The sequence below is a fragment of the Artemia sp. Qi Xiang Cuo genome, chromosome 6, assembly GCF_049724085.1.
Source record: "Artemia sp. Qi Xiang Cuo chromosome 6, ASM4972408v1, whole genome shotgun sequence".
Taxonomy (NCBI): Eukaryota; Metazoa; Arthropoda; class Branchiopoda; order Anostraca; family Artemiidae; genus Artemia; species Artemia sp. Qi Xiang Cuo.
Genome location: NC_142799.1, coordinates 50,421,670 through 50,664,509, shown reverse-complemented (window position 1 = coordinate 50,664,509; position 242,840 = coordinate 50,421,670). Strand labels below are relative to the sequence as shown.

At 36.1% G+C, this 242,840-nt stretch overlaps 2 protein-coding genes and 1 non-coding gene across 4 annotated transcripts in view; all 3 read right to left on the bottom strand.

The window, feature by feature from the left end:
* Positions 1–42,928: 42,928 nt before the first annotated feature.
* Positions 42,929–185,380, bottom strand: Oga (O-GlcNAcase). 2 transcript variants are annotated; one of them, XM_089090807.1, is made up of 17 exons: positions 185,362–185,380; positions 174,827–174,957; positions 169,195–169,246; positions 167,352–167,580; positions 163,805–163,909; positions 158,848–159,013; positions 146,825–147,103; positions 144,403–144,608; positions 138,784–138,873; positions 136,180–136,457; positions 133,146–133,434; positions 130,998–131,244; positions 123,631–123,716; positions 101,824–102,017; positions 96,412–96,607; positions 49,784–49,943; positions 42,929–46,033 (listed from the first exon to the last, which is right to left on the bottom strand). In XM_089090807.1, the coding sequence occupies exons 2-17, from the start codon at positions 174,891–174,893 to the stop codon at positions 45,903–45,905; spliced, it is 2,775 nt and encodes a 924-aa protein (XP_088946933.1). In that variant the 5' UTR covers positions 174,894–174,957; positions 185,362–185,380; the 3' UTR covers positions 42,929–45,902. The 2 variants fall into 2 exon arrangements, with proteins under 2 accessions (XP_088946933.1, XP_088946934.1); XM_089090808.1 differs by having other exon boundaries at positions 131,070–131,244.
* On the bottom strand, positions 148,477–148,548 carry TRNAW-CCA (transfer RNA tryptophan (anticodon CCA)). The gene has a single exon. It is a non-coding gene; the product is annotated as a tRNA-Trp (tRNA).
* A 6,165-nt stretch (positions 185,381–191,545) lies between the features above and the next one.
* The window catches only part of Zw10 (Zeste-white 10 kinetochore protein), a 199,753-nt gene continuing 148,458 nt past the window's right edge, over positions 191,546–242,840 (bottom strand). Inside the window, exons 4-11 of the mRNA XM_089090240.1 lie at positions 229,783–230,023; positions 223,930–224,078; positions 214,610–214,728; positions 210,782–211,143; positions 201,074–201,202; positions 199,043–199,185; positions 192,229–192,393; positions 191,546–191,698 (exon numbers count right to left, since the gene is read on the bottom strand). Of these exons, the coding sequence (XP_088946366.1) occupies positions 191,627–191,698; positions 192,229–192,393; positions 199,043–199,185; positions 201,074–201,202; positions 210,782–211,143; positions 214,610–214,728; positions 223,930–224,078; positions 229,783–230,023 (1,380 nt within the window). The 3' untranslated portion in view covers positions 191,546–191,626. The remainder of the gene's footprint in view (positions 191,699–192,228; positions 192,394–199,042; positions 199,186–201,073; positions 201,203–210,781; positions 211,144–214,609; positions 214,729–223,929; positions 224,079–229,782; positions 230,024–242,840) is intronic.

Sequence of the window (242,840 nt, the reverse complement as noted above, 5' to 3'; positions counted from 1 at the left end):
TTGGTGTTTGTAGGACTTTAATTTCGTAGCTTATTAAGGAGGACTGGAGGAGGAATTTGCAGGAGGTGTTCTTGCAAACCTTCAGTTAAGGGTTTTGGACCGTAATTATTACAATGATACCGTTTTACATTTCCAAGATTTTCCACTTAAGAAGTGGCACGAAAAATGTTGTTTTCCGTGCTATATCTCACTTACGAATGGCAGAATTGATAAAAAGCACGCATATATGAGCAAAAGTTTTCAAATGAGCTATTAGACATCACTCTCAAAAGTTATGGTAGCTCACTAGCCCTAGCTTTTCCACTTGAGACATGGCACCAAAAGTGCCGTTTTAGTGCTATTTGAAACGTGCAGATGGTGGAGTTTATTAGGAAAATTCTAACTTGCAGATTAGGAAGAACGTAAATATGAGCCATATTTTTTATATGATCTATCAAAAATCTATCTAAGACGTTCTGGTAGCCCGCTAGCCGCACCCCTCGAGAAACGGCATAAAAAGTGCCTTTTTTCGTGCCCTGTGGCACTTGCACATGGCGAAATTTATATAAACCGTGTACATATGAGAAATAGATTTTGAATAAGCTCTTAAGCATCTCTCTATAGTGTTCTAGTAACTCGCTAGGCCTGGAAAAAATAAGAAAAAACGACAGTTTTTATATTTTTTAACTTTTAGTTACCATGCGCTGTGGTTCGTTCTTTACTTAGGTTGCAGCTAATGCTTCAACCATAACAAAGAGTTCATTGCAAATTCTCCTCAGAAACTAGTTAACATAACACCTGTGAAATCTAATAGATGGTAGAATTTTTAAAAACCTAGTAAATATAAACAATAGCTTTTAATTGAGCCACTAAACGTCTATCTACGACGGTGTGGTAGCCTGCTAATGTTTCAGTAGCTTACTGATGAGCAGACAATTTATGAAACTTGCTAAGGGAACTGGGAGGGAGTGTACGGGAGGGGCTCTTGTGAACCCTCAGTTAATGGTTCTGGAACATAACTATCACAGTAGTACCTGTTTGTACTTCAAACCTTTACTAATTAAGAAGTGACACCAACACTGCTATTTTCAGGGCTATGTTGCACTTATGGCGAGTGGATTTGGTAAAAAAAAAGCACGTATAAAAGAGCAATAGTTTTAAATTGAGTAATTAAATGTCACTCCCTGATGTTTTGCTCACACAACAGCCACATCTCTTCCACTAGAGAAATGACGCCAGAAGTGCCGTTTCTAGTGTCATTTGGGACTTACTGCTGGTGGAATTTATATGAAAGACGTAGATACGAGCAATAGCTTTTATGTGAGCTATAAAAGATCTGTCTATGATGTTCTGGTAGCCTGCTAGTGCCATCCCTTCAGAAATTGTACAAGTGCCATTTTAGTGCCATATGGCACTTGCAAATGGCGAAAATTTATAAAAAGCACGTAAACATGAGAAATAGCTTTTGAATGAGACATTAAGCATCTCTCTATGATGTTCTGGTAGCCCGCTAGGCCTGTTCAAAAAAAAAGAAGAAAAAAAAAAAAAAAAAAAAAAACTGGAGACAGATCAGTGCTACCAATGCAAAAAAGTGATTTTCCTTGTTTTTCAGGGAGGGGGACTGTAATTTCCCTGTACAAGGTTTTTGACCATGCTGATTCCAATGGTATGCTTTTCATCTTGATCCGACGCCATATATATATATATATATATATATATATATATATATATATATATATATATATATATATATATATATATATATATATATATATATATATATATATATATATATATATATATATATATATATATATATATATATATATATATATATATATATATATATATATATATATATATATATATATTTATAAAATAATAGCTGCATCATATATATATATATATATATATATATATATATATATATATATATATATATATATATATATATATATATATATATATATATATATATATATATATATATATCTCTATCTCTATCTATCATCTATCATCATCATCATCATCATACATACATACATACATACATACATATATATATATATATATATCATATTGCTGCAGCTATCTATACATTATATATATATATATATATATATATATATATATATATATATATATATATATATATATATATATATATATATATATATATATATATATATGTATATATGTATGTATATATATATATATATATATATATATATATATATATATATATATATATATATATATATATATATATATATATATATATATATATATATATATATATATATATATATATATATATATATATATATATATATCATATTGCTGCAGCTATTGTTTACTACATTAATTGCGAAACAAAATCATTATGATGTATTTTTATGTATAATAGCTGCGTAACGAGTAACCGCATGGAAACAAATTTTTAACAAAGAAAATGTAAACAAATTATTTGTCTTAGCCTAAAATTCATTTCAGGAATCAATAATAGATACATCAACTAGGAAAAGTTCCGAGCCCCTCATCGACAAAAATGACCACGATTTAACAGCCAAGTGATACTTTCAAGTCTCTAAATTGCTTCAGACTTGTAATCCGAATTCTTTTTTTCTATTAATTAAAAAAACTTTCTGAAAAAGCAGTTTTTCGAAGGAAATAAATCGCCTGATTAAAACTTAAGACAAGCAAAAATAAAGTCCTGTGATAATTCAAACTTAGAATGACCAGAAATCACTATAAAAAAATAAATGAAACACAAAAACGAACAGAAATTGAAATACATAATCACATCAAACAAAAATATGAAAAGATTTATTCATCATGAAATTCACCTCCCATATTACATTTTAATATTCACCAAAATAAAGGTAACAGATACTGATATAAGTTAATAAATAAATTCTAAAACGAGTTGGGATTAAAATGAAGGCTCAGGTCAAGCCTAAAAAAACAAAACAAAAATTACTGCAAATAGGAGTTTGGCTTCTACCTCTCCCCCACCTAACCACAAACCTTCTAAAGTCTAATGTGTCATTTGCCTTTATCAAAAACCAAATTTGTTTTAAGCATTTTTTTTATAATCATAGCGTTGGAAAACAAGAAAAAATACTGTTAAATAAAATCTTGAGTTCTGAATTGCTGAGATTTGCCGGAATTAATATTATTATATATCAGAAATTCAGTTTATTTTTATTGTTTTTTTTCCAGTCATGTTGATTATTATAGTGATTTTATTTATTTCTTATTTATCGTCGGGGTTTCTAAAAATTAAAGCGAACTGTTCAAAATAAAAATAGTTTACAATAAAAAAATATTTAATATACAATTTAATATGCTATAATTTTAGAAAATTCTGGAAATTATACGCAGCTTCCAAAATAGAATGTCATATTCATCAATCTGGCATGAGGTCCACACTTTCTGTAAAACCCGTAGAGGCTAGACCAGTAGTAACCTAGGTGCTGATCCGACGAGTGATTGCGTAATATGACTTACCAGGGTCAGTCACCTATTACTACGAATGGTATATGCTTTAACACACAGGTTTCTAAGGTAACACCCATTTTTTTGGGGGTCAATCGGAGAGAGAGCGATGGTTACTCCATATACAGTAACTTTATTAGTAGGTTTTTTTTAAAACTTGGTAACGTATAATGTACTCAAGCATGTTTTGAGAGTTTGATTACATGCCTTACCAGACAGGTTTCTAAGGTAACACCCATTTTTTTGGGGTCAATCAGAGAGAGAACGGTGGTTACTCCATATACAGTAACTTGATTAGTAGGTTTTTTTTAAAACTTAGCAACGTATAATGTACTCAAGCAAAAACCCTATAAAATGTTCATACACTACATTCCAATTTTCATTATGTTTTAACACATTGATTATAGTACACTACATATTATTAACTTTGAAAACAATGGATTCGTCAATTTCCAATGTGAGTACACTTTTATTCTTTATTTCCAAAAAAAAAAAAAAAAAGACACGAAAAAAATTTTAACCTGTAAAAATAAACCCGTAAAGTGAGTCGAAAGCTAGAGAAAGATAAGCAATAATGCAGAAATTATCAATTTGAATATCATAAAAGCAAATGAAAAGCACACATATAAATTTCTTAATCCAAAGCGCACATCAGGAAGCAATAATAAGTGAACCAACTTAAACGAATTGCAAGCCCCATATTGACAGACTTGACCAGCCGCGAGAATAAATAAATAACTTCACCATGGATACGAAGAGGAAAACACCCATGTTTATGAAACTTCCTATAATAAGAGTTCTAGAAAATACGTCCATTCATGTTTCATGGCTTGATAACCAGACTGTATCTCAGGTAACAATTTTTAAACAATCAAGAATGATAACGAAACTTGTGGGAACAAAAAAGTTTGTTTTTTGAACTTTCACTTAATTTCACTACAAAAGAATAATTTGCATCAAAGAGATGAAAATTGAGAACCGGGTACGCAAGCATCTGGAAGCATTACAGCCAGAAAGAAGATTCTCCTGATTGGCTAGTCGCGAAGAGGCAAGCAAATTTAGCCTTAGCTAGTTAAAACTGTGCATAAATTCTTCATTTTTTGTCGTGTTAATTAGGTAATAAAGGAACATTTGGTATTCTTTCCTAATTTCGAGTTTTTTCTTAAGAAAATGGCCCATCTTTAACAAATTTAGCCTTAGCTAGTTAAAACTGAACATAGACTATAGATTTTTTGTCGAGTTACTCAGATAATAAAGGAACATTGGATTTTCTTTCCTAATTTAGTGTGTTTTCTTAAGCAAATGATCCATCGTTAACAAATTTAGCCTTAGCTAGTTAAAACTGTGCATAAATTCTTGATTTTTTGTCGGGTTACTTAGGTAATAAAGGAATATTTTGTATATTTTTTAAATTTATTTTTGTTTAAGAAAATGGCCCATCTGTAACAAATTTTGCTCTAACTAGTTAAAACTGTGCATAAATTCTTCAATTTTAGTTGTGTTAGTTTGTTAATACAGGAATATTTGGTTTTCTTTCCTTATTAATGTGTTTTCTTAAGAAAATGGCCCATCTTTAACAAATTGAGCCTTAGCTAGCTAAAACTGCACATAAACTCTTGATTTTTTGTCGTGTTACTTAGATAATAAAGGAACATTTGGTTTTCTTTCCTAATTTAGTGTGTTTTCTTAAGAAAATGGCCCATCTTTAACAATTTTAGCCTTAGCTAGTTAAAACTGCACCGAAACTCTTGATGTTTTGTCGTGTTACTTAGATAATAAAGGAACATTTGGTTTTCTTTCCTAATTTAGTGTGTTTTCTTAAGAAAATGACCCATCGTTAACAAATTTTGCCTTAACTAGTTAGAACTGTGCATAAATTCTTCAATTTTAGTTGTGTTACTTAGGTAATAAAGGAATATTTTGTTTTCTTTCCTTATTTATGTGTTTTCTTAAGAAAATGGCCCATCTTTAACAAATTTAGCCTTAGCTAGTTAAAACTGCACATAAACTCTAGATTTTTTGTCGAGTTACTTAGATAATAAAGGAACATTTGGTTTTCTATCATAATTGAGTTTTATGTATATATAATTATATTAATTTTTACAATTTTTATCCGGCTCGATATAAAACCGCTCTTACTAGAGCAATTTTTTGTCATTCCTATGATGTGATACTCTAACAGACTGGTAGCTAACACAAGTTAGTTGTTTTTATTTAGAAGATGATACTTCTTTAAAAAATTTAGCCTTATCTAGTTAAAACTGCACATAAATTCTTGATTTTTTGTCGTGCTACTTAGATAATAAAGGAACATTTGGTTTTCTTTCATAATTTAGTGTGTTTTCTTAGGAAAATGATCAATTGTTAACAAATTTAGCCTTATCTAGTTAAAACTGCACATAAAATCTTGATTTTGTGTCGTGTTACTTAGATAATAAAGGAACATTTGGGTTTATTTCCTAATTTAGTGTGTTTTCTTAAGAAAATGATCCATCGCTAACGCATTTAGCCTTAGCTACTTGTAACTATGCATAAATTCTTGATTTTTTGTCGCGTTGATTAGGTAATAAAGGAACTTTTAGTATATTTTTTTAATTTATTTTTGTTTAAGAAAATGCCCCATCTTTAACAAATTTTGCCTTAGCTAGTTAAAACTGTGCATAAATTCTTCATTTTTTTCGTTTTACTTAGATAATAAAGGAACATTTTGTTTTCTTTCCTAATTTAGTGGGTTTTCTAAAGAATATGATTCATTGTTAACAAATTTAGCCTTAGCTAGTTAAAACTGCACATAAATTCTTCATTTTTTGTCGTGTTAATTAGGTAATAAAGGAACATTTGGTATTCTTTCCTAATTTTGAGCTTTTTCTTAAGAAAATGGCCCATCTTTAACAAATTTAGCCTTAGCTAGTTAAAACTGCACATAAACTGTTAATTTTTTGTCGTGTTACTTAGATAATAAAAAAACATTTGGTTTTCTTTCCTAATTTAGTGTGTTTTCTTAAGAAAATGATCCATCGTTAACAAATTTAGCCTTAGCTAGATAAACTGTGCATAAATTCTTGATTTTTTTGTCGTGTTACTTAGGTAATAAAGGAACATTTAGTATATTTTTTAATTTTTCTTTTGTTTAAGAAAATGCCCCATCTTTAACAAATTTTGCCTTAACTAGTTAAAACTGTGCATAAATTCTTCAATTTTAGTTGTGTTACTTAGGTAATAAAGGAACATTTGGTTTTCTTTCCTTATTTATGTGTTTTCTTAAGAAAATGGCCCATCTTGAACAAATTTAGTCTTAGCTAGTTAAAACTGCATTTAAACTCTAGATTTTTTGTCGTGTTACTTAGATAATAAAGGAACATTTGTTTTTCTTTCCTAATTTAGTGTGTTTTCTTAAGAAAATGATCCATCGTTAACAAATTTAGCCTTAGCTAGTTAAAACTGCAAATAAACTCTTGATTTTTTTTCGTGTTACTTAGATAATAAAGGAACATTTGGTTTTCTTTCCTAATTTAGTGTGTTTTCTTAAGAAAATGATCCATTGTTAACAAATTTACCCTTAGCTAGTTAAAACTGTGCATAAATTCTTGATTTTTTTTCTTGCTACTTATATAATAAAGGAACATTTTGTTTTTTTTCCTAATTTAGTGTGTTTTATTAATAAAATGATCAATCTTTAACAAATTTAGCCTTAGCTATTTAAAACTGAACATAAACTCTTGATTTTTTGTCTTGTTACTTAGATAATAAAGGAACATTTGGTTTTCTTTCCTAATTTAGAGTGTTTTCTTAAGAAAATGATCCATCGTTAACAAATTTAGCCTTAGCTAGTTAAAACTCTGCATAAATTCTTGATTTTTTGTCGTTTTACTTAGATAATAAAAGAACATTTAGTATATTTTTTAAATTTATTTTTGTTTAAGAAAATGCCCCATCTTTAACAAATTTTTGCCTTAACTAGTTAAAACTGTGCATAAATTCTTCAATTTTAGTTGTGTTACTTAGGTAATAAAGGAACATTTGGTTTTCTTTCCTTATTTATGTGTTTTCTTAAGAAAAAGACCCATCTTTAACAAATTTAGCCTTAGCTAGTTAAAACTGCACATAAACTCTTGATTTTTGTCATGTTAGGCCTACTTAGGTAATAAACGAACATTTTGTTTTCTTTCCTAATGTAGTGTGTTTTCTTAAGAAAATCATCCATCTTTAACAAATTTATCGTTAGCTAGTTAAAACTGAACATAAACTCTTGATTTTTTGTCGTGTTACTTAGATGATAAAGGAACATTTGGTTTTCTTTCCTAGTTTAGTGTGTTTTCTTAAGAAAATGATCCATCGTTAAAAAATTTAGCCTTAGCTAGTTAAAACTGCACATAAACTCTTGATTTTTTGTCGTGTTACTTAGGTAATAATGGAACATTTGGTTTTCTTTCCTAATTTGGAGTGTTTTCTTAAGAAAATGATCCATCGTTAACAAATTTAGCCTTAGCTAGTTAAAACTGTGCATAAATTCTTGATTTTTTCTCGTGTTACTTAGATAATAAAGGAACATTTGGTTTTCTTTCCTAATTTAGTGTTTTTTCTTAAGAAAATGATCCATCGTTAACAAATTTAGCCTTAGCTAGTTAAAACTGCACATAAACTCTTGATTTTTTTGTCGTGTTACTTTGATAATAAGGGAACATTTGGTTTTCTTTCCTAATTTAGTGTATTTTCTTAAGAAAACGATCCATCGTTAACAAATTTAGCCTTAGCAAACTCATTATTGTTTTCACGACTTAGATACACGATGTAGAAATTTAATTCAAGAAATTATGAAAAAATTATCAGTAAGTAACAATTTCTTTCTTGAATTCATCTCTTGTATACACAATACGGAAATTTCATTAAAGAAATTATTAAAATATTTGTAAGTAATTAACAAACTCTTTATTGATTTCACCTCTTGTATATAGGGTACAGATACTTCATTTAATAAATTATGAAAAAATCGCCAGTAAGTAACAAACTCCTTATTGTTTTCACCTCTTGGATATACAATCCGGAAATTTTATTCAATAAATTATGAAAATTTGTAAGCAAGTAACAAACTCTTTCCTGAAGTCACCTCTTGGATAAACAATGCAGAAACTTCATTTAAGAAAGTATGAAAAAATTGCAAGTAAGTAAGTAGTTAACAAATTCTTTCTTGAATTCGCCTCTTGGATAAACAAAAAAAAGTCATTTCATTCAAGATATTATGACAAACTCTAAATAAGTAGCAAGCCCTTTCTTGAATTCGCCATTGGGTTGCACAATACAAAAATTTAATTCAGGAAACTATGAAAAACATTGCAAACAAAATCTTTCTCGAACTCGCTTCCTGGACAGACAATACAGCAATTTCACTCAAGAAATTATGAAAAAATTGTAAGTAAGTAGCAAACTGTTTCTTGAATTCTCCTCCTGGATGCACAATACAGATATTTCATTCAATAAATTATAAAAAAAATTGTAAGTAAGTAACAAACTCTTTCTTGAATACACCTCTTGGATACCCAATACGGAAATTTCATTCAAGAAATTATGATAAAATTCTAAGTAAGTAACAATCTCTTTCTTGAAGTCCCCTCTTGGATACGCAATACGATATTGAAATTTCATTCAAGAAATTTTGAGAAAATTCCAGGTAAGTAACAATCTCTTTCTTGAAGTCCCCTCTTGTATGCACAACATTTATGTTTTATTCAATGAATTATAAAAAAAGAAAAGTAGATAACAAACCCTGTATTGGTTGGACATCTTGTATGTAAAAAAAAGACATTTTATTCAAGAAATTATGACAAAATTCTATTTAAGTAAAAAAAACTCATTTTTGTATTTTCCATTTGCTTGCAAAATACAGAAATTTTATTCTATGGGACCTCTACACAATGGTTCTTACACATTGCAAAAAAGTGAGCAGTACGAAAACTCCACGTTTTCAACCAGGCTGGTTTCTTAGACAACACCCCATTTTTTTTAGGCGTCAATCAGAGACAGTGGAGATTGCTCAATATACGATAACTTGATTGGTGATTGGTTACACACCGCAACCGCACATACATAGTCAGAGAGACACGCACAGTCGACATAGCTTTATTTCATTTTTTAAGGTTAATTTAGACGAGGTTACGTGCGCGCACGTAACCTCGTTTAAATTAACCTTAAAAAATTAAATAAAGCTAAAATGAAAAAAAAAGAAATATTGCGTGTTAAACAAAAATAAATTTAAAAAATATACTAAATGTTCCTTTATTACCTAATCAACACGACAAAAAATCAAGAATTTATGCACAGTTTTAACTAGCTAAGGCTAAATTTGTTAACGATGGATCATTTTCTTAAGAAAACACACTAAATTAGGAAATAAAACCAAACGTTCCTTTATTATCTAAGTAACACGACAAAAAATTAAGAGTTTATGTGCAGTTTTTACTAGCTAAGGCTAAAATTGTTAAAGATGGGACACTTTCATAAGAAAAAACACGAAATGATGAAAGAATACCAAATGTTACTTTATTGTCTAAGTAACACTACGAAAAATCAAGAATTTATGCAATTTTAACTAGCTGATGTTAAATATTTTAGAGATGGATGATATTCTTAATAAAACCCACTAAATTAGGAAAGAAAACCAAATGTTCCTTTATTATCTAAGTAACACGACAAAAAAATTGAAGAATTTATGCACAGTTTTAACTAGTTAAGGCAAAATTTGTTAAAGAACGGGCATTTTCTTAAACAAAAATAAATTTAAAAATATACTAAATGTTCCTTTATTACCTAAGTAGCACGACAAAAAATCAAGAGTTTATGCACAGTTTTAACTAGCTAAGGCTAAATTTGTTAACGATGGATCATTTGCTTAAGAAAACACACTAAATTAGGAAAGAAAACCAAATGTTCCTTTATTATCTAAGTAGCATGACAAAAAATCAAGAGTTTATGTGCGGTTTTAACTAGCTAAGGCTAAATTTGTTAACGATGGATCATTTTCTTAAGAAAACACACTAAATTAGGAAAGAAAACCAAATGTTCCTTTATTATCTAAGTAACACGACAAAAAATTAAGAATTTATGCACAGTTTTAACTAGCTAAGGCTAAATTTGTTAACGATGGATCATTTTCTTAAGAAAACACACTAAATTAGGAAAGAAAACCAAATGTTCCTTTATTATCTAAGTAACACGACAAAAAATCAAGAGTTTATGTGTAGTTTTAACTAGCTAAGGCTAAATTTGTTAACGATGGATCTTTTTCTTAAGAAAACACACTAAATTAGGAAAGAAAACCAAATGTTCCTTTATTATCTAAGTAGCACGACAAAAAATCAAGAGTTTATGTGCAATTTTAACTAGCTAAGGCTAAATTTGTTAACGATGGATCATTTTCTTAAGAAAACACACTAAATTAGGAAAGAAAACCAAATGTTCCTTTATTATCTAAGTAACACGACAAAAAATCAAGAATTTATGCAGTTTGCACTAGCTAAGGCTAAATTTGTTACCGATGGATCATTTTCTTAAGAAAACACACTAAATTAGGAAAGAAAACCAAATGTTCCTTTATTATCTAAGTAACACGACAAAAAATCAAGAGTGTATGTGCAGTTTTAACTAGCTAAGGCTAAATTTGTTAACGATGGATCATTTTCATAAGAAAACACACTAAATTAGGAAAGAAAACCAAATGTTCCTTTATTATCTAAGTAGCACGACAAAAAATCAAGAGTTTATGTGCGGTTTTAGCTAGCTAAGGCTAAATTTGTTAACAATGGATCATTTTCTTAAGAAAACACACTAAATTAGGAAAGAAAACCGAATGTTCCTTTATTATCTAAGTAACACGACAAAAAATCAAGAGTTTATGTGCAGTTTTAACTAGCTAAGGCTAAATTTGTTAACGATGGATCATTTTCTTAAGAAAACACACTAAATTAGGAAAGAAAACCAAATGTTCCCTTATTATCTAAGTAGCTCGACAAAAAATCTATAGTTTATATGCAGTTTTAACTAGCTAAGGCTAAATTTGTTAAAGATGGGCCATTTTCTTAAGAAAACACATAAATAAACCAAATGTTCCTTTATTACCTAAGTAACACAACTAAAATTGAAGAATTTATGCGCAGTTTTAACTAGTTAAGGCAAAATTTGTTAACGATGGATCATTTTCTTAAGAAAACGCACTAAATTAGTAAACAAAACAAAATGTTTCATTATTATCTAAGAAGCACTACAATAAATAAACAGATTCTGTGCGTTTTTAACTAGCTAAGGCTAAATTTGTTAAAGCTGGGGCATTTTCTTAAGAAAACACAATTACGGAAAGAATAACAAATGTTCCATTATTATCTAAGTAACACGACAAAAAATCAAGAGTTTATGTGCAGTTTTAACTAGCTAAGGCTCAATTTGTTAAAGATTGGGCATTTTCTTAAGAAAACACATTAATAAGGAAAGAAAACCAAATTTTCCTGTTTTAGCTAACTAATATAACTAAAATTGAAGAATTTATGCACAGTTTTAACTAGTTAAGGCAAAATTTGTTAAAGATGGGGCATTTTCTTAAACAAAAATAAATTTAAAAAATATACTAAATGTTCCTTTATTACCTAAGTAACACGACAAAAAATCAAGAATTTATGCACAGTTTTAACTAGCTAAGGCTAAATTTGTTAGCGATGGATCATTTTCTTAAGAAAACACACTAAATTAGGAAAGAAAACCAAATGTTCCTGTATTATCTAAGTAGCTCGACAAAAAATCTAGAGTTTAAATGCAGTTTTAACTATCTAAGGCTCAATTTGTTAAAGATTGGCCATTTTCTTAAGAAAACACATAAATAAAAAAAATGTTCCTTTATTACCTAACAAATATAACTAAAATTGAAGAATTTATGCACAGTTTTAACTAGTTAAAGGCAAAATTTGTTAAAGATGGGGCATTTTCTTAAACAAAAATAAATTTAAAAAATATACTAAATATTCCTTTATTACCTAAGTAACACGACAAAAAATCAAGAATTTATGCACAGTTTCAACTAGCTAAGGCTAAATTTGTTAGCGATGGATCATTTTCTTAAGAAAACACACTAAATTAGGAAAGAAAACCAAATGTTCCTTTATTATCTAAGTAGCACGACAAAAAATCAAGAGTTTATGTGCAGTTTTAACTAGCTAAGGCTAAATTTGTTAAAGATGGGCCATTTTCTTAAGAAAAAACTCGAAATTAGGAAAGAATACCAAATGTTCCTTTATTACCTAATTAACACGACAAAAAATGAAGAATTTATGCACAGTTTTAACTAGCTGAGGCTAAATTTGCTTGCCTCTTCGCGACTAGCCAATCAGGAGAATCTTCCTTCTGGCTGTAATGCTCCCAGATGCTTGTATACCCGGTTCTCAATTTTCCTCTCTTTGATGCAAATTATTCTTTTGTGGTGAAATTGAGTTAAAGTTCAAAAAACAGACTTTTTCGCTCCCACAATTTTAACTATGATTCTTGTATTTTTGAAAATTGTTACTTGAGATACAGTCTGTTTATCAAGTCACGAGACAAGACTTGACATCTTTTCTAGAACTCTTGTTATAGGAATTTTCATAAACAGGGGTGTTTTCCTCTTCTTACACATGGTGAAGTTATTTATTTATTCTCGCGGCTGGTCAACTCTGTCAATATGGGGCTTGCAATTCGTTTAAATTGGTTCACCTATTATTGGTCCCTTATATGCGCTTTGGATTAAGATATTTATATGTGTACTTTTCATTTGCTTTTAGGATATTCAAATTGATAATTTCTGCATTATTCCTTATCTTTCTCTAGCTTTCGACTCACTTTACGGGTTTATTTTTACAGGTTAAAATTTATCTCGCGTCTGTTTTTTTTTTTTTTTTTTTTTGGAAATAAAGAATGAAAGTGTACTCATATTGAAAATTGACGAATCCATTGTTTTCAAAGTTAATAATATGTAGTGTACTATAATCAATGTGTTAAAACATAATGAAAATTGGAATGTAGCGTATGAACATTTTATAGGGTTTTTGTTAGAGTACATTATACGTTGCCAAGTTTTTAAAAAAACCTACTAATCAAGTTACTGTATATGGAGTAACCACCGCTCTCTCTCCGATTGATCCCCAAAAAAATGGGTGTTACCTTAGAAACCCGTCTGTTAAGGCATGTACCGTTCGTAGTTATAGGTGACTGACCCTGGTAAGTCATATTATGCAATCACTCGTCGGATAAGCACCTAGGTTACTACTTAGACCCTTACCATTTTCTAGCAATAAGCTGAAATCGACAAACTAAGGAAAAAGAAGAAGAAGAAAAAAGACAAAATCGAATTGTTGCTCCTGCAACACAAAAAAAGATCTGTTTTTAAGTCAGTGTTGACATCGAAACTTTTTGCACTAGACAATTTCCTTGAAAACGTGATTTTCCAATTTCAGTCACTATGGAGTATGGTTCGGCCTCACTACAAAGCCTTTGAACAATTTTAATATTCTTTCACTAGGAGCATAACGTTTTTGAGTTCCGAATATTTTTTTATTGTGCTTAGCATCAAAATTTGAACTAGGTTGCGAGGTATCAAGATAGAGCCAAATTAAGGACCAACCGATAAAATATCATGCTGGATAGATGCCAAATTAAGGGCCAACCGATAAAATATCATGCAGGATAGATGCCAAATTAAGGGCCTACCGATAAAATATCATGCTGGACCCTTTATCATATATAGTTCCAGGAATTTTGGTGACCTCCTCTTAAATGGCCCCAAGTCCCAACGTTAAGAATTCAGACCTCAATTTGCGTATATTTAAAAAAAATATTCGGGCATATGCCCATATAAAATATGATGAAGATTCGAAAATTTTAGGCGGGGAACTCTACTTCTGTTAGAATAAATTCAACTTGGCACTTTCCGAGTTTTAACAGCACTTGCGAAAGTTTTTTGAATCCAGCTTTAATACTGATTTGGAAAGTCTTTCGTGAAAATTCTGGAACAATTTATCAAATAAGAATATCCAAATAAGTGATTATTACTTGGAAAACATTTTTGGAAAAAAATGATGGCAATAATGGAGGTAAGGGAGAAAAAAAAGAAACTAAATAAAAGACCAAATAAATGCATTTCATTTACTTATAATCCATGGGATACTTTTAGACATTAGACTAGTTAATTTAACATAAATATCACCTGCTCGCAAGTAAAGCCAGTAGGTAGAATTTAGGGCTATGAGATAGCCCTAAAGTTAGTGTCATTTGTGCTTTACTGAAAACTAAATATAGATTGCTAAAAATTGCCAATTGATGTTCTAAATGTTTCATTTTGCTACCAATTTTCATATGTCAGAATGAAATGGGATTGCATTGGAAAACGGACGAATTTAAATGTACCCTAAAATAGAAAAACTTTTTTATTGTTACAAAAGTATTTACTTTGAGGGAGTTCAAAATATGCGCCGTTTCTGGTAAAGAACAAATGATAGTCTAGCATTTAGGGGGATTGAAGGAGTGCTACTCCAACTTTTATTTATGGTAATTCCTGTTCAATTTAAGATTCACTTCATTATCAATTTCAATTCTGGTTTGTTTTATGTTTAATTGTTTTTTTTATGGAAGTTTCTGTGCCGTTCGGACTTTAGTGTCGCTCTTTATTATTCTTTAAAAAGTTCTTTTAAATTTTTAAAATTTAACACTGCGAGATTGTTTTATTACCAGCGGTTGTAGCTGGAAGAATCATAATAATTTGTACATTTGTATCACTTCAGAGCATGTGCAGAGAAAAACAAAATAGTTTGTCGTGTAACTTGAAAAACATTATCAGTTAACGGCGAAGAATAGCAGTTTGGTTGTGCTCATAAAACATAGTGATTTTGGATCAAGGGCTGATATTATTGACGAGATTCGCAAATTTTTTTTAACATTTTCTGTTAAGTTCTACTAGAATCCTATAAAGCATTTCAAAGTATCCCTTTCTTAGCGTTTTCTCTAAGGTTAGAATTTGTGCACAGGACTCGGCAGGCTTCTCTCGTGCACAGGAATCTTCTCATTTGTGCACAGGAATCTCTCAAGAACGTAGTGATTCGGAGACGGCGCATTGACAGGATGCTGCTACTGTCAGCATCTCTCTCTGCTTGGAATTCCAGATGTGTTGACGATTCGTAAGTTATTGACTGGGGAAATAATCTCCAGATACATCGAATTGGGGACCAAGGGAAAAATTAAATTGGTCAGCATAAAACAAGATATAGTGAGTGAGTGAATGAATGAGGGAGAGATTAGAGATCAAGAAACAGAGAGAGAGAGAGAGAAGGACAAATAAATGAGCAGCTGGGAGATAAAATTTGTCGAAAGGAAAAAAGTTACAAGTGCTTGATTATTACGGGATTCACATTTTCCAAAAACAATATATATTAAGAATGAGTTATCAGAACATAAGAAACAAGTGTAAGAAAAAATGGCTAACATATCCTCCCTCTGCATTAAGGATTGGCTAAAAAGGCATATTTGGTTAGTAACTAAAGAGCCGTTCAAAAATAATCAATGAAAAACTATGGCCGTTACGTGGCTCAGAGTATCATTTTCACTTTGAATATTTTACATCTATGACTTCCAGAAAGCAGGTTTGACTTGATCTGCTTGAATACATCTTTTTGAATCTCAGTTCTATCTTTTCAAGTGATAGATCGAGAAAGTTTAAAACCAGACAAACAACTCAGTATTTTTCCCACAGCTGCGGCTTCACAATAAAGGCGATTTTTATCTCTGATTTTATTTACTTTTTTGGGTCAGTCACGTATGATGTTTCAGCTTGTTATCTTACTTACTAACAGCGACAGCTGATACCGCTACCGGTCTAAAAGAGGATTTCCATCTTGCTCTACTCAAAAAGGTCAAGTTCAATTGCTGGGAACATTATCACTTTTGGTCAAAATAACAAAAAAGAAAGAAAGAAAAGAGTCCTGCTTCATCTGCAGCACAGCAAGGACTGATTAATCTGCACACAACAAAGTTACAGCGAAACCTGCTTTCTTACATAAACTCATAAGCCCGTGACATGTCAGTTTGGTTAAGCTCTAAGAAATAACCTCTTGATTTTAGTGGACTGCGTGAAACAAAGGAAAACTGAAGGACTTATCATACACATGTCAGCCATTAAAAACCAAAAGGCATTTTCTCCAATACATTGGAATCGCAAAGACTGAGTTAAAATTTTGGACGGCCTCCTTGCCTAAGGATTTAAACGTGTATTGTCGAATCCTTCCTCTGAATACGCTTCTCTTTGATTATAATTCCTCTCTGAGGCCTAAGCCTAACTCAAAGTATAAACACATACTGAGCAAGTACTGACAAAACCTATCCTCTCCACACAAAAAAAGTGACCCTTTGTCCGCGTCTCCGGAGACGATTCCATACCTATGCGAACCTGGCGAATAAATCGCAAGGTCCGTTGGTGATTATACTTGTTCCGTAAAAGCTGTATTAAATTTAATTTATTGGCTCGGAGCGATTAAGTAGTACAACATTTACCCTCTAGAGGCGCTGAGGTACGCGGGGTCACTTTTGGAGAGTTTTGACTGTACTTGTTCATAAGGTTGCCACCGTCAGTAGGATTTTACTAGATCTAGTAAAAAAAAAATCTAGTAATTTAGACGATCTAGTAACTTTCCCGACATCTAGTAAAATCTAGTAAAAAGTCATGATTTATAGTAAACGAGACTTTTTTTTATTTTCCTTGAATTTAGGGAAAAAAAATTGTCGTAAATATATGACAAGTTACAATTTTTGCTTGTCTGTTTTACAATTTACAATTGTGCTTGTCTGTCTCAGAGACAGACAAGCAGTCACCTATTTTCATAAACAGACAATTCATTTCTGGCGTCTAAAGGTCGACAAAATCAGCTTTCTTCGTATCAAATGTTACCAACTAAAAATGAAGCTATAATGACACTTGGATTAGGGATTATGGGGAATCTATTGAAATCAAAACAAAAGCCAACCATCCAAGGTGATAAAGTGAATCTCCCCAGTTAAAATATTTTTATTGAGAAAAAAGGAGCCTGCTGAGAGAAATTAAAAGTAAGTAGAAATGTAACATTATATATATATATATATATATATATATATATATATATATATATATATATATATATATATATATATATATATATATATATATATATATATATATATATATATATATATATATATATATATATATATATATATATATATATATATATATATATATATATATATGAACTTGTAAGTTTCCGGAATTTTCAATTACATTTTGAAAGCAAAAGAAAAGAGGGAAAGAGAAAAAAAGAAGAAAAAAGGAAAAAAGATTACGGAAATCGCACGGTTTATCCATCTATAATAAAACTTAATGGCTGATGGTGAGCGTGTGGGTACACCGCCCGTGCAAATTTTTTTTTTTAGCATTTTTTAAAAACAGATGCGATCTAGTAAATTTTTCCCCCCGATTTAGTAAATTCTTCCAGGTCAGGGTGGCAACCCTGCTTGTTCAGTAGATGATTATACTTTGGCCTAACTGGATCTTTTAGATTCGAGAAAATGTAAAATCAAGATTGCTCATATTGCCCGTCAGATCAAGCAAACACAGATGAATGAGATGCAGGGGATTTTGAAAAATATCAAGCATAGGCGAATGAAACAAAAAAGTATAGTAGGATGTTATAATATAAATAGTGAATATACTAAGACTTTTTGGGGTGGCAGCAAGAGACCTAAGGTCCCCTTATGCGTACTTGCCTACACCAGAGCCACCCTATACATCGAATTATCTTTCACTTAATGTTTTTGCTGAGATTTATGATGACAAAAAGGAGACAGTATGCGATTACAATAAGAGGGCAGCGTATGGCAATAAGCATTCAACCATGGGTACAGTCAGCACAAAGTTTTAGAGCTATCAGTAATTTTGTTGTTTACATAGACAGTATCTTGGTATTGTTAAATATCTAAAAAGCTGCATTTATTTAAGATCATTCTAAAGAAGGTATACACTGGGCTTTAGAGGATAGGGAGCACGAGTTGAAAGTCCCAAAAATTGTTAACGTAGACTCTAACATAACGTAACGTAGTCCCAAAAAACCCAAAAATTGTTAACGTAGACTCTAACGTAACGTAACGTAGTCCCAAAAAAAACAAAAATTGTTAACGTAGACTCTAACGTAACGTAGTCCCAAAAAAAACAAAAATTGTTAACGTAGACTCTAACGTAACGTAACGTAGTTCCAAGAAACCCAAAAATTGTTAACGTAGACTCTAACGTAACGTAACGTAGTCCCAAAAAAAACAAAAATTGTTAACGTAGACTCTAACGTAACGCAGTCCCAAAAAAAACAAAAATTGTTAACGTAGACTCTAACGTAATGTAACGTAGTCCCAAAAAACTCAAAATTTTTAACGTAGATTCTCGTAAAATGCAAAATATGTGGCAAAAAACAAAAAAGAAACATAAATTTTATCTTTAGAATGCTTCAATAAAAGCTCGAAAGTGTCTGAAGTTTTTATTGTCCTTGTTTTTACAGCCTTTCAAATGCTTTTAAATTTCAAATACAGCGTTTTGAAAAATAAATTCTAAGACAAGCCACTCTTATTCTTTAAAGAAAATTCAAGCATGAATTTTTTTATAGTGATGCCCATTCGGGATTTCCTACTGGAAATCCCAAAGGGAATTCCTACAGGGTAAATTCTACAGAAATGTCTGGAATAACCTGTATAGAATATTTTAGAGTTTGCGGGGCAATTTGAAAAAATATTGTTTATAAGGAGAGAAATCACTAGTTCTTTCTATATACGCGCTATAAAAAAAAACACGGTTTTATGCTGCACCAATTTCAAAATATTTTCTGAAAAACATGTTTTCCAAAGAAAAGTAAAGAGTCATATTGAAGCCTAAGACGACAATAAATAAATTACCATAATAAGTCAAAATTAAAACGAACAGAAATTGTTCTGAATAAATTTGAATAAATTAAACCTAAAACGAACCAAAAAAGCTAAAGTCAAAGAGAGAGAAGAAAGCAGAGATGTAAGGTAAGAAATAGAAAAAAGTGTATTAGGACATTAGGAGCGAAAGCACCGGATAAATTCAGAAAACCTGAATAGCTCTTGCTTTGCATTTTTATATGAGAAACAAACTAGTAAGTCCCTTGTTCCGTCTTGAATGCTCTTTTTAAGCTTCGTATATACCCGGATGTACAGGCGGTTCCAACCAAACTTAATATGTCGTGGTAAGGTAGGAAATAAAAAAATGTATAAGGACAGTAGGAGCGAAAGCCCTGGATAAATTTGGAAAACGAGAAGAGCTCTTGCTTTGCATTTTATATGAAAAGTAAGCTAGTAAGTCCCTTGTTCCGTCTTGAATGCCCTTTCTAATCTTCATGTGTGCCCGGATGGACAGGCGGTCCCAATCAAACCTGACATGTCCTGACTCCTGTCGCTGCATCAGCATTAATTTGCTAAAATGAGCTGATTGTGGAAAATATGGTCATAAGGTGGTGCATTGGCTCTCACTTTGAACCTCTGTATATAAATAATATAACAGTAAAATCAAAAAGGCTCACTGATTTTTAACTACTATATTCTCGGCGCGTACAAATGACAGCTCCTCCCATTTAATCTGCCATCAGCGGTCCATTGTATATTACCCTGTAATACGTATTTTCGCAGAAACTTTCTCAAAATGCCTTTGAAACCAATTTGAGACTTCGAAACCTACTTGAGTTCCTAAAAACACATCTAATAATAACATTGCACTACTAATTACAAATTTGTATATATCTATTGGAATAAATTAATTTAAAATTAGATTCTTTAAAATTTAGTGTTACTAAGCCGAAGCCAAGTTTCGCGTTCAAGAGAAATCTGGCTTGTCTGCCCGTGAAAAAACCGAATGTCGCTTATTTTTATACTTGTTTAAATATTCTCTGGAGTACTTGCATCTCGGTCCGGCTTTGTATAATGGTTCAGATAGGGATTGATCATACTGAATTATATTTATATACAGTGCTTTGAACGAAGCAATGATAGAGAGAGGTCAGAAGTAAACCATAGCTTTACCAGAGTGGACTTTTGAGTCAATTGTTTTCTCGATGATTTACGGCATGCTTCAGAAAACCAACAAAACTCTAGGCGTCACCCAAAGAGTAAGGGTAAAAGTAACTATTAGTTACCTATACTCTTTGGCGTAACCCAAGAAGTGATCTATATTCTTTGGCATGGTGTTTATGACGGGGTACTTGAAATATCCACGGCTTCGATTGGCTGTCCCAACCGAGTATCTCGTAATTGAAACTTTTGAAATTATGTCGAGGGATCACTGTATTACCTTCAGGGCCAAGTTCTTATGACCAATATCCAGAAAGCACAGGCAAGCTAATAGGCGCTAGAAGTAGAACCACTGACTGCGGCCTTTAAAAAAGCTTACTTGCTGCATTCAAAGGGAGAAACTGTTTAATATACGAGCAGATGATCCCATTTTATAGACTTTACTCATCGAAGGAGCATATGGCTAACGATCCTAGCCCTGTTGGTCTTAAGAACTTTAAGCTTGTCAGGTTGTTCAGGTTGATGCTAGATTTCGAGATATACCAGGGACAAAAACCTACAGTACCAAACTAAGAAAACTTGGGCCTATTGCTGGAAGTATCCTTAATCTCACTAAGACGCTGCCACGAGGATTAAATATTTGCTTCGATGAATTTTTCACATCGTTTACTTTGCTTGATTTGTTGACTGAGAAAGAGCTATAGGCCCTGTGGTACGATAACGAAGACTATTCTGTTCATAAAAGAACTCTCATATGGTTCCAAGAAGAAGAATTTTAAACACATGGCAGTGGCACTGTGATATAAAAAAAGGACTTACGAGAACAAAATAGCAGCCACAAAATAAACAATTACTGTTTGATTCTAATAGTAAAGGGGTAGACGAAGGAACACAAGAACCTGGGTTCTGGGATAAGAACCAACAGACTTGCTTAGAAATCCAGTGTCCCCGAATAGTACCCGACTACAATCACTTAATGAGCGGGGTTGATATAATTGATCAATTGGTCTTATACTATGGTTATACAGCCAGGCAAAAAAAAAGATTAGGCATTCACTTATGTGAGTACGAGATTCTGGAAATTCCTGCCAGGTGCTCAAATCCGGGTTGCGATAGAGAACCCAGTGATACCTTGCACAATTCAAAGTGCTTCCATATCTTGTTTGTTGGCAGAAACAGCATTGAGCCTTTTCATATGTAAACTTTGTTTGACTCATTGTTTTTATAAGTTCCAAAAAATGAAATCCACATTCTTTCCTAATTAAGTTAGGTTTACCCAGTGATTGATACCTGATACTCTCCCCCTCCCCCTGTATCTTCGTTACGGGGAGGGGGAAGGGAGGGCAGTTTTGGACACTAGATTTGAAATCCAAGAATTTTCCCAATAAAAATCGGATTTTGATATTTCTGAGTCCAATGATCAAATATCGGATCTTAGCAGGATAAATAAAATTTTCAATAAGAAAATAAGGGAAATAAAGCTTCAATAATTGTTTTCATGTCGAAAATATTCAAGCTCCTCGAAAGGGAGTCATCAGGTTAATATTTGTCCTATAGGAGGCCCTACTCTTTCCATCTCAGTGTAGGTAAGCAAGTGAACCTATATTTCACACTCAAAGTAAACAGTGATTTATACTGGTTGCACAGAATATGACTTCGCGGAGATTTTTGTAAAATACCTACTTTTTCCCTAATTTATTTGATAGCAGAAAACTTTCAGAGCTTTTGCTCTATTCTATCGTTGTAGTTTCTAATGTTTATGAATTCTTTAGCAACGCAAGCGATATCCTTCATACAATATTTTGAATTTACCGAAGTTAAGGATATATTTAGTTTTTCGCCAAGATGATATTGCAAAATTTAAGTCATTAACTTCAAATAAAATTTAAAAACAATGCTGTAAAAATCATCATTAATAAATTGTAAAAACCAATACTAATGACGATGTCTGCGAGGTCCTGTTTGTGGGAGACTGTCCGAGACGGGAGCCTGTGCGAGGTCCTTTTTGTGGGAGACTCGTGACTTCAGAACTAGAATTTCACTATTTGCCTTACACTAGAACTTGATTTCTTGGGAAGTTTTGGAATATTTTAACTATTTAACGTGTTTCGTTCAAATTAAAACATTTTGTACCCAGGTGATGTCTGAAAATTTTAACTAAGTTCAAAGCTAAGTAAGCCTGTGATTTGCAAAATTTCCTCATCCCGTTATGATCAACAATATTACACGACACTCCAATGCTATTATTAACTATACAACATTGTGTTCTATACTTGCTTGAGTTTATTGCACATCTAGCTGACATTGGTTTCATTGTGGCGTTCAAAATTGTCCAGCATGCAGCTTTCAAAATTTCAACTTCCTTCCTTCAAATTACAGCACTGTGCCTCAGTTTTCCCACTCTCTGGGCTCTTCTGCTTATGCTTGCAGTAAGATTCTCAATTTTTTCTTTCAGCTGGTGTTCTGATGTGATTGGACTCCGTCGAGAGAATTAAATTGATTATTCATTATGCAAGTAGTTGCAGGCTAAAAATACCAATGGATTATTTAATTGATGAGTCGGAAAGTATTAAGCCTCTTTTTTCGTTTTTGCTGACGTCATACAGCAAGGGAGCTTATATTGTGTTATTCCGTTGAATGCATACAATAGCAACTTTAATAGTTGTCTTTTCATTGTCAGCTTCTATATAGCTACTTCTTTATGCTTCTGCTTGGTCATGATTGTTCAGTTAGGTGAAAAAAAAAATTCTTCATCTCCTTACATGGCGCACAGAACGGAAATTAGCAATAAAAACAAGGCATTCACGTGTTCCTTTTTAAACAGGACGCTCAAAAAGTATGACATATTATCAAAAACGTCGAGAGAAAAATACTAACACAAAAAGACATTCGTTACTACTAGGTTCAGTGGTAGTACGTGTTCATGGTTCCATTGTAACTGAACCCCCGTGTAACTGAACCCCTGTAGCTGAACCCCCGTATAACCGAACCCCCGTGAAACTGAACCTCCGTGCAACAGAACCCCCGTATAACCGAACACCCGTGCAACTGAACCCCCGTGCAACTGAACCCCTGTGCTACTGAACCCTCATGCAACTGAACCCTCTTTAACTGAACCCCCGTGTAACTGAACCCCCCTGTCACTGAACCCCCGTGCAACTGAACCCTCGTATAACTGAACCCCCGTGCAACTGAACCCCCGTGCAACTGAACCCCCGCGCAACTGAACCCTCGTGCTACTGAGCCCTCATGCAACTGAGCCCCCTTTAACTGAACCCTCGTGCAAGTCAACCCCCGTGCAACTCAACCCCATTTAACTAAACCCCCGTGTAACTGAACCCCCATGTAACTGTAACTGTGTGTAGCCTTGTAACTGTGTGTTAACAGAACACAACTGATGAGCAAAAAGTGATGAAAGAGAGGGGTAATACCGAACTCTCAGCTACCATGCTTGGGAGACATCTGACAGTTTAAAAGTGATCATGGAATTCCTGTGTTGTATTAAAGTCACTTTTCTGTGAATAGGCAGCGTGGCGGCAGAGTGCACCTGGCGACGATAAATCACATCAGTCTAGTTTTTGTCAGGAAAAAGATTACTCAGTTCAAGTTCAAGTTCTTTATTAATCAATAATCAGTGATAATTTATTGCTCCCGCAACCATTATGCGCTTCTAGGTTTGGGCCTAGGGACCTAGTGGTAAATCCAGGCCTGAGCGTGCACATATTTCCTTTTGGTGAATTGTCTTTCCCTTTAAGCATTCTCTAAAAGTTCCAACTTAATACACAAATCCGTTTTTGAGATATGCCATTTTGAACATCTGCATGCACATAGTGTCTTTTGATTTAGTTCAAGTTCCACCTCAAATACCTCATTCTGTCAAATTTTCAACTTGATATGTGTAGCCTTAATAATGCTAGTTTAACAGTAGCAAAGGTTGTAGTAGGAGCAGTAGAAGAAGTAATAATAGTGTTGAATGAGTAGTAGTGGGAGCAGTATTAATGGTGGTAGTAGCAGGTGGATGCCCTACAAGTTTCATATTAATGCGCCAAGCTCCTCCCAAAAAGATTACTGATACACCTGTATCAGCAATCTGTATGTTATTGCAAGTTACCAATTATTAAAATTTAAGGTTTCAAACAGTTCGCGCTAAAGAACTACCCGTCAAAAGTTACGCGCCTGAGAAAATTTGGCTGATTTTAGAAAAAAGGGGGAAAGGCCCCCTAAAAGTTATAGAACCCTAATGAAAATCACACCATTAAATTCAGCGTATAAGAGAACCCTACTGTAGAGGTTTCAAGCACCTATCTACAAAAATGTGGAACTTTGCATTTTTTGCCAGAATAAATATCACGGTTGGGTTTTTATTTATTTTTTTTTTTTTTTTTTTTCAGGGGTGATCGCATCGACCCAGGGGTCCTAGAATATCGTGGGAGGGCTCATTCGGACGGAAATTAAAAGTTCTAGTGCCCTTTTTAAGTGACCAAAAAAAAATGGAGGGCAACTAGGCCCCCTCCCACGCTCTTTTTTCCCAAAGTCACCCGATCAAAATTTTGAGATAGCCATTTTGTTCAGCATAGTCGAAAATATGATAACTATGTCTTTTATGATGGTTGAATTCCCCAAAGTCCTCGGGGGGAGGGCTGAAAGTTATGAACTTTACCCAATGTTAACATATAGTATTTGATTATTGGGAAGTAAATAGACGTTTTCAGGGGGGATTTCTTCTGGTAGGTGGTAGGGGGGGGTCGGGGGTTATATGGGAGGATCTTTCCACGAAGAAAGTTTTCATGGGGGAAGGGACATTGCTATGAAGGGGGCGCCGGATTTCCCATTATTATTAAAGAAAAAGATCACAAATTAAATATAAAAAAAGAAGAAGTTTTTCAATTGAAAGTAAGGAGCAAAATCAAAACTTAAACGAACAGAAAATATTACGTATATGATTGGGTTCACCCCCTGGTCAATACCTCGCTCTTTAAGCCAAAGATTTTTTAGTACTTTCATAAGAGATATTTATTCTAATTAACGGCCTTGGTGATTAAGGGGTCATTTTTAAATAATTGGAACAAAATTCAAACTTTAGCTTAAAGAGCAAGGTATTGACTAGGGGGCGAACTCACTAATATACGTATTAAAAATCTATGAATATAGAATTTCGTTACGTAAATTAATTCGTGAGTTACGTATATTCATTATTAATAAAAACGTTCGTAAATAAAATTAAACAACTTTCGAGAAAGTCATTTAACCAAATAAAAGTAAAATTAATATACAAATTTTGTTTTAATTATTCATGTACGTTGAGCCAAAATCAAAACCTGCATGAATTCAAAAACGTTCAAAAATTAAATAAAAAAAAAACAGGTTGTTTTAATTGAAAGTAAGGAACGACGTTAAAACTTAAAACGAACAGGAATTATTCCGTATATGAAAGGGGCTGTCCCCTCCTCAACGCCTCGCTCTTTACGCTAAAGTTTGACTTTCTCACAATTCTATTTTTTTTTCAACAATAAAAACTTTAGCGTAAAGAGCGAGGCGTTGAGGAGTCTGGGTTGACACTAGCCTGGGTTGGAAACATTTGTTGTGAGGGGTACTGAGTTTGTCTAATTTTTTTTTGTGGTTTGGTTTCAAATATATATTTGGAATTTGGTTTAATCTATTGGATTGTCCTACATCTTTTTTTTGTTTGTTTGTTTGTTTGGGGGGGGGGTCTCATAAAATTACTTTTTGTTTGGGTCTTTTAATTATTTTTTTTTCTCTTCTTTTGTTTTGTGTGTGTGTGTGTTGAGTCTTTGAAAGGTTAAAATGCAATGCATTATATTGAAAATACTTTTTTTTTTCTTTTTTTTTATAGTATTTATGCCATTTTTATTTTCCCCCTGTTTTTTTCCTGGCCATAGAACCTTACGTGGGGTTCTATATTGAAGTGTTTTTGTCGTAAATTTATTGGTTGATTAAATTGGCTGATTGATTGATCATAGGGTAGTCCACGCGGAATAAATTGATTGCTTGGTAGGCCCCTGCTTAGTTTTTGATTTTTTTTGCTTCTTTTTTTTTATGTGGATCATTGTATTTTATGATTTTTTTTTCTTTTTTTTTCTTTTTTTTTGTATTTTTTTTCTTGTGTTGAGTCTATTAAAGGTGTGAATGTATGATGTTGAAAATGTTTTTGTTTTTTATGTATTTGTTTCATTTTTGTTTCTCCCCTGTTTTTTTCCTGGCCATAGAGCCTTACGGGGGAGTTCATATTGAAGCATATTTTGTTGAGTTTATTGATTGATTGATTGAGGGGACATCCCCTTTCATATACGGAATAATTCCTGTTCGTTTTAAGTTTTAACGGCGTTCCTTACTTTCAGTTAGAAAAACTTGTTTTTTTTATTTAATTTATAGAAGGGATGATCGTAAAAACTTTGAAGGAGGCTCATTCGATTGGAAATTGAAAGTTCAATTTCAATTTCAAATAATCAAAGTTAATCCAAGTACAATCCGCCTTTCCCAATGAACTACCACCCCCCCCCCCACAACTCACAACTATCAAACTAAAAATAAACATTTTTTTCAAAATATTCTAAAAGAAAAAAAACCAGACCTTTTGGGCTAATAACCCCCCCAGTAGCATCTGGGACATGGGCTGTAAGTTAAGCCAGTTGCTCATTGCTAAGACGTAAGGTTTTTGTAGGAAAAAAATTTGTATTAACTTTGAGGGGGGGGGGGCTCATTCGATTGGAAATCAAAATTTCCCGTGCACTTTTCAGAGTTAAAAGTGATCGCAGGGCTTCCACCCCACCCTATTTTTCCCCCAAATACATCCGATCTAAATTTTGTGACGGCCATTTTATTTAAAAGTTTAAAGGTTAAATAACTATACCATAGTTAAATAACTATGGTTCATAACCCTATTGTGTTTTTCCCAATGTAAGTACGGTGGTTGAGTTGCGCGAGAGTTCAGTTGCACGGGGGTTCGGTTATACGGGGGTTCAGTTGCACGGGGGTTCAGTTACATGGTGGTTCAGTTACACGGGGGTTTAGCTTAAATGGGCTTGAGTTGCACGGGGGTTGAGTTGTACGAGGGTTCAGTTAAAGGGGGTTCAGTTGCACGATGGTTCAGCAGCACGAGGGTTCAGTTGCACGGTGGTTCAGTTGCACGGGGGTTCAGTTAGCCGGGGGTTCAGTTGCACGGTGGTTCGGTTATACGGGGGTTCAGTTACACGGTGGTTCAGTTACAGGAGTTCAGTTACACGGGGGTTCAGTTACACGCACACCCGTGTTCATAAATCCAACTGATTAGATTTGCAAAAAAGGGGCATTCTTCTATTGACTGTACTTGCATAACTACCATATTCTTACATATAGCTGTTCGGGAGGGAGGGGTATACCTTTCATCTAGGAACTTGGTCATAGGAATAGGGGGGGGGGGTTGAAGGTGTTTCGGGTCAAATTCAAGGAAAAATCAAATAAAAATAGTAACTAATTTTAAATGTAGAATGAAACAAAACTCAGAAAAATTTTAAACGGTGAGGATACCTGACAAAATGATCAATCCATTTAATTTATTATATAATTAATTATTATGTAGGTATTTAATCTTGATCCGTTATGTCCAAAACTTAGAGTAAAAAAAAAATCAGACTCAAACCAAAATTACGGAAATATTTTTATTTCTCAACACTAAAGCAGGTGTAGACTTGTCTTTAAGTAATTTCCTAAGCTCTAGAATATGCTGCAGAAAATGTAGGGATAGGAACTTAAAAAAACAGCTTCCAAGGGGATATTCTAGGCTTCATTCCCTTTATTTCATTCCCGGAAGCTTCATTTTCCTGTCTTAAATCAACAGCTTTCCAAGTCCTCAAAAACTCCTAAAGTGGGGTTTTACCAAGATCCTTACATTTCTAAGGGTCCACACTCAAAACTCCCCCTCCTTGCATAGATACCATTTTGATTTTATAATGGTTATGTAAAATATACCTTTATTATAGCAGGAAAAATTCTCCAATGATTATGCTACGGGTTGATATCTCCCTTCTTATTGATTCTAGGCGTTTGCTCCCACAGGAAACACCCCTCCCCTGAAGAACCCCCCCCGTCGAAAATACACCCCGTGGAAAATACCCCCCCCCCTCCTTGGCTGGTTGGTCTCCAACCACTTTCGATTTATAAGAAAAAAATGACTAGAACTCTCTTCTGATCGAATTAGCATACTCCGAAGTTCCTACGATCATGAGGTGAAGGTGGGGATGAGGAAGGGGATGTCCCCTCCTATATGGACCGAATTCCACTCATTTTTGGGTTATTTTGATAATAACAGCTTAGACCAGAAATATTCCCAGAAATCAAGAGGGATTAAAAATCAATTTCACATTTTTGAGGTTTTTAAATTTTTTTTGCACCTTTTGTACCCCCCCCCCCTAAAAATATCCCCCCAAAACGCCACCTCCCCTTTTTATTACAGAAAAATGTTACTGACACTTATTTCAAAGTTCCGTTTAGATAAACTAATGTGCTTCCTATCTCAAAAATTATATACAGGGATTTGTAAGTGTAAATCGGCTATTATGAAGGAGGGTCGGTGTATCATTTTGTGCCTAGTGTAGTGAGGGGGCCAGATGCTTCAAGCAGTGCATTATAATGCCAAATATCCTAACTCTCATTAAGCCTCTAGATAGATCAGTTCATTTTTAAGATTTAAAGTTGCTCATTACTTTCAGTTGAAAAAAAAACTTTTTTTATTTAATTGCATTTCATGAAACGGCTTAGTTTTATGAGCAAGACACTTTTTCTAAAGCAGAAAAAACGGTGTATATTTAAACGCTCTCTGTCTGGTTTTTGATGGGTAACAAAGCATTGAGACAAATCTTTTTTAAAAGGTAATGAAAAATGCATGTCAACTAAAGTAAAAGTATGTAAAAATGAAAAAGTAAAGTAATTAAAAAAATACACAACAACTAGCCTGCTTATGAACTCCAAGAGTTCAGTTTCATTGAGTAATTCTGTTGTGTAAGACGGACACTATTAAAAAATATTGATATTTATGAGCTAACGATATATTTAACGTCTTCACACTCTTTGATTATAAAAAGTAAAGCATTTTCAAAACAGTTTGTTCCAAGGAAAACATTGAAACAAGATTAAGAAAATCAAATAAGAATCTCTAGTGCTGGGCGTTATTTAGAAAAGCTGTGCGTCATGAACGTTACTGAGTAATTCTGATATTCTTAATTTAGTTTGGAATACCAAAACCGCTGTATTTGATGGCTTTGATTTTAAGAACGGTAAGAAATTGAAGCTTTTTTGGAGTAAACTACTAGATCAATACAATCCTTCCTAGTAAAATAATAATAATGAACACAAAAAAGCACGCATCCGTTCAGGAGAAAATACAAAATTAAATATTTCTTTTTATGGGCCTTCAGACATCGACTCGTGGGTACTCAGACATGCTGGATTTGATGGCCTATTTTAGTCAGAATTCCCAGGTTGTTTTCCTTCTTCATCTGTACTTATGCGAACTTCTTCATGTACTAATACCTTTTGAGATTTAACTTCAAACTCGAAAAGAAAATATATTTGAAATCGCCATAAAAAGCTAAGTCTTTGATTTAATGTCATCAAAATTTAAGTTCTAATTCTTTCGTTCTTGATAAGGATCGCTCTTTACTTACAATTCACTATCATGAATAATTTTTTTTTACTCCGACCAAATAAAACAGAATAAGAGTTTGTGGAAAACTGGAAAAGCGTCATTCAGTCACAAAATAGAACTTATATTGCCCCTATTAAAGGTCAAAACTTAATGGTAGGCAGCCAACCATGGGCCCGCACACATTTTCCTTTTTCAATTTACTGTTATGCTTCCATAGAAAATGATGACTCATCCAACAAAGAAAGTGTTGAAACAGCAATCTGAATTTCAAATCCTTTTAATAGACCTTAGGTCACTTTTCAAAATTTTACCCGAGGCCGTTCTACTCAAGGCCATTCCAAGGTTGAAATTTTTGGAAGTGAGAGAGTTTAATTAGGTGATTTTCCAAAAACTTGATGGACTCGGCTGGTGAGCAACAAGCAGATGCAGTGTATGAGGTTCAGATGGAGCAATATTTACACATTGTTCTTTGCTTTAAGAGGCTCATATTGCCATTTTAACCTACTATTTGTAATTCATGACCTAAAAAAATTTTATTTGCGAAACATGAACTGTGTTTTACTTGAGGTCAGTCTTACCCTGAGATCTCAAAACAGTGAATATTGACTTAGTTGCTAATTGTATGATTTTTACAGATGGAAAATTGTGTTTGTGGTGTTAAGCGAGAACCTTTTTATCTACCGTAATTCACTGATAAAAGTTATATTAGCTTATATTACTCTTTCCCAAAGAGCCTCTACGGACCTTTATTCTAATCTCTAGGGTTCCGCAGGGCACCAGTTCAGAAACTTATAATGAAGGAATTCGATTAGAGTTCCTCGTCGGAGGAACCTCTTTATTAGTCTAGTCGCTTAGTTCACAAAACAGCATGGTTCGTGCAAATTCGGAAACAAGTATGAAACTTGGTCCACATTTGCAGTTTGATGTGGTCTTTCGACTGAGACTGGGGCACAATCGGTCCGCCCACACTAAGGGGGGGGGGGCAGGGGGTAAAAGTCACCCAACGGGGGAAAATGCGAAAAAGTATCTTTTTGCTTATTTCTGCTTGATATTTGGAGAGTATATTCGTTATTAGATAGAAACTGAAGGGAAGTCATGGGAAAGTGCTTGGATTTTTCCACCACCCTGCGGGGGGGGGGGTGAAATTCAACCAGCAGGGGGAAATGGGAAATGTGTGTTTTTGCCATTTTTAACTCGACATTCGGTTTTCATTCTCGGGTGTTAGGACGAGTTTTTTAAGCATGAGAACCAGCCCACTCCCCCTGCACTGTCCGACAGCGGATCCCTTAGGAAGACTGCAAAATCTGACCTTACAACTTGTTTAGAAGCATTGCTGGACATACCAACTACTATTCCTCGAGTCAGTGCAAATGTATTCGATGGTTCAGCCTTGGTTTATATGCTGGCACCCGGCTCCTGCAAATTTTTCAAAGATTACGCAGACACAGTTTTTCTACCATACATTCATAGCCAACTAGAGGTGGTCAGTCACATCGACGTTATATGGGACAGGTACATCAAAAGCAGCTTGAAGAAAGGAGAAAGAGAAAGGAGAGGTTTCGGACAGCGAGTCAGCCTAAGAGAATCAACTCCTATCCCTCGGAACTGGGCTGCTTTCCTCCGTACCGAAGAAAACAAAGAAAAACTGTTCTTCCTGTTAACAGATCACTTGGCAAGCATGAATTTGGTTGGAATTGGAGTTTATAGCACAAAGGATTCAAAAGTTATGCCTTCGGTGTCAGCTGCTCGAGATGATTTGGTCCCTTGCGATCATGAAGAGGCAGATACATGAATTATCCTCCACGTTCGTCACTGCTACCTGTCTGGTCACCAACAAGTTATGATACGAACCGTAGGTACAGATGTGCTCATGCTAGTTGTGGCCATTTGCTCATACGTCCCACTTATTGAGCTCTGGGTGGACTTTGGTGTGAAGCAGCAGCGCAGATTCATCCCAGCTCACGAAATTCATACGCTTGGCCCTCAAAATTCAAAAGCTTTGCCTGGTTTCCACGCGTTTACAGGCTGCGATACAGTATCTTCCTTTTCTTGCATTGGGAAGAAGAAAGCCTTTGATGTCTGGAGAAGTTATCCCGATGCAACTGACGCGTTCTTGGATTTGTCGTCTGCGTCGACTGCTACGAGACCGCGAACGCAGCAGCTACGGGAGAGATTTTTAGTTTTATGCTATGAGCGGACAAGCGAAGTCCAGGGTGTTGACGAAGCGAGAAAAGTGCTTTTTGCCTAGGGAAGGCAGATTGACCGTATCCCACCAGCATCCGACGCCCTTCTTCAGCACACCAGAAGTTCACAGTTTCAGGCTGGCTGAATCTGGGGAAGAGCAGCCGACCCCATTCAGAATCCTCATTCCCCCTCTGAATTTGGATGGAAGCTCGTAAATGATGAGTGGCATCCTGTCTGGACGACGCTACCCGAGGGTTCTAATGCGTGCAAAAAACTGGCCAAATGTGGCTGCAAGAAAGCCTGCAAGCCACCATGCAAGTGCATGAATTCTTCACTACCGTGCACTGATCTGTGTGCCTGTAATGGAGCCTGCTACAGAACTGATGCCAGCAACGAATAGGCTGCTGAGCCAGGGCACCGCGTACCGCTTTTCTTTTTTTTCTTATTTTTACCTCTTTTTATTTCTTCCTTCAGTGATTAAAGTCATATATTCAAACGAAAGTTATAGTAGTGCATTTGACTCTTAAAGGAGGGGAAGCGAGGGGGAGGCAGTCGTAGTTTTGCGCGTCACAGCTGTCATCCCCGGTTTCGTTTGTCCAGTGTTTGCCACCTACTCCCAGTAGAGTCATCATAACTGCCGCAGCCAAAATTGAAAAGAAACTCAGTTTGGCATTTTCCCCTGCCCCCCCCCCGTTTCCCCTCTTCTCTTTCCCCTATCCAGGATTTAGAATGTAATGCTGTACCACTCGATCTTGAGAATGCCTCCTGAAATGGCGAGAACAAACTTAGAGACATCAGATCAAAAATTTTCCCATCTGTAGCATTTCCCCCGGGGGAAATATTTACCCCTGTTTCACCCCTCCCAGGACATCCTCTGTACTTTCGCCATGGCATTAAATCAGTGACTATATAATACTGAATAAACAATTTGACCAATTTGAAATAGGCAAAAACAAATATTTCCCGTTTCCCCCCTGTTAGGTGAGTTTCACCCCCACCCCTCCTTTTGATGGTGGGACACTCCAAGCTCTTTTCCCATCACTTTGCTTCAATTTCTGTTTAATACCGAGTATACACACCGAATATTAAGCTAAAATAGGGAAAAATAACTTTTTTTTGCTTTTCCCGCTTTTGGGTGACTTTTACCCCCTGTTTCCCACTCTTAAGGTGGTCGGATCGCTTGTGTCCACGTCTCATTCGAAAGAGCACATCAAACAGCCACTGTGGACCAATTTTCACACTTTTTTCCAAATTTGCACGAATCTTTGACTGAGCGACTAGACTATATATAGTAAAGCAAGAACAACCAATAATTTAAAATAATTTAGTAGTTGATAGTTATGAACAGAAAAGCATTGCAAAATAGCTGAGGTAATAAACAAGACTAAACATGCTAGACATGTTTTTGTCGGAGTTACGAGTTATTTACCTTACCCAGAATTATTGAAACTACTGGATTTACTGACTGACATTATGCCGTAAAATCAGCAAACGAATACAAGATTCAATAACAGGCGAGTAAAATTAACCTATTTACTCACATAGTAAGAGGGAGAGAAGTCGCTACTTTCAGCCCAAGTACTCGCTTTTTTTACACATTAAAATCCAAACGTAATCGTTCATCGTATAGTATATGTAGTATACCCAATGGGGCCCACAGTCCTTTTTTTTTGGGGGGGGGTATTATAAAATTGTACTAAAAGATTGTATTTTGGGCAACCATTTTTCAATTTTCAGAGAAGAGAAAGATCCTTTGCGCCACTTTCGGGTAGTTCCCATATTCATTTTGTGTGCTAGTAAGTTTTAACTCGCTAACACTTGCATAACTCCACATTCTAAAAAAAGTATTCAATTCAAAATTAGGACACTTCCTGAATTTACTTTTCTCATAGACTTTCTTCTATTCCTTTTTTCCTATATATGTTTTGCAGATTGCAATTATTTGATGCGTAAATCGATGAAGCAACTAATTCGATTCTCGTTTATTCTCCTTGAAAAACCCGGGCTCATTGAAAAATCAACGGTCAGTGCACTTAGCCAAGGTTCACATGAAAGAATCCGTTTGTGCTCTTCTTAGCCAACAACCCATTCCTGTCTGTGCAATTTATGCTCTAGTTTATTGGCCTATATCAAGCTAGCAAAACCAACAAGTTGCTCTACAACTTAGTTCAGCCTATGGTCAACTTTCATTAATTGATCAGTATAGACTGAATGATCATTTCCCCCCTTTTTCAATATTTTACACGCCTACTTATCCTTGGGGAAATTCCTAATTTTAAGGATTTCTCAGAAAAATCTGAACTGAAAAAGCTTTTAATTGGCGCCTGGCCCTCCTCCATCTACCCCGGAAAAATTTCACGATCCCTTCTAGAGGTCAGACCCATGTGTAGGCCTACCTAAGGTACTAAAATATGTTGCCTCTTTCTTTTCTACTGCTCTGTAAAACCTAGCAGTAGAAAACTTTTAAAGCCATTCCAAGTCCACTTGCCATGTTTTTAAAGGATTTTTGCGTCAAAGTACTTTATTGACACTTAACCGTATATAGTTACAAGGATATCAGATCAGCGTTGAATAAGTAAGGGGTAGTATGTCCGCTACGTACTTTTTTATTTCTTTTCTCCCAGCCATTTCGTATGGATGAGGGCTCATAGCAATGTGGAAGGGGATCACTCAGAAGCTGAAAGTGCTAATGCCCTTTTAAAGGATCAAAAGTAATTCTGTGGCCCCTCTCCGGTGCCCTTCCCTACCCATGTAGCCTCCCAGGGTACTGGATCAAAATATTTAGATATCCATGTCACTCAAACTGATCAAAAGGACAAAAAATATGTATCCAGGGAGTATGATACACGAAGCCCCAAGGACAAGGGTCCTAGATTATAAGAATTTGCTCATTCTTCCCAGATACATTTTAGTAGAAATAGTGGGATGTTTAACCTTGTTAAGACCTCAATCTTGCAAGGAGTTTAAAAATGTTATACTTGAGTTTCAAATTGGGCTTGCGACCCCCCCTCCCCCCAACAAAAAAAACACCAATTTTTAGTAGAAAAGTTACACTTCATTATAAAAGAAGGAAAAAAAAAGAAAATACACACACACACAAGGGTTCTCTGGCTCAATGGGAAATGATTTAACAACAATTCACTGACTGCCCGGGTTAATATTTTCCCAGTTTTTCCTGCTTAAAAACTCAAATGGAGGATTAGCACTTAAGTTTAGGCAAAATTTGTATACTCAGACAAACTGTTCGAACAGCCGTAGTTTTGCGCAGTAACTTTGTAATTACATTTTCTGCTGGTAAAAAAGAATTCACCATAGAGGGGGGGGGGGTTTCCCGTGGTCTTTTCTGGGATTGACGACATCCTGTAAGCGCCATTGACTGTAGATGTATAATTATCTACGAATTAAGATTCGCAATCCACCAGAATGGCAAATATGGCTCTGAAAAATGGGTCCTTTGAAAGACTGCGGAAAATTTATTAAATATTTACCAGAGGAATTGTCTAACTAAGACTCCGGTGCCACGCCGGCGCACCGACCGAACGATGCCAACGAGAGGCCCAGTTGACCGTCACCGAAGTGTTGCAACGCCACCAGTGCGCCACACGCGATGCCGCCGGCAGAGGCGGCGGCTTTCGGTTGACTTTAAATTAATTTTGCGGCAATTCTTTATTGCGTCAACAGCAAAGTCGGAGCTTTTTTTTTCTCGTGTGGTTAAATATTTGATTTTCCTGATAAGGAATCAAGCAGGGCTTGCACTATCCCCGATTTTTTGGGGTTTTCCCCGAATTTTCGGAGATTCCTCCTAAAATCCATGTATCACCCCGAAAAACATTTGGTTCTCCGAATCCCCGAAAATCACCCAATAACGGTGCCACCCCTATTGATTTATCACTAGTGACTATCCCTGCCAAATATTACTTCGTATACCATAATTCTTCACTACTCTCTTGTTCGTTAATTTTCATCTCTTGTGTTACTTTGCATACAAACCAGACTGATACAATTGCAGTAAACACGGTTTTCATATGTTGACAAAAGTATCGTCTTTATGAAATTAAATAAAAAAAAAGATTTTTAACAGAAAGTAAGGAGCGATATTAAAACTTATAACGAACAGCAATTATTCTGTATATGCAAGGGAATATGAAATATGAAAGGAGAATAAAAGGAGGCTGTTCCCTCCTCAACCCCTCGCTCTTTATGCTAAAGTTTTTTTTATTGTTTTAAAAAGTAGAGTGGTGAAAAAGAGTCAAACTTTAGCATAAACTTTAACAAACTTAGAGTCAAACTTTAGCATAAAGAGCGAGGCGTTGAGGAGGGGACAGCCCCCTTTATATACGGAATAATTGCTGTTAGTTCAAAGTTTTAATGTCGCTCCTTACTTTCAGTAAAAAAAACAACTTGTTTTTAATTTAATTTCTGAACGTTTTTCAACTAATGCAGGTTCGATTTTGGCTCACTGTGCATGAAAATTAAAACCCTGTTTGCACATTAATTTTAGCAGATTTAATCCGAATATGAAGGGTCGCCCCCTATTCAATACCTTGCTTTTTACTCTAGAGCTATTAGCACTTTTAAAGAAGCTTCACATTCTAATTAAACAGCCCCTGTGTTTAAATTTTAGTAAACAGTCAAACTTTATCATAAAGAATAGGGTATTGAGGAGGGGGCAACCCTTCATATATGGCATAATTTCTGTTCGTTTTTCAAATATTGCCGGTAAATCTGGCTCACCTTCTATGAAATATACCCCTCCCCCGCTAGGAACTCCACCGTGGGAATTTCATCCAACTTAAAGTGCACTCCCCCCGTCAAATTCCCTCCAGACTGTTCCTTCCTTTGCTGAGAATCCCCCCCCCCTCTGTAAAACTGTTTGTGGACGATTCACCCTGAAAAATTCTACTTACTATTTTTTCATTGGAATAAGACTTAAATCTATAATCGGTTTCTCGGTCACTCCAGAAATGTCCCCTTCCGTGGAAATTATTTCCCAGAAAATAAAACGCGCGAAAAAAGCCCCCGGATAATCCCCCCGTAACATCTCCATATAAAAAATTTGACAAAAAAGAATGTGAGATAATTAAAAAGAATTTCGTATGGTAATTCTGTCAAAACCCCAAGTGTAACGTTTCCCCTAGAATATTCACTCATCAGAAATTACTCTCGCAAAAGAAGATTCTATCCTTAGAAATCCATCCCAAGCCCCCCCCCCCCCAAAAAAAGGGTTGTATACTCCCCAATTATAAATACTATGTGTAAACAATGTGCAAAGTTCACAACTTGCAGCCCTTCCCCCGGGGACTGTGGCGGGTCCTTTTACACCTGAATACATAGCTATTAGATTTTTCGACTATGCTGAACAAAATGGCTATATCCAAGTTTTTATCCGGTGACTTTGGGAAGAAATAAGCGTGGAAGGGGACCTAGTTATCCTCAAATTTTTTTGATCACTTAACAAGGGCACTAGAGCTTTTGATTTCCGTTCGAATGAGCCTTCTCGCAATTTTTTACGACGACTGGGTCCATATGATCACCCCTGGGAAGAAGAAAAAAACAAACAAATAAAAACGCATCTGTGATCTTTCTTCTAGCAGAAAAAAATTCCACATTTTTGCATATAGGAGCTTTAAATCTTTAAAATAGGGTTATCTGATACGCTGAATTTGATGGTATCATTTTCATTAAGATTTTATGACTTTAGGGAGTGTTTTTCTCCTTTTTCGAAAATAAGGCAAAAATTCTCAGTCTCGTAACTTTTAATGGGTAACACTAAACTTGATGAAATTTATATATTTGAAATCACCATAAAAATCCGATCCGATTTGTGTGTGCCCCCTTTTAACTAGATTCCTTGGATTTATTGAATTGCCACGTTGAATCTATTATCTGTTATTTCAACTATTATGCAATGGATCTGAAACGACACAGCCATTTCGTTTCTACCAGATTTCTACTTCTCTTGATGAATAATGAAGAAGACCAGCGTCCAGCCAGTGACTTGCGAAGTTTTTAACTCATGAATAGGCCCGAATCTTTTGAAAATTCAAGCTGGGATTTGAGAAAGACTGATGAAAACATTAATGTTTGCGGTCAACATTGATCGTGCCGGCGGCGCAAAAAAAATCATCGGTGGCGCGCCACCACTACTATTTTTGGCCCCGCCGCCGCCGGTCTTCCGTTATCGGCGCGGCGCCAGGGTCTAGTCCAATTCAAGCCTTGAACACTCGTTTGACTGACCATATATCAACAACAAGCTGAACAAAAAATGTAGTTTGGTCACATTTTCTAGGGCTATAATTAAAGAAAAGCTAAGATGGCCAGGCCACATTCTACAGATAAATGATGACAAATTGCGGAATATTGTGCTCGTTGGCCATCCATCTGGGGCCTAGCAAGAGTTAGGATGTCAGCGAATGTGGTGGGAAGAGTTCATAAGGAAAATTTAAAGAAACCTATATTAATAACATACAATTGTCGCAACTGATCCACATAGGTTGCTCATCGAAGCAACTCAATTAACTTGTGTGACCTATGTGGATCAGTTGCGACAATTGTAATGCACACAATGCCTTTTGATTGAATCCGACATAAGTGTAAAAATCCCCTGAAACTTCAAACTTAATACCCTAGCCATTCTTGAGATATTTCACACACGCCCTTTTGACAACCAATATGCACATAATGTATTTTGATTTATTTCAACATCCCCATTAACATTCCCTGAAGATCTCGACTTAATACTCAAACCGTTACTGAGATATTGCACGCACCTTTCCTGATATACTGCAGAAAGTCCCCTTGACAACTGGGATACAATCACTGTCTTTCGATTAAGTCCAACATCCCTCTCAAAATTCTCTGAAATTCCCAGCTCTATGGTAAAAAAATCAGGGAAAAAATTCCCTGATATATTGCAGATATACAACTTTTGCAGAATGGATGCGATTAGTGTCTTTTGATTTAATACAACATCCCATTGACATTTCCTAAAAGCTTAAACTGAATAATTATAGCCGTTCCTGAGATATTACAGATTCACACTTTTGGCAACCGGAATGCACATGGTATCTGTAAGTTTAACATCCTCCTCAATATTCACTGAACGTTTAAACTTGAAACCCTTGACTATTCTTGAGATACTGCAGATATGCTGTTTTGACAACCTGGACGCATATAGTGCCTTTTGATTTGGTATAGCACCCCCTTTGGCATTGCCTAAAAGTTTCAGCTTTCAACTCGGCCATTTCTGAGATCAATAAAGATACGGCCTCAACATTCTCTGAAAGTTCCAAATTAATACCATTAGCAGTTTCTGAGATTTTGAAGATTGCAGACACATCCAATTGAGCTCCTGGATCAAAATAGGGTCTTATGATTTAGTTCAACATCCCACCTCAACATTTCCTGAAGTTTTCAAATTAATTCCTAGCCATTCTTGAGATATTGCAGATAAGCCCTTTGATATCCTGGATGCACTTAAACTCTTTGGTTTAGTTCAATAGTAGTAGTATTAGTAGCCGTCAGAGTCGCAATCAGAACATTAGTAGTCGCAGTCACAAGTAGTTCCAACCGCGGTTAGTCGCAGTAGCAGTAGCAAGTTGCAGTAATTGTAGTGACCCTGGATATTTCCAGTTTTTAGCCTTTGCAGTTCCTAAGGTATTGCCGATACGCCCTTTTGTTAACTTGGATCCGTATAGTGTCTTTTGATTTAGATCAACATCACCCTAAACATTTCCCGAAAGTTTAACCTTAATACCCTAAGCTTTTATGGAGACCCAAGATCAAACATACCTCCCCCCCCGCCTTGCCAAATAACAAACCCTATATGTAAACAGTGGGCAGATTGCATAACTTACAGCTCTTGCCCCAGAGGTTGTGGGGGGGGGGTCTTGTCATCCCCGGAGAAATAGTGACTAGACCTTTAGACTATTTTGAACAAAATGGCAATCTCAAAATTTCGAGATTATATATATATATATATATATATATATATATATATATATATAGACTGTCAATTTTCAATCGAATGAGCTCCCTCCGAAGATTCTAGGACCATCCTTTCCATATGAAGTGCTTTTGGGAAAAAATAAATAATACATCGATGCTTTCTGGCTCTTTACTGCACTAGCGTTGCCTCTGAAAGGCCTACGTGTAAATGCGGCATAAGGTTACATTTAAAATTTTTATGATGAGGGTTAGATCCCCCAGCTCCATATTTATTTGTAAGAAGGCATATTAAAAGTTTGAAATATTGGGCAATACATTTTTTGTTGCTACTTTTTGCACATAAGAAAAATATATACTCATATTTTTGCCTCCCCATATACTCATGCATGAAACATGAGTACAAAACTTGAAAAATACTTGAGCTAGCATCTTACTTATTTTGGTCTTGTGTACTAAGAATGTTCAGATCCCTGTCTCAAGTTCAAAATATAAGTAGAACAATACGGAAAATTTATTTAGCAAAATCTGCTGCACCTATTATTAAAACAGCATCTCCCTAAAACAGAATGACTTGGCAAAACAAAATGCCACAATTTCGGTCACCACCTTCACTGTTTAGTCAGAAGGTCGAGAGGATCGTCTTGACAAATGAATCCAACAAAAACCAAACTAACGCCCTGTTTTACCGCACAATTATTCTAATAAGAAATGCAAAATTCATAAAATTGCATTGTCTCAAAGTATTGATCTTGACATTGCTAAAATATGCAAATGTCAGTCAAATGTCAGTAAATGTCAGAAACTGAAAAATCTCTAGGTTCGAGCGTGAGTAAGAATATACTTTAATGCACTGAAACATGTTGGGTTTATTCTCAACCAAACATGTTGGGTGAGGCCCAGGTAAAATGAAAAGGACCAACAACAAATGACTGACGAAAAACGAGAAGGACTTGAACTGATACTGAACCTTCCTTACCTAGCTTTTTTTTTTTTTTGAAATACCTATATTTATTAATAGATATCAACTTTCCAACGAGATTTCTTTACACTGTGTAACGTACTTGGTAAATACAATTTTTAGACTAAGAAATCATCTCTAAGTTCAATCAGGGCTAGAAGAAACTCCATGTCTTGGAAAAGTCATGTGTAGGCTATGATTTCGAACAACATGACTGGCGTTGTGATTAATAATGAGCTTCAATTCAGGAATAATGAGCTTCAATTACAACCGTTGGAGTAACCGCGGAAATCCCACTAATTTGGGACCAAAGAGGGATCTTCCCCCTCCAGTAAGTGGCATAGCAACCTTTTTGCGCCATTTCTGCATCAATAAGTGGCGACACCCGTACTTAAACCTCCAATAAGTGGTGGCAGCGAGTTAAGGTCCTATCAATAAATCTGATAATAAAAGAACTCCGCGCTTTCGAAGAGACAGGGTAATTTAGCCTATAAAAGTAGCCTATTGTGGTTACAGAGGCTATATGTAAAAATCGTAAAGAGAAAATTTTCATCTGAGCTGTGCCTAGTCGGAATAATAGGTAATAAAATTTAATAATCAATAAATCACGCGAATAATTAACTTGTAAGACAAGAGAGGCTGCGCCACCCAAAGATAATCGACAAATTAAAAGAAAATAATTTTGCACGAAAGGAAAAAAAGAAACATTGATAAAAGGATTTTCAAACAATAAAATAATGGCGGACAAACGAAGAATGCAGACAAGATCTACCGCGGTAAAACAAAAATCGGATTCAGACACAATTATGTGCGACTCCCGCTAGAAATACCCTAAGAAAAACACCATCAGATAGAACCATATATCACTCAACAGATGAAATAGACATTTCTGAGACATGTGAAGAGGATATCTTCAAACCAAAATCAGTAATAGAGAGATCCGAAAAAAAATCCTGGGTATTGGTTTAGATACCAAACTCCCAAAGTGGACTCCACCGTCTCCAAGGAGATTTCCAAATTTCAGCGGGAAAAAGGGACTTAGTCTCAAAAGGATGATGAATATTTCGCTCTCCCCATCTCACAGATTTGGAGAATTGGTGTTTATAAGAGCGTAACTTTGCACAAGAAACTAAAAAGCTTGAGAATATTTGGTACTAATTGTAGACGTGCCAGGCAAGGAAAATATTAAAAAATTGTCCTTCGGAGAAGAGTGCAAGGAGGGGAGTAGATTGTTCAAGTTAGGAGACCACTGCTTTAAGCTATATTTTGAGATCTAGAGACAAGAGTCACGGAAGCGACCAGTTTTTTCGGGCATAAAAAAAAAACAAAAACAGAATTGAACTAAAGGCTAGCTAACGCGAATGCTCTTAAAGCTAGAGACGATGGCAGTTGATTGTCGCTTAATCTGAACAGAGCTTCAATGCGCAAGTTTTCAATATTTTTGTTAAAACACCTTTTTGTAGATTTAACACAACTTAACACTTTTAATCCTTCATAAAGAACTGTCAGATTAAGCAATTATCACTTAAATTTTCTAGGAAGATATTAGAACTAGAATACAAATTGTTTCTAAGCCCAAAGCTCATGAGTTGTTCATAGGAATTGAATAACAAAAGTCTAATTTAAAATTTAATCAACACCAAGAATAAAATTTCAAGTAAGAATCTAAATTATCTAAAAACAACAAAAATAAAAGTCAAAAGAGTATCCTAGTCGATTAGTAATTGAAGATTTAAACAAATATAAATAGTAAATTCAACGAATTTGTAAACGATTCCTTGATAAAAAAAAGCAGCTCCTATGCTAGTAGCACTCTTAATAATAAGAGCCTGCAAGAAGCATTGACAACAAGATTGCTGCAATAATATTTAGAGGCAATACAATATTGAGAGGTCACTTTAAGAATGTACAAAATTTTCAAATACAGAATTGAATATTTAAGTCAAAGGCATTGCTATGGACTTTTATAAGGCAGAGAAGTTGGACAACTACAAATAGGACATTGCGGGTTGGTAAATATGACTAAAGCATTGGGAAAAGACAATAGCGTTACCATGTACAGGGATTTTAAAATCAGGATTTCTAGTCAATTAGGGACTGAATGGGATTCTTAAAAAAATTGGATAATTTTTAGGGTACCGTCTTTGGGTGTGGGAACCATGACAGAGTGGCTGTCAAGCGTGATTGGGAGTGAATGTTGATACTGTTAGACAGTTGTGAAGATTCCTCAGGGCAAGTATAGGGTAAGCACACAGCAGTATCAATTTCCCATAATTTAGAAGGGGGGATAAATTCTTCAAAATCCAAGGGGGAGGGGAAGAAAATTTGTCTTTTTTCCAATGTAAATACAAAAAAAGACACTTCCAATGAATCCCTCTCCCAAAGGGTATTTTTCAAATCTAGGGGGATATATGCCCCCCACCCCTATTCACACTGATGTATACAGAGTAAATATATTTCTCCGGCACGTTGACAATCACAGGATTATCTTTGTAGGTTATAGGGTTATTTTTGTGTATTTATGTTAATAAAACTTTCATTTATTTATTGTTTGTCATAATTTTGTTTGTTGCCATATCCTAGTGACTTCCTTTTTTTTACAAGAAATATCACACCACAATAGCCATTGCAACTTGTTGCGCCAATTCACAAGAATGTTGGGGAGGGGCAAGGGGGAGGGCAAAACGCAGTTTTCCAAATCTTAAGGGGACAATTAAGTTTTTCGATTGTTTTAAAATAAAATGCCAAAAAAGGGAATTTTTTAATAAAAATGCCAAAAAGGGCACCACTGACTGCAGTAGACTACAACATGGTTCAGCCAACTGGCATGGAGTGTGCCTTTCAGGTTAGCTTACCGCGTTTGATCCAAAAATTCAGAGAGGCTAGTAATTTGAAAGGCAAAAGACTGCTCTATCATTTGAGAATAAATTTACTATGAATAAACATCTTTACGGTGTATAGAAATTTCAACCTATAAACGCTATTTCAACATCAGAAAACTGCACAATTATACTGTGGCTAGTGAAAGGCCCACTTTAAGATGAAACACTAACAATGACAAGTACAATTAATATGCAAAGTTTATACCATGAATCCAAAAGGAGGTAAACAAAATCAAGGAGGTAATCATTGCACCCTGTGGCACTTTAAATTATGACACTTTATACACACTTAAAACCCTCAATTTGGAAGAAATATCTATATTATAACAATCCTTGGAAATGAGTCTTTTCAACCGCACAATTTTTCACCGTTTTGTACAAGGCCTCGAAGTGCAACCACATGTTGTATGGCTTGCACTTCCATCGTGTTTTGTCCATGAGTCTAGAAACGTAGAAGAGGGGGGAGGGAGAGGAAAAGATACTTCATGAAAGTAAATAAAAAAACTGGCAAGTTCTATTTACAGGCTCTGTGGCAGAGAACCTATCCAGGAAGGTGGGTGTGGGGTGTTGGGGGATACCAGATTTGAACCCTCCCCCCCTCAAAATGTGTGTGCAATTCGTAGAAAAATTCATAATGGAATTATTTTTATGTGTTTTATAAAGTTTTTTTTTTGTGCCTCCTCCCCACCCGCAAACAGATTCTGAGATGTGCACGTTTTATTCAAATTGTCGCTACTTTTTGCAGCCACATATTAATGTTAACACCAGGCCTGCATTTACATGCTCTTTTAATAACATAAAATTTTCCCAGTTACTTGATTGATTTGACCAAGAACAGAAAGGAACATAAACAATAATAAAAGAAAGCGACCTCATTTTTGCAGGACAATGTCGATCCACCCTTGCTTAAATTGAACGAGAATCTCGATATGGCAACAACTTTATACAGAACCGCGCATTATTCTATAAAAACTAATAGGATTCATTAGACCCCATCAAGAGTTGATGACATAAAGAAACTCGGAAGTTGTACCCATAAAGGATTTGCCTTCTTTACCAACCAGGGATGAACTCGTAAATAAGATTCTAAATAATATACCATTTGATGTATCGTTTGATAATGTACCGTAGATTATAAGTGGTATACACAAAGACAACCAAAATCCCACACAGAATCCTTGATATATCCCGATGGTACACATACAACCTTTAGTCAAATTCATTTTGGGGAGCTGAGGCAATAGGCTTCTGAGGCCTAAGCCACGACTGCGATGTTTTTATGGGTCCATCCTGAAACAAAGGGCATTGATTCATTTTGTTAGGAACGAAAATGACTCAACTTCAACCAGTTTCCCATATCCATTGGTTTCAACCACAAATAGAGAGTCACTTTCGATTAAAACTATTTTTCCAAACTTCTCAGCCTTGTATCAATTCCAGGGTATTTCACTGTAACTAGGGAATATTCCACCAACTACAATTTCATTCTTCTTATAAGCTGTAATACTTCTGCTTAAAGAGTTGATATACTAAACACAAAAAGTTACTTGCAGTTCTTTATCGATGGAATCTAGTTCCCATCATATTGCAGCCTTTCAGTAAAAATTAAGTTCGGTTGATATTTTCTTGCAGGAATCCTTGAGAGCTTCGAAATAGGAAAGGGGGACATTGTGTCAACTAACACTAAAAGAGTTAGACAAGAGTCTCCTTAAAAATGCCTTCCAAAATATGTAGTATTCTCTGTATCTAGGCCAGATATTTCATTAAAACCAAGACGACAATAAAACTCTATGGCCGGTAAGTCACTTTTTTTAAGCTCAACGTAACATCCAGAGGAGCCTGCAAATACAAAACATTGTATTACAATATGCTACATGATAACTCATAAACAATCACAGAGATGACAAAAAATACTCTAGACTCTTATAATCTCATAACGTAAATAAAAGAAGTGAATAGCGTTTACAATTGAAAGTGCCCATTTTTGGCTAAAGAAATCAAATATAAATAATTCGGCCAATTAGCAGAAAACTATTTATATTGGCTCTGTACTGTTTATATAGACAACTAATTAGCAGCTCTGTGCTGCAAAAATTTTTACTTTTTCTTTGCAGGATCAAATCGAAATTACAATCGAAAGCTGCAAAAAACATTAGCACTGAGCCCTGAAACATGATTTCTTCAAATTTATTATTTTTCGGGGAAGGAAGCATTAATTTGATTGGTTATGCTAAAGCTCAATTAGTTTCCAAAATCTCAAAAGGGAACAGTATATCTTGAGCTGTACTTAAACTGGTTAAGCTATACTGGGGTTCACAAACTCTTCAGTGCACGTTACATAAACCTATAAGACACTATTTACCAACGCGGTAAAATGGCTAAAGGTATACATAAAAAGCGGTAAAATCACAATTCCATGATGAAATAATGATGATGATGGTGTGAAACCAGAATTGGTAAGAAACGTGTACCTTGAAAACAGGGGTGTATCTAAGGTGTACTTTGGGGAGTTGAATCCTATAAATTTTGAGCGGGGAGGTATTTTATACATATTCAGCCTTCCATTTTTAAATTATACAAGTTGAAGTCACGAGGTCGACTAGTAATGATTTAACGTTTCAATGAATGGCACTGACCGAACCCATGATACGGTTTCTCATGATACGGATCTATTCTGAAGCTTCTTTTTTTCTGCCTTGTCCAGTCATATGTTTCGCAATGACCCATAGTATGGATGTCTACTTTTCCTTCTACAATGCGGCCACTTTATGTCATGCATAATAAAGCACGGCGTGAACTCCTCTGTTTATTTCTTATTCAGCTCCATATAGCCTTCGTTCTTCACATAATAAATGCATTCCTCCTACCACTACTATGCGGTCAGATTTCAATCCCCTCATTGCATGTCAACAGGTGAGGAATTCCCTACCTTCTTCAGTACAGAGATGTCACTCGTTTGGGACTTTTAAAAGGATTCTTAAGGACCATTTAGCTAAGAATCCATCAGAATAGCATTTTGTTTTAATTATTTATTTTATTTTTTTTCCTCTGAGGAGTTGATGTCCCCCGAGTGTTTATTTCATGATGTATGGTTGTCTTCTCTGCGTCTTGACTCCCATGCCTCAGATATGTTCTCTTTTGAATCGTATATGTTATTTGGCTATTGTTGTTTTTTTTAAGTTGTTGCTTATATTGATTTTTTTTTTGGTTGTTGTATCTCCCTTATATCCCCCTGGCCATGGAGCCTTTCGAGGACTAATAAGAGTATTGTATTTCAAATTTGTATTAATTGGTGAATAAATCTGTATCTGTATAAATTTGCTTCTAAACAATTTTTAGAGCAATATTTTCTAAACCTTACAGTGCAGTAAAATTATATGAAAGAATTAAATCTTCTTCCTCAGCGGGTAACAGCTAGTAACTTCTATTCAGTGACGTCCATTCCCCAAAAAACTTGGGGGATGGGGGGAGGAGGGAGAGGCAGTTTAGCAAACTGTGTTTTCAGAATCTGCGGGAGGGGGTGGAATTTGACGTTTTTTTTAATTGTTCAACGACAATACTAAAAAAGGCATTTTTCAATGAAAATATTAAAAAAAGGTACATTTCAAATTTAGGGGGGGAGGGGGCAAAAAATTCAGGGGGTGAGCATATTCAACCTTTCGAGTTGACGCTACTGCTTCTATTTTCTATAGCATACAATGCTTTCTCTTATTCCACACTGAAACTCGGAAGTGCATATACGTGTATCCTCACGCAAGTCAGTTTCCAACTAAAGTAAAAGGTATTTTTTTTTTACAAATTGGCTGTTCATCTTGACTACTGACGCCGAAATTGGCAATTGATTAGTAAAGGCAAACATTTTTGTTTTTCGTTTTTGTGTTACACAAAACGTAAGATAAAAACGAAGATAAAACGAAGATAAAAACGAATATAGAACACAGATGATGTTTTATGCTTCAACTACATCCCTTTAATATCAATAAAAAAAGAAATTACCAACTGAATATATTTACTTTATACACTGGTTCGTATATTATTTTGTTGTACAAGGCCGTATTCCGGAGGGGATGGTTACGGGGTTTACCCCCCCCCCAAAAAAAAATCTCTCACTCATAAAAAGGTGACAAAAATGCATATAAACACATTTTTGATGTATTTTTGAAGGTTTTTTTTTGTACCCCCCCCCCCCAACACACACACGAAATTCTGGATGCAGCTTAGTTGTGGTCCCTATTTTTCTTAAACTCAGGTAGCATTTGTTTACACTATAACTTTTGATAGATGTACAATACTAAGGTTTAAAATTTGTGCTTTCTTTGGTCACTTTCACTAAGTAGAAAACTAATTATTTAATACACATGAACCGTGAACTAAGAAAATTAGATATAACATAGCAATTAAAGAAATCAAATGTAGAATAAAAATCAGTTTCCGGACCAATTTTCCCTAATACAATATTTTAAATTAAGTAGTAGAGCCAGGTAAACAGAACTTTCAGGAATCAGTTTAGATATCAATTCCTGAGAATCTCTGAAAGAAATGACAACTTGGTGGGTGTAGAGAGGGAGGCTTTTGATTGATTGGGACGGAGGAGGAGCGTGCGTAGGCAGGCTGGCCTCAGACGGCTTGGTGCTGCAGTGAGTTTGTAGTAGTAGTAGTAGTAGTAACCTGAAAGTTTTATTCGCCCAGCTAACCACTTATATTTTAAATATTGAAAAAAGCTTGTCCGGGAAGCGACTGTTCACTCTACGTTAATCTTGAGTTAAGATAGACTTTAAGAGTCTTCTACAGAATTTAAGGTTAGTAAACGAAAGAAAATAAAGTATTGGCTATTTATTAAACACGTCTGATAACACGAAGGCTGATCAGAAAATAACAAGTTTTGGAAATAAAACAAAAACTACTTGAATGAAGCGTTTTCCATTGTATATACATGACAGCATTGGTCTTAATCTGCAGTGCATAATAGTCCCTGACAGCGTTACACCAAGTACGTGACACCTACTTCATAGTCTTCTTTTTAACACCTGAGACTTGAATCACTTTGTTCTGGCATGGAGGCGGGGTGCCTAGGATTCTCTCTGCGTTTTTGTGTTAGGTATTCCCTCTCCATGGGCATCCAGTTGGGGTAGTGACATTTTCGTTTTGTTCCTCATTTATATAAGAACACAAAACAGTCTATCAAATGGTGGAATAAAATACTACCTAAAATTTAGTTTTGCATAACTTGGTTGTTTTACAATTTTTTTTTGGATGAAATTACGTTTTTCGAGGAAATTCTTAAAAATCACAAGGCAAGAGTTCGGATGAACTAGATTTTCCTCGTATTTCTTCCTGGCTTCCTGGTTTGAAATTGACTGACTCAAATTCTTATGAGTTGAGTTGATGTGAAATAATTTTTTTTTTTTACTTTGGGCTGCGAACTAGGCAAAATACTCACTCTCACACTATCTACTTACAATTACATATTTATCTCTAAAACTATTTGTCACGTTGTCAGATATACATTTATTTCTTAATTTTTACTCAAATAGTATTGCCCGTTGATCACAAAAACTATGAAAATAAAAAAAAATATATTGGACATACCGTGACCTCTAAGGGCTGCTATTACACACGTAACAAGTCTTTTGGGCACAGATTGATCACAAACGCTATTTAATAAGCCAACGTGAATTGGGGAAGAAAAAGAACCTCTCATCTCAACGGGACTTGTTTGTTGTGGTTGGTGCATTTCCTTGACAATATCCTAAAATAAAAAAAGTGTTTTATCAAGGTATTAACAATCTCCCCAAACATTCAAAATCATAACATATTCACAGGAAAAAACAGTTTTTGAGTGATTATTTGTTTCAGGCTGCTAGATTATATAAAAAACGTTGTTTGTACCAAAATAAACAGAAATGAAACAAGGGTGGATCTAGAGTAAAATCTTGGGGGAGTCCCAATGTGACAAAGGTGCCAATAATTGACCATATTGACAAATTTATTTAAAAAAAAAGGGTGAAAAAAAAAACAGGGAAAGAGGGCACCAGAAAAAATCTTGGGGGGAGCCAGGGTCCCCCCCTGGATCCGCCAGTGAAAGGGAAACATGTAATTGCTCCTACGACATACTCAATTGATGCAGAAGGACCAGTAGCCATATATTGTGGACACAAGCAGAAATTATGAAGTCTAAACATACTGTCTTTGAGTTCGAATATATATTCATGGACTAGATTACGAAAGAAACGAAAGCTCGTTTCAGGATCGATAACATCTTTAAGGAGAAAAATACAAGCTAAATCAACACGCATTTCCTAAAATTGTTTGTGCTTTAGATAAAAAGTATTGCATGCACATATAATGCTGTTAAATGTCGGATACTGTGGGTAGAAATTCTCAAAACCAACAATACTTCCTGGGAAAATACGCACAGAAATGCGTGCGATAGATAAACTACGATTACGAAGAACAACACTCCATGATTCTTGCATCACACTTCTTTTTTTTAACAAGTGCCGTGTCTTCCATGACACAGACAAATGCTTGGTGTTCTTAGTAGTTATTAATATTTTAAACAAATAAAGAACAGACACACATTTTTGAACTGTTCAGAGACCAAATTCATTAAGTACATAAAAAAAAAAAAAAAAAAAAAAAAAAAAAAAACGGACACATTTGAAATATAAGAGACATTCCCGTTATAGAACATATAGGCCGTTATAGAACAGATTAACAATTTTAATGCAAGGCTGTCGCACGAGTGGCCGTCCCTCCTGCGGCAGTAGTGTCGCTTTTAAGTAGTGCTTTAAAGTATTTGTTCTGTATTGTTTTGTTGTTTGTTTTTTTCTCTATTTTCTTTTTTTGTGTATTATGTTGTACTCCGTCTTCTTGCTTTTTCTGTAGTGGCGGATTAGAAAATAATAAATAAATAAATAAATAGAAAGCGGTATAGAAAGTCGATAAGAGAGAAAAAACAATGCGAAGCAGCGAAGAAAGAAAAATAACTTATTAAACGATTCAGGGAACAAGATACACATCAATTCCGGAAGGAAGTATATAGGTCGCTAAAAAGAGAGGCACTCAAGACTTATTCTTTGGAACCTGTACAATGGGAACAGCACCACAGGGTCTAATCGGTAAACTGTAACCAAATGGAAGATCTTCAAAACATTTTACCCCAAATTATAGCTTTTGGACCCCTGATAGAAGGAGACACGAAATTGATAGCACCAATTTCGGAACAGGAGATATGGGAGGCTATGAAATCAGCTAAAGAAAAAGCTCCAGGTAGAGACGGAGTTCCACTACGAGTATGAAAAAGGCAAAAGAAGTATGCATACCCGTTTTAACTGTCGTTTCAGCCACATATTTTTATTGTGCAGCTGGCCAATAGAACGGACAATATCTATAGCTGTACCGCTGTAAGTAAAAAGTAAGTAAGTATGACGGTAATAGACCCTTAAGGTCCAAACCGGCGGTGCTGATCTCCGTTTCGTGGCCCTTCAGCCAGGAAGGCCCTTCTGTACCGCTGTACCATTATATAAAAGAGGAAACAGCAAAGAATTCTCGAATTACCGACTGATCCAGATTTCTCCCATAGTTAGCAATTTTTTTTTTTTAAGATAGTACATAGTCGGCTAAGAAAATGGCTAGAAGAGTTAGGGAAATTAATAGAGGAGCATGGCGGGTATAGGAAAGAAGGTCGGTTTAGAGCAGGTTTTTATTTTGTATAGTATAGTTAGAAAAGGAATCATGAAAAGAGCGGGTAGGATTTACGTAGTGTTCCTGGACGTAAGAGGGGATTTTGATAATGTGATCAGAGCTATGCTAGTTAAGCGACTTTTGGAGATCGGATTGCTTGTAAATTTTGCTAGATTAATTGTAGGAATATATAGTTCAGTAGGCCTAGTTGTTAGAATACTAGGTAAGGTATCCGGGAGAATTTTTACGCGAATAGGTTTAAAACAGGGATGCCCACTGTTACCGATTTTGTTCAACGTGTATATTAATGATATAGTTGATTTCTTCAAGGAGAAAAGCGCTCCGGAAGTACTGATAAGTGTTTCGAAAATATGTAAGCTTTTGTTTGCTGAAGATATTGCTCTCATAGCACAATCGGCAAAAGAAATGCAAACATTAATAAACATAATGGAGGAATATTTAGAAGAAAGGATTAGAATTAAATAAGAAGAAAACGATAATTGTAGTTTTTAGGAAAAATGAAAAATTAAGGAAAGATGATGAATTTAGATTTAAAGGTGATTTTATAGAGATTAAAAAAGAATTCGTGTATTTAGGGGTTAAGTTTTTTTTTGGAATGGTAAGTATGCACAGGAGGTTAAGCATAGAGTACAAAAGGGAAATATGTGTGGGGTTTTAGAGAAAGTGAGGAGTCGAAGAGAATGTAAAGGAATTATTTTAAGAGAGTTTTTAGGGCCCATAAATCCACTCACAGTGTTTTACTAGAGGAGGACTAAGGACTAAATTGGCTAAGAAAAAACGAATTAATTAGAATGGTGAGTTCTAGGACGAAAATTCAATAAAATAAAAATAGGCAAGCTATAGAACCATATTTTAGTTTAATAGGGGATAATATAGAGGTAGGGTGGCAACGAGACATTAAGAAATTTTTAGATGAAGTAGGATATTCGTATTTTTGGAGCGAAGGTCAGGAATCGAATTTGGATACAGTGGTTGATAAGGTAAAAGAAAGGTTACACGAGCAAGGAAAACAGCAGTGGCAGGCTCGGACAGAGGCCTCGGAATCTCTGACTCTGTATAGTACGGTGAAGGACACGTGGGGGGAAGAAGTTTATCTTAAATTTGGGTAGAAAGGTGAAGAAATGAAAAGAATATTGAAATTAAGGGGCGGGTCGATTGACATTAGGGAGATGGAGAGGAAATTTAAGAGGCCATAGTGTTAACCCAGTCCCTTTTCCGATGAGCGGGGAAGATGATGAAAATATATTTTTCATTTTTGGGAGAATTGTAAGGAATTGGCGGATCTGAGAAACGAGTGTCTTTAATTGATATTGGCAGATAGAAGGTGGGTGGAAGGGATTGTAGGATCATAAGTTAAAACGACTTCGAAGACATTCGCTACATACGCTGATGAAAGGTTGATACATCGTGAAAGATGTATCTCTATAAATGTTTTCGTGAAGATTCATATATAAGTATGTTTTTTCTTTTTAATTTATTTGTGTTTTTTTTGTTGATTTTGTTATGTTTATGTTCTGTTTTCTTTTTTTTCTTATGGCCCGTTGGCTTTTTTCGGAAATACATACATACATGTGTATGTATGTATCTCCAAAGGAGATGTGTCTCCTTTATCTCTTTTTTTTCAACCAAGACTAGTAAGCTACTGCAACGTCGTAGAGAAATGTTTAGTTACTTATTTCAAAGCTACTATTCATACCTACGTGATTTTTATAAGTTCTATTTAAAACACCATCTGTAAGCGCAATATGGCACCAAAAATGGCGTTTTTGGCGCCCTTTCTCGAGCAAAAAGGCTGATAAGCATAACAAAGGGTACCATCACAATCTCCAATGGTAGAAGACCCTTAGCTGAAGGTATGTCCTCTGAGGAGCCCTGATATGTGGTGATTACTTGGGGAATATTAAATTTTGTAGACTTGAGGTGCTATGGGTTGGTTTTGGGACATTGATTTACACTTATTAATGCTGATTTTGCTCTATTTTGGATTTGATTTTTGGACTATTGGGTTGGATGTACTGTTTTTTGGGTTGGATGTACCTTGTTCAAGTGCTCATTTATCTTAGTTACTAAATTAGGAAGACATTTTTTTTTTTTTACCAAGTAATTACCTGTAATATTATACTATGATGAAAACATTCTTTAACTTTGATTTCGGGATAACAGCTGTTATCTATGATTGTCTTAACAGTAAAAGGTAGTTACAAAAACAAAATTTTCATAAATTTCGAAAGAACTTGAAACGCTGATGTCTTTTTTTATCCTTTTTATTTCTACTCAAAGGTTTCGAACAACCATAGAAAGCTGTCTAAGAGCTTATTTGAAAGCTAATGCTTAAATCTATATAATTAGTATACATTTATCTAGAAACGCCATCGCTAGGTGGCATAAAGCACCATGGGACTTTTTATGTTATTTCTGAAGTAGATAGGGTCAGAAGCATAAACAAAAATAGCCACGAAGACCACACTGCCTTTCCATCACAAAGAACAAAAACACGAAGAAACATAGGGAATTCTTTTTGTAAGACATTGAAGATAATTTGAATGAATATTTCGTCTTTATGTCCAAGGGCCGTCCTTAGCAAGACAAAAATAAATAAAAGGAAAAAGACTCATAACAATATGCGACCAATTAAACTAAAAAGCAAAATTTTTCAAAGCAGTGCCAGCATCCTTACTTCAGCGAAGTTCCACCAGGATTGGTAAAAAAGAAAGGTAAAACAAGGCGATTCAATGAGATGAAGGACAAATGATTTAAAAATACTTTCTTATTGTTAATCCAGCCTTTTTGGCAGCTAACCTCAAGGGTCGTTTTGTGACTGGTTCTGTGTTAATGTCTATTGATTTTTTAAAATATTTTGTAAGATCATTTTTAATTAAATTTGTGTATAGAGCATTTAGTGTATATTCCCCCAAGTCTTTATTTAAGAAAATATTATTATTAATCTTAATTCTGATTTCAATTGCTTCTCGGACTACCTGTTTTATGCCTAGGTCATTGCTTATAAGGGCAGATTCATCAAAAAGTATTCATCAAAAATTGGCAGATTCATCAAAAATTGTGGCTAGGATTTTCAAATACATGGCTGTCTAAAGCAGAATCAAATGAAAAAGTAGCAATATTAGAATTAAGAGCTTTGACAATATCATCTTATGCTGTTGTATGCGTTTCTCTAAATTCTGGTGAATTCTACCTACATAGTATTTGTCACAATCGCATGGTATTTGATAGTAAAGAGCTAAGTTGAAACTACGTTGAAATAAACTGCCTCGTGATATTTCTATATTGGTAGAGTTGAAAAAAAAAATGGAAGCAGAAAAGTTCTCAATCAGCCTACAGAAAATAAAATACTAATGTATTGCCACTGAATAATCTTTGACCGACCATAAAACCAATAAATTTTAGCATACAACTTTAATCAGAGGTAGTTTTTAGGGGAGCAGAGGGGGCACTTGTCCCTGTCGAAGAAATTATAGGGGAACACAAGTTCGGATCTAACGGTTATAATCATTTTGAAGTTTTCGAAATTGTATTTTTATAAAAATAAAGTAGAGGGCGCAGTTGGCAGTAAGTATAAGCAAATTGAATCCGAAATTTCCATTTTTACAATATCTTCATCACTATTCCTTGAAAATAAAAGTAGACCGAATTTAAGCAACTTTAAATTGAATTTTAAGTAAAACGCAATTAGACCGAATTAAAAAGTTAGAAGCATTCAATTGGGATGAAATAATTAATGAAAATGCAGAGGCTGGAGTAAGAAAAGTCACATTTAAACAAATGGAAAATAGACACAGGGAGGGGGGCACTAATCGAGATTTTTACCGGGCACAAGAGAGTCCAGAACCGCCAATGATTTTAATCAGATAAAAGTTTCAAGCAGTTTTTAGCGAAGCACTAGTTTTTTTTTTCAGAATTCTACGAAAATAGCGAATATCAGGAATCAGTTTATTTGAGCCAGATTTACTGAAACATATTGCATAAACTGCGAAGCAATAATTTTTTTTTCATTTTAAGTTTCAAGTTCGCTCTTTGCTTAATCAGAAAAACATGATTTTCAAAAATAATTCCAACTAATGATAATGAATTTGACGAACTTCAAATTACATTGGGTGGCATAAGAAACTAATTGCTTTCAGGGCATATTTCATAGTTAATTAGAAACCGGTCACAACTCCGACAGAGGAAAGGCTGTGTCATAAGTAACAATTTGTTCACAAAGGAAGCATCTAAATTGAAGAAAGGCAACAATGACTATAATAAAAGGTGTAATTCAATGTGAGAAACAGATTTATGACGGTCAAGTTACATAGCATAATGATAGACGACATTACGCTAATGATATTTTTTCTTCTTTGAAGTCTTGAACACATAATATAAAATAATATAAGAAATATACAGATAAAATAGATATATTTTTCTTTCATCAATCACATAAAAAATGTGTTTAAAAAAGAACGAAGGATTTGAAATGCCTGTTATTTCTATTTGTTATTGGCAACATTGTTTTTGCATGTTTTTTTATCACTGATCATCGAGGTTATGTTTTGATGCTGTAACTTTTTCCTATAAGGGTACACTAAGTCACGAGTTCACAAAAACAGATTTTCAGTAGTATCAATAGATGGAGCAGAAGTAGCAGTCGTGTGCACATTTAGTTCAAAATTTCCTGAAATGTTCACGGTAAAATTCTACTTTAGCTACTTTTGACTATCTTGGAAAGGGGTTAGGTTAGGAAAATGAAACTTTCAGGGATGAGTCTACAGGCTAAAGTCCCGGGAGGATATTTTGAAGTACCTACTTCTTCTCCCTCTAGAGGGTCATGACCTTTAAAAATCTGTGTGTTATAAAAGTGAAAAGTTCAAAATAGATCTTCTGCTTAAATGAAGTACAACAAAATTGTTTTCAGCTTCACAACTTTGCTCAATCCCAATTTATAAGGTTTTAAAAGATATAACATTTCCTAAATTTTGAAAAAAACAACAACATTAACATAGCTTAAAATTCGACTCAAATAACAGGAATTGCATTTTCAGAACTAAAGCCAGAGAAAAAGAAACTGATAACTGAAAATTAAGGTAAAATGTGGTTTTGTCAAAATTTCAATAGGTATATAGGTAATACATACATATATCATATCATGTACAATATGTATATCATGTAGGCAAAGTTCAGGACCCTCTAGAGGGAGATGGGGTGGAGGTAGATACTTCAAAATACCTTCACGGGACATACTTTAGCTTGTAGACACATCCCTGAGAGTTTCATTTTCCTAACCTAACTCTTTTCGAAGATAGTCAAAAGTAGCTAAAGTAGAATTTTACCATTTTCACCTCACACCCTTGGCCTTAGTAGTAAAAGGTGTGTTAGTAGTAGTAGTAGCAGTAGTATTATCACGGTGCCTTTTGGTTAGCTCTTTATCACCCACCACATACCCTGTGATTTTCAACTAGGTATTATAAGCCGTTCCTGAGATATTGCTGATACGCCCTTTTTACAACCTGCAAGCACATAATGTGCTTTGATTCAGTTCAACTTTCTACTCAACATTCGCATTAAGTTTCACCCCAATACCCTTAGCCTTAGTAGTAGTAGTCGTAGTAGGGGTATTAGTAGCAGCAGCATGCACATATTGCCTTTTGGTCAGTCGAACATCCCCCTCATCACGGTTGAAAACTTTCATCATAATTTTAAATTTTTAACTTCACCCTAATCCGTTCCTTAGACACTGCTGATATGCCCTTTTGACAACCTGCCAGCACATAGTGGGACCCCCTTTTCCCAATAACCAATCCTATATGAAAATTGTAATAAAAAAAACACACAAAAAAACTACATTTTTAACTGAAAGTAAGGAACAACATTTAAGCTTAAAACGAACAGAAATTATTCCGTATATGAGGGGGCTGCTCCTTCCTCAATCCTCGCCCTTTAAGTTAAAGCCTTAAAGTTTTTAAAAAAAATACTCGTCATTCAAATTCAACGGCCCTTGTGTTTGAACAGTCTTCTTGAAGAATTATGACAAAAAGTCAAGCTTTAGCGTAAAGAGCGAGGGTTAAGGAAGATGCCCCCTCATATACTGAATAACTTTTGTTCGTTTAAGTTTTAAAGTTGCTCCTTTGAAAAAACTTAGTTTTTTCAAAATTAAATTTCTATCCGTTTTTCATCTCCCCTTAAGTGTGAAATTTCCGCTGGAAAATTCCCCCTTCCCCAGAAAATTCTCCCGGTGGAAAATCCCCCACCCCCGCTAAAAATTCCCCCAGTTTTTTTCGTATATTTCCCATAAGAAATACTATATGTGAACAATGGGAAAATTGCATAGCTTACAACCCTATCCCGAGGTACTATAGTGGATCTTGTCATCCCCAGAGGCATAGTTATTAGACCTTTCAACCATGCTGAATCAAATAGCTGCCTCAAAATTTTGATCAGATATTTTTGGGAAAAAAGAGGTATGGGAAGGGGGTTAGTTGCTCTCCAATTTTTTTTGGCTACTTAAAAATGGCACTAGAACCTTTGATTTCGATTCGAATGAGCCCCCTCCCGATCTTTTAGGACCATTGGTTCCATACAATCACCCCTGAAAAAAAAAAAAACACACACACACAAACCCATCCGTGATCTTTCTTCTGGCAAAAAAAAAAAAAAAAAAAAAAAAAAAAAAAAAAAAAAAAATCAACGGCTTTGTAGACAGGAGCTTGAAACCTCTACGATAAAGTAATTTGATTCGCTGAATCTGATGGTTTGATTTTCATTAAGACCCCTTGATTTTTTTTGGTGGGGGGGGGGGTCACCCTTTTTCGAAAGCCAGGAAAATTATCTCAGGCTAGTAGCTTTTGACGGATAACGTTAAACTTAATGAATTCTATATTTTTGGAATAAGCATAAAACACCAATTCCTTTGATACATCTATTGTTATCAAAACTCCGTTTTTTAGGGTTTTAGTTACTATTGGGGCGAGTTGCTCCTTACTTAAAGTTCGTTACGACAAATTGTTTGACATTGGGCAAATTCCATAGCTTACAGCCCTTACTCCAAGGGCTGTGTGTGGGAGGGGGGGGGCATGTTATCCCAAGAGGCATAGTTATTAGATCTGTAAACTATGCTCAACAAAATGACAATTTCAAAATTTTAGCCAGACGTATTTGCGGGGAGGGCAGAAAAAGGGCATGGGAGAGGAGTTGGTTGTCCTCCTATGACTTGTGACTCTTAAAAAGGGCACTAGAACTTTCGATTCACAATCGAATGAGCCTTATCTGATGTTTCTTCGACAACTTCCATGCGAAGTGATTTGGTGGAAAGAGAAAAAAAAATATATATGGAGAAAAATAATTTTGCTGCTCCCAATTTTTGGTTTATTTTCTACATTAAATAAAAAAACAAGTTTTTTCAACTGAAAGTAAGGAGCAACATTAAAACTTAAAAAGAACAGAGATTATCACGTATGTGAGGGGGTTCGCCCCCTTGTGAATACCTCGCTCTGTACGTTTAAGTTCGAATTTTATTCCAATTCTTTAAGAATGACCCCTGAATCCCAAAGGCCGTTTAATTAGAATAAATAGCTCTTTCGAAAGTACTAAAAATACTGAAAGTACTAGATCTGATCTTTTGATGTATCTATTGGTATCAAAATTCATTTTTTTTAGAGTTTCGGTTATTATTGAGCTGGGTCGTTCCTTACTTAAAGTTCGTTACCATAAACTGTATGAAAGGATTAATCTAGAGGGCCAACTTTTCTTTTATTACCCGTATACCTGTAAATTGAATAAACTGTGACGAAACAAAACTGGAAAAACAAGCTACGGGTGGCAGAATGCACTGAAAAATATATAATTTGGGTTATATATTTGCACATTAGGGGGGGGGGGCTGAGGATAGCGAGGGCGCATGCAAAATTTGTTAACTATGATAATTCTGCATATTAGGCTATGAAGCAGGGCCGTATCCAGGATTTTTGTTCAGGGGGGGTTTTACTAATTTTTGACTTTTTTTGGGGGGGGGGGTTTACTAATTTTTGAATCAGTTTTCGACTAATTTTACTGATTTTTACCTAGGTTTTACTAATTTTCGACTTATTTTCGAGTCGGTCAAAAATTTCGGGGGGGGGGGGTTCAAACCGGGTAACCCCCCCCCCCCTGGATACGGCCTTGTTATGAAGTAAGAATTGTTTCCTTAACATGGGTACTAACTGTTGTCGGGATATTATGCAAGTGCCATATATCATATTATTTTGGCTTGTCACAATTCTAACACCGTTTCAAGCAATACATATACCAAATAAATTGAATATTACGACCACGAAAGTGGGTCAAAATTTAGGGTAAAATCCAGATTGACGGGTTTAATTATATGGATAAAATTCACATTGAGTAAGCCCTCCTACTGCACTTTCTGATACCCTGAATAAGGTTTAATAAAGATATGCAAACATATTTCTGATACCCTCCCCTTCTCACACCCCAAATAAAAACAACTTATTTGTCAAATCTATGTCCTATAAATGAACCCTCCAGAACAAAACCTGACCAAGTGCACACTTGTACATTTTTTAGGTTCAGTGCCAAAACACCTTCTTGACTCTTAAGCTTCATAAAGTCACAATTTGTATGGTTTTCTGTTGATCTAAAAATCAGCATTAATATAAAAATAATAAGACAAAAATTTGTTTGCTATCTAGCATTTGAGATTTTTTTTAGAAGAAAATGTGACCTTTTTCTATATCCTAAACGTTTTGGAAAACATTCTCTCAACTCAATTACATGAACAAACACCAAAATATCTCTGGCATTTTTTCTACCAGGTAACTGGTTCATTAAAATCAAAATCAGAAATGAATTTTCACCAGTTTCTTTGTTTTACAGAGTTGGTCGAATTGGTCTCAGAACGATTGCAATCCAAATTTATTTAAAGTAAGATATCTCCTCCGAACCTTCATTCATCATGATTTCCTTCGCCAGATAACAAGTCGGAAAGAATCTTAATCAAACAGCTTCATCCGGCGATCAGTTTCCGAGTGAAACGACCTCTCAACGGAGGTAATTGTCCACCAAATGAAGCAAACGTTAAAGTTCTTTAAATGATCATCAAACGTCTTATACAAACAAATGGAAAATAAATAAGACCGGGAAATCATCATATAATTGATGCCTCCCCCGCAAAAACGATCAATTCCCGAGTGAAAAGGCCTCTCAACGGAGGTAATTGTCCACCAAATGAAGCAAACGTTTAAAGTTCTTTAAATGATCATCAAACGTCTTATACAAACAAATGGAAAATAAATAAGACCGGGAAATCATCATATAATTGATGCCTCCCCCGCAAAAACGATCAATTCCCGAGTGAAAAGGCCTCTCAACGGAGGTAATTGTCCACCAAATGAAGCAAACGTTTAAAGTTCTTTAAATGATCATCAAACGTCTTATACAAACAAATGGAAAATAAATAAGACCGGGAAATCATCATATAATTGATGCCTCCCCCGCAAAAACGATCAATTCCCGAGTGAAAAGTCCTCTCAACGGAGGTAATTGTCCACCAAATGAAGCAAACGTTTAAAGTTCTTTAAATGATCATCAAACGTCTTATACAAACAAATGGAAAATAAATAAGACCGGGAAATCATCATATAATTGATGCCTCCCCCGCAAAAACAGAGGAGAGTAGGACTTGATTCTTCCAGATACGTCCATCGTCCATTGAGAATGCATTTTTGGTGATTGGGAAGAATTCTGAAATAGGTTTATATACCATTTTTGAATACCAACATTTATAAGAACTAAGGACATTCAAATGTTAGGACCAAAAAAATTAAACCACTCCTTCTAAACCAAAGATTAATTCAGAACTTACACAATTTTAAACATCAATAATAGTGACTGTTTGTTTCTCTGAAAAATGGTACAATACAACAAACACAAATAACTTGCCTCAATTCGAAACATGAGAAGAAAATAATATGAAAAGTGACAAGATAACAATAACAATTCAGTCTCGAGAGTACGGTCAAGGTGTCACCTTTGACGGGTCAAATTTTGTGGTTCAATATCCAAGAACAATAAACACTTTCATACGTAATGAATGTCTATTAAGATCCAGTGCCACGTAAAAACGTCAATGGCACAGAGTATTTAGTAACATGATATCACAATTGTAAACATTTCCGGAAAGACAAAACCAGGCACAGAATAAGTTTCAGGGGTTATTTTAAGGGTACTTGTCTATTATATAAAACACACACGAGAACTGAAGTTAGGTGACAATAAAATATAATGAAAATAGAATATTTTATTAGCAAGTGAAGGTCATTTGTGAATTATTAAATTGGGAGTTTCGGCATCGGCTAACCGTCTCAAAGACAAAGAAAATTTCATTATTAACGCGATTCTTGACCTAGTTCATTTTAGTTCATTATTAACCCATTAACGACCAATGTTCCCATTCGGGAACAGACAAGTCTGGATTTTTTTTTTTCTGGTTGTATAGTCAGTAGAAGAGTGAATTTTTGCTCACCATAGTTTTTCCCGATGGCAAAAGTGATAACACAATTTTTCTCATCTCCAATATTCTAATGTAAGTATTTTTTGTATTCTGTCAAAAAAGGCCAATTTTTTCAGTTTTAGTACGGCTGGTAAGGGATGTGTTTTAGTCATCAAAAAGATGGTAAAGGACTTTTGTTTTTTAGGTAGCTCTGATCTCATTTTTCATTTCTATGGATCACAACGAAAGAAAAGAAATAGTTTTAATACTATTAGTTAGCGCTAGTTGTTTTTGTTCCCAAATAGGAACATTGGTCAGAACCTAGCTACCTGCACTGCTGTTCAGCTTTGGAGCGTTCATATTTTGTAATTTATAAGTTCCGGATGCTGGTTATAGGAGTTAAAGTGCAGTCCAGCAACTTATTTAGTGATGTTTAGGGACTTGCCCGTGGTACGATATTGATGACACATTTCTTTCTAGATGAAGTATACAACCTGTCTCTCTGTAAAAGAAGACCTAGCTGTCTTAGATCAACTTTCTTATATGGAAGAGTGACGGTGAAAGTATTGACGTTGCTGTGATTCCGCCCAACCCACACCCTGTTAGCGACGAGGAGCAAGGGGGTGAGGACAATCTTCAAAACCTGGAGGGTTTGCCACCCGGGGTCGCTGGTACTTTGGAATTCCAAGTAGGAGGTTCAAACACTACAGAAGATGGAGCTAGTCTTTCTAGTTCAGAGGAAGATGTTCCTTTAGGCCTGATGACAAGGAAAAGGTGAAGAAAGCCTGTAAATAAAATCACTAGGAAAGCCCATGTCTCTGCTCCTAAATGGAAGAAAACAGAAAAACAGAAAATTGTAATAAAATGATGAGCATATCCCAAAACTAGACAACGAGCAGGTGGAACTTCTAGGAAAATCTGAATTTAATTTTTTTGTGAATTTTATGACGGAGATATCCGAGCACACATAATTCATGAAACAAGGCAGTATGCGACACAGCGAAACAGCCCTTCATTTACAATAAATTTCAACGATTTGTACTCTTTTGTGGCCGTCATGTTTCTATCAGGATACCATAAGTTGCCAAGTGAAAGATTATACTGGTCCAGATCAGACAAGGGCGCCGGCAGAAAATTTTCCAGGGGGGGGGGGGGCAAACGCCAAAAGAGCAGTGTCGGTTGGGGGAGAGCGAATATATTTCAGGATTTTTTTTTACGTTGGAATAAGTTTATTTTTAAATAATTTTAGGAAAAAATCTCAAATAAAAAGAGCAATTAAATTGCATGCAAAACGAAACAAAATACAGTAAATTTTTAACCGCAAGAATTTATGGCAAAGGGATCAACTTGTTTAATCAATAATATATTTAATTGTTATGCATTTAATCTTTAAAAATATCAAACTCAAACCAAAATTACAGAAAGATTGCTTCCATAGATTATAGACTTGTTATATAGATTATAGACCATAGATTATACAGATGTAGACTTGTCTTTATGCAATTTCTTACACCTTAGAATAGTTTACAGAAGGAGTAGAGATACTAAAAAAAATCACACTTCCTGCACAAATACCACGTTTTGATTTTATAACAGTCATGTAAAACGTAGGCTACCTGTTTCACAACAGGACAATTCTCCCCCACAAACTTAGATCCCTTATATATTCAGACATTAATAAAAAATAAAAAATGCATCAGCGAAAGAAAAACAAAATATTTCATATTTCAAAGATCTCTGTTCGGAAATTGATGGGCAATCAAACAATTCGTGGTAATGATAAAACAGTAAGTAAGGAGCGACCCAGCTCAATAGCAACCGAAACTCTAAAAAACGGAATTTTGATACCAATAGTTACATCAAAAGAATAAGATTTAATGCTGATTTCAAATATATAAGTTTCATCAAGTTTAGTCCTACCCATCAAAACCTACGCACCTGCGAAAATTTGCATGATTTTTGAAAAAAGGGGGAAACACCCCCTAAAAGTTATAGAACCTTAATGAAAATCATACCATCAGATTCAGCGTATCAGAAAATCCTACTCTACAGTAGGATTCTATCTGCAAAATGGGAAATTTTGTATTTTTTGCCAGAAGAAAGATCACGGATGCGTGTTTATTTATGATTTTTTTTTTCCAGGGGTGATCATATCGACCAAGTGGCCCTAGAATATCGTGGGAGGGCTCATTCGAACGGAAATTAAAAGTTTTAGCACCATTTTTAAGTGACCAAAAAATGGAGGGCAACTAGGCCCCTCCCACGCTAATTTTTTTTCCAAAGTGACCTGATCAAAATTTTAAGGTAGCCATTTTGATCAGCATGGTCGAAAATATAATGAATATGTCTTTTAGGATGACTTAATCCCCTAAAGTCCTCGGGGGGAGGGGGGCTAAAAGTTATGAACTTTACCGAATGTCTACATATAGTATTGGTTATTGGGAAGTATACAGACATTTTCAGGGGGGATTTTTTCTGGTAGTGGAGGGAGGGGGTCAGGGGGCTACGTGGAAGGATTTTTTCATGGTGGAGTTTTTCATAGGGGAAGGGACATTGCTATGAAAGGGGCAACGGATTTTCGGGCATTATTTAAGAAAACGATCAGAAATTAAATAATAAAAAACAAGTTTTTCAACTGAAAGTGAGGAGCAACATCAAAACTTAAAACGAACAGGAATTATTACGTATATGATTGGGTTCGCCCCCTAGTCAATACTTCGCTCTTTAAGCCAAAGATTTTTTAGTACTTTCATAAGAGCTTTTTATTCTTATTAACGGCCTTTGTGATTAACGGGTCAGTTTTAAAGAATTAGAACAAAATTAGAACTTTAGCGTAAAGAGCGAGGTATTGACTAGGGGCCAAACCCCTTTGTATACGTATTAAAAAAATATGAATATAGAAGTTCGTTACGTAAGTTAATTCGTAAGTTACGCATATTTATTACTAATAAGAACGTTCGTAAATAAAATTAAAGAACTTTCGAGAAAACCATTTAACCAAATAAAAGTAAAATCAATATGCAAATTTCGTTTTACGGTGAACTAAAATCAAAGCCTGTATTAATTCAAAAACGTTCAAAAATTAAATAAAAAAAAAAAAATTTTAACTGAAAGTAAGGAGCGACATTAAAACTGAAAACGAACAGAAATTATTCCGAATATGAAAGGGGCTGTCCCCTCCTTAACGCCCCACTCTTTACGCTAAAGTTTGACTTTTACTCACAACTCTATTTTTTTTTTTTTAATAAAAGACTTTAGCGTAAAGAGGGAGGCGTTGAGGAGGGGACAGCCCCTTTCATATACGGAAAAATTTCTGTCCGTTTTAAGTTTTAATGTCGCTCCTTACTTTCAGTTATAAAAACTTGTTTTTTTTTATTTAATCTGTAAGTACAGAGCGTTCCGGTTCAATAGTACCTAAAACCTTAAAAAACTGGATTTTGAAGACAACTGAAATATCAAAAGAATTGGCTTATTATGTTGATATCGGATATTTAGGCTTCATCAAACTTGGTAAGGCATACCAAAGTATACAATCCTAAGAAAATTGGTCGGATATTTTATAAAAGGGTGAAAGACCCCCTCGAAGTTCTAGAATTTTAATAAAAGTCTCACCATCACATTCAGTGTACCAAAAAACCATGTTGCAGAAATATCAAGCTCATATCTGCAAAAATGTGGATTTTTTTAATTTTTGCCCGAAGAAAGATCACGGATGCGTGTTTATTTGTTTTTTCTCCCCCCTAGGGGTGATCGTATCGACCCAGTGGGCCTAGAACGTCGAAAGAGGGTTCATTCTAATAGAAATGAAAGGTTCTAGTAACCTTTTTAAGTGACCAAAATAATTGTAGGGCAACTAGGCCCCTTCCCACACCACCTTTTTCCCAAAATCGTCCGATCAAAATTTTTAGATAGCTTTCTCCATCAGTATACTTTAAAGGCCCAATAACTATGTCTCTAGAGATAAAATGACCCCCAACAGCCCCTGGGGAAAGTTTTTAAGTTATAAAATGAATATAATGTTTTATTTGTTATTTGGAATATACATACATTTTTGGGTGGGGAGGGGAGAAAGAATTTTCTGCTCGGAGGATTTTACACTGGGAAAACCTACATGAAGAGGGAAGTTTTCAGGGGATGAACTTTTCAGGGGAAATTTTACACTTGATGAAAAAACTTGATTTTACACTTGATACGAGTTCTTTGTCTTGCTTTTTCTTTACCGATTCGGTTTTAGGCGTGGAGATGTTAAGGGTAATTGTCCGGGTTAAATTTTCGCCAGGGTTGAATTATCCAGAGGATATTTCTGTAGGGAGGGGTTCCGTAGAGGTGGAGCCAGGTGTCCTGGCGTTATTAAAAAAAAGGATCAGATATCAAATAAAAAAACAAGTTTTTTCAACCGAAAGTAAGGAGCAACGTTAAAACTTAAAACGAACAAAAATTATTACGTATACGAGGGGTGTTGCCCCCTCCTCAAAACCTCAATCTTTACGCTAAAGTTCAAATTTTATCCCAATTCTTTAAAAACAACTACTGAAACACAAGGGTCGTTTAATTAGAACAATAAGTAACTTTTTTTTTAAGTGCCGAAAAACTGTAGCGTGAAGAGCGAGGTGTTGAGGAGGGGGTAATCCCCCTCATTTATGTAATAATTTCTATTCGTTCTCAGTTTTAATGTTGGTCCTTACTTCCAGTTGAAAAAACTTTTTTTACTTAATGAAGCTTAGAGATAAACATTTTTCTAAAGGCAATGAAAAAAGTATGTCAATTAAAGAAAAAGTATATAAAATGGAAGAAGTAATTAATTAAAAATAATACACAAAACAAAAGCCTACTTACTAAACTAAGATACGAACTCCCAGCATTCAGTTCTGTTGAGCAATGCCGAAGTATTGGACAGGTATTTATTATCGATATTGACATTTTCGAACTTTGTTCTCACACACCAAAATTTCAACTGCCTTGAGACTCAATTGTTTATAAAAACTAACGCATTATCAAAGCAGTCATTTCAAAGTAAAACATTATAAGATTATAAAAATCAAATAAAAATTTTAATTCAATATCTTTAATTGAGTTTTGACCGCCAAAAACAAATATATTTGGCATCTTTGTGTTTCGCGATTTTAAAAAATTAAATCTTCTTCGAAGTAACAAGCATGTAAACACAATCATCTTTGAAAACATAAATGAATTACGTTAAAGAACAAAAAACATATCCGTTTAGGGGAAAATACAAAAATTATCAGCATTCCGCTCCGGGGAAACATTTCTAATTATAGTGGATTCTTATATCAGCTCATGGGTACACTGGCTATGCAAGCAAAAGTTGACAGTATATTTTTACTGAAATCGCCCCTTATTAAGTTGTTTTTCTTGTGTTTTTTTTTTTAATTATATGAATTTTCTTGGGTACTAATAACAGCAAATTATTAATAAACAAACATATTTAGGATCCCCATAAAAAACTGACTCTTTGATCGAATGTTATCATTAATTAGGCTGTTACACTTTCATTATAGGCTCAAAATCTATTGGCATGCAGTCAACAAAGAGGCAACACACATTTTTTCTTCAGTTTTTGCACATTCTGCTTTTTTTCTTTTGGTTTTCTAATAATTACTTTATAATCCCAAATTTCCAGGGGGGCATGATTTCCGGCGCCCTTGATCAGATGATGTTTGTATTCCCATGGTCGAAAAAGCGATGAGCAGAAGTAATTTCGAAAAAATCAAGAAGTACTTGCACTTTGCAGATAATGAGAATCTGGATACGGCTGACAAAATGGCCAAAGTCAGGCCTTTAAGTAAGTAAGTAAGTAAATTTATTTGTGACCCGCAATATAAAATAAAGGCGGAGTAAAAAAAGAAAAAAGAAAATAATATTATCCACAAGGAAATAACAAGGAAAACACAACATAAATAACTTAACAATATCCATAGAAACACTAATCTGAAAAAAAAATAATTGAGGGGGTCACTGACACATATGTTCCTAGAAGTACTGGTCCTCAGATCCTTAGCGATGTTGTCAAGCAGTACTACAGGGTCAATAAGTCCAAAATGAGACATAACCTTCCCATTTACGTGCCAAGTCGGCAAAATATAGTATGAATTTACAATAATTAAAAGAACCTCTCCTTGCATAAAAGTAGTCCTTAGTGCATTGTAAAAGCGGCACTACGTACAGACCTAGCCTTATCGGAGAACAAAAACTACGTCATTACTTGTATATACATTAACAATATTACCCCTGCCCACTAGAAGATACAGTGCCATGCGCGGATTAAAAATGTTGTAGAGAGTTACTACCCAAAAATAATCAAGTAGCTAGAAGAATATTGCAAAAATTAGATCCAATCAATCTAATCTTTGAGACAAAATTGAGTAGCAATGTACCCACATGTAAAGGAGGAGCAGGGCTAGAAGTTTTAAAACACAGGAACTCGCATTATGAAACATTTACAGAAAGCCCAATCATACTCAAAGCACTAATCAGAACATTTGGGTTCTTTGTGAGGCCTGACCTAGTATGACTAGCTAGCAGAACATCATCAGCATAGGCAATATGACTAACAGCACTATTTTCTAAAAACACAGTAGGAAACAGCATTCGCAAAGTCCGCAAGCACAGTTTTAAAAATATATGGAGACAGCCCACCACCTTGCCTGACTCCCTTCTTTACTGAGATAGGCTCGGATATATCAGACATCCATCTGGCTTTGATTGATCTGGTAAATAAGAAAATTCTAAAATTTGGGACTTTTTGTTCCAAGTTATGAGTGGATGAGCAAATGATCCCCTTTTTCGGGAGGCATAGTTGCAAGATGTTCATACGAGGCAAACCAATAAAATTTGGATATAAGGCTTGGATATTTGTATGTAGTCATGGCTTTCCCTTTCATATTCAGATGTACTTCGGAAAAACTACCTAGCAAACTATTGGCCCACTTGGTTCACGAGTTGTGACATCTTTGTTGTCTGTAGTAAAAACACCAGCCCATTATGACCTTTTTTGATAATTTCTTTACTAGTTATGGCCTACTTGTTGAGCTTCACCATCTTAGATTCCGAGCTACAGGAAATGTGCGAGAAAACTGAATAAAAGGGTGTAACTAAGAAGGCTCAAAAAAGCTAGAAAAGCAAAAGAAAGGCTACTATGACTACAAATTAACAGGAACAATCTTGACAGTAAAATGGAACAACAGCAAAGTCGTTTGTGTTGCCACTAATCGTGATTCTATTGAACCGCTACACCCAGCTAAGAGGTTTTCATCTGCAAAGAAGAAGGATATAACCGTCAGCCAACCAAGGCTCATCAAAAATTATGACCAAGGCATGGGTGGTGTGGATCTTCTTGATCCTGTCAGCTTATTGACCAATTCTACGTGGAAAAAAGTGGTATTGGGTTATTGGACAAAACCTTCTTTGTACACTACTTGTTTCTTCCTGGAAGTTTTATCGTCATCTTCACCAGGATGATGAAAACGGAAGAATCAGCCAGCTTGATTTAATTAGAAAGGTTGTCCAGGGAATTTTAAACAATGAAACATTCCACGTACCGTGTTCCAACCCTGGCATCTATTGCACTTTTGAAGAATATCCCCAAAAAATATGCGAGCCACTCTCTCGTCACAGCACTGAAGCAGGGATGTTGTGTTGTTTGCAAGAAAAATACGCGATTAGGGTTTAAAGAGTGTGGAGTTCGTCTTCGTCTTCATGAACGTTTTGAACAATTTCATGCTTATTTCTGTTTTCACTTACTTTTCTTTAAAATAAATGAAGTGGAATTTATAATTTTTTATCCCATTCCCGCCCAATATTCCCAAATGGGATCATGTTGCTGCTGCTGCTTGGATTAGTATTAAATTTAATTTTCTGTACTAAAACATAAGTTAGACTCCCAGTAGTCGATCCTGTAAAGCTCTTGGAGAAATTTCGTCTGCATCTTGCATTGGGCGTTAATGGGTTAACACGATTCTTGAGGATACGATTTTTCTATAATAGACAAGTACCCCGGCGCCTCTACCCAAAAAGTAGAGAAAATGTGGGGTTCCGCAAAGTGGAGGAACAAACGGCACCAAGGTACATCCCGCCGTCATTTATATTCATACTTATTAGAATACATGTGGCGGGCGGCAGTAAAGACAGTAGGCCGAGTTCATTTTAGCACGATTTTTGAGGACATTTCTGTTTTCTGGGACCATATTTCCAAGTTGTAGTTTCCACAATTTTTCTAAAAAAATATTCTGTTTACATCATTTTTTTTACTAGTTTAAATACATTTGGTTAAAATAGGTTTGTTTAGGTTACATATTTAATATGTGCTGTGCTTTACCTCCCCCCCCCCCCAATGTATAAATATATAGCACAAATTTGTTTATAAACTATTATATTTTTATCATATTTTTTTTTTATTTCATTAGCATTCACAAAACTTTACTCCTCGAGAGTGTTTTATGTAATAGACCAGTACCCTTTTTAGTAACAAAAATCCTTTTCAGTCATATGAATAACAAAATTAGTAGGAAAGAAGCCAAGTCAATTTGCTCCATAAAACAGAGGGAAGAAGTGACCAAAGAAATATATTACCGGTTGTGCCTACAATGTAGGTAACTAATCGTCAAATATTCAGTTTTTTTTTGTGTTTATTTATGTGCTTCAGTTTGAGGAATGCGTTTAAGTATATTTTACTATAGAGTTTGTCAAATTGGTTTCTAAAAACATTATTTTTATCTATGGCATTCTTTTTTTACATCTAGAGATATCAATCCTTAATTTTAGGGAGTTATCTTGTGATTAAACAAGATAAACAAGTTTTTTCAAATGAAAGTAAGGAGCAATATTAAAATTTAAAACAGCCAGAAATTATTCCGTATTTGAGGGAGGCTACCCCCTCTTCAACCCCTTGCTCATTAAGCTAAAGTCTTTTACTGCTTTAAAAACGCATCTTATTCCAATTCAAAGGCTCGTGTTTCAGTAGTTGTTATTGGGACAAAAAATCAAAATTTGGCGTAAAGACCAAGGGGTTAAGAAGGGCAGCCCCTTTCTCAAACGAAATAATTTATGTTCGTTTTAATGTTTAACATTGCTCTTTACTTTCAGCTGAAAAACTTTTTTATTTTATTTAATTTCTGATCGGTTTCCAAATCATGCCCAGGCCTAATCAAGATATGACTTGGGGTACTAGCCCCATAAATACTCGATTTCTTGCTGATAAACGGTATATATCAATAATTGTAAATTGATTGGTAGTGTCCCGCAATTTCAATTTTTCTGCTTAAGAATTAAAATGTTAGATTATAATTAAGTTTCGGAAAAAATTGAATATTCAGTCAAAAATTTTCGTTGAAAGGTATTTTTGTTGAATATGTCCTAAATAGCATTTTTACTACATAATTTCGCGTGGACCTCTACGCGGCTGAAGCCATCGCAAACTCTACAATAGGGTTCTCTGATGTATAAATACGACAGGCCTACATTGTACCGTTTATTTTGTGTGGACTAAATGCTTCTTTAGGAAGGAATACGCCACTCAGTGGCATAATTGTCTTTGAAACTGAAAAGTTCAATATATGTGTTCTCAATACTTTTAAATCGATTGGCTATCTCAGAGTTTTTAATCAGTAACAATTTTCTCACTTTCGTGACAAAATTGTTGTTTTGTGCCGCAAATTGGTAAAGATTGCCACTATGTTATGGCATGATCTTTTTTGTTACTGAAAGAGCACTAAAACTCTTCATTTCCGTTGGAAGGAGCCCTATTTAAGGACCCCTATTTCAAATTCATTGTTTCAACAAGATCATCCCTGAAAAAAAGAAGCAAAAAACAAACAAAATGAACACCTATTCCTGATCATTCTTCTAAAATAATACAAAATTTTGCATGTTCTGTATATAGGGGTTTGAAACCTCTACAGGAGGATTTCCTGATATGCTGAATTTGGTGCTATAATTTTCACCGAAATTATATGCCATTTTATTGATGTTTTGCTCCCTTTTCAAAAGCAAGGCAAACTTTCTCAGGCTCGTAACTTTTGTAGATAGCTTTAAATTAATTAAAATTTGTATACTTAAAATCACCATAAAAAAACATTTCTTTAAATGTTCATATTGTTATCAAAACTTCTTCTTTTAGAGTTTTAGTAACTATTAGCACAAGTCACTTCGTCTTAGAGTAAACCCTGAAATGTTTGAAAACCCCAAAAACCCACAAAAACAAAGATTATCCAACCTCTTACAACAAAAAGATAAAAGACGACTGGGTCAAAACAATAAAATGAAATACACATTCTCAGAATGGAGAAAGAAAAAGGAGATACTTCGGAAAGGAGTCTCCCGTGCTGACAATTGCGCGAAGAAAAATACATAAAAGACTAAAAAAAAAGGAGAAAATATAAGACGAGTCTGATAAAACAAAGAGAATCTTAGAACTGATTTACTTTCAAACTTTATATCCTAAAATCACGGAAACATTGTGTTAAAATTCTTTTTATGCAGGAATGTTTAAAAACTAAATCAGTCGTTTATATTCACATGTATTCACCTACATTATTTATTTTGAAGTGTTTACGTAAAAAAAAGAAAAAAAGAAGAAGCGGATATTCAATGCTTCGGATGCAGTACTTCTAAACGTTTCAAATGATTTAAGATGCATACCATAAACTCGATGGGCCAATCCCAGGTCTATTCCTAGGCCAATTGGGCTGTTCAAAAGCCAAAATGATTAAGTAAAAAAGAAAATATAATGAAGATCAAAACATACACAGTTTTTCTTATTTTACTGGAGCTTAAATTTACTCAATTTTTTTAAGAATTTGTTTGGAGAAATGTCATGAAATTTTCGGCATTTGCTAGTGCATTTCAATAAGAATGTACATTTTGGTCTGGACTTAGTCAAGTGCTAATCTAGTTTTCGTAGGGAATATTTTCAGGGAAGAGCAAAGCTAAAGCACGGAAGACACTAATAAAAACTGTTCTAATGAAAAACTGTGAAATCAAATTTTCAGGAGAAAAGCCTTTTCTTTGAAATTTGATGGTTTAGTTTTGATGTAATTGTTAACAACTCTAAATTTTCTCCAACAACTCTAAATTTTCTCCTATCCCTGGATCTATCTTAGGTCTGGTCATTTCTAAAAAATCACAGTTTTCTAAGCTTTTTCTTTGGTTGTTTCAATAGTATAAAGTTCTAAGAACAGTAACACATTTTCGTCTGTATTGCCACGTAACCATGAAAATAGATTTATAGAACCAATTAATTAAAACTGACAAAAGCTTTTTTTATAAAAGTAAAGCTACAGCTTTTTGGTGCCATCTTTTAACTGCATATGGAGGTCTTCTTCAATTAAAATTAAATTCCCTTTGCAAAAAAAACAAAAAACTAAAAAAAAAATAGATTTATAGATTTAGCTACTGAAGGATTCAACTTAATTTCAGCTACAAATCAAAAAAAGACTGTTTATCAAAGACTCAAGAAGTTTCGAATTTTGACGGGTAAAACGAAATTCCAAACATAGTAAGTTATTTCACAGAAAAAAAACGAAAAAAAAGAGAGAAATGACATACCAAGAAAAAATTTAAATAAATTGCTAGAAGGACCGGAATGACTGTCAATAAAGTAACGGACCAGACTTGAGTTTGCTTTGTGGTTTTCCAGTTATATTTACTCAAATTTTCACAGACGTAAAACAAAAGGCGGTGCTAGTATTTAGAATAAAAACAATCCTAACAGCGCAATGACTGAAAAATATTATTATAGATTGTTTCTGTATAATTGTTTTGGTAGTACATACGAAGATGTAGTAGTAGGGTAAGAGGTACCATTTCTAAGGGGCCCCCGTACCAAACAGGTTTTTCTGGTAGAACCTTATACTTTGCGTACGCCCCCGTACCAAACAGGTTCTATAGGGCATTACACCTTTGCCAAAGAGATTTACGCAATTTAAGGACAAGTTTTTCTGACGTAGATTTCTAGTTCATGATATACAAGTTTTTTTAGGTTAAATCCATGGTCATTCATCTGTAAGTTGATTAGTAGGTTTTTTTTTTAAACTTGGCTAATAGGTTTTTAAACCTATTACTACGAACGCTTTATGCATTCCATTTTTGGAACTAGGAACGAGATTGTGTGATGCTATCAGACTGGTTTCGTTTCATGGGTTCATTAATAGAAGGACAAATGTTTTTGAAAAGGGTAATTACTTCTTTAGTTTACAAGATTTGCGAATTTTTTGCGAAAAGATATTTGCGTAAAGGTATTGCGATGGTTAAGAATGCCTCACGGGTAATTAAAGAATGGGATGCTTGCATCAACAATACGAAGAATATGCTCAGATACTTAATAGATTTGACGCTTACAAGAGACATTGCTAGAAGGTATTCAATAGCTTAATTGAAAATTAACGATATAATGACATTGTGACTTGACATAGCTTTACCTCGCTGATGCTATCTCTATACCAAACTAGTAATGCTTGCCATGTATTGTCTGTTTATAAGGAAACGGCTTAAAAAGGTTGTGAGGGGGATAGGGTGTATGGGGGGGTCAGTTGGCACTAGAGATTCAGTTACCAGGGATACCGTTACATTGGGGTTTTGTTCCTGCAGGGGTTCAGTTACAAGGGGGAGACAGTTGCACGGGGGTTGAGTTAAATGGGAATTGAGTTCCACGAGAGTAGTGCTTTGTCGTGGTTTAGCCCCCGGTCCTCAAAGGTTCTCTAGGCTCCCAAAGGGGCCGTGGTTTACCTTGTAACTTTTACATTCTCTTGATTTTCAAAGTTCCGTTTGAAGGACTCTGTTGTTTTAAGCCAGTGTGATTTTTTCTTTACATAGTGTTCGTTCAAAAAAGCGAGAATTTCTGTTAAATAAATAATTCTTATATTTTTTCCGTTCAATTGAAGGCGAGGATTTCTGTTAAATAAATAATTGTTATACCTTTTAAAATGACTTTACGGGGTTTGAGGGGGCTCTATCCTTTTAAGCCGTTTGATTTTTTCTTTACTTGGTGTTCGTTAAAAAAGCGAGGATATTCCGTGAGATTTTTTTGGTATGTTTAATTAATTTATTTGTTACCGAGAGTTCAACGACTCCTCCCCTCAATGACTTCCAGGGGTTTTATGACTCCTCCTCACAATGAATTCAGATGGTTTTAGGACTCATCCCCCTAGCCATAACTCCATTCAACCTTGAGCGAAGATATAAAAGTTCGATGAAGTATTTTTCTGCTTAACAACTACATTACTAACTCCATAGAAAATAAGACTTATTTTTTAATTTAATTGTGCACTGAGGGTAGAATCCTAACACCGAGACACATATCATTTGAAGGGGGTACATAAATAAATCACCGGGGTAATTACCCTTTGGATATGTTTTTAAACATTATACTTGATTCCATTTGAAACTGATGATTTTTTAATTTTAAAGAGACTGAAAAGTAAAAGTATAAAATAAAGAACAAGATATTTCGGAAGGGGTAGCTAACTTCATATACGGGATAATTTCCATTCGTCTTAGTTTTTAACGATGCTCCTTATTTCTAGTTGAAAATGCTTATTTTTTAATTTAATTGGGAATGAAAAGTCAAAGTCTAACATAAAGAACAAGGTATTTCGGAGGGGGTAGCTAACTTCACATACGGGATAATTTCCATTCGTCTTAGTTTTTAACGATGCTCCTTATTTCTAGTTGAAAATGCCTATTTTTTTAATTTAATTGGGAATGAAAAGTCAAATTGCCAGAATGGTTGAAATCCACTAGCTCAGTATTGGGGTCTTAGTCCACCAGCCTGAATGGTGGAAATACAATGGCTCAGTATTGAGATCTCAGTCCACCAGCCTGAATGGTGGAAATTCACTAGCTCAGAATTGGAGTCTTAGTCCACCAGCCTGAATGGTGGAAATTCACTAGCTCAGAATTGGAGTCTTAGTCCACCCGCCTGAATGGTTGAAATCCACTAGCTCAGAATTTGGGTCTTAGTCAGTGTTCAGATTGGAGCGTTGGGGTCCGACTATCTGGGCTTTATTTGTCAAGACCTGAATGCTAAGCGATTGACATGAGCTCGATTGGGACCCCATTGTGAAAACGGAAAACAAAAAACAAAAAATACATTGTTGATATGTGTGTAGAGCATGGCATGGTTACCGCTAGGGGCAACAGTCTAACCGTTGACGGTTTTAGGTATCCGTGAATAAGTTCCAAGGCAAGAGTGGAAGTTGGGGCAACTATTTTAAGGGGCCAACATCACATGCTCAGTGTTTCTGGCAATTGACCCCAAATTTGAAAAAGTGGAAATTGGCTCAGATTTTACAAACTGAGCGGAGACAGTGACTAGATAACAGTGGAAAAGTGATTGTAGACGCTGGGCATTCTTGAACAAGTTACAAATTGAGAAAGGAATTTGGGACAATACTTGGGGGGCAACCAACAAACCATTCCCTGCGAATGGTGAACCAAAAATGTAAAAAACACACAGAAACGACAGACACAAAGAGACGAATCACACACAGAGAGGCCAAACACACAGAAACGACACATAGAGATATCACCTGCTAAAAAACGATCAACATGCAGTCAGACAACACATACAGAGAGATGAGACACACACAGAGAAATGACAAACACACATAGAGACGACACACACACAAAGAGACGTCAAACACACACACAGATACGAAACACACATAGAGACAACACACACACAGAGACAACACACACATACACAGAGACAACATCCACACAGAGACAACAAACACACACACAGAGACGACACACACAAAGTGAATACATACACAGATAGACGAAACACACACAGATACGAAACACTCACAGCGGCGACACACAGAGAGATAAGACACACGCACAGAGACGACACACTCAAAGTGACGACTTATACATAGAGACGACACACACACAGAGACGACAAACACACAGAGACGACAGACAAAAAGAGACGAATCACACACAGAGAGGACAAACACACGGAAACGACACATAGAGACGACACATGCACAGAGACGAAACACACACACAGAGTCAACACACACAGAGAGACGAGACACGCACAGAGAAATGACAAAACACACATAGAGACGACAAACACAAAGAGCCTTCACACACACACAGATACTAAACACACATTGAGACAACACACCCACACACAGTGAACAAATACTGGCATAGACGACAAACACATACACTCAGACACGACACACACAAAGAGACGACTTACAAATGGAGACGACACAAACAGAGAGACCACACACACACGGAGACGACACAGATGGAGAGACGATACACACACAGAGACGACAAACACAAAGTGACTACTTACACATAGAGACGACACACACACAGAGACGACAAACACACAGAGACGACACACAGACAGAGACGACACGCAAACAGAGACGACAAACACACATAGACAACACACACACAGATACGAAACACACACAGAGACGACACACTCAGAGAGACGACAAACACACAGAAACGACACACACACAGATACGACAAACACATAGAGACAACACACACACACAGATGACAGACACACAGATACAAAACACCCACAGAGAAGACACACACACAGAGTCAACTCACACACACAGAGGAAAAACACACAGAGACGAAAGACCCAAATCGACTAAACACACACAGAGAGGACAAACACACAGAAACGACATAGAGAGACGACACATGCACAGAGACGATACACACACACAGAGTCAACACACACAGAGAGACAAGACACACACACACAGAAATGACAAAAACACACATAGAGATGACACACACAAAGAGACGTCACACACACACAGATACGAAACACACATAGGGACGACACAAACATAGACAAAACACACACACACACACAGCCACCAAAAACAAAGAGAAGACACGCACACACAGACACTAAACACACAAATAGTCGAAAAACACAAATAGACGACAAACACACAGAGGCGACACGCACACAGAAACAACACACATACAGAGACGACAGAAACCCAGATACGACACACACACACAGATACAAAACACATACACAAACGGCACAGATAGAGACACGACACACACACAGATACGACACACACCCAGATAAAACACAAAAACATATACGACACACACACAGCGACGAAACATTCACAGAGAGGAAAAACACAGACAAACTACACACACAAACAGATAAGACACACACAGAGAGACAACACAGACAGAGAGATGACAGACACACAGAGACGAAACACCCACAGAGACGACATACACACACAGAGTCCAAACAAACCCAGAGAGGACAAACACACCGAGAAGACAGCAAAAAAGGGACGAAACACAAACAGATATTGAAAACACACAGAAAAAACATAGCGATACGTTACAGGCATACATAAGATACACAAGTACATAGTCAACACACTCAGATAGCTGAGTCACACACACACAGAACAGACAAACACACATCTATATCACTAAAAACCCGATAAGTCACAAACAAATAAATAAGACACACACCGAGTGAAGACAAACAAAAAGAGACAACACACACACAGACAGACACAATCCACACAGATAAGACACAAACAAAAAAAGAGAGAAGACACACACACAGATAAGACAAACAAAAATATACGACTGACAAAAAGATACGACACACACACACAGACTACAAGCACACAGAAACGACACACACACACACACATACACAGAGACGACACACACATAAAGACAACACAGACACACAGACGACAACACGTAGAGACGACACTCACACAGAGACGACAAACATAAAGAGACAACACACACACACAGATACAAAACATCCACAGAGTCAACAAATGCACAGAGACGGCACACACACACAGATTCAACTCACGCAGAGAGATGACAAACACACAGAGACGACAGACAAAAAGAGACTACTCACACCCAGAGAGGACAAACAAACATAAACGAAACATAGAGACGACACATGGACAGAGACGATACACACACACAGAGTCAACACACCAACACACACAGAGAGACGAGACACACACACACAGAAATGACAAAAACACACATAGAGATGACACACACAAAGAGACGTCACACACACACAGATACGAAACACTCAGAGAGACGACACACACATAGAGACAACACACACACAGAGACGACACACACACACAGTCGGCACACTCAAATTGACTAATGACAAATAGAGACTACACACACAGAGAGATGACAAGCACACAGACACGACACACACACACACATACACAGAGTACACATTGCAAAAAGTGAGCAGTACGAAAACTCCACGTTTTCAACCAGACTGGTTTTTTAGGGGCCAATCAGGAGAGACATGCAAAGTCGACATAGCTTTATTTCATTTTTTTAAGATTAATTTAGACGAGGTTACGTGCTCGCACGTAACTGTGTGTGTGTGTGTGTGTCGTCTGTGTGTGCGTGTTATATCTCTGTGTGTGTCGTCTCGGTTAGTAAGTCGTCACTGTTTGTGTGTCGTCTCTGTGTGTGTGTTTGTGTCGTATATACGTTGATTGTGTCTGTGTGTGTGTGTGTTGTCTATCTGCGAGTTTCTTACCTATGTGTGTTTCGTATCTGTGTGTGTGTGAAGTCTATGTGTGTGTGTCATCTCTATGTGTGTTTTTGTCATTTCTGTGTGTGTGTGTCTCGTCTCTCTGTGTGTGTTGACTCTGTGTGTGTGTCGTCTCTATGTGTTGTTTCTGTGTGTTTGTCATCTCTGTGTGTGATTCTTCTCTATTTGTCTGTCGTCTCTGTGTGTTTGTCGTCTGTGTGTGTGAGTTTCATCTGTGTGTGTGTGTGTCGACTCTATTGGTGTGTCTTATCTATGTGTGTGTCATCTCTGTGTCTGTGTTGTCTCTATGTGTGTTTCGTCTCTGTTTGTGTGTCGTATCTGTGTGTTTGTCGTCTCTGTGCGTGTGTCGTTGCTGTTTGTTTGTAGTATCTGTTTGTGTGTTTTCTCTGTGTTTGTCGTCTCTGTGTGCGTGTCGTCTCTCTGTGTCTGTCGTTTCTGTGTGTTTGTCGTCTCTGTGTGTGTGTTGTCTCTATTTGTATGTTGTCTCTGTGTGTTTGTCATCTCTGCGTGTGTGTCGTCTCTCTATGTGTGTAGTCTCTATGTGTAAGTCGTCACTTTGAGTTTGTCGTCTCTGTGTGTGTGTTTGTTTACTGTGTGTGTATGTTGTGTCTGTGTGTGTGTGTGTTGTCTCTGTGTGTTTTTTGTCTCTATGTGTGTTTCGTATCTGTGTGTGTGGGAGGTCTCTTTGTGTGTGTCGTCTCTATGTGTGTTTTTGTCATTTCTGTGTGTGTGTGTCTCGTCTCTCTGTGTGTGTTGGTGTGTTGACTCTGTGTGTGTGTATCGTCTCTGTCCATGTGTCGTCTCTATGTGTCGTTTCTGTGTGTTTGTCCTCTCTGTGTGTGATTCGTCTCTGTGTGTCTGTCGTCTCTGAGTGTTTGTCCTCTCTGTGTGTGTGTGTAGTCTCTGTGCATGTGTCGTCTCTTTGTGTGTTTAGTATGTGTGTCTGTGGTGTCTCTGTGTGTTTGTCGTCTCTGTGTGCGTGTCGTCTCTCTATGTGTTGTAGTCTCTTTGTGTGTGTCGTCTCTGTGTGTGTGTTGTCTCTATGTGTGTGTCGTCTCTGTGTATGTGTGTGTCGTTTCTGTGTGCTTGTCTTCTCTGTGTGTGTGTCGTCTCTATGTGTAAGTCGTCACTTTGTGTGTGTCGTCTCTGTGTGTGTGTTTGTGTCGTCTCTGTGTGGATGTTGTCTGTGTGTGTGTGTGTTGTCTCTATGTGTGTGTCGTCCCTATGTGTGTTTCGTATCTGTGTGTGTGTGACGTCTCTTTGTGTGTGTCATCTCTATGTGTGTTTGTCATTTCTGTGTGTGTGTGTCTCTGTCTCTCTGTGTGTGTTGACTCTGTGTGTGTGTAGTCTCTATGTGTCGTTTCTGTGTGTTTGTCCTCTCTGTGTGTGTGTCTTCTCTTTTTTTCTGTCGTCTCAGTGTTTTCGTCCTCTGTGTGTGTGAATGTACTCTGTGTGTGTGTGTCATCTATGCGTGTGTTTCGTTTATGTGTTTAAGTCATCTCTATTTCTACGCAGCCTCTATGTGTGTGTGTCGAGTCTGTGTGTGTTTCGTATCTTTGTGTCTGTGCTCTCTGTGCGTATGATGTTTGTTTGTGTGTTGAATCTCTGTGTGTGTGTTGTCTCTGTGTGTGTTTCGTAACTGTGTGCGTGTAATCTCTCTATGTGTGTCCTATCTGTGTGTGTGGCGTCTCTGTGGGTATGTGTAGTATCTATTTGTATGTCGTCACTTTGTGTTTGTTTTCTGTGTGTGTGTGTCGTCTATGTATCTTTGTTGTCTCTGTGTTCTTGTTGTCTCTGTGTGTGTTTCTTCTATATGTGTAAGGCGTCTCTGTTTTTGTGTCGTGCGTATGTGTGTGTCTTCTATTTTTAGTTGTTGTGTGTGTGTGTTGTCTCTATGTGTGTGTCGTCACTATGAGTGTTTCGTCTCTGTGTGTGTGTGAAGTCTAGTTGTGTGTGTCATCTCTATGTGTGTTTTTGTCATTTCTGTGTGTGTGTGTCTCGTCTCTCTGTGTGTGTTGGTGTGTTGACTCTGTGTGTGTGTATCGTCTCTGTCCATGTGTCGTCTCTATGTGTCGTTTCTGTTTGTTTGTCCTCTCTGTGTGTGATTCGTCTCTTTGTGTCTGTCGTCTCTGTGTGAGTCGACTCTGTGTGTGTGTGTCGTCTCTGTGCATGTGTCGTCTCTGTGGGTGTGTCGTCTCTGTGTGTGTGTGTCGTCTCTTTTTTAGTGTCGTCTCTGTGTGGGTGTCGTCTCTCTGTGTGTTGTCATCTCGGTGTCTGTGTCGTCTGTGTGTCTGTGGTGTCTCTATGTTGTCTCTGTGTCGTCTCGGTGTGTGTGTGTGGCTTGTGTGTGTTCGTGTCGTGTATTCTTTTTTTGCGTCTCTTTTGGTATGTCTTCTGGGTTAGTTTTCCGGCTGTGTTTGTGTGGCGGGTCTGTGTGTGTGTTTGTGTCATCTTACGTTTTTGGTTGTCTCTGTGTATGCTTTCTTTCTGTATTTGTTTTTCATCCCTATGTGTGTCTTATCTATGTGTGTGTGTGTTCTCTGTGTGTGTGTCATCTCTATGTGTTTTTGTCATTTCTGTGTGTGTGTCTCGTCTCTCTGTGTGTGTTGACTCTGTGTGTGTGTATCGTCTCTGTGCATGTGTCGTCTCTATGTGTCGTTTCTGTGTGTTTGTCCTCTCTGTGTGTGATTCGTCTCTTTGTGTCTGTCGTCTCTGTGTGTTTGTCCTCTGTGTGTGTGAGTGGACTCTGTGTGTGTGTGTCGTCTCTGTGGGTGTTTCGTATCTGTGTGTCTGTCATCTATGTGTCTGTTTTGTCTATATGTGTGTGTGTCGTCTCTGTGTGTGTGTGTCGTATCTGTTTGTTTGTACAATATGTGCGAGTGTAGTCTCTTTGTTTGTGTCCTCTATTTGTTTGTTTGGTCTCTGTGTGTTAGTCGTCTCAGTTTGTGTGTCGTCTTTCTATGTGTGTCGTTTGTGTGTGTTTGTCGTCTCTGTGTGTGTGTCGTCTCTATGTGCAAGTCGTCACTGTGTGATTGTTGTCTCTGTGTTTGTGTCGTCACTATATGTGTGGCGTCTGTGTTTTTGGGTCGTGTCTGTGTGTGTGTCGTCTCTATGTGTAAGACTTGACTTTTAGTGTGTCGTCTCTGTGTGTGTGTCGTCTATGTGTGGTTGTTGTCTCTCTGTGTGTGTGTGTTGTCTCTATGTGTGTGTCGTCCCTATGTGTGTTTCGTATCTGTGTGTGTGTGACGTCTCTTTGTGTGTGTCATCTCTATGTGTGTTTTTGTTATTTTTGTGTGTGTGTCTCGTCTCTCTGTGTGTGTTGACTCTGTGTGTGTGTCTCGTCTCTGTGCATGTGTCGTCTCTATGTGTCGTTTCTGTGTGTTTGTCGTCTCTGTGTGTGATTCGTCTCTGTGTGTGTGTCGTCTCTGTGTGTGAGTGGACTATGTGTGTGCGTGTCGTCTCTGTGTGTGTTTCGTATCTGTGTGTCTGTCATCTATCTGTATGTGTTGTCTTTATGTGTGTGTGTCGTCTCTGTGTGTGTGTGTCGTTTCTGTGTGTTTGTCCTCTCTCTGAGTGTGTCGTCGCTTTGTGTGTTTATTATCTTCGGGTTTGTAGTCTCTGTGTGTGTGTCGTCTCTCTTTGCCTGTCGTTTCTGTATGTTTGCCCTCTGTCTTCGTTTTTTGTCTATGTGTGGCATTCTTATCTGTGTGTGTCCCTTATCTGTGTTACTGTCTTCTATCTCTCTGTGTTATCTCTGTGTGTGTGTCGTGTGTGTGTGTGTGTCTTCTATATGTTTTAGTCGTCACTGTGTGTGTGTCGTCTCTGTGTGTGTGTGTCGTCTCTGTGTGGATGTTGTCTCTGTGTGTGTGTGTGTGTTGTCTCTATGTGTGTGTCGTCTCTATGTGTGTTTCGTATCTGTGTGTGTGTGACGTCTCTTTGTGTGTGTCGTCTCTATGTGTGTTTTGTCATGTCTGTGTGCGTGTCTCGTCTCTCTGTGTATGTTGAATCTGTGTTTGTGTATCGTCTCTTTGACTGTGTCCTCTCTATTTGTCGTTTCTGTGTGGTTGTCCTCTCTGTGTGTGATTCGTCTCTTTGTGTCTGTCGTCTCTGTGGGTTTTTAGGCTCTGTGTGTGTGTCGTCTCTATGTTTAATTAGTCTTTTTGAGTGTGTCGTCTCTCTGTGTGTGTATTATCTCTATGTGTGTCTCCGGTGTAGGTTTGTCTTCTGTGTGTGTGTGTCTTCTATATGTGTAAGTCGTCACTTTGAGTGTGTCGTCTCTGTGTGTGTGTTTGTTGTCTCCGTGTGGATGTTGTCTCTGTGTTTGTGTGTGTTGTCTCTAAGTGTGTGTTGTCTCTCTGTTTGTTTTGTCTCAGTGTGTGTGTTTGTCTTCTCTTTGTGTGTGTGTCGTCTCTATGTGTGTTTGTCATTTCTGTGTGTGTGTCTCATCTCTCCGTGTGTGTTGACTCTGTGTGTGTGTATCGTCTCTGTGTTTGTGTCGTCTCTATGTGTCGTTTCTGTGTGTTTGTCGTCTCTGTGTGTTTTTTAAATTTTTGGGTCACCTGCCGGAGACTCTGGGCGGGTGGGTGCCCCCAAATATTGTCCCAAATTCCTCTCTCAATTTAGCACTTGTTCAAGGATGCCCAGCGTCTCCAATAACTTTCCCAATAGTATCTATTCACTGTCTCAGCTCAGTTTAGAAAATCTGAGCCAATTTCCACTTTTTCAAATTTAGGGTCACTTGCCTGAGACTCTGAGCAGGTGAGGTGGGCACCTCCAAAAATTTGTCCCAATTTCCACTCTCGCCTTAGAACTTATTCACGGATACCTAAAACCGTCAACGGTTAGACTGTTGCCCCTAGCGGTAACCATGCCATGCTCTACACACATATCAACAATATATTTTTTGTTTTTTGTTTTCCGTTTTCACAATGGGGTCCCAATCGAGCTCATGTCCATCGCTTAGCATTCAGGTCTTGACAAATAAAGCCCAGATAGTCGGACCCCAACGCTCCAATCTGAACACTGACTAAGACCCCACTTCTGAGCTAGTGAATTTCAACGATTCAGGCTGGTGGACTAAGACCCCAATTCTGAGCTAGTGGATTTCCACCATTCAGGCCGGTCGACTAAGACCCCAATCTTGAGCTAGTGAATTTCAACCTTTAAAGCTGGTGAACTGGGACTCCAATACTGAGCCAGTGGATTTCCACCATTCCGGCTGGTGGACTAAGACCCCAATACTGAGCTAGTGGATTTCAACCTTTCTGGCACTTTGACTTTTCATTCCCAATTAAATTAAAAAAATAAGCATTTTCAACTAGAAATAAGGAGCATCGTTAAAAACAAAGACGAATGGAAATTATCCCGTAGATGAAGTTAGCTACCCCCTCCGAAATACATTGTTCTTTATGTTAGAATTTGACTTTTCATTCACAATTAAATTAAAAAATAAGCATTTTCAACTACAAATAAGGAGCAACTTTAAAAACTAATACTAATGGAAATTACCCCTTATATTAATTTCGCTACCCTCTCCGAAATACCTTGTTCTTTATGTTAGAATTTGAATTTTCATGCCCAATTAAATTAAAAAATAAGTCCTATCATCTTGGAAGTTATTAATGTAGTTGTTAAGCAGAAAAATACTTCATCGAACTTTTATATCTTCGCTCATTAATGAATGGTTTTATGGCTATGGGAATGAACTCTAAACTCATCTGAATTCAGTGTGAGGAGGAGTCATAAAAACCCAGGAGGTCATTAAGGGGAGGAGTCACTGAGATCTTGGTGAGTCATAAATTTATAGTACTCCCCAAAAAAAATCACACGGCTTAAAACAACAGAGCCCCCTCAAACCCCGTAAAGTCATTTTAAAAGGTATAACAATTATTTATTTAACAGAAATCCTCGCCTTCAATTGAACGGAAAAAATATAAGAATTATTTATTTAACAGAAATTTTCGCTTTTTTGAACGAACACCATGTAAAGAAAAAATCACACTGGCTTAAAACAACAGAGTCCTTCAAACGGAACTTATGAAAATCAAGAGAATGTAAAAGTTACAAGGTAAACCACGGCCCCTTGGGGAGCCTATAGAGCCTTTGAGTACCGGGGGGTTCCTTCGGGTTTGGGGTGGGGGGATCGGAGCCCTTTGGGGTTGTGGTAAGGGACCTCACGGCTAAACCACGACAAAGCACTACTCTCGTGGAACTCAATTCCCATTTAACTCAACTCCCGTGCAATTGAATCCCCCGTGTAACTGAACCCCTGTATAATCAAAACCTCCGTGCAACTGTTTCCCCTTTAACTGAATCCTCGTGCAACTCAATCCTCCATGCAATGCCTCTCCCCTCAACACACTTTTCAGCCATTTCTTTTTAAATTGACAATACTTTTCAAACGTTACTTATGTATTATACAGACCACATCGGCGAGGTAAAGCTAGGTCAAGTCACAATGTCATTCTATCGTTACTTTTCAATTAAGCTATTGAATGCCTTCTAGCAATGTCTCTTGTAAGCGTCAAATCTATTAAGTATCTGAGCATATTCTTCGTATTGTTGATGCAAGCATCCCATTCTTTAATTACCCGTGAGGCATTCTTAACCATCGCAATACCTTTACGCAAATATCTTTTCGCAAAAAATTCGCAAATCTCGTAAACTAAAGAAGTAATTACCCTTTTCAAAAAAATTAGTCGTTCTATTAATTAACCCATTAAACGAAATCGCTAATACATCATCACAAAATGTCTTTCCTCTTTGCAAAATTGGAATGCATGTAGCGTTCGTAGCATTATGTTTAAAAACCTATTAGCCAGATTAAAAAAAAAAACCTACTAATAAATTTACAGATGAATGACCACAGATTTAACCTAAAAAAAAACTTGTATATCATGAACTAGAAATCTACGTCAGAAAAACTTGTCCTTAAATTTCGTAAATCTCTTGGCAAAGGTGTAATGCCCTGTAGAACCTGTTTGGTTCGGGGGCGTACGCAAAGTATAAGGTTCTACCAGAAAAACCTGTTTGGTACGGGGGCCCCAGCAAAATGGTACCTCTTACCCTACTTGTAGTTACAGTTCACGATATGCATATTTGAAACTTTTTACTGTTTGATTAGGGAGATTCCGTTTTTTCTCTTTTTTTCAGCTTGAGGTACTATATGGATTTATGCTTAACAGAAGTAACTACAAAGTAGAATATACGCGTGAAACATAGTGTGATCTTCATGAAAACAATACTGAGCACCTTATTTTAGAGCGTTTTATTCTGTGCTTTAAATTCCTAGAGTTTTTCTCTATTTTGAAATACATTTTTCGTTCAACCACAGTGTTTTTTTGTGAGAGTAAAAAGGTAGCCTTAAAAAAAAAAATCTGAAAGTCAAATGATTTAATAAAGCTTTCCGCTTTTCTGTTGTTGTACGGCACCAATGTTTTCGACTATAAACTGTCGATCTTGAAACAGACTCGTTATGTTATTTTGCTGTATAATTTATACAAGATGATCCTGCAGATTTAGGTGTCCTAATATTTGTCAGTAGACTAATACAATTTGTTTTAAAGCATAAATAATATTCTAATACAATTTATCGCGGAGCATATCCTAGCATATTGACGTAGATAATTTCGGAGACCACACTGCCTTTCCATGACGATAAAATAAAAGTTCAAAATAGGGATAAAATCCTTTTTAATAGACAGTGTATAATAAATTTCACAAAAAATACCAGATATTTCGGTCACATATACAGTGACCGTCATCAGTAGTAAAACTCCTTCTAATGACGGTCACTGTATATGTGACCGAAATATCTGGTATTTTTTGTGAAATTTATTATACACTGTCTATTAAAAAGGATTTTATCCCTATTTTGAACTTTTATTTTATAGCATATTGACCTAGGTCACTTTGTTTCACTTGTTTATTTAAGAAAACCAAACTTTTTCTGATGGAACTAAAGGGCAAAGTTAAAACTTCAAACGTGCCTATACAACATGCTTATGCTTCGTAGCTTATGCAGCATATATCTGCAAAACTGGCTCAACCAAACTGAATTCCGATGTTTTCCTATATTTTTAGAATTCTAAAAAACAAGCGCTTTATTGTATGCAAAAAAAATGACACCGAAAAAACAAGATGTTCTCTTAGAAGCAGAAAAGTGCTTAAGTAACCTGTAGAAAATAAAAGACTAACTTACAAAGCTATCAATAGTCTTTTCCCGGCCATGAAATCAATAAACTCTAGTATACATTTAAATTCTCTATAAAAATCAAGAAAGCTCGTTTTCAGTAAAACGCTAGTTATTTAAAATTCTAAAAACATAAGAAAGTATCATCAGTTAGTTTATTTATACGAATTTTGCAAATTTACGATGCATAACATTGTCCTTTATGAGCTCTAATTAGTCCACACAAGTCAAAAACCTGTATTCTACTTGATACCCCTTCCAATCAGAGGCGTTGTTCTGGGACGGGGGAATTTGCGTCCCCCTTTAGATTTTGATAAACATCATTTTAGTACCTTCATTATTAATGGCCTTTTTTGGTATTTTCATTGAGAAAAAAAAAATCGCCCTCCCATAGACTTCGGAAAACACATTTCAGCTCCCTATTCTATATTTCCGTGAATTGATACTCACGGAATTCTGAGCTCAATATTCCCTTTCAGTTTCAGCTGGGTCTGCTAAGCCGTTAATTTGCAGATATACTTTTTTGACAACCTGGACAAGCACAGTGTCTTTTTATTTAGTTCAACAACCTCCTGAACATTCCCTGAAAGAATCAAGTTAATGCCGTAAGCCGTTCGAGCTATAATGCAGATACGCCCTTTTGACCCCCTGAATTCGCTTATTGTCTTTGAATTCAGTTCAACATCCCCATCAAAAATCCCTGGAAGCTTCAACTTGGTGCCCTTAGATATGCCTAAGGAATCAAAGATGTATCTTTTTGACCACCTGGTTGCGTGCTATATCTTTTGATTTAATTCAACCTATGCCTCAGCATTCACTGGAAGTTTCATCTTATTACCCTTAGATAATTTCTTAAACCACATTGGCCTGACATCACATAAAGAAAGAAAAACGAGCAAAAATGGGGTTTTTATAGGCCAAATGACGATACTGAAAAAAAAAAGTGAATATTTCAAGAGGACAAACGCCTCTCTTCTTCAGCGCGAAACGAAACGATGTATCAATAAAAGCCAAAAATTAAAAGAATTAAAACCAACTACCTAACAACCATAAAAGCGAGTTATTCGCCAATATCCGCGATTTGCACAAAATCCAAAAAAACATGAACTGCCATCGACGGATACTAGCGAGAACGTTCCGAGAACGGAACGAGAGTTGCTCGCTAGTATCCGTCGATGGCAGTTCATGTTTTTTTGGATTTTGTGCAAATCGCGGATATTGGCGAATAACTCGCTTTTATGGTTGTTAGGTAGTTGGTTTTAATTCTTTTAATTTTTGGCTTTTATTGATTCTTCGTTTCGTTTCACGCTGAAGAAGAGAGGCGTTTGTCCTCTCGAAATATTCGCTTTGTTTTTTCAGTATCGTCATTTGGCCTATAAAAACCCCATTTTTGCTCGTTTTTCTTTCTTTATGTGATTACCCTTAGCCATTCCTGAGGTACTGCAGATACGTCCTTTGACAAACCTATACACATATTGTTTTTCGGCTTAGTTTAACACATCCCTTTACATTCACTGAAAGTTTCAATTTAATACCCTTAGCCGTTCCTGGGATATTGCAGTTACCTCCTTTCGACAACCTGAATTTACACTGTCTTTTGATTTAGTTCAATATTCCCCACAGATTCCCAAGGATTTTCAACTTGATACCTTAGCCGTACATCAGATATATCATATATGACGTTTTGACAACCTGGATGCACATAGGGTAGTGTTTCTCAAAGAGTGGGCCGCGGCGCCTTGGAGCTCCGCGCAACCTTGACTGGGCCACCATGGACCACGGAACATATCACGGTACAAAATGTGACAACTAGTAGAGTAAAATAAATATTAAATTAGAGAGTTCCTTAATTTATTTTTCACGCTATTTTGTACAGCCATAATGCACTAGTAACTAGCAAAAGGTTACTATTTCTGCTCAATAATTCAATGATAAAATATCGTATGATGTTTTTTTGTGTAATATTATCAAACAAATGAGGACAACAATACGTTGCAATGATGACCAGTAATGTGCAATATTGCCATATATATAGTCGTCTTTACGTTCTGGGCGCCGTGATAACCTCCAAGAAAGATAAAGGAGCGGTGAATTCAAAATTTTTAAGAAACACTGGCAAAGTGTCTTTCGATTTAGTTGAACATCCCCCCCCCTAACATGCCCTGAATGTTACAACTTTATAACCTCAGCCATTCCTGAGATATTGCAGATACGCCTTTTTGACAACCTGGATGCATATGCTATCGTTTGATTTAGTTCAACATCCCTCAACATGCCTTGCAAGTTTCAACTTAATACCCGAAGCTGTTCCTAAGATATTTCAGGAAAGTCTGTTTGACAATCTGGATGCACATAGTGTCTTTTGATTTAGTTTAACAAGCCCTGGAAGTTTCATGTTAATACACTTCGCCGTTCTTTAGATACGGTATTGCAGATAAAGCGTTTCTGAAAATCTAGATACACCTAGTGTATTTTTGTTTTAGTTCAACACCCCCTCCCTCAAAACGTCCTGCAAATTCTAACTTAATACCCTTAGCCGTTCCTCAGCTATTGTACATATGCCTTTTAGACATCCTGGATCCACATAGCGTCTTTTGATTAGTTTAACATCCCCTTCAACATTCTTTAAAAGTTTCACCTTAATACCCTTAGCCTTTCCGGACACTCAGGATCAAATATGCCCCTCTTCACAATAATAAACCTATGCCTATATATAAACAATGAGTAAATTTCCCAACTTACAGCCCTTGTCTCAGGGGCTGTGGGGATTATTGAACCTCTTAGTTGCTGAACCTCTCCATTTGTGATCAAAACAGCTATCTCAAATTCCTGGTCAAATGTCTTTTGAGGTTGAGGGAGGGAGAGAAGGCAGGTGGCTAAAAGGGCGTTCGAGAAGGGTTGGTGGGGGTGCACTGCCCTCCCCCTTCCCCAAATGGTGGACCTGTAGTGACGTCAAAACCGTGATCAGTTCATGCAGGTCTTGGCGGGATGGGAAAAAAAACAAACAAAAAAAACACAACCCTAATTACGAAAAATTCATTTAGTTACTCATTTTGGCGTTCCTATGACTTCCCAATACCCCACTACCACTGGAAAAAAAAAAAATTGAGACTAGGATTATAAGCTCTCAAAATTCCCGGAAGTATGTTTTCGTAACTTAGTTTTGCTGTTAGGATAAACACGATTCAAATGATTCAAATGAGCTCTTAGACAGCTTTTCAAGATGTTTAGGGGCTCCGCTAGTACCGAAGAAATTGAAAAAATAAAAAATAGACATATCAGCGTCTCGAGTTTTTTTTTGATTAGATAAAAAAAAGTTTTCCAATTTAGTGTAAGGAGCAACAGTAAAACTTAAAACGAAGAAAATTATTAAATATATGAAGGAGGTAGCCCCCTCCTCAATACCCATCTCTTCACGCTGAAGTTTGCTGGTACTTAAAAAAAAGCTTCTTATTGTTCTAACTTAAGCATAAAGGGCCCTCTTCAATATAAACAACAAATTTTCACTTCTACTCCTTTTGCACAATTTAGACTCTGGTAAAAAGTAAGATAAAACTATACATTGCAGCCCCAGCCAAGAACTATATGCGGCTTTCCAAAATGTGTAATATTCAACCATCTGGGCTGAGGTCCACATTTTCTGGGATTAACACAGATGTTAAACCCTTTCCTTCTTCTTTCTTTCAGGTACATATAAAAAATGCCGACAAGAAGACATAATTCTTGGATTGGAATTTTCTGAATATGTTATCTAAATTTGTCAGAACTATGTCACCTTCAGCTGGGGATGAAGAAAAAATCAACAAGAAAATGTAGAGCCTTAGTTTGAATTCTCTTGTCCATACCATTTTTTACTGAATATTTCGGTTGTTTTTAATTAGTATACGAAGTGTAAAAATAAAATGACATTCTCCAAATGCTCTTAGAAAGCTAAAAAGTATATTAATAAAAATACATATTTTTCGACGAACAAATGGGGTTAAGTCCATCGGGTTAAGTCCATTTATTAGACAGTGAAAACCGATACAACAGTCTGGATATTCCGACCACAAATAAAGCAACCGTCATCGGCAGAAACACTAAAGCATTAAAATTAAAACAAAAATATTTATATAGAACAAAATAATAACTTCCGGTTAATTCACTAGATTTGTCTGAGAGAGTTCAATAGCTGGGTTCATTGAAAGTCTCCAGTTGTAAATTTCTTCTTTAAATTTCTTATTTCTGCTGATGACGATCGCTGTATATGTGGTCGAAATATCCAGACTTTTGCATCTGTTTTCACTGTCTAATAAATAGACTTATCCCCTTTTGAACTTTTATTTGTTCGTCATAGATAAGGCAGTGTGTTCTTGCAAAAATAAACCTAATTTTTTTATATCGTATTACGTCGAAAATAATATATTTTTTTTTTTTTTTTTTTTTTTTACAAGACTGCAGTTTTGTTCAACGGTTTTTATGGCAAAATACGTCATTGGTAAATAGTTTTTCGTTCGAACTATTCATAATTCTCTATCCTCGAATGTGAAAAATAAGCCGAGTGGAACGTTTAGCCTATATATTCACACTGTTTTACTTAGGTTCATCAGCAACGTGCCTCGGACACCATGCAAGAGCCATGTGGTTTAATAAAATAATAGCAACTGAGTCACAGTGTTCTTTTTAAAGCCATATTCATATCGGGTTTTCTATTTAAAGTCCACGACCAGACTAAGAACTTGCATTATCAGTTATTGTCGTATAGAAATATACAGCTTGACTATTGACCTGAGACAGGTGCCAATTCTTTTTTCTCATTTTCTTATTCATACCTACAAGTAAGAGCAAACCTGTTGACTCACTTGAAAATATAATGAATGTAAGGGTTAAGTAAGGATAAAACAAGACAGACCTAAAATAGGCAACAATTATGATGATTTGACACAACAATATTCAACTTACATTGTTTCTCATTTAAAAACAATATTAATTAGCCGTGTTCACACAAATCAGATCAATAGACAGACTGCGGCAATCGCTAGAGCAAGAATTCTTGTCCAACCAAATTTTTGAATGGTCTTTCATTTGTTTGGCCTTTCATTTGTTGTTTATTCAATCATTTCTGTGTTTTTGAATAGTTTCTTTCAAAAAGTTATTTCGTTTTATTTATACACTTTTTCCTTCGCTTTTTCGAGTACTGAGGATGGCCTGCCGGATGTCTTCAGCAAAATATCTTTGTTTTTTTTTTCTTTTTTTTTTCACTGACTGAAAATTACCACCTTTTTCCTTTCTTAGTTATTTTTAAAATTATTTTCTTTTTATGTTTCATTTTTTGTGTCTAATGTTATGTCAGACATTTGTTTTTCACGCTATTTTGTACAGCCATAATGTACTAGTAACTAGCAAAAGGTTACTATTTCTGCTCAATAATTCAATGATAAAATATCGTATGATATTTTATATATATATATATATATATATATATATATATATATATATATATATATATATATATATATATATATGTATATATATATATATATATATATATATATATATATATATATATATATATGTATATATGTATGTATATATATATATATATATATATATATATATATATATATATATATATATATATATATATATATATTTCTCAGTTATAACATATTTAATTACATGTCAGTTTATAAATGTATATACATATGTATTTCTGCGCACGAGGCCAATGTGTCCTTTTGCCCTCCTCTAGCTATGCAAACTGCTAATAATTACTTTATTTCAATACTACTCTCTTAAGAGCACCATTAAATTTAACTGCTATTACGTAGTCAGCTGATTTACATTCTAAATACCGACAAAAGAAATAAAATTAGACGAGTAAAGGCATTTTTTCATATTATATCAGTCGAATATTAGCAGTAGAAATATGATACTCTTTTACATTTATCGCAGCATTCTACCTCCTAAGAAAAAGCTTGGAGGATCAAAGAAGGCCTGAAGACCGTATGCCGTGTCTAGATAAAATCCTATTTTATATATGATTCCTTTCAGTTAATTTTTCAAAACTTTCTTGGCTCATTCAATGGAAATTTCTACCGAAAATTTTCAACTACAAATACAAATCTTTTTCACAGTTTTAGTGTTGATAAGCAGGTTTTCTTTTTACAAACTGAAACCCGGACAGGCCATTCACACTAATATTTAAAATACCAAAGGCTCAAAACGATTAGCCATTTTCTCGTGCGGGCAGGAGGAAGTCTACACAATCATCGCAGCATCAATTAAACTCCAACCGATTTAATGAGATATTTTCTTTACAGTATTCACTTGAGATTTTGTTGAGAAAAAAAAAAAAATAAAGAGTAAAAAAAAATTCAGGCATTCCACAAGGAGTTACTTCGTCCCCAGCAATAAAAAAGCCAATGTACCAAAAAGAAAGTCATCAGGAATCAATTACAAAGGCCTTAGAGCAGAATCATATTTGCCAATTTTTTGTAACCAGTGTAGATATAATCATGTAAAAAACGATTATTTGACACAGACGGATGATACTACTCCTCCTCCCGATATGCTTTTTATTATTTTTTTATTTTTTTACCAAAATAATTGATAAGAGTCAGCCTCAGACAACTATTTATTAAGTTTCCAACAAGTCCGACCAGGCACGAGCAAGGCAATTTTGAGCAGCTCCCGGCGGAGAGGAGGGCGGGGGGAGGGGGGGGCACCCAGCAAAAATACGCTGTGGCGGTGAAAGTGGTGGTGATGAAGTGCACCTGCTTAAGGATTTTCAGATTTGCAGTAGCCACACCTGAGAACGAGAGCTGTGCATAGTAAGCGACATAAGATAATTGGTCATGTGATCGACCATTATTTCACATCATCATAGTACTGTTTAGAACTTTGACTTGGTTGTCAAAAATAAAGAAAAAAAAGAAGACCAAAATTTGAAATAAGCCTGAAGATGGCATAGCAAAGTGGCGTCGATTAACGGTCAAGGAGGGGGGGGGTAATTCTCCCCTTGATTTTGAAAAATACATTCTCCCAAAAAACGTGAACTGACGCATCTAAAGCAAGATGTCTTTGTTAACACCCTATTTAGATTAAATCACGCTGACAAAATACCTCCATGTTCAAGGGTGCATCCAGGATTTTTGTTCGGTATAAAAACCTTAAAATGCATCAAAAATTTGTTTATATGCATTTTTGTTACGTTTTTTACGAGTCTGACGAAAATTTGGGGGAGGGGGGAAGGTAAACAGCGTAGCCCCTCCCCCTGGATACGGCCTTGTCCAAGTTTAATCCCAATTTGTAAAGAGCTTACAATAATATTTAGTGAATATCAAGTTGCAGGGATTTTACATTTACAAATCAATAGTGCAGTTAAAATCACTGAGCTTTTCCAAGCTCAGGTATATCCAAATCCTGTGATTCTGGCGGTTAACAGACAGTTCCTAATAATTCTCAGATCATTTGCTTTTTTTTACAGTTTTGATTGAGTTCAACTCCATTGCCTGAAATCAGTGTCTGCAAGAGGGCTGAGGGTTGCTTTACCAAATTTCGGTTTCTCCATAAACATAAATAAAGGCTTCTTTGCCATACAAAAACTCTAATATCTCTCCACCCGACTGCAAGCCCGTCAAGTAAAGTCCAAACATATTTTTGTGGAAAGGAAAGAAATCATCCTTATTTTCATTTCCTCTCTTGATAGTCATCGCTATAAGAACTGAGAAATTTTTCGACAACCGATAAATTTGGTGCATGCGCTCGTCTATCTTCTTTTTCTTCCAAAAATCTTTTCTTGAGCGAAACAAGCTTAATCTAAACAGTTAATTTTTACGAAAGAAATTAAAGAGAATTAAAAACAACTTGTGAAATAATTATACATCTTTTTGTGATTATATATCAGTTTCAAACCTATTGCAGCACTGTCTTCCAAGATACAGTACCATCATTCACTAATAGCTTCAAGTCACGCCTACTACCTCATTCAATTTTTTATATCATTTCAGGATATGCCAGTTGGATTTCCGTATTACCTTTTGTCTGTGGCCAAATTCCAGTTCAATCCGCTTGATGCTTATTTTCTTTCTTTTATTTTTTCGGTTAATTGTGTCTACGAACGACGGTCACGTAAAACAGTGAGTCACTCGGGGGATATGAGGTTTAATTCTTTTTCGCCACATAGTTGTCAAAAATAAAACTTATCTTAAAATAAAATATATCACCTTATCCTAAAGACGCTTCATAAAAAAGGGACATACCTCTATAATCGTTTTATGTTCTACTTCGGAAACAGGAAGATTATATTTTCTTTGCATCTCTGGCACCCAGGCCATCATCGACTTCTTCCATAGGTTGGCTCCGTCCAAGGCTGCAACAGCATAGCCGACAATTGAAGAATTGTCTTCAACCACAAAACAAAATTCTGGGGATAACGTCACAAAAGGACCAACCATTCTAAAAAAAAGCAGATAAAATCTCAAAATTATGGGCATATTCCAGTTAAGCACCGTCCATACGGGTCAATTCTAGCAGTCTCTACTTTCCCCACAACATTCCATTGATTATACACACTTTAAAGGCCTTTTTGCAACATAACGTTTTTTCAGGTTCACGCACTGTTGACTATGGAACAAAATAGCATTTCATACATCCAGAGCAGGCAGGGGGAGAGATATTTAAGGCCCATGTTTCTCTGAAATTTTGAGATTTAAGATACTTGCTATAATGTATTATATTTTTCAAACAATCGTTAATTTTTGATGCTTTTTTTGGAATTGGGCCCTCCTTCCAAAATAAAATTCTTGGCGTACTTGGTCGATGAAGAAAAATTTTGTTTCTTGTTTAATGCCTTTGATTCAGCATGTTCATTATTATTTTGGCAATTTCTGCGAATTTCATTCACGACAGAGGCTTCATTTTTTAAGTATCTTAGCCCCGTTTTCAGGCCACCTCATACCCAACACAGAGATGGACACGGGTTGTGCAGATTATTCAACTGTATACCTTTGTTCGGGTATTTCAGAACCCGTGTTCAATCATGCCATCCTGGAGCGTCCTAGTTTTAAAGAACCCGTGTCCAACACGCTTGGAACCCATAGGTGAAAACGCTTCAATTTTTTGCTGGGTTGAACACGGAGAAGCTGAGAATAATTTTCGTCGAGCCTGCTTAAAACATGCTTCAAACCTAGTGCTTGAAAACAGATTTCTAAAAAAAAAAAAAAAAAAAAAAAAAAAAAAAAAAAAAAAAAATCTAGCAGTGTAGAATCTGGTAAGCACTCATAGTATTCTACAACATACAAAGTTCCGATCCCACCTTTTTGACAGGATTTTTTTAGGATAAGATACAACACAATGATGTAATTTGTGGTCAGGCACGGTAGCAGGGAGGTCGAATTGAAGAAAACCTTTAGAAAGAAATAAAATTCCGGTTCAAAAGAGATATTAACTGTTAAAATATGAACACATTTTTTTTTTAGATATCCTGCATGCGCAACGTTAACACAATTCCTGTTTATACTACAGCCAAAATACACAAATGAAGATCTAGGAAATAAGCCAATCAAGCTTCATTAAATGCTTGGTCATATATAATCGGAAATTAAGAAACGTGGTTAACAAAGACAACAGGCATTAATAATAACCGTGTTGTACTCAGTGATTTACATTTCAACTCTGTATTGTTGCCGGAATCTTTGAGACACCTGTATTCACCGAAAGAGGCAAACACGAATTTTTAAAATTTTCCCGATAAGGTATTCCCGATAAGCGAAGACCGGCGGTGGCCAAAAATAGCAGTGGCGGTGCTCCGCCGGCGCGTCGCTGATGATTTTTTTGCGCCACTGTCGGAGAAATGTTGGCGGTGCGCCACCGGCACGATCAATGTTGATTTTAAACATTAATGTTTTCATCAGTCTTTCTCAAATCCCAGCTTGAATTTACAAAAGATTCGGGCCTATTCTTGAGTTAAAAACTTCCCAAGTCGCTAGCTGGACGCTGGTCTTCTTCGTTATTCATCAAGAGAAGTAGAAATCTAGTAGAAACGAAATGGCTGTGGCGTTTCAGACCCCTTGCATAATAGTTGAAATAATGGATATTAAATTTGCTGTGGCATCCAATAGGATCCAAGGAATCTAATTAAAAGGGAGCACACACAAATCGGATCGGATTTTTATGATGATTTCAAATATATAAATTTAATCAAGTTTAGTGTTACCCATCATAAGTTACGAGCCTAAAAATATTTGCCTGATTATCTAAAAAGGGGGAAAACACCCCCTAAATTCATAGACTCTTAATGAAAATCACACCATCAGATTCAGCGTATCAAATAACCTGAAGAGATTTAAAGCTCCTATATGCAAAAATGTGGAATTTTGTATTTTTTTTTTCTGCCATAAGAAAGATCACGGATGCGTTTTTATTTGTATGTTTTTTTTTCTTCCCAGGGGTGATAATATCGACCCAGTGGTCTTAAAATATCGCGAGAGGGCTCATTCGAACAGAAATCAAAAGTTCTAGTGCCCTTTTTAAGTGAGCAAATAAATTGGAGGGCAACTAGGCCCCCTTCCACACTGATTTTTCCCGAAGTCACCGGATCGAAATTTTGAGATAGTCATTTTGTTCAGCATAGTCGAAAAATCTAATAACTATGTCTTTAGGTGTAAATTGACCCGCCGCAGTCCCCGGGAGAATTGTTTACATATAGTATTTGTTATTGGGAAGTATAAATCATTTTTTTTGGGGGGGGGGTATGTTTGGGGTAGAATTCTAAGGAGAGAATCTTCCTTTGGGAGGGAAATTTCTGATGAGTGAATATTCTAGAGGAAATGTTACACAGGGGGTTTTTGATAGAATTACTATACGTCATTCTTTTTAATTGTCTAACATTCTCTTTGCCAAATTTTTTATAAGCAGATGTTCCGGAGGAATTCTCCGGGGGACTTTTTCCCGCGCGTTTTATTTTCTGGGAAATAATTTCCACTGAAGGGGGCATTTCTGGAATGACGGAGAAACCGATTAAAGTCTTATTCCAATGAAAAAATGCTAAGGAAAATTTTTAGGCTGAATCGTCCACATGCAATTTAAAGAGGGGATAGGGAATTTTAAGCGACGAAGGAACTGTCTGGATGGAATTTGACGGGGGGGGGGTGCACTTTACCTTGGATGAAATTTCTACGGAGGAGTTTCTAGAGGGGGAGGGGTATATTTAATAGCCAGATTTAGCGGCATTATTTGAAAAACGAATAGAAATTATGCCATATATGAAGGATTACCCCCTCCTCAATACCTTATTCTTAACGCTGAAGTTTGACTGTTTACTAAAATTGAAACACAGGGGTGTTTATTTAGAATAGGAAGCTTTTTTAAAAGTGTTAACAGCTTTAGCGTAAAGAGCAAGATATTGAAAAGGGGGCGACCCTTCATATTGGGACTAAATCTGCCAAAATTAATATGCAAATTGTGTTTTATTTTCATGCACGGTGAGCCAAAATCGAACCTGCATCAGTTGAAAAACGTTTCGAAATTAAATAAAAAACAAGTATTTTTTACTGAAAGCAAGGAGCGACATTAAAACTTAAAACTAACAGCAATTATTTCGTATATGAAAAGGATTGTCTTCTCCTCAACGCCTTGCTCTTTGCGCTAAAGTTCGACTCTTTTTCAGCACCATACTTTTTAAAACAATAAAAAACTTAAGCGTAAAGAGCGAGATGTTGAGGAGGGGACAGCCCCTTTCTAATACGGAATAATTGCAGTTCGTTTTAGGCTTTAATGTCGCTCCTTACTTTCAGTTAAAAATCTTGTTTTTTTTTTATTTAATCTCATAAAGACGATACTTTGTCAACATATGAAAAACCGTGTATATTGCAATTGTATCAGTCTGGTTTATATGCAAAGTAACACAAGAGACGACAATTAACGAACAAGAGAGTAGTGAAGAATTATGGTATACAAAGTAATATTTGTCAGGGATAGTCACTAGTGAAAAATCACTAGGGGTGACACCGTGATTGGGTGATTTTCGGGGATTAGGAGAATCAAATTTTGCTCCCAGATGACACATATATTTTTTGAGAAATCTCAGAAAATTCCAAGAAATCCCCAAAAATTCGGGGATAGTGCAAGCCCTGCTTGATTGCTAATCAGGAAAATCGAAATACTGAACCGAACAAGAGAAAAGAAAAGCTCCGACTTTGCGGTTGACGCAATAAAAAATTACCGCAAAATTAATTCAAAGTCAACCGAACGCCGCCGCCTCTGCCAGCGGCGACGCACATGTGGCGCGCCGGCGGTGTAGCGACACTTCAGTGGCGGTCAACCGGGCCTCTCGTTGGCGGCATTCGGTTGGTGCGCCGGCGTGGCGCCGGGGTCTAGTTAGATTATGGTAGGCTTGTCGATATAGGTTTCAAGGAACATGTCGCAAAGTTTAGACCCAAATTATCGAGAAATTTAGGAATTATTCAAAGATTAAAATATTTATTCCCCTGATTGTCGTAAGGACCTCGTATTTCTAATTTATGCACCCATATATACTTTATGTTTGCATTATTTGGATGTATATCTTCCGCAAAACAATTAAACCAATAAAAGTATGTCAAGATAATACAATTCCTCTTATTAATTGTGAAATAGCACGTGAATATGTTAGGGACAAATATGAGTGCTTAAACATAATTGCCGCCGCGAGCAGGGGGGGGGGTCACCTGTTTTCCCCCCCCCCAAAAAAAAAAAACAAAAAAAACAAAACAAAAAACAAATCGGATCGTAAAGTAGTCCTAAAAATGCAGGTACGAAACCCCTTACATCCCCCCCTCGCCCCGAACAAGAATCCTGGATACGGCCTGCTATGTCGACTCTTCAGGCTTTACTTCAATTTACACAGATTGTAAATCATGGACATACTTGATAATGATTGTAGGAGAATAGATACTACTTTTATGTTTAAAAATATCAAAAGAAATATTCTACTGTCACATACAAGTAGCTATTATTTGGGTCCCGGGAGGTAAATGACGAATTTCCATAATATTTTACTCTTTGTTGCGTGTCTTTAACCGGCATCCCTGTTTCTTTTTTTTCTTTTCCTTTTTCTCATTTTTACGATCCTTACTTTGTTCATTAATATTTTTCTTTACTATGTTAAACCTATATAATCTATTAATTTTGCGGTCATGGGCTCCTCAGACGGGTCTAATAAAATCAGCCTGTGAATTTTGCTTTGGCAATTGTTGCACAGACAGACTATGACATTTTGTTTCAGAAACAAATCAATTCATTTTTACAATCAAGATTCCTACTTTTCAAGCAAAGGACCGGTCACAATTTATTTAGTTTCCGGCTCTATTTACGGAACGTGTAGTCACCATTACACTGAAACTCTGGGCAAATTTTCTCTCTGTACAAAAATCTCCAGACACAGAAACTCGGGGTAAAACCGGTCAAAAACATTCTATGGCTGAACTTAGGCGAGCAAACTAAAGGTGACCAAAAAATAATATAAATTTTACAAAAGCAGGCTACAACTCCCTAGATTCAAACCACCAGGGGAGACAAATGGGGTCTAAGAAAAAAAAAATATGGTAGAAAAGGGTCACAGACAACACTGGTGTCCCTGGCCCCTCACGACCCCCTTTCAACCCTGACAGCAGAATAATTAAAAAAAATCTTACTTATCTCCTAGAAGTTGAGGATATTGCGCAGTAATATCAGGATTTCCCGAGTCTTTCCACATTTTATTGCAGAGGTTGTAAACTGCCTGTTCTTCAGAAGGAAGATAAGGACGTATTGTGTAAACTTGACGAGTTACAACGTCCGGACTTTTGTGTAAAAACAAATCACTGTTTGATTCAATCGGAAGGAGTCGCTATAAAAAAAAAGAAAATAAGATGAACTGTGGGACAATGTGGGATAAAATATGGGACAATAAACAAGAACAATCAATGCTCGACTACGTAAAAATCTCTACTTGGACGAAGCCAATATTTTGGGAATTTCAAGGTTAAACTGAACTACTAACATATTTAAGGACTTTTTAGATAAATCCAAATTCTACCTAAAGACTAAAAATGAATTTCTATGGATAATTCTAACCCAAAATAGATAAAAGTATATCGAAAAAAAAAAAAACATCTAACTGATACTTGGAGTGTGTGTTATTTATCATGGTTGCAGCAAGAGCTGCAATAGAGTAAAGAGCGGACTACAGTCCATAGTAACCAAGAGTTTAAAAATACATTAAAAAAACCGCATAGCGAGAAAATTTTTTCATATGTAACTGATTAGGAATGGTCACTATTCCTTCGATTAATCTTAAAAGTAAAATGTTATTTCGAAAACAAGTTTACAGGAATTCTGAAAGAGCCCTAAACTCCTCGAAAATAGCGTCGGATCAAAATGAGAAGTGCATCATGGAAAAAGTACACAAAGTACACAAACATTTTTCGTTATTCGTCTACTAACAGAAATAGGGGGCTACTACAACAATCCTTGCAACATTCTGAACAAATTCCTTTACTCCATAGTACAAAGCCTCCCTCCCCTCTCGTTAGACACCCCTTATAATTTGAACTCTTTAATTTTCCCCGTTATTTGACTCTTAAGACGCAGGGTCAAAAAATTAAAAACATAAAAAAGTGCAAAATCCACCTCCTTACACCGAGATATAGAAATATTCTTCTCTTTCCAAAGAAAGATAAAGAAGAACATACCCCCGGACTCTTTATTTATGCGAAAAAAGTTGCACATATCTTGTGGAAAAGTCGTCTAAGGGAGGTAGGAAATAAAACCTATGTTTTTATGTACTATTTTAACAAAAAGCATATTGAATTCTTTAGTTTTAACGCCCAAGTCAAACAAGATCTATTTGTAGGGCGTAGTGTGTACAATATTAGAAAAAAGGAGCAAAAATAAATAAATAAAAACAAAGTTTTTATTGCGGAAGTAAAGAGCAAAGTTGAAGTTTCAAACGATCAAAAATTATTGACTCTCAGGTTACACAAAATATATCTAAAAAACTAGCTCAGATAAATCGACTTGGGATATTTTCCATTATTTGTAGAGTTCTAATTTCAAGTGCTTTACTGAAAACAGAGGTTGCTTAGGTTTCTTTATTTATAATTATAACTATATACTAAAGCTTACCGATATCATGGCTAGTGAAAGACTATTGAGATCCTTATGAACTAGCGTTTTGTTTTCCGCCAGCTGCTTGTGGAATTTTCCGTTTCTAAAAGAACATCCTGTTTCTTGGGTCGGTTTAGTGTTTCGAATAAATAGTCAGTTGTTAGAATTCTACAGATTTTAGAAAAATGTTCAGTTTATTTGACCTACTTTTGTAGATAAATCTTTTGTAGCCTGAGAAGCAAAAATTTTTGATCGAATGAAATTTAACTTTGATCTCTGTTTTCGTAAGAAAACTTAGATGTAATTCTTGAACCCCGACAATTATATTCTAATTCTATTTGGTAAGCTAGAAGCAAATAACATTTTCGGAAAAGCGAATGATGCATCATCATACGTCATTCGGTAATTGTTTACCATCTGACCAAAAAAAAAAAAACCGGAATAGCTTTCCCAACTCACTCCTTTAAATTAAAGTTATGCCTGTTAGCATTGTCAAGTGAGAGTAAATACTTTAATGTATCTCCTTGCACAAAACTCTAATTTTTGCTTTAAGCAATTGCAATTTGATGACGGATATGGCGTCACAGAGGCATATATACAAGGAAAGGGTTAAGGACTTCCGGTCTACACCCTCGCCAAAGTTTCAAAGTTTTCACATTTTTTCTATAGTTCAACGTATTTTCCATTTTGTCCGCCAACTTGGAGGTAATGGTGCTCGTCCGAAGTCTGCTCCCATGCATTCATTGCGCATGCAGAGCTGACTTCACGTGCCTCTGGATATCCGGCTAGCCACCGGAGAACTAAATGCACCTAGGGACAGTTGGGCTAGCAACCCTCCTGAAATTATTTGCTACGAAAGGAACTGGATATACAGCCTCGGACGCCCCATATACTATCCCAATTGGACCCATGCCTGCCCAAGGACGCACCCTTTGAACATCGTTGACCAAGGTGGAATTAATGTCGCCACCTGGAATATTCTGACGCTGAACCAGCCTGATTCTAAGATTCTTTTAGCAAATGAACTAAGAAGATACAAAGTGACGATCGCAGGAGTAGCAGAAACTCACCTTACGGGAAGCGGCAAAGAAGATATTAGAGAAGGGCGGACACTGCTTTGGTCTGGTGGACCCAAAGAAAGAGGGGGAGTTGGACTTGTTCTCAACAATTTCGCTCGGAAAACCTTACTTTCATTTACGCCTATCTCACCACGTCTACTGAGAGCGAGAATCGACGGCAAGCACGAAAAGATAACTGTTCTTACCTGCTATGCACCGACAAACGAGGCCCAAGACAAAGATCAGGACGACTTCTATGCGGTACTGTCCTACGAGCTCTCCTCCGTACCTCCACACGACTACCTCCTAGTCCTAGGAGATTTTAACGCTGGTGTGGTTAACGGCTCTGGTTTGTACGATGCTGCTGTTGAACCTGTGAAAGTTGATGCTCTGAATGATAATGGTGAGCGGCTGTTCAATTGCTGAATCGCCCACGCTTTATCAGTCACAAATTCTTGGTTTGTGAGAAAAGACATTGCGAAGTACACATGGTACAGCAATGATGGCAGGACAAAAAAGATGCTTAATTATATCGTTTTTCAACGACACTGGCTTTCATCTGCCACGAACTACCGCTCAAACATGTACGCCGAGATTAACAATGCCAACCATCGTCTCTTATCTGCAAGGATGCAGCTCCAACTGAGCGTCAATAAGAATAACTTGTCATCCACCAAGAAGGTAGACACCTCTTGAAACTTTGGAGGGTACTCGTTCGATCAGAAATTGAGAGTTCTAGTCCTTCTTTTATAAGTCAAAAGTGATTGGATACCAACCAGCCGCGGGGGGTATTTTCCAGGGGGGGGGGGGTAAACACCTAAGCCTGCAAAATTTTTTGAAGCAGGCAAGACTCAATCTATAACAGACTCAATATCAAACAGTTCGTGGTAACGTAACTGTAAGTAAGGTAACTGTAAGGTAACTGTAACTGTAAGTAAGGAGCGACCCGGCTCAATGGTAACCGAAACTCTAGAAAACGGGTTATTGATACCAATAGATACATCAAAAGAATCAGATTTCAATGCTGATTTCAAATATATAACTTTCATCAAGTTTAGTCCTACCCATCAAAAGTTAAGCGCCTGAGAAAATTTGGCTGATTTTCAAAAAAAGGGGGAAAGACCCCCTAAAAGTTATAGAACATTAATGAAAATCACATCATCAGATTGAGCGTATCAGAGAACCCTACTGTATTGTTTTCAAGCTCCTATCTAAAAAAAGTGGAATTTTCTATTTTTTTCCAGAAGAAAGATCACGGATGCCTGTTTATTTGGTTGTTTGTTTGTTTGTTGTTTTTTTTTTCCCCAGGGGTGATCGTATCGACCCAGTGGTCATATAATATCGTGGGAGGGCTCATTGGAACGGGAATTAAATGTTCTAGTGCCCTTTTTTAGTGACCAAAAAAAATGGAGGGCAACTAGGCCCCCTCCCACGCTTATTTTTTTCCCAAAGTCACTCGATCAAAATTTTGAGATAGCCATTTTGTTCAGCATGGTCGAAATTATGATAAATATGTCTTTTAGGATGACTTAATCCCCCGAAGTTCTCAGAGGGAGGGCTAAAAGTTATGAACTTTACCCAATGTTAACATATAGTATTGGTTATTGGGAAGTATACAGAAGTTTTCAGGAGGTTTTTTTTCTGGTAGGGGGAGGGAAGGGTGGGTCGGTGGTTATGTTGGAGGATCTGTTCATGAAGGAAGTTTTCATGGGGGAAGGGAAATTGCCATGAAGGGGGCGCCGGACTTGCCAGCATTATTTATTGGTTATTGGGAAGTATACAACCATTTTCAGGAAGGATTTTTTCTGGAGGGGGGGGGGCTAGAGGAGGGGGTAACTCGGGAGAAGAGGGCCGGGGAGGATGTTTCTTGGGGGGACGGGACATTTCTATGAAGGGGGCGCCGGATTTCCAATCATTATTTAAAAAACGATCAGAAATTAAAAAAAAAAAAAAAAGTTTTTTCAACTGAAATGTAAGAAGGAATATTAGAACTTAAAAAGAAAAGAAATTATAACGTATGTGAGGGGGTTCTCCCCCAAGTCAGTACCTCGCTCTTTACGCTACAGTTTTTTTTAGTGCTTTCAAAAGAGCTATCTATTCTAATTAAACGGCCTTTGTGATTCAGGGGTTTCTGAATCAAATTTTTTTTTAACTTTTAACGTAAAGAGCGTGGTATTGACTAAGGGGAGAACCCCTTCATACAAGTAATAACATATACGTAATAAAAAAAACAATAAAAAAACAAGCGATACGGCTCAATAGTAATCGAAACTTTTAAAAACGAAATTTTGATGTCAATAAATGTATCAAAAGAATGTGTTTATAATGCTGATCCTAAATATATAAATTTTATTAAGTTTAGTATTACTCATCAAAGGCTACGAGCCTGAGAAAATTTACTCGATTTTTTAAAGAGGGGGAAACATCCCCTACAAGTGAAAGAATTTTAATGAAAATCACACCGTCAGATTCAGCGTCTCAGAAAACCCTATTACATAGGTTTCAAGCTCATATCTGCAAAAATCTGCAACTTTGTATTTTTTGCCAGAAGAAATATGTACGAATATAGAAGTTAGTTACGTAAGTTAATTTGTAAAGACATCCATTTAGCAAAAGAAAAGTAAAATTTTTATACAAATAAAAGCTGCATTAACTAAAAAACGATCAGAAATTAAATAAAAAAAACAAGTTTTTTAAACTGAAAGTAAGGAGCGACATTAAAACTTAAAACGAACAGAAATTATTCCGTATATGAAAGGGGCTGTCCCCTCCTCAACGCCTCGCTCTTTACGCTAAAGTTTGACTCTGTCTCACAACTTTATTTTTTAAAACAATAAAAAACTTTAGCGTAAAGAGCGAGGCGTTGAGGAGGGGACAGCCCTTTCATATACGGAATAATTTCTGTTCGTTTTAAGTTTTAATGTCGCTCCTTACTTTCAGTTTAAAAAACTTGTTTTTTTTTATTTAATCCTAAACTAAAGAGGCGAAAATACACAGCTTCACACGTGACTCGGGCTAATTTTGAATCATACCTATTTTTAGGAGCATATGAATCATAACTGTTTATGTTGAACCTCAAATATTTACCTGAGGGACACTTAATTCTCCCGGAGAGCCTGAAAATGTTCTTCCTAAAAAGGATTCCTTAAAAAATGTTTTTACTCGTTCTTTTGGAACAATATTTGGCTATTCAAGGTCTCTTTTCTTTAGAAACTCAAGTATCAGAGGCATGGGCGTATCCAGAATTTTTGTTCGGGGAGGGGGGAGGGCTAAAAAAACTTTAAAAAACCCATCAAAAACTGTCTATATGCATTTTGATTACGTCTTTATGAGCCAGACAATTTTTTTACGGGGGGGGGGGGTGAAACCCGGTAGCTCCCCTCTCAATACGGCCTTGCTCGGAGGATTTCTCCCAGGTAAAATAGTTCGTATAGAAAAAAGGATTCCTTAAAAAATGTTTTGACTCGTTCTTTTGGAACAATATTTGGCTATTCAAGGTCTCTTTTTTCTTTAGAAACTAAAGTATCAGAGGCATGGACGTATCCAGAATTTTTGTTCGGTGGGGGGGGGGAGGGCTAAAAAAAACTTTAAAAAACCCATCAAAATTTGTCTATATGCATTTTGGTTACGTCTTTATGATTCAGACAATTTTTTTACGGGGGGGGGGGGGGTGAAACCCGGTAGTTCCCCTCCCAATACGGCCTTGCTCGGAGGATTTCTCCCAGGGAAAATAGTTCGTATAGAAAAAAGGATTCCTTAAAAAATGTTTTGACTCGTTCTTTTGGAACAATATTTGGCTATTCAAGGTCTCTTTTGTTTAGAAACTGAAGTATCAGAGGCATGGGCGTATCCAGAATTTTGTTCGGGGGGGGGGGGGGGGCAAAAAAAACTTAAAAAAAACCATCAAAATTTGTTTATATGCATTTTGGTTACGTCTTTATGAGTCAGACAATTTTTTTACGGGGAGGGGGGGGGGGAACCCGGTAACTCCCCTCCCAATACGGCCTTGCTCGGAGGATTTCTCCCAGGGAAAATAGTTCGTACAGAAATGAAACATTACGAAAAAAACAAAATTCATAAATTACAAACATCAAAAAGAGTGTTTAAGGTATTATTATTACATAACAAAAATGAAAACTGTCGGGGAAAAACCAGAGAAAATACCAGCTTTCTGCTCAAGTTCATTAACACTTGTACATAAATTATTCCAAGTCATTTATCCCAATAGAAAAGAGAAAGTTTTTAAGCTAATCAATAAAGTATTTTTCCAATCATTAATTAAGCATAACATAATTTTCATCAAACAAACAACGTCATTCTAAAAATCATTGTTCGGATATAATGGGCTAGATTGTAGTTTAGGCACAATAAATAGATTGCAACACATATAACTAGAAAAAGCTTATGAAAAATGAAGATGAATATCTATACATTCTAGAAGAAGTTATGTTCCAAAATTAAATAGAAATATTAAAAGAAACTTGTATTTTTAAGCAATTGCCACACAGTTCTTGCAAACAAATTCTAGGTGAATCAATGTTAAGTTCTAGGCAGTATTACCCACCCAATTCTAAAGCCATTATTTAAGAATAGTCAAACATTCGTAACGAATTAAGACGTATTTAAAATGTGCAGTCACTTGATTGTAGAGGTTGACTTTTACTAAAAGTTCATTTTGAACTGACACTGCTTTTGAGGAGTTTCAGACCGTTTTTCGAGATTCCAATAAATTTGTTTTCAATACGAACTTTTTTCATTAAGGTTAATCAAAATGATAGTTTTGATCTTAATTTTGATAGCTTGATAGAATGATCTTAAATCATCCTCAAATAGCGATCATTCCTCACTGGACAGCTTCTTTAAACGTGTTTGAAAATCTTCAGTTACTAAGGGCTAGGGTTCGTTATTTACTTGGTCACCTCTAAGGGGGCAACCATTATTACCAAGAAAGGGAATTTCTTAAGATACACCTTGTCTTTTTAGGACTGAATACCCTTTGGTGAAACAAGCAATTTCAACAAAGACCTTATTTAGCGGCACAAATCTGGATCTGATTTTGTTTACAAATACAATTCCATTACGCAATAATTCAAAAATAGAAATTAATTCGGTCAGAAGCTAATACAAAGGGTATTACCCTTAAATAGGGGATTTCAAAAACTTTTCACAAGTGAAAGTGTCACAATGCAGAACACTTCTCTGAAAAACAGTACATGGTATAAACATGCAGAGTACACAATCATGACTTTATAAAACTATGACAATAAAACAAATAATGGACAATTCCTAATTCTGATGATAACGAATCAAGTCGTCTGAAACTAGCCACCCCTCCCCCAAAACTGAAGCTATTTCATTTGGTTTCTATAAACAGCTCGAATGGGATCTTAAAAATATATCTCCAAATCAAAATTTGCCAAAAATCAAGTTTTTGCATTGCTTCGTGCTCATGACTAACCCTTCTTACTTAGTCATTTGCCTAACATGGAATGTTGGGGGAGGGGGGGGGGTTGGAATAAAATGCAGGAAATAGGAAAACTATATAGAGAATTCAAGAAAATGTGAAAAGTATCTTAAAAATCTCAGGATTTCAGCGGGAGGGGATGTCACCGGCCCGGAGTCCTATCACCCTGCGTAAATGTTTGGCATGTAATCTAATCAGTATCTAGGCACGGACACAATAATTTGGTGCGGAGGGGGGGGGCGGAAAAAGATACGAAAAAAGGCGAATTGTACAGACAATCTAAGAGAATAAATGAGACTAGGAATAAGTGAACGTGAAGAGGTGATTTGTGGTAGCGATAAGATCGATCAAGTGGGCAGCTTCACTTACCTAGGTAGTAAAATTAGTAAAGACGGTGGGTGCAGTGAAGATGTTAAAAGTGGAATAGCCAAGGCCCATGGTGTTTTTTCACCGTTAAAAAGTTTAAAAGAATAGGATGATAAGTCTGCGAACCAAGATTAGAATATTAGAAGCTATAGTGATGACGGTAATCGAGTATGGTTCTGAAGCGTGGGCGCTCTGGAAAACGGAGGAGTTGCTAGATGTTGTCCAGAGAACTTGACTACGGATTGTTTTGATTCCCGACTGACTGACCGTATCTCAAATAGTAAGCTGTACAAAAAATACGGTTCAATCCCGCTTTCTAGGGCTAAAATGAGAGAAAGGATGAAATGGCTAGGACATATTCTGCGGATGAAGGAGGAAAGATTCCCAAATATTGTCCTTGTCGCCCAACCACCTAGGGCCAAACGAAAAGCGGTTGTCCCCGGATGGGGTGAGAAGAAGTCGTAAGGAACGATGTAAGGTAAATGGGAACTTCTTGAGAGGGTGTAAAGAGGGAGGCTTTGAATAGATTGGGACGGAGGAGGAGCGCGCGTAGTTGTGTTGGCCTCAGGCGGCTTGGTGCTGCATTGACTTATTAGCAGTAGTAATGTAAATATTGTCGACAGCTAAAAATCAAACCACATTCCCTGCAAAATCAATTTCGGAAAGTTACAGTTGGAAGCTACTAGACTGAACAAGAACAAATGAAAAATCAGACATCTAGCGAATCTGAAGACATGAGCAATCGATTTGGAGGACCAATACCAAACATTGTAAATCTACCAAATAAGTTACTTTTGCACCATCTACCAAAAAGTAAATACTACCAAAAAGTTATTTTCGCATAGACCATGGTTTGATCTTAGAGGGCCGACTTGTGCGAAAAAAGAGAAAATAAAATGAAAAGGGGCACTGCATTATGGGAAAGAGGAAAATCCCCAAGCAAGACCCAAATAATTCACTTGAAAACGGAATGAACTATTGAAGCCAGCGTACAAATCTTAGTGAGGGGAGGGAGTTAAACCCAAATTTGTCAAAACTGTCACGTCACATCTTCTGAATTACCGCAGCCTAAGTGTAGACTCGGCTTTACAGTTGAGTTAATGTTAAATAAAAATATAATATGATAATTCAAATATAATAAACAAGTCATGAATATGCGCCGGTCCAGACACGGACACACGGTACAGTAACCTACGCCAGAGCAACATCTCTAATGCTAAGGATGGGTGTACGGTGCTTCGGATCTACACGATAAAGTCTCGGATTGGACTAACATGTCACGAACGATTTTCTGCTTGCCACCAAACTCCAAAGACTGACCCTTTTACGGTAGCTACTGTAATATACATAGTCTCAGATAAAGGTTTAAACAGTACCTCCATTTGGTTACAAAGGTCAAACCGACCAAAATGGGGATTACAGGGACTCAGCACCAACCTAGAGATATAGAGCAGCTAGTTTATCCTACATGGATGCGCAACCTTCAGGTGAGATTGGCACCACAGAGATGATGCTTCTATGGTAGAGGGTGTCGCTGTTTATCTACAGAGCAATATTCCATATGCCCGATTAAATGTCCCAGACTGGTAGGACAGGTCGAAGGTCCTGGCAAGGCGGTGAAGACATATCAATTGCTCAAGTCAGATTCTATAAAAAGTCATATACTCTCGAAATGGGAACAAATATCAAGTAAAGGTAAACTCTGGTCTAACATCAAGAAGGGTATTAGAACAAAAAAGCAAGAACACAAATTCACGCTTTTTTCTAAGAGCACAGAAGACGGAGTACGATTCATGATAGCGCATAGCGACGCCCTTTGTGTGATTCTACAATCTCAGCTATAATACAAGGAAAATTTTGTCACCAAGTTCTAAAATGCTTTCGCAAAAAATCGTGTGAGTGTTGTCAAGAAAGTACTGCAGTCGTCAAAGGGCCATCTATTCCCTTCCTTCAGACTCACAAAATTACGAACCGAGACTCTCAGGCATCTACTCTCAGACGTTCGACAATAGACGTCATCAATGCCCCTGATCAGGAGTGGGCCAAATCTCTGGCCCAGGGGTACAATATTAGGCTACTTTTTTACATTGCAAAAGTTTTTGACAGAATCAGGCAAAAGAGTCAGTTTTTTTTTATACAGGCTTCACGGCTCCGTTACAAGCGATGATATGTCACTAGTCCTGGTAATTACAACGCTAAGTACTTTTAAGGTGTTTATTATAACTTCTCTTGAACGTCTCAAGAGAAGGAATTTCTGGGATTACCCCTACTTACAGGCCATTCCAAATGGCGACGGATCGTCGAGCGAAACTTGTCTTCAAGTGTTCTTGGGGGGGGTGCCCGTATAAGGTAATCCTGTCGAGCTGTACTTTGGCAAGTTGGTCGAAAAACATTTATTCTATCTGGAACAAGTAATGACAGCTCCTCAGATGGAGGACAATGCATATATTTGAAGACTGAACACCGACATTGAACCCACGTCAACTCCATCTTGGATCGACTGAAGGGGTTCGGCATTAGAGTTTCTAGAAATGACTGCACGAACTGCTAGGTTTTAGACTCATTGAAGAGGATCAATGTGGCTAATTGGAGCACCAGCAGAAAAAGGACATGCATATTCAATGACTGGTCTGATACATGACATGAATACTGTCAAAATGAGCTCGTAATGGAGGAGGCTTTTGCATCTTTTACTCCTAATTTCCGGGAGCACAAGGATGTCACTTTCCTGAGATTTTCAGCCCAAGTGAGATCTGACGTCTCAATTCTTGTTATTGCATCCTTTTCGAAAATGAAAGCAGGAAGTGAAATGAAACGCAAGCAGGGTGACGAAGCAGGAGCCTTCACATTTTGCGCCTTCGAAATTAAGAACCCTTTATTTTTTTATGCCTTAAAACTCACAAGGCACTTATCTGCCCACACCTCAATTTTTTTCAGTTTGACATGAAGCCCCTTATGGGGATTTCTGGGATCTTCGTGTTTCGTGATGAAAATTTGTCGTCGTGTCATCAGAAAAACGGTGAGGTATTTTTCCTCAAGGCTATACCCTAGATCGTTTATGAACACCAGGAAAAGAGTGGGTCCAAGAATAATTCTTTGGGGTGCTCTAGCTAAAAACAGGGCATTCTTTTGAAATGAAGCCGTCAAGAACGACCCTTATTAATCGCTGGCAAAGAGAATCAGCAAGCACCTCAAATAGACGACAATCAACCCCGTAGGCTTTTAATTTGCATCGAAGGCCCTTGTGCCATACGTGATCAAAGGCTTTTGCGGTGTCAAAAGAGAAAAAGCAAATGTTATGTCTCTGAGACGAGAGCTCGATCACTCTTGGTACTGCGGAATTAGACTGTCTAACATAGACCGTAAGAAAACCGTATTGTGTGTCAGTCAATAAGCGGTGTGACTCGATATACTGATAAACGGTCTTGTTGATGATACGCTCATAAAATTTTTATACGCAGGACAGGAGACTGTTTGACCGAAAAGATCCTACATTAGCAGGGTCACCATCATCATTACGGACAGGGACTTCTTGAGCAACTTTCCAGGCTTCCGAAAATGTTCCTGCTGCAATGCAAATTAAAAACAGAGATGCAAGAGGACCAGCGAGTTCAGAGGCAAAGCATTTGAGGATGATACTATATATCGCATCAGGCCCTGAAGCTTTGGTGACATCCAATTGACAGAGCGTTCTAAAAGCTTTGCTACTGGTTATGTTATACGAGTGACTTTCGCGTCTGTTCGTTATAGGAAGAGGGGAGGGAAGACTCCTGCGTCATCAAGTTGAGAAATCTTTTCAAAAGCTTTTGCAAGAGCATCCACCTTTTCCTGGCCAGAATGCATCATCACCCCTTCAACATGAAGTGATAGAATTAAAACAGGTTTGGATGAGGGTAGAGATTCTTTGACAATCCTCCAGCATTGCTTTGCAGGGGTACTTTTTAGCTTTACTTCAAACTTGCGTTTGTAATTAGTTTTAACTTGGCGTGTGGCTTTAATAGACTCGTTCCGAGCTCGAATTAAAGCATTCCGATCCTCATCCGATTTAGTCGAGTGCCATTTCTTATGGGCCTTCTTACTGCCCTTAGTTGCCTTCCTACAGGCAGCACTGAACCGTAGTTTGTCTCAAGAAGCAACTTGATGATGAGAAACGATTGCTTCTTCTCTTTGATGAGAAACGTTGCTCAATAGCTTCTCTAATCGCTTTTTCGTAGAGTGCCACTGCGTTAACTGGGTCCCCCAGTTGTATATTTACTCCATGGCAATGCCGATAAGCAGTTTTGTAGTTCATCCCAGTCTGCTCGGTTATACTGCCTTATGATCCGATTGTGCTTTACAGGTGGAGGTATTTTCAGATTTCTACGAGTTATCACTACCACTTGGTCGCTGACAAAAGGATAGCCTTCGACAATAAACATATCCGAATGATCAGTCAAGAACAGCTTAAGCCGGAATGATCCATGAGGGCCAATGTGAGTGTTGAGTTCAACAAGCTCGTCTATATAGACCATAAGAAAGGCTGAAGCTTAGCAGAGCTGTGCCTTCCACAACCGTTGTATGGCTTTTCAGCCAGTGACAATAAAGGATGATAAAGTCACCTTGGATGATTATCCCTGATTTTGGGAATTTTCTCTTCAGAAATTCCAAGCAGTCTTCCAGATGCTCGGTGATTTTCATCTTCGGTGGGTTATACACAGTACCAACAACAAAAAATTTGCTTGGTAGGTTTACCTTCACCCACGGGACCTATTTTTCGCTAGGAATTTGAATATACATAAAGGGGACATCCTTTTTTATGTAAACAGCAACTCTACCTCAACCAAAACTCGAGCTTCTTTGATTTATTCGATCCAATCTTAGCATAGTGCATTCAGGAATATTTACCTCACTGTCAATGACGCTAGAATTTTGGTTGGTCTCGGTTACACACATGACAAAAGGAGAGACCTTATTCATTATATCCTAAAGGTAATTCATCTTGGATCGGAGACCACACACATTACAGTGGGCCACAGTAAGTGTATCCGTAAGAACAGTCTTGGGTCGCTCATTTGGTCATCTACGTGAAGGAAGTCCAATCCAAGGCTGTTTTTTTGGTTTGAAAACTGGGTAATCACCAGCAGTATGGGTGGTTAGTCCAATGTGGGGAAAGAAGAAGTCTTTAGACAGATTTGCATCATACGATAAGGAACGGTCACAGACCTCATAATTAACCTCGTCAAAGGTGGTGATGACCCCAAAAAGGGATACGAGTCGGCTCTTTATGGAAATTACCACTCTAAAGCTCTGCGTGCAGGGACGCCAACCTCTTGAGTGGTTTGCCGGAGCAACCCACTGCATGCCCAAGACAAATTTGCAGAGACTGTTATTCATGTCCGAATCATCAAACCTTTCTCAGTTGTCCTCCTATAGAGGATCCTCCAATGATGATGTTCGGCTTCACAATGCAATTTAACCCATTACTGGGAGAAGGTTTATAACTTACGGGACGTGTCCACACGCCGGTGGGCATTGCTGAGTGTACATCCGAGGGGCCTTCTTCTCCTCCGCTTGTGATTATCGCCACCTGGCCCAGTTCCCAAGTTTTTTTTAAACATCCGTACACTTCGTATAGTCCTCGATGGGTTTACTTCCTTTGTGTCAAGTGCCCCCAGTTCGGGCACTTATTAAAAGGGATCTGCCCTCTATAACTCCTTTTTCAACCACTTCGTACAGAAAAGGTGGTCGCAGAAACTTAGGAGAGTGCTCACTCGATTGGATATTGAAATTTCTATTAAGAGTAAAAAAAATTGGATCAAAGTAAGATGCAATTAAAACAAATCCATTTTTTTCATACATACGTACTTTAAAAAGGGTCAAAATACCCGAGAACCGATATTCTACGATAACCAATCGATTTCGATGATCCAAAACCTTAGCCAGGAGGTTTAGAACCGTCTTCTATCTTGCAAAACAGCTCTACAGTATACACATCAAATTCTTCAACATGACATGGTTATGTCATAAAGCGTCCTAAATCTGTGTTCATTCATAAATCGTTTGCTCATAATGACATGAATGCTGTAAGGGAGGGGACTAAGTGTAGAACAATGTGGTCCCCATGCCTTTTTTCCTTTTTTCTTCCGACGACTTCGTATAGAAGGAGTGATGGGCAAAATTTAGGAGAGGAATTATTAAATTGGGAACTGAGAGTTCTAGTGCCATTTCTAATATAATAAACAACATATCTGAACTATCAACTGCACTCTCGTGAAAAAATAACTAAAAGTTGATTTGAAGTTAAACCACTGTCAAAGCCCATTCTGGCTCAGAAAAAAACAAACACAGGGCCAAACACAGGAACAAAAATAGGTAGAAAATGTTAGTTTGAGACCGAAGCGATAAAGGAACAAAGGAGCAAAGAAACGAACATTGGAAATTATTAATAAACACTGTAACTTTTCACAATAAAACAGCTTACAGTTGGTGTGACATCATACAACAGTCAAAACCTACTGAATTGGAACTAAGAAAAAAGGAACAAAAACAAATGAGAAATAGGAGCATGAGAAAAAAACAACACGCGAAGGAAGGAGCCAGGAAACGAACCCGGGATCAACCGAAGGGAAACATACAGGGACGAATAAACGAAAGGAGACAGTAACAAAGACAGGCACAGCTCGTTGGAGGGTATGGTGGTAACAACTTTCTAGTGGTGCCCTGAGATTAGTGGGTAAAAACAGGAGGCTACTACTGCTAATTTCGATCACCATCTAGCCACCGGCTTTCCTGCCCAGTGTCTGACCACGAGGCAGGATATTTTTGGAATACGCTGCCGAGTTAGGATGGACTAAAGCCGGTGATGGTTGCCAGAACCATTTCCGAGAGAGGGGGGTTGTTATTCCCCCTGGAAATTTGAAGTGCTAAGCGGAGCGTAAAAAAGATCCTTTGAGGAGCGAACAGAGGTGGATAAAGAAATTCCCTTAATAGCACCGGTTATGAAATCCAAGTGTCGCTTGTTACTGATGGCTGGCCAGTACTCTCGTTAAGGGACAAATTTTGCCTACCAAAGCTGGTCTGAAGGCAGGCCAGGCACGTAAGCCCTATCTCCAAGCAACATGTCCGAAAGTGTATCAATAGCACAGTGCATATTGTGTTCTACATTATTTGTAATTTTTATTTGTGTACGTTTATCAATAGTGCCAATGGTAGGTTACCCTATATCTCGTAAAGAACCCCCTGCATCATTTTTCTGATTGGACAACGGCCCATGGAGCTGTCCACAAACAAGTAGAACCTGTATCACCGTACCTGTCCCAAACATCAGCTCTTATAGACATAGAAAAGTGGTCTGATGTCAGGATGTTCAACTTCAATGCATCTAATATTGAGTATCTACTAATCATCAGATCAACGCTCTCCAATTGACATCTAGACTTCATCTTCAAGGGTGAAAGCTATCAAGACAGTTGACATACTTTTTCTTTTAGGAATACATTTCTCCCCGGACCTCTCATGGGGACCCCACTTGGATCAGGCCCTATCCTCCTGCGCGAGAAAGCTGGGCGGGATTCTTTATTCTAAGAATCATCCAGCTCAGTTATCCCTCTGTACATGTCTTGGATTACGCCTATAGTTGAATATGTACGCTCGGTTTTTGCAGGTGCTTGTAAAACACTAATGGCGCCACTAAAGAGGATCCAAAGTATAACCCTAATGGCGACCTATAGCATGATTGGGTACCAATACGACCTGTCAGTGAGAGAGTAGAAGTAGCACAATGGTACCACCTACAGCCACCATTTGCCAAGACAATACGCACACAAGCCAAAACAAGGTACGGCCGGAATACGTTTAATAAGATTCACCACCCTGAATACCTGAAGAAGAGGTTGGTAAGACGCCACACCTCCATTGGCATCGGTCTGTCGAGGGAGATTAACTCTGACAACCCATCTCCTTTTTCCTTCAAAGGAAGTCTAATAGACATAATTCTAGAAAAAGACCTAAATAAAAGCTGTTCTCAAGGGAAGTTAATTCTGAAAACCGTCTCCTTTTTTCTTTGAAGGAAGTCTTAGCGGCCAGGCACCTTGAAAGATACCATTAAAAAAAGAAAAATCAAACTGATTTCCCAAAATCTAACTAAAAGTAAAAGCGACGTATACAAACTTTGAAAAGCAACTTCAATACAGTTTCTACTAAAAATAGAACGAAAGACTTTCACCAAATTTTTGTTGGAATAGACATCGTTTTGGGGATGTTTAGACAAGCATAATCTAACTATACTGGACAACAGATGGACAAATCTCTGAAGAACAGAGCAAAATAAGGGTGTCTAAAGTCTTCTACCCTATACAGTTCTTGGCCTTTGTACCCCCCACAGCTTAAATAGTAAATCTGGACTCGAAGATAACTTCTATAAAATCAACAATATAGTCTGAAAGATAAACACGTTGATTTCAAAGACGTTGATATCGCGCGAAATACGACCAATTTTAACTCTTTTCAGGGAGTTTTTGTTTGGAGGAGACATTTTACTCGACAACTTCGAAAAGTTGTCCAATAAATGTGGGCCTACTCTTGACAAATTCTCCCAATCTAATACAACAAGAAACACTAGTTCTGTGTCCTCAGGCAAAACATTCATCTGCACACACAAAAATACCCTAAATAATTAATACATGAATTCATCCACCGTTAAATTTCGTGACAGTTATAATGATAGAAAATAGTATGCTGCCAAAGAGCTCATACTTTTCGTTGCAATCTGCTGTTCAATGACATTTTGGACATGGACGAAGAATTACAAGCAAATACTAACTTGCTGGTTTCATCAAAAATACTGTTAGTTTGCAAGGAGAGCAAAGCAAAGAGCGGCTTTCAAAACTAAACGGATTTTAGCTTCAATGAACTAGCCTTTGTAAGACGTTAAATAAAAAAAGTTTTTCGACCGAAAGTAAGGAACATCATTAAAACTTAAAACGAACAGAAATTATTCCATACATGAGAGGGACTGCCCCCTCCTCAATCCCTCACTCTTCGCGTTAAGGTTTTTTGGTACTATTAAAAAAGCTTCTTATTCTAATTAAATAAAAAAACAAGCTTTTTTAACTGAAAGTAAGGAGCGACATTAAAACTTAAAGCGAACATAAATTATTCTGTATATGAAAGTGGCTGTCCCCTTCTCAACGCCTCACTCTTAACGCTAAAGTTTTTATTGTTTAAAAAAAATAGAGTTGTGAGAAAGAGTCAAACTATAGCGTAAAGAGCGACCCCTTAATCACAAAGACGGTTAATTAGAAAAAATAGCGCTAAAAACTTTAGCGTAAAGAGCGAGGTATTGACTAGGGGCGAACCCAATCATATACGTAATAATTTCTGTTCGTTTTAATTTTTGATGTTGCTCCTCAATTTCAGTTGAAAAACTTGTTTTTTTTTAATTTAATTTCTGATGTTTTTTTTAGATAATCCTGGGAAATCCGGAGCCTCCTTCATAGCAGTGTCCATTCCCCCATGAAAAGATCCTCCCACGTAACCCCCGACCCCCCCCCCCACTACCATAAAAAATCCCCCCTGAAAACGTCTGTATATTTCGCAATAACCAATACTACATGTAAACATTGGGCAAAGTTCATAACTTGCAGCCCTTCCTCCGGGGACTATGGGGTATTCAGTCATCCTCAAAGACATAGCTTTTATATTTTTCGACCATTCTGAACAAAATGGGTATCTCAAAATTTTGATCGGGTGACCTTGAGGAAAAAATGAGCATGGGAGAGGACCTAGTTGCCCTCCATTTTTTGGGTCACTTAAAAAGGGCATTAGAGCTTTTAATTCCCGTTCGAATCAGCCCTCCCACGATATCCTAGGACCACTGGGTCGATGCGATCACCCCTGGAAAAAAATAAATAAAAATAAATAAAATATGAAAAAAAAAACAAATAAACACACATCCGTGACCTTTCTTCTGGCAAAAAATACAAAATTCCACATGTTTGCAGATAGGAGCTTGAAATCTCTTCAGTAGGGTTCTCTGATACGCTGAAACTGATGGTGTGATTTTCATTAAGGTTTTATGGCTTTTAGGGGTTGTCTCCCCCTTTTTTCGAAAATCAGGCAAATTTCCTCAGGTAACTTTTGATGGGTAGCATTAAACTTGATGAAACTTATATATTTGAAATTAGCATAAAATATGATTCTTTTGATGTATCTATTGGTATCAAAATTCTGTTTTTTAGAGTTTCGGTTACTATTGATCCGGGTCGCTCCTTCCTTACAGTTCGTTACCACAAACTATTTGATTAACTTAAATTAGAAACTTTAAATTAAAACATTTAATTTAACAATTAAATGTTTACATTTTTTAGTTAGCATTTAATTTAACCTGAAACATTTTAAATTAAATTGTTTCAGAAGTTGTTTTTAAAGAACTGGGACAAAAAGTCAAAATTTAGCGTAAAGAACAAAGTGTTGAGGAGGGGGCAGCCCTCCTCCTATACAGAAACATTTCTGTTCGGTTTAAGTTTGAATGTTGCTTTTTACTTTCAGTTAACAAACTTATTTTTCAAAATTTAATTTCTGATTGTTTTTCAAATAATACCGAGAAATCCACCTTCCCCTCCAGGGATAATTCTTCCCCATAAGAAATTCCGCTATGGAAAGTTCCTCCCTCGTAAAATCCTACCGGTCAATTCCATCCTCGCTGAAAATTCTCCATGGAAAAGTTGTTGCGGACGATTCCACCTTAAAAAATCCCCCTAGCATACTTTCAAATGGAAAGAAAAACTTGCTTCTTAATCAAACTTTCGATCGTTTTTCAGACCTACTGGAAATATCCACCTCCGAGGAAATTTATTCCCGGAAATCCCCCCCCGTCAACGGGAAGTTCCTCCTAAGGAACTCCCCACTCCCAATGGAAAAATCTTCAGACAGTTCTCCGGAACATCTCCACATGTAAAATTGAGTCGCCAAAGAGAAAGTAAGACAAATAAAAATAATTTCGCACTGGAATTCTGGCAAATTCCCCTGGGAAGTTCACTCCTGGAAATTTCCCTCTCCATGAAAAATTCTCCCGTGGAAATCCCCCCCCCCGAAAAAAATTTCGGTATACTTCAGAATAAAAAATACTAAATGTAAACAATGGGCAAATTTCATAGCTTACAGCCCTTTCCCCAGGGGCTTTAGGGGGCCATGTCATCTCCAAACGCAAAGTCCTTGGACCTTTCAACTATCCTGAACCTAATGCCTATCTTGAAGTTTTGGTCAGACGACTTTGGGGGGAAAGGGTGCGTGAGAGGGAGGCTAGTTCCCCTCCAATCTCTTTGGCCACTTAAAAGGGGCACTAGAACTTTTGATTTTCGTCGAATAAGCCCTATCTCGATCTTCTAGGACGAATGGTTCAATATGATCACCCATAGGAAAAGCAAAACAAATGAACACGGATCCGTGACCTTTCTCCTGGCAAAAATATGTAAAAATTTCACATTTTTGTTACTGGAAACTTGAAACCTCTATGACGGGGTTCTCTTATACGCTGAATCTGAGTGGGCAATTTTTATTAAGATTCCTTGACTTCTCAGGTGCGTCCCCCCCCTTCGAAAATCAGGCAAATTTTCTCAAGGTCGTAGCTTTTGATGGATAATATTAAACTTGATGAATTTCATATACTTGGGATCAGCGTAAAAAGCCAATTCTTTTGATGTATCTATTGTTGTCAAAATTCCGTTTTTTTTAGATTCGTTAACAATTAGGCTGAGTCACTCCTTATTTTCAGTTCATTACCACAAACTGTTTGATAAGACTAAAACGAGTAGAAATTACTATGAATAAAAATGCCTAAAACGAAACGAAAAGAGGTGCAACGTTACTTACCAGTTACACTTCATAGTTTGTGAATTGACATTCGAACAAAATTAAGAACTTCTTTCAATAAAAAGCCAACAAGCCTCAATCTAAGGTGGAGGTATTCAATTTGTAATTCATAAAACACAATCTAGAGGAAATTTAGGACAATTTTTTAGTATTAGGCAGACAAGTACAAGGAAATTTATTTCGACTGATCCGTAATTCAAGGGTTACGAGAACAAAATTTGTCAGATAACAAAAGAGAGAGAAAAGAAGGGCATATTACTCAATAGGTATAGGAAAAATAGACAAATCACTTGAAAAATACAAAACTTATTAAGAGGGAGAATTGAGGCATTCCTGCGTCCGTGCCTGGTGCAAGTGTACACACACACACACACCGTCATACATAATATATATACATATATATATATATATATATATATATATATATATATATATATATATATATTGAATTTTTTTTTTAAAGATACGTCGAAAAATTTCAATACTTCAAAATGAGAAAAAAATAAGACATTTATCTGATCGTGAGAGACAACCCATGTAGATGAGTGTGTAAACATTATTTCTTGGTAGGGATTCTTATTTAAATAAACCCACATAAGGAGTCTCTCATTGACAGTGACTGTGCAAAACTATATTTCAAGATCTTTTACGATTAGATTAATTACGAAGATACATAGGAAGCGTTGTGAACATGTAAACAAAGGTGACTCCTCCATAATACTGATTTCTTCTCATAAGGTTCACGAAGTTAAATACTATATAAGAGCACCTAATCAAAAGCAGTCGCTCCCTATCTTTCAGAAAGATTACGCACGTCGCATTTTTTTTGCAACTGCATTAATAAGCATGTTAAGTTAGATAGGACGAGCTTTGACTTCTCAAAATATTTTCAGTTATCAGCCGTTTCCACGAGTCAACCCTGCAATCTTAAAAATTGAGGATAAAATAACGTTAACTTAGAAAATACAACTTAAGCTGGCATAACATAACGTTAAAAACAAACGTTAACTTAGAAAATACAACTTAAGCTGGCATAAAATACCCCGATATTTATAAAATACAACTGTTTATATATAAAAAATATACACCCTAATTCCTGTCCGAATATAAATCCAGACGGGTGAAAACACCATAAAATGGATATAGGCCCGGATGTATACATTTAGAGACAGATATACCAGCGGGATTAACCCGAGGCTTGAGGGAAATTTTCTCCCCTTTGCCCGCCTACTTATAGTGCTGCGTACAACAACCTCATGTTTATTTGCAACTGTGAAGAATAACCAATTAACTTAGATAAGACACGCATGAAGTGGCACCAATTCACCAAAATACAGGATTTTTCGCTTTAAAAAAAAAATTAAGTTAAAAAAAAAAAAAAGAAATCAAATCTATCGGGGAAGGGGGAGGCATTTTGTTTTTTATCGATTTTTTTTAATGGATATGAAAAAATGTACTTTCCTAAATCCCCCACACAACTGTCGTTCATACATGCATGAACATTGAATGAAGAAGGAGGTAGGTCAACCTAAATTGAAAAAAGAACTATACTTCTGTGCTATCTTTGAGCACGAGTTTCGAAAAAGAAAAACTATAGTGAACACGGTATAGCTTACCTGCAGGTCTGTTGCCAAACCACCGCGGAAAACCCAGGGCTCTTCCTCTCCAGTAACAAATGATTCGTTTGATGATTTATTGAAACCTATAATAAAACAATAACAAAACCAGAGAAAAAACAAACAAAAAAACCGTATAAATTCTTTCAATATAGATGGAAATTTAAGGATTTGAAAAAAGACGAATTACACTTAATATAATCTACTAAGCGCCAAATAAATCTTCTTCTATTCAAAAACGATCTTTTCGAATAATTTCGCGCAAAAAAAATAAAAAGATAAGAAAAAAAGAAAAGATGTAACAGAGAAAGTTTCTATTTTAGTTGAAACTTTTTGTATTACTACTTCTAAATAAGTAAAAGCAACATTTTAAACATTTCTTTTATAAATATTCATCGGCCATACGGTGAATCTCTGTGACATGCACTCTATGTGGTCCTGGCACCGCTTTTCATGGGAGCGCAACAGTCAACGCCAAAATTTCAAAGGAATTGCTCTTTAAATCTGTACGTACTTGTATTTAAACAGAAAAATGATGCACATTTAAACATTATTTCTTCGAAAATGTCCCCATAAAGAATGACGTTCATCATTACTATCGTCATTCACGCTCAAGTACCAATAAAAAAGTTTAGACATTAACTTTCTTCAATCCATAGTAATTAACTTGGCAGACCCTAAAAACAGCAAACTTGGCTAAGTTATTAATTTCTGTAAAAAAAAACATTTTCTCCCCGACATGTTTTTATATTGTGTCGAAATTTCTAGCGGCAATTAATACAAATAATAAATAGTTGGCTATAAATCAATAATCAGAATACTGGCTATAAGTCAGCAATTAATAAGTCATTACTCTTTGACCAGGAAAAATGAAAAGGTTTAAATATTACAAATGTGGAGGAATATAAATTTCTTCAGAAAAATCAAGGCCTAGGACAAGGTTGAAATCCTAATGACACATTCGCATCACTCTCCACACAAATAAATTACAGTTTATTTGGTCAATATACCTCTACAAAGGAAAACACTTAAAGTATGTAAACATATATAGAGACCAAATAGTCTGTGCTAAATTCCACACATTGTTAAAGAAATAAAAGGTAAACAGAGTTAATTATAAAAAACGCATTAAGAAATTGAGTAAATCTCAGATTATGCAACTCTTAATCTCAAACGAGGGAATAGGAACTTTTATGAAATTAAAATAATTGAATTAAAACATTTTTTCCTAAGTTAAGAAGGAATCAAAATTGAAGGAAACAAAGTACAAAAAAAGAAAAAGTTCATCAGAAGAATGACATACTTATTTTTCTGCTAATACATATAGAAAAATCATTGCACGTCTACAGTTTAAACAAGATGGAACATTCCTACCGTTGTGCAGAACAGTTAGAGGCGGAAGGGACAGGGCATTGGAGGAGCAACAGATCCACCCGGGTCCTCTAGTACTAAAAGTAATTATTTTTTGCTAGATTTTGGTTCAAACAAGGCGCAAGTTTCTACATATAAGATAAAAGCTGGCAGGTATTGGAGGCAGAGGCGTCACAAGCCAAAATAATTGGGGGGGGGGGGTAATGAATTTACCGAACGGCTGGTTATGTTACAGACTGGTTTGGGAGATTTTACTTTTAGAATTATTTATTTTTTTTTTTACCGAGAGAGGCTGATCTTCTTTCATTGATGTCCCGGGATATATTTCCGTCAGTTCATTTACCCATTAAAAAAAATTAGCCCGTAAAGCAGCGGTCCTTCGCGCCTGCTATTGGAGGCCCCTGATTGGAGGGCCCTTTGGTCCACTTTAGTTCTCCAAAGATACCTATTGAAAGTTCTAAGATGATTCTGATTAAAATCAGGGTCAATATGCCCACCTTTCTGCAAAAAAATGGCAAGAGGAGCGAATATAGCCCACTGGCCCGCTTCCTGTTTTCAATAAAACTGATTAAACATTCCTGTATGATTCTGGTTTAAACTATGTTCGAATTACCCATATTTTTACAGAAAACTCGGCTGTGGAGAAACGCGAGGGGGGGGGGGGGGCATGGTCTGATTTTGGTGCTTCCGTCATACAGATTGAAGATCCTTGCATGGTCTTGGTCCAAACAAGGCAACGTGAGAACATTCCAGCAATAAAGTGGGCAGCAGGACGGGGAGGAAGAAGGGAGGTTGTTACAAGGGCTATTTAATCTAGTTCTCCTAACTTGTAGATTGAAAAAAAATCTGTAATACTGGTCCAAACAAAATAGACCATTGTCATCTTTCTAAAAAAAAAATTCGTCGGTGGTGACGAGTGGGTTTATTACCTGCTTTGCGTATCAAGCTCATTTTTGCACACAACCAAAAATTGGCTCGTTTTTGCACAAAATCGTTTCCCAATTTTTTATGGGGGGGGGGGGAGGGGAGGGGATATGTTCCGCCTCAATGAAGTTAACAACCCTTAAAGTTCCCAAAAATTTACGGCTCATGGACGAATTTTTATACACACAAAATACTAATCTAATGCACTTTATTAGCTCTTCAAGGATCAGCGTTGAAAAATTATATGTCTCTTAGTCCAGAAGTTGATTTTTTCGGCCATGGGCCAACTTTTCAAGATTAATTCTAAGAAAGGAGCAAAGGAGAAGCTCCAGGTTCTTTGGAAATTAGAGAGTTATTTGAGTTTAGGAGGTACTTGGAAATCTGTTCCTTTGCCACCGTCCCAAACCAGAAAATGTAATAATAAACTCAACCGAAATCAAAAATAAAAATGGCTTGTTATAGTAGCCGGCGAATCTTGGATCCCTTGGAAAAAATCTCTTTTGGATCCTTAGATTTTTATATTCGTCATTTAAAAAAAATGTATTGACATTAAGGCCAGGGAACCGCCGTTGATTTTAAACACTTTTAGATTTTAGTTCAACTTCAATTTGAAACTGGTGCCTGTTTGCTTAACTACTTCTACAGATCTTTTCGTTAAGAAGAAACATGGCTCAAAGCAGCTCAGAGGAACAAATTAAGATAGTTCTCGATGAAATTCATTATAAAACTCCAGGTCAGCTCACACACTGTAGAATCTGGCTCAAGAGCAAGGAAAAACCGTCCTTGAACCAAGGCAAAAAGCCTTTCAAAACATAATTTCATATTCTTCAATCCAAATTGAGGTCCACACTTCCAATAAAAACTGCAGAGGTTAAGTACTTGACACTTCCTTGAAATAAAAAGTGCAATCAGCTAGCAATGCAATCTGCTAGCCATCACCAGCTGGCTACATTTTTAGCATTATTAAAATGCTATCAGTTTAGCATTAGCTAAATTTTAGCATAAAGAGCAGGGTGTTGACGTGGGAGACAGAACACCCCCCTTCCTCATACAAATAAAACTATGTTGTGACCAAGATGTGACTAAGGTGTGCTCAAGATTGCAAAATGCCCCCATTAATGCTGGTGGTGCCAGGAACTACTTGCTGTACCGTTCTATGTGACCTGAGAAGATGTGTTAGTTTCTGTTCTGCATTCGTTCGGGATTGAACTTATTAGAAGCTTTAGAAACTCATATCCCAGGTATAGGGAACATGAAATTAGGTGATATAGAATTGGTTTACTCAGGCAGGAAGAAGGGGGTATATAGACAGGGAGTAGGGCTCATGATGAATAAGGAAGCTGCTAAGTCTTACATAGATAAGAAATGTATTAATGATAGAAGGCTAGTTGCTCATTATATGGCTAAAAAGTACCGGCTGATCGAGAAAGTACTGACTCAGATGGATTTTACTTAAGGCAAGAGGACCAAATAGACAGGATCCCTGATAGAAAGATGGTATTTTATTAGGAAATATTAATGCACAGATTGGTAGAAACAGGAATAGATAGTACCACCAGTTTATGGAAATTTGGGATAGGAAAAGAAAATAGTAACAGTTATAGACTGCTGCAGTTCTACAGGCATAACAATCAAGTTATAAACAATACAGTATTTGGTCATATAATGACCCATAATCAATACAACCAACCTTATTGATAATGTTATCGTAAACCAAAGTCTGACAGGATTAACACAAGAGGCTTGAATACATAGCAGTGGTGTTATTGATATTAAAATTAAAGATCATCATCTAGTAGTGTCTAGGGTTAATTTAAAGCTGAAATTTAGGCAGGATAACTACCTTCCCAGAAGTTATGGCGTTGGTAGACTCCAGGATGGGAATTTGAGAGAAAATTTCCAAGAACAGTTGAATAATTAAGCTAGAGTCCAAAATCTAAAAATGTAGAAGATGGATGGAATAATTTTAGGAAAATAGTTAGCGAGGTAACAGATAGTGTCCTAGATAAGAGAATTAGAAACAAATCTAGGAATTTTAGTGAAAATGCTTTAGATCTAGTAGAGAAGATATTTGAGTGACAGATCCTATGAAAACAAGAGGAATGTAAAGAAAACGGAGAAAGCAATAAATATGAATTAAGGAGGTGCGAAGTAAAGATCATGGATAAACTTGCTGAATATCCGGAAGATGCAGTTACAAGGAATAAAAGTAAAATATTTTATTTGCATGTTAAAATATTGAGAGGGACTAGTCAATCTGGACTTACCCGCGTTAAAGATAGGAACGAGGTCACAAATAGTGACAATAAAAGATTTAAAAAGAGGTGGAGAGGGCAAACCGTACTGAATTATAGGAAATGATTCAGAAAAGAAAAAAAAATTGTAAGACTTTGGAAGGGAATGAAAGTTTATTTTGCAAGGAGACAATACTAAAAGCATTAAAAAGTAATAAGGCCCCAGGTAGTGATACTGTGGCAAATTAGTTTTCAAATATGGTGGATGTTCAGTTAGAGATAAATTAATGAAAATTATCAATATGGTTTTCGAAAAAGAGGAAGCACCCATCGATGTTTAGAAAAACTCTAATTAAACCCCTCTATAAGAAAGATAATAAGAGTGAGTGTGGTAATGGAGGCAATAGCTTTGTCTCAGTAGGAAGCAAATTACTTAGTATGATAATACTTTTTAGACTTAGAGATGCTGTAGACAAAGTTTAAGGACAAAATAGTGTGGTTTCAGGAAGGGGGGGGAGAATGTATCGGCCAAATTCATACTCTTAGATTAATAATTGAGAAGTGCCTGAGTTATCAGACACCTTTCGTCCTCAGTTTTATATATTATGAACAAGCGTTTGATTCAGCCAATAAAAGAGCTTTAACGAAGGTCCTATCCTTGTATGATATACCAGATAAATACACTAAAGTGATTAGTGCTATCTACAAAAATAGCATTGCAGCAGTCAAGGTAGGAAATGAGATTGGTAGGTCGTTTGATATTGAATCAAGAGTTAAGCAGGGTTGCGTTCTATCCTCTTCTATATGGATCATTTTGATGGCGAATGTCCAAAGGAGACCGACAAAGGCAAGGGGAGAAATTAGAATCAAAAGAGGAAGTAAAACTCTCATAGACTTAAAGCATGCTGATCATTTGCGTCCTAGAGAATCCTAGATAAAAATATTAGCAAAATGATGATTTTTTTTGAGGTTTTGACAGTTAAGAGCGCCAGAATAGGTTTGAAGATTTAATATTTAAGAACGCTAAGGGACTTAGACCTGGAACAAGTTAATCAGAAGAAGTGATGTTGGGTAACAAGAAGATCGATCAAGTGGATAGCTTCACTTACCTAGGTAATATTATTAGAAAAGATGATGGATGCAGCGAAGATGTTAAATGTAGAATTGCCAAGGCCCAGGGCGTATTTTCATAGTCAAAAATAAGTTTGAAAGAAGAGCAAGATAAATTTGTGGACCAAGATTAGAATATTAAAAGCTACACTGATGACATTGTCCAAGTATGGCTCTGAAACTTGGGCGTACAGACAGACAGAAAAATTTGTTAGATTTTTTTCTAGAGGAATTGTCTCAATATTCTTTCGGGTACCCGTCTGAACGACCATATTTTAAACAGTAAGCTGTACCAAAAATGTGGTTCTATCCCACTTTCTAGGACTATAATTAGAGAAAGTTTAGATGGCTAGGACACGTTCTGCAGTTGAAGAATCACAGGTTGCCAGAGATAGTCCTTTCCGACCAACTGTCTAGGGCCAAACGAAAAGTAGTTTGTCCTCAAAAGAGGTGGGAGGAGGTCGTAAGGGAGGAGTTAAATGGAATTGGAACTTCTTGGGAGGGTGTAAAGAGAGAGGCTTTGAATAGATCGGTATGGACGAGGAGCGTTCATGGCTCTGTTGGCCTTATGCGCCTTAATGCTGTAGTGAGATTTTAGTAGTAGTAGTTCAATGTTGTTTTTGACTTTTATTTAAAATAAGTTGTTCAAAAATATAAGTGTATACTTGAAACTGTTAACTCTTTCCATTCAAGTGCATTTTAAACTTTAGCGCTCTTAAAGGTTGACGGTTGGGGAAGGCTAACTCTTGCCCTTCATATTTATGGTGAATCCAGTTTATTTTATATTTAAAAACCTACTTTCATGTATTTATTTTTTTATCTAGTCATTAACAAAAAGCACGAGATTCCACCCTCTCCACTCCCTCTGCATGAAATGTCTGGAGCACTGTCGGCGTTCAGTGTGTGTTTTTTTTCATTTTTTATTAATAGCACAGCTACAAAGAGGAGCCATCTTTACGAATGATCATCATCTTAAAAAAGTACCCTTATACATATATAAATAAACTTTTCATTCTAACCAACATTAGGAACATAGTTTCTACAAATGCATATTCCAGTGAATAAAAAAAGAAGAAAATCAGCATGGTTTAATAGAGAAACTGTTGTAACTGAAAACCGCTATAAAAAAAGTTCCAATATACAATTTTGGCAAATTAATAAAGGCTTGCACAAAATTCGCGAGGCCTAGAATTCCTTTTAAAGACAAGCCGTTACAAAATAAACAATTTACAGACATTAGTTTTAATCGTATCTAAGTATTTCTTATAACTTAACGCAGCACTTTACAAGGTTTACTACCATGAAACGGCATGGATGAGGGCCAGGATTACTTACACTCCATAGCCTAGGAAAAAGGACCATCAGCGAATACAGTCCTATGCCACATTCTGTTTGGTTGGCAATTATCCTATCCTTGCTAGTTTAGCCGTTTAAGCGTGAACTCAAATTTTTACTGTTGGTTTGTATCTAGAAAATCAACGAGTATTCCGTTAAGTAGCCCTTTCTAAGCCCAATCATACTCTCAGTGTCTTAACTTACAGTGCAATCTCCATGAATCAATCCAAACCATGACCTACGAGGCCATTATTTACGGTTCAAGTATTTAAGGTTTACGACTGAGCACACTCGGTCGACGTTGTTCTTTTGGGACTACTTCCAGGATATTTAAGATTTGTCTGGTAAGTAGACCTTTCTAGACCCAAATACACATTGAGTGTCTTATCTTACCGTTCCATCTCCATGAGTCCATCCCAATCCATAGTCCATGACCTATGAGGCCCTTACCTCCCAAACACTTACCGAGCCATTTGACATAGGCGTTAAGGAGGGAAACAACTCCTCGCATGTCCCACACATACGGGTAAAGATCATAAAGTAGTTCTCTATTATTAATGTAGGTCAATCTTGTGAAAAGCCTATTTAACGCCCGAGACATTTCGTCAAATCTGGATGCTCTGTCGTGCCACTCACGGACCTGCAAGTAATAAACACAAAACATAATTAGATTTATTAAAAAAATAGATGTCGCTAATGAATATAAAGAGGCTGCGAAAAAAAAGAAGCGTACTGATAATGTTACTGTACAAACATACTAATACTAATAGATTCCTAATCACTGGAATTTTACGGCTCTGTGATTTTAACCGAGCCCGTTTTTTACGACGTCAAGTTTCCTTAAACCTGTGACTGGATATCCAAGATTAGGGTGGGACATCACTATATTTATTTATAATATGTTTATAATAACAGTACTCATAAATTTAGAGACTCGTGATGATATCTTGCGTCACAAAAGAATCTATTAAGTAGTATTTTTCCTTACTACTCAGATGTTTAACAAGGTTGAGAGGCAGCCAAAATCAAACATTTCTATTCATTTTTATCTTAAACAGCTGAATATTGCATCAAAGTGGGGAATTCGACTCAAAGAACAGCCATATATTCTTTTTAAACACAATTTTACCAAACGAAGAGACAATTAAACAACAACATAACAATTAAACAATTTCACATTGAACGCAACAACATCTTTCTGGTAAAGCCTGGGAGCAGAAATCAAGAATACATCTGCTGATCTGCAATACATACTTTAATTTAATAATTTGAGCTTAGCTCATGAATGCAGGAAAACATGAGTTTTACATATATTGAGATATTGACCATAAGAAAACACCAAAACATGGATTTGGTTCTCAATAATGCTAAACCTTTCTTTATTCTTGATAATTTTTTTTACGCTGCGCAATGAATTATAAAAGATTTTACCCTGTATACCTCTCCGCCTCTATTATTGGCCTTCCGCCCTATTCTTCTCAAATTTAGAATATTTCACCCCAGCACAATTCTCAGGGTTTTTGGGGTCTTCCTTAACAAAGAGAAACAAAAGAAGTTCCCTTGAAAAAAATCGCGATATTCCAATGATTGTCATTAATGATCGTAATTAGCATCAAAAGATGACAACTACAATTAACATAAACAAATTTTTAAATATTGCTTTCAACAAACGAGGATTATCTTAAAGTCAACATCCACTGAAGCTGAAGTTTTAGACCCCCAATAAAGGATAGGATTTGCTGAACGAATTAACCCTAATGAACATACAACAAAGATCCACGCACATTGGGGGAGCAGAAATAAAACTTTTTAACAAATTTCAACGATGGCATTTCTAATGGTAAAATTTTCGTTTTAATATTGATGGCCTTTCCAAGGGGCTTAAAAATTTTAAGTCAGGAGTACCACATTAAAAGTTAAAATGAGGGACCAAAAAAATACAGTTGCATCCAGACTACCAAAAGACGCATAGCACAGAAAGTTAACTTAACTAATTTTTTACATCCATTATCCTAAGTTTTTATCCAAAAGCCCGGGAAAAAAAAGAAAAAAAAAGAAGAAAAACAGGAGAAGGTTAATAAGAATAGATTGGTTTTGGCACGGAGGTTTGAGGCTATGAGGCCACCCTAGGCTTGAGGCTATGTAAGGCTCTTATTTTTTAGTTTTAGAGACGATTACTTTCGAGCCAGGAAATTACAACCTATTTCAAATTTCGAGTAGTTCTGACTTAACCCCCTCTCTCTTCCAGAGAAATTGCTTGATGACTTCTTCCCTCAGAGAACCGAAATCATCAGATAAAAGGGGCGAATTTTTCAAATATTTTGCTCATCTCAATAAAAACGAAAGTAAGAAAACGTCAAGAGGAACTAATTTCTGTCAAATCAAAATTCTGCATAATTTGAGCGCTAAACCCTCATTGACCAACAACACGTCAAATGAAAACGAGCAATACAAGAATGTAACAATTAAAACAAACGAAGTAAATTCAAATAATGGCAGCAATATTCAAAACATGCAGATACGGCAAGTTAACGAACATACCTCACGACTAGGAGAAGAGCGCCCTTTTCCTTTATGACTTTCATTTAATAAATGACTATTTTGTTTGAGCCAGGAGAATTCTTGCAAAAGTTTTAATCCTTCAGTTCCGTGTTCAAATGGTAAATAAAATAAGTCACACAATAACAGAATATCTTCAACGGTAATTTCAAACTCGGAGTTAGAAGGAGGTAAATCCGTAATCATCTGGTGAGATATATAAGGAGGACTAGGGATACTCCTGGTTGAGTCGATAGGTCCTGTATCAACTTCTGGTATAGATTTCAATCGACTGAAAAAAAAATATTAACTTAAAAAAAGTTGAAACTGGAAAAGGAAGAGGGAGAAGATGCAAATAAGGTATTAGTCTTCTAGAGATGTTCTAGCATAATTAGAAAATTAGTAAACGATTTTCTAATAAGGTTCTAGTTTTCTAGAGATTTTGGCAGCCTCTATAGATTTTCAGACCTAACCACAGACGGAAAAAATATCTACATTACAGTTTTTCGTTATTCATAAGTACTACAATTTTCAAAATTAGTTTTACGAGGATCTACACCAATCAATCAGTCTTTACAATCTTTTGAGGAATAAGAAGTGGAAACACTGGCATTATTTATCGTTTCGTTTCCAAGTGCATTGAAACAAGATTTTGAAAATTAACATGAACTGAAGTTGGATTGACGTTCAGATTCGGTTATATAAGCATGGAATTCGCTACTACAACTGCAAACCGTTCATCACACCATAAAGAAACACCCCATCCCACTCCATTCAGAGCTTCATTTTCTGCCCCCTCCCAACCCATTGTAGAAAGTTGGTTAGCCCCAGCTGGATTGCCAAAAAGCGCGATTGGGACACAAAACGCACCATAGATTATCATCAGTAAAATGTGATGTAAATATCTTAATTTTTTCTTCATTAAAAACACTGAAAGTGGAATTGAACCAAGTTTTTAGTAGAGCTACTCTTTTGACATGCAGTTGCTCAAACGATCACAATAAACTATCGCAAGACAATTCCTTTGGAAAACGCCTATCATGTTTTCATCAACTGTTCTAGGCATACATTTTTTAGAACATACCAAACGATAGTCATTACCGAGGCTTCTTGTGTCCCATTCTCAGTTTTAAGACTTATCATCCCAATCTTCCGAATATTTTTTAGCTGTTAATTGAAATGAAGAAAACCTTGGCTAAACTGCACCCTAACTACCCTATTTTTTAGATCTTCGTTGCCTCCACCATCGTTATCGATCAGGCACTCTAGGAAATGTGATAATTTCATTACCAAAAATTATCTCTTATCCCCGTTTATTACCATAATTTAAGCAAATCAGCCGTCTTAGAATTGATTTTTAAACCTACTCTCGTACTCTAAAATCTGTAAACTTTCAAGAATTATTTTATTTCACTAGCACCTTAGTTAGAACACATAAGTCAAGAGTATACTCTAGATCAAGAGTTTTGCCTTCCGTCCAATACCAGTTCTCTCATAGCCTATTCTGCATTTCCCGAGGAACAAATTTATCAAAATAATTCATATTAAAAAAAAGAATCAAACAACCCCTTACTCAACTCCTTAATCCACACTGAGCCAACTGCTAGTATTGCTTGCTACCTTAACCATAATTCCTGCTTAATATAGGACTAATCATTTTAAAATACTTATATTATCTGAGTGATGTGTATCCTAGTATTGTTTGACTTTCCGGCCTCATCTTACAGAGCGAATGGTTGTAGAACTAAGAGGAAGGCTGATTTAATTGCAAAGTATAAAATGTACTGTTATTTCTAATTGCATAAACCGACCGGAAAGCAACTTGGCAACCTTTCAACGCTCCATCTGCCCCCGCAGCCAATTACGACAATCGATCAAAGTTTCAAAATATCTAATTTAATCGGAACAGCGTAAAGATAAAAAAAAGCAAAGAAAAAACAAAGAAAAATAAAAAACATGTCGAGGACGATAAGATCGTTGCAGCCCCAGGGGCAAGAGCTGCACATTATGCATACTGTGTCTACTATCAGATATCCTATATATCAGATACCGTATCTAGATTTGCCGATTTCGTCAGATTTGAAAAGTACTCGTGCTACGCTTCTTGAACATTTTAGTTATATAAGACTAGAAGCGCTTACGGAATGCTTATAAGAGCTAATAGGCTCTCTATAGCCGTATTGTGTTGGTCCCTTTATAACGCGTTTGTGATCGCACATATACTGTCTTTAGTGCCTTTTTGCAGGCTGTTTACAGAGAAGGGTAAAGAAGTGTGTTCGAAGTGTTTCTCACAAGTGTGGGAAGTTTTTGCTGGGAATTTCAATTTGGGCTCCTGATCGAATGATTTCTCGTAGATATGCGATGCGCTGAGTCTCACCTCATCAGAAAGGTTGGTAGCCTTCTACAATTGGCTTGATCCGGATCACAGTTTCTTTAAATGCAATTGTGGGAATTGTTATGTATACCTAGGCTAGCGTGATTGTTCTGTTGTTTCTTTTTATTTGTACTCTACAAAGTAACAGTTTTAATAGCCAATAAAAACAATTATTATTATTATTATATACATACAACCTGTTTAAAAAAAAGATGCTTCAGAAATATATTTAATAGAAAGGCAGACATGTTACCTTGAAATCAATCATAGCAATATATTCAATCCCTGCGATAAATGGGGTTTGAAGTGAGGCTCTTCAGTCCATTTTCCCACAAAGTTCTCTGTCCCCAAATTCGTACAGACAGATTTATTATACCTTTTCCTAGTCACGATCATTCGGTGATTTTTTTAGCAAATTGTCCAAAATTATTAAATTTGACAACGGAAAAATAATTGAAAAATATTTCTACAATCAAATTAGGACTGTCAAAAATAAAGAAACATTGAGAAAATATTTGACAAATATTGTTTAACTTTCATCAAAGCTATCAATATGGGTTTATATTGTTGTTGATTAAAAATATTGCAGATGCTGCAAAAAAGCGATAAAGAAGTCACAAGGATTCTCATAGAGAGGATTAAACAATAGAAAAAAAATGTTACCTTTCCTTTGCCGTTTCCTCTTCAACAGTCATAAAAGAAACTACATCAGGTTCTTGCATTGGTTCATCTTTCTGAGCTGGGGATACAGGTCCAGAATTTACATCCATACCTTCCAATGAACCTTGACTGGCTAGCGACAGAGGAGTCGCTGGTCCCAGGATTCCGGAGCTCTTTGAACTGGGAAGCTCTTCGGCTGAGTGGGGCGAATCAGCAGGTGATCGGAAATTTACTTCGACCGCATCAGATGATTCTATTGGTTTTAACTCCATAGCAGGTGGCTAAAAATCGATGTAATTAATAACAATTTTTCATTTCAGTTCAGTTTCTATTTATTTCAAATTTAAAACATTACATTCTCGGTGCACTCAGAATAAAACTAACAAAAAAATAAATACAACTTGAACCTAAACAATACGGTGTAATTTATCTATTTATAACCCATACATAAAAAAAAGTATAGCCTAAAGGTTAGAAAATTAAAAAATTAGAAGAGAAAAACATTCAATCAACGGGATAAAAAATCAGATAAGACGATGATACGGGAACAAATGCGACAAATGCACATTACCCAAGTAAATTGTCATAGTCTTTTAGTTTTTACTTGCGACTTACCTTATTTCATTTACACATACTGGAAAAAGTACTAAGGTAAACTAAGTATGCTTTCATTACGAAAACGCCCCCAAATCCATAATGCACACAACTTCCAAATGATAATCAGTGGATGTTTCAAATGAGCAAGTTGAACTAAATAGCAAATATTAGCAATGAGGCAATGACAAAATCTTTCCTGATGCCGATCCTAATCCAGATTAAATAAAAAAAATAAGTTTTCTCAGCTGAAAGAAAGGTGCAACATCAAAACTTAAAACAAACAGATTCCTCCTCTCCCCTCCCCAGTGTAAAATTTCCCCTGGAAAATTTCCTCCCCATGATGCACTAAGAACAACTTCGACTGTATTTACAACAATTTAGGACTAAGCTCGTTTTTTTTTTAACCGATACGTACAACAGTAATAAAGCTGTCAACTCTCAGAAGTTTCAAAATACAGTAATGTATTTCAAGAGCCAATATTTATAAAACATAGCTGATATCATATAACTTATTTTGCTCATGAAGAATCATTAATCAGTATTTGAAAAAAAGAGTATATCTCCCTTAGTTCAAAAGCTGATTTTCTTTTGCCGAGCATCAACTTTCATATATATATATATATATATATATATATATATATATATATATATATATATATATATATATATATATATATATATATATATATATATATATATATATATATATATATATATATATATATATATATATATATAAATATTATGTACATATGTATATGTACACCGTAAGCTTCAATTTCATTAGCAACAAGAAAACTATTAGTGTAAAGGAGGCATTAACGATACTGCTCTAAGATGGCCGCTCTTTTGGACCTATGAAAAAATATTCCTATCTTGGACCTCTAAATTGTTCCATTTATTATGCAAAGAACATATCAGGGTGATTGGTGCAAGGAACCCTTGTATATTTTAGGCCCCTTTAGAATTTAGTCTAACTTCAATTTAGAGTTGGAGCATGCTTGCTTGCCTGCTGGTTAGGACGGATCTTTCTGTTCTAAACGAGAGAAAAAAAGTACAAAGAAAAAGTGCTGCTCCCGCATGTAATTAAAGCGTTTGTATTCTTCCAATCCTCAGGCATAAGGAGACATAATGATCTTGAAGGTTTGATTAAACAAAAGACACTAATGCTTTGATTATACATAAATTTCTGGAAACCAAGCTAGAAGAACAGGGTAGGATTTACCAACTTGACGGATAAAGATAATGATATAGAAGAAAAACAAATCCCTAAACGAGCAGAAACTAAACTTATTAATCAAGTCAAACTTAAACGGAAAGAAAGTACCACAAACAAGAGTTTGGATACTTCAGTTCGGCTAATCTTGACATAAAAAAACAACTAATTGTATAGGTACAGGATAGCATTAAGGAAACCCCAGATTTCAGGGGCGTTTCCTCCCATAATTGTCCCTGTGGTGGACACAATTTGAATTTTACAACATTTTAGACCTCCAAACCAGTCTCAGTAATGAGTTGCCCGGTCATTGAAGGGAATTTCATGAAGTGTCATGGTGTCATGAAGGACAATATCAATTCTGGAGTTCGACAGGACCAACTCCAGTTAGTCCGTTGATTTTTGAATTAAAATAAACTTAGTGGAAGTGATGAAAAATTTGAGAGCCATGACTAATTGGAGTAAAGCCCAGACAGATAGATAGATAGTCTCGCCGAGACAGATAGTCTCTGCGAGAGGCAAAGCTAGCATAAGTCTATAAATGGTTCTTGGCCCTTCTCGCAAGCCATCTTCAGACACTTCAAATTTCAAGAATCTGTTTTCCTAAGCCCCTACATATCCAAGATCAAGGGGGATGAAAAAGGCAAGCAAGTCAGGGATCCAAAAAATATCCATTGACTTTGTGGTTGAGAAGGGATGCAGGAACCGTACTTACGCACTCCATCCCCATCACAATTCTCTTTAGCCCTATTTGCAAATTTAATAATTGTCCAGCAGGACCATGAAGAACTTACCGACTTATATGACAGTTCATCTTGATTGTGGCCTTCTTTCGTTTGATTAGGAGTAAATGATGACAGAGAAATAGGTGACATTCCAGAAGGCTAAAACGAAAAAAAATGTCAATTCCTGTAAAATTAGTTTTCTATTCTGTTGTACCGTCTTCATGCCTTTTCTTCTAAAGGGCATTGTTGCAATGAATTGTCGATGACAAAGTAGGGGGAGGGGTGGGGGCATTTCCACTGAAGTTCTAAGGAACTTTACTAATTTTCCAAATTAGAAAAGAGAAATTTTTAACAAAATTCTTTGTTGTTTTCAAAACAAAGGAAATTTTTTTGTTGTTTTCGTAATCCTTCTTGATTACTTGTTGGACTGTTGACTGTTAGCCGCATCAAAATGGCCTTTGCTAGAGAAAACAATCGACCAACTAAAGTGCAGATCGGCAAAACAGAAATTAATCTAAATTGTGCTTCTCTTTATACTTATTTTTTTCCTCTATTTTCTTTGTTTTTGTGAAAGTAAAAAGTCTTCCTGTTTTAAGTTAGTTTAAAAAAAAATGATGATGATTCAGCAAGAACATTCTCGATTTGATCACTTTATTTCCCACCATCGCAATATAAAACGTTGCTTATTTTTATTTTTAATAGTGAAATATATTTAAAACGCCATCGAATACAACAGGTGTACAATGACAGAGTAAAAAAGCAAGGAAATGGCCAAAAAGGAAAGGTACAAATTTTTTTAGCATTTATTCATTAATTTGTGAGGGGAAAAAAATTAAATAAACGACGTCGTTAAACGTTATCAAAGGACTTCCCTATCGTCAAAAATACAATTTCGTTTAGGCATAACCGTATTACGACAAAGTCCCCTTTTAAAGTTTGTAAAAATATATTTTCGTCAGAAGCGTTTTGTCTAAAAGCTTGACAGCGATATCATTTGGAGATCTTACCGCCAGTTATCGCGCCTGGAAATATCAATAATCCCGACCAGTCTTTAAGTAATATTCCTGTGTAAGTTTTCGGTGCATTACTTTTCTGTGATTCTACGGCTTCAGTATTTCAACTTAAAACGACAATTTTGCTGTCATTTGATAGTTAAGACATGGCTTTATCTATCTACCAAATTATAATTTTGATTATAACTTTGAATTTTTTAAGACTGAAAAATATGTTGGAAATACGTCAAACACGTACGGAAACAGGAAAATTTTCCCATTCTAATGAAAGTTCAGATCATTATCTAAGAGTCCAAGTAATTTCATAGCTTCGGATCGGTGGATGGACTGATCAGAAAATAATAAGTTTAATAGTATCAGTGTCTTGTTCATTTAGTCCAACTTACAGCTGTAGACCTGTTGCAAAATCGCGTACTTGACATGGAACGCAAATCTTAAAGATAGCCAAATTCAATGTCAAGAATTCTGTTTCATTCTTTACCCATGAAAACAATTATCGCATCTTCAGTCCAGACCTAGATAAAAACATATTAAGTAATCAGGCATCCTGAAATCCTATTTAAAAAAGGGGCAAACATTAGCTTGTTGTTTAATGACTTGGCGACGTGGAGCAAATAATTTACCAATCATCCTCGCCACGTACAATGTGCCAAGAAATGGATGCTAGTGAGGTAGTGGTAGTAACAATAATAATCAGGAAAAAGGTACTATCATACAATCGAATTAGCACAGAAAGCGGCAAAGAAAAAAGCCAAGAACTTATTATTTTTTGTCTGTTTTCATGCATTCTTTTTCATTGTTTTTAATTAGTTTAAACAAGAAATCCTGCTCGTTAAAAGACCAACGATTAAGTGGCAATACATTCAAACACATTAAAAAGCCACACGTATTTAAATCTGCAACATCAAAGCCTCAACCTCTTGTACTTTCCCAATTCTTCCTCTAAGCTGCTTGACCACAGCAAAATTGTATGAAATTTGGGAAAAATAAGAAAATTAAGACTTTGAACTAGCCTCATGTAAAACAAGCCCTTTCAACAATCCTTAAACTGAGGAATTAAGCCTATCATTTTGGGTTCTTAAACTTTCCTCTTCTTGTTTAGATTGTTATGGATAATCTCATCATCGGAAGCAAATTCCGGGCCCTGCAGCTGGATTCAATCAAACTTAAAAGATATTGCCAATAATAACAGTTTATTTTGTCTTGATTGCATATATCTATAATACCAAATGCGCCACCATGCGGCATTATGGACTCTAAAACTTACAGATAATATGAAAAGTTGTTAAATAGTCCAAAACAGATTAATTATCGCTTTTGCACCATGAAATAGCAGAAATCTGTATTCAAGGTGCCACAATCTCTTTTGTTCCTTGAAAAGAGCACTAAAGCTTTCAGTTTTTATTTGAATGATCCACTATTTGGATACAACTTGAAAAAAGGGGGAAAAGAGCAAAGGAAAGTACGATATTCTACATTTATGTGCGCACACTTTGGCAACAATCTGCTTCACTTTATGCACCATTGTCCTCAATTACTGGATTTAAACAAAGATTTATTTTCCAGTAAAATTGGGGCAAATAAATGGTTTGTTTTAGTAATGGGTTAGAATGATTTTGGGGTAATTAAGAACATATCAAAATATATTGAATTACGAATGGCACATAGAAATTTTTTTTACAGAGAAAATGAATGAGAGAAGTACTTAAAATATTATTGTATGTATGTAAGTTGTTTTTTGCGTGTTTTTTCTTTCTGTTTTATCTTATATGAGTTGTTGTTTTGAGAGTTAAATTAGTGTTTTGTGTTGTTGCCGTGGCCCTGTGGCTTTTTTTGTGACAAATATCAATATCTATTCATCTGTAAACGGAGTATTGAAATTTCTGCTCCAGTGTCATCAGATATGCTAAACTGACCTTTCATCGATAATTTTTTTGGGCGGGGGGAGGGGAGGTCCCCTTTCCTAAAATTATGCGGACTTCCTTATACTAATATCTGTTCATAAGCAGATTTACACTGAAATTTTGTGAAGTCGGAACCATGATGAAAAACAGAATCTTTGGATTCGGATTCTATTGTCAAAATTCCTTCTTTACAGTTTTGGTTTCTACTGATACGGGTCGCTCCCTGCTTTTAAGTTTGCTACCATGAGCTGTTTGACCCAAATTGACCTTGATAGGATTCAAGCACAAGTAAGACTATTACTTGATTCTTAACTAGTATTTACCTATTCTATATCAGAAATTATTTTGAAGTTTAAACGACTAAGGGTACTTTTCTAGCCAGAAAATTAACAATGTTGGCAATCATCATTTAGATTATTTGCATACAAAAAAAAAAAAAAAAAAAGAAAAAAAAAAAAAGAAAGCGTCTCAATAATGAGCTGGTGTCATCAATACCCAAACTCAGCAGTTGAAAGACATTGAACCCTTCCGTGGTAATGTTATATGCGGACTTACTGAAGATGAGATGATATTGCTACGCCTTTGAAGAGAAACAAGTAATTTTATAGCATTAATATGCTAATCCGATTGGCAAGGTTTAAACCGGTTTCATCATTTTCATTTTGGCACTTCATTTATTTTCTATATAGCAAAATCAAAAGCCTCATAAATAATCTACTCAAAGAATGGCATGAAATAAGAGCTTTTAAAGACCGTTGGAATATATTCAAAGTTCTGGGGAAAATTAGAAATAAACTTTGCGATTCAGTAGCAAGAAAAACTTCGAAAGCTACTGAAGCTCGGAACAACATCTAACATAAATGATAAGACACTCCCCCTCCCCTCTGCAAAACATCTTTAGGTGTGGTTTTAGGATTGAAATAATTACCTTTTTTATACGCACTAAGCATGTGCAAGAATTCCCTTGTAAAAATAGTTCGCTATGTGAAAGGCTACAACAACAACAACAGACCTAAGCCACATAGAATTAAAAAAAAAGTCATAAAGGGCTTCGATCTAATTTATTAAAAGTTTTCCATTTTTACATAGATTATTAAAGTTTTAAACTGTTGAAATCAGTTCCCAAGCAACCAGCTGTTAACAAAACAAAAGAAAAGCTTGTGAAAGCTCAAATAACGCGCAGTATCCCCAGCCCTACCATTCCTTGGTATTTTGTGGCTCATATCACATTTCAGGTTTCAGGACATTTTTTTTTATTAATTCAAGTTTAGTTTGCATTACTGATAATGAGACAACGCGGACATACGACAGACGTCACTTATATGCTTCGATTGATCGTTTCTTATGACTTTTTGTTTCATTTGACAGTTTATTGTTTTGACAACTATAAGCATGCATTTCCTATGTTTGTTGTTTTATAATAGTGCTTTCAACAGAAAATCTTATTTATTTTTGTATCCCCGAGAATCCATATTCACGCTCATAAATTACTTTCATGCATAACAACTAACAAAAAATCATTCAGGACTTTCATGTGAATGTCTCTACCCACGGTGTCACTATCAGTACAACTACTTGCGTGTCAAACATCAATAACATCATAACATGTCACCCCTTTTGCTGTTTTTCATTGATTTAAATTTAACGTTCTTCATATTTTACGTTTCTTCCAAGTTTATTTCAAACATTTTTTAGTGGACTTGATCCAATTTAATATACGACGTTACAAATTTTAGCTAACGTGCTGCAGGAACTGCGTGTAGTTTGCAAGGATTAAAGTAAAACATTCAAAATGGCCTCAAAATGAATGAAAGCACAGTTGAAGTAAAGATGAAAGGAATACAAATGAAAAGTGGGCTAATTCAACATGTCTGAGAATCCTCAAGCAACATTTTCCTATTCTATCTAAAAGCAAATTAATATTCTACTTTTCACAACATGTCAAACAGAAGTAGGGGGGATGGAGACAGTAGAATTCACATTATAACGGAAAGCGTAATTATTAAAATCTTAAATCCTTTTATTTTAAATCTCAGCCTCCAGCCTACAAAAAGCACAGAGCTCTATGATCGAAGCTAGATCAGTACCGATAACAATTGAGAAGTTGGGGCCATTTCTTAGGGTAGTGCTTCTGAAAATAACTTTGCAAAGGGGATTACAGCAATCATTATAATGAATTATAGCGTCATTGTGTGACTCCTGATTCCATGGGGACATTAATTTCGAATGTTCACAATCATGAGGAAGGATTTAATACACAGCGCCTATTTAATAAAAACAAATTTAAGGAAGGATTTAATGACCTATTACAATACTCAAATCTATTCCAGGAAACAAGCGAAAGATTATAAAAAGAGAATCTATTCTATTATGACCTGTATTATTCTATTATGAGCTGTATAGCAGCATGTATTTGTCCCCCCCCCCCGACTATAGAAATTCTTATTTACATCTTTTTATGTTCGCTGTTTATATTTTTGAAACTTTGGCTTGCTTTTACCTTTTAGGATTTTCGTCTTTAAAGTACTGATTTATTTAAAATCATTTTTGATCCAGTGACATCATTTGTAGTGCTTTCTTTGTCTGACTAATTTTATTGATGTTATTTCTTAATTTTTAAAGATTTGATTTATACACAAAAAAACTGTACTGGCATATCGAAATTTGTTGCTAGGGAACTACATTCGATGACTAGTTCCCTTGAAAAAGTGTATATGTACTAAGTCATGTGCTATTCTGTTAACGACTTTACATTGAAATTGCTACTTTACCTGAGGCTTCGTAATGGGTCCCCACATACTTTTTGACCTCCGAAATTCAGATAGCCATTCAATAACAGATCGCTTCAGGGCTCGTCTTGGAATATATACTTCATCACGATCATCAGAACCTTCATCCCCGTAAAGAGTTATAGTACTTGTGGCCCGAGAAGAAGCTACGTCTTTTTCAAGGCGAATGTCTGCCGAATCAGATTCAGCTAAAAAGAATACAATAATCCGTTATTTAAGGTTTTGTCTTCAAAACCAGGTTATACTTAAGACGTTTGGAAATAGAATTTTGCTTCACTTGTTTTTTTCTATTTTTTTCTTCCTGTGTGTGTATGCGAGTGTGCATGTAAAGTTAGATAATACTGCACAACATGAAACCCGTCGGGTGTATTCTGTTAAACTATAGGGATTTAAAAACAAATTTAGATCAATACGTTTTGCAAAAAAAAAAAAAAAGAAAAAAAAAAGAAAAAAGAGACTAACATACTTTGCTTTATCTAAAGGGAAAGTCCCACAGGATTTGTAAAAAGCAGGTAAAAAACAATATTTACCAGTATCGGTTGCAAGTAGGTGGCTTTGAAAACCTAAATTTATTTGCGCTTTTTCAATATTATGCTCAAGGGGTATGGCGAATTGATACAAGAGGAAACTGAAGTTTGCTCTTGAGAAAACCACCAACGCCATCTAAATCTACCCAACACGGCCTACTCATTTCGGTCTCCATTTAAATTTTACAGCTTGGAATTAGAATATCTCAGAGTTATATTTTTAAACCTGATGGGTTATCCTGGTAAAAGAAAATAGAAAAAAATAGACAAGGAATTATGAGGCTTTGTCATGGCTGGCAGAGTAATCAGCGTAAAACACGTTGACAACATCATAGAGAACAGGCTAGTTTTATCCCTTTCTGTAAATAAGCACCTTTGAAATTTAAATACCCAGAAAATCATCTTCACGTATTTACTCATTTTTTGTTAAGCCTTGATTGGAATATACATGCCCCGTTTCGCATTATTGCTCAACTGAGGGAAATGAACATAAAATCAAAGTAATTAAAGATAGAACTCATAAGATATTTTTAATACCAAACACCTTACACTAATCTTTATGAAAAGACATTTTCAATGAACCCACACGACAGGCGTGAGGCCCCTTGCATCACCTTTGGATAAAAGTCTTCAAATTAATTCCCGGACCTTGAAACTATATTCCTTCCTCAATCTTGTGATTTTCTCAATTTTCATTTGATTCGTCGGTCTTGAAAATTTTTGAGAAATACCAATACCCTGCCCCTCCCAAGAAAATACTATATAAAAACTAGGGATAGCCATCCATATAAAAGTTCTGATTTTCAAATTATACTAAATCTAAATTTGAGACTAACAGGATATGTAACTGATTGCGCTGTATCTTACGCTAGGCTATATAAAAATATTTTAAAAAAAGGTACTTCTATGATATACCCACTACCTAATATTCTTCTAATATATATGTATATATATATATATATACTTAGATGTTTAAAATAAAAAAAGGTACTTCTATGATATACCCACTACCTAATATTCTTCTATATATATATATATATATATATATATATATATATATATATATATATATACATATATATATATATATATATATATATATATATATATATATATATATATATATATATATATATATATATATACATATATATATATATATATATATATATATATATATATATATATATATATATATATATATATATATATATATATATATATATATATATATATATATATATATATATATATATATATATATATATATATATATATATATATATATATATATATATATATATATATATATATATATATATATATATATATATATATATAATATATATATATATCATTCTTCTAATATGTATTCTATACATATTAATATTAATATGTTTCCCTGATATTCTTCTAATATGTTTCCCTGACGCTCGATCCTAATGAAATATACCAAAGTAAGATAAAAATGTAATACTTTGGAAACAAATTGGTACTATATATTTGCACATTAGGAGGGGATGGGAGGAAAGTATAACGGATCTGCATGTCTAATGTGTTAGGTACAATTATTCTGCATGTTATATAGTAAAAATTACTTTCTAACTTTACACTGTCCGAATACTTTAACCCCCCCCCCTAATGTGCAAATATATAGCCCAAATTATAGATTCTCCATGTATTCTGTCGCTTCTCTTTATCTTGTCTCACGCTAAGCTGAAAGAAACTAACAAAAAAAACTGGTTCTATAATGCGTCAATGAATGAACAACTTAAGCGTTAGTGGGTTTATCATAAAAGTAGCAAAAAAATATCAGTGGTTTTAATTCAAAGCTGGAAAAACAAAGACAAAGATGTAATAATTATAAACTAAAATACCATCAAGGAATTTCTTTCCGTCAATCTTGCAACGACTCCATTGAGCAAGGGAATGAATGGCAACAAAATTGGCTCCGTATTCACAATTGGGATTGGTTATGACTCCTCGTAGTTTTGGTATCAGTTCTGGAACTCTACCAGAATATGGCCCAAGAAACAGTCTTTTTTGGTCATAATCGTTGGCATGTAAATTGTCCCAAATTACCGGTGGTCGATGTAATACCTCTGATATCTCTTCAATTGATTCCACTGATATTATTCTAGAAATAACTTTGGGTCCTGAAACAGAAAGAAAGAAATATGAAAGATACTAAAACTGTAAGCAAGGTTTGGCAGGCTCTCAGCGGCTTTAGCTTTAAATTATAGACGCAAAGCAGACAAATTTAAATTATCAAAGCATTACTTCCCGAATACTCTCTGTGAAAGTAATACCTTTAATATTTTTTGTTACAAGTATTACTTTTTGCCCTTGCACGCGTACTGTGTACTGTTTTCTGTGTACTTGAATTTTTTTTCCTCCTTGAATTATATTTTTACTTAATTTATAAAAACAGAAAGATCTCTTGTATCCTATAGAACAAACTTCTACATTGATTTTTTTTTACCTTGAATTAAAATTCTCTAATTGAGCTATTAGGGCAACGCCTTAAACTACTTGGAAATCATCGGCCGTTCAAACATGCAAAGATAACTCCAATAATTTTGATCACTCTCAAAAGATAGGAAGAGTTTATAGCCGGTATAAAAAATCAGTGCAAGCGAAGAAATTACCTATGGGTTGTTTAACTGAGCTAAAGGGGAAAAATACAGGCTGGTCTACAAGGGCAACAATTGCGCGGGGGGTAGGGGTTGCCCCTTGATTTAGAAAAATATCTTTTGTATCTTCGTTAAAAAATCTTACCCTCCCTACATTTTTATGGATTGGTTCCACTGCTGGTCTACCCATGCCTAGCAAAGGTAATCAAGTGCAAATTAATACAAGATAATTAGGAGGTAGTCCAATCTTTCTTATGGGATCTTCACTCCTCAATGTCACCCTACAGCGTTGTTTGTAGTCAAGTAAGTGGTTAGGTAAACTTACTAAATATCCACTCTGACGCCACGCCAGCAGGGTTTCTCCTTCCGGGGATTGGGACGGTGGATCGAACAGAGCAGAGACCACAAGCCGCCTCACGACACCGAAACAGCTCCAGAGATCCCAAGCCACCTCACGACACCGAAACAACTCCAACCTACAGTGGCTAAGAAACGAAATCAGATACTTTAAGCAGCTGCTCCAATATCTTGCTCAGTATACAAATTAGAGCGGAAGGCTGGCTATCTTCAATGAGGTGGAGTAGACGCCTTTTAAGATTAATATAGACCAACCAGCTATAGGAAAAGAAAAACTCTACACTAAAGAAGCTTTTGTTAGATTTGATAACAAGTACAGATGGGAAAATACTCTTACAAAGCATTGTAAATTTTAACAGATTTGGTGCATTAATACATAAAGTAAATAGATATACACGGTAAATACAAAAGCTATAAATCTTTTTATTTATCTGTTATTCACTGTGTTTTAATTTAAATACCGGTAATATTTTTTCATGTTGTTACAAAAAAACAGGCGTTGTGCACATACACAAACTTTGTCGGCATTTAAAAAAAATTGACCCCGACGTGATTTGAACACGCAACCTTCTGATCTGGAGTCAGACGCGCTACCGTTGCGCCACGAGGTCTTAATTAGAAACTTGAAGAAAAGAAGATTAGATTATTAATTTGCTTTTTAAATACTATTTTATTCATCTTGCATTTCTGTGCACGCTTACACCTTATTTGTTTTCTATTGTACTGAATGCATCAATTGATACTTTTTTTTTATCTTCTTTCATAATTCAATAATTGTATCTCGGGGAAAAAAGGTAAAACAGCATATAGTAACCAAAAGTTTAAAAATATGTATCTAGTTGGAAAAAAATTGCCATTCGTAGTAGATTCAGGAATTGTAATTATTATTTTCCTTAGTCTTAAAAGTAAAATGTTATTAATGAAAATAATAATTACCATTCCTGAATCAACTACAAAGGTCAATTTTTTTCATTAGTCAGTTCTTTTAGTGATGTATTCTCTTTCATCCTAGCTAAATTCTGTCGTCACCAACAAATTTTCCTATTTTTCCGGGCATTTCTTATTAAAAATCAAATTGTGAAAAAAAGGTACTGTTCTATTAACCGGACTCTTTTATATAGTGCTAGTTTGGTTAATGCTAATGAAATAAAATAAAATAGGATGACTATATAATAGTTTAGAAACAAATTTGGGCTATATATTTGCACATTAGGGGGGTCAATCCACGCCAAATCATCCAATCGTGACTGCGCGTGAAATTCCAATTTTGCTGAAAAAATTCTCAGCTGTTCTCTTCATTGATAGTACACACAGGATTTTTTTTTTTTGAAAGCTAGTTTTTCGGTATAAAAATTTCCAAAGTTTCAAAATTCGCAAAAAACGAGGTTTTTTGAAAAAAAAATCCAAAAAGTTGGTATTTTTTTTCCACTTATTTATCCAATTATCTACATAGCCAGGAGAGGTTGGATAGAAAAAATTGAGGCAATCCGATAACGACGGAAGAACTGACGGCCAACCGAAGTTTTTGAACCCTTGTGCGAAAAAGCAGAACTTACAGAAAAATCTGTAAATTCTTAACGGTAAGAGCTAGGATACCATTTTTTTTTTTATTCTTGTCCTCTTGTCACCAGGTACAAAGGGAAGTTTTGCATTTTGTCCTATCGCTTTTAGTTTCGGAGATATTTTCATAGAATTTTGACAAATTGTAAAAATTGTCACTTTTCATCCCCAAAAAAGCTCTGTAGGCAACACGATCCAGGAAAACTACTTATTAGGTCCTAAACTACCAAACATGACCTACCTGAAACCGTAAAAACCTCGATGTAAAAATTCGATCCTGATTTTTAAAAGAAGATTGAAGTTGGACCGTTTTTCAAGTTAACAAAATGCATGCGGAATGAACTGCTGCAAGTTTAAATTCTTTGTTGCCAAGCAGTTTATTCAAATATCGAAATCACACAAATTGACCGATTGCTTTCGGTCAATTTGATAACTTACTCCAGAGTAAGTTAGTGGGATGCGTCATCGAATTATTTGAAGTTCAGATATTTCACTCACAGTCGAATAATTGCTATCGACCGTGAATGAAGTATAATTCATACCGTACTGTGAGGATTGTTTTTTTTAAGTAACAATGGGTTTATTTAAAAAAAAAATATATACATCATCGATTCCCTGAAGCAATGCTTGTGCAGGAGAAAACCCTCCTAATAAATCAAAAAACCAAGAAAACAAAAAAAAGACAGAAAAAAAGAGAAAAAAAAAACAAAAAAACAAAAAAAAAGAAATAGAGAAAAAAAAAAAAAATTAGAGCTCAACTTACCGGACCCGAAAACCAACGAACCTCCAAACAACACCCAACAAAATTATAATAACTATAATCATATTCAGCTGCAACTTTTAGATGTCGGAATTAGAAAAAATAGCTCTTGAAAAATGTTGCGTTGGACTTCATTTAAATAGCGAGTGTCACAAGAAAACATTTTTTCGCAAAGAAGGACTTAGACAATTTACCGAACTTTCAGATCAGAGTCGCGAGACAATTTTATTGAGAACATTTATTAGCTCCATAGAGCGTATTTGCTTTCATCATGAGCAATTCTACCTTCATCAGTTTGCTAAGGCTGTTCCGAGAATCTGCTGTGATCCATTTGAGTTGCACACCTCTTGTCCTCGGAAAGGAACAAGAGCTATAACACTAGGAAACGCTAGAACCTTGTCTCGTTTCAAACTTATTCCCGGTTACAAGGTGTGTGCTGAATGCCACACCGAAATTGACGATCGTGCCTACGAAGAGTCCGATGATGACATTGTTAATATCCCCCAAGTTTCTAACGACGGATCTTTCTCATACAATTCCCAGCCTGATTGTTCCTCAAGACAATCTGCAGCAAACGCAGCTACAGTTGTTTCAAGTTTATTTGAAAATATTGGGACCTCGCCGCTCAAGCCTTATTCCTTAAAACACTCCGTTGGACAAAAAAAAGACTACGTTAAACGGAAGTCCGAAACGGTTGCAGAATCCGTTTCCAAAATCATTAATGTCGCTTTGAGTGTTCCAACCAGTGCTACTTCCTCTCCTGTGCTGAAGCGCAAATGCATAGCTTCGTCATTGGTTCAGAATTCTATGGAGTCTGCTGAAGAATCTGTCCCCTTTCTGATGAACGACACAGAAACAAAGGATTTCAGTATTTCCCTGAAAACCAAACTTGAAACCTCGGATACATTACCTAGGAAACTTAGTTTTCTCACTCTAGTGCCTCCGACATGGCCCCGGCAAAAAGTATCTGATTTTTTCCAAGCATCGGAATTCCTTGTTAGAAAAGCTAGGAATATCAGAAAGGAGGGAGGAATATTGCCTCTTTTGACCTCAAAAAAGTCACCTAATGTTCTTAAGCCACATGTAGTTCAGGCTGTTCTGGAATTTTATGAATCTGACGTCAACAGCCGGCAGCTTCCAGGCAAGAAAGATTTCGTCTCCGTAAAAATCGATGGTAAAAGGGAACAAAAACAAAAGAAATTACTGCTGGCCAATATTTCTGAACTTTACGAGTTATTTAAGAAGGACAATGAGGACAAGCCGGATTTCAAAATCGGACGCAGCAAATTTGCTGAGCTTAAGCCACCCCGGTGTGTTACAGCTGGCTCAAGTGGGGTTCATTCGGTATATGTTTGTCTGTACCACCAAAATGCTAAGCTTAAATCATTAGGCGCTGATATAAGGATTTCGCTCGAGGATTTGATCTCCAAAGTTGTATGCTCTATCAGAAATGAATTGTGCATGCTACACACGTGCACGGTATGTTTTTAAAAAAAAAACGACTTGGAGAGTTTTCTCTGGGAGGAACTAGCTGAATCTGATTCAGTGACCTATAAAGAGTGTTACATGTGTACCGAACAGTTCTTAGACACGTAGAAGAAACGATAGATGTGTTCATACCGAATTTCGTCGAGTCAATCCGGAACCTTACAGTACACCATTTCATTTCAGTCCGTCAGCAAAATTACATAGACCAACTAAAGCAGAATCTCGGCTCAAATGAGGTCCTCCTGCTTTTAGACTTTGCAGAAAATTTTTCCTTTTTGGTCCAAGACGCAGTTCAGGGTTTTCACTGGGAAAATTCTCAGGCAACATTACATCCGTTTGTAGTATATTGGCGTAGGGGTGATAGCCTGCTCAGCAACAGTTTGTGTGTTATCAGCGACCACATGGACCATAACACTGCTGCAGTTCACGCTTTTTTGAAAGTCGTATTGCTTCACGTTAAGGCTATGATTCCCGGCCTTTCAAAATCTATTATTTCAGCGACGGTGCAGGATCCCAGTACAAAAACAGAAAAAACTTTGCAAATTTGAGCTGCCATTTCAGTGACTTTGGGTTAGATGCTGAGTGGAATTTCTTTGCTTCGTGTCATGGAAAGAATGCGTGTGATTGGATTGGCGGTACTGTGAAAAGACTAGCAGCTCGCGCCAGCTTGCAAAGGCTATTTGACAATCAGATACTTACGGCACACGATCTTTATGAGTGGGCAGATAAGTCCCTACCCAACATTACAGTATTTTGGGTTTCGTCAAATAACGTTAATGAAAACTTTGAAAGTTGCCTCGAAGACCACTTTGAGAAAGCTATTACTATTCCTGGAACTCAGTCATTTCACAGTTTTAGGCCCAAAGGCAAAAATAATATCAGTGCTTGCGTTTTATCGGAGTTGGGTACTATCTTGCCAAGAGAAGAATTTATTGTGTTGCGGTTAGATTTCGAGAACGTCCTTTTAACCGATCTGGACTCGGGAGACTACGTAGCCTGTGTGTATGGCTCTGATTGGTGGATGGGGTGTGTTGTAAGCATTGATGAGGAGAGTGGCGAAGTTGAAGCTAAGTTTATGCACCCAAATGGACCATGCTCAAGTTTTCGTTGGCCTCGGCCTAACGACACGTGCATAGTACCAGCTGCTAACTTACTACAAAAGCTGCCTATTCCTGAGTCTCGGAGTCGCTCCGCAAGAAACTTTGTTTTAGAGCCGGATGTAGTAGCCGTTGTTACAGAAGCATTCAAAACTTACAAGAAGAAAAGCAGAGAAAGCAACCATTAATTGTTTTATTTTCATTATTTAATTTTTTTTCTAACTTAATTGATCTAAGTAGTTTTGAAGAAGCGTCTATTTGTTTCAAGAAATATAAAATCAGCCATTTCCGGACAAGTTCACATGAAAGGTAGGCTAAAAAACTTTAGTATACTATGCTACATACTAAGAATACCAGGTGCCTGAATTGATGAATTACATTCAAACTATAAAAGTTTGAAATTGGTTACACGAGATACAGCATGAGTGGCCATATTAAAAGATATGTTCGCTAACCAAATAAAAATACAATAATTGGCGATAGAAGAATCTGCATTTTTATGATAACAGGAAACTTGAAAAACGGTCCAACTTCAATCTTCTTTTAAAAATCAGGATCGAATTTTTACATCGAGGTTTTTACGGTTTCAGGTAGGTCATGTTGGTAGTTTAGGACCTAATAAGTAGTTTTCCTGGATCGCGTTGCCTACAGAGCTTTTTTTGGGGATGAAAAGTGACAATTTTCACAATTTGTCAAAATTCTATGAAAATATCTCCGAAATTAAAAGCGATAGGACAAAATACAAAACTTCCCTTTGTACCTGGTGACAAGAGGACAAGAATAAAAAAAAAAAATGGTATCCGAGCTCTTACCGTTAAGAATTTACAGATTTTTGAAGTTCTGCATTTTCGCTCAAGGGTTCAAAAACTTCGGTTGGCCGTCAGTTCTTCCGTCGTCATCAGATTGCCTCAATTTTTTCTATTCAACCTCTGCTGGCTATATAGATAATTGGATAAATAAGTGGAAAAAAAATACCAACTTTTTTGATTTTTTTTTTTCAAAAAACCTCGTTTTTTGCGAATTTTGAAACTTTGGAAATTTTTTTCCGAAAAACTAGCTTTCAAAAAAAAAAAATAAATCCTGTGTGTACTATCAATGAAGAGAACAGCTGAGAATTTTTTCAGCAAAATTGGAATTTCACGCGCAGTCACGATTGGATGATCTGGCGTGGATTGACCCAGGGGGGGGGGGGGCAAAGCATAGCATATATTAAATACGTAACCTACCCACGGTACCTTCCCCACCCCAAAAAAACAAACAAAAAACCACACTTTAAATATCGTATACGCAATTAAAACCACGCTATACATTGTATTTCTCTACAGCGGTGTCTTGTACCATCCCGTTGAAAAACGGGTTTTTCAACGCGCTCGAGTTTGAGATATAAAAAGAGTCCGGTTAATAGAACAGTACCAAAAAAAAATGCGCTCAATTATAGGCCTCATTTACTACTACTACTACATCTACTCCTACTTACAACTCATTGCAGCACCAAGCCCCCTGAAGCCAACACAGCAGCGCACGCTCCGTCCCCATCCCATTTTCTTCAAAGCTCCACTCTTTTACCGGTACTGGTGCAATATATGGTCACTTCAATATATTGCTAAAGAAGTCAATTTTGGTTAATGCTAATGAAATAAAATAGGATGAACATAAAAGAGTTTATAAAGAAATTTGGGTTATATATTTGCATATTAGGGGGGGGGGGGGTAAAGCATACAATATATTAAATGCAATTTACAACACCTCCAATATTGTCCAATAAGCTTCCCATACAAGTATAAAGTCATGGTGTGTCCATTTTCACACTCTTTTGTCTTGGGCAATAACCCCTTATCTTATAAAAAAATTCAAATGCCTCTTTCTGTCTTTGGCAAATCCCAAATTGTAATTTTAACATTCATATTAGATCACCCGTTTCACTCAATTCCACTCTAACAACTATTTTAGTACCGGGTCGGGTATCTGTCTTTCCCGTTTGACTTCTTTAGCAGTATATAGAAGTGACCATATAATACACCAGTACGCTTTCACCTCCTCCCAAGAAGTTCTAATTTCCTTTTCATCTTTTCTAATTTAGTTTCCCTTTCCTCACCCTTAGTTCTTGGGTTCCACCATCTAGGGGTTGGGTTCCTTAGTTCCACCAACCACAGGGCCTTGATGAAGATACTGGGGATATTCTCATCACACTCCATGCTTCTTAAATCAGAGGAGATGAAATTCGAACACAGCAAGAAAAACACCTATGATAGCTAACAATAGCTAACAATAACAAATTCTTAAAACCCCTTTCTGGCATCAGAGAAGAAAGGCACCGGTAAAGTAATGTTAATTTGTTGTCATCTTAGTTACATATGCAGATAGGCTGTCTTTTAGGTTATAAATTTTCTAACAATATGAACTAACTAACTCCATAACTGTAACAAAGCAAAAATATTTTTGCAATTAGTAGTAAAATAAATTAGTGGGAAATATGTGAATCATGAAAACCGGAAATTTGAACATGGAATGCTAAAATTTTCGTTGCTGAATTTGGTGGAAGATCGGGTATTACAGGCACATATTCACATTTAAACACAAAAAATGAATGAAAGATAATGAACCATCAGATTTTGTGCAATATCATCATGGTTGCGACGCAAAGGAACAAACTCGAGTCCCACAATAGCTGACAATTTAAAAACGCATTAAAAAAAAAAAAGTAAACACTAATCTTATTGGTAAAAGTTTCAGGGACTGTTTCAGGCACTGCATTAAGGGACTGTTTCAATGATTAACTGGAAGCTAAAGTTTTAAAAAGAGAGTGGCGGCAACTACTACTCCTATAAAAAGCACAAAGGGAAGTGAAAATATCGGTTTTGGAGTTTAGAACTCAATGTTCGCCCTCCAGAAAGGTATTGGAAACTGCTTTTCAGGAGTTCCTGGAGAGAGTTAAGAAGCAGAACATTTTCGGTACTGTATTTCGTGGAAGACCAGTCATTACAGGGCCGCATTCACATTTAAACACACAAAAAAAAAAAAAAATGAAGGAATCATTATGATGACTTGCCTTTTTAGATTTTGTATAAAATTATCGTAAATAACAAACTCTAGCCCCATAGCAACGGACAACTTAAAAATATAGTTTGAAAAAAAAACTGTCAGGACTAACCCTATCGGTAAAAGTTTATAGCGAAGACAGGTTTATGGGGATTCTGAAAAAAGCCTAAAACTCTTTGAAAAAAGTGTCGGATCGAAATTGAAACGGGAGTTACAATAGTCGAAAACACCATATAGAAGAATTACAGTCCCCAAGAAAAAACCCTTTTTGGCATGGGAAGCACAGGTGTGTTCCTTTTTTTTTCGTCACCGCTAGCAGGGCATTGCAAAATCATACAGATGTTTAAAGGCTCATTTAGTAGCTAATTTTATACCTATTTACTTTTTATAAGCGACAAAAATTAATATTAAAACAACATGCAATTCTCGACAAAAACTGGATTTTCGTTTACAAGATGATCAACGCACAAATCCCTTGAAAAGCTGCTTTTCTGGGATATGATGTCATAATTGAGTGACTGCATTATTTTGGTTCCGTTTGAACCAAATTACCGTTTTCACCGTTCGGTTCTTTCTTTAATAAGCTCTAGCTAGAAAGAAGCCGAAGACCTTTTACTATGTGATATATAAATTAAAAAAAAAAAAAAAAAGACGGTCAGACAATGCACCAAGTATAATGAAAGGGCCATGTGGAGTAGAGTGAGATTTCATGACGTATGTCTAATGAAGTTTCTAACAACATATGATGAAACAAATTTTTTCTAGTCAAAATTCATGAATGCCAAAATATTTGATAGCTTGAGACTTTGTTAACTTAAAAGTAAAGATGCCTTCAAAGATACGAGAGGATCTAAGGACTGAGCTGCTTACGATTGATAGAAAAGCTCGCAAAGTACACTTTTTCTAGACAAAGACTCTTACTTTTTCGTCTAGTTTAGTAAATACAAGCCCTTTCTACCATGGTACATCACAAATTAATTATCTAATGAAAAGAAAATTCTTGTAAGAAGAAAATTCGATACTCAACTTCATTTATTCAATCGTAAATTTATTCGTATTTCAGGCTGTGGAGCAATGCTACTTCAGTATTTTAAACTAGACTAATATAAACGATGTCCTAATGGTACCATTTTACTCTCCCTATATTGCATTTTCTAAAGAATCTAATAGGGTCACATTCGAGAATATCACAATTCCTGTCTTGCTTGAGCGGAATCATGGCAAAAAATGACAAATAAATCTGCCGAAATTTCCATAGAAATAAACATTTGTATATAAAGGGACTGAAGAGAAAAAACCTTTCAACAGTGCCAAGGAAATGCAGAGTAATTGAATAATTCAGATTACTTATGTTTACATAACTTGGCTCCTAACTCTGTATTGACGTTGATATTCAATAGAACACATAGAAAGTACAGACTGTTTATATTTCCCTTCCTACACAACTATGGAACCCCCGGAAATTAAATGCTAAGATGAAAGTTCGAAGTGACTGTCTACCTACCACGCCAAATTTTTCTAGCTAAGCCTTTTAGCTCCTGAAATAGGCGTTGAAGGGGGCAGAGGAAAACTGGCGGAACGTGGCAAAGTCAAATATCCAACCTATCGGAAGAAGGATTAAGGATCTTCAACACAAAAATAGTCAACCCCTATCTTCCAATTCAAAAAGCAGATGGCAGCAGATCGGTCAGCGTGAACAAAACAAGTTTCGAAGACTGCTGATTCCGAGCGAGGAAATGTCAGATTCCCAGTACACAAGTAGAAGCAATTATAGGATTTTCAGGCAAAACTAATCATAGGGTAGGAAGGCAGATCGACCCATTCTGTATCTCCAATGGGCAATAGTAAGACAATGTCAGTCGTTTATGGACCATATCCCAAGAAACAATGAAAAAAATGCTTCACTCAATCATGTAGTAGGATTCATTCTATCAAAAAATATCGAAACTTTCAAACGTTTGCAACTTGTTAGTTGGCGTCCTCTCGTGTGTGATGACTCGGAGTGAACGGTTCAGTTTAATGTTGAAAACTTTCTTTATTTATCGTGTGCGATGAGTCACGCTTCCGTTATGAATGGCCCTTAAACCAACTAACATTGAAATCTCACCGTGTCTTCAACAAGAGTTTGAAGACAAGCACATAAACCAGTGATATACTACCAAGACAATGGAACAAGAAATGTCTTTCTCTAGTTTGGTCAGCAAGAAAGCTTTTAAGTAACACAAAAATTCAGAATCACAGGGAAGATTTTAGTTCTCCGGCTGCCATTGATTTACACCCCACATATTTTACAAGTCTTTCTAACTTAAATAATTTACTTTGAACATTTAACGATTCTTTATTGCTCAAATATGAAATCTTAAATGTTTGTCGCTCGTTTTCAACTAATTAAATTTAAATTCAAGTGCCGCTTGTCAGATGAGAGTAGTTGGAATCACTGAAAAAACAATATGGTTGGGAACAGGCAAACTGTTATTGCTTGAAAATGACGAGCTTAATTTCTAAAGTGTCCAAGCAAGGATTGATTATACCTAATTGCCTCCTATAATAATAACCCAAAGCCCCCTTCCCCTCAAAAGGAATCTTTTGATAAAAAACGCTAAATACAACATAGATACGTGAGTCTAAACACTAGCCTTTATGTGTCTACTAGAATTTATAGGTTTATCAGAACCTAGGCGAAACCTTCAATGAATGTGATTTCGACAACGGCAAGTTAGCCCAGTTACTCGTATTACGTACCGCATTGGATAGAATAATGTATCGAGCCCTTACGAATGAGCTAGCAGGAAGCGTGGCCCAAGAACGTTTAACGAGGATGTTCAGGACCTAAGTAAGTAAGTAAATAAGTAACCTAAGCTTACATATTTTCTTTTAAACACCCAAGAGCAGTTGCAACAAGTTAAGGGGATTACAAAATTTGTTCATATAAATCAATTATTACGAAATGTAGGAGTAAAGCTTACCCGTCCAGAAAATGTCTATCCCAGGAGCTAGCTTCTCACCAATGGTATTCAAATATTCTGAGTTCCTCACATCCGGTATAGCTCTTGATGCACAATACTGTGTTGGACAGAACAGAAAACACTCAGGCTGAGAAAGATGTTCGTAAATCTGATTGCTTACCGATACCTTGTAAAAACAAAGAGTTAAAAAAGGACAAATAATTGTTGAAAGTACAAGGATAAAAAGTAAAAAGAAGAAAAACATTAGACAATGAACAGTTAATTCAATTTTAAAGCATTTTTTTTAAATTCATGGTCAATTCTATACCGGCCCCCAAGGCATAAAATGCATGTGAAAACAAGATCTGACTTTTGTGTATGGGCATTGTAGTTAAGCCATCAAGCACAACCATTTAACCATTAAGCACAACAGCTTATTCCCCCATTACCTTTGTTTCATTAAGCCGTTCAGACACCAAGTTGGTGAAGTCTATAAAACAAGAACAGACATTGCAAAGAAAAATACACGTTTCTATTTCAGAAATCCATTATGTAAAAAAACATGCCTGAAAAAATACCTATTTTTCTTAGAAACGTTCATCTGCTTTCGCTTTTTGCGCTAAATTTTGCATGATTGAATAAAAAAACAGCAAGAAAAATCGACTTAAAGATGACAATTTGTAAAATTTGGCAACATAAAAAAGAATGGTCTGCGCTACTGGCAATGCCTGCATAATAAAAAGAAAAGAAAATCTGCACTTCTACCTCATAGATGATGTAGAAAAAATTATTTTTTTCTAAATTACAGGCTTTTTGTATGTGCAGTCCGCTTTTCTCCAGGTAAAAGAAAGTTTTTTTTATTTCAAAATTTGTGCCGCTTCATGAATATTCAAGTACTGATGGCGGGTCCTAAAATATGGATTTGGCTACAATTAGCATGGTAATGACTGTGCTACCAATTTTCTTTGGTGACGAATTGGACCAGGTTCAAAAATCTCGTTAATACAGGTGGTAAAGATCACCAGCAAAAGTAGTTTGACTAGTGAGATACAAAACATGATGTATAAAAACAAAAACTAGTAACAACAAATTTTCAAACAGAATTTCAAAACAGAAGTCAAACAAAATTTTCCGGAAAGAAATTTTCCCTCTGGAAAATATAAAAGAGTCGAAAACATTAGGGTAAGCTACCGCTTTCCGGGAAAAATTTCTTCAAGTTTTTCAAATAAGTAGAAGCGTCCAGCGAACAAAAATTTCTGATCAGCTCAAATATAAATGATGAAAAATCTCTCTAAGTTCCATTCACCTAGATAAACTACTTTTTTTTAAATATTAGAGAAAGTACTTGAAGAAATTAACTTATAGATTTTCTTCAAGAAAAACTTCAAAGTTTAGGACAGAACAAAATTGCACGGTTATTTTTCTTGATTTTGAAACAAAATGCCCGTTTTCGGTTGACACCCCACCGATATAGCATCCGCACGAAACAACCAAAAAAGAAAAAAAACGAGTTCTTTCTGTAACACTTAATTTTGCCCATGTTTTCTTGGAACATAAGCTACGTGATCATAGTCTCTAGAAAAAGACAAAAAGCAATAGACAATTTCAAATCTATTTATAAACTCATTAAGAAAAAGACATTTTCCTTTTAGACTTGGAGAAATCTTTAATAGTTCGAGTTCTTTTACTTAACAATAAATTTACATTAAAAAAAAAAATAGTCTCCCTCGTAAGGCTCCATGACCAGGAAAGAACAAGGGAGAAAAAATACCAACAAAAAATATTAACAAAATAAAACCGTGATTCGGTCGCCCACCTAAAAAATGCCTTCAAAATCATAAACTAAGCAGGGAAATTACACAATATGTACTTCAGATTTTTCGAATAAAAATCATATAATAATTTACTCTTTTATTTACTACCTTTTTAAAAGAAAAATATAGTTGAAATTTTCATGAATTTATCAGATAATTTTTGAAGATAACGAACAATTGCCGGGAGAAAACCAATCTGGCCTATCAAGTGCTGCTCAGAAGCTTGACAATACGGACTTTCGTTCTAATAACGATTCTTTTGTGAGGCACGGAAGACTAAGCTGAATAGAATTAATAATTAATTATTATACCAACTGGCACATAAAACTGTTAATAAATGTTATCTAAATGGTATTAAAGCCATACGCATCTTTTTGTAGTTTTATTACCTATTCCATTGCAAATTATTTTGTAAATTATAAATTTTATAGAAAAACTAAACAAAAAGGCCCAATTCACGGTTCTCTTGTCTAGCAAGAAGATCGCTTTAACAGCTCTTGGTCGCCTCATTCCGCTCACTTTGCTATCGCTACGGTTGGCTTTCAGCCCCTCACACACTTTTTCGATGTTGTATTTTGCACATCGGCAACTTATAGATGGAGGTTATTTTTTAATAAAATTTCATCTCCATTCAAACTTCAAACCCTTCCCCCGATTCAAATTCCCCGTGACCCAAGGGACATAACTCCAAAACATTCAAGTCGAACAATCCAGTCGTTAACGATACATAGATTTCTTGCTATGTGGCTATTTGGCTCCCTGTGTTCAATCGTACACAGTCCAAATTTTGGTTATCGATTGATTATTTTTTCACTCTTTATGACTTATATTGACCCCTCCTTTATTTTTCCTCATATTTTATTTTGAGAATTGATATATTATAGTTAGAGGCTTCTTTCAATTAAGACTTCTGGAAAGGTTCTCCCCGACGTACATTCAAGTCTCCATTATCCAAGGAGAATTCCGAACAGTTCGCAGTAACGAATTGTAAGGAAGGAGTGACTAGGGCTAATAACAACCGTAACCCTAAAAAAGGATTTTTGATAATGCTGAATTTATTAATGAATTGCTTTTTGATGGCGAAAATAAATAAAATTCATCAAGTTTAAAATTACCCATTAAAATCTAATTATTACGAGCCTGAGAAAATCTGCCCAATTTCTGAAAAAAGGGCAAGCACCCCCAAAAGGGCAAGTGATCCTGATGAAAAATACATCATTAGATTCAGCATATCCGAGAGCCCTAGTGTAGAAGTTTCAAATATGTCAGAGGTTTCAAATCAGCAAAAATTTTGAATTCTGGATCTTTTTGTTTCGAAAAGGAAGATCGTGTTATTTGTTGATGATGCATCTTTTTTTTTCCAGGGGTGATCGTATCAAACCAATAGTCGTATAAAAACGGGAGAAGGCTAACAAAAACAGAAACTAAAAGTTTTAGTGCCCTTTTCAAGTAGCAAAAAACATTGGACCACAGCAAAGTGGCTGTTTTCTGCCATTTTATGGTACAAGACTATAATTTCCCCCCAAAAGCCCAAGTTGCTTTCGACTGAAAATTCTAAGGTGTCCAATGGATTAAAAAATGTAGAAAAACTATGCATTGAGGTTCCAAATTTAAGATGCAGTAATACCACCCGCCCCGTGGCACATTTGTTCCTAAAGAGTCATATAATCCATACAAAATAAATCGTTAGTACAGGCATTTATTTGAAAGCTTCATTTAACTAAGTTGAATCCCTTGAATTCGTAAGAGAGCAGGGTGTGGCATTGTGTAGGTAGGGGGGGGGGGATGCCTCGAAAAGTAAATTTTCATGAACGAATTTTACCGACTCTCCGCAAACCTTCAGATAAATATAGAAGGACAAGTGTTACCAGAAACTTTGTTTTTTGTCGACTTTTAAATGGAAATGTTGGGTTGCGCCACCACGTGGTGTTACTGTCTCTGAAACTTGAAAGATCAAGTTTCAGAGACAGTAACATCGCGTGGTCATAGCTATACTTTCCAACTCTCTATGAGCTATCAGATAAATATAGAAGGTTTAAGGGAGGAGGGGGATAGAAATTAATCTCCGACCCCCCTTGATTTTCAGGAATATTTTGGACTACAACTGTCACATTGGTGATGGAAGTGATAGCCCCCTCCCCCTTCAACTCTCTTATTGCAGAAAATGTTTTCTAGTTAACATAAAAGGTTACGTCTATTTGCGTCCCTGTAAAAACCCTGTGGTACAGGAATCTAATCAGCTGAAAAAACTGCAAAATTTAGGCTTAATAAAATTAAACGTAAGAACTTAACGAACTAATGAAATTCTATAGTGGTTTGATGAATTGTATTTTGTCCCTTTTTTATACATTTTTTTCTTTTATACATTTTCATAACAGCGATAAATTAGCAATAACACCATGAGCTAAAAGTGAAGAGTCAATCTAACGCTTCAAAACAGAAATCTCAGATAGTGAAAGTAGTGAGATCTAAAAAGTACGAATATTTTACGGAAGAATCCACTTTACAAAGGCTCTAAGGGAGAAACATTTTTTTTTGTTATTTTATTTTGAAATAACAATGTTAGTACCGAGGCTGCCTTTTATTTCTTTTTTCTGAGGAAGTAGAAAGGAACTTTCCAAGCTCAAATATGGTAAGATTCAAATCACTCTGTTTCGTCTCAAATGAATTTATAAAATTTCATTAGCGAATAAAACAAGCCAAATTATTCCCTTGCCAATGCTTTCCTTCTACCTTCAGAAGCTTTTAGTCTTACAAAATTCCTTCCTACTTCCGCAAAACACAGACTTAAAAGGTATTCATTATTATAATACTGTTGTTTCAGAACAAACTAACCAATGAAAATAATACAACTTTCACATTTAAGTACAAATTGTAGTATTAACTGGATTATCTATATTCAATCTTACTGAAGCATAAATTTTAGGCACTTTCGTACGTAAATATTCAAAATAATTTCTGATATGATCAATTTTTGGTCTGCTCCTTTCCCCAACCTGATCACATTGAATAGATGATGTATCCATAGACCCTGTCCCAATAAGGGTTAAAGCTCTCTTTACCAATGCACCTTTGTAGGTAAAGTACACAAAATGACATGTCAGTTTTGACAACTTAATCCTGCTTAATGCTTAATGGTTATATAAAAGGAAACATCTACTTACCTGGGCAAAAGCAAATGACTTAAACATTTCTTTATCTTGCTCATTCATTTCTGATTCAATATCATCAAACAGTAGTGCAAACGCTTCGCAACCAAACTGGACAATCTAAAAAAAAATCTGTGTAAAATACAAAATGTACGTAAAAAAATCAACTATACCAATAGAGCAGATTCACCCTCCCAACAATAGTCTCAAGATTTCCTCGACTTAATATTTAGAAAAACCCCCATAAAACGATATAGTGTCTCAAAGCAAGCTTCTCTGAGGCATCAGAGCCCTATTCCCTGGAAAATAATATGATATTAACAAAGTTTTGGCTATGTGTTTGATTATGCCAAATCCCAATTTGGAGAAAATACAAAGTTTACACATAGCGATTGTGACAACGGAAAAATGTTAATTTTCTGTTAGCATATAACCACATTTGCAATTTTTAAAAGGGGTAAATGGGAAGACTGTTTTGGACCCCCTAACAGACAAGACAGTTATTTTCTTTTTCTTTACCAAAGTTCTTTTAACTTATTTGGACGTCTGACGTCTATCAGTGAAACTTGCAACTGATCCGTGCTAATGCAAAAGTCCGAAAGGACAATCAGCGAGACACAGATAAAAACTTAAATATGTGATATATTCCTTTTAATGTAGCAATAATGTAGCAGAACATTGCGTTGAATTTCAGAAAGATATGTGTCACATTTAGACCCAAAGAAATGCCAATATTTAAATTTTAAAAACATTAAATGCAATTTTGGGACGTCGATCATAAAAATGGAAAAAACTTTACTCTACTTATTGTTTACTCTACTTTACTCTACTAAATATGTTGATAACAATTTTTTATACACAAAAAGGGAGCAAAATCCAGGAAAAAGGCCCCTACAACATTGACACAGACGGTAGCATAAAAGAATCATAATTTATACATATTTTGCAGACAGGCAACTGGGTATACCCGAAAATTGAAGCTTTGAGCATATCACTAACCTGGTTCTTATAGCATCTAATAGACTTTCTTGACGTCATCACAATATTTCTAATTTTTTTTTAAACAGCCGACGGACAGAAATAAACAATGTAGAATACTACCCACATGAGAATTGGGGGGTTTTCACATTGGAAAGTTAATTAACAATAATCAATAGAAACAACTAACAAGATAATGGTTTATGTGGAAAAAAAAAACAACGACGATCTTTTATCCTTTTCTTATGAGGTTTATGGTACCGCCAATTGCTTAAAGATAGAATGCTAGTTTTCGAAATTAGCGGTTAGATTCACAACTGTTTCAAATAAAATAAACGGTTTTTTATAAAAAGGTAGATTCACAACCGTTTTCAAATAACATTTTTAATCCATTATTTTATGGGAGTCTTTGGATCGTTCAGGGTGGGGGAGTCAGGGATATGAGATACGAAAGGGATATGAAATCATAAAGGGCAGTCTGGTATTTTTTTAGTATGAGAGGGAAAAATACCCAGTAATTTTTATGAAGTAACCTAGTTACTCCATTTAGGCATTACTTTCATTTCAGTAAAATTCAGTAGTGTGATACTGATTGGCAATGGTAAATATTGAAGCAACTAATTATCAGATTGGAGAATTTTTTTGTTCATGGATGTTCACCACATCCAAGGGGAAGTTTAACGAAAGAGACCTTGTGGGGCCCAAAATTATGGGAGATAATACAACTAAAAAAGAAGCATGTTTTGCCATAAGCATATATTCGAAAATAGTCGAACCTAACACTATAACCATTGGAATTTCAAGTAGAAGCAGACTATTTTCTTTTTTGCTTGTCAATCCTGCAGGCAAATTTCAAATGGGTGTAACTTTTGATTAGAACAGTTAAGAGAAACAATTAAAGTGCAAAAAGTTTCGTTTTTCGTACAAAATCAAAACATATAAAGCTTGACTAGAGGTGAGTATTTGAAATTTAAAGATAGTCCCTATGCCCCCTCCCCGAAACACCGAAACAGGCTTACGACAAAAGGCTCGTCATTAAATTCTATTTATATATATACATATATACGTATATCTATGTATACAACCTATATATACATGGAAAACTATAGGTCTCCCTATGAGTCTCTATTCGACTGCGAGTCCAGGGGCTTTTCAGTCATGTGTCAATCCTAGAACACGGTAGTCTGCCTGAGACTACAAGCGGCCAAGCCTATTAAGCTTAGGTCACTTGTTCGCCTGTAAATCCAAGCAAATTCTGTCCCCCGTTTTGCATACAAGTCGAGTAGACAGTGTTTATCATGAGTCAATCCAAAATAATCCCGATCATTCATCCTTAGTTCTATGACTATCTACCTTAGTTCTGCCCTAGGATGGATTTATGGATGATAGACTATCTATCAACAAGTGAAATGACATTATTTTTATGCAATCCTAAAAAAAACTTATGCCAGATTTGCCTCTCACTCAAACTATTTGTCTTGGCTTTTTCTCCAATTAGCCATGCCTTGATGGCAACTGGATTTTAATTCTGTTAACTTGAATATATATGTTATATATATATATATATATATATATATATATATATATATATATATATATATATATATATATATATATATATATATATATATAGCCTACACATTTTTCATAGCATGGTAAGTTTCTTCATAGACTATTACCTCCTGTGTAACCAACAATAAGGGAAAATACTGTTTCAGCTCCCCATCAGTGATGCATCGCTGAACACAAAAACTACAGATGGAGAAAAAAAAACAAGTCGCTAGGAGCCAAATTTAGCCTGTATGGAGGATGGTCAAAAACACCCTAGCCAAATTCCTCTAGTTTTTTTGTCACATTTGTATTGTTTAGTTGGGCACTGTCATGAATGAAAACAAAGGCTTTTGTAAGCATTCCTTAGCATTGGTTCTGTATTGTGTTGCATAGTTTCGTCAGAGTGTCACAATTAATTTTTTTATTGACTGTTTGACTTCATAGCAAAAACATCAGTCAGTGAAATGTTTTTATTTGTATCCCAAAACATTTTGCGCAGGAATTCTTAAAGCGTCAAGTTGTGTTTGAGTTCAGCTTTTGGCAGAGAAAAAGTGTACCTCCAGTCTATTAACTCCTCCAGTCCAGCTGTTTGGCTTCAGGGGTATCATAAGTAACCCAAGTTTCATTGCACTTTCTCCCTAAACCTCAAAGATTTGCTAATGGATGTCAATCGGTTTAATGTATCTCGCATTCCGAAACTAAATCTCTAATTGAATTTCACAAGCGGTAGGATTTTGAATTAGCTCAGCCATTAGGATCACGCTCTACGACGTGCACACAACCAACAACAAACTCGAAATGGCTTCTTTTCGTTCTACATGACAGAGAATGACTACTACTCATGCGCAAAACCGCGATCACAGGTAGCTGCAGAGAATAATATAAACGGAGCTTACTTTCCCAACATGTATCATATACATACGTAAATATTTTTAAGCGGCCTGTTTTAGTTATTTGGCCAATTTGCCTTCTATCCTTCCAAATTAAAAAATACCTATAAAGGTAAAATCTCAAAAGGAAAACATAAACGAACCTGGTCCAGTTTTTTCTTTAGTAAGTTGACTTCTTTTGCAGAAGAATAGCACATATCTAAGCCAGGTGACAAGGCATAAACAAACTTGATTCCTTCACTTTTGGCAGCAGTTATCAGTGCAGTCAAGTGATCTCCCTCTTCAACAGTGTACATCTCTCTCCAATAGGCCCGGTGTTTGTAATCATCTTTAGGAGCATATACATAGGTATCCATTCCAAAGCTGGCCAATCTGTAAGGGATACACAAATTATTGAGTTTTAAATTTGATTCAAACTTAAGTGATGAAAAGAATCTTATAAATAATTTCGAAGACCCTAACCATATAATTTTAGATAGTTCTGAATCTGACTATTTGATAACTGAAATAAGAATAAGTATGATCATATATTATATCAGTGAGATTCCTGCATGCTAGGCAGGCTCTCAGTTCCTGGCCTAGAATGATACGTTTCAGAGAACATGGTGTCTAGCCAAGCTCTCCAGTATCTTACCAGTATAGACTTCCTGTAAGTTTTCGCTTTTAATACAACTCTGCCAATTTCAAGATTTTCTTCTTTGTTTTGTTGGTGTTAATACAAAATAATATAACTTGAAAGGTTTTATTTAACAAATAATTTATTTGAGTTTTAAGGGAGTTCCATATTTGGCACCATCCTATACACAAGGAAGCTCCAACACACTGACACCACGCTATGTATATAGTAAAGTAGTAAAGTAAATAGCATGTAGTAAAAAGCATTGAATCTCCAGTGTTTTTCCCCAGTCTTATCGCACAATGCGGACGATCATAGGAAGTTGGATTAGTGCCCATTTAGGCATAAAAAGAGCTTAAGAAAGCATACAATTATCATTAGGTGGTTTGTATGACATTGGACCAACATTTTAAGAGAACCATTTTAATAAGAATTATTGAAAAACATCAAAATGACCCTAAAGAGGTGAAATAATGATTGAGTTCAGGGAAAAGGTAGCAAATTATGCAAATGACATACAACTGATGGAGCATTATTCACAGCAAATCACAAATATAAAAAAAAACAAGGATAAAATATACTGCATTCAGTAGATTGATTCAAATTGCAAAACCCTATTAATATTTCCCATAGTTAGATATGATAAGAAGCAGAAAATATTAAAAAAAAAAAAAAAAAAAAAAAAAAAATCATATTGAGTTGATCATTGCAATAAACATTTGATTATAAAACCTTCGAATGAATAGCAGACCACGTTTTTTATTCTCAATATTGCAAGGCATAAAAAAGGACAAAAGTTCTAGTATGCTAATTTTAAACCGGTATGAAATATGACTTTTGATTCTAATATATACACACACACATATAATTACACACAATATATATATATATAATATATATATATAAATATATATATATATATATATATATATATATATATATATATATATATATATATATATATATATATATATATATATATATATATATATATATATATGTGTGTGTGTTTGTGTGCGTGTGTGTATATATTAGAATCAAAAGCCATATTTCACACAGAAACGTTTTAAAATTAGCCTACTAATACAATAAATAATATGTAATGACAAAACTGCAGAAAAAAAAAGTTATGATGGATGCCACCCCGCAAAAACTATCTCAAAATTCCTCTACAGTTGTATTCTTCTACAGACCAAAGCTGCTGTTTTGAGCCATTAAATTGCCCAAATCGGCACTTTAATATGGCACAATCTTCTGTTGTTATTATGCTAGAACTCACCACTTCCATTTGAATACCAAAAGTTAGCTGCTTTAGATATGTTATTAGCCTCACGACGGCAAAATCATTAATCACTTTGACAATAACTTACTTTGTATACAAGTCTTTTCGCTGATCAAGGGTCCAAGGACGACCGTAAAAACCTAAAAAAGAAACACACTTTTTCAGTCCCATATATTAAAGAAGAGAAAAGATTATGAAAAAACCTAAGGTGAAAAAAAAAACAAAGCATTTGATATTACAGAAAAAAGACAGAGAAAGGAAGAGAGAGAGAGAGAGAGAGAGAGAGAGAGAGAGAGAGAGAGAGAGAGAGAGAGAGAGAGAGAGAGAAGGAGGGAGAGAAACACATACAACTTTTAAAAGAAGCAGGAATTGATAACAATTTTAAAATATAACATATAAACATATTCGAAGTCCTTCGAGTCTTCGAAGAGAAAGCGCCTGTTTTTGAACTTATTGAATTTCAGAACTCGCTTCGGAATTTCATTATTTCACTGTCATGAACTTCAATTAATCCAGCAATTATAGAGGTTTCGCAATAAGTTAAATAGTAAACTTCAACAGATTAGTGGAAGAGATAAGCTTGGTGTGGGAGATAAAGACTTAAGTATTTTCCGCCGAAAGAAGTGCTAAAAAAAAGTGTGATTTATGAATATTCGGGAAGTTATCCCACCTGAGAAACAGTAAACGTGCGAAACAAACAGGGGTCACAAATATATCCCCCCTTGTAAGTAAGTTTCTGTGTTTGCTTATTTATTAGGCTTCGAGATGACGGAAGTTACTTTAGCATTGATTCAGGCATTATCCGAAAAGTTACAAGCGATGAATTTGAAGCTAAATAGCCTGCAAGAGGCTCAGAACTCAGCAAGTGGGGTAATACAACATTTGTCAAATGAATTAAGAGTTGAAATAACGGTAATAAAATCGGAAACATCTGCAGTAAAAACAAGACTCCAAAACACTGAGAAACTAAGCACACTCCAGGACTCCCGTATACGAATTCTCGAGAAGGAAGCTCGAAGAAAGAATTTAGTAATTTATGGGTTGCAGGAAAGCAAAGCCGATATTTCTTTCAAAGAAGAGTTAGCGCATTATCTTGCAAGAACGGTTCCCCAAAGTAATATTCGACCTCACGATTTACCGGATGTTTTCAGACTGCCATCAAAATCGGGACCACGTCCTACACTTATTCGGTTTTCAAATGCGTATCAAAGAGACATTGTTTTGCATAACGGGAGAGTTTTTGGACAGAAGCAAGTGTTTGTGACTCCGGATTATTCACCTGAAGAACGAGAGATTAGAAACAAATTAAAACCAATACACCTAGAGGCACGCACCAAGAACCTGAAACCTAAGTGGAAGGGAATAAAGTTAATAGTTAATGAAACCACTTACGAACAGAGAAACTGGCACTCTGCGATCATATAATTGACGTACTCAATTTGAAGCCGCAAGCAATCCAGCGGGGGGAACGAGCTCCCAAACTCGCCGAGAAAGAACAAGCAGTTTCCGGTCTCAATCAGGAGACACAAGAATAAGATCCTTGTCAATAGAAATTGTTGAGTCAGAATTTGGATCAGCTTTTGGGAGCAAGGGCGAGGATAACGACAATCAGAACTCGAATAAACGAGATCTAAGCCTCAATAGTAGTGTAGAACAAGAGGCAAGTAAGGAAGCAAGAATGGAGAATGATAGAGAAAACAGTGAAAAATAGGAACTCGCGGGCCATTGGAAACAATTTGAACGTTTTTTGTTTGGTCATTGGAATATTCAAGGTCTCACAAGTGAAAAGTTGAAAAGGATTAAAAAAACAAACGATTTGGACATATTGGGTATTGTAGAGACGTGAAAAGGTGTAGAAGAAAGTTTGAATACTGAGGGATATGAAGCATTTAAAGCATGCAGAAAAATAAGTAGAAATAGTAGAACGTATGGGGGCCTTTTGTGTTCGTTAAAGACAAAACGTTTGCTTCAGTTAAAAGGCTACCTAGTAAATCTGTGAGTGTTATGGATTATGCTTCGTTTAAACTGCTCAGTATTGTATATTCTGTTAGGTTCCTTATATTTACGCCTCAGTCTATAGCTCATATTCAAACGAAGATACTTGGAAACTTCTGTCTGAGGAAATGGCTGCTCTAAGTTTGAAGTACCAGAGCATGGGATTTATATTTATGAGGGATTATAATGCGTACACGGCCGATTTTTTAGAACAACGTGATACTTGTGATGGTATTAATTTTACAGATCCTTCAATTCAAGAAGAAGAAAGGGGAAGGCATACAAAGGACAAGGGAAGGAGAAAGAACACTTGGTGAAGTAAGCTTTTACATTTTGTGGGGACTATGGTTTGATTATGGTTAATGGGAGGGTTGGAAAGGATAAGGGGATAGGAGAGTTTACATGTTTTTATGGTAAGAACCCAAGTTTAATTGATTATATTTTAGTTGATGGTCTCTTGTCGTGCTGTGTGGATTTTGAGGGCCTGGGAATACTTGGCTCCGACCATTTGCCATTGCTGTTAGAGATCAGAGTGGAAGATCGTCGACGGAAAAACAAGGTTACAGAAAAGGTGTCGGAAAAAAGTGTACTAGATTTAAGAAAAAATATAAAAATAGAGAGTAGTAGATATTTATGATGAAGATTTATTTAAGGTTAATGTAAGAAAAGAAAATTTAGAAAAAGAAATGGAGAAGATTATTGAGTTAGCTGAAGTGAGCAAAGTAAGTGAAGTAGTATGCAACTTAGAAGAATCGCTGAGGCAGATATGCGAACTACAGAAAGAGAAGAAATCGACGAAAAATTTTTTGATTACGAGCGTGAGGGTCTTCGACTCATTGTACAAGAGAGCCTGAGGAAAGTACGTTCATCCCAACCACAAGGAATAAAGAATAATTTAAGAATTTACAGAGAGAATAGAAAGCGGTATAAAAAGATGATAAGAGAGAAAAAAAAATGCGAAGCAGCGAAAAAAGAAAAAGAACTTATCAAACGATTCAGGGGAAAAGATACACGTCGATTCTGGAAAGCTGTACATAGATCACTGAAGGGAGAGCCACAAAAGACATGTTCTTTGGAACCTGAACAGTGGGAACAGCCCCTCAGGACACAATCGGTAAACGGAAACCGAATGGAAGATCTCCAAAACATTTTACCAGAAATTATAGCTTTTGGATCCTGATAGAAGGAGACACGAAATTGATAGCACCAATTTCGGAACAGGAGATATGGGAGACTTTGAAATCAGCTAAAGAAAAAGATACAGGCCGAGACGGAATTCCACTACGAGTATGGAAAAGGCAAAAGAAGTATACATACTCGTTTTAACTGCCGTTTTAGCCATATATTTTTATTGTGCAGCTGGCCAATAGAATGGACAACATCTATAGTTGTACCATTACATAAAAAAGGAAACAGCAAAGAATTCTCGAACTATCGACTGATCAAGTCTTCTCCCATAGTTAGTAATAGTTTTTGTAAGATAGTAGATAGTTGGCTAAGAAAATGGCTAGAAGAATTAGGGAAATTAATAGAGGAGCAGGGAGGGTTGAGGAAAGAAGGGCGTACAGTAGAGCAGGTTTTTATTTTGCATAGTATAGTTAGAAAAGGAATTATGAAAAGAGGGGATAGGGTACGTAGCATTCCTGGACGTAAAAGGGGCTTTTGATAATATGATAAGAGCTATGCTAGTTAAGCGACTTTTGGAGATAGGGCTGCCTGTAAATTTTGCTAGATTAAATGTAGGAACATATAGTTCAGTAGGCCTAGTTGTTAGAATACTAGGTAGGTATCCAGGAACACTGTCACCGATTTTGTTCAACATGTATATTAATGATATAGTTGATTTCTTCAAGGAGAAAAGCGCTCCGGAAGTACTGATAAGTGTTTCAAAAATATGCATGCTTTTGTTTGCTGAAGATATTGCTCTCATAGCACAATCGGCAAAAGAAATGCAAACATTATTAAACATAATGGAGGAACATTTGGATATGACAAAATTAGAATTAAATAAGAAGAAGATGGTAATTGTAGTTTTTAGGAAAAATGAAAAATTAAGGAAAGATGATGAATTTAGATTTAAAGGTGATTTTATAGAGATTAAAAAAGAATTCGTGTATTTAGGGGTTAAGTTTATTTTTTGAATGGTAAGTATGCACAGGAGGTTAAGCACAAAAGGGAAATATGTGCATGAATTTAGTTTTAAAAAGTGAGGTTGGAAAGATTAGGGACTTAGCAATGCATGACTATTTATTTAGGACTAAACTTCTCCCGGTTATGCATTACGGGTGTGAGCTGTGGGGTTTAAGAGAAAGTGAGGAGTTGGAGAGAATGCAAAAAAATTATTTTAGGAGAATTCTTCGGGCCTATAAATCCACTCACAGTGTTGTACAGAAGGGGGATTTGAGATTAACTAGGTTAAGAAAAGATAGGTTAATAAGAATGGTGAAGTTTTGGATACAAATTTTAAGAAGTAAAAGTAGGCTAGCGAAAGAAGGGTATTTTAGTTTGTTGAAGGATATGTTAGACGTAGGTTGGCCGCAAACAAATTACGAAAATTTTAGATGAAGTAGCATATTCATATTTTTGGAATGAAGGTCAGGGATCGAATTCGGATAAAGTGGCTGATAAGGTAAAATAAAGGTAAAAGAAAAAGCAAGCAATACAGCAGTAGCAGGCATGGAAGGAGGCTTCGGGATCTCTGAGTCTGTATAATACAGTGAAGGACACGTGGGGGAAAGAAGTTTATTTTAAGTTGGGGTTGAAATAGGAAGAAATAAAATGGGTTTTAAGTTTAAGGGGAGGGTCGATTGATATTGGGGAAAGGGAGAGGAAACTTAGAGGTCATAGTGTTAACTCAGTCCCTTGTCCGATGTGTCGGGAAGATGATGACGATATTTTTCATTTTGGGGGAATTGTAAGGAATTGGTGGATCTGAGAAATGAGTGTTTTTCGTTAGTGTTGGCAGATAGAAGGTGGGTGGAAGGGATTGTAGGATCACAAGTTAAAATGGCATTAAGAAATATGGCTAAGTATGTTGAAGAAGGGCTGATACATCATGAAAGATGTTTCTCTTTATATGTATTTCATGAAGATTCATATATAAGTATGTTTTTTTTTCTGTTTCATCTATATGTGTTTTTTTGTTGGTTTTGTTATGTTTATGTTCTGTTTTTTTGGCTATTTTTGGAAATACATACATACATAAAAACTGCACTGAAGATAATTTTTATAATTAACAAAATTCTAAAAGAAATAATCTAGTCAAAAAGAAATAGCACCCTTTATTGTTGTTTAATTTTACTAGAACATTAGTTTTTTATTTACCCTATATTATTGCCTTCTTCTCCAAAATATTTATTATCAAACAAGTTATACAAGCAAAAGGGTATTAATGTATTATGGCGAAGTAACATTTAAAAAAGAAAGGTTACATACAACTAGGCAAAACTGAAATGTCAGTAAATGAAAGATATGCAGCTTAGCAGACTTGAACCTACCCATTTTTACCCATTTTAAATTCCTACCCATTCCTACCATTCCTACCCATTTTAAATACCACTATTTGATGCACTAAAGCTAAGCCTAGGCCAAAAGAAAAAAAATCACAGATCTCAAGACTTGTCTCTTCACAAGATGTCAGTTCCCAAATAATATTAATAAAAAAAATTCAGGGCAAACGGTTGCAGCATCAGAGAACGAAAAGCACAAAAAGATAAAAAAATTACCTTCAATGACTCCACAGATAAACTTCTGGTTTGTATCCCCTCTATTTCCACTTCGCCTTTCAGTCATCTTTTAGGTTTTTAGGAACTTGTAAACAAAATCACCTAGAAGCAACCACCTCAATAGAATGTCACTAAAAAAAACAGCTATTTGTTAAAATGCAGTGAGGTAAAATCAATAATATATCAGAAAAATGCAAGAATAAATATCAAATACTAACCTTTCACATTCATAGCTACAAGTCGAAAACAGTCAATGAGATAAGCAAAAAAATTGGCTCAAAAAGAGAATCTGGAACCTTTTTGGACAACTGAGCAAAAATAAAAACATAGCAGTAGAACATTGAGAACTTCACCCCATTCCAAATGACTGAATTTAGCGATAGGTAATTGCAAATTATTTTGAAAGGGGAGGTAAAGGTTAAAGATAGTAATAAAGGATTAAAACAATGAGGTCTCAGGTGCTGATAGTATAGTAAATTAATTTTTGAAATAGTCATTACAAAATTGGAGGTAAATTATTGAGGATTAAGAATACAACATTAAAAAAAAGGAATTACCAAAGGATATTAGAAAAATTTTAATGAAACATCTCATAAGAAAAATGATGAGGATGAGTTTGGCTATTACAGAGACATTAGTTTGATTTCTTTAAGAGGCAAATTATTGAACATAATGATACTAACTAGATTTAGAGATACTGCAGATAAGGCTTCAGGAGAAGAACAGAGTAGTTTTAGGAAGGGAAAAGGATATGTCAACCAAATTTTCACTTTTAGACTAATAACAGAAAAGTGTATGGAACATCAAATCCCTTTAGTCCTCAGGTTACAGATTATGAACATGTATTTGATTCAGCTGATAGAAAAGTTTTAATGAAGGTCTTTGTATGGTATACCAGAGAAGTACACTTAAAGTGACTAGGTCTATGTATGAGAATAATCTTTCTCCAATTAAGGTAGGAAGTGAGGACATAGGAGTACATAGAATCAAATGAGATGGTAAAGTTCTCCCATACTTAGATTAATTTAATCATTTTATATAAAAATAATAGCCTAATAAATGCACTTTGGAGGTTTTGAGGGTTCTGAATGCAAAGATAGGTTTGAAAATAAATCTTAAGAAGACTAAATTGCTTAGACTAAGAACAAATGAGGATAAAGAGATGATGGAAGGTAGTAGGAAAATCAATCAACTGGGTAGAATATTCTTTTACAATTGAAAAAAAATTGAAAAATAAAAATAGGATTCTGCAAACCAAGACTAGATAACTGGAAGCCATGGTAACAACAGGGGTTAAGTAGGTCTCTGAATTGTGGTGCTTTCAAAGGACAGTCTCAGGTACTTATTTGAATGATCATATATCAAACAATATGCAACATGAAAATTGTGACTTGACCCCACTTTCCTGGCTATAATGAAAGAATAGTTAAGGTGGCTAGGCCATGTTTTACAGGAGGACAGCAGATTGCCATAGCTTGTGCTTTTTAGCCATCCATATGGGGCCTAATAAAAATCAGGTTGTCCTCAAATGGGATGAGCAGTGGTTATATGAAAAGATTTAAAGGAAAGTAAAGCCTTGTGGGAAGTAGTAAAGAGTGAACCTTAGAGTAGATTGGGGAGGAGGATTAGTATGTATAGCTGAGCTGGTCTCATGAAGGTTGGTGCTGCAGTGAGTTGTTACTAGCAGTATTAGCTGCATCATTGGCAGAGGGCTTAATGGAGTCTGGGAATTCACTGAAGTTAGTCTGTTGTACTGCAAACAAACTGTTGTAACAATGCATTAGTGAATGCAGGAAAACAAACATAACATATGGGTACAATCAAAAATACATCAAAAGTATAGACTAGTGAAGTAACTGATAAAATTGGTCATGGTAAAATTGGGTATTTTACCATAATTTTACACAATTTACCTATTTTATGTATTTTACTGGTATCCTGCATATTTTACTGACATGTTTTATGACAGCTTACAGTTTCCACAGCACAAAAGTGCAAAGAGGCTGACAAAAACTGGTTTGGATATGATTTTGTTTTGTGGATAGGTGTATTACCTGGTTTAAAAGGCCATCTGGCTTCAGTCTCTCATTATCAGAAAAATAAAGTGTATTATAGTAGGCTACAGGTAATTATAATTTAAAATGATGAAATACCACCCATCCATTTTCAGTGCTCCAAGAAAAGAAGGAAAACTAACCTTTTGAAGTGACTCTTAACAGAGCAGAAGCAGGGTTGCCACCTGGTGAAAAAATATAACTAGACTTTAGTGATTTTCCTCAAAAATCTAGTGATTTGTGCAGTAATTTAGTAATTTTTTTGCTTAGGCAATATAAAAAATTAGTAGAAATAGTGATAAATCACTAGGAGTAGCAACCCTGGCAAGAAGACAGATTGAATCAAACAAAACAAGCCATAGTAAATGGAAGGCTATTCGCCAATTAGACTGGGCAAGACTTCTGTGATTAGTGATTGACTTAGCCTTTTTAATGACCTAATTTTCATTAAAAGTTTGGTCAGATAATCTTAATGAAGAAAAACATTATTTGAAGCCTTTAATTTTAAGTTATTGTAACTTTGGTTTAAAGGAATATCACCAGTATCTCTATTTAAAGCATGGTCTTTATTTATGGATTTTTTTTTTATTTCAATTGCCTTTGCAAAAGAATGTGGGAGGAGGTGAAGTATAGTGGAGCAGCATAAGCCTACAAAATGTGTTAGTCACAATTATTCTGCATATTATGAAGTAAGAATAGTTTTATTTTATCATGTTTCCTTCCCAATAGCTCCTAATCCAGACCTTTACCCTTTTGTTATTTATAAGGGACATCACCTGTGAAGAAACTGCAGTGCAAAAGCCCTGATAATAACTACAACCTTCCTGTCATTATCAGTTAGAGCCATTGAAAGGCAGGGGGGATAAGGGGCAAGCTGCCCCAGGTGCCTTGGCTGGGAGGTTGCCCACTAAAATTGCATTATTCACTTTGATTTGGCTTTTTTGCTATATTTGAGATGGAAGGGAGTTGCTATAATTAATTTGGTAAATATGGAGCAGTTGATATAATTTATTTACAAATAAATTGAATATTCCACTTGATGCCATTTTTATGTTCTTTCTGAATATAATAGGCCTAAATGTAGTAAAATTCTACATTAGCTACTTTTGGCTATCTTGGAAAGGGATTAGGTTAGGAAAATGAAACTTTCAGGGATGGGTCTACAGGCTAAAGTATATCCTGGGAACTATTTTGAAGTACCTATCTCCATTCCTTCTCCCTCTAGAGGGTTGTGACCTTTGATGACCTTTAAAAATTTGTATGCTATAAAAGTGAAACCTTGCAAAATAGATCTTCTCCTTAACTGAAGTACAACAAAATTGTTTCCAACTTCAAAACTTTGCTCAATCTCAATTTATAAAGTTCTAAAGATATGCAAATATATTTCCTAAATTTTGAAAAAACATTGATATGGCTTAAAATTCTTCTTAAATAAAACAAATTGCATTTTCAGAACTACAGCCAGAGAAGAAAGTGATAACTGAAAATTGAGGTAAAATGTTGTTTTGTCAAAGTTTCAATAGGCATAGACCTGTCAAGTAGGCAAATTTCAGGACCCTGTAGAGGGAGAAGGAGTGGAGGTAGGTAGTTCAAAATACCTTCCTGGGATATACTTTAGTGGCCAAAAGTAGCTAAAGTAGAATATTACTGCAATTAGGCCTATTATATTCATAAAGAACATAAAAATGGCATCAAGTGGAATATTCACTTTATTTGTACCCTAATAGCTTTTCTGGTAGAATTTTAGTTTAGCTACCTTTTGCTATCTTGGCAAGAGGTTAGGTTAGGAAAATAAAAATTTCAGGGATGGGTCTACAGACTAAAGTATGTCCTAGGAAGGTATTTTGAAGTATCTACCTCTACTCCTTCTCTCTCTAGAGGGCACTGACCTTTAAAAATCTTTGTGTTGTAAAAGTGAAACCTTGAAAAATAAATCTTCTACTTAAATGAACTAAAAGAAAACTGTTTTCAGCTTCACAAGTTTTTTCAATCCCATTTTATGAGGTTTCAAATATCTGAACATACATTTCCAAAATTCCAAAAAAAAAAAAAAAAAAACTATTGACAGCCTATGGCTTAAAATTCTAGGCTACTCAAATAACAGGAATTGCATTTTGAGAACTAAAACAAGAAAAAAAGAAACTAAAAATTAATTTAAAATGACTGACAAGACCTGTCAGAACTGTCAAGTATTCAGATTTGTAAGACTTAGAAATCAGAAGAGGGTTAACATGGAAGCTTGACAATAGCCTAGCCTACCTTCCCAGAGTATATTTTTTGTTTTGCCCTGGAATCATTACTGAATGGTTTAATTTCCTAACCTAACACCTTTCCAAGATAGCAAAAAGTAGCATAAAATTCTACTTTAGCTACTTTTGACTATCTTAGAAAGTGGTTAGGTTAGGAAAAATGAAACTTTCAAGGATGGGTATACAGGCTAAATTATGTCCTGGGAAGGTATTTTGAAGTATCTACCTCCACTCCTTCTCCCTCTAGAGAGTTGTGACCTTTGATGACCTTTAAAATCTGTGAGTTATAGAAGTGAAACCTTGAAAAATAGATCTTCTGCTTAAATGAAGTACAACAATTCTATTTTATTTACTTTTGGCTATCTTGGAAAGGTGTTTGAATAGCAAAATAAAACTTTCCGGTGTGGATCTAAATACTAAGGTTCGTACCAGGAAGTTACTTTGAAGCGCCTAACTTCACTCCTCCCCCCTCTCTAGAATAGTAAATTACTGAGCATTACTAGCCTAGTTTTTTTCATTCATATTTCATCCTATATTACTATCATAATTTTAAAACACTGCTTACCTTACACAACTTCAGCTTTTAACCTTGTTCATTAAAATATATTCCAAAATCCTATTTCAATCCTAAACCATTTAATTTCCTATCCTTGCTGACTATTGTTATGTTATAGTGAAACCAGTTTTGTTGTGATGTCACAAATTTGCTTATCAGAAACCCTTACCCTTGAGGGTAGCAGGCACATGCCAAACATCTCTGTGTTGATAAGACCATTTAAACTACATTAATTAGGGAAAGGATTTGACAAGAGAGACCAGTAAAAATAACCTAATCGTTTTTAGAGAACAAGTTATGTCATGGGAAGATGTTTTTGAAATCCCTCTTCCACCCAAACTCAAAATTTTCTAAAATTCTACTTTAGAAGCTTTTAAAGAATTTGTAAAGTACTAAAAGATAGAGTGCTAAAAACATCAGAATCGACTTCAGAGGAGATGTTATATCACGGGAAGTTTTTAAAATCCCCCTTCCCCCCAAACTCAAAATTTTCCAAAATTCTACTTTAGAAGCTTTTAAAATATTTCTAAAGAACTAAAAGATAGAGTGCTAAAAACATCAGAATCGACTTCAGATGACGTGTTATATCATGGGGAGAGGTTATTTAAATCCCCCCTCCTCCCAAACTCAAAATTTTACAAAATTTAACTTTAGAAGCTTTTAAGATAGTTTTAAAGCCCAAAAAGATAGAGTGCTACAAACAACAGACACAACTTCATATGACACTTCATGCTATGGGAAGTTGTTTTTTTAATCCTCCTTCCCCCCAAGCTAAAAATTGTAAAAAGCTCTACTTTAGAAACTTTTAAAAAATTTCCAAAGCATTAAAAGATAGAGCACTACAAAGATCAGAATCGACTTAAGAGGACAAATTATCCTATAGGAAGATGTTTTTGGAATCCCCCGTCCCCCCAAACTCAAAATTTTCCAAAATTCTACTTTAGAAGCTTTTTAAATATTTCTAAAGCATTAATAGATAGAGTGCTCAAAACATCAGAATTGACTTCAGAGGACACGTTATATAACGGGAAGAGGTTTTTAAACCCCCCTTCCTCCCAAACTCAAAATTTTCCAAAATTTTAATTTTTCAAAATTTTACTTTAGAAGCTTTTTTAAATATTTCTAAAGCACTACTAGATAGAGCGCTACAAATTTCAGAATCGACTTCAGAGGACACATTATATCACAGGAAGAGGTTTTTAAAACCCCCCTTCCCCACTAACTCAAAATTTTATTTTAGAAGCTTTTTAAATATTTATAAAGAACTAATAGATAGAGTGCTATAAACATCAGAATCGAATTCAGAGGACACATTATATCATCGGAAGAGGTTTTTAAAATCCCCCTTCCCCCCAAACTCAAAATTTTCCAAAATTATACTTTGGAAGCTTTTTAAATATTTCTAAAGCACTAATAGATAGAGCGCTAAAAATATCAGAAACGACTTCAGAGGACAAATTATGTTATGGGAAGATATTTTTGAATTCCTCCTTCCCCCTGAACTCAAAATTTTCCAAAATTCTACTTTAGAAGCTTTTTAAATATTTCTAAAGCACTAATAGATAGAGCGCTACAAATACCAGAATCAACTTCAGAGGACAAATTATATTATGGGAAGAAGTTTTTGAATTCCCCCTTCCTCCCAAACTTAAAATTTTCCAAAATTCTACTTTAGAAGCTTTTTAAATATTTATAAATACCTAATAGATAGAGTGCTAAAAACATCAGAATAGACTTCAGAGGACACTTTATCTCACGGGAAGAGGTTATTTAAATCCTCCTTCCCCCCAAACTCAAAATTTTCCAAAATTCTACTTTAGAAGCTTTTTAAATATTTGTAAAGCGCTAAGAAATAGAGTGCTACAAAAATCAGAATCAACTTTAGAGGACAATTTATGTTATGGGAAGATCTTTTTTAAATCCCCCTTCCCCCCAAACTTAAAATTTTCCAAAATTGTTACTTTAGAAACTTGTTTAAATTTTTCTAAAGTGCTAAGACATAGAGAGTTACAAACATCATAATCAACTTTAGAAGACAATTCAAGTCATGGGAAGATGTTTTTGAAATCCCCCTTCCCCCCAAACTCGAAATTTTCCAAAATTGTTACTTTAGAAACTTGTTTAGATATTTCTAAAGCGCTAAGACATAGAGAGTTACAAACATCAGAATCAACTTTAGAAGACAATTTATGTCAAGGGAAGAGGTTTTTAAAATCCTCCTTCCCCCAAAACTCAAAAATTTCCAAAATTTTACTTTAGAAGCTTTTCAAATATTTCTAAAACACTAATAGATAGAGCACTACAAATTTCAGAATCGACTTCAGAGGACATGTTATATCACGGGAAGAGCTTCTTAAAATCCTCCTTCCCCCCAAACTCAAAATTGTCCAAAATTCTACTTTAGATATATTCTCCTCTTCCCGTGATGTAACGTGGCCTCTAAAGTCTTTTATTATTAACTGATCACTCTTATACAGTATTTCTTTTGACATAGTTAAAAAGGATGGGCTTTAGATCTTTCAAAAATTTTGAATGTGGGGGGAAAGGGGATTTCAGAAACATCGTAAATTAAAATAAATTCTCTTTCAAATTCGATTAATAGGTTTGTAGAACTCTATGTCTTAGCGCTTTAGAAATATTTAAAAAAAGCATCTGAAGTAGAATTTTGGAAAATTTTGAGTTTGGGGGGAAGGGGGATTTCAAAAACATCTTCCCATGACATGAATTGCCCTCTAAAGTTGATTCTGCTGTTTGTAGCATTCTATGTCTTAGCACTTTAGAAATATTTAAAAAAGCTTCAGAAGCAGAATTTTGGAAAATTTTGATTTGGGGGGAAGGGGGATTTCAAAAACATCTTCCCATGACATAAATTGTCTTCTAAAGTGGATTCTGATGTTTGTAACGCTCTATGTCTTAGCGCTTTAGGAATATTTAAAAAATTTTCTAAAGTAACAATTTTGGAAAATGTTGAGTGTGGGGGGAAGGGGGATTTCAAAAACATCTTCCCGTAACAAAATGTGTCATCTGAAGTCAATTCTGATGTTTATATCCCTCTATCAATTAGTGCTTTAGAAATATTTTAAAAACTTCTAAAGTAGAATTTCAGAAAATTTTGAGTTTGGGGGGAAGGAGGATTTCAAAAACTTCTTCCCATAACATAATTTGTCTTCTGAAGTCGATTCTGATATTTGTAGCGCTCTATCTATTAGTGCTTTAGAAATATTTAAAAAGCTTCTAAAGTAGAATTTTGGAAAATTTTGAGTTTGGGGGGAAGGGGGATTTTAAAAACCTCTTCTTGTGATATAACGTGTCCTCTGAAGTTGAGTCTGATGTTTTTAGCACTCTATCTATTAGTGCTTTAGAAATATTTAAAAAGCTTCTAAAATAAAATTTTGGGTTAGGGGGGAAGGGGGATTTTAAAAACCTCTTCCTGTGATATAACGTGTCCTCTGAAGTCAATTCTGAAATTTGTAGTGCTCTATCTATTAGTGCTTTAGAAATAGTTAAAAAAGCTTCTAAAGTAAAATTTTGGAAATTTTTGAGTTTTGGGGGAAGGGGGATTTTAAAAACTCTCCCCATGATATAATGTGTCCTCTGAAGTCGATTCTGATGTTTTTAGCACTCTATCTATTAATGCTTTACAAATATTTAAAAAGGTTCTAAAGTAGAATTTTGGAAAATTTTGAGTTTGGGGGGAAGGGTGATTCCAAAAACATCTTCCCGTAACATAATTTGTCCTCTGAAGTCGATTCTGATATTTGTAGTGCTCTATCTATTAGTGCTTTAGAAATATTTAAAAACTTCTAAAGTAGAATTTTAGAAAGTTTTGAATTTGGGTGGAAGAGGGATTTCAAAAACATCTTCCCATGACATAATTTGTTCTCTAAAAACGATTAGGTTATTTTTACTGGTCTCTCTTGTCAAATCCTTTCCCTAATTAATACAGTTTAAATGGTCTTATCAACACAGAGGTGTTTGGCATGTGCCTGCTACCCTCAAGGGTAAGGGTTTCTGATAAGCAAAGTTGTGACATTACAACAAAACTGGTTTTATTATACCATGAGAATAGTCAGCAAGGATAGGAAATTAAATGGTTTAGGATTTAAATAGGATTTTGGAATAAATTTTAATGAACAAGGTTAAAAGCTGAAGTTGTGTAAGGTAAGCAGTGATTTATAATTATGATAGTAATATAGGATGAAATATGAGTTAAAACAACTAGTAATGTGCAGTAATTTATCATTATATAGAGGGGGGAGGAGGAGTGGAGGTCATGGGCGCCCATAAGCTGAATTCCAGGGGGGGGCAAACTTCGTCTAATTGCTACTTTTAATGCTATATAATAGAAATCTCAGAAAAAAAATATAAAAATAAGGCAGCATCATTCAGCCAGGGGAGCAAGAGCCCCCCCCTGCCCCCATATGGGCGCCCATGGTGGAGGTAAGTACTTCAAAGTACCTTCTCAGGACATACCTTGGTCAATATATAGGAAATCATATTATTGAGTTAGGACTAAAGTGAATACACCATTCAATGCCTTTTTTTATGCTGATTAAGAATATAATAAGCATTTCTATTGGAAATGAATTTCAGCCCCTCCCCCCATATAGGCTATACCTAACCTAACCCTGAATTGGCATATATAGGGGGGGGCTGAAATTCATTTCCGATAGAAATGCTTATTATATTCGTAATCAACATAAAAAAAGGCAACGAATGGTGTATTCACTTTATTCCTAACTCAATAATATGATTTGGCAAATATTTACCCATACCTTAGCATGTACATCCACCCCTGAAAGTTTTATTTTCCTAACCCAACCCCTTTCCAAGATAGGCCTAGCCAAAAGTAACTAAAGTAGAATTTTACCACCATTTGTATTGGAAATGAATTTTAGCCCCCCTCCCCTATAAGCTATATGTCAATTCAGGATATATATTTGCACACATGGGGTGGGGGTTAGGTTAGGGGGGCTGAAAATCATTTCCAATAGGCTAGAAATGATTATTATATTTGTAATCAGCATAAAAAAGGCATCAAATGGTGTATTCACTTTATTCCTAATTCACTAATATGATTTGGTATATATTTACCAGTAGGCTACTTCAAAATACCTTCCCAGGGCATACTTTGGCCTGTAGACCAGTCCCTGAAAGTTTCATTTTCCTACCCTAAACCCATTCCAAGATAGCCAAAAGTAGCTATAGGCCTAGGCTAGCCTAGTAGAATTTTACCAAAGTAGCTAAACTAGAATTTTCCTGCTTTTCCTTCAAATTTAATTTTAAGCCTTTTTTGGATCCTTGAAGATGGTAGGCTAGGCTAGCCTAATTTCTTTCTATGGTTTTAGGATATAGCCTACAAAGGTTAAACATTGGTTTCAAATTTATTATTTCATTTTTAAATTTATTTTGTCAAAGTTATTTAATCTGCGAGCATTGATTTGTCACAATTAAGTTGGATAAAAAAAAGTCTAGCCTAAACAATTTTTCCATGCACCATATTTCTTCTGTCAGCTTAGACATTTTTCAACATATTGGCTACATGAAACAGCAGTTTTTAAGTGGTCTAACATAATATGAAGAAAGCATGACAGATTTGTTTTACTGAGCCTGCACTTATAAGAAATCTGATATGATTACCAAACAGAACCAAAATATAAGACTATTTGTCAATACCTTACTAATTCCAATTTGCTATAGGGATTGGGGCGTATGATTAAGTGGTTTAAAAGATGGTGTAATAACTAAACATTTGTAGTTTAGGTAGTGTTAATGTATAATTTATAATTGGTATAATTTATAATTATAATAGGTAGTGTTAATGTATAATTTAGGTAGTTTTAATGTATAAGACGGTAAAAACAATTAACCTTTTAAAAAAATAGTTTATAGTGTGCAGGGTTTTGAGAGTAAAGCAATAATCACTGAATAGAAAACCAAGAAGTTCGAAGCGCCAGTTCATTGAAGACGTTTCACCTCTTTTTTAAAGACTCCAACCTGCCCTTGGAGTTTACATACTCACACATTATGAAGAAAAATAATAAAAATTATGTGGAAGAAAATTATTTTGTTATCAAAATCTCTAAAGCGAGTGTAATCGAAAAAAAAATTGTTTTATCAAAAAATTTGATCTTGTATTCAATATTATTTTCATTTTTATTTTCATTTTCTGAAAACCCTGCATAATATAACCTAAATGAAGAAATATTAATATTTTGAAACCCTATGGGTCTATGCCACAAGTAATGCTATACGATTGCCTCTGACTTGAACATGAGAGTAGAAATTTCAATTTCCCTTCTAATGAATATCCGGAATTATCCAGGGAAGGATGGGAGAATTTCCGTGGGGAGTTCTCCAGGGGGGGGGGGTGATTTTCTGGAGAGGAGAGTAATCGTTGGCTCCCGGGAAACGACGGTATGAACACAGGATTTCTCTGGGATGAGGAAATTTAAATAAAAATGAGGATATTAATTCTGCTTAGGCCCTCAACATCGTTGAAAATCCAGATCAATAAATTCTTTGCGATGAGGTAATTTTAATATCTGAAGCTAATGGCTTCCCACAGTCTTTTAGGAAGGCAATTAAAATTAAAAATCTGGAAATAGAGACCTTGCTTGAAATAGAAATACTGGGGATATTCCTATAAACCCAATTTACAATAATTTAGAACTAAAGGGTTCAAATAATAGTATTCCTTCAGTTTAAATTAAGATCATCTGACCTCACTTCTAATGAAGCTTAAATCAGTAGACAAGCTAAATCAATCTCTAAGCAAAGAGTTCTTGCCCAGTCTAATTGGTGAATAATCTTTCATTTATTATGGCTTGATTTGTTTGATCCATTCTTTCTTTTGCTCTGGTAAGAGCTACTTCAAAGAGTAGTTTTACTTCTTTTTTTTTGAGGTCTGAAGACTGCTGGGCGAAAGTCCCTGACAAAATATATGCTTCTGTCATTTTCGCTTCTTTTCTTTTCACTGGCTGACATTACCCTTGTTTTTCTCGAATATTTAATTTTATTATTTTTTCTTGTTTGTCATTTGTCAATCCAGCTTTTAGCCCTTTCTTTCTTTAACATATCACAGAATTAATATACTTTTTTTCAGCTAGTTTTCCACCGTTTCGAAATCATAATTACCTGTATTATAATATACTTTATTGTTCTGTTAACGAGAACCTGAAGTGAGACAGACGGCCTTTTAAACTGGGTAATACAGGTAAACACAGAACAAAATCATTTCCAAGCCTGTTGCTACCAGCCTCTTCACGCTTTTGTGCTGTGAAAATTGCAATAAAATATGTAAGATACCGGTAAAATAGGTAAAATACGTAAAGTGCATAAAATAGGCAAGATACCAATTCAGGGAGTCCGTAAAATTACGGTGAAATACTCAATTTTACCGTGGCTAATTTTACCAGTTACAACACTAGTTGTGTCCACCCTGAAGGCTTATTATATGCTCTTTGGACTATGGTGAACAAAATTTCTCACAATTTCGATCGGATAAGTTTGGGGAACAGAGGATGTCAGAGAGCGAGGGGGAGGGCTAGTTGCCCACCATCACTTTTGATTCTTAAAAGGGAACTTTAGATATACATTTCCAATCAAATGAGCATCCTATAAAGTTTACACGACCACTCCTTCCACAAAAACTATATATGCCCTCGGGACATAACTAACAACCCTTACCCCCAGACTCTGGGGGGCTGTGTCAACCATAAAGGCCTTGTTATGTGATCTTTGGATTGTTTTTCAACAAATGCCGATCTCAAAATTATCTTCAGATGCATTTCGGGAAAGTACGATATATGTGTTTGTGTGGCGTTGCTACCCTCTGATCACTTTGACTCTTAAAATGGGCACTAGAACTCCCGATTACTAATCTGATAAGCCTCCATCCGTCTCAAAGACATACTTCCCAGACCTTTCAACTACGCTGAACAAAATACCTATCTCAAGATTTTCATTGGAAGCATTTTGGGAAATGATGGGCACTGGGGAGAGGGTGGTTACCCTCCAATCACTTGCGACTATAGAAAAAAGGTTACTAGCCCTTTCAATTTCCAACCCAATGAGCCCCTTTTAAAGTTTCTAAGACAGTTTATTCCTAACTTTTCAAAGTAATATTACCACAGATACTTTTTCCCACAAAACCAGAAGCAAAACAGAAGAGAAAATCCCGAGTCCTCAAAGTAATAGTATTTTCAACCAATAGTGCTTCTCACTGGACAGGTTTTTTGGTTTTTTCAAAACGCATTTTTAAGCTTTCGTATACTAAGGGTTGTGGTTTGCTCTTTGCTAGGTTACTAAAGGTGCTGAGACGGATATCAATAAAAAGGAAGGAAAACAACCTCTGGTTATTGGTTTTGACCATGTAGATTTGTATTGTGCTCTTTTCATACTTTCCAGAATTTCTACTCCACAAACTGCTGTAACGAAATGCCATTTTTTGGTAGTATATGGCACTTAAGATGGAATAACTGATATGAATTTACAGAGTGCACGTGAATATTATCATGAGCTTTAGAAAACAAATCTCTACAATGTTGCAGTAGCCTGTTACTTGTGCTAGTCAATCCGCAATTTCCGAAAATTACAAGGGGATTTAAGGAAAAGTATACAAGAGAGAGGACTACCCTTTCCATGTTTCCTAGTCTTTCCACTCCGGAAACAGCACCCAAGTTCACTTTTTGGGTGCCGTATTTTACTTTATGATAGTTTCACCAAGTCGCATTTATAAAAATGGTGCAGCTCTATAAGAAGTTCTGATACATCTGCACCATGAGTCATTTGACTCTTTCATATGGTCCAGATTCTGAAGTATGGCACAGGAATCTATCAATCAAGCCCAAACTTTACTATTCGTTAATTAAAAAGTATTGTTTCAAACGTTACAGAAGTACTTTAGTAAAGTAACTGGTCCTCAGTTTCAAAATAAAGTGTCTTGAATAACTGCTCTTAAAAGTCTGCATAACAAGGCTTTGCTAGCGATTCGGGAAACTAAAAGAATGCGATAGGAGGGGCCTTCTAAGGATTTTACTATTGAAAATTGTGGTTTCTTGGGATTATTCACCAGCTTCTAGCGATTTTGAAAAATATATTATGGATTCGGTGATCAGTGGATTCAGTGATGGGTACTTCTTTAGTCTACTACACTGAAGACTATAGACCATAAGACTATGCAGATTATAAGCACACTAGACACGTACTGTCGCATTTTTCTAGGCTATGCTGAATTGCAAAACTAAGTGCGAGCTTAGAAAAGGTCATTTGAAGATCGAGGTATTTATTTCCAAAAGAGTATTACAAACTCTTAAAGAGAGCCAACAAGATAACAAAATAAATTTCAAACAAGGAATCAATTAATTGCGAAGCAGAAATAGAAGGTAGCGTACAAACATTGTGCGGAAACTTTGAATAGAATATACTTTACAGTGCATTTGCTAACATGAAAACCAATAGATTAAAAAGGTGAGGGAGGTCCCTTTTTGAATATTTGTGTAATATAGGAAACAAAAATGTCTATATTTTTCTGTGCTTAATCTTATTGGGATAAAAATGGAGATATGTGTTGAGGCAATAAAGTTACACTCAGCAAAATGACCGTGTAACAGTTAAATATTATCGCTTAACAATAAATAATATAGATGTTGCATGGCAAGAATTGCTATCAGCGATGCGTTGAAACACTAGTTGTCACGAGGTTAAATCACGGATCCATGGAACCTTCAAATATAAACAAAATTTAATATATTTTATAATGATATGATTTGATTTTATAAATCTTTTTATATTAATACGTATGCCATCATGATACTACAAAACGAATATTCAACTTATTAGTCTTTTAAGTTTTAGCATGACACCATCTATTGTTTAGCCTACTTATCATATGTTTCGTTATTCGTGTGTTACGTTAAACGAATTAAAAAAAACAACAGTTTTTTATCAAAAATTTACAAGATGGGGGAATTTCGACGTGAGCTTATTGCACTATCATCGGAAGTACACATACAGATTAAATTCGGAAGTAATTGAAACATTGATGGAAAAATTGTTCGCAAGTTTATGTGACAAACAAAAAAGAAAGTGACTTAATAATAAAAGCGAAAACAAAAAAACAAGAAGGTGAGATAATGATAATAAAAAGAAAGAGTTGAAAAATGAGGTTTGTTGAATCAGCAGTTTAGCGGCAGTAGGATCAAATCTATTCATAATTAATTAAACACACAATCAATTCAAGCTACTGATTGATTCTCACAAAGGCTCCTAGGCCTGTGAAAGAAGACTAAATCATTATTGACCCACTGGCCCGTGCAATTATTAAGCTTATTACAAAATTACACTCACTCTTTGATAAGAACCCAGAAGAAGGAAAAACACCCCGAACACTTTATTTGGCAAACTTGAAATGATTTTTAAGATTAAATTTTCAAGGAGCAAAAATATATAAGGTACAAAAGTACGTGCTATACTGAGTATCGGGTACTAGGCCTATTTTTAATTCTGATGCTGCATGGGCGACACATTTACAGAACTGAGACACTTTCTTGATATGAAAATCTTGTTCAACTATATTCTTAAAAAAAAAAAAAATAATAATAAAAAATCTAGCCTCTCAACTGTTTATGAAAAGAACAGAAAATACACATTTGGGCAAAACAAATCTTTGCTGGAATTAATACCAGAAAGCATTCCCCACCCTCGGGAGGGTGAATCATGTGCATACTTTCTCCTTTTTCCCCTCAGAATAATGATTCAAAAGTACATTTAAAAGATCCTGTACGGCTAAGTGAGAAAATCTTGTACGGCTTGGTTGATATAACTGATTTTTATGATGAGGGTAGAGAAGTACCTTCGGTACTGAGTATGGATACAAGCAGGGCCCTCAGGTATGGGGAGGGGGAGGGATCCCCCTCCCCCAATGTTTTGATTACTCGGTAAAAAAAAATAAGTCGGTAAAATTCTTTGTTCAGTTCAATAAAGACCACGAAAATACTGACATGTCATCTACAGAAATCTTGGACTTAGTCGGTAAACGCAGCAGTTTTACCGACTCCTGCCATGATTTTATGGATGGTGCCAGAATTTTCCATTGGTTTAAATAAACAGCATTAAAATAGTGATGTGATATGTACTGTAATCTAAATCTCGGTTGGTAAATGCAGCAGTTTTACCGACTTGTGCAGCGATTTTACATATTGTATTCGAAAAGGACATTGTGCCAATTATTGACTAAAAACAGTCGGTAAAATCTCTAGCTTCCCCCTCCCCAACATTTTGGCAAGTAAAGACACTGAATACAAGACCTATTTCCATTTCTTATGCTGCATGGATATTTACAGAAAACATTTACAGAACTGCGACACTTTGTTAGTATGGCTTCATCAGCAAAATCTTATTTGGTTTGGCTCCCATCAGAAATGACATTTATCCAAGCGGGCTCAAGACTAATATTTAAATATAGTGATCCAAAATGGAAACGCATTATAAACAGCTTTTATAAATGACGGGGTTGTAAAGCCTGAATGAAATCAGATTCATGTAAGAGTTTTTAGACATGTTTTACCCCTTTGTTTATGCTCATTCAGGGATGATTTAGGGAATGGCTTTGAATTACTGAATGTTAATAACTATAAATCCTTGACGATTAAACGACAGTTAGGACCTAAATGAGGTCCTAATTTCCCTAAATCAAAGCACAAAATACATGTTTCACTAATGATCTATTATTATATATCAACTTGCGACGTTATACCTACAGCTTGCGTGTGTCTATTCTTTAAAGAGCTTTACCACAAAAATGAGAGCGAGTATTTTTCGTTTTGCCTATTGTTTAACATTAATCAATCGCTTTTTAGTACAAGGATTTATTTTTATTTTGAAAAAAAATGTAGATTAATCATATACATAAAATACCAGCAACGAAATTGACTAAACACTACTTGATTTTTCCAATTAGCTCCGCACGCTTAGTTGTTCTCTGGAAAAGCGATCGGATCATGTGTTTCACCTGAAAAAAGAGTATTTTATCGGTATTACAAAAAAAATCGCATGTCATCACAAAAGTGTTTCACAGCATCACAAGAAAATACAGAATTAATAAAAAAACTGAAAAACTGAAAATTGGTAAAGTTAGACAATTACACCGTTCTGAGTTACTACTGTCCTGAGTATGAAACCCTTTTCTCTGGAATGTAGATTTCTCTGTGTTTCTGTAAAAAAAAAAAAAAAAAAAAAAAAAAAAAAAAAAAAAAAGCACCTTCACCAAAGAGCAAGAAATTTTAACCGAAACAAGAACACGGGGTAAGAAAATGCGGTTCTCACTTCATACAAAAAGCACCTAAATATTTTTATTTCAGCTATTTTATTTAAAGAGTTAACATATGCAAAGGTTGCTTATAGTACAGAAAATATTTTTTATCATATTAAAAATTATAATAAGCTTCCATTATAATTATAAAAAGTATATAAACTTAATAAACATAAATATAATATAAATTACAGTAAACTGTACTATAATAAATATAGCTATCTTCTTACTTGCTCAGCAGTGAAATACAAAGCTAAGGGTCCACTTCCATTTTCCCATCTCTCTTCAATATCCTTAAGTGAAGCGTTGAGTAGTTTGAGCAGCTCTGAGAACTGTTGATATCGTGAAATGTGCTTCCGCATTCGACCAATTGCATCAATATTGTTGTCGTCATTCTTAAATAAACAAATCCTACTATCAAACGTAAATCTTACTGGTGATTTATCTAGTGGCACAGCAATTGCAATAGTGCAAAGGTAAACATTGCTAAAATGTAGGGAGTATAAAAGGATTCGTGGACGGGAGGGGGTCTACGGTGCAGAAGAAGTTCACTTCCAGACCAAAGCTTTTCCCACAGGAGGAGAGGCTCAAAATAACTTAAGCCCCTCCCTCCTTATTTTCTACCAATCTCTGTGTAAATGTGGCATTTGTATGTATATGCAGAGGTCCAGTAAATTTGAAAAAGAAGGTAGGGTCTAAAAGTCCCTAGCTCAGTTTTTAATAGCCTTTTAGAGATTTTATTGTTGATTAAGGAAACAAAAGGATAAATGTCTACAAAACCATGGTAATTTTTGCATTAAAGTTTCATTAAATATTTTTGTTTACAACGACCACGAAAATAAAGTTGATGTTATTCCGACGCGACATTCTTGTTTTATGGAGCAGTTGAGTTGTCTTCGTATTCGCAGTCACATGGAGTTGTTATCACAGTCATACATTTTTCCAGTCGCAAGTATTCGCTGTATTAATTAGTCACAGGCACAAGAAGTCACGGTCACAAATAGTTGCAGCCACAATTAGTCACAGTCGGGAAGTAGCCATAGTCATAGGTAGTGACAGTCGTAATCGTATGTAACCTAGTCGCAGTGGCAACCACAAGCAGCTGAAGTCATTAGCAGTTACAATCGCAAGCAGTCACACCCAAAGTCACAAGTGGTCACAGACGCAAGCAGTTGCAATTGCAGTCACAGGTAGTCGCTGTCACAAATAGTCTTAATCACAGTTACAAGAAGTTGAAGTTGCAGTCATAGCAGTAGCAGTAGTGGCCCTGAAAGTTTCAAGTTAATACCCTTACCCGTTCCTAGGATATTAAAGATACGCCTTTATGATAACCTGGATGCTCATAGTATCTTTTGATTTAAATTCAACATACCCCTCAATATTTACAGAAATTTTGTCTCACTACCTTCAGCATTTTTGGGCACATTCAGGATCAAATATTCCCCTTTTTTCCATTGATAAATCCTGCATGCGAAAAATGGCTAAATTTCATTGCTTACATTCCCTGAACCGGGGGCTTTAGGAGAATGGCATGCCCGGAGGCATAATTGTTCGACTTTTACGAATAAATGGCTTTTCAAAATTTCTGTCAGTGTTGATGGGGGGGGGGGTCATCTAAAGAGGGTGAGGGGAAGTTGGTTGTCGTCCAATCACTCCGACATCCCCGTCAATATGCCGTGAAAGTTTCAACCTAATTCGCTCAGTACTTAAGATATTGCTGATCACATTTTTGACAACCATCCTCAATATAATGTGGTTTAACTTTTTCAACTTCTCCCTCTACATTTCCTGAAAATTTCACCTTAATACCCGAAGAGTTGTAGACTCGCGATCAAACATGCCTCTTTTCCCAATAACAAACTTTAAATATAAACAATGGGCAACCGGCATAACAAAGCTCTTACACCAAGGGCTGTCGGTTGTTATGTCATTCCCAGAGGCATATTTATTGGATCTTTAGACTATTTATTAACAAGATGGCTATTTCAAAATTTGGACCTCTGACCACTTTTCAACATCCCCATCAATAAGCCCTGAAACTGGAAGCACATAAGTGTCTTTTGATTTAGTTCAACATACGCCTTAACATCCCAAGAAGTTTCAACTTAATACCCTTAGCCTTTTCTGACACACCCAGAATAAAACATTCCCCCCCCCCATTTCCCAATGATAAATCCAGCTTGTAAAGAATAGACAACTTGCGTAATTTATTACAATCTTTGCCTTGGGGCTATAGGGGTACATGGCATCTCTAGAGGCACAGTTATCAAGATATTTTGACTATTTGAACAAAATGATTTTTTCAAAACTTCGATCATTGTTGATGGGAGGGGTCATCTAAAAAGGGCAAGGGGGAGGGAGCTGGCTACCCTTCAAATACTTTCCAATATTCCCCTCAAAATACCTTGAAAGTTTCAACTTAATACCCTCAGTTGTTTCTTGGATATTGCTGATACGCCCTTTTAACAACCAGCACGGACACAGTGTTTTGATTTTGTTTGACATTTATCTAAAAATTTCCTTAAAGTTTCACCTTAATGCCCTAAGCCTTTTTGGAAAACCAGGATCAAAATTGCGCCATTTTACACAAATATACACAAAAAAACTGTATATGTCAACAATGGACAACTTGCATAACTAATAGTACTTGCCCTGGTGGATATGGAGAGTTATGTCAACCCCGAAGTTATAGTTATTTGACCAATGGACTATTTTGCTGATGACTATCTCAAAATTTTTATCAGATGTCTTTTTTTTTGACGGGAAGGACGAGGGAGAAGGGTTAGTGACCCTCCAATTCCTTTAGACTCTTAAAAACAGCACTAGAACTTTTGATTTTAAATCGAACGACCTGCCCCCCCTAAAGTTTGACGACAACCCATTCCATTCAAAGTGGTTCTGGAGCAAAGCTAGAATGTTCTCTTTAATTTCATATGTATGCCTTTGACGGCTTAGCACAACAAGTTCTCTTCTAGCGACATCCATGTTTACAAATTAGAAATATTTTGCTCGTCGAAATGAAATTCAATTTTGACTATTGTTTGATTTGGGGCGAGAGTTTGTGACGTTTCCCTGTAAGACGAGGTAAAAGGATACCTAGCTTCAAATAGATACCTAGAGGTACCCCCGATCATGCATATCACTCCCGGCCAAAGGCAGAGTATCAGGGAATCGGCACCTATGCTACACAGATTTCACTGGTCCGTATACGATTTTTTTTGCTGTTTTGTTTTCGATTTAACGTCTTTGAAATAGTAAGAAGGGATTTGTCTCTAATGTATTAGGCGCTATAAATTTTTGATTCCATTGCTATCTGCCAAAAGCACTAATTGGAGGGAAGTGGCAGGGTGGGGGCAAACCTAGATTTTATTTCCATTTCCAAAGATTTTGAAAAAAAATCGTTTTTATGTTCGTTTAAAGTAAAGTATTATATTTTTGTGAATTGGCACCCCTGCTGTCTGCATCCTCTTTGTTCTTAGTTTACCAGAAATCTCAAACAATTGTAATAGTACCAAATAACCCCCAAGGATTGATTGGCCTCAGCGAAGATTTTGGTATTTTCTATTACATGTAGACCAATAGAATCATTCTCAACTCAAAAAAAGTTTTGCAGCAAAATTATTATCCATAACATTTTGTTCATGTTGTAACAATACAAGATCCAACTTGGAAATAGATTTGAAATGCAAAAGCATACCGGCTACTGGAGATGTGAAAACCAAAACTAAAAGTTACAAAATCGATGAAGTTAAGTATTTTGAGAATATATTTTGCCCTCTTCCCCCAAAGTTTTGTTAATTGACACAAATACCCCTTTTTTGTTTAGATAGATTTCACTTTAATGAAAATGAAAACTTACTTAAAGGGGATATAATTAAAAAAGCTAAATAGATACAAGCAGACATATTATCACACACCAGAATTTAGGTGGAGTAAGTCAAAGGTTTTCATTCAATAATATCTTATATGCCAAAAGTTTTGTTTTTAGTCACAATGCTGCAGAGCATGGTAGGGGATACAAAGCAATTTTGGTCAGGAATAAGGCAGGAGAATGGACAAGGAAAAGGCCAATTACAAATCCCTGAAGCTGATACTTGGCCTAGTTTTCTTGAGAGTATAGATGAAGATTCCAGTGGCCTTGATAGTGAAGAATCAAGGGCTGCTCCGCAGTTTCCGATGAAAGAAAAAGATTACGAGTTAGTGAAGGAGGTAACCTGGGATGAAATTAGGAAAGTAGTTAAGAAGATGAAGGGAGGATCAGGGCCAGGAATAGATGGTGTACCAGCAGTTTTGTTAAAGAGGTTTCTTGGTGTTTTTTCGCTAGTTTTAGCGAATATTTTTAATATAATTATAAGTAGTGGTGTATGGCCTTCCCTATGGAAAGTATCGATTATGGTACCTCTATTTAAGAAAGGTAGTCCTAGTGATCATGATAGCTATAGGTTGATAGCATTAGCGCCTGCACTTAGTAAAATTTTAGAAAAGATTTTGGCCAATCGGTTGAATGAATGGTTGGAGGGTTATGGGGTAATTAAAGAGGAGCAGGGGGGTTTCAGGAAAGGGTATAGTACGTCGGATAGAGCATTTGTGTTAAGTGCACTGATAGAGAAGTATGGATCAGGTAGAAAAACGCTGTATGTTGCGTTTCTAGACTTAAGAAAGGCATTAGACAATGTAGATAGACCTCTCCTTGAAAAGTGTTTAAGAGATGTAGGTCTACCCTTAAGTTCTATTCGTTTATTTGTTGGTATGTATTCTGGGACTAAGTCGATGGTCAGGGCAGCGCCTGACCTGAGTGAAGCAGGGCAGCGCCATGTCCCCGAGACTGTTCGGTTTGTTTTTGAATGATATGGTGGAGTTTCTGGAAAAAAATGTGCTCCAAAGCTGTGTTTTGGAAAAATAAATTTTTCGGTGTTATTATTTGCGGATGACACTGCATTGGTTACGAAGTCAGCAAGGGAGCTACAAATATTACTTGATTTAATTGAGGAATATTTACAAATGAAAAAGTTACAGCTTAACGTTATGAAAACTGAAGTGGTTGTTTTCAGGAAAAGGAATAAAAAAATAGATAATATATTTGTATTTGGAGGACAACAATTAGAAGTAGTTGAAACAAAAAGTATCTTGGTTATATTTTCCAAAGTAATGGTGGATGGAGTTCTCATATTATAGAAGTGTTAAACAGGGGAAGAGCTGCAACATTTTCACTTTTTAGGAATAAAATTAGTGGAATAAAGAATTTGTCTTTGCATAAGATGGTTTTTTTTTTTATCTAAGATTATGCCCATTCTCTATTACGGGGCAGAGATCTGGGGACATGAGAACGCTGCCCAGTTAGAAAGCGTTCAGCTAGTTTATTTTAAGATATTGTACGGGTTGCATAGAATGACCCATACCCAGTTTCTTAAAAGAGACCTTGGACTGTGGTCACTTAAAAGCTACAGGACAGTCCAAATGATAAAATTTTGGCTAAAGGTTGTACAGTAACCCAGTGATAGGCTACTGAAGGCTGCATATGATGAGGTACTTCAGCTACATAGTAAAAGATCTTGACTTTTTAAAATTAAAGAGGTACTGGATAAGACAGGTTTTTCTTTCGCATGGAATGATGGCCTTGGACCAACTAGTCAACAATTACAGTTGGTCAAGGAAATCAAGCGGGTGCTGGAGGACCAGACGATACAGAAATGGGGTGAGGAGATTAAGAATTCGGAAATTTTAAGGCATTATAATGAGGTTAAGATAATTTATGGTCAGGAATTTTACTTTAAGTTAAATTTACCGTCTAGATTCCTTACATATTGGATGCAGCTACGATCTAATTGCCTTCCGATTCGTTCGAGATTGAAAGTTTTTGAGAGGAGGAAAAGTATCCCGCACGGCAGGTTTGCTTGCCCTTTTTGCCAAGAAGAGGAGGAGAATTTAGAGCATTGTCTGAGTCGTTGTCGAGGTCTTTTGGGGGTAAGGGAAAATTTATTTGGGAATGATGGAGTGCTGCTTCCCGATGCCTTGAAAAGTATGTCGTCACAATTTATTTGTCTAGTGGGAAGATATCTCGATGAGTATTTTGCAAAAAGAAGAGTAGTGTTTATTTTATTTTTTTCTTTATTATTTTTTAGAGTGCTGTAATTTTTTAATCTTGTATGTTATTTGTGTACATGGCCACATTTAGGCTTGAAATACAAGTTATCTTATCATATCATTCGTACAACAAGTCTTTCAATTAATTTTGTTTAGGATTCAATTTTAATAAATGTTACGTTAATTTATTCTCTCCAAATGTGGCGACAAAATTTAAATCCGTTTTAAATGTAAAATTCAGAGTAGTCTTATACATATAGGGTGAATTTTCTGTTCACACTCTAAGATTATTAAGCTGATCGTTAATCACATATATTGCAAACTTTCAGCCCAAAACACCTTTATTAAAACGTCAAACACCCCTTGTCTATCGAAACTTTCCAAGGCCTTCCAAATTTTTTTTTCAACTTTCGTTTTAAAGATATTATTGGGTTTTGGAAACCCTCGCAAAGAAAGCACTTTAAAAAACTATGTGATACATCCAGGACTAAGCAAAACGAGGACAATATTTTTAGTATTTAAACAACGATTTAAGTGGAATTATTTATAGGTTACTTAGAAAGTTACGCTGCTTAGGACAGAATGGTACTAATAAAATCGATATCCATTAGCATTGGGCTTGACCTCTTGAACACTCCAATATTTCTTGTTATTCATTAGCACATTAAAACAAGAACATTAAAACATTAGTCTTTTGATTGCATTTCCACTCCTATATATTAAGAAAAATACGTCAAAATGCCTTTATATTCAACTAAATTTCGTTCAGTCTTATATATTATCTGTATGAGAATGTTTAAGTAAACGTATTGAGTCAAACATAACTTTCTATTGATGCCAAGAGCATATTGAGGCTCTATATGCATTTTTTGCTGTTTTTTTTTCATAAAAAGTAGGTTCTGTTATTTTGCTTAAGATAGCCAGCTTTAGATTCAACTTCAGCTTATGTTAGCTACTTACCACAGCTGTAGAAAACAAGGTAGGCAGTGAATCTAATAAAAATGAGCCTTGTGCAGCAAGCAAAATCGCCGTATCGTAAGAGATGTCTTCAATTGCCATCGTGCGGTTGATTATGTCTTCTAGCATCGCATTTGTTAGGGTACCTTGAAAAAAAAGCTCAATTTTGCCGAGAACCCTAGTGACTGCTCAGGGGACAGCAGAAAAGAAGGAGCCATAAATAGGTGAAGAAGAAGGGAAGAAGAAATGAAAGTGTTGAGCATAGGGACAATAGTTGGGGAAAACCAAGCGGATTAAAAAAAAAAACAATCTTTATTCTCTTAGCTATAAGGGGTACATTTATTAATTTAGGAAAACCAACAATCTAATAATTACCTGGGTAGACCTTCCTGAGCCTACCTGGAAACCTTCCAACAGACTCGCCTCGTTTTTCTAAACTAAAAATTAAAGAATAGAAAAAAACGTAAGAAAAGATAATACACTGTTTTCTATTTCGAGTAAAAGTCTCAATAACATGCGGTTTGTCGGGTCGCAATGCCAGACAGAATTGTACCATCTAGCTCGGGCTAGAGAGCGTGGGGAGAGACAAGCCAGATGGCTCTTTGAGATAAACACCTGGCAAGCTAGATTTTCCAAAAATCACTTGTGTCGAAAAGTGAAATTGAAATCGCAGAGGAAAGGTTCCAAAGACTTCTTCCTAATTTCACTCTCCGGCCAGAAAAAAAAATATAATAATTATTCCTCTCAGACGAATTGTTATTTTATTTTATTTCATTATCTTGAATTTATTTTTCGTTTATCTTATAGTTTCGAGAAGTTTTCAGAACTATTCCTGTTACAAGAACACTCCCTGACAATTCACCCTATGACTAGCTTATGGGGCCTGTCGTCATACTGGGGTCTATGAGACAGCAACGTGCGTGTCAGGATTCATATGCTTACGTGAAACGAGATTGGATTCCCAATAGACAAGGAACTTTCTGTTGCAGCAAGATTTACCTGATAGAAGACTCTACCTCCCCACCCCTATTGAAAACTTTTCAATATGAATGTCAAATCATTTTGGCATTTTGAACAGACATTATCCGATATATGAAGGGGCGTCGCCCAATCCCTTTCCTAAACTTCCAATCATTTTGCTAAAGTTTAAAAAATTACAGATATTGTTCTTGCCCACAAGTTAAACTTTAGCGCAAAGAGCGATGGTTTTTGGCAGTAGAGGGTGGTAGCCATACTCATAGGATGTTATATGATTGTTTTATGGTTTAGCGTCGTCTTTGTCTCTCATTTGGTAAAAATTCACTTCTCTAAACATTATTCTCAATTAAGGAGAAGGTATCTTGTGCAAGCTATTTGATTAATCCAAAGAAAATGCTCAGAAATGAAAGACACGAAAAACAAATCTATTAGCTGCAACTATAGTACCTAAAAACCAAAAATAATATTTTTGAATATCAAAGACCAATGTGTGATTGAAAAATACAAAATTCACCTTCGACAAAATTTCCAACAGGCAGCAAATATACGTCAGTGACAAAACCTATTTTAAAAGGTTCAAAACTGCCACAAAATTTACTTTATTTTATTTTTGAGAATGGCAATTCCTCAATCATCCGTATGTCATTGGAGCCAGCACTTACACGGAAATTCACTTTTTTGAGGGGTTGGAAGGAGTACTTACGTTTCCTGGCTCAAAGTCTGAATACCACTGAGTAACACTTTTGGAAAACGGAAGAATTGTAAATATACATTCAACTAACTCCATACTTCTACCAGAGTCACCCTCCTCCCATTTATCTCATTTTTTTATTTGAAAACATTCAACGTTCGAATTCTTGATATCTAAAACCAGAAATAATTTGTGAAAAGCAGACACTTTTAAAACCCCCCACCGTACAAAAATAACTTTTTCCCTTTCCTCGAAAGGCTGGGATTTTTAAAAAGAGGGAATACAATACCGGTAACCAGAGGGATTTTTTTAACTTTTTGAAATATTCAAAGTTATGCCAATATAAATTTGGCATAACAAAATACCTATTGCTTTGTAATAGACGGTCGTTGGTAAGACTTTCTGCCAAGCATCTTGAAGAAACTTTAGACGAAGAACACATCTCTGAAAAGAATCTTCTACAGTCGGGACAGTTACCGTTTGACTTTCAAAATCTGCAAAACAAGTTATTATAAGTCAATATTGAAACAGTATTTGAGATTATATAGATCATTCCTTACAATACGGAAGTGATTATAGTTGCAGCGCTAGGTGCTACCTGGTAAACGACGAACGACGGCCCATAGTAACCAAAAAATAGCTTGAAACCCATAAAAATGGCGTCGGATTGAAAGAGAAAGTACACTATCAAAATTGCTTTAGCTAAAAGCCTCATACAGGAGACTTGCAGTCACTTGGCTTGAATAACAAGGAAAATAACTTTTTGCATTGGAAGCACTGATCTGTCCTCTTTTGTTTCCTCCACTACTAAGAGGGCACTGGAACATGATAGTAAGTTGTTTAATGGCTCATTTTAAAGGAAATTACTACATCTATTTCCTTTTTTAATTTAAGAGAAAAGATGCTCTAAGGTGGAGTTTGCAGACACCAAAAACAGTGCATGCGCCTATAAGTGTCGTGGCTTGGCCTGGAAAAACCTCACTATAATTCAATTATGGTAAGCACAGAAACGGTATAAAAATGATTTTTTTAGTCCTTTGGACATGGACACTCATCTTCAAAAAACACTAATGTATCAATTCTTTTTTTCATGGTAAGCACAAGGACACTATTAGAAGAGTGTCTCAGTCTGTATAGACGGTTACAGACAAGCGATGAAGCGTTGATGACAGCTTTCATAGAATGTACCGATAAACATCAAAAGAAAATCTTGTGCAATTTCAGTTTACAATTTGTTTGTAAACTGAATAATAGTATGACAGTTTATTCTTTTGTCATTGATAGAAAAGTCATCTTGCATGTGATACTGTTTGTTTGTTTTATAAGCCCCCTCCTTTTCCAATACATCTGTTCTTTCACTTGCTTGATCAGCTATTTTGTATGGGGACTTTCTCTAAAAGCTATGTTAAATGTTGAACAAGTAATGAATTCGACCATCTTTTTAATGCACTTTCTTCTTTTGGGTTACTGCCTTCCTTTTTTTTCCTTCTCGTGTTGACCCTACAAGAATTTCTGCCACTTTAATAGACATTATTTTCATTTCTAATTCTCCTAATTTCATTGATCTTTCTGATTACTTCCCTATTTATCTATCACTAATTGTGCCTAAAACTGAGATTGCTGAGGATGACCAAGATGAGTCTTCTTTTAGACTTTTTACAGATACAGAAATTTCTAACTTAATACGTAGTCTTCAGAGTAAGGATTAATCTAGTGTTCTTGAAGATAATGATGTTGAATGTGCAACGAATTTGTTAATGTGCTGTATGGAAACTCTGTTGGATAAGCATTTTCCTCTTTGAAAGAGGCCATGGAATTCAATACCCAGATGTCCATGGATGTCTAGAAGTCTGATGAATGCTAGACCTATGGAGGCGTCTCTATTCACGTCTGCATGGGAAACTAAGACACAGGATGATCTTTTGAAGTATAAACAATATAAAAATGTGCTTACTTCTTCAGTACGTGCAGCCAAAAAGCTGTATTTTTCGCGTCGAATTGATGAGTGCAAGGGAAATTTGCGCAAGGTTTGGGCTTTAGTTAAAGAAGCTCTTTCCCGCAAGAAACTCAAACAGTCTTCCCCATTTCTTTACAGGAATGCTGATGGATCCATTGGAGGACAAAAACTCTAAAGCAAGCGTCTTCAATTCGTACTTCACCACATTTTCTTCGGTCCTCATTCCACCCCAGAGTGAAGTATGTAGTATTCCCTTAGGAGAAAAATCTTTCTTTCCTTTCCCCATACAGTGATACTGAAATTTCTTGTATTATTTCTCAGCTTCCAGGTAGGCGTTTAGTTGATGGTTTTGGTTTGAGTAATAATGTCCTTAAAAAATGGGTCAGTTTTTTTCTAGCCCCATCTCCCATATAACCAACCTTTCTCTTTCTTCTGGCATTTGCCTCATTTATTTAAAGTTGCTAATGTTGTATCTTTGCATAAAAAAGGGAATTCCTTTCTAATTTCAAACTATTGACCTATTTCTCTTCGTCCCGTCGTCCTTAAGGTCGTTGAAAAAGCAGTGTATCGTAGATTCTCTTCATTTGTATTTAGCATTAATACGACTGCAGGAAACTGTCTGATAAAACTTACGCTCAGTATGATTTTCGTCCCTCCTTCTCTACTTTGCATGCACTCTCAGATGCAACAGAAATTGTGCAAGTTAATCTGGACAAGGGGTTGTGCGTTTTGGATCTATTTCTTGACTTTTCAAAGGCATTTGATATAGTCGACCACTCTATTCTTCTGTCTAAACTATCTTTGTGTAGAGTGCATGGAGTCCAAATTGAATGGTAAAGGTCTTAGCTCTCAGGGATATCTCCGTATGGTTCGGTTGATGGTACTTCTACTTCTACTTTGCCTATATTGAAAGGCGTCCCACAGGGCTCTGTGCTTGGACTACTTTTGTTTTTAATTTATATTAACAATTTTGTTGATGGTCTTCATCCCCATGTGGACCCTGTTCCTTTTGCTGACTACAGTAACTTTTTCATTGTTGCAGTGGACTTGCCATCTGCAACTTCCGTAGCTCAGGGTCTTCTTGATAAAGTAAAGGATTGGTGCTGGTTAAATGGTATGGCTCTTAACAGCAAGAAGAGTGCCATTGTACATTTCAGGACCCCTTATCGTATGAGAGACGTCCAGGAGATAATCATCCTGACTTATGGAAACGATAATTATACCGCAAGCTGCTATGGTGAAATTTCTTGGAGTGTATTTTGACAGTTTTCTTTCTTTTAAACCTCATATAACTCACACCCGTTCCCTCAACCTCCACCAGTCTTTACTGCTTTCCCTTCACTATGTTTTATTTTTCATTACCTTTCTTATTGTTGCTCTATCTGGAGTAGTATTAATAAATCTCTTCCGTGCTCACTTGAAAAAGCCCAAAATAGGACAGTGAAGGCTACTTTTCTTCTCCCCCGGCTATGCCCTTCCTATGATCTTTATAATGATGCTGGAATAGCTTTGCTGGATCGTATTGTGGGTAAAAGTAATCTTTACTTAGCGCATTCTCCTTTTCTAGGTACACTTCCACCGTCTCTGCAGCAGTTTTTCCCACGGACCGTCGGACAGGCTCAGATAGGTACTCTTCTTCTTTGTGTGATACTTCTCACAGATTTACTTTACCTAAGGGATCATCAACAGCATCTCAGAGGTTTCTTGTTTATCAATCCATTCTACTCTGGAACTCAATCCCTTTTGATGTCCCTCTATCTTTATCTGAAAAGGCAGTTTCTCGGCAGGTCTTTCCACTCCAGTAATTTTTCTCCCTCCTTTGTTTATTTTTTTGTAATTATTATTTCTATTCCAATTTATATGTCTCTCTTCAAATCAAAATTCGGGTGCTTAAGGCACCCGAATTTTGATTATACTCGAATGTTATAAAAATCGGGTGTATATAAAGAAAATCATTGGTTCAGGGCATATATTTATTAGTTAATTGTGTATTTATTGTGAATTCTAACAAAAACAGGTATTATGTGTTATATAAAGAGATAACTGAAGGGATTCAGGGTAATATATTAATAATCACAGGTTTTTTTGAAAATAATTATTTAGGATTTTATGTTGATAATAATTTGAGTTGGAAGAAACACATAAATGTGATTTCTTCTAAACTTGCACGAGGTCTTGGAGTAATGCGGCGTTTGAAACACGTGTTACCCTTAAGTGTTTTAAGAAATATATATCATACTGTTCTTCATCCTTTTATTGTTTATGGTTGCTGTATTTATGCATCTAATTTTTCTTCAAATATTAAAATACTGCAGATTCTTCAGAATAAGGCACTACGAGTACTGGGTGAGTTTGTTCAGTATGAGCATACGCGTGAATCTGTTATTAGTTTTAGGATTTTAAATATTCATCAGATCAGGGACCATCAGGCGGGAGTGTTTACTTACCAGGTGCTTAATAGATTATCTCCAGAATATTTTAGAGATTTTTTTAAGTTTAATTCTGATTATCATCATCATAGGACTAGAGGTCGTGGAAGCTTAGTCTCAGAAGTAAGGAGTACGAGTCGATCTAGTTTTGCAATTAGAAATTATGCAGTTAATTTGTGGAATGGTTTCCCGGAGAGCATTAGTCACAATAGTGGCTTAATAAACGTCATACGTTCTTACCATCTCTACGTTTGTTGATAATGTTATTAAAAAAATGTGTTGTAAGTGCCAGTTAAGTATGATGTATTATTAGTTGAAAATAAAAGTCAAGTCAAGTCAAAAAAAAAAAAAAAAAAAAAAAAATCAATTAGGTGTCTGTGCATTTTATTGAAAATCTATCAGATATATTCGTGTAAAACTACAGAAGTTTATGTCACTATTTAAAATTAACTTCAACATTTACTTACTGAATCAATCAATGGTTTATTATTACATTTGATTAAATATTCTTGCAGCAGACATCTTTAGTATTGTTTAGTTTTTATTTTCTCAGATAAAGATTGATTATAAATACATAGGATACCAAGCTGATAAGGCAATATCAGTTGAATTACTGAATATATCAATTTACATTTAATGTTTGTTGTTATAACTGAAATTTTGTCATTTGTCAGATATAATAAATTCATATTTGAAATTGACTTGTTATTAATTTGCTATTAGAACAATACTATTTTTGATTCAATGTTGTCTGCTATGTAATTTTCTGACAGATTGGACAATTGTTAAAGTACACATAAAATGTTTTGTTTTACAGTCGGTCATGGCGATTTCCACATCCACACGCAGTAAACAGGAAGTGTACCTGCTTGGTTCAGCTTTGGAAGATCTATATGGTTCAAAATTGCCATCGATTGGTGACGTTCTCAGGCTCTATGACACAAAGCTGAAAGTAGCCAAGACTAAACATGAGACAGCAGTATCAGTAATTAAGGACGTTCAAATGTTCTGGGAGAAAGCCCTTCAAGTGGCCCAGACATCCAGCATTTCAAACGTTTCAAAGCCTTTTGGCCAAACATTGTATATGCTGATTACAAGCCTGGTGTTGAGGTTCCGGTCATTGCTGCAGCTCTGGTTGATGCCCTGGATGATATATGCATTGAAAATATACATGTTCAGAGATTCTGGCTTCAAGCTGACAGATCGTGAAATCACTGGTCTGGGCAACTTCTGTGCTTTTGGTGTAGGAATTTATGTTAAATCGTGGTTCCTTTCTCCTTTGCCAACAGCAGCACCAGCCAATGATTTAATGCTTCTGAAGAGTCTCCTCACTCGTGGATCGCCAGAAACAACTGGTGCACTGAAGAAAATGTGTGGGCAGCTGTGGTATCTTAGCGAAGAACTGATAGGATTGGCATTTTTTGACAGGGGCGTTGATGCAACTGAAAAAAGAGCAATGGTCGAAGCACTCTGCCATGAAGGAACGGAGGGCCCACCGAAGCGCATCACTGATGACAAAACTACAGTCTTTCTACAGGACTTTGTTACACACAATACAAGGAACTTCTTCCATATCCTTTCAATTCCAGATAGTTTCTTGTCTACAGATCCTGAGACCTGGGTTGATTATGAGTTCTATGTGAAGGCTGAAAAATCATAAGAGAACTACGAGTAGTGAATGACACAGCCAAACATGGACTTGCCCTTATGTAGGACTAAAATTTACTTCTTACAAAAATGAAAACCAGATGCAATTTGCTCTGCAAGTAGTTAAAGAGCATCGAAACGTTTTCCTGATTCTAACAAGTCAACAATCCTTCAAGGGCTAGCCAAAACCTCTGACAGCCCAGGCTCAGCATGACTTTGTAGTGTGTATTTTTTTATCAATTACCGAAAGATACGTTTGATATTTGCTACGCCAGTGACGTATTTTAACCAGTCATTATGATTGTTTTTACAAACTAATGATTGGATGAGTTTAGTATTGATTATATCTAATATGTCCTCAATAAATTTGGTTTGCTGAATGAATTTCCTAAGTGCATCCGAAATTACGTTAAACATTGTCCAAGCAGAACTTCACTTGAATTGAGCATACCCTAAATATTGACCAATTTGGAAATTTTTTTGCCCATGTTGTTAAATTTTGATGTAGACAAAAATGGCAGGGTGGGAGGTTTATAATTCTGAAGTGAAAAAATAAGGACCACCTATCTATATATATATATATATATATATATATATATATATATATATATATATATATATATATATATATATATATATATATATATATATATATATATATATATATATATATATATATATATATATATATATATACATATATATATATATATATATATATATATATATATATATATATATATATATATATATATATATATATTATATATATATATATATATATATATATATATATATATATATATATATATATATATATATATATATATATATATATATATATATATATATATATATATATATATTAGGGTGGTCCTTATGGGGGGGACATCCTGGCATGATTTAAAAAAACAGTCAGAAATTAAATTAAAATTAAGTTTTTTCACCGGAAATTAAGGAACAACATTGAAACTTAAACGAACAGAAATTATTCCGTCTCTGAGGGGTTGGGGGGGCTGCTCATCCCTTTCTCATCTCTCGCTCATCCCTTGAATTTTTGTCCCAATTCTTTATGAAAGACCCCTGAGACAAATGTGCCATTGAATTTAAATGAGAGGTATTTTTAAGTACTTTGAGACTTTAGCTGTAAAGAGCAAAGGATGAGGAAGGGGCAGCCCCCCTCATATATAAGCTCATGTTCCATTTATCAAGGCAGCGCAATAGCACAGCCTAAGTAAAGAGGGATGTGGGACCAATGTATTATTCTTTTTTTATTTTATTTTTTTAAGACCAGGGCACTTCGTATAGAAGGAGTGGTAGTAGCAACTTCGAAAGGGACTCTTTCGATTGGAAATTGAAAGGGCTAGTGACCCTTTTAACAGTCAAAAGTGATTGGAGGGTAAAAAGCCCCCTCCCCCTCACGCCCATCATTTCATCGAACACATCCCATCAAAATTTTGAGATAGCCATCTTGTTCGGCCTAGTTGAAAGATCCGAAAATTATGTCTTTGAAGATGTCATCCCCCACGGCCCTCAGGGCAAGGGTTGTAAGTTATACCCTGTGGGCATATAAGATTTTTATAGAAAGGGTGTGTCGTATAAACTTCGGAGGGGGCTCATTTGATTGGTAATCAGAAGTTCTTGTGGCTTTTTAAGAGAAAAAGTGATTGGAGAGCAGCTACCCCCCTTCCATATGTCATACTTTCCTGCAATGCATCTGATAGGGATACTTTTTCAGGTGAATTTTAGCCCTGGAGTTATATCAGCAATGAACCCAGTCCATGAAAGGTGTTTCTACCATCGAGAGTTCATATGTTGTGACAGACGTCGTCCACCACCCGTTGGACCAGACAATCAAAAGTAATTCTCTGCAGTTCGGTTCCATGACAAACAGCAGCGTATTTATCAAACCTCAAAACTTCAGAATAGGAAGAGCAAAAGCTCAGCAAATTCAAGGTATCAATCAAGAATTTGCAGGAACTATAACCCAGGCATGTAGACATGCTGACGAAAAATATGCGTGGTAGGCAAAGCAGTCTCGTCCAAAATTCGTTGATGGGAATTTTAATCATGACAGTGAATATATTTTGCAATAGGTTGCAAACCTTTATGCAATGATGCCCAAATAAAGGGGTACTTTGCCGTCTTTTTAATATGCCAAGGTTTCCAATAAATAACTCGCACGTTTTTAAAAAGACACCATGCATTTTTTAATGTTGTAGAATTTTTCACCGTATATCCTATGTATATTACTGCACGTTTTATGACGCGCATGTGCGTGTGTGTGTATGGGGAGGGGGACGCCTCAGGGATGGTCAAAACACAGAACTGAATCCATATTCGTGATCTACGTACCGGATTTTCTTCTCATCGACTTTTTAAAAGTACAAGTTATCTTTTTTTAAAGTCGTTATTTTAGAAGAAAAGACGAAAAAACGTCAATTTCACCTTGAGGAATTTTGGCCAATTTTTTATATGTCATACAGAATTTTTTTCAGGTTCGAATGATACCAAAATCAAAACTTTTGCAATTTGTTTAAGGTAACTTAAAATTTCGTCTTCGTCATCGAGGATCCAACGCTAACTAAACAACACCCAAAAATATATAAAATTCAAAAAATATATAAAATATATATACAAACTATGTACGGATTTACTCTCCTTACTAGTTTAAGTAGTTCAGAAAAACAACATGGGAGCTCTCCGTGGAAGTATTGATATACCAGCGAAGATACCGATACAAATAAATATCCCTCATCAACAGGAGTGTGTGTGTCTGTACGGTCAGTTTATTTAAAGTTTTAACGTTGCCCCTTCCTTCCAGTTGAAGAAATTTGTCAGGTTTTTTGTTTGATCAAACAAGAAGTCAAATAAAGATCATTAAACATTAAACACAAGTTAATAAAATATAACATTGAAAAATTCATGTCCAAAAACTAAAATTTGTATACTTTGTACAACTAATGGCAAAAAAACAGAGGGAGGGGGGAGGTAGAGAAATAAAGTAACAGTTATAAGATAAAACTTTATGACATGCAACTATCACACACTTTAAAAAACAAAAATACCGGATTCGCAATCCAAGTACTTTGCATCAATACATGGCTTTTATAAAGATATACTTTCCCATAAGGGCGTATGCAGGGGGGGGGGCAGCCCTCCCACAGAAACGTAAGTTTTTTCCAAATGTCTATTCGCTTTTTATTCAAACCACAGTTTATATAATTAGCAGTATGATCTTTCCCTATCTCACCCATTATAAAAACCCGGACCGAGGTGCGAATGCTCCAGAGAACCTATAAACATAAGCGGCATTAGATCTTTTCACGGGTAGACAAAGAATAATCACCTACGGAACAAGTACTGGCAAAACCACTTGGCCGGCTCAACCAATAAGTGGACAATAAGTGCACAAAATGAAGTGGGAGGAGCTTTTTGTTCGCACCGAAAATGAAGAGCCAGAAATCATCTGCGGTAAACTTACTGGATAATTATATAAACTGTGATTCAAACTATCAAATAAATGTGTGATTTAGAAATGCCATAAAAATTCAATAAAACTAAATACTTTAAAATAATATATAAATAATATAAAATAAAAAACAATTGGAATCAAAAAGTCAAAATCATTAAGGGTAAAAGAAGAGTCAGGAATATTGACAATTGAAAAAAGGATTATTTTCCGACCTAACCTGGCAACTCTAGACAACAATTGCTCAAAACTAGCTTTTTGCACGGAAGGGATATCATTTAAGACGACAAAGTTCCAAACTTTATTTCTTGATTTGGGAGATCTTCGTTTTAGAATAAAAGAATAAAAACCATCAATTGAGGCCACAGTGTTATTATGTATACACAAAAAAACACATGCACACACTAGTTTGCTAAATTATTTCAATTACTTCATGCAAAACATTATTACATTGACGCTTCAGGATTCACTCAGCATGAAGTTATATTCCTGATCTTAGATTTCTTTTCTATTACTATGGTGATCTAGTTCTACTAAAACCAAAAAAAGAAAAAAAAAAACAACTCACCTGCTTCTTTAATTATGTTTGTAAGATATGTTCTTTGTGATTTCATTTGCTCCAAAAAAAGATTAGCACCAAGTTGACGCAGATTTTGGGCCTCCAAAACAAAGAACAATTTACTGCTATTTACAGTCAGCACTTCCAGAGTCAGTAAAATATGACCTAGGTACATACAGTTATTATAAGCCAGTGCCGAGTGCCGGGGAATATTTTCTAGAGCATTTCTGTGTGCTGTAGGGAGAACAGACATATACAGGTCAATGATAGAACGACAAGCGTGATGTAACCGAGCTTGAATCTCCTCTCCATTTTGTGCGGCTTCAGAAAATGTTCTTTTCATAAGTGTAAGCAGCTCTATTACAGACTCACTAAAGGTAGAAACAGTAATTAGAAGTGAATACCATACAAGGATGTAGCTGCAGTGAAGAATGCTTTTTACTTAGAGTGCTCATTTCACAAGAATGCTCAGTTCAACGCTCATCCTACCAAGAAAGATGTTTTAATGAAAATTGTACAATCTGATTGAGCGTGTCAAAGAACCCTACTGTAGAGGTTTCACGCGAAATGTAACATTTTGTATTTTTTGCAAGAAGAAAGATCCCGGATACGAGTTTTCTTCCAGGGGTGATAGTATCAAAACAACGGTCCTAGAAGATCGGGAGAGGGCTTATTTGAGCGGAAATTACAAGTTCTGGTGCCCTTTTTAAGTGACCAAAAAGGTTGGAGGGCGACCAACTTCTTTCTTTCCCCAAAGCCATCTGAAAAAAATTTTGAGATAGCACTTTTATTCAGCATCGTTCAAAGGTCCAATAACTATGCCTCTGGGAGTGACATGACCCTCCACAACCCCTTGCGAAAGCGCTGCCATTGTTGGCACATAATATTTGTTATTGGGAAGTATACAGACATTTTTTGAGAGGGGGGGGTCTTCGGGGGGATTTTCAACAGGAAGAATTTGGTGAAGGGAGAGAAGTTTCCGGGGATGAACTTGTAAGGGAAATTTAAATGGGGGGGGGGAGAATTTTCCAGAATTCCAATACAAATTCTTTTTCTTTGTCTTACTTTCACTTTAAAGACTCAATTTTACATGTGGAGATGTTCTGGAGAAATTTTTCAGCGGGGTTAAAATCGTCTAGTAAAATAAAAACAAATAAACACACATCCGAACCTTTCTTCTGACAAAAAATACAAAATTCCACATTTTGGCAGATAGGAGTTTGAAATCTCTACATTAGGGTTCCCTGATACGCTGAATCTGATGATGTAATTTTCATTGAGATTCCTTGACTTTTAAGGGGTGTTTTCCCCCATTTTAGAAAATCAGGCAAATTTTATCTTGCTCGTAGCCTTTCATGAGTAACACTAAGCTTAATGAATCTTATATTTTTGGAATCAGCGTAATAAGCTGATTCTTTTGTTACATTTATTGACGCCAAAATTCCGTTTTTAGAGTTTCGGTTACCATTGAGCCGTGTCGCTCCTTACTTACAGTTCGTTACCACGAACTGTTTGATCTAAGGCTGAAATTTAGAAAGCGTAAATACCTTCCGAGAAGTTATGACGTGGGTAGACTCCAGGATGAAAACTTGAGAGAAGCTTTTCAAGTACAGTTTGAATATTAAACTAGAGAGCTTGAAATTCGACAATATAGAAGATAAATGGAATAACTTTAGGGAAATAATTTGTGAAATGGCAGACGATGTCTTAGGGAGGAAAACCAGGAATATAAGTGAAAATGCTTTAAGTTTAGTAAAGAAGAGGAAGGGCTTACACAAGAAGCACTTGAGAGATAAATCTTGAAAATAAGAGGAACGTAAGGAAAGCAGAAAAAGTATAAATTAAGGAGGTGTGAATTGGAACCCTTGTATAAAATTGTTCAAGATCTAGAAGATGCAGCTAGATGACTTATTAGTAAAATATTGTATTAGAATATTACAAAATAGAGAAAGAATAATCAGTCTGGTTTTTTTTCACAGTTAAAGAGAGGGAGGGGGCAACAATTAGTGATAAAGACGGAGTTAAAGAGTGACGGACAGAGAATTTTGAGAGAATGTCCTAAATGGTGATAAATGTACAGGAAATAATGTAGAAAGAATGAAAAGATTTTGACACTTTGGAAGTGAAGGAAGATTATTTTGCGAAAACCGTACTTATAAGGATTAAAAACTAACAAGGTTCAAGGTGCGGACTTCTGATAGTGTGGTAAATGATTTTTTTTAATATGGGGATTATGAAGTTAAAGATAAATTACTGAAGTACCTATCGATTTCAAGAAAAATTTAATTGCACCCCTCTATAAGAAAGATGATAAGAGTGAGATTTGTAATTATAGAGGCATTAGCTTGGTTTCTGTTCGAAGTAAATTACTTAGTATAATGATACTTTGTATACTTGGAGATGCTGCCAAGATATATTTAAAAAAAGGACTGTGTGGTTTTACGAGGGGGAGGGGGAGGGGGAGGATGCGTTCACCAAATTTTTACTTTTAGATTAATAACTGAGAAGTGCCTAACTCATCGGAGCCCTTTAGTCCTCAGTTTTATAGATTATGAGCTGATAAAAAAACAGATCATGGGCTGATAGATATTGGTTCAGCTAATAGAACAGCTTTAGCGAAGGTCCTATCCTTGTCTTGTATAGGCTACCAGATAAATAAATTAAAGTGATTAGTAATATAGACGATAAACACATCTGCTGATAAAAAAAAAAACAGATCATGGGCTGATAGATATTGGTTCAGCTAATAGAACAGCTTTAGCGAAGGTCCTATCCTTGTCTTGTATATGCTACCAGATAAATAAATTAAAGTGATTAGTAATATAGACAATAAACACATCTGCTGTGGTTAAGGTTGGAAATGAGGTTAGTAGCTGGCTTCGTATTTAATTAGGAGTTCAGCAGAATTATGCTCAGTCCCCATTTAAATGGATCATTTTTATGTACTTTGTCCTGCGGAACACAAAAAGACAACGGGAGAGGATGGAATGAAATGGGAAAGTAAAACTCTCTTGAAACTTAGATTATGCTGATGATTTAAGTGCTATAGATAAAAATGTTAGCAAAAATAATTATTTTTTTTGGTGGGGGGGGGGGGGGAGGTGAGAACATGGGGGGGAGAAACAGCCTTGAAAATTAGTGTTAAGAGGTTTAAATCGATTAGACTTGGAATGAGTGAAGGCGAAGAGTTGATGTTGGATGACAAGAACACAGATCAAGTGAATAACTTCACTTACCTAGGTAGTATTATTAGTAAAGATGGTGGATGCAGTAAAGACATCCTGGTACTTGTATGATATAGCTCCTACCTAATATTCTTCAAATATGTTTCTCTGACGCTCAATCCCAATGAAATATACTTAAGTATGATAAAAACATAATACTTTAGAAACAAATTTGGGCTATATATTTGCACATTAGGGGTGGGGTGGGGCAAAGTATCGCGGGAAAAGCAAGTCACTCCCCCATGAGATGGGAAGAGGTCGTAAGAAAGGACTGAAGGGAAACTGGAGATTCTTGGGAGGGTGTAAAGCTTTAAATAGGTTGGGATGGAAGAGAAGCATGCGTCGCTATGTTGCCCTCTGCCTGTTTGATGCTACAGTGAGTTGTTAGTTATAGCAGCAATAGTAAACATTATGAATGGGGCTTTATAGAACCAAAAATAGGTTGCTAGTATTGATTTTAATCCGTAGTTGAGAGCAGCTCTCAAAATCACAAACAAACTAATTTTCTACTAATTTGTTGAAATGGTAAAAGCTAAAATGGAAATAATTACTCTCTTTTTCCATTGGTAAGTATCACCTCTTTACTGTGTTTAAATGTAATCATATGACTTACCTAACTTCACATTCCGGGAAAACAAAAGGACTTTTGTTAACGTCAATTCCAATTTCAGCAAGACGATGCATTTCTTCTGGTGCTCTTGCTTGATATGTGGATTCTATCATACCAATATCCTACAAGTGCATATCAGCAACATATTCAAGGAGAAGAAATACGTCGTCTTAGACACAACACACAGAAAAAAAAAGAAAAATAGAAAAAAAAAGAATTATAATAGTAGCAGAGACAGAGATTTAGCAGAGATTTATGAATAGGAAAAAAAAAAATACAGAAGCACTTCGTATCGAAGGGGTTGTCGAAGAAGGACTCATTCGATTAAAAATTGGAACGGCTTGCACCCTTTTTAATAGCTGAAAGTGATTCGAGCGCAAAAAACACCCCTTCTACGCCCATCATTTCCCCAAACACATTCAATCAAAATTTTGACAAAAGCCATTTTGTTTTCGTAGTTGATTCCCAGATGGAAATTATGTTTTTGAGGAGGAAACTCCCCTCACAACCCTGAGGGCAAGGGTTGTAAGTTATGCCCTGGGGGCATATAAGGTTTTTATAGAAGTTGTTGTCGTAGAAACTTTAAAAAGGGCTCATTCGATTGGAAATTCAAAAGGCTACTGCCCTTTTTAACAGTCGAAAGTGATTGGAGGGCAGCTAACCCCCCTCTCACGCCCACCATTTCCCCAAACACATCCAATAAAAATTTTAAGGCCGCCATTTTGTTTAACGTAGTTGAAAGGTCCGAAAACTATGTCTTTGAGGATGAAACTCCCCCTACAACCCTCAGGGCTGTTGTAAGTTATACTCTGGGGGCATATAAGGTTTATATAGAAAGCATTATCTTAAAAACTTCAAAAAAGGCTCACTCGATTGAAAAGTGAAAGGGCTAGTGTCCTTTTTCATAGTTGAAAGTAATTGGAGGGCAACTAACCCCCTCTCACGGCCTTCATTTCCCCAAACACATTCAATCAAAATTTTGAGATATTCATTTTGCTCTACGCAGTTGAAAATTCTGGATATTATGTCTTTGAGGATGACGACCCCCCCCCCCCCAACCTCTCATGGAAAGGGTTGTAATTAATACCCTGGCGGCATATAAGGTTTTTATTGAAAGCGTTGTCGTAGAAACTTCAAAAAAGCTCATTTCATTGGAAATTGAAAGGCCTATGGCCCTTTTTCTAAGTCGAAAGTGATTGGAGAGCAGCTAACCCCCCTCTCACGCCCACCATTTCCCCAAACACATCCTATTAAAATTTTGAGATAGGTATTTTTCAACGTAGTTGAAAGTTCTGGACATAATGTCTTTGAGGATGACAAACCCCCCTAACCCCTCAGGGCAAGGTGTGTAAGTTATGCCCTAGGGGTATATCAGGTTTTTATAGAAATCATTTTCATAGAGACTTCAAAATGGGCTCATTCGATTCGAATTTGAAAGGGCTAGTGCTCTGTTCAATAGTCGAAAGCGATCGGAGGGCAACTAACCCCCTCTCACGCCCACCATTTCCCCAAACACATCCAATTAAAATTTTGAGACAGGCATTTTCTTCAACGTAGTTGAAATTTCCAGAAAATATGTCTTTGAGGATGACACACTCATCTCACCGCTGAGGAAACGATTTGTAAGACATTTCTAGGTGGCGTATAGGGGTTTTATAGAAAGTGTTTTTGTAGAAACTTTCCGATTGGGCTACCTGAATTGGATATTGAAAGGACTATTGGCCTTTTTAATAGTCAAAAGTGATTGGAGGGCAACTAACCCCCCTCTCACGCACATCACTTCCCCAAACACATCCAATCAAAATTTTAAGATAGCCATTTTGTTCAACGTAGATGAAAATTCTGGAAATTAGGTCTTTGAGGATGACACCCCCTCCCCCCACAATCTTCAAGGCAATGGTTGTAAGTTATGCCCTGGGGGCAAATAAGGTTTTTTTTTATAGAAAACGTTGTCGTAGAAACTTCAAAAACAGCTCATTCAATTGGATTTTGAAAGGGCTACGCCAACCATTTCCCCAAACACAGCCAATCAAAATTTTGAGATAGCCATTTTTTCAACGTAGTTGACAGTCTTGAATATTATGTCTTTGAGGATGACCTTCCCCCCACAACCCCCAGCGCAAGGGTTGTAATATATGCCATGGGGGCATATAAGGTTTTATAGAAGGCCCTGTCGTTAAAACTTCAAGAAGGGCACCTTCGACTGGAAACTGAACGAGCTAGTGCCCTATTTAATAGTTGAAAGTAAATGGAGGGCAACTAACGCCCTTCTCACGCCAACTATTTCCCCAGAAACATCCAACCCAAATTTTGATATAGACCTTTTGTTCAACGTAGTTGAAAGTTCTGGAAATTAGGTCTTTGCCAGCATTGTCGTAGAAACTTCAAAATTGACTCATTCAATTGGGAATTGAGAAGGCTAGTGCTCTTATTAATAGTCAAAAGCGATCGGAGGGTGAATACCCCCGCCCCCACGCCCCTCCTTTTCCCAAACGCTTCCGATCAATATTTTGATATAGCCATTTTTTGAACGTGGTTGAAGGGTCCAAAATATTATGTTTTTGAGTATGACAATCCCGCAGAGCCCTCAGGGCTAAGGTTGTGAGTTATGCCCCGGGGCATATAATGTCTTATAGAAAGTGCTGCCGTAAAAACTTCAAAAGGAGTTCTTTTGATTGGAAATTGAGAGGGCTATTGCCCTTTATAAGAGTCGAAAATAATCGGAGGCAGAAACTCCCCCCCCCCTACACCCATCATGTCCCCAAACATATCCGATCAACATTTTGATATTGCCATTTTGTTCAACGTAGTTGAAAGGTCTGGAAATTATGTCTTTGAGGAAGACATTGTCCCTCTACAGCCCTCAGTACAAGGGTTGTAAGTTATGCCCTGGGAGCATTTAACGTTTTTATAGAAAGTTTTACCGTAGAAGCTTCAAAAAGGGCTCATTCGACTGGAAATTGAGAGGACTAGTGCCTTTTCTATTAGTTGAAAGTAATCAGAGGGTAAATGTCCTCCTCCACGCTTATCATTTTCCCAAACACTTACAACCAAAATTTTGATATAGCCGTTTTGTTCAGCCTATCAGAAAGGTCTAGAAATTATGTCTGAGGATAACAAATCCGCCAAGCCTTCAAGGCAAGGGTTGTAAGTTATGCCCTGGGGACATATAGGGTTTTTAATAGAAACTCTGGTCAAATAAACTTTGAAAGTGGATCATTGGTTTGGTAATCAGATGCTCTGGTGCCCTTTTTATGAGTCAAAGTGATCAGAGGACAGCTACCCCCTCCCCCCTACACACACATCATTTTGTCCCGACACGCGTTTAATAGATATATTCAGATAGTTATTCTATTCAAAATAGTCTAAATATCATATAACAAGGCTTTTGGGGTGAAAAAAAAAAAAAAACAGAGACTAGGGGCAAGGGTTATAAGTTATGCCCAGGGGGTAGTTAAGACTTTTACGGAAGGGATGGTTGTTTAACTTCAGAAGAGACTAAGTCTTTCTTCCTGAAAAAGACTATGCCAATATAAAACGAACAGAAATTAATCAAAATGACTTTTTGCACAAAATAAGTTTTTCAAAAAAAAAGTGAAGAACTCCATTAAACCAAAAATCAACAAATAATCTACCAAGCATACAACTACCACAAATCAGTATCAATAAATAAATGAAACCCAAAACAAACAGAAATTAAAATAAGTCAAACCCAAAACGAGCGACACAAAGTATCACTTATCCAAAGACAAACCCCCGGCCGACGCCTCCTCGGCAACGATGAATACAGAGCCGCGGATAAAACGGTAAAGAAGAGTGCCAGAAAAGACCAGAGAAACCTGCTGGAGCGGAAAGCAGCGCAGGCAGAAGGGGCAGCGAAGAGAGGTGAATCACTAATGAGATTATTGGAAAGGAATCCTCTATTCAACTTGGACCAGTAAAAGACCACACGGGCATCCTGATAACAGAGCAGTCTGACGTAAACGAATTTTGGGCCAGCCCCTTCAAGAAGCTGTTGAATAGACCTCAACCAGACGACCCCCCAGAGATCCCAGCAACAACACTGTTTTCCTTAGATATTAGCACGGATCCGCCGTCATCCATCGAAATTATAGCAGCAGCAAAGAAGCTGAAAAATGGGAAGTCACCTGGCGAAGACAGGATATCCACGGAAAGCGATTTTTCTGGCCTGCCTCAAGTTCTGGACAGCGCTGTCCGCAGTAATCTGGACGACCGCCAAAATACCTTCGGATCGGAAACATAGCAACCTTGTGAGGATCTTTATGAAAGGCGATATGTCCCTCCCAGGCAACTGGCGAGGAATCTGCATGCTTTCCATACCTAGCAAATTGCTGACACATATTTTACTGCAGAGAATCAGCTCGCAGCTCGACAGACACCTTTGCGACGAGCAACATGGATTCAGACCGAACCGTTCATCATGTGCGGAACTGATATTGACTCTACGACTACTGACGGAAGAAAACCGAGAGTGGCGCTCCAAAATATATATGATATTCATCGATTTTGAGAAGGCGTTTGAATCAGTAAACAGCCAAAGTCTGTGGAAGATCCTACTGCATTACGGAATCCCTGGAAAGATAGTTTCACTGATCGTTGCACTCTATAAAGATAGCGAGTGCTGTGTAAAGACACCAGATGGCCAAACTCGTTTCTTCCGCAGGAGTTAATTTTGTCAGGAGTTGAGCAAGGTTGCGTCTTGTCACCGCTACTTTTCGTAATAGTCATTGATTACATACTGCAAAGTGCAAGCACAGACAGAATCCAGCTGAATCCAGAAATACGCCTCAGCGATGTAGACTTCTCTGACGAGATTACCGTCCTGGAATAATGCAAGCAAAGACTCCAAGAACTCCTTGTAAAAGCGAGGGAGAGAGGCGGCCAGGTCGGCCTGAAAATAAATAATGAGAAAACAAAATTCATGGCTTCCACAGATTCACCCCTGAGCATCACTTGCGGAGACCAACACATAGAAAAAGTCGTCCATTTCAAATACTTGGGAAGCAAGAAAGCACCGGATCGACCACAAAAGAAGTGCTCACAAGAACTGGCCAAGCCAATGGGGTCTTCAATAGATTACGGAAGGTTTGGGGGTCCCAAAGCTTCTCTATACGGCTAAAGCTACTCTTCAACAGCAATGTTATGCCAGTGCTGCTTTACGCAGCCGAAATCTGGCACCTGAACCAGGAACAAGAGAGAAGAATACTTGCTTTCGAAATCACATGTCTTAGAAGAATTCTCAAAATCCGTTGGCAGCAGAGAATAACAAACCAATCCATCCGCGACAAGACTGGCCGGCCTCTTGTGACATATATCATAAGAATCCGCCGATGGAAATACCTTGGCTACGTACTAAGCATGGACAATCTCCAACTACCAAATGCAGCACTCCATTGGCAGCCATCGGGTCCACGCCGCAGTGGCAGACCCAGAAACCACCCTGCATCGAACGTACCAGACAGATCTCCGTAACCTGCACGCATCAATCCAACCTCAGTGGGAGGACATACTGGCAGCAGCAAGCCTGCGGGAAGATTTGCGGCTCCTTCTTGACGCTCTGGGTGCCTCTGGAGGAACAGGTGAATCTAAGGTCCAAGGTAAGACAAAACGAGCAGAAATTATTCTGAGCAGGGTTCTAAGCTCTAAGCTTTCTAAAAGTCAGAATATAATTTGTTCTTTTAAATGTTTTCACTTTTATAACTTTAAGAAATCAAAAATTAATTAAGATTTTAAGGAATAAATATCAGCATATGTATATTAAACTGACAATGCACATTTTTTCAGTAAATTCATTTGATTTTTTTCAGTAAAGTACAAATTATATTCTGGCTTTTAGAAAGCATAGGTTTTAGAACCCTACTCAGATTAATTTCTGCTCATTTTGAGTTTGACTTATTTTAATTTCTGTTTGTTTTGGGTTTCATTTAATTATTGATGATGATTTGTGGTAGTTGTATGCTTGGTAGATTATTTGTTGATTTTTGGTTTTGCCACGGTCAATTATATGACTTTGAATATCATTAAAGACAGTACCACTATTAATACATTATAAAACAATTAAGATATAAACAGAAAACAAATAGTAATATTTGTTGGTTTTCGGTTCAAATTCTTCATTCCTAATAATTTTTGATAAATTTGAGTTTGACTCCTTCAAATGAGCTATTTCCACTCTTTTTGATTTTTAATATCACACTTTACTTTTCGGTAAGAACTTTTTATGTTTAATTACTAATTAAAACCCTTTATTTCATCAACAATTGGCCCAGATGATTTCCCACCACCTCATATAGTTTTCAGGCTATTTTGAGGCTTTAGCAAAAATTGCATTATTAGCACATGTAGCAAAAAAGCACATGAACCAGATGATAAATACATCATGTGAAGTAGAGTGGTAGAAGTACCATTCAAATGTGACAAGATTGACTTTTTTTATCGAAGCATTTGAGAACAAAGGGAGGTTCCAATACCAAGATCAATTAACTACAATTAAAGTAATAACTAAATTAAGTACAGGACATATTTGAATTGCGATTGTGAAACGTGCCAACAATGCATCAAAGTCGTTGAAAATACTGATCATTACCGATTCTTGCTAACGGAGTAAGTGGACAGTTTAGTAAAAACTCATTGATTAAACTCATTTTATAAATGCAAGATTTAGGAATCATGATTCTAAACTAGGAACTTTGGTCAAATTGTTTTGTGTCCAAAATCAGTTGTTTGGTCGTACTCCATTCGTTTCCCGAAATCTCATTTTGTCTGTATTCCAGCGATGGCTGAGATGTGATGATCCATGATGATGATAATTCCAGCGATTGCTGAGATGTGATGATCGATACTGATGAGATAAGAACTCCAGCGACGGCTGAGATGTGATGATCGATGATGATGAGATGAGAATTCCATGCGATGGGTAAGATGTAATGATCGATGATGATGAGAATTCCAGCGATGGCTGAGATGTGATGATCGATGATGATGAGAATTCCAGCGATGGCTGAGATGTGATGATCGACGATGATGAGATGAGAATTCCAGCAATGGTTGAGATGTAATGATCAATGATGATGAGATTGCCAGCGATGGCTGAGATGTGCTGATAGACGATGATGAGATGAGAATTCAAGCGACGGCTGAAATGTGATGATCGATATTAGTGAGATGAGAATTCCAGCGATGGCTGAGATGTGATGATCGATGATGATGAGATTGAAGTGCGGCTCATGCATCATGCAGATGATATTTTTTTAAAGTAGAAAAACCCAACAAGGAACAAATCAGTTTTTTAGTGCATCAAAGGTAGAAAAGGGTGACGTCAACCGTATCTTGGATGCCTAAGAAGCCTTTCTTGAGCCAACAATTCATTGCTAATAACAGCCGGAAACAATGAATTTTTTCTTTCAAATTTTATATCATGTAATTACAGATTATTAGACAACTTACATAAGAAAAAGGGCATGCTTAGTAAATTTCTTGATGTCCTGAGAAATCTGGAAATTGATATAAAAAACCAGGTTAAGTCAATTAATAGCAAGTCCTAGCTTAAGCTGATGAGCCCATCATGTAGCAACTAGCGAATGCGCCTCTGCATAAGCCACGTAGTTTTTAAGAAACTTGAACCAAAGGAGTGGGAACCCACATAAAGCAAAAACGAAGAAGAATCTACAAAGAACCCATGCTGAAGCTTCACCATAAGTTTCTCTAATATGGGTTTCATAATTAAACTACTAAACATATAATAGTATAGAGATAGAACATCAGATAATAGAGCCATTATAATTGAAATATTATTTTTTTTTGCTTTTTTTCCGATGGTATTCTGGAAAAAATAAGTAATTGAAAAACTATATTGTAAATTTTGAGCTAGGACACCTAGACTAGACCGATAGGACACCTAGATTATCGGTGGCCGGCGTTTACCCCCTCACGGAAAATAACCTCCCACGGAAAATACATACCCGCGGAAAATATCCCCCACGGAAAATACCCCCCCCCCCCCGTGGAAAATAAGGTTTTCCAAATTAGAGAATTTTATTCGAGTTTTGATTTTTATTTTCCGTATGGGGGGAGAATCTAGGTACTTGTGTATTATACGCTACTCACTCAAGTTTATGCTGTGTAAAACTCGAGAACAAATCGGTTTCTTCGTTAATTTCTTTCAGGTTAGCACGAGACAAGACAAAGATAAGTGATATACCAGACGATAAATACATGCTTTGGGCTATATATTTGCACACAATGGGGGATGGAGAGGGGTAAAATACTTGGACAGTTTGAAGTCAGAAAACAATTTTTACTTCATGATATTCTGCAATTCTGCAGAATAATTGTACCTAATACATTTTGCATGCGGAGCCGCTATACTTTACCCCCTCTCCCCTAACGCGCAAATATATGGCCCAAATTTGTTTACTTGAGCGAGTGGCGTATAACACACAAGTAATTAAGCTAAGCTATAGCTAAGCGCATAGCTTGGTAGTTTTTGTGTAGCGTTATTATCATGCATAGGTTTTTCTTTTTCTATACTTAATATTACTTCGATGTTTAGTGGAAAACTAAACTGACGACTTTACTTTTTTTGTCGTTAATACGATAGGCAACTTTAGTTTACTTAAAAACGGTGTATTTTTTTTTCTTTTAGCGCAGGAGCATGCCGCTAGGTGTGCGCTTTGCGTTCAAGTTTAACGTGTATATTGAATGCAAGTTAAAAAAAACTCTTCGTTGTTACGCCTAAACGTCGAATATGGCATTTTCACACGTCTGAGGTTATTTACTAATTTTTATTTACTAAGTTTTTTTTTTAGTAATATACTAATTATTTGTTAAGCTGTTCTCAAAAAATGATAAACAGAATACCATAGATCATGAGTATCGCAATGTAATTAAGCATAAATTGCCCTTTGAATACTACTCAGCAAGCGGTGTTGGCTTTTATTTCAGAAATTTGAAAATGTTAGATGCTGCATTTTGCGAAACAGTGATGAAATGTTCTACCCTAGCCTTTTTAAGACATCCATTTAAGACTAGTCTTTTAAGTTGTCACTCTCTTTGATAAGACAGGTTAAGTGATTAATAAAAATCAATGGACGAGACGTTTTTTGAGGAGTGATCCGTTATATCAAACTAACAGTGTTTCTGCAAGAAGAGGAAGTCTGCCACTTAGCTTAATCTTTTAATGAAAAGATTAAGAATATTGGTGAAAATCCAAGTTCCAAACAGAGTTCCATTTTATTTAAAATGCTATAGCATAAAGCAATGAAATTGTTTGAGAAATAGACTAAGATATACCCCATCCTTACCTCGGGTCCAAGTCGAACAGTCTTGCTCAAGTCCTTAAGAATCATATTCCTGGCGCTGCTAAGGACTTCTTGACAAAGTTTGTTAGCATAGAGGAAATTTACGTTTTTCACATAATCCGAAAGGCTTGTATCTTCTTCACCGAAAAAACCTGCCGAAAAAGGAACATATTATTCGTTTGGTTGATCAGTAATTTATCAATTCTTGAAAAATGATATTGAAAGGATGAATAGAACAAAAACAAAACAGATTCCAGTGGAATCGCCTTACTCTTTTATATTTGAGCATGGTAGGGGGGTTGAAAAGGCAAAAGGAACGTTTTTATGCCTATATTTTTCTAATGGTCCTCCAAAATGACCTTGACGGTAATCCTTCATCTTCCCCTCCAAAGCACGTGAGTGAATATAATACGTTAAAATACCATTTTTGTGCTTGTTTACCAACATTTATCCTTTTTGCTGCAATTTATAATACCTTTTAGACTCTTTATCCTTCACAGTGTAAGGACAAAAAAAGAGTATTTATTATCCTTTATCCTTTACATACATCTTAATTTTGCCCAAGGGCAAGTCTTAAAAATCTTTCCATGTTTCAATTCCCCAGCGAGGATATCTAGGAAGCACTAAAGAGCGAACTACTACTGAGAGACAGAGGATATCAAATCAAACAAAACAAGTCTAAAGCACTTTTAGTTGGTCAAAGTTGATCATCAACTATATACACGCGTTCATGCCCAGGTGAGAGGGGTTGGGGACGGTAATAAAAGTGCCCCCGTTCATTTAATATTTTTTATGGCAATTTTAGGCCTGAAAACACATTTATTAAGCCTTCAGACTCCATCCTTATCTACAATATAAGTGCTCACTATGTATAGACTCAAAAAGATATACACACCGCATGCACTCGAAAAGCCCTTTTTTGGCGAAAAAGGAGGGGGAGGGGGATACATCCCCATAGGTTAATCCTTGATGATACACCCCATCCCCCTAGGCCAAACCTTGATCCTCCCTTAGGCCAAATCCTAGGTTAAAAATTGATACTTAAATCATAACTGTTATCAATAGCAAATTTACTTTAAATAACTATAATATACAATTAAAATCAAAGACCTTTTATTCCACTTCACCACCACCCAACTTGTTCCAAAGGCGATGGCTGTGTACGGCAGTGTCTATCCTTTAATCTTATTGCTCTCAGTTGATAACTCATATAAATATACTCTAAATTATAATTTCATTTCTGTACAAATGTTGAATACTATCCCTTATTCGATCTCTCTTTTATTTAAAGATTAGCTGAAAATTCTACCTTTAACTTCACTATCTATTAACACGAAAATGCTCCTAATTCGCGTTGAAAATCTTAGCAAAGCTAGCAGTCACCTTTGTCTTATCTGGTTGCCGAGCGGACAATTAGTTGGTTTGAACATCTTTTGCAGATGCCTGCAGACACTCCGGCTAGGATTATTTATGACTTTGAACCAACCAGTAGTGGCTGGAAGTGTCCAAGAGAAAGACCCAAGTTCCTGTGGAATGATAGTCTTGGAAAATTTCCTGGACCAAGCTGGAATTTTGCTGTTTGATGCAGAGGTCCTTGCTGCAGATCGCCCCACGTGAAGAAGGCTGACGACGCTCTCAACGCAACCCCGGCATGAAGATTAAGTAAGTAATTATTACCCTTTTACTTAATTTGGAAAAATACTCTTTTTTTAAATTTTACAAATTGGTTTTTAGTCAAACCTATGCGTCCAAGTTCAAACAACGTTGCTTCTTGACTAATTTTTCTTCATTCTAACAATCAAGTATTATGCCAGCATCTTAACACTCTTGAAGCTCTTTTTTGCTTGGATCACTTTCAATTTTTTAACTGTTTTTCCTATCCTTATTCTTAATCATAATTCGCAGCGCCCGAGATATACCAATTCACTGACACCCCACTAGCCCCCACTAGCCAAAATGAGAAATAATCTTGTGATTTCTGTACCACCTTGGCAAATATAGCAGGAATTTACAATATTTAAAATAGGCACTCCTTAGCTGAAGACGGTCTTTTTGCGCATTAAAGGCTGCAGACAGGAAAGAAAAAGAATTGTAGGAGAACAAAAACTATGGTAAGATTTACATAAGCCTCGGTGGCTGTACCTCCCTTTATTAGGCGATATATTACCATATAAGAGGCGAATACACTGCAGAGCACTAGCAACCAAAGACGAGCATGTAGTCGAAAGTGAATCAGAACATGTAATCCCAAGCCATTTCAACTTTGAGACACACTTGAGTAGCATTGTACCCACACGTAAAGGAGGAGCAGGGTTAGAAGTATTAAAACACATAAACTCACATTTTGAAGCATTTACAGAAAGCCCAATCATACTCAAAGCATTAATCAGAACATTTAGATTGTTTGTGAGGCCTGACCTAGTATGACTAACTAGCAGAACATCATCAGCATAGGCAATGTGACTAACACCAGTATTTTCTAAAATCACAGTAGGAGACAGCATTCGCAAACAGTCCGCAAGCACAGTTTTAAAAATATATGGAGACTGCACACCACCTTGCCTGGCTCCCTTCTTTACTGAGATAGGCTCGGATATATCAGACATCCATTTTAACCAAACCAACGAATTGAAATACCAAAACTGAAGAACTTTTATCCCGCATGAATTACCTCCTGCTTTAACTCAGCATTGAAGCGCTTTCAAATGTACAACGTTGTCAAAAGTACCCGAGACATAAACCAAGCAAAAATAAAGTGGTCTTTTTTTTGCATTTTTGCCGAGACTAGCGACTGACTAAGTATATGATGGGCTTGAGAACAACCAAAATCGGCTCTGAACCCAACTTGATAATCAGAAAAATCAAATTTAGTCAAAACTTCAGGCAATACGGCATACTCGAACAGCTTGCTCATGAAGCAGGACACTGTAATTGGTCGATAACTGGAACACTGATCTGCATCCTTTCCCTTTTTCAAAACTGATGTTATGATTCCCAAAAGAAAACTATCTGGAACTAACAACTGGGCTAAACACATCTGGAATAGGAGCTGAATGTGTGTTAACAATAATGGACACTTAATGGTGAAGTGATTATAACACAGACCATGCATATCAGGGGCACTTGATTTCCTAACACTCTTAAAAGCTCGATAGATATCACCACTAGATATTGACAATATATGGACTTACCGAAGAACTCGAGGAACAGTATTATGCAATAAGGAAGAAAACATGGACTGGATAGAATGATTAAATGTAGAAAAAACACGAGTAAAATGAGCAACAAAATCACTGATTTTGATAGTCAAAACGGTAGCAGGCACACACTTGCTGCTATAAATTACATTGGACCAAGACTTCCAATCCGAGGGGCCATCCAAACCACACAGGCGGGCTTGAAGCAAAGAAGGTCTAAACTGACGTTTCGAATTTTGCTTAATTTTAAATACTTCACCAGACTTGGGCCGATCACAATCCAAAGGCGAAGCCAAACTTCGCGCGTCGTTTAGCCTTTTTCACTTCTGGGCACACATTCCATGACGGTTTTCTGGTGCCAAATCTAACACGTTCAACAAGAACTGAAACTGAAGCAGCTGACTTCAAAGAATGCACGATCAGGTAATAGTAGTACTTTAAATCAATCTTAGCTGTCGGTGACCTTACAGAGGTTTGTAAAAGGTGAAAAGGCACTTTCAGGCTTGATAATAACGAACAAAGAACATACAAATAAACTTCAGAATTTACTCGTTTCTAATTTGGCTTATCGAACCATTTATTATCGTAAGAAAAACGGTTATAAGCCAGTAGAGCAGGCAACTCAATTTCACAAGTTAAAGGCAAGTGATCATCCTCAATTTCATCATCCAAAACGATGACAGGAGGAATCACGAGAGATCCCCTTGAAACTATAATATGATCAAGGTTTGATCTAGAACCATCACGGTTATGAATGTAGGTAAACTGTTTATCTTTATTGACTAACTGATAGCCACTAAAGCATCAAAAAACAGGTTACTTCTTTCAGACTGTGATAGAAGATTGGCATTAATATCACCAGCCACAACTCAATTTAGTCCCTGATTGGTCACTCTTAGCAGAAGCGTCCTGAGTCGCTTACAAGAACCCGTGAAGACAGATAGGGAAGAAATATTCCTGCGATTGCATGGCATATAGACATTGATGAGGACCATATTACCAAATTTTATTGCCAGTAAATTATGGTCAGAAGAAATAAGCTCAGGTTTCTTAGCGAGGCGAACAAAAGTTGCAAGGCCCCCAGAGGGTCAACCGCGCGTTTTTTAGCTTCACGTACAAACGTGTGGTGGGTGGGTGACCGTTTAAGAGTATCGGCTTTAGTTAGACAATGTTCCTGTAGGAAAACTATATCATAATCGAGAAGCTCATCAATAAGAAGATCTTTGTCTTTGGTTCCGTTAATATTGAGTGAAACAAAGCGAAACCTATTGCCACTAGCAATCATTTTTTATCCTTATTCAGAGCTTTTTTTAACACTGGGTATCTGAGAATATAGGAAACATGATTTCCCACGCAGTTGTCACAATTCGGGCCTTTAATGCAAGGATTATCACGTGTGTTACAATGTCCAGCAGCGCACCGTGAACACTTTTGATTAGTCGATGGGAGTTGGTAATTTCCGACAATGTGGTTCGGCGATTGATAACGGTAACATCTAGGAGGCAACTTCTGAAAACGTCTAATTTTAAAAAGCTCGTATCGCAAACACAAACCCTCATTTATAGATTTATTTAAGGCAGCATCGTCTAGAAATTCAAGGCGGAAGGATCCGGAACTTCCAATTTTAGTGTGCATCAACGAGACCGGGAATCATACTAATAAGCTCTGATTTTTACAAAACAACAGGGATGTTACTCACAATACCAAGTACTTTTTGATTAAGGACATGAGTGTTTACATTTAGCTGACTAATTGTAGTGGCGGCGAGAGACACGGCTGATGCTGTATCTTAGGGATGAACTGCCCACCTTTTCTTGACAGGATGAAATCTCACACTTACGGTACCATCATGACCATTCAGGATATCAAGGTTCTCTTTGCGCTTAATAGGATCTTTGAGGTCAGTAGGTGGGTTTTTTAGAATAACTGCATAGGCTAGTTTTGAAGAGACAGTACACTCTTGCATTAACGACGGAGGACATCCAATTGTTCCAGGCAGGAGAGTTCTCACACACTCAGACAAAGAGCGTAGCTCAGACAAACAAGAGTTTACATGGCAACTCAACGCACAAAAAGCAACGGCAGGAATAAGTGGTATTTCACTAGGGTTGTGGATAACAAAGACAGTCACACCAACATCATCAGGTGGTTCATCATCAGTTTTATTGCATAAAGGTGGTTAAAATTGTAGTCCGTTTTACAACTATATTAACACAAATAGTTTTTGCTATCTGTCGTCTTGGAAGGAGCAAATAGCATGTCGATATTTATCATTAATGTCAATAGAGCTCTGGAAAATACCAATTCACTAAAGGAGATGTTACAGCAGGAGAGACACTGCCTTTTTTGTCCCTGTTCAATGGTTCAGTTTTTCCTTGGTAGTCTTAGTATTTTATCTTACACATTTTTTATTATTTTCTTTTATATATATAATTGATTTTTTTTCCATTTTTAATGGATCATCAAAAGAGTATATAAATTTTACAATCACTGCGTTTATGACCATAACAGTTTTGTAATTATGTGTTTTTAAGTCTGCCAGCCGGCCTAATGAGTCCCATGGAGCTGATTCATACCTGCTTTTTTCTATTCAAACAACAAAAGTGAAGTGAACATGTGCACGTATAGATCCTTATAATGTAACCAAAAACAATGATACCTGTTTCTTTGAATAAATATTTTAAAGAGATGACTTCATAAATAAAACTTTCAAAAGCTTCCAGATCATTAGCTGATGATGGGATAGCAGGGGCAATATATTTCTCGATTAAGAAATCACTTATTCTTTTCTTCCAAGGATCAGCAATAATTTGAACAGTAGAATGGCCCAAGATTTCTTCCAGAGAAGTCAGGACGGAGATTATATTTATGTCAACTTCTTCGACTGCTGCAACTGACTCCTAAAGATTGAAACATAGTTTATAACATATATACATACATGGGCTTACGTAGCTTCTTGTCCAGGGAGGGGGGGGGGGTTGAAGTTAGATTGGCAGTTCACAAAACCTTACATTGCCATTAAGTTCTATCATACCTATGAAACCTATTAATAAGTAACCCCCAAAAATCATAAATTATCATTAAGCTTCAGCATTAATCTTCTTGGCTTAGAGCTAAATCTTTCCAAGGCATTATCGACAATTGCTTCTTGTTTGACTTTTATTCTGTCATTTCAACTGTTTATTTCCAGCTTTTTCAAACATCTACCTTTTATCAACTACTTTTTTAGCCATCTACCTTTTATCAACTGCTTTTTTAGCCATCTACCTTTTTTCAAGAGTTTTTTCAGCCATATCTAGTGTAAATTTGAAGTTCTAGGTGAGAAAATTTTTATCACCTTCTAATTAAATGGGAGATGTGTCCTTGTGAGAGATTATTTTTTATTTAGGAAACAACGTGACGACAACTTACATCGCCTATTATCAGAAATTTGGAATTTCGAAATTTTACTGAAACGATGGCCACAACAGAGTTGCCACTCAGTGGCGGATCCAGGGGAGAGAGGGGTGGGTGAGGGGGGGGCGCCCCCCTTAGCGTAGTCTAAAGTAGTGTAATTTACTTAATTAACTCAAGTTTGCGTTAATTTAGTTTGCGTTTGCTACTAACACAAGTTTATCGGATCAAAATATTTTGCGCCCCCCCCCCCTAAAAAAAATTTTTCGGATCAACCTACTCCCCCCCTAAAAAAATCCTGGATCCATGCTTGTTGCCACTCCTAGCGATTTATCCCTATTTATAATGATTTTTTTTTATTTTGCCTAAACAACAAAATTCATAATTCAGAACATAAATCGCTAAACTATAGAAAAAATCGCTAAATCAGCCGAAAAATCGCAATAATCTAGCAATTCTTTTCTCATCGAGTGGCATTGCTGAACACATATACGTTTTTTTTGTCTGTTTTTTAATTAGTGATTTTATCGAACTAGTTGGGACAGAATATTTGGAAATGGCCATTTTGAACTGATATTTTTTCAAGTTCTTGTCCCCTACAAGGCAACTAAAAAAATCATGTCATAGCAGAGTAATTCATTTCTGCTATTTGTGCTGAAAAAAAAACAAAAAAAAAACATTTTGGCCTGAATAGGATAAAGCATTATTGGGGAAAAATATTGAATGTTATTAGAACCATCGAAAAACTATCGACACTTAACACCAAGGTTGCCAACTGCTGACGTCCAAAAAGAGCGCAAATCAAGGCCAAAAAAGAGTGATTTTTGCTCAAAAACAGTGTAACTCAAAAACTTTGCATGCGCACGGCTGCCGCTGCTTGCGCATTACCTTTGAGATATAAAAGCGTGCATTTCAAATGAAAAGTGTGCAAGTTGGTAAACCTTTTTCTTGGATTAATTACAATTCTGACGAAGTTGCCAACTACAGGCGTTCAATGTGAATGAAAAATAACACCCAAAAAGGGTGCATTTCACACGAAACGTGTGCAAGTTGGCAACCGTGCTTCACAGAGCCTCCGAGTTTCATATGTTATACTGCCACGTAATTGTATATTAGTCTCTAAACGAGCTATCATGGTTGCATCGTCCGCCACAACCTAGTTAAGAACAAACTCTACCCCAGAGTTTTAAAATGCGATATAATTTAAAACGCGATTTCGAAAACAAAAACGGTTAAGTGGTGAAGAATTGCCGTTCGAAGATGACTACAGGAATGGTAGCTATTTTTTCGATTAATCTTAATGGTGACATTTTATTGTCAAAACAAATCTATGGAAATTTTGAAAAAAAACCAGAAAAACCTCAAAATGGCGTTGGATAAAAACTACACCATTGGAATCACCATTGTCGGCTACACGATTAGGGATAATTACAGTCCCCCGTCTTGAGTAATAACGAAAACCACTTTTTCGCAAGGGAACCAGTGATGTGTGTTTTTGTTTCTTCTTTCTTTTTTTTTCGCCACAAGCAGGGCACTTAAACATCATAAAGTTTATTAAGAAATCATTTTAAAGCAAATTTTTATACCTGTGTTTTTTAATAAATGACAAATACAATGTTAAAAAATTATATTTTTGACAAAAACTGCAGTGCCATATACAAAATGAAATAAAATACTGAATCTAAAGCTTAAAAAGACGCTATAAAACTTCCCACGAGAAGTTCTTTAGATAAATCCGAAGGATGCATTTATCCGCTAAGTTCCCGGCATTTAGAGAAATAAATTTGGACTAAGCGGGAATTATTATAGACAAGCGGACGTCAGTCCCAATCTTAACAGCGTTATTGAGATATTTTAATCAGAAAACGGTAGTTTTTTAATAATTAATATCAAAGTATCGTGACCAGGGTCATATCCAGGGCAGGTTACCCTTATATATATATATATATATATATATATATATATATATATATATATATATATATATATATATATATATATATATATATATATATATATATATATATATATATATAATATATATATATAGAATATCCAGAACTTTCCAGAACTTTCTAATATCCAGAACTTTCAACTACGTTGAAAAAAAAGATGGCTATCTCAAAATTTTGATTGTATGTTTTTGGGTAAATGGTGGGCGTGAGAGGGGGGTTAGTCGCCCTCTAGTTACTTTCGACTATTACAATTTTCAATCGAATGAGCCCTTTTTGAAGTTTCTACGACAACACTTTCTATAAAAACCTTATATGCCCCCAGGGCAAAACTTACAACCCTTTCCCTGAGGGATGTTGGGGGGGGGGGTCTCATCCTTAAAGACATAATTCCAATCACTTCCGACTATTAAACAGGACAACGCTATCTATAAAAACCTTATATGCCCCCAGGGCATAACTTACAACCTTTATCCTCGGGGCTCTCGGGGGTTTGTCATCCTCAAATACATAATTTCCAGAACTTTAAACTACGTTGAAGAAAATGACAATCTCGAAACTTTGATTGAATGTGTTTGGGGAAATGGTGGGTGTGAGAGGGGAGTTAGTTGCTCTCCATTCACTTTCGACTATTAGAAAGGGCACTAGCCCTTTCAATTTGCAATCAAATGAGCACTTTTTGAAGTTTCTACGACATAACTTTCTATAAAAAAACCATATATGACCCCAGGGCATAATTTACAACCCTTGCCCTGAGGATTGTGGGGGGGGGTGTCATCCTCAAAGACCTAATTTTCAGAACTTTAAACTACCCTACGTTGAGCAAAATGAATATCTCAAACTTTCGATTGGATGTGTTTGGGGAAATGGTGGGCGTGAGAGGGGGGGGGGTAATTGTTCTTTAATCACCTTAGACTATCAAAAGGGGATGTAGCCTTTTCAAGTTCCAACCGAATGAGCCCTGTTTCAAGTCTCTACGACCGCTCCTTCTATAAAAACTTCATATACCCTCAGGGCATAACTTACAACCCTTGCCATGAGGACTGTGGGGGGTTGTCCTCCTCAAAGACCTATTTTCCACAACTTTCAACTACGTGGAAAAAAATGTATGTCTAAAAATTTTGATTGGGTGTTTTTGGGAAAATGGTGGGCATGAGAGGGGGGTTAGTTGTCCTCCAATTACTTTCTATTATTATAAAGGGCACTAGACATTTCAGTTCCAGTCGAACAAGCCCTTTTTGAAGTTTCTACGACAACACTTTCTATAATAACCTTATATGCCCCCAGCGTAGGCCTATAACTTAAAACCCTTGCCCTGAGGGATGTTGGGGGGGGGGTGTCATCCTTAAAGACATAATTCCAATCACTTCCGACTATTAAAAAGGGCATCAGCCCTCTCAATTTCCAATTGAATGAGCCCCTTTTGAAGTTTCTACGACAACGCTTTCTATAAAAATTCTTATATGCCCCCAGGGCATCACTTACAACCCTTGTCTTGAGGGTTGTGGGAGAGTGTTCTCCTCAAAAACATAATTTCTATCTGGAAATTAACTACGCTGAACAAAATGGCTATCTAAAAATTTTGATTGGATGTGTTTGGGGAAATGGTGGGCGTAGCAGCCGGGGCGCCAATTAGAGGGGGCAGGGGGGCCATGGCCCCCCCGAGACTTTGAAAATTACCATCTTATTTATATTTCACAGCTATTTTCTATTTTAGCTATGTGCTATATTAAACCAGCAACTGGTCCAATAAATACGACCAACAAACTGGTGCCCTAATTAAATAATCTTGTTTTGAAATGTCTAAGAGCGAGCGCGTCTACACTTTTATTTCTGAGTAGGGTTCATTCAAAACTAAGCTTCATGTGGTCAGTACCCGTTTCGTTATTGTTCTTGTGAAGAATTCGTTGTAAACTATGAGTTTTGTATATTGCCTTTTTTAGTAGCTGGGAAAGGAAATGTGTTCTAGGGTTTCAAGAGGGTTTTGGTCAGCAGATTCTTGACGTTGTTGAATAGTTTATGGGATGACTAGTCCCAGTGGAGTGTATGGGACTGTCGTGAACAGGAAATGTAAATGATTGGCTTATGGGGTTTCTAAGCGGGGTAGTTTTACCATGGAGTAAGGGAGTGATTTTCTAGGTGAGTTTCTACGTGTTTCTTCAGTTCTTCTCTTGCCGTGTCTGAGTGATGTCCTTGTCTACTACTCGTTTAACTATGAGTAAAAAGCGACAACAAACTTTGGATTTTTTTCGGTGAAAATGCAGAAGAAAAATGAAGAAACTTTAGTGCAAGAAACTGGCAATAGTGTCAGCGCCCAAATTCTCGGGTTAGTTGAGATAAATTCCCCCACCTGTGACAGAATTTCGGAAACAAGCGGAACAATAAATGGCTCAGATCAACATGAAAGTTCGGTCTACATTGCTAAACCCCTTGCAGGTTCCAGTAGCAGTCAAGAAACTCTCTCAGATATCTCTAGAACGCGTCATGACAAACCAGCTAAACCTATTCTTGAGAGATATCCAGCTACCACTTGTAACGGTAAGAAATTTAGTGCACATTACAATTAGACTTATGAATGGGTAGAATACTACAAAAATTTGAATTCCTTGTTTTGTTTTTGCTTGCCACTATTTTTCTATGGGGACTCTAAGAGCTGGAGAAAATGCTGGAAAAAGGGCTTTCATTGAGTCAGGATTTTGCAAATGGAAAGACAGTTCTGCTCTATTAAAGCAACATGATGGTTCTGAAAGACATAGGCATTGTATGTCAGCATGGACGGAATTTAAGATAATGAGTACCGATACTTCGAAATCTATAGCGAATGCCTTAATTCAATCCAGATCTCAAGAGGTTCAGGAAAATAGAGATCATGTGAAGTACATTTTTCGCGCTATTTGCTTTCTTGGCCGCCAGGGTCTTGGTTTGAGGGGTCATGACGAATCAAAAACATCTGCAAACCGGGGTAATTTGGTTGAATTGATGGAGGAAATGTCTAAAGGCGATGAAAAGCTGAAGGCCAAGTTACAGCGCCGATATGGTCACTATTGCAGTCATCAGTACCAAAATGACGCAGTTACATTGATAGGAAATGCCTTGCGCCAAGATATTATTTCAGAAGTAAAATCAGCTAATTACTTTGCTATTCTTGTCGACGAGACAAAAGATGTTTCTAGAAAAGAACAATTAGCGATCCTACTCAGGTACATATCAAATGGAAAAGTAGTGGAGCGACCAATGGGCTGCTATCACATGCACAAATTAGACGCCGAGAGCTTATCCACCTCAATTTGTGAAACTATAGAAAAGCTTGGTGTAGATTCGATGCTGTGTATTGCCCACTGTTATGATGGCGCATCCGTTATGAGTGGGGAATTTAACAGAGTTCAAGTAAAGTTTAGGGAGAGGGTGCCTCATGCAGTTTATGTACACTGTCACGCCCACAGATTAAACTTGGTTTTGACTGACTGCCTAAAAAATATTAGCGAACTTTCTGAATTTTTCTCTGTGGCGCAAAGACTTTACGCATTTATATCATGCAGCAATACTCGTCACGAGCTATTTGTGGAATCCCAGCGTATTAGCGGGCAAAAAGTCTTGGAGCTAGAGAGGACCGTCCAGACTCGCTGGTTTTACGCAGTCCGCTCTATTTCGAAGGTGAAGGTCAGATTTGATTGTATTGTTGCTGTGCTTGCCGCAGTCTCTGATAGTTCCAACGGCGAGGCAAGGCAACGTGTGAAGCAAAAGGACTACTGGACAAAATCAACTCTGCCTCTTTTGTTTCAACTTTACACATAATGGAAAAAGTATTAGTCATTGTAAATTGTTTATCAGAGCAACTTCAATCCGGAAGTTTGTTTATTCATAAGGCACTTGCACTGATCTCTGGGACATATGAGACACTCCAAAAACTGAGAAATGATAACGAAGGGAACAACTTAAGCAAAAACATATCTGAATTCTTGGCTTTAAACGATATACAGGAATCGAAATCTCCACAATCTAAAACCAGTGCTCGAAGTAAGAGAAGTCAAGCCATTTCCATTTGTCTCAAAGACTTTCTTTCAAACTCAACAACCGGTAAACGCATTATCAGTTAGCCAGTTGAATCATACTGCGGTAAACTTCTGTATTTTGAGGTAATAGATCATTTCACGAGTGAGATGGACCAACGTTTCATGCAGAATATGCCTCTGCTCGACGCTTTATCTGGCTTCGACCCCTCAAGTTCCAATTTTCTCGAACTTTCGAAAGTGGAAAGAGTTATGTGTCATTATCAAGAGATTCTCGGTATCGATGACCATGCCATAGAATCCCAGCTTTCTCTTGCAAAGCTGCATCTGTGAAAAAGTGATATTTCAAAAATGGATCTTCTTCGAGCTATCGAAATCTTATCCAACCTCCCAGTTGCCTATTCTGCAGTGCTAAAACTGATGAAGCTAGTTGCTACTTAGCCTGTGACCACTACCAGCAATGAACGATTCTTCTCGGCATTAGGTCGTGTGAAAGACTATCTGCGATCGACGATGGGAAACGACAGACTCAGTGATCTCATGATAATGGCCGTTGAAAAAGAGGAGGTAAAGAAACTGGATTTGGACAGATTAGTCGACGATTTTGCCAAGCAGCGACCTCGCCGCTACCCCCTGTTTTAGGTATGTTTGCTAAATGTTGTTCTTTTTTTTGCATCTTAATTTAAAAAAAAAATCGAAAAAAAAATCCTTGCCCCCCCCCCTACATTTTCGTGAATTGGCGCCACTGCGTAGAAGGGGTGTTAGTTGCCTTCCAATCACTTTCGACTATTAAAAAGAACACAAGCCACTCCAATTTCTAATGGAATGAGCCTTTTTCAAAGTTTCTACGACAACTCCTTCGATACGAAGTGCCCTGGTCTAAAGAAAAAAAAATACATTGTGCCAACATCGTTCTTTATTTAGGTAGCGCTATTGCGCTGCCTATGATTTCTACAACAACTTTCTTTCTAAACCTTATATGCCCCCAGGGTATAACTTACAATACTTGCACTGAGGGCTCTGAGGGGGTTATCATCCTAAAAGACCTAATTTTCAGAACTTTCAACTCCGTTGAACAAAATGGATATATCAAAATTTTGATTGGATGTGTTTGGGGAAATCGTGGGAGTGAGAGGGTGGTTAGTTGCCCTCCAATCACTTTTGAAGTTTAAAACGGGCACTAGCCCTCTCAATTCCCAACTGAATGAGCCCTTTTTGAAGTTTCTACAACATCGCTTTCTATAAAAACCTTATATGCCCCGAGGGCATAACTTACAACCCATGCCCTGAGGTCTGTGGGGGGGGGAGGGGTTGTCATTCCTAAAGACCTAATTTTCAAAACTTTCAACTACGTTGAATAAAATGGCTATCTAAAAATTTTGATTGGATGTGTGCGAGGAAAAGGTGGGCGTGAGAGGGGGGTTAGTTGCCGTCCAATCACGTTCGACTATTAAAAAGGGCACTAGCCCTTTGAATTTCAAATCGAATGAGTCCTTTTTTAAGTTTCTACGACGAAGATTTCAATAAAAACCTTATATGCCCCAAGGGCATGACTTATAACCCTTGCCCTGAAGAGTGTGGGGGGAGTGTCCTGCTCAAAGGCATAATTTCCAGAACTATCAACTGCGTGGAACAAAGTGGCTATCTAAAAATTTTGACTGGATGTGTTTGGGGAAATGGTGGGCGTGGAAGGGGTGTTATTTGCCTTTCAATCACTTTCGACTATTAAAAAGGGAACTAACCATTTCAATTTCCAATCGAATGAGCCCTTTTTGAAGTTTCTACGACAACGCTTTCTATAAAAACCTTATATGCCCCCGGGGCACAGCCTATAACCCTTGCCCTGACGGCTGTGGGGGGGGGGGTGTCATCCTCAAAAACCTAATTTCCAGAACTATCAACTAAGCTGAACAAAATGCCTGTCTTAAAATTTTAATTGGATGTTTTTGGGGAAATGATGGGCGTGAGAGGGGGGTTAGTTGCCCTCCAATCACTTTCGACTATTAAAAAGGGCATAAGCCACTCCAATTTCCAATTGAATGAACCCTTTTCGAAGTTTCTACGACAACTTCTTCGATACGAAGTGCCCTGATGTAAAGGAAAAAATAATAAATAATACATTATGCCAACATCGTTCTTATATGCCCTCAGGGCATAACTTAAAACCCTTGCCCCGAGGGTTGTGGGGGAGTGTCCTCCTTAAAAACATATTTTCTATCTGGATATCAACTACACTGAACAGAATGGCTATCTCAAAATTTTGATTGGATGTGTTTGGGGAAATGGTTGGCGTTGAAGGGGTGTTAGTTGCCTTCCAATCACTTTCGACTATTAAAAAGGGCACTAGCCACTCCAATTTCCAATCGAATGAGCCCTTTTCGAAATTTCTACGACAACTTCTTTGATAAAAACCTTATATGCCCCCAGGGCATAACTTACAACCCTTGCCCTGAAGGCTGTGGGGGAGTCTCCTCCTCAAAAGATCTGGAAATCAACTACGCTGAACAAAATGGCTATCTCAAAATTTTGATTGGATGTGTTTGGGGAAATGGTAGGCGTGGAAGGGGTGTTAGTTGCCTTCCAATCACTTTCGACTATTAAAAAGGGCACTAGCCACTCCAATTTCCAATCAAATGAGCCCTTTTTGAAGTTCTACGACAACGCCTTTTATAAAAACCTTATATGCCCCCAGGGCATAACTTACAACCCTTGCCCTGAAGGCTGTGGGGGAGTCTCCTCAAAAGATCTGGAAATCAACTACGCTGAACAAAAATGGCTATCTCAAAATTTTGATTGGATGTTTTCGGGAAATGGTGGGCGTGGATGGGGTGTTAGGCACAAGCTACTCCAATTTCCAAGTGAATGAGACATTTTCGAAATTTCCACGACAACTTCTTCGATACGAAGTGCCCTGTTATAAGGGAAAAAAATAATAAATAATACATTGTGCCAACATCGTTCTTATATGTCCTCAGGGCATAACTTAAGACCCTTGCCCCGAGGCTTTTTGGGGAGTGTCCTCCTCAAAAACATATTTTCTATCTGGAAATCAACTACGCTGACCAAAATGGTTATCTCAAAATTTTGATTGGATGTGTTTTGGGGAATGATGGGCATGTGGGGGGGAGGGCTAGTTGCCCTCCAATCACTTTCGAATATTAAAAAGGGCACTAGCCCTTTGAATTTCCAATCGAATGAGCCTTTTTTGAAGTTTCTACGACAACTCCTTCTATAAAAACCTTATATGCCACCAGGGCATAAAATTTTGATTGGATGTGTTTCGGGAAATGGTGGGCGTGGAAGGGGTGTTAGTTGCCTTCCAATCACTTTCGACTATTAAAAAGGGCACAGGCCACTCCAATCTCCAATTGAATGAACCCTGTTCGAAGTTTCTACGTTAACTTCATCGATACGAAGTGCCCTGCTCTAAAGGAAAAAAATAATAAAAAATACATTGTGCCAACATCGTTCTTATATGCCCTCAGGGCATAAATTAAAAACCTTGCCCCGAGGGTTGTGGGGGAGTGTCCTCCTCAAAAGTATATTTTCTATCTGGAAATCAACTACGCTGAACAAAATGGCTATCTCAAAATTTTGATTGGATGTGTTTGGGGGAATGATGGGCGTGGATAGGGCGTGGGGGAGGGGCTAGTCGCCCTCCAATCACTTTCGACTATTAAAAAGGGCACTAACCACTCCAATTTCCCATCGATTGAGTGCTTTTCGAAGTTTCTACGACAACTCCTTCGATACGCAGTGCCCGGGTATGAAACAACACAAATAATATATTGTGCCAACATCGTTCTTTACTTAGGCAGCGCTATTGCGCAGCCTATGATGGAGAAATAGTTTTCCCTCATTATTGTCCCTACATCATAGGCAGCGCAATAGCGCTGCCTAAGTAAAGAAAGATGTTGGCACGATTGTTTTTTTTTTGTTTTTTTTTTTGGTTTTAGACCAGGGCACTTAATATCAAAGGAGTTGTCGTAGAAACTTCGAAAAGGGCTCATTCGATTGGAAATTGGAGTGGCTTGTGACCTTTTAATAGTCGAAAGTGATTGGAAGACAACTGACACCGGTTCTGCGCCCACCATTTCCCCAAACACATCCAATCAAAACTTTGAGATATCCATTTTGTTCAACGTAGTTGATTTCCAGATGGAAATTATGTTTTCAAGGAGGCCACTCCCCCCACAGCCCTCAGGGCAATGGTTGTAATTTATGCCCTGGGGGCATATAAGGTTTTTATTGAAAACGTTGTCGTACAAAAATCAAGAAGGGCTCATTCAATTGGAAATTGAAAGGACTAGTGTCCTAGTAAATATTCGAAAGTCATTGGAGGGCAACTAAAGCCCCTCTCACGCCCACCATTTCCCCAAACATATCCAATCGAAATATTGAGATAGACATTTTGTTCAACGTAGTAGAAAGTTTTGGAAATTAGGCCTTTGAGGATGATAGCCCGTCAGAGCCCTCAGGGCCAGGGTTGTAAATTATGCCCTGGGGGTATATAAGGTTAATATAGAAAGCGTTGTCATAGAAACTTCAAAAAGGGCTCATTTGATTAGAAATTGAAAGGGCTAGTGCCCTTTTTAATAGTCGAAAGTGATTGGAGGGCATCTAGCCCCCTTCTCACGCCCACCATTTCCCTAAACACATTCAGTCATAATTTCGAGACAACGATTTTGTTCAAGGTAGTTGAAAGTTTTGGAAATTATGTCTTTGAGGATTACAAACCCCCCTCACCCCGGATGGCAAGGATCGGAAGTTATGCCCTTAGAGCATATAAGGTATTTATAGAAAACGTTGTCGTAGAAACTTCAAAAAGGACTCATTCAATTGGAAATTGAAAGAGCTAGCGCCTTTTAATAGTCGAAAGTGACTGGAGGGCAACTACCCCCCTCTCACGCCCATCATTTCCCCAAACATATGCAGTCAAAATTTTGAGGTATCCATTTTGTTCAATGCAGTTGAAACTTTTGGAAATTAGGTCTTTGAGGATGGTAACCCCCCCACACCGCTCAGGGCAAGGGTTGAAAGTTATGCCCTTGGGGCATATAATGTTTTTTTTTAGAAAGCGTTGTCGTAGAAACTTAAAAAAGGGCTCAATCGATTGGAAATTGAGAGAGCTAGTGCTCTTTTTAATAGTCAAAAGTGATTGAAGGGCAACAAACATCCTTCTCAAACCCACCGTTTCCCCAAACACATCCAATCAAAATTTTAATTTAACCATTTTGTTCAACGTAGTCTAAAGTTCTGGAAATTAGGTCTTTGAGTACGACAACCCCCCCCCCCCAACCCTCAGAGCAAGGGTTGTAAGTTATGCCCTGGGGCATATAAGGTTTTTATAGTAAGTGTTGTCGTAGAAACTTTAAAAAGGGCTCATTCGATTGGAAATTGAAAGGGCTAGTTCCCTTTTTAATATTCGAAAGTGATTGGAGGACAACTAACCCCCTCTCTCGCCCAACATTTTTCAGAACACATTTAATCAAAATTTTAAGATAGCCATTTTTTTCAACGTAGTTCAAAGGACCAGAAATTCTGTCTTTTAGGATGACCCCCCCCATAGCCCCCAGGGAAAAGGTTGTAAGTTATGCCCTGGGGGCATATAAGGTTTTTTTTTATAGAAAGTGTTGTCGTAAAAACTTCAAAAAGGGCTTCAAAAATTGGGAATTGGGAGGGCTAGTGCCCTAATTAATAGTAAAAAGCGAATGGAGGGCGGATATCCCCCCCCAGACGCCCATCATTTCCCCAAACACTTCCAATCAACATTTTGATATAGCCATTTTGTATCACTAATCTTCTCTTTACCTTTTATACCTACTCTTTTATATACTGCTAGTTTGATTAATGCTAATGAAATAAAATAGGATGAATATATAATAGTTTAGAGACAAATTTGGGCTATATATTTGCACATTAGGGGGGAGGGGCAAAGCATAGCATATATTAAATACGTAACCTAACCGAGGTACCTCCCCCCCTTAACCCCAAAAACAACACTTTAAATATCTTATACGCAATTAAAACCACGCTATACATTGTATTTCTTTACAGCGGTGTCTTGAATCATCCCGTAGAAATGGGTTTTCGTCGCGTCTACAGTTAGACATATATAATAGAGTAGGTATAACGAAGGAGTACCTATATTGTTATATATGACATAATATATTGTGCAATGAAACCAGACACAAAAAACCCGGTAGACGGGTTAACTGCAAGAGACCGCTATAGACAAATGCAATACAAAGCGTGGTTTTAATTTCGTTTACGATATTTAAACTATTGTTTTTGGGGGTTTGGAGGGGGGAGGTACTTAGGCTAGGTTTGGTTACGTATTTAATTTAAGCTATGCTTTACCC

Coding starts and splice junctions, on each gene's coding strand:
- Oga (XM_089090807.1), bottom strand. CDS start 174,893: ATGACTGAAAGGCGAAGTGGAAATAGAGGGGATACAAACCAGAAGTTT. Junction 163,910..167,351: donor TAAAGAAAAAACTGGACCAG/GTTCGTTTATGT, acceptor ATTTTTTTTTAG/ATTGTCCAGTTTGGTTGCGA. Junction 123,717..130,997: donor GGACTCATGGAGATGGAACG/GTAAGATAAGAC, acceptor GTTTTATTATAG/GTTTCAATAAATCATCAAAC.